The 288,358-nt window shown below is 41.1% G+C and overlaps 3 protein-coding genes and 1 long non-coding RNA gene across 6 annotated transcripts; 1 reads left to right on the forward strand and 3 right to left on the reverse strand.

The window, feature by feature from the left end:
• Positions 1-13,340: 13,340 nt before the first annotated feature.
• Positions 13,341-14,852, reverse strand: LOC134862158 (uncharacterized). Its single transcript, XR_010165471.1, has 3 exons — positions 14,555-14,852; positions 13,933-14,037; positions 13,341-13,476 (listed from the first exon to the last, which is right to left on the reverse strand). It is a non-coding gene; the product is annotated as an uncharacterized LOC134862158 (long non-coding RNA).
• A 2,626-nt stretch (positions 14,853-17,478) lies between these two features.
• Positions 17,479-20,783, reverse strand: LOC134861461 (zinc finger MYM-type protein 1-like). Its single transcript, XM_063878681.1, has 4 exons — positions 20,760-20,783; positions 20,405-20,503; positions 20,124-20,201; positions 17,479-19,947 (listed from the first exon to the last, which is right to left on the reverse strand). Exon 4 carries the CDS (start codon positions 19,889-19,891, stop codon positions 17,615-17,617), a length of 2,277 nt encoding a protein of 758 aa, XP_063734751.1. The 5' UTR covers positions 19,892-19,947; positions 20,124-20,201; positions 20,405-20,503; positions 20,760-20,783; the 3' UTR covers positions 17,479-17,614.
• A 26,104-nt stretch (positions 20,784-46,887) lies between these two features.
• tsnare1 (T-SNARE Domain Containing 1) lies at positions 46,888-223,387 on the reverse strand. 3 transcript variants are annotated; one of them, XM_063879705.1, is made up of 12 exons: positions 223,267-223,387; positions 188,814-188,935; positions 150,641-150,718; positions 149,978-150,047; positions 132,046-132,136; positions 131,859-131,933; positions 131,572-131,628; positions 126,484-126,639; positions 105,897-105,969; positions 96,323-96,405; positions 77,870-77,979; positions 46,888-48,300 (listed from the first exon to the last, which is right to left on the reverse strand). In XM_063879705.1, the coding sequence occupies exons 2-11, from the start codon at positions 188,896-188,898 to the stop codon at positions 77,884-77,886; spliced, it is 864 nt and encodes a 287-aa protein (XP_063735775.1). In that variant the 5' UTR covers positions 188,899-188,935; positions 223,267-223,387; the 3' UTR covers positions 46,888-48,300; positions 77,870-77,883. The 3 variants fall into 3 exon arrangements, with proteins under 3 accessions (XP_063735775.1, XP_063735778.1, XP_063735776.1); XM_063879706.1 differs by lacking the exon at positions 46,888-48,300 and adding an exon at positions 75,456-75,664; XM_063879708.1 differs by lacking the exon at positions 77,870-77,979.
• A 48,351-nt stretch (positions 223,388-271,738) lies between these two features.
• LOC134861730 (zinc finger MYM-type protein 1-like) lies at positions 271,739-278,766 on the forward strand. Its single transcript, XM_063879156.1, has 3 exons — positions 271,739-273,662; positions 273,796-275,896; positions 278,586-278,766. Exons 2-3 carry the CDS (start codon positions 273,831-273,833, stop codon positions 278,764-278,766), a joined length of 2,247 nt encoding a protein of 748 aa, XP_063735226.1. The 5' UTR covers positions 271,739-273,662; positions 273,796-273,830.
• Positions 278,767-288,358: the final 9,592 nt, after the last annotated feature.

Below are 288,358 nucleotides of genomic sequence, written 5' to 3' on the forward strand. Positions count from 1 at the left end.
TTCTTTATTGGCTACTTCCTGACTGGTTTAGCCTCTCTGACCATTACTTCCTCTGAAGTTTTCTGTTAATGGCTGATGCTAACAGACCATGCTAACTGGATTAGCCTATTGTCTAAAACCCCTCGCGCAAGATTTAAAGACAAAGGACTTTGGGGGAGGAAAATACAGACCACGTTTTCAGATCGATTCAAGCAAAACAGCACAGTTCAAAAAAGCCCAACACTGCTCGTTTTTAAAATCTCCCTGCTTACGATTACACATAACACTTAACCCTACACTAATCATTTAGATATTCTTAATTCTCCATGCCCTAACAATTTAAGTATTTGTCAAAACAATCGCGGAAAAGGGGACTCTAACCTCCTAACTTCCCGTTGACTTTGACAACATCGAACTTCATCAAATCTTGTCTAAATCTATGAACTATGCTTTGTTAAGTTCCAGAGTCAGTGCAGACGACTGGACTCCAACCTGTGCATTCTCACTTGATCGCCTCCCTTCAACAAACAGTAGTCTCAGGGACTCAAACCCCGAGTACCACACCTCTTTGGCTGAGAGGTCTTCCTTTTAATATTAACACTATTTACCAACTGACTGTTCAATAACGCAACACGCTAATCAGAGACTATTGGAATGTGGTCACAACTCTCAACGTAATTACGCAAAGCTTACGTTTACTGACCCACTCACTAATCACTCTATCGATCAGGCCTTAACCCATTAGGACTTTTTTAACTTACTTTCTCACAAAATTATACTATCAATGTCGAAATACGCTCCAGAACCTTAATCTGGATCTACGCTGCCAAATTTAATTAGCACTACGTTACCGAACTTTAATCGGTATTTACGTATTAATTTACCTAAATCTCTTTCTAATTCCGGCATAAAAAGGACAAACAAAGACAAACAAAACAAACGAACAAAAAAACTTTGCAAAACCCAGGACCGCACCCCGGTTAATTTCAATATATTCAGTTCTTAACTTTAAATAGCCAGTTCATGATTAACGACTCACCTCCAGACACTCACATATCAAAATGCTATATATGCTATGCAGATTTAGAAATCAACAGGCTCTGCTTACCTTTTTAAATGGGATCCAATCTGAGTGTCTGGGGGTTATGCCGAAACTCCGCGAAATCCCCGTCTCGCCCTGGCACTTCAAATCACGTCCGGGGTCACCAATTTGTAAGAAATGTTCGTTTATTTGAAGCCCAGGAGTTGGTTTAAAAGAAAGAAAGCAAAACTCCCTTAAAAGTTATAAAAGGAGTGTTTAATAAAAGGATGCAGCAGTAGGTTTTACAAAAGTTTCACAGCTGTGGCTCAATAGCCCAGGACACGCGTCCACAGGCCACTGACTGAGTGGAGCTCATCAGTAGTTACTGTCTGGCGGTCCGGAACAAAAGAGAGCTCGATTTCACAATCCAAACATGTTTTATAGAACCATCCCTTTCCGACCATACAATAAACAACTTCAAAATAAGACGCGCTCCGCTCTCGTGCTCTCATTGGTTGGTAGCAGGGGGCTGGATCCTGTTGGCCGCTTGTCCCATGGGGTTCTCCGGACTCTTCTATAGGCTGACGTCGTCGGGGGCGGGTCCTCTTATGACGTCACCGTCACCATCTTGTTAGCGAAGTCCTGAAGCTCTCAACTACAATATTCTATTATGCAATCCTTCTGAGGTTTATCAGTTATTAAACAGGCAACTGTATCATTGCAGCATCAATGAGTGAGAGGTAGAGGCGGTGTGTTTAGTATGTAACTCCACTGGCCCTTCTCCCTCTACTCATCTATACAATACAATATTAGCTTTATGCTATCTGAGGCTAAAAACAACATCCGGTAGTACTACCGGAAATGGACAAATATGATCCGTCCAGAAACAGTGAATTATCTTTTAAAGTTCCGCTCCAACATATTGATTATTTCTAACACTGGTTACTACTGTTGTGGAATTGCACCATCGTAACGTTCCCATATTAGTGCCTTTCGTGTGGTTCGTCACAATACAATCATAAAGTCCCTTATAGGGAGTGAAAACTGGTGGAATTCGTTTACTTGTATGATGGGGTACATCAATGCAATATCAGTACAACCTACTGGGGATTTTTGTTCATAGAGCTTATACATGCACAGTTGTCCTCTTGGGTCGTTGTAGGCATTTAGAGGGAATGGCACAGTACTGAGACTGGGCCTTGCAGCAGCACATGCCATACAGCCTGACATCTTACTCTGTTCTACTGAATATACAACCCAATCTAACCATGCATTAGTGTCTTCATACCCTGTTTCCACCGCTATAACCTTCTGCACAGTCGATGTACTCAAATATGTCACCAGTCTGTTATTAACCTGTGAGTAAGCCTGCACTGTTCCTGTATTAGGGACTGCATTCAGGGAAGAATTTGAATATGCTGGTTCTTCAGGGGGAAGATCAGGGACTACTTGCGGTTCGGTTATTTCTACCAAGACCGAGCCCATAGGATCTTTTCCAGGAACTTCAACTCCTAAAATTAGATGAAATTAAGTTGTTTCTTCCCTGGCTTTGAATTGATGAGTGAGTGTGTCTTTAAAAGAGATTATTATAGGATTCAGTCGGTTGTTGACCCCATGATAGTGCCCCTTAGCTAAGGATATCTGAGTCTGAAAAGTCCCCTGTTTCCCTGAACATGGGGAATTGGTGTCCCCCTCAGGCCTAGAATTCCGGTACACTATGTCCCATTGGGGGCACCAGGTGTTATCATCTGGTGTTCCCCAGGGGAAAATACAACCGTACACATCATGTCCTGTCCAGTCTAGCGGACCTTTTCCACAATTCACCACTTCGCATAAATGTCACAATTTATCACAATGTGTAAGGTGGTACCAATTTGCTCCTGTTTTACCTTTAACCCGGAGCGCATGAGAAGTTTGTTCAACAACTTCGCTCGGTTCCGACCACCTAGGATCTGCCCACTTTCGTTTGTGGACCTTGACCCTCACCCAATCACCTGGTCGAACAGGAGCCTCTTCTGGTGTCTCACACAGTCTCTCCTCAGATTTTCGAACTTGTGTAGACAAAACTGAAATCATATTACTCAGAGCTCTGACATAATCATCCACCTCAATCTGTCTCCGGTCCAAAACTGGACCATATCCCCCCCCCCCCCCTTAGAGGTCCCGTCATTGGTCGGCCAGTTAACAGTTCATGGGGTGACAAATGTGTTTTAGCACTCCGAGAGGTTCTCATTGACATGAGTGCCAAAGGCAGAGCGTCAACCCAGTTAACTTTGGTACCAGAAGTTACTTTTGCAATTTTCCCTTTTAGAGTTCGATTTGCTCTCACAACTATGCCTTGAGATGCTGGGTGATAAACTGCACCAAACTTATGAACTATACCAAAATGTGATTCCACTTCTAATTTTTTACTCATGGAATGTGTACCATTGTCTGATCTGATTACTCGTGGAACCCCATATCTTGGTATATGTTCTGTTTGGAGCCACTTAATGACTGTTTTTGGATCTTCTCTTTTGCAGAGGATGGCTTCAATCCACCTGGTAAAACGATCAACCATTACCAACATGTATCTAAAGCCTCTGACCACTTGGTCTGCTCCTATATCTGTGTAATCGATACAAATTTCCTTAAATGGAGCATCTGGGACTGGAAAACTTCCCATTGGGCACTTGTATGCCTTTTTTACATTGAATGCACCACAGGTGTCACAATCATTCACAAAGTTTTCAACCATCCCTCTTATGTAAGGATGCCACCACTGTTGCTCAATGTTTCTTGTGGTTCTTGATATATTTATGTGCGTGGGACCATGTGATTGCTGTATTAGCAAGTGGCATAACTTTGCAGGTGCTACTAGGCGGCCATCATGTGCTCGCCACAGGCCGTCTACTTCTGTTGCACCTTTTGAGAATCCATTGATTTTGCTGATACAGTCCCGCAAATTTCTGCATCTCTTTGATATGTTCGGTGGTTAGTTCTCCTTGCGTGTCGCTGTTTATACATATCATTTGTTTATTGTATCCTCCTGCCTTCTTTGCTGCATCATTTCCCTTTGATATTATGTTATCCAATGTCTGATGTCCTTTACATTTGATAACTGCAACTTAAGTTGGCAAGAGTACAGCTTTTAGAAGAGCTTTTAACGCCTCGGCATGCTTTACTGGTGTTTTAGCTGATGTCAGAAACCCTCTTCTTATCCACTGGGGTCCATACATGCACTGCTCCGTAGGCATATGCTGAATCTGTATAGATGTCGACTGTTTTTCCTTCTGAATGCTCCAAAGCTTTGGTGATTGCAACTACTTCAGCTAGTTGAGCCGAAACAGGTTGAGTGAGGATCTCTGCTTTTATGAGTTTGGTATGTTCTCCCTCCTGCTGTACAACTGCGTAGGAGGCCACATTTCCATCATCCCCCTTGTAGCAGCAGCCATCACTAAATAAAGTGATGTCCGGTTCAGCCAGAGGGGCTGTTTCTAGATCCGCTCTTATCTTCAGCTCCTTTTGAGACACAAATTCACAGTCATGGGGTATGTGATCATCCGAGACCAATCCTTTGGCCATATTTGATAGGCCTACTTCATAGGTTATGTGTGGTTTTAAGAGGATACTTTGAATTTAGATTTTTCTGATTGGAGAAAATGTAAACGCTTGTGAATTTAGAAATGCCACAACTCCATGTTCTGTGTTTACTTTCAGTGGGTGACACATTACTACATACGCAGTTTTGTCGATGGCTTTCGCTAGTGCAGCCAGATGTCTTGCACATCCTGTCTGCCCTAGTTCTATAGTATCTAACTTTGAGCTGTGATACATCAATACCTGTCTCACTCCCCCTTTTTTCTGAAACAGAACTCCATTCACTACCCCTCCTGATTCAGAAACATCAAGGAAAAGTCTTTGGTATAGTCCGGGGTTGAGAGATGTGCCGCTTGACCTAGAGCTTGTTTAGTTTGAATGAAGGCTTCTTCAGCCGATGTTGTCCATTCCAGTATGGCAGAGAGATTGCGGTTTCCAGCATCTGCAACGATGTTTCTCAATGGTTGTGTCAGGTTCACATAGTCCGGTATGCGAGTCCTACTGTATCCCGTCAAGCCCAGGAATGCAAGCATTTGTTGAACTGTTTTTGATTTTGGTTGAGAGAGGATGGAAGATCTTTGTGACTGTGTCAGGGTGAGGCTATTTGCAGAAATCATTCTCCCTAAGAAGGTGACTGTTCTCCTCGCAATTTGTGTTTTCTCTCGTTTTACTTTATATCCTTTGGCTAATAGGAGTAGCAGTTGTTTTGTTGCAGACAGACATGTCGCAGCATCTGGTGCGGCCAGAAGTAAGTCATCTACATATTGTATCAGAGTTACTCCTTCTGGTAAATGCAAAGCACTCAAATCTTTCTTCAAGGCCCGATTGAATAACCCTGGACTGTCTTTGAATCCCTGTGGCATATGATTATAAGTATATCTTTGTCCTTTATATGTAAAGGCCAATATATTCTGTACTTTTGGATCTAATAGTAAGCAAAAGAATGCATTGGGTAGATCTATGACTGTAAAATACTTATGGTTTGGATTTAGATTCTGCATATGGATCTGGCACAGGGATATTAGCAGTCTTAGTCGCATTATTCACTTCTCTCAAATCATGGCCCATTCTCCATCCTTTGTTTCAAGCCTTTGGTACTGGTAAGATGGGGGTGTTCCAATTTGAGGAGGTAGGTCTAATTACTCCTGCTTGTAATAACCCCTTAATGGTTTTCCCAATTCCATCCATCTGTTCTTGCTTCAATTTGTATTGAGGGCGCCAGCGGGGGTTTTGATGGTCTTTTAATTCCACCAAAACTTCATGATCAACCAACCCTACATCATAATCTCCTGTGGTCCATAGATGTGTTGGAACTTGTAACAGCATGTCTTCTGTGTCTGGATGGTTTGTATGTTCTCTTCCATGATCCGTATCCAGTTCCTGTCTTTCCAACTGCCCTTTTTCCAAACTGTTATTTCCTATTCTCCACATTGTTTGGTCTTCTGATTTCCACAGGAGGGGTGAATGTGTGGGTAGCCATTCTGTGTTCAGGCCTGTCTTCACCATTGGTCCCAATGATCTAGCTTCAGTACCTATAGCTACAGCCAAGGTGACATGAGGAACAGATTCTTTAGATAGAACGTACCATTGTTGTTGTTCTTGTGGGAGTTTTACAGCTGCTGCTACCCCTTGTGGTCCCACATATATGTCTGCTAGTGTCAATTCTTCCATCATCCCTTCTTTATCTTCCATCCAGGCTTCCTGATATTCTTCATCTGGACGTTGTATATAATTGTATGTGCAATGTAAGGGATCTTGTGGAGGCCCATACGGCCCCAAGGTGTTTATCCATGGCTTCCATTCCATATAGGTTCTTTGAACATGTGGGGTGTCGATCTCAGTGGTAATCAGGCGGCTCCAGAACACAGATGTAGTGTAATTTTCTGGGACATATGTCTGCTGATATTGGGTTGGATGATACTCTTGTATATATTGTTGCTGCGCTAGTGGACAATCTCTGATCCAGTGCGTGAGCTGACCACATTTGTAACAGCCATTATTCCTATTTCCCTGTCCTCTTGATCTATTGTTTCCTCTTCCTCTGCCCCTTCGTGGATTTTGGTACCCTGATGATCCCTGTACTAGGGAAGGTGGTGTTGTCCATCCAGCTTCTTCTAGTAGTATGGCTATATCCAGGGATGGGCACAAATACATTAAAATGTATTTCCAAATAAAATACAAAATACCCACCTTAAAAACGTATCAAAATATGCTACAAAATACAGCAGCCAAAAAATGTATCAAAATAAAATACTGTATTTTTGTATTTTCAAAATACTACAAAATACTTATTTCTAAAAACCTTTTTCGTCTATCCCTTCACTTGTGCACACTATCTGGAAAAACATCTGAAAGCAAGAGACTCCTTCCATATTCAGTTAACAGATTAGATATGCTGACCCCTCAGGTTAGACATCCCAATATGTTTGCCCTTACTCTATTGTTGTAATAGACTGCCCACTATGAAGCAGTGACAATAACTCAAAGACAAACAATCCAAATTGATGATTTATTTGGAAATGTAAGCTACAGTAGGTAGCATAAACACCACCACTACCACACTTGGTGGGTTTCATCACAATGCACAACAAAAAAGTAAAAATAATAATAATTTAAAAAAAACAGGTTGTCACATTAATACTGTAAAACAGGAAAAAGAAAGGAAAATGGCAAACTCAAGTGTTGTGATCTAAGCATGTGCAAAACAGTGTGTATAACCTAGTGGTGTCTCCTCAGTTAATGCCTTTAAGCACAACTAGCTTCTCAAAGAGATTTGCATTCAGACGCCGCCTATGGGGCCTGTTGATCAGTCCAGCAAAGGAAAATAAACGCTCTACTGGAGCAGAGGATGGAATGATGGTATTGAACCTCACAAAAAGGTTTTTGATGAGGGGATACTGGTCCAAGGATGGCAAGTCCTTCCTTTGGTCCTCCAAAAAATGAAGTGACTCTAGCTCTGCCTTGCTGTGAGTAGACTTCTGGAAAACCTCCACAACTTCTGTGAAGATGAAGAAGTCATCCTCTTCCTCTACCGCAGAAGTTGCATTTGAAGCCTCACTCTGTCACAAGCCCAAGATCAGTGGCAGCCTGAAGCATCAGTTCTTGGATTCTTTTTTTTTTACCTGCCAGGTGTGGAGGGAGCCAGCGCATCTTAAAGTACGGATGGGTCACACTCGCCAGGATCGCTTCGTTTACTTCTGGTCGAAGATCTAGAAAGGCACCAAATCTCCGATGGAAACCATCCACTATGCTCCACTGCTTGTAATAACCCCTTAATGGTTTTCCCAATTCCATCCATCTGTTCTTGCTTCAATTTGTATTGAGGGCGCCAGCGGGGGTTTTGATGGTCTTTTAATTCCACCAAAACTTCATGATCAACCAACCCTACATCATAATCTCCTGTGGTCCATAGATGTGTTGGAACTTGTAACAGCATGTCTTCTGTGTCTGGATGGTTTGTATGTTCTCTTCCATGATCCGTATCCAGTTCCTGTCTTTCCAACTGCCCTTTTTCCAAACTGTTATTTCCTATTCTCCACATTGTTTGGTCTTCTGATTTCCACAGGAGGGGTGAATGTGTGGGTAGCCATTCTGTGTTCAGGCCTGTCTTCACCATTGGTCCCAATGATCTAGCTTCAGTACCTATAGCTACAGCCAAGGTGACATGAGGAACAGATTCTTTAGATAGAACGTACCATTGTTGTTGTTCTTGTGGGAGTTTTACAGCTGCTGCTACCCCTTGTGGTCCCACATATATGTCTGCTAGTGTCAATTCTTCCATCATCCCTTCTTTATCTTCCATCCAGGCTTCCTGATATTCTTCATCTGGACGTTGTATATAATTGTATGTGCAATGTAAGGGATCTTGTGGAGGCCCATACGGCCCCAAGGTGTTTATCCATGGCTTCCATTCCATATAGGTTCTTTGAACATGTGGGGTGTCGATCTCAGTGGTAATCAGGCGGCTCCAGAACACAGATGTAGTGTAATTTTCTGGGACATATGTCTGCTGATATTGGGTTGGATGATACTCTTGTATATATTGTTGCTGCGCTAGTGGACAATCTCTGATCCAGTGCGTGAGCTGACCACATTTGTAACAGCCATTATTCCTATTTCCCTGTCCTCTTGATCTATTGTTTCCTCTTCCTCTGCCCCTTCGTGGATTTTGGTACCCTGATGATCCCTGTACTAGGGAAGGTGGTGTTGTCCATCCAGCTTCTTCTAGTAGTATGGCTATATCCAGGGATGGGCACAAATACATTAAAATGTATTTCCAAATAAAATACAAAATACCCACCTTAAAAACGTATCAAAATATGCTACAAAATACAGCAGCCAAAAAATGTATCAAAATAAAATACTGTATTTTTGTATTTTCAAAATACTACAAAATACTTATTTCTAAAAACCTTTTTCGTCTATCCCTTCACTTGTGCACACTATCTGGAAAAACATCTGAAAGCAAGAGACTCCTTCCATATTCAGTTAACAGATTAGATATGCTGACCCCTCAGGTTAGACATCCCAATATGTTTGCCCTTACTCTATTGTTGTAATAGACTGCCCACTATGAAGCAGTGACAATAACTCAAAGACAAACAATCCAAATTGATGATTTATTTGGAAATGTAAGCTACAGTAGGTAGCATAAACACCACCACTACCACACTTGGTGGGTTTCATCACAATGCACAACAAAAAAGTAAAAATAATAATAATTTAAAAAAAACAGGTTGTCACATTAATACTGTAAAACAGGAAAAAGAAAGGAAAATGGCAAACTCAAGTGTTGTGATCTAAGCATGTGCAAAACAGTGTGTATAACCTAGTGGTGTCTCCTCAGTTAATGCCTTTAAGCACAACTAGCTTCTCAAAGAGATTTGCATTCAGACGCCGCCTATGGGGCCTGTTGATCAGTCCAGCAAAGGAAAATAAACGCTCTACTGGAGCAGAGGATGGAATGATGGTATTGAACCTCACAAAAAGGTTTTTGATGAGGGGATACTGGTCCAAGGATGGCAAGTCCTTCCTTTGGTCCTCCAAAAAATGAAGTGACTCTAGCTCTGCCTTGCTGTGAGTAGACTTCTGGAAAACCTCCACAACTTCTGTGAAGATGAAGAAGTCATCCTCTTCCTCTACCGCAGAAGTTGCATTTGAAGCCTCACTCTGTCACAAGCCCAAGATCAGTGGCAGCCTGAAGCATCAGTTCTTGGATTCTTTTTTTTTTACCTGCCAGGTGTGGAGGGAGCCAGCGCATCTTAAAGTACGGATGGGTCACACTCGCCAGGATCGCTTCGTTTACTTCTGGTCGAAGATCTAGAAAGGCACCAAATCTCCGATGGAAACCATCCACTATGCTCCACTGCTTGTAATAACCCCTTAATGGTTTTCCCAATTCCATCCATCTGTTCTTGCTTCAATTTGTATTGAGGGCGCCAGCGGGGGTTTTGATGGTCTTTTAATTCCACCAAAACTTCATGATCAACCAACCCTACATCATAATCTCCTGTGGTCCATAGATGTGTTGGAACTTGTAACAGCATGTCTTCTGTGTCTGGATGGTTTGTATGTTCTCTTCCATGATCCGTATCCAGTTCCTGTCTTTCCAACTGCCCTTTTTCCAAACTGTTATTTCCTATTCTCCACATTGTTTGGTCTTCTGATTTCCACAGGAGGGGTGAATGTGTGGGTAGCCATTCTGTGTTCAGGCCTGTCTTCACCATTGGTCCCAATGATCTAGCTTCAGTACCTATAGCTACAGCCAAGGTGACATGAGGAACAGATTCTTTAGATAGAACGTACCATTGTTGTTGTTCTTGTGGGAGTTTTACAGCTGCTGCTACCCCTTGTGGTCCCACATATATGTCTGCTAGTGTCAATTCTTCCATCATCCCTTCTTTATCTTCCATCCAGGCTTCCTGATATTCTTCATCTGGACGTTGTATATAATTGTATGTGCAATGTAAGGGATCTTGTGGAGGCCCATACGGCCCCAAGGTGTTTATCCATGGCTTCCATTCCATATAGGTTCTTTGAACATGTGGGGTGTCGATCTCAGTGGTAATCAGGCGGCTCCAGAACACAGATGTAGTGTAATTTTCTGGGACATATGTCTGCTGATATTGGGTTGGATGATACTCTTGTATATATTGTTGCTGCGCTAGTGGACAATCTCTGATCCAGTGCGTGAGCTGACCACATTTGTAACAGCCATTATTCCTATTTCCCTGTCCTCTTGATCTATTGTTTCCTCTTCCTCTGCCCCTTCGTGGATTTTGGTACCCTGATGATCCCTGTACTAGGGAAGGTGGTGTTGTCCATCCAGCTTCTTCTAGTAGTATGGCTATATCCAGGGATGGGCACAAATACATTAAAATGTATTTCCAAATAAAATACAAAATACCCACCTTAAAAACGTATCAAAATATGCTACAAAATACAGCAGCCAAAAAATGTATCAAAATAAAATACTGTATTTTTGTATTTTCAAAATACTACAAAATACTTATTTCTAAAAACCTTTTTCGTCTATCCCTTCACTTGTGCACACTATCTGGAAAAACATCTGAAAGCAAGAGACTCCTTCCATATTCAGTTAACAGATTAGATATGCTGACCCCTCAGGTTAGACATCCCAATATGTTTGCCCTTACTCTATTGTTGTAATAGATTGCCCACTATGAAGCAGTGACAATAACTCAAAGACAAACAATCCAAATTGATGATTTATTTGGAAATGTAAGCTACAGTAGGTAGCATAAACACCACCACTACCACACTTGGTGGGTTTCATCACAATGCACAACAAAAAAGTAAAAATAATAATAATTTAAAAAAAACAGGTTGTCACATTAATACTGTAAAACAGGAAAAAGAAAGGAAAATGGCAAACTCAAGTGTTGTGATCTAAGCATGTGCAAAACAGTGTGTATAACCTAGTGGTGTCTCCTCAGTTAATGCCTTTAAGCACAACTAGCTTCTCAAAGAGATTTGCATTCAGACGCCGCCTATGGGGCCTGTTGATCAGTCCAGCAAAGGAAAATAAACGCTCTACTGGAGCAGAGGATGGAATGATGGTATTGAACCTCACAAAAAGGTTTTTGATGAGGGGATACTGGTCCAAGGATGGCAAGTCCTTCCTTTGGTCCTCCAAAAAATGAAGTGACTCTAGCTCTGCCTTGCTGTGAGTAGACTTCTGGAAAACCTCCACGTCTTCTGTGAAGATGAAGAAGTCATCCTCTTCCTCTACCGCAGAAGTTGCATTTGAAGCCTCACTCTGTCACAAGCCCAAGATCAGTGGCAGCCTGAAGCATCAGTTCTTGGATTCTTTTTTTTTTACCTGCCAGGTGTGGAGGGAGCCAGCGCATCTTAAAGTACGGATGGGTCACACTCGCCAGGATCGCTTCGTTTACTTCTGGTCGAAGATCTAGAAAGGCACCAAATCTCCGATGGAAACCATCCACTATGGCATGCAGAAGGTGCGAACAGTAACGGAGGTTGTTGGCATGCAGAGCTTCAAGCTTACCCTCTATTGCAAATAGGGTTGGAATTAATTCTGCGTAATAGCACGGTGACTGGCTCTGCAATCGATCTATTGCCTGCGCAAGGGGTTTCAGGACTTTGGTATACTCTTCAATGTACTCCATCTCTGCATCCTTATACAATGGCAGGTTTAACTGTTTCATGAGATCAGGGAGGGTCTCGTGGATGCTGCAGAGCTGATGAAGGCTGTCATAAAGAGAGTTCCAACGCGTCGCACAAGGTGTAATCAACCTGAATTTCAGTACTGCAGACACCACTTCAGCGCTTTTAGGCCTTCCTGCTGCATTCCACAGAGCAGAACATTTTCCCATTGTGGAGTTGTTAAGACGCGACAAGCTAGAATTTTCTTTCATGGCCTTTTTTGCATCAATTGTCGCAACCAGACTTAAGTATGGCACGCGCATCGCAAATGAGTAGGTAAAATAATGCCATTCTCATTTTCCTCAGAGTCTGAAGAGTCTATTGCGATAAATGAGAGATCTTCTTCATCGTTTTGACTCTCCTCGTCCACACACACTGCTGAAATATTAAATTCTTTGAACGCTTTCACGAAATTCGACGCATTGTCTGTTACTGTAGCAACAATACGTTCATGGGACAGCCCATATTCGGCGTGGATTTCATCCAGTGTCTCGGCAATTCTATCGTATGTGTGTGGACTAGGGAAATGGCGGCACGCTAGTGCTGTAGACAGGCGGCCAAGTGTATCTGGCTGAATCCAGTGTGCTGTCACACCAAAAAAGCTTGAAACTTTGGTGGACCAAATATCAGCTGTGGTGCATAAGTGCTTAACACCTTTCAAAACTTCCTTCAAATCATCCACTTTTGTTGTAAAGTCATTGTCAATCCTTCTTCCTAGAGTTCTTCTAGAGATAACAGTTGCTTCTGGGTTCAAGCCCTCAACAAGGTCAATGAATTCTGGCTGTTCAACAGTTGAAAGAGGATGCATTCCTTTAACAACATAGGCAGTGATTAAGTCATCTACCTTTTTCTGAGAGATCTGGGCATTTCTGGGAGAACACTCTGTAAACAACTTTGTCTGCTTGAGTGTGGTACCGATGGTCCTTTTCTTTCCGCTGCTGAAACCCTGCTTGTGTTGCTCAAACTCTGGAAGTACCTCAGCATGCAACCTCTTCAGGTGAGTTTTGAAATTTGTAGTGGCTTGAACAGAACCAGATATGATGGTTTTCTTCTTTGTACATAATTTGCACTCAGACTGAACTTGCCCAGATTCTGTTTGTTTCACAATTTCAAAATAAGTCCCATCTAATATCGCTGATCTCACAGTCCACTGAGCAGTACTAGTGCTTGGGGTAGGATTCTCCTCTGGTATTTCCAGGGGCTGGTCAGAGCTGTGAGATAAAAAGAAGACTTCACTATCTATTGCATCTAAACTACAGAAATATTTTTAAATTGAAATATATAATAGTATATAAATAATAAATACATTGAAAATCAGATTTTCATTATTTTATTTTATTATGTATATAGTTTCATTATTTATAATTCAGTATTGGTTTGTTAATAGCACCCACGGGTGGTGTAGGCCTACTTTGTTTGAAGCTGCAACTATTATTTATAATGTTAAAATTCCAAATGCATCACAAATTGAAAACTGCGAACACATTATGCACTGAAAAAGCGTAGCCACTATGCTCAAAGTTCATAATTCCTGAAGCTTAGTAAACAAAATATTCAGAATCGGCATCCATAAATGCTTTATTTCTATAATACCATTATAAATGCTACACAGCTGTAAATGTGTCAAGAATGCAGCATACAAGCTTCCATCAGTTCAACTCCCTTACCTGCTCTCCTCATTGTCTCCCATTCTCCCACTCATTCTCACTCATTTCTCCTCACAGGTCCCTGCAACTCCTAACTGTCCCTCCAATCACGTTCTGAACCTGAATCTGAGGGAGATCAAATTTGTGGCATGTTGTACTGTATGATTGTTGCTTACTTTAGCCTACATATTGTGTAGGCTACATACAGTCAACAACAGAACATTAGTTAGGTACATTTCTAAGAAAATGTATCATTAAATGGCCAACAGTAGCCTATGAGCCAAAACTAGCCTACTACAAGTGGCGGAGGGGGTTGGTTATCTGTGGTGCTGCAGCAGCACACATATAGACAATGACGTACAAAACTCCTAAGTAGCCTATAGGCTACATGAAACAAACGGAAACCGTCTAACATAACAATAACTTTAAAAACGTGATTATTTGAATGTTCACTGGATCAAATCAAAGACAGTGAAACTAACACAGCGAGTTAGCAGCTAACATTCAAAAGTGAAATAGCCTAGCCTTACAAAGAACACCAAACATTACACTGAACAGGAACATGCCATAAAAAGAATGATTCATGGTTGAGATTGAGAATAAATGTGTTACTTAAATAAATTAGGTTAATTTGGTTGCTCACCTTGCTTTGAAACAATGTATGACAGGTCCGGACAAAGTAGCCAACGTAGCTACCCAACTCAATCTGCAGCACCGAACGTTTTGTGTTGTGAGTGCAATGTGCATGCCCATAGCAAGTGTGAAACAGCGCCAACATTCCCTAGTGGCCGAGCGTGGCGTCACAGGGGCTTAACTATGCGAAGGTGCCACAGACAGAGACATTCGTTTATAGATAGATAGATGTTATCACAGTGTTTCACAGAAAGTATTTTACAGTATTTTGAAAATACAAAAATACACAACACTGAAGTATTTTGATACAAAATACGAAGGCATTTTCATAATCTCAATAAAATACAAATTACAAAATAGTATTTTGTATTTGAAATACGTATTTGAAATACATGTATTAGAAATACTGCCCATCCCTGGCTATATCTGACATCTGTCCCATTTGCTTTTCTGTCTTTTTATTCTTGACATTTTCTATGTCTTTTTCCACCAGTTGGATCTTCAGGTGCTTTTAGACAATGTTTTCATTTCTTCTTCACCTTCCCTTGCAATGTTCTTGTATTTAAGGTCATAGTGTATTATATATTCTCTCCATTCTTCAGTGGGCTTGGTGTCTAACCCCACAATTTCTTCCAAGCCTTTCTGTACACTGGTTGGGAGGGCTTTGATAACTGCATTCCTCCACAGCATTGTGACCGCTGGAGAAGCATCGTGGCGTTCTCCAGTGCTCTCCATCCATACGTTTTCACATCTTTTCAGAAAAGCATGCATTTCCTCTTCTGTTTCTTTCTTAAGGCTAGTTAGGGATACCAAGCTACGTTTAGTTGGGTAGATATGACTCATGGCAGCCCAATATCTGGCTCTATACCGGTTAAGTGTAGTTTCATCGCGTTAGTGTTCACATTAGGCCTGGTGGTCCACATTTCTCACTTCCAATCTTCCTTCTATTCTTCCAATAAGAGATTGTTCACAGGATTGTTTTAAGCGTGTAGGAAACATGGCAGTAGGAGGGGTTTCTGTGGAATTTAGTACCGATTGGGTTACTAATACGCAACTTAGCCTGGACCGCAAGACTCAAACTCCAGATTTAACTGGTGTTCCCCCCTGTTACCATGACCTGGCCAAGGTATTTTATAAAGTGAGCGCCACCTCCCTTCCTCCTCACAGGCTGTATGCTGGCGCTATCAATCTGTTACCTGGGGCTCCGATTCCGAAGGGTAGATTATACTCCATCTCGGGTCCTGAGAAGGAAGCTATGAAGGAGTTTGACACCTCTCTTCGTGCAGGTCTGATCCGCCCCTCTTACTCCCCGGCTGGGGCGGGTTTTGTCTTTGTGGGGAAGAAGGACGGATCCCTTAGGCCCTGTATTGATTATTCTCCTTTAAATGACATGACATGACATTACTGTGAGCGGGATGGCTCAGGTAACAGGTAAGAGACGGAAGCGTTCGGCGTTGGGCAAAAACAACAGCGTTTATTGGTTGAGAATTGTGCACACAACAGGCAGCTCCGCGGTACTTTCCGAGCGGGGAAGGCCAGGACGGGGTGTGTCGTCTTCCCAGGACCCAGCCTACTGCAAGACAGATCAGAACCAGGTTACCAACATGCCTTATATTAAACGCCTGATTACCTGATTCCGATCAGCTGTCTGGTCTCCGGCCGAGCCACTCCCCTCACCCCAGCAGCCGGCGCTCTAACCACACCCGGCTGCCACATACCCCCACCGCCCGACTCAGGCCGGGATCCCGCCGGCCGACAGCCGACCTCCCCCCCCCCCTCCGCCGAGCGGGAGAGGAAATCGGCCACGACCATCCGGTTACCCGGCCTGTGGATCACCTTGAAGTTAAACGGCTGTAACGCCAGATACCAACGAGTGATCCGGGCGTTGGCATCCTTCATGCGGTGGAGCCACTGGAGCGGGGCATGGTCCGAATAGAGGGTGAAAGGGCGCCCCAGGAGGTAGTAACGCAGGGCGCCGACCGCCCACCGTATGGCGAGGCACTCCTTTTCCACCGTACTGTAGTTCACCTCCCTCTGAGCCAGCTTACGGCTAATGTACAGTACGGGGCGGTCGACCCCCTCTACCTGCTGGGACAAAACGGCCCCCACCCCACTGTTCGAGGCGTCGGTCTGCAAAACAAAAGGTAGAGAGAAGTTAGGGGTGAACAGAAGCGGCTTTCCACAGAGGGCTTTCTTAACCCTCTCAAACGCCAGCTGACATTGCTCCGTCCACTGGACCGGATCTGAAGCACCCTTTCGGGTCAGGTCGGTCAGAGGGCTGGTCAGCTCCGAAAAGGCGGGGATGAACCGCCTGTAGTAACCGGCCAGCCCCACGAACCTCCTGACCTCTTTTTTCGTCTTGGGCACCGGACAGGCAGAAATGGCGGCAGTTTTCTCTATCTGTGGCCGCACCTGCCCGCCGCCCAAGTGGTACCCCAGATACCGTACCTCCCTCCGCCCAACCGCACACTTCTTTGGGTTGGCCGTGAGCCCCGCCTGCCTCAGGGACTCGAGCACTGCCCCCACCTGCTGCATATGCTGCCCCCATGTCTCACTGTGGATGATGACATCATCCAAGTAAGCAGCAGCATATGCAGAGTGGGGACGCAGCACTCGGTCCATGAGCCGTTGGAAGGTGGCTGGAGCCCCGAACAACCCGAAAGGAAGTGTGACAAACTGGTACAAACCGTACGGAGTGGAGAAGGCCGTTTTTTCCTTCGATTCTGGAGAAAGGGGAATCTGCCAGTAGCCCTTGGTTAAATCCAGTGTCGTATAAAAACGAGCAGTGCCTAGCCGGTCCAGGAGTTCGTCGACCCGGGGCATTGGATAAGCATCGAATTTGGACACCTCGTTAACCCTGCGGTAGTCCACACAGAACCGGATTGACCCGTCCGGCTTATGTACCAGCACGACAGGGCAACACCCAGGCCCGTTTCTAGGATTTTGGGGGCCCTAGGCAAAGAAGTTGTTGGGGGCCTTTAAAAAAAAAATTTCCGCAATTCTGTGCGTTTTAATCACAAAAGAGGTCAAACATACACTGAAAAGTAGCCTTTATTATTTTTTTTATTTCCTACTGAAACTGCTGCTTGCGGCCCTTGGCCTCAGCAAATGCAGACACAATCCCCTCCAAGTCCAAAGACCTGCGGACGTCACTCTCAATTGACATGAGTGCCAGTCCAGAGAGCCTCTCTTGGCTCATAGTTGACCTCATGTAATTCTTTATGCGCTTCAGAGATGAAAAGCTCCTCTCTCCGGAGGCAACCGAGACAGGAAGGGTCAGAAGTAGGCGCAGTGCAATGCTTAAATTGCTGTACAGGTCCAACAGCTTCTCACTGTATATGTAGTCCAGCATTTTAAATGGGCACCTGGATACTTCATCTGGAAAGGTGTGGACAGCAGAGTTGATCTCCAATGCCAAGTCGTCTGCATCAATATCATGGAGGGTTTGTTCCACTTTCCTGCATCTCTCATGCAATTTCCCAGTCTTGATTGTGGCCCTCATGATATCAATGCTGAACAGGAAGTCGTACAGGGCATACACCCCCTCCAGTCTGGAAAATCTGTCTTTTAGGCTGGTGATGGCAGTGTCAACCAAAGGCAGGAAGAAGTCCCTTCTGAAGGCCTCTTCTGGGGTCGATTGGGTTTCATCTGTACTCTCGTAAAGGAACTGCCTTTTCTTTTTACGTTGCCTTTTCTCAGGCAATTTCCTCTCAATTTCCAGATCTTCTGCAATCTCCATTGCATCCGTTTGGCTTGATGCGAGTCCATTTTCCCTGAAATCTTCTAGGTACTCTGTCACTCCCTCGGTTTCTTTTTTCAGTGTTTGCATTGAAACATCCGGGCTCTGGAGGAGCTTGCTCATATGGTTAACCTGATACAAAACGTTGTACCAGGTTATTGTGCACAGAAGAAAGGACCATGTTTTAAGCTCACCATGTAAGCTTTTTGCTGAGGACATGGTCTCTGAGTCCCCCTTCTCTGTAGCATATGTCTCCAGTGCTGACAGTCCGTCTAGTATTTCAGGTAGATGGTACCGCACTACCTTCACACTGTCAATTCGGGCCTCCCATCTCGTCCCTGAAAGTGGCTTAAGGGTGAGCTGCTTCACATGCTGCTTCAAAATTGCCCAGCGGTGCACAGAGGAACTGAAAAGGTTGTACAGTCGTTGCAGCATACCAAAAAAAGACATGGACAACACTGAAGACTTGGCAGCATCTGACACAACCAGATTTAGTGTGTGACTGCTGCATGGGATGCATAGCGCCTTGTTGTTCAGCTCTAAAATTCTTGCCTGCACACCCTGTTTGTGGCCCATCATATTGCTGCCATTGTCGTATGACTGCCCACGGCAATCTGAAATGCTGAGGTTGTGCTTCTCCAACTGGTCAAGCAGGATTTCACTGAGCCCTTTACCAGTTGTGTCTTCAACATGTACAAATCCCCAAAAATGCTCAGCAATAGAAACAGGTGTTTCACAGTTGACAATCCTGAGAACAACAGAAAGTTGTTCCTTGTGGCTGATGTCAGGAGTGCAATCCATGATCACGGAGAAGTATTTTGCTTTGTGCACTCTTCTTGCAATCTCCTGTAGGATTTTGTCTCCGACCAGCTGAATGATTTCGTTCTGAATGACTCCACTCAGGTAATGCACCTTTGTCTCTTTGCATTGTATTCGTCTGATGTGTTCATTCATTACCGGATCAAACTGTGCTAGGAGTTCCACTTGAGCCAGAAAATTCCCATTGTGGCGATCATACACGGTACTGGTAGTTCCTCTCAAAGCCTGGTTGCGTTCTGCCAGATGGGAAACTATGGCAATCACTCTCCGAATCACGCCTTTCCAGTGTTCAACTTCAAGTTGCATCAACTCCATCTGTCTTTGATCAATCAGTGTACTGGTTTGCAGTCTCCTCTGAAGGTCGTGCCACTTTTTCACATTGTCACAGTGCACCTTTGTGCACTCGTGTTTTTTTAGGCGATAGGAAAGGTTCTTCCATCCACCGTAGCCACAGGTCGTTAAGGCATTGTCACGCTCACGCTTCCCGAAAACAGTACAAGGGAAACAGAACACTCCATCTGTGTGGATGGAATACACCAGCCACGATCGATGTATATTCTCACCATTTTTCATGGTTCTTTTGTAACTGTCCTTGGTGAATCTTCGAGGAGGATTGTCTAAGTTTTGCGGGAATTCAATGTCCATGATTTGCACAGGTCCTTTTTTGACTATTTCACAGCGCATACTGCTTGTTAGGACACTGGGCCAACATCCTGGGTCATCACTTAATGTGGTGCTTGCAATACCTACAGGTACCCCAGTTCTGGATGGTGGGGTGGTCTCTGCCATGTCAATGTCATCTTCCTCTTTGTCCTCCTCATGAAGTGGAGATGGAGTTGATGGCACTGTTGAAAACATATAGTTGCAAATTAATTTATAGCACAATTGCCATGTGGTAAGTACAGCAACTAGGGAATGGTGATCTACTTGTATAATGCTTTAAAAAGAAAGGGTCATTTTAATACACTTTCATAGCACATGGGTGTTAGGTGATAAGTTGAAATTGTGCGGCTTAATGCACCTTCTGTTGAACCACTGCTGGGAAGTGGTGTGGATGCTTCCACTTGCTCCTCCTCAAGTCGTGATGGAGTTGATGGCACTGCTGAAAAATATGTAATTACAAATTAATTCATGGCACAGTTTCATGTGTGAAGTACGACAACTAAATGCTTAAGGTATGGTGATCTACTTGTGTAACGCTTTATAGCAAATGGTCATTTTAATACACTTTCACAGCACATGCTGCTATAACTTTGGGTCACTATGATAGGTGATAAGTTGAAATTGTGCGGCTTAATGCACCTTCTGTTGAACCACTGCTGGGAAGTGGTGTGGACGCCGCAATGTTGTCTTCCACTTGCTCCTCCTCATAAACATGTGACGAAGACGATGTTGATGGCCCTGGTGCAAAAATAAATAAATACATAAATAATATTCTTTTTATTTATATTGCACATTTTGCATGCATTGATCTCAACAACTCAGTTATTCATTAACATTAGTGAATGTCCCACATATTTGAAATGTCCAGAAGACTCTGTGGGCAAGTGGAATGAATACACACAACTATGACTTGAATTAGAAAAATGTAAAGTCATTTTGATAACATCAAGTGTGTTGATAGAAGGCACTAATAATAGGTAGAAAAGAACGTTACCTTCAGTAGCACCAGAGACAACACTTGGTAGAGCGGGATGAAGAAATTTCAGCAATGCCCCTTGGAGAAAGAATAAGTACTGTATGATTAGCTTGGTTATTTTTCAAATGCTTTTGAAATCCTATCATTTTACAGTCTGATAATTGTGGTGAAATAGATATTAAAAGCATTACACACAGTTCCTACTAGGCGGTTTAGTGGCGGTTTCTATACGACTACAGGTGAAGCACTGCTTCACCAAAAAAAAGTAAAAAAAATAATAATAATAAAATCTTACAATAATCCCGTTTTCACTGGTTTGAAAACAGAAATACAGTCACTAAGACGAGCTGTTTTCCTGAAATCAATTCTGTGAGTGGCAACAGCGCCATCCCCGCACCCGTGGTGTGTCTGTGTGTGTCTGTGTACTGTCTGTGTCCCATAGAAAAAGCTCAAAGCTATCGGTACAGTTTTTAACGGTGGTCCAGTGGTATTTACAGCTATCATGGAGACCAACAACAACAAACAGCAGAATAGGTTTAGAAAAGGATTAATTGACACTAAAGTGGCTGTTTTCTTCATGTGGCTGATCTGCGCCGGGATGTTAACCGTTAAAATGTAAATAAAGTAAGTAAATCAACCCAATGGTATTCTAGCAAAATTATTGTAAACTCCCATGTTAATCTCCTATTAAATAGCTAGCTACTACAGGAATAACTATTTCACTGGTTGTCTCAAGGCTCTAACGACTGAAAACATATGTGAAGTTTATTTAGGATATTAAGAGGAATTAATCGTTGATCAATTTGGCCAGCTGATAACGTTATGAACTTATAGTGAAGTCAAAGGTAGCAGTTTAAGTTTGGTTAGCATGCTAGCATGCCAAACCACTGGTTCCTAGCTAGTCGTCGTTACAACCTCGCTACTCTAGCAAAATATGGTATACCCTGCCTGGCACAATTTTCATGTTGATTGTGTATATTCTACTTACCGGTGTCTTGTTTTCTTTTCTGCTCCTCTTCCCTTTTCTTCTTCTTTTTTTGATTGCCGGAGAGATAATTTCGCTTCATTTTAATTTTTCACTTTTCACTTGCACTTGACGCTGTCGCGCTAATGCATGGGAAAGGGGGGCCCCCTCGAGCTGGGGTATTTCGACTACAATGTGTCGTTGCGCTTTTCGGACATCGCATGCTCTAGGGAGGCGCTGTTGCTGCCCTCGCAGTCGCAGCAGAGCCCTTCATATACAGATGACTGCTTATTATTATGAAGCTATTTAAAATCGTCATTGCTGTTGAATACATGACCTGTCTTATTGGTATGCATGTTGTTTGATTCATGTTGCATTTGTATCAGACTTTTCTTTGAATTTTGAAAAAAAAAAAAAAAAAAAAAAAAAAATCTTAACCTGTCGTCTTTGGGGGGCCTCCTCCTACTCGGGGGCCCTAGGCAATTGCCTACCATGCCTACCTGAACGCGACGGGCCTGGCAACACCAGTCACTGGTGGACTCTTCTATTACTCCCATCTCTAGCATAGCCTGAAGCTCCGCCTGAACAATTTTCCTCTTGTGTTCAGGCAGCCGATAGGGCCGTGAACGAATGGCCACGCCCGGGGGTGTTTCTATGTGGTTTATGAGAGAGGTGCGCCCTGGCAGCGGGGAGAACACATCGGCAAACCGCCCTTGCAACGTGGCAACGTCTGCCACCTGACCGGGTGAGAGATGGTCGCCGCAACAGACCGGGGCTAATTCGGTGTTAATAATGACCTCCGGTCCCAACTCATCTCTCTCTATCACCGTGGTGGCCAGAGAAGCAGACGCCACTTCCCTCCATGTTTTAAGGAGGTTTACGTGGTAGATCTGTGTTGCTCCCCCCCTGTCAGAACGCACCAGCTCATAATCTACGTCCCCCACTCGTCGTGTGACCACGAAGGGCCCTTGCCACTTGGCGATTATTTTGGAGCCGGAAGTTGGGAGTAACACAAGTACTTTATCTCCCGGTGAAAATTGTCTCAGTTTCGACCCTCTGTTGTACAGGCGCTGCTGACGTTCCTGAGCCTGCAGCAAATTCTCCCGTGATAACTGCCCCAGTGAATGGAGTTTTGCTCGCAGGTCCATAACGTACTGAATTTCGTTTTTACTTGTGCTCGGACCCTCCTCCCAGTTTTCTTTAAATAGGTCCAAAACACCCCGCGGCTTCCTGCCAAACAGCAGTTCAAAGGGAGAAAATCCCGTGGAGGACTGAGGCACCTCCCGCACTGCAAACAACAGAGGGTCTAGCCATTTATCCCAATTACGACTATCCTCGTGAACGAACTTACGAACCATGTTCTTTAGCGTTTTGTTAAACCGCTTCACCAGGCCATCGGTCTGTGGATGGTAAACACTAGTCCGGATCGAGCGGACGCCCAACAGTTCATACAGCTCGCGTAGTGTGCGTGACATACATGACGTGCCCTGGTCAGTCAGGATCTCTTTCGGGATCCCGACTCGGGAGATTATATGAAACAGTGCCTGTGCAACGCTCTTTGCAGAGATATTGCGCAACGGCACTGCCTCGGGATATCGTGTTGCATAATCCACTAGGACGAGTACAAAGCGATATCCCCGTGCACTCCGGTCTAATGGCCCGATGAGGTCCATACCAACTCTCTCAAAAGGCACCTCAATTAATGGGAGTGGGCGCAGAGGCGCTTTTGGGGTGGCCGGCGGATTAACCAGCTGACATTCGCTGCAGGATGCACACCACCGCTTCACATCCGCGCGAATGCCCGGCCAATAAAATCGGGCCATGATCCGGTGTAGTGTCTTATCGTACCCTAGGTGACCTGACATGGGGTTGTGATGAGCCGCCTGGAAAATCATTTCCCGACGGCTTTGTGGTACCAACAACTGGGTATTGATCTCTCCTGTCTGTGTGTCACGGCTCACACGATACAGCCTGTCCCTAATAACAACAAAGTGGGGGTGTGTGAGTGCTGTGTTTGGGTGGAACTGGGAGCCATCAATACTCACCATCTGATCGAAAGCGTGCTGAAGGGTCCCGTCCCTAGACTGTTCGAGGGGGAAATCCTCAACCGGGAACACCGGCGGGGGCAGAGGGGCCTCCCCGGCACCCTCCGGTGGTAGAGGGACCTCCCCGGCCCCCTCCGTGTCTGTTCCCCCTTCGCCGCCGTCAGCCGCTTCCGATTCGCCACTAAACACAGCACACCACTCACATTTCCCTGACTCCCGTGAACGCACCCCCATAGCCCTCGCTAGCTTAGCAAACCCCGGCCAATTTGTTCCCAAGATCAGAGGGTGCGTGAGGCGAGTACTAACTCCAGCCCTGACTCTATGCTTTTTTCCCCTAAAAGATATTTCCAGAGTCACCTCCGGGTACTGGTGAATATCCCCATGCACACACCTCACCTTCACCCACGATGCTTCCACCAATGCCCCCGGCCGAACCAAGCGCTGATGGATCATCGTCTGATTACAGCCCGTGTCCATCAGAGCCTGGTGGGTACCCCCCTGTATACATACCGGTATACGGTACGTCCCTTCTAAACCGGGGGAGGCAACTGGCGGTCCCGCAACCCGGACCAACTGTCCGACCTCCATCATGGGAAACTCCCGCCGGAAGTGGCCGGGCTGCCCGCACCGCCAGCACTCCTGCCCTGGCGCCTGAGGAGCCCCCCGTGGTGCCGGACGACCAGAGGCGGAGGCTGGATCCTGGGGAGAGAGAGAGAGAGATGAGGTAGGGCTTGGGTGGGAAGGGGCCGGGTCGTGGGTTGAGGGGAACGCGGTGCAGCGGCTGCTGTCGGGAACCTCCTCCTTGGGGCTGGAACGGGTCGGTCCGCGGGGACGACAGGTTGTCGGGGCTCCTCCTTCATGCTCCGCCGGGGAAGCGAAAGGTGGTCCTCCGCGAGGACGACGGCTGCCTCCAGGCTGGCAGGGCGGTGACACTGGACCCAATTCGCCGTTGACGATGGCAGCCCGGCGACAAACTGCTCCAGTGCCACCTGCTCCATGACGTCCTCGGCGGAGCGCATCCCCGGCTGAAGCCAGCGCCTCGCCGCATCGAGGAGCTGCTTCGCGTAGGAGAAGGGGCGGCCAGCGTCCTCGAAGGGAAGGGCCCTGAACCGGCGGCGGTGTCCCTCTGGTGTGCTGCCGAGCCGGTCCAGGATGGCCCTCCGCAACTGCTTGTACTCATGTCGATCGGACGCTGGCAGGCTGTGGGCGGCTAGCTGCGCTGCCCCGGCCAGCAGGGGAAGAAGCCGCACAGCCCACTCCTCCTCCGGCCACCCGCACGCCGCCGCAGTGCCCTCGAATATGTCCAGATAAGCCTCTGGGTCGTCGTCGGCTGACATCTTCTGGAGGGCAATCTGCGGCGGCCGGGCGGGGTTGGTCACCGGCTCGGCCTCCCGGGCGGCCGGACGCTGCAGCAGCTCCCGCAGGAGAGCACGGTCCTCCCGCTGGCTGGAGGCGATTACGAGGAGAGCCTCGCTCTGCTGCCGTTGCAGGGCCGTTGTGCTCTCCTGCATGAGGGCGAGACGCTGGAGGGCCTGGCCCAGCGGGCTTTCTCCTTCCGTCATCTGAGGGGTTCACGTCCCTGTTCAGGCGCCACTGTGAGCGGGATGGCTCAGGTAACAGGTAAGAGACGGAAGCGTTCGGCGTTGGGCAAAAACAACAGCGTTTATTGGTTGAGAATTGTGCACACAACAGGCAGCTCCGCGGTACTTTCCGAGCGGGGAAGGCCAGGACGGGGTGTGTCGTCTTCCCAGGACCCAGCCTACTGCAAGACAGATCAGAACCAGGTTACCAACATGCCTTATATTAAACGCCTGATTACCTGATTCCGATCAGCTGTCTGGTCTCCGGCCGAGCCACTCCCCTCACCCCAGCAGCCGGCGCTCTAACCACACCCGGCTGCCACAATTACGTTTTACAGTAATCCATTACCTGTCTGTATAATCCCGGCCAATAGAAACGCTGAGCAATGCAATCATAGGTTTTTGCCTTCCCCAGATGCCCAGCCCATGGAAGAGTATGACCCAGCTCCAAGATTACCCGGCGAAACTCATTTGGAACAACTAGCCTAGGTTTCTCCATGTCTGCTAAATACAAAAGGTTGTCTTTTATGATGAAGGGACCCCAAATATAACTTTTCAGCCCCACGGTGCTTGCACATTGGTCCCCCTTTACTTTACATGCTTTAGCAAACAGAGGTTTTAGAGACAAATGGTTTTCCTGACTCTCGCTAAAGTTATCTGGGATTTGCCAGTGGGGCTCTATAAGGGGACATTTGGCTTTATCATGATTCTTGTTTTTCTCTTGACGGCGCTGCCAATTTGTTTTCTTAACCTTACTACCCCTTTCACACAAACTATCATCTGCATCTGGAAGAGGTTCTAACCCCTTGGTCATAGAGGGTGTAACTACATAGACGTTTGCAATCCAGTTTTGCTGGGCCAAGTTGTCTAAGATTGGAAAATCATCCCCAAGGACATCATAAGCTAGGTGATCTAGCATACCAACTGTTAGCATGAATGCTTGCCCTTCAACCTCAATTACCACATCTGCTGTAGGGTAATCCTTTTTACATCCATGAACACACGTGATATTTACACTGCCCTCAAAATCAGTCTTTACATTGTTAAGTAAGCTGGACTTTACCAAGGTTTGCGAACTACCTTTGTCCGCTAGGGCTTTCACTGCATGACCATTTACAGTGACGTCTACCACATGTGTATGTAGAACCATTCCATTATCAGTTACATTATCACCATGGTTGTCATTTTCTGCGCGAGGTACCGAACACATGTGAACTGACTTATACTTTCTTAGTGGACGCAATGAAGCCTTGTGACCAGGTTGCTGACAGTAGTAACATATAACGTTAGTCTTTAAGTTTGCGTGTGCAGGTTTCTTACCAACCCCAGTGTCCATGCCTTCAACACTCGGCAAACTGGGGGTTTGCCCTCCCCATATCTCGGCTTCCCAACAGGCACTCTTTTCTTTGAAGGCTCCCTGTGTGCCGCTGCATACTGTTCTGCCAGGTCTGATGCTTCTTCTCCTGTCTGGGGATTGTGCTCCTTGACCCAGGTGCGGACGTCTGGAAGAAGCACATGGAGGTACTGCTCCAAAACAATGGTTTCTCCAATCTGCTCCTTAGTACGGCTGTTTGGTCTCATCCACCTTTTGTAAAGCCCCTTAATACGGTTGTAAGATTCTCTCAGTCTCTCCCGATGGCACAATAGTGCTCCAAAAACGCTGTCTGTAAGTCTCTTCAGCTACGTTGAACGTCATTAGTACCACTGCTTTAATGGCTTCATATGAGTCTGACTGTTCCTCATCCATCCCAGCATAGGCCTCAAGAGCCTTTCCTGTCAACAATGTCACTACTCTGAGATCTAATAATACTAACACTGAGATTCTGTCTGTGTTTAAGTGGATGTCATTGAAGACCTTAACAAGAGCAGTCTCAGTGCTGCGGTGTGGTCGAAATCCTGACTGGAAAAAGAAATCCAAGAAAAACAACTTTTTCATGATTTTACCTAGAAATGGGAGGTTTGATATGGGCCGGTAATTGTTCATGACTGAAGCATCTAGATTGTTCTTTTTTAAGAGCAGTTTAATGACTGGAAGAAGGGCCTGTGGAAATACACCTGAGTGCAGAGACCTGTTTACCATATGAAGTAGCTCTGAGGACATGCTATGAAAAATATTGTTATTGAATATAATATCAAGGCAGCAGGAGGAGGAGTATTTCAGATGTTGTATAATGTCCTCCAGGTCTGTATTGTTAATCAAATGGAATTGTTTCATGGTATTTGAATAGATTTTAAGTGGACACAGGGACAGGAAATAATTCACCCTAATTTGTTCATTAGCTGGGAAGTGAAAGCCATGTTTTGTTTAATTTATTTAAAATGTATGATCTTTTTGAGACACATTTTTATACTGTAAAGTCAAAATGATGCAAACACAAAGATTGTAGTGGAGAGATAGGGATAAGCTCAGCGTTGGCACTAGTTCTATAGTAATCACAGGTTCCCCGCGGTGTGTCGGCCAGAACACCACTTAAGGCCAAAGGTCCAGAGTATAGAGATGAGGAGCTGAGAGGATGCTTGACTTCCTTTACCGATTCATCTTTTCAGAGATACAGATCTTATACATTTGGGTGGGTTTGTGTGTGTGTATGATTTTCCTAAAAAGGGAAATAAACTAAATTCAATGAATACAAGATAGCTAACCCATACATAAACAATACACATAATATTACCAAACCTTACAGAAATAGTCTACTGAGCACAAAATAATATATCATGTTTCCCATCACCTGTATTAGACCAACAGGTATTGGTAAACACTAAACATCTCACATTAACGTCACTTCAACATTGTGTATATACGTCTATGCTTTGAGACGGGAGTGCCGACTCACTTAACTATTGACTTAACGAGCCGCAATTAACAACATGCAGGCAGCATGCACCGATCACATGGAGCACGGAGACTCCGCATTGAGCCACATCGACACAGAAGTTCTCACATTAATAATAAATGCAGAACAACAGGCAGTACCGTGGACAGACATTCAACCATACTCAAAAGAACACAGCACATCTTTACAACTTCCCTGCAACTTTACCCTCTGAGGTATGACGTCACCCGAAACACGTGGGTTAGCCCCTCCCCACTACGAAACCTCATATCAACTCTATATGCTAACCGAAAATATAGAACATTAACTTGTCACTTTGTGGTCTTTTCTATAAAGAATGTGTGTATAATAAACTAAATTATTAAATTAATTTGGATACACTGGCCCGAGCCATAAGAGGGAGAGATAACAAAGAGTCTAGCACAGAGATAGGAAGGAACAGAATGATGGCGTCTGTAGTGTGATTTTATTACCTTTACTTTAACTAAACACTGACAACATTTTAGATCATTTTAGCCTCTTGTGCATGTCCAGATTACTATGTGGACCATTTATCAGGGCATTTAGGCTGATTCTCATGCATTACTACTTCAAAGATCACTTACGCTGCTGTTATCAAATGTGTGCCCCTCCAGTTGTCTTAAAAAGCACATATCTACAGCTGGGAAATCCAAACAAATTTGGGTGCACATGACCCCGAACCCCCCCAGCAGGATGGTTTCAGGACCTCTGGATTAATAAAATCCTGCGTATGGACAGGTTTTCCAGCCCTTATTTATTTTAAATTGATGTGGGTTCCACTAAGGTGATTTCTAGGGTTGAGAGGTTGGATACTAAGTAGATATTCAGAATTTCTTTAGCTTTGAATTGAAAATGAGATGATGTGTTTCAATTGGAAAAGCCCCCAGGCAAAGGCTAGTTCCTTCACAAAGCATTTTAGGCTTATCCATGGACTTTGTTCAGGAAAAACACTTTGGTTGGTTGGTGGTTCAGAAATTTATGGCACTTTTTCTGGGTTTAGAAAGAATGTCGTTAAAGCGCATGCAATCTGGCTAATTTGCCATAAACAACTTCCCCTTCTTAATAAGTCCTTCTCAATACGAGTCCTGTAAAGGGCAGGTGTAAATCAACTACCATTCTTTGGTCATTTCCATGGAAAGTTTGTCGATTCAATTCATGAATCAAGCAAAAATATCCTAAAAGGAAAATACGTTTCTCATTACTTGATATCTTTTCAAGAATCCTGCTCCATTTCCTAAAGATAGGTATTTTTAATACAGCTTTTCTATGATGATTTTGAAACTGCATACCCTCTAGGATCAGAACGGGGAACAGTTTACAATCAATACATTTTGTCTCTTAATATTAATTTGGTTGCTTCGTTTCATAACCCAGGACATTAATTAGTATGGCTTTTCTTTTATACTTGATCTAGTTGAACAATATATTAAAACAGGAGAGGGGAATAGAATTAGGGTCCCCTTGTTTGGTCAGACAGTTTATAGAACTTTTGTTCGAGTAACAGGTGACAACCTTGGTCTTCACCGTTTGTTTGGTTGATGCTTTTGTGAAAGGGACTTTCAGACAGAATTTAAAGAAGATTCACCCAAGATAGTTATTTGAACTCAAGCACTTCATGCAAAACTTCCCCAAAAAACCGAGACAAATCCCACCCCTCCAAATGTGACAGGTGTTCAAAGATCTTCCTCTCTCAGTTCTTTGCTGCTGCTGCTGTTGCCTACTGTTTTTATTTATTATTGTCTGACTACTAATGAATGAGTTTTATTTAGTTTTTTAGATTGTATTGAAAAAGAGCTGGGGATTATTGAAAAAAACAAAGTGGGTAGAACAAGTTAAAGAACACACTCAATAGAACATTTTCCAACACACATTATTACTATTAGTCATTCTGGTGAGTGCATGCATCACTGGGTGCATGGGTGAAGTTATACTTTGTGTGTTGGGGGTGCTAGTAATAGAGTACAATAGGGTGACTCATGTCACATTTTGTTTTTGATTACTTTAAGAAAAATGGGCGTACATTTGTAGTTTGTTCATTATGAAGTTGATTAATTTGGTCTAAGGAAAAGTGCTTAATGTATATAAGCCTCAGGCCACCAATATATGACCAAAGAAATATACAATATACTATCAACAATGCCAAAAAGGCCCATAGTTTGACCAAATTGTGAAGCTAACTAATTGTAGCTGGTTTCTCATTTGAAATTATTCCTGGACAGAAAAGTATGAATCCTTGGAAAAGCCCCCTCGCAAAGGCTAATTCCCTCACAAAGCACTTTAAGTTGATCCATGGGCTTTGTTCAGGAAAAGCCCTTTGTCTTAAATGCTTTATGTTTTATGGCACTTTTTCAGGGTTGGGGTTCAAACCCTTTTCTGGACCTGGTGAAGGCCCCCACTAAAGCTGAAGTGTTACGTGAAATAGTATAGCTTTAAATATACCGGTTTAAGGATGTTACCTATTTTATTGACTTAACTCATGGCTTTGACTGTGAGCATGCACAGTACGATCAGTCTTGTATATCTTTTGCAAAACCGAATTTTAGATATGTAGTCATGTCAAAAGATTTTTTTAAATGTGCGTTTGTTCAAAAATTACATCTTTTTGTTTTCTACTGAAGAGGATTAGTCACAAGGAAAAAAAAGTGTTCTATTCTCATGGTTAATGTTTTCCCTTTCGCCACACACTTTGTAACACTGGAACAGTTCAGTAATTGAATAACAACATGTATGCCCAATGAATTTGTATGAATTCAAATGTTATACCCTGTAAAATGTGTAAATGTGTACATTGATATTTAATAGAATCCAAGTGCCTTTTTATTGAAAGTGCATTGTCTTTGCTGGAACCTTTGCTTTAATCAGTGCTTTTTATTTCTTTGTCTATTTTTATTAGAGATCCCATCAAAATGTTGTAAACTTATGTATGATGATAAGAATGAAATTGTCACTATCTGTCTGTTTTTATTTTGGTCTGTTTTCCTGTTTTTATTTTGAAAGGTGTTCACCCACTGTCTGTATCTGCTTCCTGTCTCTGTGGTTTCCCTCCTGTGTGATTACTGATTCTTTTCACCTGGTGCCTTTGTGTTTTCCTGCCCTGCCCATCTGTGTCCTGTCTTGTGATTACCATGCATGCGCCTGTTTCGTGTTTCTTGTATATTTGGTCATTTATATAGTGTGACTCCCCTCAGTGTTTGAAACTGCTTGTGTGTTAAACATTTTATTTTCCTTAATTTATTCATTTGAAATAAGCATCACAAAAGTTTGCGTTGGGCCATAATGTGTATTTGTTTGTTAATAAAGTCTGCTCTCCCTTATTGAGACAATTATGTTATTTTATTTTTACACTGTATGACTCAAACCAGAGGTCCTGCCTATCCAGCATCAGACAGGACTGGAAGAAGGACATGCTAGACTTAAGTGCTAAGATGAGCCGCCAGATAGAGGTGTGTCAGGTGGAGGAAAAGATGGGGGCGGACCTGGCGGACAGAGATCGGTGACCCACCACCAAAACATCAGCGGCCCAGCCAGAGACAGGCTTGTGTTTGTTTCTTCACTTTTCAGTGGTGTAATCAAATAATAATTATTTTTGTCATTATTAATCACTGTTTTCAGATTGAGTCAAAAATAATTCCAATCACGGTAAAGTCTAGAGCAACTTACTTCACTATTGAAGAGCCGACAATAATTCTAGAAAGATATGAAGATTATTAAAATATAATCCAGGCGAAAAGCAACACTGTTGCAGCTGCCAAACAAAGGAAAGCCAGCTGGCAAAAGATAGCAGACTGCGTAAATGCATAAGTAGAATACGTCCTATAATATTATGCATAAGGAAAAGCAGGCCCAGCTCCACAACTTTAAGATTGTATTGGATGAATGGCAGTAATGTACAAAAATAAGTCCGGCACTTACAGATTGGTTTTCTTGTTTATCTGATAAAGTGTAATTGATCATTTTTAACATCACTGCCCGAAGGTCACGAGTAGACTTGAAGCGTAATCTTTTTTAATTCCTTTCAATTTATTTAGCTGCGTAGCGAAAGTTTAAAAAAATAACTTATTCCATCTGTATATGACATTTTTAGTTTATTTTGTCAGATGTAGCTCTGGCGGGAGTAAAAGGACCTGGGAACAGGTCAAAACAAATACTAAAGCATTATTCAAAGTGGTACAGTTTTGAGATCTTAAGAAATACAACTACAAGTACTGCTTCGATTAGTCTGTTTCATAATGGTACAGTAAAGCGGTCACATTTCTCACATTTCTTGCAGCCAACAAGAAAAAAAGTGACTTGAGGAAGACAGGAGGGGGCCCTCCAGTGCAAGACTTCATCCCTGCCAAGGAGCTGGCCCTCAGCAATAATGAGGGCCGGTCCTTAATGATAGGGGTAGAGTGGGGGATCTCTACTGACCCTGGTGGCAGCCGCTCCCATGACATTTTTATACAGGGTATGAGTCCATGTCCTATAAACTGCTGGGATGCTATTAAAACACATTTAATACACCAATTTTGTGGGAGTAAGTAACATTGATTTTATTGTTCTGCAGATGATGGGGATAACGTGGTGTTGCTGCCACCCCCAAATTACACTCTCCATCATACAGAGGTAACCTAACCTTCTATCCCAGGTAGGTCGCTGATTATGGATAAAATAGACCATATACATTTCTTTTCAGGAGGGTGTTAACTTTGCTTTATTCAATTATTTCTGATTTCTTGCAAATTGTGGTGGTCTGCACATGGGACAAATGACTATTCTCTATCGAAAATAAAATATTTGCTCAATTTGCAGGAAGGAGACGCTCTTCCTCCCCCGGAGCATTTTCGCTTGTGTTCCTTCTTTGGTCGTCGTCCTTCCCATACATGCGCCTGTTTTCCATGGGCTTCTGTACCTATTGTTCCTAGTCTTTTTCCGGTTCCCCGCTTCCTGCATGTTTAGTTTTTGTTTGTTTTTCTTTTCCATTAAGTTTTTGTGGATTAAAGCTCACTTTTTGTTAAAAATACTTGACCTCTTGTTTCATCCTGTAATTGGGCCCTGACAAGTGCCTAGTGTTTTTGTGTGAGTTTGAATGTTCTTTCGTGATTGCTAGTGGAGAAAAGAAAACATTGTTTATGTAAAAGTCAGAGGTTTTTGTCACTGTTGCGCGCAAAACAACTTTTTTAATTATCTTTTTTTTTTTTTTGTTACACATAAGACAGTTTTGTATGTAGTTTTGTTTTTTATATAATAGGATAAGAGAATATTTTGTGTTTTTTGAATATTTGGTCATTTATATAGGTTACTTCTCACTTCTCTTATTTGTTATTTCCTCGTTCCTCGGTCCTCGGTCTCACCGGAAGTTGATCTGTGTGCGCCATCTTAAGGAGCATACCATGGCGCTTATTTGCACCAGAGGACTGAGGATCGAGGAGCGATATAACTGTTGAACCACCAGATCATCCTCCGGTGAAATCATCAGCCACTCGACCCGCCCCCTTACTGTAAATCCGTCACTGATTGGACGCTGCAGCGCGTGCACTGATGTGATGCTTCTTAACATGAGAGCAGTTTAACAGCGGAGTGAAGACATTAAACTAATGGAATCACTCCTCAGTTTATACAGTGATTTGTTTCAATTAATGTGTCATATCTGAACAACAAGATGGTCCGAGAACCAGCACCTTATCGTGGTGGAAAGGTTTGTGTGCCCCAATGAACCTGGGGGCTGTGTTGTCTGGAACCTTGTGTTCCTGGTAGGGTCTCCCATGGCAAATTGGTCTCAGGTAAGGGGCCAGACTAAGATTGGTTCAAAAGACCTCATGAAAAACACACTTGAAAGCAAGGTTACCCGGCCCGGAGGAAGCCCGGGGTCCCCTTCTGGAGCAAGGCCCAGAAGGAGGACTCGTCGGCGAGCGTCTGGTGGCCGGGCTTGCCATGGAGCCTGGCCGGGCACCGCCCGAAAAAGCAATGTGGGCAACACCTCCGCTTCCCCGTCCCGCGGGCCCACCACCTACGGGAAACAGCGATGGGGTCGCGTGCGCTGCCAGAAGGGTGGCAGTGAAAGCAGAGGGTCTCGACGGACCAGAAGCTGGCTTTGGGGACGAGGAACATCACTTCTCTGGGGGGGAAGGAGCCGGAGCTTGTGCGGGAGGTGGAGCGTTACCAGTTGGATCTGGTGGGGCTCACCTCTACGCACAGCGTCGACTCTGGAACCTTACTTCTGGATAAGGGTTAGACTCTATTCTTCTCCGGAGTTGCCCAAGGTGTGAGGCGCCGAGCAGGTGTGGGGATACTCACAAGCCCCTGGTTGAGTGCCGCTTTGTTGGAATTTACCCCAGTGGATGAGAGGGTCGCCTCCCTACGCCTGCGGGTCATGGGGGGGAAAACTCTGACTGTTGTGTGTGCTTATGCACCAAACAGCAGTTCAGAGTATTCGGCCTTCTTGGAGACCCTGAAAGAAGTCCTGTATGGGGCTCCTGAAGGGGACTTCTTAGTCTTGCTGGGAGACTTCAACGCACACGTTGGCAATGATGGAGACACTTGGAGGGGCGTGATTGGGAGGAACGACCCCCCTGATCTGAACCGGAGTGGTGGTTTGTTACTGGACTTCTGTGCTAGTCATGGATTGGCCATAACAAACACCATGTTCGAACATAAGGATGCTCATAAGTGTACGTGGTACCAGAGCACCCTAGGCAGAAGGTCCATGATCGATTTTGTAATCGTATCATCGGACCTGAGGCCGCATGTTTTGGACACTCGGGTGAAGAGAGGGGCGGAGTTGTCAACTGATTACCATCTGGTGGTGAGTTGGGTCGAGTGGAAGGGGAAGCCTCTGGACAGACCTGGTAAGCCCAAACGTGTAGTGCGGGTGAACTGGGAACGTCTGGAGGAACCAGCTATTTACTCTCGCAAGGATCCTGGAGGGGTCCTGGGAGTACGCTCATCCGGTCTACATCTGCTTTGTGGATTTGGAGAAGGCGTATGACCGGGTTCCCAGGGAGATACTGTGGGAGGTGCTGTGGGAGTATGAAGTGAGGGGGTCTCTACTCAGGGCCATCCAATCTCTATACATGTCAAGATCCTTGTGTTGTGTGTTTTATTTTGAAATGTTTTCCCCTCTTCTGTCATGTTAAGCTTCACTTCCTGTCTGCGTTTCCCTCCTGTGCCTGATTGTGTCATTGTGTTCACCTGTTGCCCCTGTGTTTCTCCTCCCCCTTCCAGCTGTCTCTTGTCTTGTGATTAGCCTTGTGTATTTAGTCCCTGTTGCCCTTTTGTCTGTTGTTCGGTCGTCATCATTTCTTCCCTGATCTTGTCCAAGATTCCTGCCTGTTCCTGTCGCCCTTCATGTCTGAAGCTAAGTGTTTTTCATGTCCTGTGTTACCCTTGCTTTGTGTTTTCATCAACAGCTTTTGAATAAAGCTCACTTTTTGTTTTTGACCCTTACCTGCCTCCCCTTGATTTACTGCACTTGGGTCCTGTTTCCCCAACCCTGACAGAGCAACCGAACCACCGATGGACCCAGCAGCACTTCTTGAGGATGCTCTTGTGGAATTTTCCTACCACATTTTATGTATTTATGGAGAGTGGAGGAGAGCAGGTTCTAAAGAGGCTCAGGATGCAGCTCTCCTTCATGCACGCCGGGAATTGGCAGATAAGCATTGGTTCAAGAGCTCACTGCCGGACTGTTTAAGGAAATTGTCACTTCCCCAGAAAGCCTGCACCCTGTCCTTAAACCTCTTGTCACAGCAGTGACGCTTCCTGTAGCCAAGCCTCCTGCAGCCATGCCTTCTGCAGCCAAGTCCTGTGTTCCCTTTGCTTCGTGTTTTCGTCAACAGCTTTTGAATAAAGCTCGCTTTTTGTTTGGACCCTTACCTGCCTCCCCTTGATTTACTTCAGTTGGGTCCTGTTTCCCCAACCCTAACAGTACTGCCAAAGCGAGAGCTGTGTCCGTGTTCTCGGTAGCACGTCGGACCAATTTCCGGTGAGGGTTGGCCTCCGCCAGGGCTGTGCTTTGTCACCAATCCTGTTTTTGATATTCATGGACAGGATTTCGAGGCGTAGTCGTGGGGGAGGGGGTCTGCAGTTCGGTGGGCTAAGGATTGCACCACTGCTTTTTGCAGATGATGTGGTCCTAATGGCTTCATCGGTCTGTGACCTTCAGCACTCACTGGATCGGTTCGTGGCCGAGTGTGAAGCGGCGGGGATGAGGATCACCACCTCCAAATCTGAGGCCATGGTTCTCAGCAGGAAACCGATGGACTGTCCACTCCAGGTAGGGAATGAGGCCTTACCCCAAGTGAAGGAGTTTGGGGTCTTGTTCTTGAGTGAGGGAACCATGAAGCGTGAGATGGGCCGGAGAATCGGAGCAGCGGGAGCGGTACTGCTGTCGCTTATGGCAACGTTGTGACGAAAAGAGAGCTGAGCCAGAAGGCAAAGTCTACTGTCTACTGGGCCATTTTCGTTCCTACCCTCATCTATGGTCATGAAGGATGGGTCATGACCGAAAGAACGAGATCGCGGATAAAAGCAGCCGAAATGGGATTTCTCCGCTGAGTGGCTGGCATCTCCCTTAGGGATAAGGTGAGAAGTTCAGTCATCCGGGAGGGACTCGGAGTAGAACCGCTGCTCCTTCGCGTTGAAAGAGCCAGTTGAGGTGGTTCTGGCACCTAGTGAGGATGCCACCTGGGCGCCTCCCTAGGAGGTGTTCCAGGCACGTCCAGCTGGGAAGAGACCGAGGGGTAGACCTAGGACCAGGTGAAGGATTATATCTCTTCGCTGGCCTGGGAGCGCCTTGGAATCCCCCAGTCAGAGCTGTTGATGTGGCCAGGGAAAGAGAAATTAGGGGCTCTCTGCTGGAGCTGTTACCTCCGCGATGCTGACGGATAAGCGGGAGAAGATGGATGGATGGATGTGAACTAACAGAGGCGTCAGAGGGTGTTTGTGTATTAAAATGAAACAGGGACAGAGCTGGCTGCTATCAGACGATCCAGCTGTACCGGTGTTCCAGTTGAACTGGTGGCCGGTTTAACTGGTGGCGTTTGTTTTCCACCAGATGTTATGGTTGCCAGGTTCATCATTTTCACGTAACTTGTGTGTCTGAAGTGTGACCAGACGTAGAAAACCTCGGCATCACATCACCAGTTCATGTAAAATGCGCATGTCGAGATCACCTACAGACAACAGAAAATATGCTGTCCAAAAAATAAAAAGGAAAATAAACAGTATTCATACTCCAGCGACAGGATTCGAACCCGTACATTTGGGTAATATATATATCAACCATGAATGTTACTCATTACGCCACCGACCGGCTCAAACAATGCCCTGCTTGAACCATCTAAGTGTTGTCAACTCTTGTCAGCTGTTTACAATCACCGTTTGACATGGATGAAATAAACCCCACCATGTTAACTGGTGATATTCACAATATGACACAGGCAGACGCTGCCAACGCAAGCCTCAAAAACAAATGCAAAAGCCAACGGTTACGGACAAAACAAAAGCATGGCCATCTGAAATGATATTGCTTTGTTTTTTTGCCTAAAAAATGCATACAGTGACCATTACAAAGCACATATCAAACGCTGTGAAAGTAGCCGCTGTGAGATACGAACCCAGTCATGCTTTCAAAAGGTATTAATCCACTGCCTTACCGCTAATGACCTGAGCTACCGTTCAGACGTTGAAAGAACAGGTGAACATTTATTATTGACTATTTGCTTGTAGCTGTTCCCAACAATTGGGAAAAACAGTAACAATGACATTGAAATTGATCACTGGATGAAGTCAATTAGCAAATTAGGTGGCAAAGGATATATATATATATAGCTGTTTAGACACTTTTGACTTGTAGCGAGTTTGGTGATTCAAAGATAGAGAGACAGACAGAGACAGAAAGTTAGATATAGAGAGAGTGAGATAGACAGAGAAAGATAAAGAGAGATAGAGAGAGATAGAGAGTGAGCGTGAGAGTATGTTGTGTGGTGTGAGGTGAGGAGAGGTGAGTCGAGGAGAGGTGAGGTAAGTGAAGTTAAGAGTAGTGAAAGGTTTTTGAACTGGACCCACAATTGGTGAGGGAGGTAGAACACTTCCTGAGGCATAATGCCTATCCTGTGGGCTCCACATCCAAGGAGCGCAATAAAGAGAAGATGTGAGTATTACCTCATTAAGGGTAAGTGATAGGGATTGTCATTTCAAACTATACTTCACTCATTTAGATTTACTAATACGAAGGGCCAATCAGATGGGCTGCTTCACTACATATGCCATAGAAGGAAGCAGGGTCACTATCTCGCCAAAGTAGTCACCTCGCCAGAGGAGGCAAACCAGGTGTTTGTGGGTTTCCATGCTAGTGAGCATGGAGGCCATTGTGGCATGGAAAAAACGGTTGAGGCCATTGCCTCACGGTACTACTGGCCTGGGATGGAGAAGGACATAAGAAAATGGGTGAGCTTTATTTGAATTTGTAAGCGATCTCTGCATGACTTACTTTCACAACAATTATATGCATCTTCATATTCACTGTTGACTCCTTTGTTTAGATATCTGAGTGTCCCGAATGCCACGTCAGAAAGGATGTCTTGAAATTAAGAAGGCCTACATCCCAATTGAGGTGACTGAATAAAATGTTTTTTTTTTCGGCCAAGAGTGAGGACATACTTCCATATAACGTGCCCTCTTTCCTTAGATAAATGAGCTTGTGGGGAGGGATCTGGTGGGCAAACTGACCCCAACAGCAAAGGGCCACCAGTACATCTGCGTGATGATTGATTATTTTACGAAATGGACAGAGGCTTATCCACTGCAGAGTAAAAATGCTAATGAGGTCACTGAATGTATTCTAGACTTTTTTTACAAATTCGGTTCACCCAAAAGGATTTTGACCGACAATGGACAAGAATTTGTTAATCAGGTAAGCACACCTTTTCATGCCATCTGTGTCTTCATTCTCATGGGGTCTATATTCACGTTTCAACCTTTTCTGTCAGAGCAACTCTCAAATATGTGACAAACTGGGGATCAAAAGGAGTTTGTGCTCGCCCTACCATCCCCAGACGAATGGTTTGGTCGAGAAGATGAATGGGACTATTCAAAGTGTTTTTTTTATACACTTTCCAATCCTATAAGTGACTTAATAGTTGGGACAGCCACCTCCCTGCCACACTCTTTGCACTCCGACCCAAAAAGCAGCTGACTACAAGGTTCTCACCTTACTTTCTGATGTTTAGTCAGGAGGCCAGGTATCCCACTGAGGTTCCCGAAGAGTACGAGGTGTGTAGTAAAGTGCTCCATATATGTGTTGTGTGTATGAGATTATGAAGTTTGACTGCATGGATGCCCATCTGATGTGCTGAAATTGTGCCATGTGTATTCGTTGTTGCCACAGATAACTGATGAGCATTTGGAACACCTTGCTGGTCAGGAATCCCTGTCACCAGGTGTTCAAAACCTACCTGGGCAGGTTTCACTACTGCCCAGGAGAACACAGAAAAGGTAAGGGCAAAAGTGAAGCGGAAGAGGGAGGAGCAGGGCCATGATGGCTACTGCAAAGTTGGCGATAGTGTTGCGGCAAAATATAAGGCAGGAACAGCAAAAGGGCGGGAAGATGGAGTCGTCAATGCTTGGGCCGTTTATAATCGTCAGCATGGATGGAAAAAGTGCTGACATAATGTCAAAGAAGGGCAAGACCTTGCATAAAGTAAATATAGACCAACTCGGCAGATACAGTACATAGAGCCAACACCACGTGTGCCGCACAAATGGCAAACTGGTTCCCCATCCACAATTACTGACCCATCCCCACCTCAGTCCCCATTCCCACCTCAGTCCCCATCCCCACCTCAGTCCCCATTCCCACCTCAGTCCCCATTCCCACCTCAGTCCCCATCCCCACCTCAGTTCCCATTCCCACCTCAGTCCCCACCCCACCTCAGTCCCCATCCCCACCTCAGTTCCCATTCCCACCTCAGTCCCCACCCCCACCTCAGTCCCCATTCCCACCTCAGTCCAGCCATACATTTCCACAAGTACAAGAATTACAAGCAGACACTCTGGAAACTGGTAATTATGGACTTATTTTGTCGATTGATGATGTTGTCTAGTCATTTGCCAACATTTCTCACCACAGTGGTTCATAAAATTTGGACTGGGGAAAAGGAGGACATTTTGTGGAGCAAGATGGGCCCATATAAATTGTTCTCCCGAAACCTGCGGAAGCACCTTGGTCCTGGGACCCTTGTGGAAAGTGAGGTGAGCAAAAGTTTGGTGTTTGGAAATTGGCATTTCCCATATCGAACATTTCACATTAAATTTCATTACAGATCATAAATGCGTACCTCACCACAACGGTGAGGGATTTGAAAAGATCAGGCTAACGGGCATATTTAATAGACTCATTCCAAATGAGTGCCATTTGTCAAAGAGAATACAAAGGCCTGAGGAGGGTAAGTGATAATAAATGTAATCACACTGTGGACAATAAGGAGGTAGTCAGTGTCATTGCACTATGTTGCGTAATTGCAGGTGGACCCCATGGATTATGATGTCATGGTGGGAGCGGTTTGTGATGAGAACCACTGGACACATAACTCATGTTGATGTAATTGTTCCTTATATATCTGTTGCTGTTGTCTAGCCCATCTATCCGCAAGAGAAACACTCCCTCTATGTTGATCCATTTGGTGCTCAGTCTCAGGCACTGAAGAGATGCACAGAAGTCAGCAGGTATACGTGAGGGACACGGTGTGGGGAGGGTCCATTTATTTCGGGTGAGGGGCTAGTCACTTTGGGTGTTTAGTCATTCATGAGCCCTCTACTAAGGCTTTCATGAGGCAGCGTGGCCTTAACGTCTCCCGCTGGTCAAGTGAAAGCATCACGCACCCACTCTAGCAAGATGCTACAGCATGTGGCGTTATTGTGTGTAAAGTAAGCGAATGTGCCTTTCATCTTCCATCAATTCAGAGAAATGCATTACTGGAGTTGTTAAGCTTCCATGTATCCTCAAATTATTTCTTGTTAAAGTTGGCAGACATGATTTTAAAACAGAAACTGGCTGGTCCCTTTGATGAACAGGGGATCAGCCATCTGGGAATGTACATAGCCCAACAGCTCATCGAGGAAATGGGTTGGTTTCTAATTTGTTTTAAGTTGTTATGCAAGTGCTATTTATTCCAGCCAATAACATGGCTATCTGTAATCAGATGATTTGTCGGAGCTATGTCGGGTGTGTGGCGAGCATGACACCCATAAAGAATGGATCAGGCAAGTTTGGAGCACTTAAGTTGATTACTGTAATGTTTTTATTATACAACTGTCCTAAAGCATATCTTTGTTTTTGCCCTTTTCTTCCAGACGTAGTGCACACTTTGTAAAAGCTGGCATCACAGCCTTTGTGTGGGGGAACCACCTGTGGACAAAGATTACTGTCCTGCCTGTATTTGACGGCCCAAAAATAAATAAAGTCCCCTGCCGAACCATGCCTCTATTCATCCAGTGATGAATGTGTAGCCAATTATGACAGTTTTTCTCAATTGGGAACAGCTACAAGCAAATTTTCAATAATAAATATTCACCTGGTTGTTTCAACGTCTGAACGGTATATTATAAACGGTAGAGCAGTAGATTAATACCTTTTGAAAGCATGACTGGGTTCATATCTCACAGTGGCTATTTTCACAGCGTTTGATATGTACTTTGTAATGGTCACTATATGCACTTTTTAGGCAAAAAAACAAAGCAATATCCTTTAAAGTGGCCATGCTTTTGTTTTGTCCGTAACCGTTGGCTTTTGCATTTGTTTTTGAGGCTAAAAAACGAGAATGAGACCTTAATGCGCAAGGAAAAGACGCAAAGGAGTGACGCAGTTAAGAGAACTGAGAAGTACCCATATAGTGTGACTCCCCTCAGTGTTTTAAACTGCTTGTGCGCTACATTTTGTAACCCACTTAGGAGAATACATGTACATTTGCGGCAGTGGTTCAGTCTGTAGGGACTTGGACTTAAGTCCCAAAGGTCGCCAGTTCGCGTCCCAATCAGGACCAAGTAAATATAACTGTGTGTGTTGTATATAACTTTGTTTGTATGAAGACTGTAATGACCACAAATGAAAGTACACACACAATACATAAATATTGTGAAGCCATTATTATGGGTTTAAACTAAAATAAATGTTAACACATGCAATGCGTGGTGAGGGACTGATGGTAAGACCCTCCGCCTGATTCAGATGCGGCCTGATAATGCCAACATGTTCACAGGCAGGAGGCAAAGTGCCCAAAAAGCATGGGAGTAATATCTCTCAAGTTGTGAGTTAAATGAATTGTAACTGTTTTCAGCTAATCACTTGCATGGGTGTATACATGTTGCTCAGGGAAATACTTAAGAAGATGGGACTGCAGGGGGTTGCCCATCCCCTTCCCAATTTAAAACGCAAGTATAAGGTGTGGTTAAAATGTACGCTTAATCACTCAACACAGTATATATACACACTTGTTTAATATAATTTCAGAGCCTGTTAATACTTAATTTCTTTAAGGAGCTCAGGTCCCCAGCCACTGGGACACACCAGGGAGAGGCCACAGCAGCCACATGCATTAGGGGAGAGGCCATCTATTGAGCCTTCCACCCTCTTAGACTCATGCGATGGGGGAAATCCGGCACCTGTGGCTGCTGTGGCCTCAGATGGATCAACTTCTGTGGCTGCTGCTGTCCAGGAGGAGGCCCAGCCTGGCTCGAGCAGCAGTGTTCAAGATGACGTTTGTCCACCCCCACAAAAAACCGAGAGGAGAATGACCTACCTGAATTTATCAAGGCAGAGGCTGCCAGGGAAGGGGAGGGGTTTCAGGCCTCTCAACAGGCAAATGAAGAAGAAGCCATCTTCACTTTCAGATGAGAAAATGTGAAAACTAAATGTTTAAAAGTGTCAAACAATGCCAGAGTGAAGGATGTTTACACAACGGTTTCACAATTTAAGGAAAAGTAACAAACCTAGGGTTGGAAAACAAACGGTAACATGAACCACTCTGGTATCATGGTTGGTCTTAAAAAGTCGAGAACAAAAATCAGCAGAATGGTTATTCCTCAGTCAACCTCTTGCCTTTGTACCCTTTTCCACCAATTATCTGCACACTGAAATACTTGAATGTCCATTCAAAACACTGGAATATAATTTAGATTTCACATCAAATAATACAATTTCAGTTGTTATTTCTCATCTTAGATCAATTTTCTGGCATCTTTCAAGTCTTTGGATAATGCATATATTATAAAAGTTGTCATGATTAATGATCTTAGAAGTCACTAAAACAAAGCTATTAAGAAATCCATTTCATAAATGGCTAGATCTATATAGATATATAACAATTATAGTATTATGTTGTGTTAAAATATTCAGTAGTTAAATTCACAGTCCTGAAAGTGGGTTTGAGGTGAAGGTAGGGATCTACAGGACACTCCTTTTCAGAGTAAAGGATTTTACATTTTATTATAATTATATTTTTATTAAAATGTACATTTTAGACATGGAACACAAAAGCAGCACTAACCATCATACATTAAATGCCTTGACTACCAAGAGAAAGATTCATTCATTTAAATAAATATTTCAAAACAAAATGGGTAGGTTCTGAAGGGTTTATTCAGTTAAGCACGATGACGGGATACAGCTGTGCAAAGTTTGAGTGGACGAAGATATCCCAATCATAATTTACAACTCTGTCCTCGTGTCTCTTTCTCGCGTCTCTCGCTTGCGTTTTACGAGGGCGGAGCTAAGATGCAAGGAAGAGAGGGAAAGGAGGAGGCATGATCATCAATGGGGATGAACCTCTAGTCTCCTAATTTCCCCCTCAAAGTGCACCAGATTGATTTTTAACTTCAAAATTAATCTTCCCGGGGGAGCATGCCCCTGGACCCCCCTACAGGATGTAAGGTCCACCCCCACTCAAAACATGTTCACATGAAAAAAGATACTAAATACATTTCCACATTTTCAATATCTGTTTTGGTGTCATGTGTTGCGTATCTAAATCTGAAGGAGTAGTAGTAGCAAATAATGTAGGAAGCTTCTCGTCAAGTTAACAGCATTTATTTGTACAATGATATGGTAAGTCTACAAAGGAAATCGGCCGAGGTCCCTTCCTATTTCACTGTTCAACAGTCCACATTTAAGTGCTCCCTGACTCACAGAGCCAAAGAAATAAGCCCCCTTCTCTTGTTTACAATCATGTTTTCTACCCTCCCGCTTGAAGGTGTGGTCTTCTCCCATTGGTTGGCGGGGGGTATCGGCCCCTTGTCGGTGTAATAGTTGGTCCACGCCTCTTAACGCATTGCTGCTCCAATCGGATCTTCAGTCGCCCTCTGAGAGAGAGGCGTAACCAAACAACACATTGCGCAACACTTCTTTAGCTGGGCAAGTTACATAATCAAGCACATAGTAACATTTGATGTATTGATTATTCTCACACATGCCACAACCATGAGCAAATCCTAGTTGCGCTGCGTTACTACACGCCTGACCATAATGATTGCAATTTATGAAAATGCAATGTGAAATATTTTACATCTATATACATGTTACAAGCTGGCTCTTTCTTGCAACACAAAAAAAGTAAGTGTCAACAAAAGTTGCCAAAACACAAATGTATTTACAAATGCAAACTTATTTGGTCACAAACTGAGGCGGGCTGGTGTGGTGCACGGAGCATGGCAGCCAAGAGAGAGTGGGACCATTCCGCCGCCCTCTTAAATAGGCTGGAACCAGGTGCCACAGCTGGGTCTCATCTCTCCTGATTACAGGACCTGACTCCGCCTCCAAACTCTCTGCAAGAACCACTCAAAGTCACACAGCTCCATATAAGGACGTCCCATAAAGACCCTGGTCTTCCAAATGTGAATAGTAGTTTACTGTCCATAATTAACTGAACTTATACTTATGTAGAGAATATGAAACAATGAACATAGCTTACCCAGGTGTTAATGTTACCTGATTCGACCAATGCCCAATTTCCATATTTACCACTTCCACTCAGCAATTTAAGAACAAGCTTTGACATTTGAAAGTCGCTCTCCTCACTTTTCTTCCCCAATTCAAAGAACTGGATTCGGGCCTGCTCAGGTTCACTGTCGGTGTGAAACACATATTCTGGAACAGTGATGGGTGTAACCAGGAGGGGGGGCATGGTCGAGGATCTCATTATTTTGAACTTTAGTGCTGTATGAGGCCCAAAAGCAACTGCTCCTGTATCTGTATCAGATGACCACATTGATGTCACCAAAGTAGATGATAAAATGGAAAGTACTAGAAATAGAACCGTCTTTGTATTGGTAAAATTAAACTGGAAATGACTTACATCTTAAATAATTAATATATTGCCATGTTAAACCAACATTGCTCTGCAGTATCCTTCAAACCCTGATTTGTATTGGTCGGGCGTAATAGACTAGCATAAAATATAATGACCAAAAGTTTGTTGTAAATCCCACGGTAAAGAATTAAATCATCACCACATTCAGTTTTATAATGACTGATCATAACTCAGCGTTATAAATGTGTTAAAATAGATGTAGTGGAGTGAAAAACACCATCACCAAAACAGCTCGACAGCGTCTCTCCTTCCTACGCAGGCTGCCGAGGTTCAACATAGACTCCAGGATACTCTGCAACTTCTACAGGTTCACCATAGAGAGCATCCTGACCTTCTACAGGTGCACCATAGAGAGCATCCTTACCTTCTACAGGTGCACCATAGAGAGCATCCTGACCCTCTACATGTGCACCATAGAGAGCATCCTGACCCTCTACAGGTGCACCATAGAGAGCATCCTGAACCTCTTTAGGTGCACCATAGAGAGCATCCTGACCCTCTACAGGTGCACCATAGAGAGCATCCTGACTGGCTGCATCACGGCCTGGTATGGCAGTTGCACCGCCCTCAGCCGTAAGATTCTACAGAGGGTGGTGAAAACTGCTCAGCACATCACCAGGATGGAGCTGCCATCCATGGAGGACCTCTTCTCCCAGCGGCTCAGGAAGAAAGCCCACAGGATTATCAAAGACCCCGAGCAACAAGCTGTTCTGTGTGCTGCCGTCTGACAGGCAGTGCCGCAGCATCAGGACCAACACCACCAGACTCAGAGACAGTTTCATTCCATAAGACTGCTAAACGCCTGAGCTCTGTGAAGGGCCTCCATAAAGTGTTCATCAGTTGTCAATTTATTTATCAAAATAGTTTTCACTGTATAAACATTATTTAATGTCATCTTTCTGTATAATATTGAATTAAACATTCTGTTCTTTTATATATCATATTCTTTTTACCTATATATAGACTTTTACGTGCACTATTTTTTATTTTTGGATTTATTTTATTGTTTTATGTCATAACTGTTGCATTGTTGGAAGAGCTTGGGACTGAACATTTCCATTTCTACACTGTAGCTTATGTGCATGGGACATTAAAACCTTTGAAATAGTATGATATTTGCCTCTCAATGTTGAGGAGTAGAAGTATACAGTACCAAGAAGTGAAAATACACTACTGTACTGTCCTGTCAAATACTGTCAAATAAGTATTTACAATACTTGAATAAATATACTTAGGTTTTTTCCACAACTGGTTAAACCTGCGATCAAACACTGGTTTGTCTGTATTCATAAGGAACAACATGAGTTAATATGTTGCACATGTTATTTGTGTCGGCATTACACAACGCAGGGGGGACTGATGGTGGTTGAACTTAAGACTTTTATTTGGGAAGATATACAGTATTTGCTCAAACCATACTTACCAATATCAACAAACGCTACAATAAAATACTGATTAAATAACATGACAAGTTAAAAATGTCCATTTCAGTAAAAATACATTTAAAGAAACAAAGCATGTTGTACAGCAGTGAAGAGTAAAGCTCAAGCTGTCTCCCCCTGAGGAAGCTCAGTGTATACATGAGTCACCAGCCACAGGAGACCTCCGGGACAGCAAACAACACACCTTGGGCCAGCACGTCCCTACATTCACAGTTTTTTCTTCAAGTTTGATGATGAGATTTGAATCATAGAAATCATCAATGACAAAGCAAGAAAAGATGATGAGAGGCTCCACCTGAGGCTCACTCTGACATCTGCTCTATCGAAATCAGTCGGATGTCCCACATTCGCAATTTGGATTTTTGGTTGATTCCAAACCAACAAAGTCTTGGCTTTCAGAAAATCAAACTTGTATTGTGATATTCGGACGATAAATACTTTTTTGAAGCTTAAAAAAACAGGGTGTCCACTTCAGCTAGACTGTCTCCTCTCGCTCTGATCAGCCTCCCTGAAATATTAAATGACAGGCAGTAACACGACAGGGGGTTGTCCTCTGATCTTAAATAAAAATAAAGTCTTGGCTTTTCAGAATATTAAAAAATTATAGCCAAATTCAGATGATACGGCATCGATGATTGTAAAAGTATCGGACTGAACATTAGGCAGCACAACAGGCGGGGTGTGTTTTGTGTTTCATTCCTCACGACATACACCCACACACACACACACACACACACACACACACACACTCAAGCACATTTTCACACTCACAAAAACACACTCACCAACTTTCGTCCACACTTTCCCTAATCCGATAAAAAATAAACATCCTGGTCCTCGATGCTACTAGCTGAAAATGAGTTAGCCCATGGATGAATCTCTGTGATCTATCCACTCTCTGTTGAACTTTATGAGAGCCTGCTGACAAGCTTTGTGGACAAATAAAGATTTCAGAATCAAAGCTTAACCAGAGGTGGTCCTAGGGGGAGGCCAAGGATACCATGGCCCCAAAATATTAAGCGTTGTGCCCCCTCTTGAAATAACTAATGCTAAAATGTTGTCTGCCTTTTTCTCAGAATCCTCTCTTGGTAACAGTGTATAAAATCCCAAATGTGTTTTGGGGTCGATGCGACTGATTCTGATAGAGCAGCTCTCATATTGGTATGCTGAGAGGCCTGTATCCCCCACTGATGCACACATAAACAGGCAGGGATGATGGAGGAGAGATGTAGTTGCAGGGTACCCCCAGCCCACTACTGGAAACCAGCTGCTCAGGTCAGGAATCACACTGGGCATGGGCATCGCGGTGACACGGTAATGACAGCAGCTACCTGTAAAACACAAGCGGAGCAGACAACAGGCATCAATCACCCAGCATTCACATCCCCTCATGCATTCTCAGCGTACACTGGGAAAAAATGCTGATCCAAAATCAAGTAAAAGAAAAACAAAAACAAGATGTTTTCACTTGTAATAATTTTAAAAGTCTGCCAATAGAACAAGTGAAACATTTCTTGAAATATAATAGTATATTCAGATAAATTAGTTCTTTTGAACTATATTTTATTATATTTTTGGTGATTTCCATTTAATATGTGTTTTCTAAAATCGAGTAAGATTTCTGAATTGAAACAAGAGGATCCATCTTTTACAAATACCAAAGCAGCTTAAAAAAACATGTTTCATCTGAGAAACAACTCTAAATAAGATGTTTTCAAGAGTCTCCGATTTAACAAAATACTTAAGATTGCATTGTCTAAAAACAAGCCCCTATACCTCAGTGCATTGTTACTTCTCAAGTTATTATCTCTTATATATAGAGATACATATTCTGACTAGATATAAGACAGTTATACATAGCAAACTTTAGAGTTTTGCAGTGTGCCTTTACAAAGCACACGGAGGATGCAGAACTCTCACAGGAGCAGCCGCCCCAGGCTTGTTATTCCTGTTCATTTGAGAATTATTAATTGGTAAGAAACCAATTTGTACTTTTTATTCTAAAAGTGTCACAGGTTGTGGGATGTAATTTATGACTGGTGGTCAATGGCAGAGTTTTAATTAAGTCGAGGCCACAGTTCACAGTGCTGGATATAGAAGTGGTTCATTAATCACCAACCAGCAGACCAGGCTACATGAAAGGCCACAGCGCATCATTTGTATCTGAATTAGTTAACAGTTGGCAAACAGGAAACGTGTAAGTGAATTTTGCCCTGCGACCAAAAGATTCTGAGGTTCAGTTGATGGACAGAAATGGATAAATCTAATCAATACGTGGATATATAATACATGTAAGAATTCCTACTCTTTATATTAAGATCTATATTGTAAGTTGTGACATATGTGTACTTTCAAATGTCCAAATATTCGGCCCTTGTTAACAATAAACGGAAATTCTTGGGATGAAAAATGTACTGTATTTAAAAGGCTTGAGCTCAGTTTTAAAGTCAATGGAAGAGATTGAAAGGAAAACTACAGATGAACTGCACAAATTAACAATAAAAGCAGGCTAGTTAAACCGATAACCAGGAACACTAGAGCCTACTTTATGCTGAGTAAGCTCAGTATATGGTTGAGAATACCAGTGAAAATATAGCTGATACAGAAAATGATTGAGCTAGGTGCAAAATGTTGTGATCATTCAAAAAAAGTTCAAGTTTGGATCCTGGACATTGAAAAACAGTAGTGTAATCAAACTAAAAATAAGTATTTTAAAAGGAACAGGACTTATTAATAACACCAAAAGGACAAAATAACCCAAACCCTAAGAAGGGAAGTGGATACAAGGTATGCCTGCCTTTGTCATGGTTAAAACAGTTTGCCATCTCGGTTATGGAACCTTCGTTGTTAGTGTTTTATGACGTTCATCTACACATTAGTGTACATATTGCATTATATGTTTTTTCCGCAAGACCTGATTAGTTGATGTTTGTATTTGCTGTTTGAAATCTTACAAACATTTGTACTTCTCCAGATTCTTACATTTTTTAAAATTTCTCGGCAAAATAGTAGCATATTGAGAGAAAATACTCATGGCAAAAACAGCTGTGTATAAATAGATATCGATAGTTAGCTTGTGTGGGATATTATTGAATTATTATTGCTTGCTCATAAATACCTGTGTATGTATAAATGCTACCAAAGACGGTTTCAAACTATGAAGAGAAGTGAGCTTCATGACAGAGTTAATGGTGAGCTAAACATTAGAAAGGAACTGCATTCTGCTATATTATTCACAGTGAACATTAACTTCACATTCCATATTGTGGGAGCCGGAAGAGAGGCCCGAGAGAGGGACAGAAGGAGATAGTGGTGCCAGGCACCTTTTACTGCACGTGACAGGAGAGTGATATTAGAGTAGAGAAGGATTAGATGATAGGCTGGACACCCGGAACTCATGAAGCCAAGAGGCGAGGACCAGAAACCAACACGCACCACACTCAAATATACACATATAACTTATAATAAAGTAACTTCATCAAAGAGTATTACTATGGTGTTATGTCAAATGTTGAGGCTCTGGGTGGAAATAAAACCCAGGGACCTCAATATTGAGTATGTGTATATCTATCACAACTGGAAATAAATCAGCTTTATTATAACCTCACTACTTCATTAGGACTCCTTGCCTCGTAGAGACATTGCAGATCACAACACTTGATAATGGAGCAATAAGCAAACACACTATATTTCTGAAGAAATTCCAATGAATGCTTCTGGATGTCAAAATGTGAATTTGAATTTCTCTTTTGCTCTAATCTAACACTACATCACTATAGTCAAGGCAAAATTGGGACCTTCAGCAGCTGTAAGGTGGATAACTGCATCCTAAACTGATGTCACTGATTGGTTATGTAGCGAGAGAAAGAGAAACAATAGCAAAAGACTTGAACCGTGTGGGTCTGTGTGTTGGTTTACTTCAAGAGTGTGGAATTTAGATTGGACTGGGCCAAGCTAAGCCAACATTTAAGGTGCCCATTAACAAGCAAGTTACTGTGTTCTTGGCATAAATACAGCAAATATGACTTACTATTAGTGCTGTCAAAGTTAACGCGTTGATTTTGGCGATTCATTTTAAGCATTTGATGAATTAAAAAAATGTAACGCAATTAACGTGGTTTTGTTTACTTCCGGTGGCGGCTGAACCTTTGGTCACGTGCGCGGGCAAACTGCGCAAACATCTATCCTAACTAAAGGAGAGTCTATGGCGGAAAGATGGATAACGACGGACTTTTAGGGGGAAAGTTTCATTTTAAAAAGTTGCCCGACGGCTCGTTGGACAAAACCAAGGCAATTTGCACAGTTTGCAAAGCCGAATTTAATTACCACAGAAGTAACACGTCTTTAGCTATCACTTCAAAGCAGAACACCCTGCTGAAATTACCTCCACGGGACCTCGCCAGTCTACACTACAGGAGTGTGGCACTCGTGTGCGAATAACAAAACCTGTAACTGAAAAGTTAACAACTCCTTGGTTACTTGGATAGTTAAAAACTGCTGCCCAGTTAGCACAGTAGAGGATGATGGACTGAGAGAAGTAATTCGTGTTGCATCGGGAGATACCTCTTATAATTTATGGTGGTCAAAGAGAGAGGGAGCACATGCCAGGCTGGCACCCATTGCATGCAAGTACCTGTCAACCCCTGCAACCACAGTGCCTTGTGAGAGGTTGTTCTCACTCTCAGGCCACATCATTCAAAAGTAGCGAGCTTCTTTGTCCCCTGATAACGTAAACAAACTGGTCTGCCTCAGTAACTGGCTGAATGTAAAGAAGGATTAAGTAAATTATGTCTATGGAGGGAAAAATGTTCAATGTTCTGAGTTATTGTTTGTATGCACTGTGCATATGTGCACCTTAAGCCATTAAAATGGCCTGTGAATTTAAATATACTTTCTCTGTGTTTATTCTACATTCATTTGATGATTGATTTTACATAAATATATATTCATTATAAGCTTCAGTCTTAAGTAGAAAAATGGAATTAATTTATTGATAGATTAATCGCGATTAATTACAGAAATGTGTGCGATTAATTAGTTAATTTTTTTTAATCGATTGACAGCCCTACTATCATAAAGCTTTGGATGCCCACAGACAGTTGTTTCACGGACTCTACTGGTAGCAATGACAGGAGGCGAATTAGAACAATCAAATACCTACAGTGTGCAGCAAATTCATTTCTCGGTCATTGTGACATTTTTATTTCCGTCTGTTGTGTGCATTAACTATGCATACATACATTTCCCATGCAATTTGAGTGAAAATGCCAAGACAAAAACACAAACAGACACACACGCACCCACAAGAGGGGGGCTATCCCTCTGTTCTTTGGTTATTAAGAACACAAAAACACATGGTGTGAATGTGAACTCCTGATTATGGGAAAATGTGGTTGTTAAATGGTGGACTGTCACAAGGTGTCAAATACTAAAGTACTTCCGTCATAAAAATGTGCTCACAGTTTCTTTAACTTTGTGAGCAGCAGCATGTCTTCTCCATGTAAAATAAACAATATTTTTTCTTTATTAGTTTTGAAAAATCATGCTGCATGTCTCCATACTTTTAATCAGATTTACTCACACACACACACATACAGAACATAGTCCATTTAGTGATAAAATAATGTCATTAATTGACAGAGCAGGAGAGCTGCATGCAAAAGCAGACACCCAGAACATTACAATATGTTTATTTATGTAATGGTGATTTTCCTTTTTTATGACATTTTATTTAGACACTGGCAATAAAAGTTATTTCCCTGATTTAATTGAATAGATAGAAAATTAATGTGTGTCTCCAAGAGCAGCGGTCCCCAAACGTTTTAGCGCTACGGACCAGTTTCATGTAAGACTGTATTTTCACGGACCGGCCTTCAAAGTAAAGGGGGATACTGGGATGTAGTGCTGCCGGAGTGCTAACATGTGTTGCAACCATAAGGCGCCACTTATGGCTGCGTCCTTACTTGAAAGTAGTTTCACTTTCGAGCAGAACCGGCACCGCTTGTGAAGTGACGAGAAACACCCAATCACAGCCGGGATATGTCTTTCCTGTCTTCCGTAAACATCAGGCTTCGGTCTACATTTCGTGAGCGCCGCTGCTAAATTATCACTATATTCAAAATATCTTCTTGAAACGAGCACCGACAAACACAGACCAACAAACACACGGAGCTCAGCAGAGAGAACACATTTGTCCACACAGACAGACGTATCACGTGAATGAGACGAGCGTCTTGATTTATGGTATTGACTTGTTGACGTGTCAAAAGACACACATGGATGTATCCGGTCATTTTTCAAAATAAAACATCTTTCAGACTGATAATCCCCTAAATATGTTTTTATTCAATGTTTCTGTGCGGACTCGGGGTTGGGGACCGCTGTCCTAGAGTTTTTCCAAAGACTGCAAGGGTTTACATTATGGATCACAACGGCAAGAAAAAGACTACAACAATGTGAAAAAACAAACTGACACAAATCTACTTTCATTCACTTCATGGGCAGCTATCATCTCCGGAGACGTTTGGGGATATTTAGCAAATAAAACCCCCCTGTCAGACTGAGAGGGGATCACTGGGCGTGACACGGGAGAGGGGAGCGTGAGGGGAGGGAAAATGGAGTGGAAGAGAGATGAGAAGACTATGGAGTCTGACAGGAGAGTGAACATGACTACACTGCAGAGCCTGTCCATGAAAAGACCCGAGGCGTCCGTCAGATCGCTGATTTTGTGCCCCTCTGCACATCGCTTCAATCCTGACCAACTGGAAGGATGCCAGTTTAGGATGACGGGAGGTAGATAAAGCAGATTAATGTCAACGTAGGTGTGTGTGTGTGTGTGTGTGTGTGTGTTTGTGTTCCTGTGTGTGTGTTCCTGTGTTGGGGGGAGTTGTAAAGATAGTTCTGTGTAGAGGTCATGTAGAGACCGCGCCCAGTCAGAGTGCTGCCAGTCACGGCCACATCAGAGCTCTGCCCCCACACAGAGCCCCCCCTTCTGCTTCTGGAAGATACATAACAACACACACACACACACACTTGATGACTACATTCCTTTCTTCGACCATGTGAACAATCACCTCTACTTCCTTTTTGCTGTGACCTTTACCTTAGTGTTGGAGACTAATCCAGTGTTTTACAGTTTATTTGCATCATTTTGGATGTCATTTTTATTGGTTACTCCCAACAGTACCTGCTGTACCTTAATACATTTGAGCAGTCACTATCCCTAGTTTGATAATTTCGTGGCATATTTGCAGCTGGATGACCACCTCTTACTGATTTGAATTTCCCCAAATCTCAAATGTTCCTTCCAAAATATTTTTTATTTGAAACCTAATTACTGCATGTCATGCATTTCCCTGAAGGAGCACTATTCTGCTCTTCTTCAGGTTGATATTAGTATTTTGTGTATCTACTACGACATGCTTTAATGTTGAAAAAGTGCTTTATGTTTTCTTACTACCAAACTGTGTTTTTTCTTGCCAAATTAATTCACCCCAAAGTTGCAAAACACTTAACTATTTGGACTAAATCGTAATAATTGAATGTCATAACTACCACCACCCAGATGCCCCATCATAGACACCGGTTGTCCGCTGCTGTTTCTTGGTTTCCTTGCGTCTGTATTGATAAAGAGCTGATCAGATTTTAGTTTTGTTTTGTCTCTGTCACTGTTTTATTATCCATCCATGAACAGCTTTGTCTTCGCAATGTCTACAGCAACCTCAACAAAAAAGTTCTCACATCATGAAATATACTTTTTTTTATTACGGCTTGTAGGGCACTGAGTAATGGTTGTGCCCCAAAGCTTTTATACAGGGATTTTTTGATTAGATTAAATATAAATTAAATTTATGTCGTTCCAGAGAGCTTGAACAAAAAATGTGTTTTGTTTTGCATAATATGTATTTTGTTTGTCTTTTCATGTAACAACAAGACCTGTAACAGAACTGAATGAATGGTGAATTATGCATCTCAAACAGGTCTCCCTCGACCTGTGGATGGATATCTGTTTTGCATTTTTGTTTTTTACAGCTTGATTAGAGTCAGGAGGAAAACATGTCCACAAAAGCCAAGTTTATCTTTTGCCTACACTCTTTTGTTTGGGCATCTCCAGGGCGTTAATGTTACTCTTACTAATGAATGAAGCGAGGTCAGATAACATACAATAATTTGTTCTTCCATTATTTCGGATAATTTGGTGTACTAATTAGCTGCTTATTTATCCATAATTGCAGAATCAATTTGCTTCAGTCAGTCGTACCATTACAAGAGAGGATCTTTAGTTATATCTAAACTGTGTTAAAATAAATGTTCTGTACGATACTCATTATGCACTCAAAATATTGCATTGCTAGAATCCATTTTGAAAAACACAGAACCCACACAGTTTCCTCTAAATGAACAGTTAAAGTGCAATGTGCACCAACATTCTGAGGCTGGAGTTACCTGCAGCCCCTCCATAAAAGGAACTTTAAATAATTTAAAGGAGTTTTCCCTTAAATAATTGAGAAATAAATGTAACATTTGAGTTTGTCTATTTAAATAAATAGTATGTAAACACTAATAAACTGTCAATAGCACTGTACTGTATAAAAAGATACTCTGTGAAGTGTTTGCACACGGAGCAGAGAAACGACTGTGTAACTGTATGAATATTACTCTTTGGCCTTTTCTGTCAGGGTTGGGGAAACAGGACCCAAGTGCAGTAAATCAAGGGGAAGCAGGTAAGGGTCAAAAACAAAAAGCGAGCTTTATTCAAAAGCTGTTGATGAAAACAAGAAGCAAGGGGAACACAGGACATGAAAAACACTTCAGACATGAAGGGCGACAGGAACAGGCAGGAATCTTGGACAAGATCAGGGAAGAAATGACGACGACCGAACAACAGACAAAAGGGAAACAGGGACTAAATACACATGGGTAATCACAAGACGGGAAACAGCTGGAAGGGGAGGAGAAACACAGGGGCAACAGGTGAACACAATGACACAATCAGGCACAGGAGGGAAACGGAGACAGGAAGTGAAGCTTAACATGACACAAGAGGGGAAACATTTCAAAATAAAACACAACACAAGGACATGACAGATACGAAACACAGATCATGACATATTCTGTAAATATTTAATGTACAGTTGAAATGTCTTTTATTTGCAGATGGTGTCATGTTTGTAACTTTTGTGTGTAAATTTACTTTGCTATCCTAGCTAATAGGATAACTTTTAAGTAACCCTTTATTTTGAAAGTGTCAATCTTTAAGATAGCTAAGCCATGTTCTTAAGTTAACCCTTAATATTTCATTAAAAGACATATTGTTTAAGACTGAACCATTGAAATGTTCTTAAGCTATGATTTAGAAGGAAATGCAGAAAATAAAGTCCCCCCCCCTACTCCTCTAGTATTTGTATCGACTTGTTAAGATGTTCATTTTATCCATCCATTTGCTGTGAATATAGGTATACATATGCTTATAAATAATAGTCTTGTTCAAGTACTTGTCATACAGAGGTTGCCATCTATGGTGTTTTACCCTTTAAATGATTGTTTATCTTGATTCTTCCGTTTACGAAAAACTAAACCCGAAGTTAAGTTAATGTACTGCCACACTGTTGTCCCTGATAACTTTATCCTGTTCAGATCCTATCTTTGATACACCTAATACCATCAGCTAACCCGGGGTATTCTCTCTAATGCTGCATTCTGCATACAGCACTACTATGACCAGTGTCATCTTTATTGCTAAGCCGAGCCAACCATGTTTCCATCCATCCATCTTCTACCGCTTATCCAGAGTCGGGTCTCGGGGAGAGCTGTTCTAGTAGAGAGCCCCAAACTTCCCTTTCCCTGGCAACATCAACTAGCTCTGACTGGGGGATTCAAAGGCGCTCCCAGACCAGCATGGAGATGTAATCACTCTACTTGGTTATGGGTCTGGCCCCTTTCAACGTGAAGGAGCAGCGGTTTTACTGAGAGTCCCTCCCGGAAGACTGAACTTCTCACTTTATCCCTAAGGGAGATGCCAACCACTGTCCGGAGGAAACCCATTCCAGCTACTTGTATACGCGATGTGGTTCTTTTGGTCATGACCCATCCTTTATGACCAGGTGAGGGAAGGAACGAAGATGGACCGGTCGATTGAGAGCTTTGCCTTCTGGCTCAGCCCCCTTTTTATCACAACGGTAAATCTCCCGCTGCTCCGGCCCATCTCACGCTCCATTGTTGCCTCAAGACCCCAAGATACTTGTGCTCCTTCCCTTAGGGTAAGGACTGATTGTTGTGAATTTATTTGTTAGGAAGAGAATTTATTTAGAACAGATGATTTAAAAGGAATAGTTAAAAGCAACATTTAATAAGTTAGTCAATTTAAGTAAGTGTTAAGAATAACAGTTCATGTTTCAGATATGGGATTAGATTAAAAAGGGACTTTAGGTCATTTAAGTTGGGATATACTTAGGAAATGGACTTGAAATGGACTTCATTACCCATGGGACATTGTGCGTGTTACGTCACATACGCAGTGTTGTAGGTCGTACAGCGGCCATTGTTTTATGTTGTTAAGGATGCTGACAATTCAAGCCAACCACTCGCTGTAAATATGTTAAGTTCTTTATTTTAGTAAACATCTGAAATGAACGGACGTCTCCCTTCGTTATTTTAGTAGCCATCAACATTAGTTCAGAACATTTTGGTGCCGAAACCCGGGAATTAGAACGAGATGGCTGACGACCCGGCTGAAGAGAGACCACTTGTAGCGGAGCAAGGAGAAAGGGCGAGAAGGAAACGTCGGACGATTCGTAGCTCCACTACGCGAGTGATCAACCAGATTGATGTTGAACTGCGAAAGGAAGACCAACAGAGGGATCTCAACCGTGTGCGGGAGATGTTAGCTGTATTGTCGACAAAGGAGGACACTTTGCGCGAGCTTGACAACATAGTGGAGGAACACACTTCACTGGAAGATGTGGAGGCGGAGATTGAACTCGCAGAAGATTACAGAGACCGCCTCATTGAGGTAAAGACGCGTGCTCACCGAGTGATCAGCGAGACTGTGAGTAACCCCCCGCCTACTCGGCAAAGTGATGCTAGTACTGCAAATAGACAGACAGTGAGACTGCCAAAATTACAAATTGACAAGTTCAACGGAGATGTAAGCTTATGGCAGGAATTTTGGAGCCAGTATGAGACTGCTATTCATAACAACAGTGCACTCTGCAAGAAAGAGAAGTTTACCTACCTGAAAACGTATCTTACTGGAACAGCTGCAAAGTCAGTAGCAGGGCTCACACTGACAGACAGTAATTATGATGCTGCAATCGAATTACTTCAAAAAAGATTTGGAAGGAAAGATCTCATTGTAAATGCACATATGTCAAAGCTACTGAATCTCACTCCTGTAAAGAGATCATCTGATGTCACTGCCTTAAGACAGCTGTATGATGAATGTGAAGTTCAAACCAGAAGCCTACAATCATTAGGAGTGGTATCAGACACCTATGGTGGAATGTTATGCCCAATATTGCTCCAGATGATGCCAGATGACATGGCTCTTGAATACAGCCGTCAAAGAGGTGACAATGATGAGTGGAAAGTGGACAATGTGCTTAAATTCCTCCAGACAGAGGTTCAGACCCGAGAGAGAACTGTACAGATGATGAAATCATTTAATCAGAGAGAAAGCCAGTTCACTAATAAATTCAGCAGCAAATCACATTCAGCTAGTGACATGAAAATAAAGAAACCAAATATGACATCTGCAGCTGCGCTACATATTACTGAACAGAAAGTCAACAATTGCTTGTTTTGTGATAGTGCTGAACACAAATCCGAGAAATGTCCAGACCACGATGTGCCAGCACGCAAAGAAAAACTGAAAAGGCTAGGCAGGTGCTTTGTGTGTCTGGGATCCAAACACATTGCTAAGTTTTGCAAGACGAAGGGTGTGTCATGTGCCACATGTGGTGGCAGGCATCATGCAGCCGTGTGTGAGAAAAATCTGGCACCCCCACCTGATGTGTCAACCAACACAGACACACTTGTAAGCTCAGTAATTCCTAAAACAGAGAACACAGTGCTGTTACAGACCACCAAGGCATGGGCCGTAGGGCCCACAAGCAGGAAGATGGTCCGCTGCCTGCTAGATGGAGGCAGTCAGGGGAGTTTTGTGCATGAGAATGTAGTGAAGGAGCTACAGCTACCTGTTACCAGACAAGGAACGCTTACTCTTCACACATTTGGCTCCTCTGCTCCAACAACGGTGAGTCGCAACATAGTGAAGCTCAGCTTGGAGAATGTGTGGGATAAGCAGCAGAGAATTGAAATAGAAGCTGTTGTGACCCCACAAGTGTGCACAGCACTGATGAGGGTTCCAGGTGAACACATACAGAAAGAGATGAAAAGAAGAGGTCTCCAATTAGCTGACTGTGATGGAGATTACAAACCAGAACTTTCTGTGCTAATTGGCTCTGATTATTACTGGCAGATAGTGTCTGGCCGAGTGGAAAGACTGACCAAGAGCCTAGTGGCACTAGAGAGCACATTTGGATGGGCAGTGCAAGGCCCAATGGCAGTGTCCAGCATGACGGAGTCAACATGCATGAACATACTGCTCAGCAACAATGCACAGATGGACAAACAACTGCATGCGTTCTGGGAGCTCGAGTCCCTGGGCATCACAAGTGAGAAGCCTGAGAGCCCAGAGGATGCGGAAGCATTGCAGCGGTTTGAAGAAACCTCCATTCTCAAGGACGGGCGTTACCAAGTGGAGTTGCCATGGCGACAAGATCATCCACCACTTAAAGACAACTACTGCATAGCCAAAAAGAGACTGGAGAGTTTGAAAAGGAAACTGAGCAAAGATGTCACTCTGTACAGCAGATACAACGAAGTCGTGGAAGACTACCTAAAGCAAGGAATGGCTGAGGATGTGCCAAAGGAGCGTGCATCACTGCAAGACACTCAGACATACTACTTACCCCATCATGCTGTACTGAGGGAAGACAAGGCGACAACAAAACTGTGAGTCGTATTCGATGCTTCATCTCACGAAGATGGAAGTCCCTCACTGAACGACTGTCTCTTAACCGGCCCCAATCTGAATCCAGATCTGATGAGTGTTTTGATCAAGTTTAGACTGCATGAAGTTGCTTATATGGCAGACATCAAGAAAGCATTTCTGCAGATTTCACTCACAGAAAGAGATCGGGACGCCGTGAGATTCCTGTGGTTCACAGGTCCACCAACACTGGACAAGGACATGAAGCTGCGCATGCTCAGAATGACGAGGGTGGTGTTTGGAGCTTCGTCAAGCCCATTCCTACTCGCAGCCACCATTAGGAAGCATCTAAGACAGTACGAATCAGAACACCCAAAGGTGGTAGGAATCATCAGCTGCTCACTGTATGTCGATGACTTTATTTCAAGTTCAAGTGAGGTGACAGAGGCCTATACAGTGACAAAAACGGCCAAGAACATAATGTCTGAAGCAGGCATGGAGCTATGCAAATGGATGACGAGCTCTGCTGAGCTCAAAGAGAAATGGCAGGAGAGCTCGATGGATTGCGTTGCTCAGCCAGAACCACACGGGTCCATTCTCAAGGTGCTGGGCTTGGTGTGGAGACCGGCCACTGATGACTTCGTGTTCGACCTCAGAGGGCTGCTGGATATCCTGAAGGATAGAGAAAACACAAAACGAAGTGTTCTGCAGTCTTCTGCTCGAATCTTTGACCCATTGGGATTCTTGACACCCTTCACGATTAGGATCAAGATCATGTTCCAAGAGATGTGGGAGAGAGGGCTCCAGTGGGACGAGGAGCTGCCACCCGACATGACAAAGAAGTGGCAACAGTGGTGTTCAGAGCTCCCTCAACTGCATGAGGTGTCAATCCCACGATGGTACAAAACGCATATGCCACAGCAGAACAACCAAGAGTTAAAGCTGCATGTATTCTGTGATTCGAGCGAAAGAGCTTACAGTGCAGTCGCTTACATCGAAGGAAAAACAAGGGAAGGAGAAGTGACCATAAGCCTGGTTGCATCCAAGTCAAGAGTGGCCCCGCTTAAAAGAATGACTCTGCCACGCCTGGAGCTGATGGGTGCCGTGATAGCAGCCAGGTTGGGGGACACACTCATGAAAGCGCTGCAGCTTGACAAGACACAACTCAGACTGTGGACAGATTCAATGATAGTTCTGCACTGGATCTGCGGCTCTGCTCATAGGTGGAAACAGTTCGTAGCGAATAGAGTCACAGAAATCCAGACCCTAACCGACCCACAGTCCTGGTCTCACTGCAAGGGGAAACTTAACCCAGCCGACCTTCCCACCAGAGGCCTAACTGTACAGGACCTGAAGCAGAGCACATTGTGGTGGAAAGGACCTTATGTTCTAATGACAGCTGATCACTCACAGAGTACTCAGGAAGATGTTCAGGAAGAGGAGGTCGGATCTGAACTCCGATCCAAATACCAGATTACAGTACAGGCTGTTCAGCAAGAGCCAGACTTCCTAAGTCCTGTCTTATGTCTAGAGAAGTACAGCAAACTAAAAAGAGTGTTCCGAGTGACAGCCTGGATCAAGAGATTCATCACCAACGCACGCTCAAGATCTAAGGTGAGCGGTGAACTGACAGCGGAAGAGCTGAATGAAGCAGAAAAATATTGGACGAAGGTGACTCAAAGAGAAAGTTTCTGCTCCGAAATGGATCTGCTGATAGCAGGGAAATGCCCCAACACTGACTCCAGGATACGGGAGCTCAAACCATTTCTGGATGAAGACGCATTGCTTAGTGTTGGAGGACGGCTACAGCATTCAGATCTCTCTTACAGAGAAAAACACCCCTGGATTTTGCCCAGCAAACACAAATACACAGAGATGGCGGTGCAGAATCAACATGAGCAAATATGCCATGCAGGTGTACAAGACACTTTAGTGCAGACAAGAGAGAAATATTGGATTCTTAAGGCAAGGCAGATAGTGAGGAAGGTGGTGTCCGGATGTGTACTTTGCAGGAAATTCAAAGCAAGGCCTGGGCAACAGACTACTGCACCGTTGCCAAGGGACAGGATAACAGAATCACCACCATTCGAAGTTACCGGTGTGGACTTTGCCGGGCCACTCTATGTGAAGATACAGAGCTCAATGACAAAGGCGTACATAGCACTTTTCACGTGTGCTGTGACCAGAGCGATCCACTTAGAGTTAGTCTCAGACATGTCCACGGAACACTTCTTACTAGCTCTGAAACGATTCATCTCCAGAAGAGGATTATGCAAGGTGATCTATTCAGATAATGCCAAGACGTTCAAGAGGGCAGATCAAGATCTAAAGGAGCTCTGGCAACGAATTAAAGATCCACAACTACGAGAGTTCTTCTCAGAGAAGGGCATCACCTGGCGGTTCATCGCTGAAAGAGCAGCCTGGTGGGGCGGATTTTGGGAGCGGCTTGTTAGATCAGTCAAAATCATTCTCAGAAAGGTGCTTGGCAAAGCTAAACTCAACTTTGAAGAGATGTGCACCATGCTGACCGAAGCTGAAGCCGTAATAAACTCAAGGCCGCTCACGTATGTGTCCAATGATGTGGATGAGCCAGAACCACTGACCCCTGCCCACTTCTTGGTGGGTCAGAGACTGACTTGCTTGCCTCCTAAGTCATTTCCAGCTGAGATCAACCGTCCAACAGCCAACAAGGAGGAGATGACCAAGAGGTGGCGCTACAGACAACGACTCGTGACCAACTTCTGGAACCGCTGGCAGAAGGAATATCTGTTGGATCTGAAGTCGGCCCGTCGCTGTGACACCCCACAGCCTTCTTCGCTGAAGGTTGGCGATGTTGCGCTCATCGGAGAAGACAACGCCCCAAGGCAGAGCTGGAAGCTGGGGAAGATCGAAGAGCTGTTTCCTGGTTGTGATGGCCTTGTGAGGTCATGTGCAGTTCGCACTAGCACAGGGACTGTTCTGCGGAGGCCCCTCCAGCTTCTGTATCCGTTGGAAATAGTATAAACAGTAGTTTATGGGGGGGAGGATGTTGTGAATTTATTTGTTAGGAAGAGAATTTATTTAGAACAGATGATTTAAAAGGAATAGTTAAAAGCAACATTTAATAAGTTAGTCAATTTATAAGTAAGTGTTAAGAATAACAGTTCATGTTTCAGATATGGGATTAGATTAAAAAGGGACTTTAGGTCATTTAAGTTGGGATATACTTAGGAAATGGACTTGAAATGGACTTCATTACCCATGGGACATTGTGCGTGTTACGTCACATACGCAGTGTTGTAGGTCGTACAGCGGCCATTGTTTTATGTTGTTAAGGATGCTGACAATTCAAGCCAACCACTCGCTGTAAATATGTTAAGTTCTTTATTTTAGTAAACATCTGAAATGAACGGACGTCTCCCTTCGTTATTTTAGTAGCCATCAACATTAGTTCAGAACACTGATACTATTGGTGGAAAGATGCAGCTTAAGTTCCGGATGTTGAAATAGGAGTTATTCATGACCATTTTCTGAAATGTTTGATGTATGAAAGTAAAAATCATTCAAACTGTTTAAAGATCACAGCTGCAGTCTGTCTGAGCTGACAGTGTCATGTGACGGGATCCAGCATTAAGCCCTCCACTGCAGGATGACACTCATTTCACCTGTTAAAGTAATCACGCAGCTTTAGGAAATCTCTGATCTTCTTGAGAGCTGTCAGCAGTGCATGCTGAGAGCTGAGCAGACACACATGCGCTGGAGTGTTTGCTTGTATTTTGCAGGGGAGGGAATTCTGGCATTTTGATTTGATTGGGGATTAAAGGTCATGAAGAAGTATTTAAAGCTCCTGCTCAACTTTGGGCTAATCATTCCTGCACAGCTGCGAGTGTGAGGAGTCGGCAGCACTCTCGGATCGTCGTTGTCACAGTGTGTTGTCTCCCACTTTGCGGTGACAGAGCCTTACCCACCCAGCTAGTAATCCCTGCAGCAAAGTTTGGAGTAAGCTGACGGCATGGAAAAAGATAAATAAGGATTTTCATTTTTCACCCTGTAATGAAAAATTGCATAGCACTTTCTCTGCTTGCTGCATTTATCATTTTACAGTACAGTTATTCCTATAATTTGGAATTATGCACGAAAACTTTAACCTTTGTTTTTTTAACGACTGAAATGTTTTATAAGACTAATGACACAGACATGAATGTAACTTTCTGCTCGACCATATGATGGAGCACACTTTGAGTCACTATATCTTATTAAAACGTTTTAATGTTACATCATTATTTTGGATGAAATCACTTTAGAAGTATGCTTGACCGAACGTTTGGTGGTTAAATTAGTGATGCTGAGGGAGATGATACATTTACAATTTTTACGACAATTTTGAATTTGTGTTTAATTTTCAGATTGTATAAATATTCATGTTCATAGACTGTCACCAGTCACGTATGCATAGAAATATATTTTCTTTCAGTTTAAGGCATTAAAATCTGTGCAGATTCTTAAAAATGCACTTTTACTGTTCAGTGACATCTCAACCATTTGGTAGAGGCCTATAGTAAATAAAAATAAACATTGATTGTTGTCATTATTGCCCCAAGGAAATACAAAATGTAAAGAAATTAAAATGTTTTTATTGCTTTTTTCTTAGTGAGGACTTTAAAGGGTTAAACATCTAATAAGCTTCCCAGCTCTTCCACCACTGCCAGGTTGACTAAGTATCACATCTATACGCACAAGAAACTTCTCCCACTTAGAGAAGAGAAATTGAGGACGTCAGTGACAAATGTCTTGCATTAACTCTGTTGTTTATTTTTCCCCCGGAAGATGTGAAATAACCCTATTAAATCAAGAAGTCACTTGGCCATTAATCTCAATGCAGCTGACTAGTCCCTCAAAGCTAATGGGGTTTAGAATTTGCATGAGGCGAGTTTACCCACAAAGCTTCGCCTAAGAGGATTGCTGTTCAGACAGAGAGCTTATTGTCACACTTGTTCATAGACATGGATTAACGATAGTAGGCCCAAAGAACTCCACAAACTGTGGCAGCAACTCACAAGTTCTCCTTCTCTGACTCAGATCTCTGTTTCAGAGGGATGCACATTCAGACAGACTGCAGCATGCATGGCAAAACCCCTCATATTTGTCTAATTCATAAAAATACTCGTCCAGTGCCAGCTTGTTGAGTATCCATCAAAAGCATATCATGCTTGTTTAAGCTACACAAGAAAAGATGATGATTGTTTTACATCCGTGTTTGAAATGATCCCCCTGCACCTACCTTTCCGTTTCCCAAATAACAGCTTCTCTTTCAATACTTATTTTTCTTCCTATCTTTGCAGCGTGGCAGCACTCCTGAATTCCCGCTCTGTGTTGTCAACTTAGCTTTTTACCTCATTTGAATAAGCCTCTTTCAGTGCAAGCGTGTTCGCTGTGTTTCATAGTACCGAAAGCAGCTTTGGAGTCTAAATATAACATGTATCCACTGCATTAATTCTTTAATATTTATCAGCAGGAAAAAGGTGCTTAAAATGTGGCTTATATCCGTGTTTAAAATTCAGTAGGAAAACAGGGAAAAGTTACATTCTGACAGTTTGATCAAAACACACACACACACACACTCAAAATGCACTTCCATGACAGTAAAAGCCAATCCTTTCAATATCCTTTGTGAAAAAACGATATCTTGTTTACCACTGCCCACATTGTGTTCCTGATCCACAGTGTGTATTACAATGGTAATCTCAGCACTGACTCTCATAGCTGCTCAAGAGTGACAACAGGCTGTTGAGATTCCACCCTAGAAGTGAGCAGTTTATTCCCCCGGCCTGTCAGCGATGTGTAGCACATCATATTCACAATGTTATCCACCTCTGCAGAGCATAATGACAAAGCAAAGCAAGCAGAGTTTTTAAAGGTGCTAACTCATAGCATATTCTTTTGTGCTCTACCTATTCAGCAATGCACTCTAGGTACTTGCTGATTTCTGCTCAGGGTCACAGGGGGACTAGAGCTAATTCACAGACAGACTTGAGTGGACAGGATATTTTATTTAGTTTCACTCTGTTGTACCTGAAGAAGATCTATGAGATGGAGAGCAGCAGAAGAAAGGAACCCTTAATCCTCCCACAGAAGGGACATTTACTATCGACCCATCCTAGTGTTAGGATCTCCAGACTGCCATATGTACGGTGCCCCAGGGAGTAGAGAACGGTGCCTTGCTCAGGTACAACTTGGTAGCAGTTAATCTTTCCAGGACTTGAACTGGTGACCTTCCAGTTCCCAAGCCAAGTCCCTATGGATTTTTCCACCACTCCCCTAAAGTCTGTGAGATGGAGAGCACTAGATAACTATAAAGTCTGTCTAATCACTGGGCTGTGATGTACGTTTTGAGAATTAAAGACAAATCATCAAAGACATCTAGTGTCTATTGCATGTTGCTTGATGATTTCCATTTATTAAAGCGCTTCAGCACCGTCTATTTAAGTCTTTATTGGACGAACTCGACTCTGCATATGGAGATTTGATCCTTCACGCAGATGTAAGGTGGCTCAGTCGGGGCAAGGTGCTACAGCGTTTTCTGGATTTGCTGCCAGAGATCATCAGTTTTCTGAAGTCGAGGAACGAGGAGTATGAGCAGCTGTCCGACGATACTTGGTTATTGGACTTGAGGTTCCTTACCGATCTGACCGCAAAACTCAATGACCTTAACCGAGAATTGCAAGGGAAAGACCGAGAGCTTGGTCACATGATTAGCGCAGTGGAGGCATTCAAAGTGAAGCTCAGCTGGTGGACCACTCAGTTAAGACATGCGAGGCTGACACACAGCCCAAATCTTGAAAAGGTGTCACAAAACCTCACAGACAAAACCGCTTTTCATCCTGAACAATTCTGCGCCCATTTGAACAAACTGACATCAGAATTTGGCGCTCGATTTGTGGAGGTACAAGACATGGGGCAAGTAGTTGATTTTGTATCAAACCCTTTCCTCAGCATTGACTGTGAACAGCTGTCAGTTAAAATGCAGGAGGTGTTTACATTACCTATGGGCGTTGACATGGAGATTATTGAAATGCAAAGCCACATTGAATTGAAGGCCAGAGCAAGAGACCAGGACTTTTGGTCTTTCGTGAGTAGAGAGCGGTATCCACTGATTGTGTCATGCGCGCTTAAACTGAAGGCCTACTTTGGCTCCACATACTTATGTGAAATGGCCTTTTCACAAATGAAAATAATAAAATCCAAGTATAGAACTCGTATGACTGACGCACATCTTACTGACTGGCAATCACTAACTATCAACCAGATTTCAAAAGACTTACAGATAATGTGCAGTCACAGCAGTCTCATTACAGTCAGGCTGATAGAGCAACTTGAGCATTGAAAGATATTGTGCATTGAGCAGAGAAACTTAATATGGATTGTGTTCATTGAACTGTAGGCTAATATCTGTAAATGTGAATATTATTAATTGAACTGAGAAACTAAATATTGTGCATTGAACAGATACTGTAAATATGAATAGTTTGTATTGAACAGATATGCCTTCTGTTAATATGAATATTGAGCAGATACTGTACATAACTGTGTTTTTCTTTGTGTGTATGTATACGTACATTGAGCCTGTTGTAACATAAATTGATTGCAAAAATAAATATGAGATGAACAGTCTTACTCCTAAGTGGGTTTTTGGGAAGATATCGGATTGGTAGATCTCGGCTTATAACTTGGAATAAAAAGTGATCTTGGGCTTGAAAAGGTTGGTTACCACTGCTCTAGAGAATTCCAACAGCTCTTATCATGGCTGACACTGAGGGGTTAGGAATCCTCCTAAGATATACTGACTATTCCACCGTAACCCAAGACTGACAATTAAGGCGGGAAAACAAACAACACAGGAAGTAAAAAAGAAATGACATGGATTGAGAAAACTTCAAAATAAAAACAGGAAACAGACTTGATGCAGTTCTCAGTAAAAGTTGTAAAGTTTAACATCTTTAAAGATTCTCCTGATGTTGTTAGCCAGAGTTCAGATTAACCAGAAACCTACTGAATCTCCTTATCAGTAGAATTATATTTTGATGGACTGAATTATCTTTTGGACCTCCGATACGCTGAGCAGTTATTTTAATAACTCCCATTCTCTCTGGTAATGGCTTCAATATCTGGGTTTGGGACTGGGATTGCTCAGCGTGAATTACATTTCTACCTTCATCAAATGGTGAACGAAAGTAGCACTATTTAAGTCATAACATGTTATAATTATATTAATCCTGACAGTAAATGTCCAGTTTTTGTCTGTGCTGTGACTGAGTGTAGTTTTGGCACATGGTGCTGACATATAGAGCACCCTCACTCCTCAAATGACTTTGTAAACAAGATGTGAGGGCAGTGCAAGTCACATAATTCGTATAAGGGAAGGAATAAGTGTCAGGAAGCAGTTAGTGCATTATTTAGAGCGCCGTAAAGAGCCAGCCTATTGATTTGAGAGCAGAAGCAGCTCAGCAGTTATTTCTGTCATCATCATGCTCATTAAAAAGACGAATGACACTTGCTATTCTGCTTTCTGCCTCTCTCACTTGTCTCTCTCTTCTCCTGTATTTTCATTCAGTTGCTTGAGTTATTGGTGAACAACAACGTGACCAGTTATCTATTTGTTTTGTAAGTCTGTGTTGAAGAAAAGATGCATGTTAAATAGAAACCATGACATCATCATCTTAGTTTAACTAGTTTAAATTCTCTCTTTAATATTCCATTCATTACACACTTAATGCATAATAAACTGCTTTATATTTGTTTATATTTTGGGTACATTTTTATTCCGACATGGTTATTTTCTTGTTTACTTCTAGTCTTTTAATTTCTCTAATGTACAGTGCCTTGTGGTTTTATGCTGCTGCAACGCAAACATTTCCCAACTTGGGATTAATAAAGTACTTATCCATCTATCTATCTAAAAGTAACTTTTTTGCATCTTTAGTATATTAAACGCTGTTATTAGTGCACCATCCCTGGACAATTTGCCATACAACGCATTGTGACAAACTTATGCTGTCCGGAGTTGGGAGAAGTACTCAGATCTTGTACTTAATTTAAAGTAGAAGTTCTCATTCCTGCATTCAAAATGTTCCTCCAGTGAAAGTAGAAAGTACTCTCATCTAAATGTACTTAAAGTAGCGACAGTAAAAGTAGTCATTGTTTGATTGGTCCATTTCAGAATAATATCTCTGATATGTTTTATAATTATTGATCATTAAAGTGTTCTCAGAGCTGGTAAAGGTGCAGCTAGTTTGAATGGCTTTGTATACTGCAGGGTAGCTGCTGGATTTACTGCAGGTGAACTAAATTCTGATTTAAGGGTTGATTATAAACTGCCCGGCCAAAAAAAAGCACCATCAAACGACAGCTGCTACTGAAGTACAGTGGGTGACCTACCGTGGGTCCTACGATAGGTCCATCTCTGCGGGTTCCTGTAACTACTATCCCAAAACGTTTTCCCTCCGCTGTGCTGTGGTCTTCCTGGCCTCCTGTCACCATTATGGAATTAGCTAATCAAGCTAGGATGCTAGCAACGGCCAAGACTTTCTTCAAATATACCGCAGTGGAACTCATGAGTCTTAGCTCTAACACATCTCCGGGTTGCCTTGAGGTGATAATTTAAGTCCCTTGTTACTTAAATCTCTCCATCTCCTGCGTCGTCCCCTCTATGTCCATAGGGCTGCCCGTCGTTTGTTTATTTTTTACGAAACTTGGTCTGTCCCAGCTGTTTGGTGCCATGCCGTGCCAGGTTGTCCTAATCTACTGCCCCCCCAAAGCCTCTGCCTGCTTCATATCAGAGCTCACTGAACTGCTTGCCACTGTTTGCCCGAAATCCCCGTCTACCATCCTGCTGGGTGACTTTAACATTCATGTGGATTCCAGCAGCTGCTCCCTTGTTACTGATTTCCTTTCACTGCTGGACTACTTTAACTTTACACAACATGTACAGGGCCCTACACATGACAAAGGGCACACTCTGGACCTGGTGTGCTGTGCTGGCATAACCCCCTCCCACCTGCAGTGCACTGACCCGGCTGTCTCTGACCACCTTGCCATTCTATTCTTGGTCCCTGTGCCTCTACCTAAGCTGTGCACCAAACGGCCCATCACGTTCAGGAACATCAAACGGGTGTGTACGTCAACACTTTCTAGTACCCTAGCGACCCACCCCGCCACCTACCACCCCTACGAAACAATTGATGGCATGGTGGAACACTACAACCGTGCCCTCTCTCTCAGCCTGGACTTTGTAGCACCTCTCACCACGCGTTACGTGTCTTTCTTTCATCCCGCCCCCTGGTTCACCCCTGAGCTCCGCAGGTTGAAGACCACAGGACGTAGCCTCGAGAGACGATACAGAAGATCAGGCCTCACTGTCCATCGTGAAGCATTTAAAGAACACGTCACAAGCTACAAAGAAGCCCTTGCTCAGGCAAAAACAAGGTACTACTCCACACTCATCAATAACCAACAAAAACACCCCAAATTGCTCTTCTCCACCATCAACCGCCTTCTTCACCCTCCTGATGCTGCTAAACCCTCAGATGCAGCTGACATCTGCTCCAGGTTCCTGGATTTCTTCTAGCAGAAAGTGGACAACATCCACTGGCAGCTCCAGTCTCCTGGGCTCTCCCTGTGCCCCTCACTGCCCCAACAGGATTATCGCCACTCTGCTGCCCGCTCTCCTCAGTGCTGCCTATCCGCCTTCTCTCCACTGAATGCCGACCAAGTCAAGAAACTGGTCACCTCAGCCAAGTCTTCAACCAGCAGTCTTGACCCAATGCCCACCACACTGGTAAAGGCCTGTCTTCCCATCCTCTGCCATCCAGTGGAAAACATCATACATGCTCCTCTTGCCTCTGGTGTGGTACCATCAAGCTTTAAAATGGCAGCAGTCATCCCCACTCTCAAAAAGCCAGGCTCTGACCCAGACGACCTCAACAACTACCGTCCAATCTCCAACCTCCCTTTCCTCAGCAAAATCTTGGAAAGAGCAGTGGCTGCACAGCTTCAACATCACCTGTCCCACCATGAGCTCTTCGAACCCCTCCAATCTGGTTTTAGAACCCACCATAGCACTGAGACCGCCCTCATCAAAATCACTAATGACCTTCTGCTTGCTGTCGACAATGGCCTCATCTCCATCCTCATCCTCCTTGACCTTTCTGCAGCTTTTGATACAGTCTCCCACACCATCCTTCTCCACCGCCTCTCTGAGCTCATCGGGCTCAGTGGTTCAGCACTGTCCTGGTTCCGGTCCTACCTCACAGACGGGAAACAATTCATCACCCTAAATGGCTCCAACTCTCATACAGCACCCGTCAACCATGGCGTGCCCCAGGTCTCTGTGCTAGGTCCTCTGCTGTTCACTATTTACCTGCTACCCCTAGGTCACATCATCTGTAAACATGGACTCAACTTCCACTGCTACGCCGATGATACCCAACTCTATATCAGCACAAACCCCTCCTCCCAGCTCCCACCCTCACAACTTGTCAACTGCCTGCAGGAACTCAAATCATGGATGACCACAAACCTACTCAAACTAAACAGCAATAAGACAGAGCTCATGGTGGTGGCCCCTGCACCAATGCTCAGGAAAGTTGGTGACCTGGCCCTGGTTGTGGATGGCTGCTCCATTTCCCCATCTCCGGAGGTGTGCAACCTGGGCGTCATCCTGGACTCCACTCTCTCCTTCCGGTCCCACATCAACAACATCACCAAGTCTGCTTTCTACCACCTCAGAAACATCTCACGACTCCGGCCTTCACTCACGCATTCAGTCACAGAGACACTCATCCATGCCTTCATCACCTCCCGTCTGGACTACTGCAAGGCCCTTATCAGACTTCAGTACGTCCAGAACTCAGCTGCCAGGGTTCTAACCCACACAAAACCCTGGCAGCATATCACTCCCATCCTCCAACAGCTCCACTGGTTGCCAGTCAAGTCACGCATCACCTACAAGATCCTCCAGCTCACCTACAAATCTCTCCATGGACTCTCACCACAATACCTCACAGATCTCCTCCACCCCTACGCTCAGTCACGTTCCCTGCGGTCCTCTGACAAGGACCTGCTGGCCACTCCCTGCACCCGATTGCAAACTTTTGGGGACAGGGCCTTCTCTGCCAATGCTCCCACACTCTGGAACAGTCTACCACTCCACGTCCGCTCTGCTCAATCCCTGCTCATGTTCAAAAAGCACCTCAAAACATTTCTCTGCACTAAGTCCTTTGATCCCTAACCCCCACTCCCCTTTTCCCCTCCCTATTTGTAAAGCGACCTTGGGTACCATGAAAGGCGCTATATAAGTTTAAGTTATTATTATTATTATTATTATTATCATTTTCACACAAGGATTGGCCCCCACGGAGTCCAGACCTTAACCCGATTGAGAATCTTTGGGATGTGCTGGAGAAGACTTTGCGCAGTGGTCCAAATCTCCCGTCATCAATACAAGATTACATTTTTTTTAATGCAAGACAGAAATAAATGTTGTGACATTGCAGAAGATTGCGGAAACGATGCCAAAGAGAATGCATGCCGTAATCAAAGCTAAAGGCGGTCCAATGAATATTAGAGTGTGTGTGACCTTTTTTTTCACATCATTAATCCAAATCTGTAAAGAAACTAAAGGTATCAAATACATTTAGTGGAGTAAAAGTACACCATTTACCTCTGAACTGTAGTGGAGTAGAAGTACAAAGTAGCATAAAATGACAAATATTCAAGTAAAGTACAATTACTTCAAAATTGTACTTAAGTACAGTACTTGAGTAAATGTAATGAGTTACTTCCCACCTCTGTGTCGAGGATATTATAAGGCCTTTAAACAATCAAATGTAATGCTCTCCAAATAAAACATGCACAGTAAGTACAAAAGTACGCAACTTGTGATACTCTGCAGCAATAATTATTAGTTCAACTTCATTAGTCGCCTCAGTAGACCTCCTACCTGCAGCAAAGGGAAAACTGCCCGCTCTGACGAACACTCTATCGTCAAAAATGGACTCAAGCTAAGCAGAATCTAGCACCAGGACACATTGTGATGATACTGTTTCTGGGAAGAGTCATGCAGACCATCACAGACTCTAAAGGACTGGTTAAGACAAAATCCAGCACTTTGGAGTGGCCTTTGCTTCATTAATAAAAAAGACACTTGAGTTTGCACTAGGGTACACTACATTACAGGGCGTATGTTAATCCCTACCCTGTAAAGAGCACAAACGTATATAGCTTTAATTTGTTTTGTTAAGGAGTGCAGGTGCATTCCTCCCCCGTCAGTAAATGCAAATGTTATGTTTAAAGGGTCTAAGAGTATCATTGTGCTAATTATTTGCAATTTTTTAATTTGGAAATGACTCTTATTAATAATTATAGCACTAATTTGAGTAATCTTCCTGTCTTATTATTCATGGGCAGGAAATTTAAGAGCCATTATGTCATATTGTTGGTCATTATTGATGCTTATTTTGAAAGCATCTTTGGGCACCTGGTGTAATCGTATGTAACCACTGGGAAAAGCACAAGTAGCCTTAGGAGAGTCACAGGAAAGTTATATGTAGGAAACCTGATCATTGTATTTGATTCATATTGGGAAATGGAAATAAATGCACACATGGATATTATTGGCTGCACTTGGATCATTCCCATGCATTAAAAAACGCTGTCTGTTGCCTGAGCGACAATTCTACTTTTTAGTCCATTTTCTGGTTTATCTTTTGTATAATTTTGGCTAGAGTCTCGCAATGTTACCAAAGGGTACATTTGTTTTCTGCCCTGTGATTCTGTTGGGCCCCAAAATGCAATGGGTTCTCATTAATCAAGCTACACCCTTCCAGTTAGTGTCATGAGAATTGGGAGGTATTCATTAATCTATGCACATTGTGATGTCTGGAGATGGTTCTTCAGCTGGAGGTGTGGGTGCGATAAATAAAAGACAGCAGGCACAGGTCACAAACTCAAATCGTCATTATAAACAAAACAGAAGGATTAATCTAACTAAGGACTACAACAAAAAGTAAATAAAACCACTTTTTCTCAAAGGGCACCTCAACCATTGTCTCCCCCATCTCACACTGTCTCCTTCCCCCTTTGTGCTCTCTCCCAAAAGCAATCGGCAAAACCATCTTCAGCTGGGCAGCAGCCATCTTGCCAAATGCCCTGCTGATTATGGGAGTTGTAGTCCCTGTTGCACAATCCGAGTGGGATGCCCAATTCCAAACCACCCCCTACACCCTACACACCACCACTCCGTTTGCACATTCCCGCGGAGGGTCCACCACATTAAAGGGCCGTTCCAAACCAACGAGTGTGGAAGGGGTGTGGGTTGTCACTACCCGATTTGCACTCCGCAAGCGCGAGATGGTCTGACATATTGGACAGCAATGTACAGCGACAGTGGCTCAGTCAGTAGGGACTTGGTCTTGGGACCAAAGGGTTGCCGGTTCACGTCCCGATCAGACCAAAAAAAAAAATATATATGGAGTGAGCTGGTAGCTGGAGAGGTGCCAGTTCTCCTCCTATGACACTGCCGAGGTGCCCTTGAGCAAGGCACCTAACCTCTATCTGCTCCCTTGGCGCCGGGTACCTGGCTGCCTCTGCTCTGCCACCTCTCCTCTGCATGTGGTTGTGTGTGCATGTATTTCCTCTGTGTTTGTGCATGTATATCCTCTGTGTGTTTAATGTGTGTCAACACAACAGAGTAGAGTAATAATTGTCACATCTGATCTAAAAACAGAGTTTTGTTCTTCAATCTACTTCTTTATGGAACATATTTAAAGTAATTTCCCTTTTCCAGGAATCTCAACAAAGAAAGTTTGGCCAAACATACATTTCTCATTTTAAATAAATGGACATTTCAAAGATGATAATTAGATATGAATTATTTATGCCATAAATGATGCATACTTGTACAGTAAATCTATCTTTACTATGATAGCTGTCAAAGTTAAATCCCCTTTCTCTTATTCTTAGAATGTACATAACCAACTAACTCAAATAATCGGATATTACGTTTTAAGATTATAAATATATTTAACAATCCGGATACAAATCTGTTTATATGCTCATTGAAGTCCTTAATTCTGTTTTTTGTCTAAACAGATATGTACCTGTACATCATTTTAATTTTGTTTTATTATCCTGAGTGAACAACACTGTCCTGTTTTTCACTGCTTGCTGCTTAAACCACAGCATTTCTTATCTTAATAATAATAAATCAACGCAGTTGTTCAAATGAATGTTGTCAGGTTTTTGGAGTTTTTCTTTTCTTCTTTGCAGAACTCCGCTGTGTCAAATGTTTTACTTGAGTTGCTGTTCGTAGCTGTCCAATATGACACACCATCTCCCGCTTACGCAGTGCAGGTTTGCGCAGTGCAAGTTTGCGCAGTGCAAGTTTGCAAATAAAGAAACACCATTAAAGATGTTTTTTGTTTCATTTTAGTTATTATTTATTATCTTATGTCCAAGAGATGCTGAATTGAGAACGTGCAATTCCATGTTCCTCCTAGAGAGGGGGGAGTTTGTCCTAAAGCTTGCCGTTGACCCTCTACCAGGAAGAAGGGAGTCTCCTTCAGCTGCGAGTGTGACTTCAGACGGACTGGGAGTGGGTAGGGTGTGTTTTGGAATTGAGTGGAATGTATCTGCACTCTATGATACACCCTCCCGTGACATCACAACATCTAGAGAGACACAAGTAATGACACAAATGGGTAAGTAAAAAATGCCTCCATGTGATGACTCAGCAACATAGATATTTGAATAGCATATACAACGCCTGCAAGATTTACCACATTTTGTTTGATTATATTTATAAGATTTGTTACCTGCCCCCTTCATTTTGTGTTTGACTTCACATAAAACAGAACTGTACTTTTAAAATGTGTATATAGAAATGAATCAGAATGGAAAAAAACAAGACTAACACACACACACACACACACACACACACACACACACACACACACACACACACACACACACACACACACACACACACACACACACACACACACACACACACACACAGGGAGGCTTTCTACCACACAAACGTTGGCATATTTAATAAAACATGGTACCACGGTAGATTGTAAACAGGATAAAAATGTGCCGAAATATGACCTACAACACAGATACTATAAACCTTTATATCTGACAACCTGGTTTTGTTTTACATTTGTTATTTCCATAAGCAAGAAACTCATTGAGATTTATGAAAATCAAACATCTGGGATCTTTTGAAATGCAGACTGATGGGAAATCCTTGCTAGGTGCTGAAACTATGCATCGGTTTTATTTTGAAACTGTTATTTTTTCTCTGCTAAGTTAGTGCTCATTTCGTTTTTTTGTATTCATGGTGAGATATGAATTGACTAAGTTGGATTTAGATACAAACAAAAAAATTCATGCTTTACAAAATAGACAAAATAACTGGAATGCGTAGTATTTTGGATAAACACCAGCACATGTCTGCCCTGCACTGTGGCTCTGCTTTGTGACAGCGCAGGTGAGGACCAATACATCTTTCTGTGAGCATGTATCAACAGCAGACTTCACAATGCTCCGTTCTCTCTCTTTGGACTGAGACTGTCTCACTGTGTTAACTGCTAGTGTCTAGCCACTTGAGTGTCGACCGCCAAATACTGAGCCTCAACATGGGCCCTTCGCCACGGGAGCATCGATTCATCCCGCTGCTTTATGAATGGAATGACTTGTTCCACAGCGTTTCCATTTACCTCCCCAACGAGGAAAATAGATGACAATCAATAATTTATGCAAGAAGAAACATCTTGTATTGAGTGTCAAGAAAGATTCAACAAAGAAAAATGATCAAAACCATCAAAATATCTCATCCCGCCATTAGTAACGGGATGCAAGTTAGTCCTATAGTGTTACCTGTCAGCTTCTTTACCGGGTCTTATTCACAGTGAACAATAATACTGTTTTTTTTTCAGCGCCTGCAATTTATAATATATGTAAATAAGAGGCAATTAATTATGAATTTCAACAGACTTTTGGAAACATTGCTGTACCATCTGTGATATCACGAGAAATGATAGCTCTCCAGTTAGCCACCAAAATGAGCAAATTAAACATTTTGAGTTGACTGAGAGTCAATGACAATTATGCAACAAAGTGACATTTCCTTCACTTGGAACTTTTCATAAATTATATACAGCAGTATTTTCTTTCAGAGGGTTACCTCAAATTTTAATGAAATAACGTTCAAGAGGACCCTCACGATGGCCATGTCCAATGGGAGGTTATTTTAGAGTAGAGTTTTGAATCAAAAAGAATAGAAGACCTTCATGCATCTGTCATAAAAATAAAAATAAATCCTTAAAAGGTTTGCTAAACGGTAATGTTCTTTCAATTATAAAAAAATGTATGTTTTCACAAATTAGGAGTCATTTTATAATGGTATACATGTATACAACTCTGTATTCTTAAACGACTAATGCAAAATATTCGCAAATGAGCCAAGACCAAGGTGGAAGTGCCAAAAGAACAAATAGGTAAATGCTGCAGTAAAAAGTCATTTTCTGGGATCTTATTGAATTGTAACGTGTTCATATTTTGAAAGTGACATGCACACATTCACAAGTTCAACAAGAGATAAAGGTTATTATAATGTTAATTATAAATAAACATGCTGAATATCATCTGTTTCACAGACATCCTGTTGGGCTCTAGGAAATGTTTAACTAATGTCCCAGCGACCCTCTCAAGTACAATGTTATTTACAGCGAATAGGGAGCCAGAGTGTCCTCACATCAGTTGCATCTTAATAAAAAGGTGAATATTAGCTCTATACTACCATATTTGTCCAATTAGCAATATAAATATGGAAATGGTTGTAGTGTTGCATTGTGGGTGTTGGTTCTTACCACAGTGGCCGCTCTCATTTTCTTGCTGAAACAGCTATGATGATGATGAGGATGGTGAGGAAGATGGCTCCGGCCACCAGGAGGTAGCACTTCCTCTTCCTCAGCTGCCTCTGTGGGGAGAGAGGTGCGATTTAAACATGAGAACTTCTCCTATTGGATGCTGCCCACTGCTGCAGGGCAAGCCAATCATAAAGGGAAACAATGATTCTGCTGTTACACTGAAAAACTGAACCATTGATAATTAAATTAAATTACGTCAGCACATTTCACAAAACTGTATTCAGTTAGTTGAAAGCAATAACATAACATAACACAATATATATTATTGATTTTAACTAACTTAAATCAGTGAAATATGTTGACATAATACAAATAATCAAAGTCAAAGTTTCAGTCTTTCTATGTAGTTTAAAAAGGACAGCAGTGATTTAACAGGGGATTTGTCAGTGCATGAGCTAAACATATTCAGCTCCAAACCCCCAAGTCTGCATTGCAAATATCAAGTACCAGTTTACTAACCACCAAGCCACTAAACAAAATAATTTCAATTAATGTTGGGAGTCAAGTTTTTAGTTTGTTTAGTATCTGGTCGTGTTATAAGCGGGATAAAGAACCCTCCACTTCACGTCGGGCTCCCTGATCAGCCTGTCGGGTGTTCGTTTCCCCATAATGACCGCCTCGCTGCACATTATCCCTTACATGACAAAGATGGCGTCTTAAAAATCGAACATGAAAGAACTAAAAAAGTGGCTTTTCAACCGGACACAATTAACGCAGTGGGAGGAGATAGCAGATCCAAGATCACGCTGATACACACAGGTCAAATGCAGGACTGCAGTGATTGCTCTGTGATGCTCTGCTGTCTCTATGATGCCCCTTTATCCTGAGGGGGGAGGAGGGAGGGAAGCAAGAGATGGCAGATGTAAATCACCCAAAAATAATGATTTCCGCCCATTGTAAGGGTTGAATATGATGTAGTTTGGTAATTTTAATTACATTGCTTAAACTTCTAAAGAAAAGCTTGAAAAACATGATAAAGAATACTGGAACTAAATTGTGACTTCAGCTTTGTCCCCTCATGGAAACCCTTCCATCCTCTTCGAGTGGGTGATAACGCTCATGAACCAACTATTGAAAGAGCCAACTGAGTTTTAAAACTAAACAAAACTGTGAGATAATGATCAGGATGGGTTTCAGGCTTAAATACTTCCAGCAAATATAACTGAGAACTGTTAATTACATAATCCTCCAATGACTGGAGGACTGAATCAACATGACTGCTTTTGGATTTACTGGTGGACTGGTAGGATAGCAGCAACTGTAATGTATTCATTTTAAATTCTTTGCGTGGTGTAAACTGTGCATTAAAAGGCTCAGGACCCAGGCCCACCAGTAATAAAGTGGTGCAGTAATGATGTAATTGTGTAGGCCGAAGATAGTGCTGCCATGGCTGCCTGTGTGATGGGATTTTTCTATTGGATTTGGATTGGATTGTTAGCAAACGTTTGTGATATTTACACGTTTTATTTAGCAGGATAACTATCACCATTCTCCTCAGATAAACACTGTTACTCCTACAGTTAACCGTAGGACCAAATCCGCTTCATTCTGATCATTCTGGGCCAGTTGTGAATCTATCTCCATTACTATCATAATTGCCATAATAGTTAAAGCCTTAATGCAATCACCAGAAGCTAACGTAATGTTTTCAAGGTTGCATGACATGGCATCGCTACCGCTAAGCTAAAGGCGGCTAAAGTTCTGGCTAATGATGTTTGGTAGGAAATTAGTCATTAGTTTGCAAACGCTGTTTTTAAGACAAGTAAGAGCTTCAGACATTCACCAGGGGGATATTTAATGATATATTTGATGTCAAATAACTAAACATTACAATCTCTTCGGCTTGTGTTAGCAGCAGACCTAGTGACTTCTACACGAGGGAACCCGGAAGTGCTAAAAAGCTCTTGAACCTCTCTATATTCAGGACAGATTTGCAGATTTTTCAGAGGGATGGACCCCCATGAGGCAACTGGACGTGATGTTGCTTGAACTTTGAAGGTCCCCCCCCCCTCTGGAACTCCTTTCCCAGTCACATCAGAAAGGCCAACACTCTTAAATCCTTCAAAAAATCTCTAAAAAACTCACTTATTCCCTCTAGCTTTCAGTCTCTAATCAACTCCCATCCCCCGTATTTTACTCCACAGTTTTAATAGGACTTTTGTTGTTTTCTGTTCTGATCTTATGTAAACCTTCTTTGAGCATTACGAAAAGCGCTATTTTATTATTATTATTATTATTATTATTATTATTATTATTATTATTATTATTATTATTATTATTAATATTATTATTATTAATATTATTATTATTATTATTATTATTATTATTATTATTAATATTATTATTATTATTATTAATATTATTATTATTATTAATATTATTATTATTATTATTATTATTATTATTATTATCATTAATATTATTATTATTAATAATATTATTATTATTATTAATATTAATATTATTATTATTATATACTGTATGTTGTGCATTTGATATTAAAGTACAGTCAAACTAAACAAATACACTGCATATTTACACATTTTTGGCTCTTATTATCAGGATATTGTGCACGTGTCAAACATTGTGAGCTCTTTCTTCAGGGTTTCCTTTTGGAAAATCAAAGTGTCCAAAAGTTATACGCTATATAACATTTTGAATTCAAATGTACTTTGAATATTGTACTTAAACTGTACTAAAAATGTGTAATTATCCAAGCTGTTTTGGATTTGAAAGCAATACATTAATTCAGTTGTGTGTTTTAATGTTTTTATCCACAACCTTTGGCAATTAGTGCAGTATAGCTGAGAATATGTTGTACTTTAAATGAATGGATGCTGATATGTGTTTATTTATAGACTCATTCTTAATTTGAAAGACAGTTATTGATTAATTCTTTTCTGTTGTGATTTATTTTTACTTTAACTTTGTTTGGAAAACTAGCCTACACAAATGTTTAATCAGTTATTTTCAGTGCTTATAGCTCTTGTATGTTTTTCCGTTCCATTTCCAATTAGGGTGACCAGATGAGATTGGCTGAAATTTGGGAGGGCGTTTGGATGACGTCAGCGCCACGTGGTCTCAAAATAGATACATTAGGGGCTGCCACAGCCAATAAGCAGCCGGCGCGCGACTGGCTGCAGGACGACTCAACCTCTAGGGACATACAGTGTGTAATGGTTTATCAGACAATAACTACTCAAGATTCGGATTTAGTATAATTTCGGGACAATTCGGGCTGGATTCGGGATTCGGGACAACAGCTTAGATTTCGGGACTGTCCCGAATTTTTCGGGACGTCTAGTCACTCTATTTCCAATACTGCTTGTGATAAAACTAAGACATGAAATGCTTCAAACATTTTTTCCACACATGAGCTTTTTTTCATTCACGTCTGCCATGTATGAAAAAAAAAGAAAAACAGTGCTGACCGTGTTAAGCAAACATAAACATATTAAAGTTAATAGCAAAGGAATATTTATTTCCTTGTCTCCTCGGGCGTTGACGCTGGGTTGGAGCACAGAATATGTTGTTTTGAAATGCTTTCCCCCCCGTTTTTTTACAGACTGTTTTCTGCTACAAAGGCATAGCAAGAGCAGCGACGTTAGACCAGAGCCGAGGCTGGAGTCTTTAAATCCTGACGCGCTTCAAAGCACAGAGAGAGCAATTCATCTTCTTATCTGAGACTCAAAACAGGCTTTCTGTGTGGAAGAGAGAGGGAGAGAGGGAGAGGGGGAGAAAAAAAAATGCTGTCGAGTAATTTTCCGTTTAAACGTTCCACTCCACAACAATTTGCATAAGCAGCCCTGCGTCTGTGATAAGAAGATTGGTAATTTTCAAAGGCTCTGTGGGGATTGAGAATTAAAAGCCTTTCTGCGCTATCTCCCCTCTTGCAGCTGGCCACCGCAGATTCCCCAGCTTCTCTCACGCGTTTCCTCCTAAACTATTCCTTATAAACTTTCTGTGCCATCCTCTTCTTCTCTCTGCTCGCTCTGACAGTGCTTAGGCACTCCCTCTCTCTATATACTGTATTCCCTCCCTTTCTCTCTCCCTCCCAACTCTTCTCCCTCTGCCTGCTCGCTCATCCCGCCACTGCTGTTATTTGGGGAGAAAATAAATAAGGTAGAGGGGGAACAAAAAAGGGTTTAGTATAACAAAGGAAATGTTGCAATATTTCTAAACCAGAATTTTCCAGATTGCAGGGTAGGCTGCGAGGTAGGACAGACTATAGGGGGAGACAGAGGAGGAGAGACAGGGGAGAGATGAGCGATGCTCTTATCACCGCTCACTTAATCTGCCACAGAATGGTCTCCATAGTGCCAGCTCTGCAGGGCCTCTAGGTGCTGCAAGCCCTCAGGGAGGGGGGCAGGGTCTCCCTCACACCTTTTCTTTGGTTCTTATGTAAGAAGAATAGTTCATATTGTAGGGGTTTATATAATCCTCTTATTTGTTTAATCTAATTTTTCATCAAGATTTCAACATGATGGACCTTCTATTTGTGTCCCTTATAAAGTCATTATTATTATTATTGTTATTATTATTATTGTTTTATTGTATATTTTTCACTACCATAATTATTTTTGATTAAAAGCAATAATAATACTAAGGTCGTCCAAAAACTGTTTAACTGAGAATTGTATTCTCATCAAATTGAAAAATCCCCTTCTTCAGCATTTTCCAAAATTCCAGTAATTGTAATTATCGTGCATACATATATGTATATATATACATTTTTTATTATTTATTATTGTAACTTTGACTGAATTTATGTGGGAAAGTTTGTTAGTGTCATTGAAAACCAGTTATGTCACTATGAGAAATGGAAGCAAACCTTATCATCAATATAGGAGATAGGAAATTGTCCAAAATGTACTAAAATAAACTTGAAAGACTGCAACGATTGCAATTAATTGTAGCAGCGATGACATATTTTTGAAGGCCAACCTGGAAGTTAGTATCACGAGGGCTCCCTCAAAATAAGGAATGGGCTTTTTGCATTGGATACAGGAACATGATCTTTGTCAAACACACATTTGTGATAGACAATAAGAACCAGAAGCGTTAAAATGCCGATAATTTGCGAGTTTTAGGACTAATTCCTGCCCCTCTAGGCCTAGCACTTTACGATGTAAGCACAACCCAGAGAAAACCTATGGAGACCCAGTCATAAGCCTTTACAGTGTCTTCAAAAAACCCATGAGTCCTAAGTTTTTTGTCTGACTGTAAAGAGCAAATCCACTGCTAGGGAAAGAGTAACTGATCATGCATTCAACTATGGCACCTAGAAATGCCTTTCACAAGAGCACATCCTGCAGTTCCCTTGGTAATGCACCTGCAGACCCAAAACCTCTGTCCATGGTGATCATCAACTGAACAGGATACGAAATAAACATGGTAGCAGCAACAGTTTCCTGGGTCTTCATCAGGTTAGCGACTGGCTTCTGAACTATCGTTGACCTTAGTCACGGAGAAAGGAAAGGATTCCCTCCAGTCCTCCATCACCACCTCCTACATCCACCTCAAACGGAGCCGTTTTTACTTCTTCCTCTGTGAACCCTGCTTCTTGTTTTCTTCTAGCATCAACATTTGAAGCAATCTCTGAGGTCATGGCAAACATACTAAAGCCTCATTCAGTCCTATACAAAGAATAGTTTAAAAGTGTTGCATGTTTTACCTTCGTTCAGTGGGATTTTTGTACATAGAAGCCTTGCTTTTAACAGCTTTATTTTCAAAGGTTTCCACAAGTCCATGCATTTCGAAAGGTCAGCAGTACTAGTCAAAAGCAAGAAAGATAGGGAATAAAGTAGGTAAAGAAGATGAGGGCATGAATGGCTTGCTCACCTTTTTATTTTTCAATATTTCGAAGGCCCTCCGAGACATTCAACACCCATAAACAGTTTTAAAAACATTAATTTTTCCAAGTATGAAAGCACAAAAGCTGCATCATACTTAAAGCTGATAGGACTGCCATAAAATCAAGTATGCATCTCATCTCCACCTCCCTGACAGGGAATGCGAACTTGCTGCGTCTGTGGGAGAAAAACGACTTGCCTTGTGTGACATGAGAAATATCCTCATAATACTACAATAATGCATGCAATGATAATGGCCATAATATTATTTTCCCTTTATCGCATCTGGTCATGAAAATTGGAAGACCATAAAATAAATAATGTTTTGAGCGGAACTGCCTCACTTGTAATCGGCTTATATGCAATTTACATAAAACTCAGAGTCCCATGCAGTCAGCCTGATTCTGATATTTAAGAGGAGCAGCAAATAAACAGAGACTTCACGGCCAATCCTGGCATCCAGGGAGGAAACCCTTTGACAACCATTGTCATAAATGGAACAAGAAACTCTCAGCAGCATCAGCAAATGTGTTTTATTAAAGATAGATTGCCATTTTGTTGGAATGGTTTCATCATAAATGTTGCTCGTTTCTGACCTCAGCAAAGTACAAAAAACTGAAACTCAGACTGAACAATTATATCAGACTCCGCGGAACGCAACATCGCCATGATTCTACACTGGACATCTTCCATGCACAATCTTGGCTACAGCATTGGAAGTTGAGGAAAGCATGACGGATTCTAAACCCCACATGCATTATCTAAAGCAGGGGTGCCCAACCTTTTTTGAACCAAGATCTAGTTTTAAAGTTGATAGTGTGTCGAGATCTACCAAGTCATATAGAAAGCCATAGCGTAGCCACAATTAATTGTGCACCTATATAATAACACAATGTTCTGACACAAAGATCCAGTTTTAACAATAATAATACATTTATTGAAGTAAATGTACGTCTGCAAAGAATAAGCACAAGTAGGCCTAGGACTGGCCCGTAACAACACAACAACATACAACCCAATTAATACAATGCCTAGTTCAAGTTGGAAAAGTGGTTCTCTACCTTAGTGGGACTTCTGGCACTGAGACGAGGAAGCTAGTCTCCCGTAGTCCGGACAGTAGGAGCTGAGTGCCAGCCGTAAGCAGGCCGCAAGGTGGTCATCAGTCATCATACCCTGCAGCTCTAGATTCAAGTTATTGAGCTTGTCAGTCAGATCAGTAAGAAAGGCTAAATCCAAGAGCCACTGACTGTCTTCTAGCTGTGCATGTTCAGCATGGTTTGAACGTTTCAGAAAGTCTTTAATTGAAGAGGGGCAACTTGCTCTTACTAACGAATTCCATAAAAACCTGAAAAATATCTGTGCCTCTTGTGTGCCCTTTCAGAGTCAAAATGGTCAGCAGCTCTTCTTTTACACTCATAGTGTCAAAAACCATTCTAATGAACACACATAGCTGAGCCACATCCACAGCATCAGTGGATTCATCGAATTGCAGAGAAAAACACTCACATGTGTCAACATCATTCCTCAATTGCTGTTCAACAACCTCCGCCATTCCCTCGCATCACATCCTGAATAGCAGACACAATCTCCTTTCGATTTTTAAAATCGGCAAAAAGCGCATCTGCGGCTTCCATGAACGCTTCTTTCACAATCTCACCATCCTTGAAAGATTTCTTTCCTTTTGCAAGAACACGACAGACACGATAAGAAGCTATGGTTGCAGCCTTACTCGTGGTATTGGGCCTGGTAAAAATGGACTGTTGTGCTGCTAGCTGACTTTTCAAGTCCTTGACTTTTCGGGCGCGCAGTGGTGATTTAGCTGGGAAGTTTGTATCGTAGCTCTTGTGGACCGTCTTGAAATGCCGCTCCAAATTCCCTTTCTTTGGTAAAGCCACATTTGCATTGCAGATAAGACAGATGGACTTGGCATTCGAATACACGAAAAAATAATCCTCCTCCCACTCTGAATGAAAATGATAAGTTTTAGATTTTTTAGCTTCTGCCGCCATGGTAGTATCCACTCGCTCTAGTCAAGCTTCTCGCGCCCTTCCGAGTCCTTAGTTAGAACCTAGCAACCATACCATGCACGCGCAGATAGAAAGAAGCGCGTGAGATTTTTTCTTTGATTATGCCTGATCTAGCTTACTATAGCTGTACAAATCTACACACTGCTTCACGCGATCAGCAGTTCATTGTGCCTATTTAAGATGTTTTAAGATGGAAGTTTTAATGTAGGCCTATTTTACACAACAGTAGGAGGATAGACTACTCACATTTTCTCGCGATCGACTGGAACTCAGCCCGCGATCGACTGGTAGACCGCGATCGACTGGTTGGGCACCCCTGATCTAAAGCAACGGAGTGAAAGGCTTTTTTGTTTTTGACCTAACTACAATATACAGCAATCAGGGTCATGAAGAACACATCCACCTGAATTATATTGTCAAATGTTTTTTTTTTGTAAAGCTGCCAAATAAAGACTTATAGTCTGTAATGCCAAAATCAAATGATATAAATTATAGGTGTGTACCCACTCCAAAAAACCTCCAAGATTCAAACTGAATATTTAGTGTAGTATGAGGTGTGAAAGGAACCAGTGGTGGAATGAAACAAAAAGTGCGTTCACACAGGACACAATGAAATATCTTTGCGACAGTTACATTTTTCCAACTGGAGTGATACATTTGCAGGACGCTGTCTCGCGAAAGCCAATCAGCGGTGAGAATCTCAGCCTGTTGTTGAATCAAAAAAACAGAAAGTGTTAAATGTAAATGTAAATAAAATGATCAAACTGAAGAATGTCTACGGCATGGTGAATACAGTCCGTACTATATTTATGTCTCGAGAGTAAACACAACTGACAGCCACGGTCAGACTGGCGCAAGTATTTCCTGTATTGACTACTATTCTTTTACCAGACTACATTTATCTGATACTTGTTACCTTTTACTTAAATACAAGTTTTGATATGGTATATATATATATTTACTCCTAGTTTGCTTTTAAAATGTGCTCCATATTGATGTATACCAACATTAAAATAACTATTTTATGTATTTTCTAATGATGGAAACTGAATTGTATAATATTCTATTCTAAAACAACACTTTAATTAAGAGACATTCTGCACAATGACTACTCGAATACATTTAGCTGGTAGTACTTTTACTAATATTTTGAACTCAGGACTTATAGTTGTAAAGGACTGTGTTTAGATTGAGGTTTTAGTACTTTTACTAAAATAAAGGATCTGATTACGTTTTACTCCTGCAAAATTTCACCTCTGAACATTTTATTCAAGATGCCTCAATCCCACATCAAGGCTCTCTGCAAGGCTTAGTTAATATTCTCCATGCGGCCTACCATGCAGAAAATGATGGTCCTTTAACTACACATGGAGCGATAAACAGTCCAACGCTCTCATAACTCAGCAGTTTGGGGTTCAGATTGTATTACAAGCACACTTCAACACGATGTGGACAAAAACGAAAGACCGTTCATTTGGTGGACAACCGCTCCTCCTCCTAAGGCTCTTAAAAAAAACAAATCTGTTAGCTGGAAGGGACTGGACAGGCGAAAGTTAAACATCTGGACACAACAAGAACAAATGGTTTGCTAGCAAATACCATGCACGGTGCAGTTGAGGGAAAAAGAGGTGCAGGAAGGACAAGGGGACAATGGCTGACGGACATAAAGAGGTGGAAGGGGAATGCGGTGTTGGAATCATGGATGTATAATAAGAATTGGTACAGCGTTGGAGGTGGGGCCTCGTTCATTCCTATGAATGCTGCTCATTGGCGCATGAAGACAAAATCGCCTGAGATTCTCGAGAGCAAAACGTCACAAATTACCCATCATGCCTGGCTTTCGAGAGAATAGAGCATGCGCAGTCGCGTTTCCCCTTAAGCCCCGCCCCCGATCTCCCGCTTCGGCTCAGTAGAATGAATGGAGAGAGAAAATAAACCTGGATTCAGCTTTTGTATGTATTTTGCAACTATAATGACCTAATGCTTTTAATATGGGCTGTAAAATGGTTCATACTGAGTCGTTCATTTAGTTAAAAAAAAAAAAAAAAGTTATCCACTGATTTACAGACGTCTCTTTCCCAATGTAAGTCAATGGGAAAAAGTCTTTCTGGGCCGGTGACGTCACAGACTGATGCGGAAGTTGTAGTACCCGCTGTTTGGTCACTACGAATACTTTCTCAAAGTCCGGAGCACTTCCTGGGGCTTGGTTTGAATGCATGAGACTGGCAGACGAGACGGGTGTCATCAAAGTGCCCCAAAGGCCCCCAGGAAACAGCAGTGACCTGCATGGTGTGGCTTATTCATTTTCGTGTATTTAACACCAAAGCGGCGCGTGGGCCATCCTATGACCTTCTATATTTGAACTCAGAGGTTTTCTGTCCTCTTCAACCCATTCAGAATAGCTGTGATTGCGGGGGGGGGGGGGTGTCCCTGATATCAACTTGGGTAACTTCAAACATTGTTATTTCCACTCCATATCCTTCAAAGTAGCATACAAAGTCTCGAGGGGAGCGGGGAAAGGGTGATTGAGCAGCAGGCCAGTTTCCTTGCAATCTGTCAGCGTTAGCCCATCCCCCACGTCCGAGTGCAGTGATCAGTCAGAGCTTTAACACTGTGATTAGGTTATTCTTTTTCATTATCTCATTTGTCAAAAGGGCAGCAATTTGTATGTGTCTGTGCCGATGGGCCCATCATCTGTCTACCCATTCATTTGCAAGCCACCTTCCTTTCCTTCCTTCTTTTCCTTCTGCTCTTTCGTTCTTTGTTCCTGCCACGATCACAATAGCTAGCACTCTCTATCTATATTATCCTCAATTAAGCCAGAGGAAAACTGTGTTGCATTGATTTTTTTGAGACTCAGAAGGATGTAGTCGCTCACCAGGAAATCCATTCAGCTTAGAAGATGCATGGACTTCTGAATCCTAACAATAACATCAGCATGGAACCTCCCTGAATCAATGCAATGATGACTTCAGTTATATTGTCGTTCTTTCTAAGCGTGGAATTGCTACAGCATTTTTTCACTCAAATGGCTAGAACATCTTGTGTTTTATTGGTGATTATAAACCATCGTGTGCTGCAATCAACAATTAGTTTGTGGTCCACTGAACACAGATGAGGTCATAAAACATCATTGCAACAAGAGAAACTTGCAGTAAGGAGAGTTATCTTCCCCCAGATAATGGATTATAGATTCAATTTATTTTCAGTGTAAACTGAGCATACAAGGCGGGGCGAGAAAAGAAAATGACATCCGCTCTTAATTGACCATTGGTGGAGGAGTGCAGTGGAGCATGTAGGACCAGCATCAAGGAGTGTTCAAGGCTACATCAGTGCTTAGACCTGCTGCAAAGTGTTCATCGACATTTGTTCACTGATGATGTGCATCACTGCCCCCGAACAACTGAGAGACAACAACTATTATTCGGAACTCAACTGAATAGGAGATCAGTAAGCTGTGCAGACACGCAGTGTTTAAACACACAAAACATGACTTCAAATCATCGTGACAAAACCAGAATGTTAAGCAACATTTGGAGCAAAACACTAGAAACAACTTTAAAAGGAAATTCAATTGTTCCCTCGTGATGAAAAATATTAAGGTCGGTAAAAATGTCTTAAAATGATGTGTTCTTTTTGTGCACAGGTTAAATATTAAGCTAAGTAAGAATAAGAGATGTATCAAATGTTTTAAGTACAGCATTGAAAGCAGAATAGTGTCAGAGAGAGAGATAAAGCAGTTACGTTTGAAGAGTAAGAGTGGAATCTGTCAAATATTTCAGTTTATGTAACCACCAGTTATAAGTAATAAAAGCTTTAAAATTCCATTTGAAGTGAAAGCGAATCAGCCAGTTACAATACTAATTCTGAGACTGTTCAAATACAGTGGAGCAAAAAAGTATTTAGTCAGCCACCAATTGTGCAAGTTCTCCCATTTAAAAAGATGAGAGAGGCCTGTAATTTTTATCATAGGTATACCTCAACTATGAGAGACAAACTGTATGTGCATTTTAAAGAGTCCCTATTTTGCTTTTTTGGGGTTTTCCCCTTTCCTGTAGCGTGTTCTATAGGTTTGTGTGCATGTAAGTGGTCTGCAAAGTTAGTTTCTATCCAACACATTCCCCCCCTCTGCCTGAAACATCTCCATTGGACTCCTTTATTGACTTCCACAAACCATTGGCTAGCGCCCCAACAAAATGTACGTGATAGGCTATGGGGCGGGCATCTCTAAGCGGTTTACCAATAACAACAGAACCGCCAGCTAACCAGTCAGAGCAGACTGGGCTCTGGTTTCAGCCAGAGGGTGAAAAGAGGTGCTGCAGCACAGGCAGTATGAGAAACATAAAGAGCTTTTTGAACATTAAGTATGGAGACATGTCCCAGTAGAGACACTGAAAACTGATACACCTGACATCACAGGAGAGGACTCTTTAAAGTAGAGACACTACATACTGATATACACCTTAACATCAGCAGGAGAGGACTCTTTAAAGTAGAGACACTACATACTGATATACACCTGAACATCAGCAGGAGAGGACTCTTTAAAGTAGAGACACTACATACTGATATACACCTGAACATCAGCAGGAGAGGACTCTTTAAAGTAGAGACACTACATACTGATATACACCTGAACATCAGCAGCAGAGGACTCTTTAAAGTAGAGACACTACATACTGATATACACCTGAACATCAGCAGGAGAGGACTCTTTAAAGTAGAGACACTACATACTGATATACACCTGAACATCAGCAGCAGAGGACTCTTTAAAGTACAGACACTACATACTGATATACACCTGAACATCAGCAGGAGAGGACTCTTTAAAGTAGAGACACTACATACTGATATACACCTGAACATCAGCAGGAGAGGACTCTTTAAAGTAGAGACACTACATACTGATATACACCTGACATCAGCAGGAGAGGACTCTTTAAAGTAGAGACACTACATACTGATATACACCTGAACATCAGCAGGAGAGGACTCTTTAAAGTAGAGACGCTACATACTGATATATACCTGAACATCAGCAGGAGAGGACTCTTTAAAGTAGAGACGCTACATACTGATATACACCTGAACATCACCAGGAGAGGACTCTTTAAAGTAGAGACGCTACATACTGATATACACCTAGACATCAGCAGGAGAGGACTCTTTAAAGTAGAGACAATACACACTGATATACACCTGAACATCATCAGGAGAGGACTCTTTAAAGTAGAGACGCTACATACTGATATACACCTGAACATCACCAGGAGAGGACTCTTTAAAGTAGAGACGCTACATACTGATATACACCTAACATCAGCAGGAGAGGACTCTTTAAAGTAGAGACAATACACACTGATATACACCTGAACATCAGCAGGAGAGGACTCTTTAAAGTAGACATGCTACATACTGATATACACCTGAACATCAGCAGGAGAGGACTCTTTAAAGTAGAGACACTACATACTGATATACACCTGAACATCAGCAGGAGAGGACTGTTTAAAGTAGAGACACTACATACTGATATACACCTGAACATCAGCAGGAGAAGACTCTTTAAAGAAGAGACACTACATACTGATATACACCTGAACATCAGCAGGAGAGGACTCTTTAAAGAAGAGACACTACACACTGATATAAACCTGAACATGAGCATAAAAGGGCAGGTGGTGTCCATTGATATGTAAACATTAACATAAATCTGGGGGTAAACATGACTGTAAGGTTAAGCTCTGAAAGCAGTTAGAAGGTGTCAGTGTAAAGATGAAGTTGAGTAACAGCTGAAAGTTGTTTTATAACTGTTCGTCAGAAAGCTTTTGTTAGGACCTCAGTTTCTGTATTTATAGTTTACTGTTTTATTTTTGAAATATTTCTTGTTTTGTTACTTCCTGTCTTGTCTAGTTTACTTCCTGTCTTTAGTTTCCCTCCTGTCTGATTGTCTGATTGTGCTCACCTGTTGCCCCTGTGTGTCTCCTCCCCCTTCCCAGCTGTTTCTTGTCTTGTGATTACCCTCTGTATTTAGTCGGTCTTTCCTTTGTGTTCTTTGTCGTGTCGTCGTCGTTTCTTGCTGTTTGCCCGTGATGTCTTGGATCGCCCTTTTCCAGCCCTCCCTTTTCAACCGATTTGCCTTTGTTTTCATTCGATACTTTTCCTTTGTTCCTAGTTTTGCATTTTTGTTATCAGCTTTTTATTTTTAAAAGCTCGCCCTTTGTTATACCTTTGAACCCCTGCCTCCTCTATTGCTTCTGCGCCTGGGTCCTTTTCCCCCAATCGTGACAGCCTTTGACATCTTAAAGAAAGCGGAAGCTCCAAAAAATTGTGTATGGCACTGGAAAGTGTTAGTTAAAGCACTAGTAAAGTCAATTAAATAGTTATAGAGGATTGCCATCAATAGTCAGATCCTGTGTTGCTGATAGAGGCAGTTGAAATGTAGGATGGATGTGGAAATTGGTGGAAATTCAAATATGTTGCAATAAAAGTGTCAGTTGGTATGAAAGCACTGACAGCCACATTTCTGTAGAACATACCCATGCACTTTAGTGTAGACAATCGTAGGAACAAGAAGCAGCATATCACCTAAATCATAATACAATGTCTGTCCCTCTGTCTGTCTGCCCGTCTTTCCGTCCGTCTGTCTGTCTGTCTTCTCCTCTGTTGTTTTTCTTCCTTTCAGCTGCTGCTCTGCCTCTGTTAAGAAAGCAGCTGTGCGGATTGGTGGAGAGCTAAATTGCTCAGTGTGAGCTTGGTCACGGCTCAGCTCTCCTTGAGATAATGCAATGACAATTAATGGGAAAGCGGTGGCCATTCGTCTCATTTGTTCGTTCACCAGTAGTGCAGCAGCATGGGGGACGGACAGAACGCTCTGCAGTCAGGACAGACTCTGGACACTGCCCAGCAGCCTTTCGTATTGAACTGCTGCTGACATCCATCCACGATAGACACACTATATTCAAATCTCCAGAACTGTTTAACTATGACTGATTGATATAACTAAAACCCTGTTAAATTAAATGTATTATTGTATTATGTCAACAATATTTCACATTACTGTATTAAGTTAGTCAAAAGCAATAATATTACGTTGAACCTAATATTTAGATTAAAAATGTGTTATTCAAGTTTTAAACTAACCTCACTAGAGTTTTGGGAAATTTGCTGAACTACACTGGGAAAACGTTGAAGTGGCTAGGATAAGGATTAGCACTTCCAAATTTGAGGCCATGGTTCTCAGCAGGAAACCGGTGGACTGTCCATTTTAAGAAGGGAATGAAGCCTTAACCCAAGTGAAGAAGTTCAAGTATCTCGAGGTCTTGTTCTCGAGTGAGGGAACAATGGAGCGTGAGATGGGCCGGAGAATCGGAGCAGCGGGAGCGGTACTGCAGTCGCTTTACCGCACCGTTGTAACGAAAAGAGGGCTGAGCCAGAAGGCAAAGCTCTCTGTCTACCGGGCTATCTTCGTTCCTACCCTCACCTATGGTCATGAAGGATTGGTCATGACCGAAAGATCGAGATTGCGGATACAAGCGGCCGGAATGGGATTTCTCCGCAGGGTGGCTGGCATCTCCCTTAGTGATAAGGTGAGAAGTTCAGTCAACCGGGAGGGACTCGGAGTAGAACCTCTGCTCCTTCGCATTGAAAGGAGCCAGTTGAGGTGGTTCGGCCAACTGGTAAGGACGCTACTTGGGCGTTCCAGGCACCTCCAGCTGGGAGGAGACCGAGGGGTAGACCTAGGACCAGGTGGAGGGATTATATGTCTTTGCTGGCCTGGGAGCGCCTTGGAATCCCCCAGTCAGAGCTGGTTGATGTGGCCAGGGAAAGAGAAGTTACGGGCTCTCTACTGACACTGCTACCCCCGCGACCGGACGCCGGATAAGCAGGAGAAGATGGATGGATGGATGGACTGAGAAAAAATGCAAACGTTGACTTAAATAAATGTATGATGTAAACAAATTACACATAATTGTATTACAGTGGTTTGCAAAAGTATTCACCCCCCTTGACGTTTTTCATGTTTTGTAGCTTCACAACCTGGAAGTAAAATGGATTGCTTGAGGGTTTGCATCATTTCATTTACAGAACATGCCTACAACTGTGAAGATGTGTGTTGTTTTTATTTTTTATTGTGAAGCAAACAACAAAAAGGACAAAATAACAGAAACCTTCAGCGTGATGTCAGTACTTTGTAGAGCCACCTTTTGTGGCAATTACAGCTGCAAGTCGCTTTTGATAAGTCTCTATGGCTGGCCACATCTTGCCACTGGGATTTTTGCCCATTCCTCATGGCAAAGCTTCTCCAACTCCTTGATGTTGGATGGTTTCCGCTTGTGAACAGCAGTCTTCGAGTCAAACCAGAGATTCTCAATTAGATTGAGGTCTGGGCTTTGACTAGGCCATTCCAACACATTTCAATTCTTCCGGTGAAACCATTCGAGTGTTGCTTTAGCAGTATGCCTCGGGTCATTGTCCCGCTGGAAGTTGAATCTCCGTCCCAGTCTCAAATCACAGGCAGACTGAAACAGGTTTTGCTCTAGAATATCCCTGTATTTAGCACCATCCATCTTTCCCTCGACTCGGACCAGTTACCCTGGCCCTGCTGCTGAAAAACATCCCCACAGCATGATGCTGCCACCACCATGTTTCACTGTGGGGATGGTGTTCTTGGGGTGATGGGATGTGTTGGGTTTCCGCCAGATATAGCGTTTCCCTTGGTGCCCGAAAAGTTAAAGGTTAGTCTCATCTGACCAGAGCACCTTCCGCCATACATTTAGGGAGTCGGCCTCATGCCTTTTGGCAAACTCAAAACGTGCCTTCTTATTTTTAACACTACATAATGGTTTTCTGGCCACTCTTCCATAAAGCCCAGATCTACGGAGTGTACGGCTTATTGTGATGCACAGACACTCCAGTCTCTGCTGTGGAACTCTGCAGCTCCTTCAGGGTTACCTTTGGTCTCTCTGTTGCCTGTCTGATTAATGCCCTCCTTGCCTGTTCTGTGAGTTTTGGTGGGCGGCCCTGTCTTGGCAGGTTTGTTGTGGTCCCATGTTCTTTCCAGTTGAAGATTGGATTTGATGGTACTCCGTGGGATCATCAAAGATGTGGATATTTTTTTTCAACCCAGCCCTGACTGGTATTCCTCAATAACTTTGTCCCTGACTTGGAGAGCTCCTTGGTCTTAATGGTGTGATGCCTCTCACTTAGTGGTGTTGCAGCCTGTGGGGCCTTTCAGAAAAGGTGTGTTTATACTGACAGATCATGTGACACTTAGATTGCACACAGGTGGACTTCATTTCACTAATTATGTGTCTTCTGAAGGTAATTGGTTCCACCAGAACTTTTTAGGGGCTTCATAGCAAAGGGGCTGAATACATATGCACATGCCAATGTTCCGTTTTTTATATACAACAAATATTTTTCTATATATATTTTTCTCATTTCATTCACCAACTTAGAATATTTTGTGCAGATCCATCACATACAATTCAGATTGAAAAACATTTAAATTACAGGTTGTAATGTAACAAAAAAGATAAAAAGCCAAGGGGGTGAATACTTTGCAAGCCACTGTAGGTTGGTTGCAAGTTATATAAAGTTGAAATAAAAAACATCAGGTTCAACTTAATATGATTGCTTTCAACTAACCTAATACAGTTATGTAGACCCTGTTGACATAATATATTTAATTAAAGTCAATGTTTAAGTTTTTTCCGTGTAATCTAAATGTGTTAAATCCCAACAATCCATTTCTCATGGCTGTCAAAAGGTGTAGCAAGAACAGAGTTCACGTGCAGCGTTGAAGCTCTGTAACCCATGTTAGAAATGGTAGATCCTTTATTTACTCAGTGACAGTCAAGTCATTACATTATTTACCATAGCCAGGGGCCGACACAGCACAGAGCCACACTGAGCTCTGGCCTACTGAGATAGTCCCTGACAGAATGGCACATATTTCATTGAAAAGAAAGAGCGAAGGCAGACCCCTGGGCATCTCTTCAAATTTCCTTCCAGTCTGTGCTGCGAAGTGGAAATTATAGCCACACCAAAAAACCACAGAGAAATATCATTTTCAATTTCATTTCTGTGTGAAGTTGTTGCCTATTAATTCATATTCCTCCTTAAGTCAATAAACTTGTATTGCAAATTTATACAACTATTATCTCAGTAGAATTCTTGCTTAGGGAATTGTAATTACACATGTGTATGTGTGTTTTTTTTAAAAGCCCCGAGGCTCGTTTTTTTCTGTCTTTAAGTACAATTAATTTAACTGAAAGCAAAAGCTAGTAAAGTATGACATGAAATTACATCATCTCTGTTATAATGCTAAAGGGGGAAGTGATAAAGCTGTGTAATCTAGTTAGCAAAGTCCCTGATGCATGGCTGATCAAGCTAAGCTTCTTGTGACTGCGTTACAATCCAAAAGCTCAGTCAAGTACACAAAATAAAAGCAGATCAAAGTGAATGCACTGCCGCATCACTCTGCAGTAGGGGGCGGGTCACTGTACCTGGTATTGGTTGGCCTTCGCAAGCTCCTGATTGGCCGATTCCACGTTGGATGATGCAGTCTGGATGTAATCTTCAATGCTGTCTGAAGAAACAAGGAGCGGAATGATTGTTAATGGCTTTTTCACCAATTTATATTGTGTTCTACATACGCACAACAAAAGGTAACTTGTGTAATATTGTAATCATTTATTGTAAAAATGTCTCACATGTTGTCTTTCATCCTATAATTACTCTAAAGGAAACCCACTTTTCTCCAAGGTTGATTGGTTTATTGGTTTAGGATTTAATTTTGTAGCTAGGGTTAGAGCAGAAATGTTCTTTTGTTAAAATAAATATACTTAACTGCTATTGTGTCGATGTATCCAGGGATTATGTATTCCAGGTTTATATATTTATATATATATATATATTTATATATAAATATATATATATATATAAAGCTCCAAAAACATACAATTCACATTTTGTCTTTGATTGAACCCCTCCCAAATACCCACCAACTTCTTAATAACTTCATGCCGCCCTTGGTTTTTAACATATAAAGCTCCGTATGAGACCACTGCAGCGTCATGCGTTTCCGTTTCTGTGTTTGAGTTATTGAATTCTATACTGACAACATTTCTCTGTGTTGGAATTCAACAGACACTGGAATGGCTGCCATACATGTAGAGATAAAGATTTAAAACACATGTGGAGTGGTCTCTTAATTTATTCCAGAGCTGTATGTGCTGTTATACATTTGAAGCCCCCAAGCCAAAGCCTAGATGGCTGCTGTTATTGTTTGACAGACTGCCTGGCTGTAGCTCTGGTTGCCAGATATGGTTGGTGAGGACATGCAGTACCTCGCAACCTCAGTCACTGAATCAAACTGTTGTTTATGTAAATGTCTTGTGTAAGCTCACAATCAAGAAGCAATTTGAAGAAGTATTAAAAGGTCAAACATTCCCAATTTTGACACAAATGGGTCCCCATTTTTCAAACGATGGTATAAATATAGGGAAAGAAGACCATTTACTCTTGTCAGAGAACAAAACAAAGGTTATTTCATTTCATTCAGCTGAAGCTGTTATCCAAAGCGACTTACAATCAACGCAATAAAGTGAAGACACAAACTCAGAACAGAAACCTGCAGGTAAATTCAATTCAAATGAGCCGAACCAGTATAAGCGCTGGTGCATTAGTTTAACATAAGCTTAACATTTTAAGTACTAACATATTATTTAGTTTTTTTGTGTCAGGTTTATTGGCCAATGTGCATTGGAAACAGGTGGATTTTCAGTCTGAACTGAAATAAGTGTAGTTTTTCTGCTGTACTGATTTCAATGGGGAGCACATCTACTGTATTTTGGATAAAATAGCAATCAGCTGTGGTTAAGTTGAGAGGTATCTGAGTGACCAGGTTTCCTGCTTTTATCATTTGTCCCACACATTTGTCCCGCATTTGATTGACAGTGACTCGTCTAAAAGTTGGCCTTTATCCAAAGCTGTTTAGAAAACAAGAGAGGGCTGTCATCGTTTGCTGTGTAAGATGTCAATTTTTGCGAGATTTGCCAGAATTTGTTTCAATCACGCAAGGAGGTGAATAAGCAACACTACATGTGAAACTCACAAGAAATGCTGGGTTCATAAAGAAAATATCAATCTTTGGATCCATTGCTTATGAAATCCAAAGAGGATAACCAAATGTCCACACTGTGAAGCACTCACAGACATACAGGTCACAGGTCTGTGGTAGCAAGCTTGCTCTGGTCATTATTTCAGACTCAGAGATTGCAAAAAAAGTACAGATATGTTTAAGTTGTCCTGGATGTAGGAAGGACTGGATCCTTCCACAACACTAAACTTGCTCTGCTCCAATCTTAATGTCTCCCAACTTTTCGTCTCATCCTAAGTTTATTGAAGGACTGACTATGGTTTATTTCGTTACCCTGAGCACAGCCTTGACAACACATTACTTGACAGCCCCCAGCCGTCTGTGTTACCAAGGAATACTGGTCTAATAGTTAACATTGTTAATACTGCATGGTCTCCTTTAAAGGCAGTCAATACACAGAAGTTAATGGGATGAGACGGAACATGTTCAATGAACTGGATAGTGCAAAATATTTGTTATCACCACATTATTACCCTCATATATTTACAACTGGCCAATAACAGTGAGAGTGCTATTGATTTTTGTCGGTGTTGTAAGAGTGGGAAGGCTGCAGCCAGTTCAGAGATGTGGGTACAGACTCTGTGTTTCGTGTTGTGATGTTCTCTGATAATTACTTCACCACTTGTAGCGATTACCTTTAGAATTTAAAAAGAGCAGGAGGTTAGGGGAACAAATTGAGCTGATTGACTTAGTGCACTTACTGCTTTGGTGAGTTGAGAATACAAAGGAATACATGTTCAGACCCACCAACTCACATCAGAGTGAGGTTAGCCAGTGGACTGACTCATTCGTTCTTTTACTGCCTCTGTGTTCAGGATTGGCTCTTTTATGATTGATTGATATTGCACTTTAAACCGAAGCTTGTTTTATGCACAGTGTAACAACAAGATTGTATTAGCTGGATTTGAGGTTTGCTGAAAGTGCTTTTGCCTTGGCATACCAGTCAAGGTATGAAAAGCAGAGATGAGAGCTGTTTAACCATTTATTTTCTTCCTCACAGTTAAAAATGATGATGATGAGGATGAGGATTTTACGACTAGAATATAAACACAAAATACCAATCTGGAAAAGCAAAACACTAAGGTTCAATCAAATCAAATGTTGCTTAAACATAGTAAGCCTAAACCAATCAATCAATAACTATTAAACATATTAACAACTTAAAGAATGCATCAAACAGTCAACTGGTGAGGAGAGCACATGTGAATCAGCATGCTGCTTTAGACACAGGAAGTACACTGAGCAGGGCTGATTGAGGCATTAAAGGTCCCCTATCATGCAAAATGCACTTGTTGCTGTCTTTTATACATACATATGTCTCCAAAGTGTTAGTAGACTCACAAAGTATCAGAAAATACAACCCTCTCTTTTTTCCTCCTTACCCACATCTCTAAAAACGGGGGGACAAACGAGCTGATCCAGATTTGCTTCGGTTATGACGTACTGACCAAAATGTGGGCTGGCTTTACATCGAACTCCTGGCAACGCCCACATCCCAACCTATCGTCCCCCATAATTGCCGACCTGAAACTCCTCCCACAGTCTCACGTCTGTTAGGGGCGTGGTCAGCAGCAGCTAGTTCATTTAAAGCTGCAGTCACAGAATCAGCGCTTCAGGAACAGGGCTGACATAGAGGGGGATGAGGCATGCTATAATGGGGGATCTGTTTGGTATTTTGAGCTAACTAGTTCAGACATGTTTTGTATAGATATGCCCTACAATAAATTGTTCAAATATAGGATTGTTTTGTTATGAGTATGAACATGTCTTAAAAAACATTAAGTTTAATGTCATAGAAAAAATAGTAGATGTTCTTATTTCTTATTAGCATTACATAAATATAATGTATTCAAGGAATATACCTTTCCTTATATGTTTCTATTTATGTCGCGTTCACTTTAAGATCACATTGTTCTAAATGTCCTATCACATGTCCCGTAGTTCGGAAGTAAACACTCATTCACGTCAAGAGCATTTCCAGCGATTTAGTCAAGTTGCTAAATCCTTTGGATCCAAAATAATCTGTCGACATCTTGTGTCTGGCATAGCATCGTTGGTATGTATACTTCTTTCTTGAGAGCTTTATCATTATTTTAGACGATAATGTTGGGTTTGTAGAGTATGGTCTCAATGCACTACGGTTTGTGAATGCTACGTCTCGCGTGTGTGCACGACGGTAAAAGACGGTATAATAACCAGAATGTTAACATGTTGTTTACTATATTAAGTATTTTTATGTTAGTTAAAATACGTATGAACGAAATGCAACAGTAATAATGCAAATTAGCCTTCATTCATGTGAAGTTAAATAGGCGCGGTGCTAATTTGTCCTTGTTCTTGTTTGTTGCAGTTTCACCTTTTCTCTGTAACGTCAATAAACCTGTGGAATGAAGAATTAATCCTCAGAGTCTTGGTGTTGGGAAAAAGTTTAGCAGGCCGTCAGGATATTACAGTTAGACCTACCGAAGACAGAATAACCATAATAGGAGACCTTTAAATGGGTCCAGGTGTGGCATGGTTGGTGGAAGCTAAGCCCCGCCTCCCACAATACCATATTGACAGAAGGGTTTTCAACACACAGTAAACAACAATTATAGCACACTTATATAACCCAGATGACCAAATAGAGTGGTCTAGTGATTCATTGCTTGTAAGTCAGCATTGCAATCCTCTGTCTTTAAAAAGCTAGGATTTTTAATATTGGACATTAGAATAATGCAGAAAACAACACCTCTTGCAAAAACGTATAATGTTTACCATTTTTGATAAGCGGGATAATATCCACATGCTAACACCAAAACAGGTTTAAGAGTAAATGGCGTAAAAGCTAACATAACGCTATAAACACACTACATAATGGTCACATTACTTGACACTTCAACCAAGCTTAAGGCAAACTTGTGTCTGGCATGATAACGTTCAGTAGAATTATTTAGCCACTTCTTAGCAACCTTCGTTTTTAAGATATGTAAATACTTCAGACGTTCATCAGTGAGGTACTAACTGATTTATTTTATGTTGTGACAACACCTTACAATTCCGTAAGCTTGTATTACCAACAGACCCAACTTTGGGAAATTTACCGCAAAAACACATATCAAAAATAACATTGTCTCTGAGAGGAGGGGGGCTGTAAGTGCTAAAATGCTAACTTATTACAACTGGGAGCAGGGCTCTGCACAACTCCACACCTGCAGAATGCCAGTCCAATCAGCTGCAGCTGTATATGCATAAGCGGGTGGGGCGCAGAGAGCTAGAAACAGTTCTGCAAAGGGGAGTGGCCAGCAGCAGCTCATTAGCATTTAAAGCTACAGACACAGAATCAGCATTTTTGTATAATCTGTTTGGTACTTTGAGCAAAAAACTTCAGAGACATGTTTTGTATATACACAGTATAAAACGTGACCGTTAAAACGTCTAAGTTTCTGCATGTAAGCATTGTCCTAATGACTGTGGTATAGTGGTGATGTTAGCATTTCTGTTAGAGCACTTCTCTTATAAACCCCCCAACATTTGCTATTACAAATAGCATGATATATTCAATGACAATATTTGTTCAAAATGATCGATCATTTGAAAGAACTCAGACCATTTGTTAAGTTTGGTTAAGGATCCATCAAACAATCATTTACATTTCCTGAGGATATTCATGGTCCCCAGGAGATGATTCCTTCTGTGATAATGCCTAGAATATTTTGACTGTCAAATCATGGGTCTGGTTTTGATTAATTAAAAACCCAGGGGAAACAAACCTTTTTTAGGACCCTATGAGATTTTTAGTGCTCGTTTAGTACTGATCTAACAATATAATTAATAACTGATAGAAACAAGCACAGAGCTTGCCTATTCTTGATATCTTAACATCTTAATCTCCATGTAAAACAAAAAGAATCCAATCTTCTGATGTGTACAAACGGATACATTTTTACCACCACTTTTGTTTAGTATTCCAAAGTTATTTTCTGCTTTCTCAACAAACTGTGTTGATTGCATATTTAGATTCACAGGCTTTAATTTAGTGTCTCCTTAGCCAGCATGAATAGGCCATAAAAGCACTAATCCTTCCTTCTTAAGCCGATTCATTTCTTTGTATTACCTGCAGCTTTTTCTAAAAACGCCTTCCCAGCACAATCACATATTATTCATATCCGCCACAACAAGAAAGCCTTCAAAAATGTCCAAAGGCTATTTCAGAGTATCTCTTTCTAATTGGGAGAGATCCATTGTCTGTGAAGCTCATATTGGACTTCTGCTGTGGGATAATGTTGTGAACTCGGCATTCGTCAGAGTCCTCTTCTATCTCTGCGTTGGCCCACTTTGGGGGGAGCATGCTGTTTTTATTTACATTCCATGTCTAAAAGAGCATATCAGTAGTCTTCAAATGTAAATGACAATCAGTGTTGGTCATGCATGTCTGATTCTGCTGAACAAGCATAAGATGCAGCATAATTCATGTATAGAAAAAAGAGCCAATAGTGATGGAAAAAGGCATTTAATGTGTTGTTAATAAAACTGAGGAATTGGCATCTTGAATATATCGAACATAACTTAATTGGTGAGTTATTATTTTATTAAATTATTCAAACTCCTGCAAGTGGACAAGTTCCCAGAATATTTGATTCAATGCTTCGTACATTCTGTATATTGTATGTTGAGCTTGAAGCCAAAAGATGTTTAAATGTGTATTGCAATGACCCTGACAGTTCAATGTACTGCAACCAAAAGAAAACGACTCAACAAAATAAAGTCACTAAAACTTCTTCAAGAACTTGACAACATGTGCGTTATTCAGAAAATAGGCAGATATACCAACCAAATACAGAATACACATTACAACACAGATAAGATAACTGATTTTATTTGATGAAGGTATTAGCAATCATCTCATGATGCATGTTGTTATTTTGGCTTTCTTTTATCTGTTTAAAACATCTCCTTGATTAAGATTCCATTGTATCATTATTTTAATGGTATTCAAGTAATCGTTAAATTGTGTTCATTTATCAAATATGTATTTTTTCTAAAGATAAGGCTGCATTGATATATATAATACTTAGATAAGTCATTATAGTTTTACTATTCTAAACAACTTGTTTTATTTGAGTAAAGCATAACATTTGATCACCTACTTCTTATTGTTTTCAGTACATTTTTGTTCATCGATTCACCGTCTACTGATCATGGTGTCACACTACTCCACCGGTCAACAGGAGGCGGTGATGCACCAACAAGTGCAGCACCAGGCACCGACAAAAGCAGACACTGCATGCAGGTGAACGCTGATGAATATATACTGCATGTCTTGCAAATGTTTAGGGAATAAACACATGTATTACATTGACCTAAAGGATTAACAAATGTGGTTAGAAACACAGACTGTACACTTACATTCCTAGGATGTAGATACATGATCTTGCATTGTAAAAACAGTTTTTGAGCATCAGTTTCCTTTACACTTTAGTAGAAACGTGTGAGCTAGAGTAAATACCATTTTGTGAAAAAAAGTAGAGTAGACAATGTTCATTTCACAGTGAAATTACTGTATAGATGTAGGAGAAACGTACCAACAGCTGGAACTGCTGTGACAACAACATAACTCAAAATGACGGCGGCACTTACCGACGTTTACTGTGACTGTCCAATTCTGTTCAGAGTTTCTTTTACATTAACGTCTTTTAACACTGCAGAGCCCTTACCGAGTTCCTGTTAGTGTTTCCTTCCTGTCTGTCTGTCTTCTTCTGCAGTTCCTGTTAGTGTTTACTTCCTGTCTGTCTTCTTCTGCAGTTCCTGTTAGTGTTTACTTCCTGTCTGTGTTCTGATGATTTCTTTGAAGTCCAGCCCTCTGTCTTTTAACCTTTTCCTTTTCTTGCTCTCTTCTTCCTTTCTGTACTGGGGACAGTTTAGACGTCATGAATCCAGTTTCAATATAAAAATGAATATTCAAAAAGTATTCCATGGTGTTTTTTGATGGATGGAAACTATTGTTTGTTGTCTATAGCTCACGTTAACTTTGCGGTTCTTCTTTCTGCGGATTGATATGACAGCACATACCGTATTCCTTGATCAGAGAATGATCCTTAGCAACAATCTGCTCTCCCTAGCAACGGTCTGCTGGACAAAAAAAGCAGACCTCTGGAATGAATGTGAAAAGTGAACTTAATGGGACTTTAGGTTACAACTTTAAATTCACATACTAAAAATACATATAGGCACTTCTTCCTTCTCACTTTGTTGTCAGAGTATTGGACAAGCCTTTTTAAGAAGGATGCACAATAAGGCAGAGAACAGGTTCCCTTAGTGTTAGTACATTTAATGTAATAGGTTTAATGTTTTGTGTTAACATATCATTTAATATGTGTTAGTCTTGGGTTTCGATACGGTCCAGAGATGGTCAAAGAAAAACTTAAAATTAAAAAAGCACTTAAGCAAAACAATTAAACTTTCTAAACTGTTGGGTTCAGGAACTGATATATATTTGAGCTATTTGATTAAGAAGAGTTAAATATCACAGGTATTCCATTGTGGAATTGAGGTGAGTCAGTCTGAGAGAGTCTGGTTGGAAAGGGTATTTAAAGGGCATCTGCATAAGCCTGACGGAACGCAGCAGACAAAATAACACTACAACAAAATGGCAACAATTAACAAAAGTTATTGTGTCCTATTCCTTCCAAAAGACGCACACACGCACGCACGCACCCACAATTAACATTTATACACCGTCAATCTGAATTTAAGGTGTGCATAAAGCATTTTTAACAGCCTTATCAAAGTGCATTACTTATTAACCGAGCTTTTCGCTGTTGTCTCTTATGCCCGAACATTGTTATGTCTTCCGCTATGTCTCTTTGTCTGCCAAGGTGTTTGACATTAGTAACAGCCGATCCTCTTGTGAATGTTCATGATGGAGACAGACCTAACTGACACAGCAGCAAAGCCTCTATCTGCCCTATATATCTCTGTGCTACGTTTAGTTTTTGGCCAAGTCTAAATGACTCCAGGGTGTGAGACTGTGAGATTTACAGATATCAGGGTTTGTAGAAAATCTGAAAGTTTTACTTCTTATCAACAAATCCGTACACAGGGCAGCGATGTCGAAGTTGCAGTCCTTTTTTAACCAGCACAATTTTCAAGCTCATGTTGTGAATCAAGAACTTCACTCTGCGAACAGCAATCAACTCACACACAGACACTTACACAGACACTTTTTTTTTTGTCCAGTTGGGTCTTGGGAGACCGGAAGCTGTGCGGCAACATTTTTTGTTTCTTATTTTAAATTGTATAATGTCGGACTTCTTTGCCGTCTGTAAGGAAAAGAAATGGGGCCCAGAATACTGAATCTGTATTTTTAAATCTTTTTTTTCCTCCTTATTTGTTGTTCTTTTCTAAACCACACACTGTTATTTACTCAACAATAACAGACAAATATCCTTGTTTTAATTTATTTGTTTAATTCTATAATGTCAGGCTTTTTTCCCATATTAGGACCAATAGCTAAGCATCTCAGGAAACTGGAAACTGTTTTTTTTTACCTGTTTTCTTTCATTTCCAAATTAATTATATTATGTATGATATTATTTTGTCTATTAATTAGACTGCTGGGTCATGTTATGAACCATCTTTTCTGTGTTGCTGTTGGTTTTTTCCATTGGTTTTGTGTTTCAAATATCAAAACAGTATACAACAATAGTCACACACGCACACACACACACACACACGCATGCACGCGCACACACACACACACACACCCACGCAGACACACGCACACAGACACACACGCATGCACGCGCACACACACACACACACACACACACACACACACACACACACACCCACGCAGACACACGCACACAGACACACACACACACACACACACACACACACACACACACACACACACACACACACAAACAATATCTTACCAATTGCGTCGCCTTGTTCATGGACCATACAGGCCAGATCCTTCATGATTTGACTTACGTCCAGCATGTCTCTCTGTGGAAAAAGCACAGTTACACCACTAATCAAAGTCTGTCAGTCATTGGATAAGCCTCTGGAACACATGATAGATTCAGGAAAGCCAAACTCTTGACCTGTGTATGTTAACATGGAAAATGTCCTGCAACAATGCTACTTGAATGTTAAGTGGGTAAAAATAGGCACAACAATGAAGCTAAGGTGGCCTTAGCTGGACGAAAGCCGAAAAAGTTTAACATAAGATGTCACTTATCATGGGGTCATTTGAATCTAATGTGATTTAGCTCAACATACAGACAGTCAGTAAGGACAGAGACTTCGGGGAAATAACAGAAAGAGTTTTGTTTTGTTTGTTTTGTGAGTTCTCAGATTAGTGAGCTGTAGCACACACAAAAGCCCGTCTCACAAACACTACAAACAATGTGGGTGAGACCGGCTTTGAGATAGTTAAGCTTTGAAATTCCCCCCAAAAAATCAAGGTGAAAATTGACTGATCAGGCCTAGACACCATGTTAGAATGAACTGACTGGATGACTTGATCATTGTAGACAAGACGCGCTGAAGTGCTGAATAACTTGTTTGGTGACAACAGGATTGCCCATTGTTTCTTGATCTATCAGTAAATAGTTTTGATTATAGAAGTCTGCAAATATTTGATAATGTCCGGTTTCTCCAACGTTTTTTTCCAAACCAAAACCTCATGATATCCAGTTTACTCACTATGAAGAAAAAACTACATTCAGCCCCCGAAAAATAAGAGACCACTCCACATTGTTCTTAAATCTTAATCTCTACATGTATGGCAGCCATTCCAGTGTCTGTTGAATTCCAACACAGAGAAAAATTGTCAGTAGTTTATAGAATACAATAAAAATGTTTCAAAAAAAGTGTATATTCAAACCTTAAAATATGAATCCAGTAAAACCTTGCTATTTGTGCCTTAAAGAAGCAATATGTATTATGGTCTGCTCAAAATTCATACAAGTCATCTTCTCATTCATATATCTCAGACACAGGTTAAACTACAGTGGTTTTTGGTTCTTCTTTGATGTCTTATGCAACCTTAGTGTGTTGGCCTGACTATAGGCATGGATGTTTCCTGTTTCTGTATAATTGAAAAAGTTAGATTTGTGTTTAATCCTGAAATTTGTGTTTGGCCTGACTAAACGTCAAAGTTTTTGTTCAATTATTTCCCTCTCAGGGCACAGAGCAGACTAGTGCAGCTATGGTTGACCGCAGCTAATTCTCTGATGTGTCCAGGCTCTGAATCTGCCCTAAGTGTTTCAGCTCAAAGCAATATGAACGCTTATAAAACCTCGGTCTATCTCCAGCTCACAGGTCTCCCAGTCCCTCCATTATGGCTGCATGCAATCACAGCTGCGTTTGTGTAGCCTAACCTGCTGGGCCATCCATCACAGGTGGCAGAGATTGCTGTGGAAACTGGCAGCCATCCTGACACTTGGCAAAAAACATTTGAATCGAGCCAAAATGGCCCCTGGCACACATTTAGATGCTTTTCTCTTCTATTTATTTGTATTTATCTTTAGGCAACCCTGTCTATCATTCTGGAAGAGAATAGCAGATTTATTTTACCTGGCAAAGTATTGGGCAATCAGGGCTCATTTCATCATAATGACATGAACAGTGTGTGACCAATTTAACAAATAGTGTGTGGAAGTGAATAGGCAGCTGGAGAGCCACACACAGGCAGGACGTGGAGATGTGTTGGGATGGGACCCCTGCCTGAGGGCTGAGTGGGTGGCCAGGCTCCGGGCCAACACTGTGCCCTTTTCCATATTTCATGGGCTTTAAATTAGGCTCATCTGGCAGCCACTGGATACAGCCACTGCACTGGGAACAAGTAATGGAGATTTCTCTGTCATAATTACAACAACAGGTTCATTACGGGAGGTTTTCTTATCACTCAGGATAAGTATGTTTTCTGATTCAGTTCCTGTGTGGACCTGTAGGTGCTGTTTGATACAGCTTTTAATATTCTTCCATGAGACACTGGCTAATTTATGGCTCTAGTTATAACAATGTACAATGTGGGAGTTTTTGACCAGCATTAATCATGAAGCCGAAAATGGACTGATTGTAGCCCGTGGATGTATAATAAGAACTGGATACAGCGTTGGAGGCGAGGCCTCGTTCATTCCTATGAGAGCTGCTCATTGGCGCATGAAGACAAAATGATTCTCGAGAGCAAAACATTATCAATTACCCATCATGCCTGACTGTCGAGAGCATAGAACATGCGCAGTTGAGGTTCCCCTTAAGCCCCACCCTCGATCTCCCGCTCTTGGGTCAGTAGAATGAATGAGAGAGAGAGAGAGAATACATCTGGATTCAGCTTTTAGTGAATTTCAGAACTTTAAGGACCTAATATTTTTAATAAGGGCAATAAAAGGGTTCATACTAGGGAGTTTATTTAGATACAAAAAAAATATCTCTTTCCCAAAAGGGGAAGTCAATGAGAAAAAGTCTTTCTGCACTGGGTGACGTCACTGAATGATACAGAAGTTGTAGTACCCGGAGTTTGGCCACTAGAAATATTTTGCTCAAAACTCGGAGCACTTCCTGGGGGCTTGCTGTAGCCACATCACTGGACCTAAAAAGCGTATGTACATGTATTTCCTTAAGCAACACCTCCAACACTCGATTGATCAAATTGATTTAATTGGCACTAATCAACAGTTCTTGGTAGTTGATTAAACAAAACAAATATTTGCTGATTTACAGACGTCTCGGACTGACACAGAAGTTGTAGCACCACAGTTTGGTCACTACGAAAATGTGTCTCAACTGCCACCCTTCCTTCCTTGGGACTTGATCTTTGTCAACGATTCCACTTCACATTGTACACCCTGTAAATACTAGAATCAGTGGGAAAACCATACTCACAGCCTCCTACTATGACCAGCAGTTCTGAAATTATGTAACCACCCACTTGCTTTAAATATAGAGCATATGAGTCAACAAAATGGCTGTGAGGTCACCATCACTGGTAATTACTTATTAATGCAACGTTACCTAGAAATACAGTTGATTCAGCAAATTAACTTGAACTTAGTCTGGCAAATATGAAACATGACATCAAATTAGGATTAATTCTAGAGGAAGATGTCACTTAAAGAACATGCTTTCCCATTGTCCTCATTTTGCCAACATGGCATAGTACACTCAGCTGTTTCTTAACACTGTAAGCACTGCAACACTTTAAAGGATATCGTTTGTGACCGATTGAACCTGAATCTGCAGCAGCTCTAAGGGGCAGGGCTCTACATCTGACCCATACCTCACCTCTCCTTCAAGGATTCATGCAAAAATTGAACTTCCTGCAAAGGTTTTCATAAAGTGTCACAGAACTTTTGATACATTCCACCAATGGTTATAAAGTAAACTCGCTCTCAGCACTCCTGCTCACCCCCATGCTCCTGTGAAGCCTCCTGTCAATCCTTTCCCCGTTGTATTTGTGTTTGGCCGATGAACAAAACACATAATTGAAAAAACGAAAAAGCTCAGAGGGTCGGTTTATTTTCAGAGGCTATAATGTCAGACTGCAGTTCAGACATATGTTCTATCTGACACTGGGGCCACTGCAGAGACAGCAAAAACACAATTAACAACAACGAGAAAAAAAGGCTGCCGGCACGATCTGATTGGCACCTCAGTCACCGGCGCTTCCTGCCTCGCATTCCTCCAGCCATAAGGATCTGTCTGATACTGGCTGATATGAACTCTGGTGGGAGAGACTGCAGCTCCATTCCAAAGCTTTGCAACCTGCCCATTATCTGATACAGGATGAGTAGAAAAAAAAGTGTCTCCTCTTTCCTGTTACTTTTATGTTACCTTGAGCTGCTTCTACTCATCCACACAGACCATCTGCTGTGTGATAACTTTATTATGCTCGTGTCTTGAAATCCATAGTGAAAATCTAATTTGTCACAGTTTGATACCTTACAAGTTATTAGCACAATTAATGTGATTCACAATCCAATATATGACAGCTAGCAGCAGGCATTAGACGAAGTGCATGGTCTTCCAAGCGAGGGCTTCATGCAAAGACTGCAGTTCATAGATGGTAGCAGCATGCACGCTAATGTCAGTATACACAGGTTTACACTGCAGAGCGCTGATGAGACAAACAGCCATGGGTAGGAGTCACCTCTTTTGGATCATTTTAATTAAGGCAGCAGTATTTTATCTCACTGTAAGCATTTCAATTTAAATTCTATTTTTAGCTCATCTTATTCTATTTCACCTCTCCTGCATTGCTTTAACTCTAGCCAGAAAAGCCCTCATTGCTCACCTTTTCCCTCTTGCCTTCCACTGCAAACCCTCTCCATCTGGCTCAGCAGTTTTTTCTTGTTTTTATTTGCTTTACTTGCTTGTAAAGCATATTTGAGCACCAGGAAAAGCACTACATATATACCATGTACTATTATTGATATTACTTGTTTAGCAGTCTTGCAATATTCTCTTGCACTATTTGTTTTATTTGTTTGTTTCCTTAGTTTATGTGTTATTTATTTATCTTGCATTCTTGGAGGATCCTAGAACTTAAGATTTCCATTGAGCTTCTCTAGCTACTGTGCATATGACAATAAAGCCTTTGGATGTTGAATGTTTGCCTGCAGAGGGAAGTGTGGCACAGCACAGCCTCCTAGCAGCCTGTTGGAGGTGAACAGGCTTCAGTTCCACGGTCTGATTAGGAATGCGAGTCAGCCACATGGAGGGAAATTGCTGATAGACAGCACAACCCCCGAAGAGGCGTCTGGGAGATTTAAGGTGTTTTCACACCTTGTTCGCTTGCAGAAGTTACTGTGAACTCCGCAGTGCTCTCTCTCCCACTTAGTTTGCCTCTTTTGGCCAAAAGAGAGCAGAGCAATCAGAGCGAGACCTCGCTGAGAGACACATCTCAGAGTAAACTCCCAAACCAAATCCACAACGTTCTCTGGACTCAGGAAGTGATCTGATTGTGATCTAACTTCACAGAGCACTTGTCGCTATACGCACTGTTGTTCATGTGACTCCGCTCATTCACAGCAAGTGGGAGTGATCCGAAAAAGGGTTTCTAAACCGTCTCCTGTTACCATGTTCTCAGGTCCTGAATATTAAAATGAACCCAGCTGTTTTGTTCCCTTCATTTAAAACACTTACATTGCCATAGTGTTTTATGTTTCATGATTTTAATAGCTTCGCATTTGAAGGATGGTATACTCATTTAATTAAAATCAATAAAAAAGGAATTACAATACAACAACTCTTTAATCTATTAAAAAAACACACCTAATCATGGAATCCTGACTCCGTGGTTGATAAATGTTGTTGCCACATACAAATCTGTTTAATGCATGTTTAAATATCGAGTCAAAATGAGTTTCTATCTGAACTGTACCGACAAGATCTTCCTGGATGAGAGGTTCAGAGGGACATCCACTACTTTATCTGACAGATGTATCAAAACGCATCACAGTTAGGCTGCATCACAAAAGTAGTCTGTTCCACTGCGTACCGACAGCTGTAACTGAGTGACAGCAATGGGACATGTCCTTGTTTATTTCCTGTCTGTCTTCTTTGTCTGCAAGCAAAAAACAGCAGATCTTTGCAATGTCTAAATTAACTAATCATAATCGTGTACTCAACTAAGTCATGTAGTAATGAATAATATGGCACAGTTATGTACTTGTGCTGCTTCTGGAGAAATGTTCTACTCTTCACGTTCTCTCCATGAACTGTTGTTGCTTGCATGAATTCCTCCCAAGCCTCTGACGAAAACTTCTTCAATATGGAGCTCTTGGCTCTCGGTGCCAGCTGGGATATTAGTTGCTGCCACAGTTGAAAAAAACTTTTGGGGACAAAAACCTCTGCTGTGGAAAAAAGAAGAACTGGTCGCAATCGTTCTCTGGTTCAGAACTGCCCCTGGGACTATTCGTGGAAATAAGGGATAAGAAGAATCCAGTTTTTGTTTCATGAATTTTGTGAGACCGTGGGCACAAAATGAACATGTTATTTTAAGATATAACCTCGGAATGTCCGTGTATTACCCAAAATACATTTGTTATCACTCTATTCCTAGTTATAACAGCTGTAATCTGAAGTGCTTCCACAATCTTATTGAATGCCAGTGCTGTGTACAGATGGGAACAGGGGGACAGGCTTTGTGTCGAGGGGGCTCACTTGTTATTGTTTATCTCAGCTGTAGACTAGTTTAGGGAGCACATCAATTTTAAGTCATGTTGATTGTGATTTGACTGTGTTCGAGAGGTACCGACTCTCCTCAGGCACATTAGTCATCATTCGCTGTCAACGCTTGTCATTTCAAGTCCCTTCCCCTCCCGCTGTATACCGGCAAATCTATATCCCACAACTGTTTCTAATAAGCATCTCCGGATCACTCTGTGCTCCCAATCAACCCAGGATATAGAACAGTACGCATCCTCACATGAACTCAAGTGAAACAGAGCAAGACCCTTTACGTAAATATCACATATTGTCAGTTTAACTCACACTACAACACAGACCATGCTGAATTAACTCTCAGAAGATGGGAGTTCAGTTTATATTTGTTATTGTGACTTTAGTGACCAGAAGGGTGTTTAACCAAGCCAGATGAGCGAGTTAGTGAGGTATGTCAAGCCTAAAGCCAGAGTTGACCGTACTACGAAGTTGGCTCTCTTTTAACCTGGCTAGATCACACTGGAAATGTTTGCTCAAGACATAACCAGCTCTGGATCAGGTTTTGTTCAGAGTTTAGGCTTGAAATCATTTAAACAAGGCCGTTCATTCATCAGTTCTTTTGAAAATCACTTTAGGGTCAATAGTTAATCTGTGAGCTGCACTGATTCTCAGAATACTTTATCTATATACAGCTATGGAAAAGATTACCACTCCACATGTTTCTGAAATCTTTAACTCTACATGTATGGCAGCCATTCCAGTGTTTGTGGAATTTCAACACAGAGAAAAATAGTCAGTAGTTCATAGAATAAAAAATAAATAAAACATGTTTTAACTCAAAGACATGTCTATAAATAATAAAACAAGTGAAACTGATAATGCTGAAGTGGTCTCTAAATGTTTTTCCGTGGCTGTATATAATTTAGTAGCAGTTACATTTCCTTATTGCTACTGAACAAAACTGTACAGTTACATTGGTACATACTTGCATTGCAATACTTGTTTTCTTTCTCTGTATTTTTTAAATCATTTTCTAAGGTTGGAGTAGGCTGCGATCGACCCATACTGTTCGCAACATGAGTGAAGTGATGCAACGCCCGGGTTGATAACCGTCTTTGTGGTATCTCTTACTGTGAGTTTTAGCTTTCTTGAGCCAGCTATGTCAAAGAAAGACTGGCTCTATTAAACTTGCTTGGTAGTACACCCCGCAGATTAACTATTTTAAACTCCAAAATGGCACAAAAACAGAAAAAGGAGAACACAAGTGTCTATCGTGTTCTACGAGGCAAAATACCATTTATTTTGTATGGAGTCTGGTAGTTTGTGTGAAAGGATAAATAACAGCTTTACTTCCCCATTGGAAACACATGTCTCAGAGCATTCAATGGAGTGAAAATATTCCAAATACGTCCAACACCAAAACTGTTTTGAACGTCCTTTTTTTTAATGGCTTTAGCGGCAAAACCGTATTTGAGACACGTTTTGCCGCTGCCCCCCTCTAAAGTAGCTTATCTTTGAATCAGCTTCTCCACACCGGGGGTGTGCAGACTGAACTGTGCGGTGTGTAACACGCTGACTACTGATCAGTACATCATACAACCTCTTCAAAACATCCAAACCATCCCTTTGAGCATTTTATTATTCCATTTTATTCCCTGTGTGGTATTTCTTTACTTCAGTGCGAGACGGAGACCTGCTGCCTCTGCTTTTTAATTGAAAGGAATATCAATACATGTTAATATGTTTGAATGGAAGTACACAAACTTAATTAACATTCAATACGCAGGTTATCACTCCCCACTGAGACACCAGCAGACCTCTACCCTCTGGTGATGTTCTGTACACATTTCCAGATCACAGCCACTCCTATCTAAATAAATATGAACTCACAAGTAGCCCTGACTTGTATCAGACACAAACTATGGAGCAGACTGAAGTTCTACTGTATGGAGGTTTTTACATTTTATATTTTATGAGATGAATTTGATATACAAAATGAACACAAAGCTCAAAGCACAAAGCTGAAAATAAGAATGTTAAACATAGGTTATTTCCCTTTCTCACATACAGCAGTCACACTGACCAACATCCAAATAAATGACAGTGTTTTGGTGATTTTTGGAACAAAGGGAAGTGCAGTGTAACAGTGGACGTGTTAAGGTATTATGAAGTGGAGTAAATTGTTTAAGGGTTTGGTGTTTTGGACCCTTCTGGATGTTTATACCTGTGTTACCTTTACCTATCTTTGTTTGCATTTACGAAATTGTGAATGCCTTTACCATTATTCAGATGACACACACACACACACACACACACACACACACACACACACACACACACACACACACACACACACACACACACACACACACACACACACACACACACACACACACACACACACACATTTTTGAACTTTGGTCAGTCGCTTCTGATGTCTGGCAACATTGGTGAATAATTTGTGCCTTTATCTGTGTGAAAGTTTATTCTGAGAAACATCCACTGAGAACCAATCTAGCCTGCAGCTGGAGGCCCGACCAATCAGCTCTCTGTGGGGGGTGTATGATGAGTGATTGGATGGCTGCTGTTTGTTGCGTGTGTTCAAGAACAATTAACACGATTGAAACATTAGTTATTGTCATATTAGATTAAAAGAGATGAAAATATTATGTTAATGCTCTCTCCCCTCTTTAATTCTAATCACAATCTAATTTATAAAGTTAAAGAAATCAAAGAAAGAGTTCATGTTGATGTACGGGTAAAATAATTGCACGGAAAATGCATTGTTATCCTGGTGAATATAACAAGAAACACAGTAATATGGAGATATGGATGATCAAAGTTGGTCAGACAAACTAAAAAATGTGTTTATCGGCTGTTCTCTCTCATGCTCAGTCACCCCCCCTCCATTCACACTGTCCTTGATAAGTGTGCTTAATGCTGATATGAAATTCTCCCCACATCTCCCACCCGAGCCCAAAGGCGTCGGGCAACAGGACACAGTGTCACTGCCGCAGCAGAAAAACCGTTAAGCAGATTTACTTGCACGCTTACTGGTGAGAAGAGGAGGGGAGGCAAAAAATGATGACATTTTTCCATCACTGACTGCATGAGAGACATCTCTCTTTTTGCCCTTACTGAATAAACGGTTTATATATGTAAAATCAGGTTCCCTCCCTGGCGCAAGCCCAAGGACCTCACACCCCTGAATACCATACCACCATACCAGCAGCAGCCTGAAGGGCGGGGGGAGAGCGAGCTGGAAACATGGAGGCAGAGGTTACAGTTTGCTCAGGACAAACCCGCTTCTTCTTCTGTGATTTCTACATATAAATGATGTAGGCCACACATGACAGCTTCTCCTGTTACTTATCAGTGAGTGTGTTTACTCTCTGCCACAGAGTGCCAGGCTTCAGTGATTCTATCCCAACATGTTCTCCAAACCAAACCACAGAATATGCAGTTTTACAACCCCGGAGAAACCTCTAGAATACATTTTCTCACAGTTGTATCAGCAATATGTTATCTTTCTATCATGAAGAAAAGTTTTGGACTAGTGGTGACGATCAGTTACAAAAGGTTTCAGCAATCTTTATTCAAGTTTAAAATACTTGTATTTGGGTGGGAGATAAAAAGAAATACAATTGTGGTGTGGTATGAAAGGAAGCGTGATAAACTGCTGGGAGAAAACTCAGTGTTACCACAGTATTATGATATGATTTCTGAATTCATGAAGTCCGACAACTGTCCAACACTGAGCTAAAGAATCCACAAAGCCTGCATAACATTTTCAATGATGTTCATATTGTTCTTCCTCTATCATACTGTGAGCACATTCTGTTCCTACAGTAGTGACCATATCAGCTTTCAACTTTGCCTCTCCTGTTTTCACCACACAAAAGAGTGCAGTTGTGCCGTTACTCCGAGGTAGTAATGTTTGCCCAGTGATCTCTCTCAGTCTAATACATAGTTTGAGTCAATTCCTTCCCTTTCTTTGCATGTTCTCTTCCATGTCAGGTTAACATTCATGCTGGATTTACAGGAGGTAGTTTGGGTCAAACCTGGTAGTGTGATTATTTTTTAAACATATTAAAGGTCTCCTATTATGTTATATTTGAACAATATATTATCTATACAAAACTTGTCTGTGAAGTGTTTTGCTGAAAATACCAAACAGATCCACCTAGCATGCCTGATCCCCCTCTATTTCAGCCCTGTTCCTGAAGTGCTGATTCTGTGACTGTAGCTTTAATTGAACTAGCTGCTGCTGGTCACGCCTCTTTGGAGCTGCTGCTGGTCACGCCTCTTTGGAGCTGCTGCTGACCACGCCCCTTTGGAGCTGCTGCTGACCACGCCCCTTTGGAGCTGCTGCTGGCCACGCCCCTTTGGAGCGTCATGATCTCTCTTCTGGAGAGTTTTCTACCGGGAGAAACTCAGCTAAACGCTGCTGTGATTAAACGTCATATTATGTTCCAAACCACATCCAGCATTGTCTCTGAAACAGTATGGAGCTCAAACGTTTCTCTCTCTCGGTTTACCACAAGGACAGGACCTTTATATTACACACAGTCTCTCCAGTACAGCGTTAGCTCTGAGTGTTAGCGATGCTTGCTAATGTAAACACAGACCATATTACTTCCAGAACAGCTGCCGGAGTGGTTTCAGCCTGCCGACTGTATATGGGGGACGATAGGTTGGAACGTGTCACGTGGGTGGGACATTGGCAGGAGTTCAATGTAAAGCCAGCCCACATTTCCCTTATTACGTCATAAGAACGGCAAATCTGGATCAGCTCGTTTGTACCCCGTTGTTAAAGATGTTGGTAAGGAGGAAAAGAGAGAGGGTTGTATTTTCTGACACTTTGTGAGTCTCCTTACACACCGGGGACACATATTCATGTATAGAAGACAGTCAAAATTTGCATTTTGCATAATAGGGGACCTTTAAGTTTTAGATTACTCAGCGTTAACATTGATAGCTCTAGTTTAGACACAAAAAGCACTTGATCGGGTTTAAGGAAGCATCGTTTAGAATGAGCACTTCGAGGTCGCAAAACCATAGTCATGGTTAAGGTAATGGAATGATCGAATCATGCCTTTAAAAAGTAGTTGTCAAAAAGTCCACGAGACAGAAAAAGCAAAAAGCTACTTTTTGTGTATTCATTGCATTTTATTAAATTAAAAAGTAAATAAACCTCTGTCCTCTTTTAAATTGCTTTGGAAGTAAAAGTAATTATATAATAAAAATAGCAGTTACAAATAAAAACCTGTAATTGAGTTATCTTTCATCAAACAGGTTTTCAGACCAATACTTTAACTTTAATTAAATATCAGCAACCTGCCAGAGCTCATTAGCAGGATTTATAAATACTGTTAGACATATTTATTACTTTAATTACTTTTGTTTACCTGCTGTACCCATTATTTTTGCATGCCAGTGTCACTCATCTGTAGAAACCTGATACCTGCATCGCGACGCTACGGAGGATAATCAGGTTTGATTTTAGATTTCACAGGGGCTGATATTCTCATTATCTCCAGAAGGCCAGCGTCAGTACGTGATCTGCCATCCCGATGTTAGCTTCAGTGTGTAAAGAGAGAAAAATCAATATGGTTTTGATAGCCAGCGTTAATAACAAATGCTTTTGCTAATAAACCACTTACTCTCAGATCCTTACGGCGATAGTGTAAAAGGTGTTGGTCTGCTGGGATGATTTATCTGCTGGTGTTTCCCACTATACCTACCTTCACTCAAGGGTAAAGTGTGGATGTTCAGCCCTGATGGTGCATTGGTAGGACAGACACGCTCTGCTCCTGGCCCTCTTTTTTTTCTTTCTACTGAACCAGGTGTTGTATTCAGATTCCCCTTGAAAGCTGTCCTCTGTTATGCCCTGAGTTTTTTTTATGAATTCATTTTTGATGAAATGATCTCCTGTGCCAGCGCATATAAAGTGCAGCTGGAAGGTGATGGTGTAAAAGGGGATTGTAAATGGACAGGAAAGGACAGAAACAAATGTTCTCCATACCTCCTGTAAGAAGGATAATGGGGCAAAAAAGTATTTAGTCAGCCACCAATTGTGCAAGTTCTCCCATTTAAAAAGATGAGAGAGGCCTGTAATTTTTATCATAGGTACACCTCAACTATGAGAGACAGAATAAAAAAAAAAATCCAGGAAATCACATTGTAGGATTTTTAAAGAATTTATTTTCAAATGATTGTGGAAAATAAGTATTTGGTCAATAACAAAAGTTCATCTCAATACTTTGTTATATACCCTTTGTTGGCAATGACAGAGGTCAAACGTTTTCTGTAAGTCTTCACAAGGTTTCCACACACTGTTGCTGGTATTTTGGCCCATTCCTCCATGCAGATCTCCTCTACAGCAGTGATGTTTTGGGGCTGTCGCTGGGCAACACGGACTTTCAACTACCTCCAAAGATTTTCTATGGGGTTGAGATCTGGAGACTGGCTAGACCACTCCAGGACCTTGAAATGCTTCTTACGAAGCCACTCCTTCGTTGCCCTGGCGGTGTGTTTGGGATCATTGTCATGCTGAAAGACCCAGCCACGCTTCATCTTCAGTGCCCTTGCTGATGGAAGGAGGTTTTCATTCAAAATCTCACGATACATGGCCCCATTCATTCTTTCCTTTACACGGATCAGTCGTCCTGGTCCCTTTGCAGAAAAACAGCCCCAAAGCATGATGTTTCCACCCCCATGCTTCACAGTAGGTATGGTGTTCTTTGGATGCAACTCTGCATTCTTTCTCCTCCAAACACGACGAGTTGAGTTTTTACCAAAAAGTTCTATTTTGGTTTCATCTGACCATATGACATTCTCCCAATCCTCTTCTGGATCATCCAAATGCCCTCTAGCAAACTTCAGACGGGCCTGGACATATACTGGCTTAAGCAGGGGGACACGTCTGGAACTGCAGGATTTAAGTCCCTGGCGGCGTAGTGTGTTACTGATGGTAGCCTCTGTTACTTTGGTCCCAGCTCTCTGCAGGTCATTCACTAGGTCCCCCCGTGTGGTTCTGGGATTTTTGCTCACCGTTCTTGTGATCATTTTGACCCCACAGGGTGAGATCTTGCGAGGAGCCCCAGATTGAGGGAGATTAGCAGTGGTCTTGTATGTCTTCCATTTTCTAATAATTGCTCCCACAGTTGATTTCTTCACACCAAGCTGCTTACCTATTGCAGATTCAGTTTTCCCAGCCTGGTGCAGGTCTACAATTTTGTCTCTGGTTTCCTTTGACAGCTCTTTGGTCTTGGCCATAGTGGAGTTTGGAGTATGACTGTTTGAGGTTGTGGACAGGTGTCTTTTATACTGATAACGAGTTCAAAAAGGTGCCATTAATACAGGTAACGAGTGGAGGACAGAGGAGCCTCTTAAAGCAGAAGTTACAGGTCTGTGAGAGCCAGAAATCTTGCTTGTTTGTAGGTGACCAAATACTTATTTTACAGAGGAATTTACCAATTAATTCATTAAAAATCCTACAATGTGATTTCCTGGATTGTTTTTTCTCATTCTGTCTCTCATAGTTGAGGTATACCTATGATGAAAACAGACCTCTCTCATCTTTTTAAATGGGAGAACTTGCACAATTGGTGGCTGACTAAATACTTTTTTGCCCCACTGTATGTGCATAAATTCAATTACAAACAGACCAGGAAAGCTATGACTTCCACAATTTTTAAACATGAAACATTATGTTGTTTGTGGATTCAATTGCCAATCTGTGATAATATTAACAACCAAAAATGAGTTCTGATCTGAAGTTGTGTTCTTCCAAATTTACCCACTGGTGTGACTCTCTTTATTAGCATCGGCAATAGCAACACTGGTATTGTTCTCATCTGTGTGTGTGTGTGTGTGTGTGTGTGTGTGTGTGTGTGTGTGTGTGTGTGTGTGTGTGTGTGTGTGTGTGTGTGTCATTATGGCAAAATGTGCTCATGCATTGATTGCTGCAGCTGGAAGTACCACAGGAGTTTGTGTTGTATGTGTCTGTCCATCTCAACCATGCAAGATACATTCATTAATATGTACAGATTTTTTTTACAGTGAAAATTTGGCGTGTTCGAATCAAGCGAAAGAGCCATTTTGGGCCAACTTTATACCCAATTTGGTGCAAAATGGACAAAGTGTGCCTTAGATTAACAGTAAGGCTGAGTAGAGGATGGGTGACACAATTTGGTGTCTCAGTTGGTGTGTTCCCTAGTGTTGTAGTTCACTTTTTAAAGGTCTTGGTTTTGGACTTATAGGACTCGAGATTTCTCAAGACCGGTCATACTCGTTCATGGCTGGGGATGTGATTGGATGTAAAACGCCCTGTTTCAAATGCAACCAATAAGGTTACTTCACTGACTTTTAAGCACTTATGAGACTTCAAGTCTTTTACTCATGCGCCGCAATGTTTGTTAACCTGGGACTGGTCTATGTCGGCTGCTACCCCCTCACCTCTCCCCACCCTGTTCACACACACTCAAATGGTCTTGAAGTGATGTTGTTGGGAAATTCAACGATAATTAAATTTGGCTATTCAAACCGCAAATATGTCACTAATTAACTAATGCACTGTTTAGAAATAAAAATAATCACTTTTTGAATAAATATGATGAAGTTGAATTCATAGCTTCCAGTGTGTGCGCGTCTTTTTATGATGATGTGGATCTTTCAGGTCAAATTGACTATGGTATCTTCCACATGTTATTCTAAATGTATTATGTAGTGTTGGATTTAGTCTTGACTCGCCCTGCCTTGGCATTGGTCTTGATTCGGTCTCGCCCTGCCTTGGTATTGATCCGGTCTCGCGTTGTCTTGGCATTGGTCTTGATTCGGTCTCGCGTTGTCTTGGCATTGGTCTTGATTCGGTCTCGGTCTTGCTCTGCCTTGGTCTTGGTCGTGACTTGGTCTCGACCATTTAAAGTCATGGTCTCGGTTAAGGTGGTCTTCACTGCAACAAGGTTTACCATCCAGAGATGGTCTCTATGTTTTATTTTAGTCTTTAATTCAAAGCCGAGGAATCATTTCCCTATGTTAGAATGAAGCTTGTAAATCAGGGGTGTCCAAACTATTTAATTCAAAAAGCATAATGTAATATGGCCCATACCTGAAACTTATGTTTTACTTATTTAATGTATATGTAAACATATATTACACAGTAGTATTCATGGGTAATAAGCTGACATATTATAAATTCAGTCATTTAAAGCAGAAAACTTTTCCGAACTCATTTAAGTTGATGAAAAAAAGCACAATTACTTATTGACATAACAAGCTTGAAATATACCCTTTATTCCTTAAAACCCAATAACTTATACAATAGCTCTCAGAAAAGCTTCTGTTTTAAGGAATGAGCTGCCAACAACGTAATTGAGGCCTCACCTCTAGTGGCCCAGCCCTTCGTATATTTTTTTGAATGTGGCCCTCTGTGAAAGAAGTTTGGACACCCGTGCTAAATAGACTTTAGCTAAATATATATTAATGGCTCTGATAGATATGTTGTTGTCGACTGGTTCCATTGTTTGTGTGCTTGTTATTAACAACACTGGTTTTGTTTTCACTTTCTGAGTCTGTGAGTCAGTGTGTGACTCTTTAGATAAACTTGAGAAAAACTGAATACTTAATGTTACCACTGGCGTTGTCTGAGCAAGAGCATTGGAAGTTACAGGGGGCCTTTCTTTTTTAGTTTAGCAAAACAGGACCAGCACATAAGCATTACATGAATAGTTTCTAGCCTGGGTCTGGCAATCTGAGCATTTAGGGATTTAAGTGCCTTGCTCAAGAGCATCTAGACATCAGTAGGTGAACTGGCACCTCTCCAGCAACCAGTCCACATGGAGCTTTGGTTCCCAAACCATGGCTCCATGCACTGAGATGTATTGATTTTTGCATGTTAAAATATTCAAACATTTTTAAATAAAGCAAAGGGATATTCAGATCATGAGCCAATCATTTTAGAAAGCTGTAATGAGTAGCATTAGCAATCAATCCATCCATCCATCTTCTCCTGCTTTTCCGTCAGGGCTGCGGAGGTAACAGCTCCAGCAGAGAGCCCCAAACTTCTCTTTCCCTGGCCACATCAGCCAGCTCTGACTGGGGGATTCCAAGGCGCTCCCAGGCCAGCAAAGAGATATAATCCCTCCACCTGGTCCTAGGTCTACCCCTCGGTCTCTTCCCAGCTGGACGTGCCTGGAACACCTCCCTAGGGAGGCGCCCAGGTGGCATCCTCACTAGGTGCCCGAACCACATCAACTGGCTCCTTTCAACGCGAAGGAGCAGCGGTCCTACTCCGAGTCCCTCCCGGATGGCTGAACTTCTCACCTTATCCCTAAGGGAGATGCTAGCCACCCTGCGGAGAAATCCCATTTTGGCTGCTTGTATGCGCGATCTCGTTCTAGCATTAGCATATCTGTTATATCAAATGCATACAAGACAGCTAATGAAAACACTGAGTCTAGCGGTGAAATAAAGAAACATAACAGAACATTTAACTCAAATAAACTGCTGCTGGGGCATATTCAAGAACATTATTCGTTTTGTTCATTCATTTTTGTAGAGTTCCAATGATCTTTTAAAAAAAAAAAATTGTTTTTCCACAAATGTAAATGTCTTTAAATACAGATTAACATGAATCCAACATATTGTAGCGACGGATAAATGGAGCACGAGAGCACGAGACTAGCCTAGACCTGTCCTGACAAGCCTCCAGAGAGCAGGACTCGCCCCTATCGCTGCTGTGCCAATCATGAGGCTGCATGTTACACGCTGGCTATGTCAGTTCCCTGTGATTGGCTGAGAGCCTATTCAGTCCGCAGCTGACTAAGATCCCAGATAGAAGGACACACAACTGCGAAGATACCTTTACATTTTTGAGAAAACATTTCTCGTTTTTTAACTCAGACAAGAAAGGTTCAGACATCTCACTAATGTGTGAGTATGTCTTCCATCCACAGATGGCTTTTGGTTTTACTGTCCCTTCTACATGTATGTTTAAAAAAAAAAAAAAAAAACTTGAATCTGTGAATTATTTAATAGCTCAGCAAGATGTATGTTTATAAATGGCTGTGGCAAAGCCAATCTTTCACATGTTTGAAATAAAAATGTGGATTTATGAACCTGTGTATTAATTGAATAGCTTAGTATCAAATGCACAATAACAGGGTAGCTAGGTTTATACATGGCACTAGGCCCAGTAAATATAAAACACCACTTTATACAATATATATAATTGGGGGCCCTGCTCCATCTCTCCATCAGTTTGGGGGTCTTTGGTTTGAAGAGCGTTGAAGAAGCCTGATCTAAGATATATACAGAACAATAGTTTCATCAGTGGCTTCTCAAGGTTCAAGGGCTTGTATTGTCAGAACCACACTAGCTACAGTGTAGTGATTGGAATGAAAACCTTCACCAATATTCAGAATAAATAATCACTAGGTGCCCATAATAGCCTTCAAAATAAAAACATACAGAATTACTTTAACTAACAAAAAATGACATCAGATAAAGATTAATTTAATATAAACAAAAACAGCTAGAAAATAAATGCGTAATTAATAAATAACATTAATAAATATTCAAATACTCAAGTCCAGCAATGAGTCAAATCTATCCAGCGTCCAGAACCTCAGCTGGCAAGATATGTAGTTCATATCCTCCCTGCTGTCAACACCTGAATTCTTTGGAACTCAAAAAAGGTTGAAAATCACTGAAGCTATTTTATGCAGGTGGGAAGCCTTGGCATAGTTCACACGTACATCTGTCTCCAAGGAGGGCAAAATTAACCTCAGAACACACCGGACCTTTCCCCGGGAGTCAGGGGGCTAATAATGATGACAGACTCCAGGCTCTCTTTGTCCTCTGGGAGGAAGAATGTGAGGGAAAGGGAGGTGTGCTCACATCAAACACGGCTGACATATGAAAAGATGAGGTGGGGTGTTCAGATGGCAAGTACAGAGACGAGGAGGGTGGTATGGAGGTGAAAAAGCACACTGTCAGATACTATCACTCTCCCCAAAGGAACAACATCAAGCCCCTCAGCACCTGCCTGAGCGCTGACTGTGACATTTATCCATGCTGCTATGACTAAAGCGCGGGCCAGACAACCCTGTCTGAACACCAAACATCTGACTGGCCCATCTTTGCGGCTGCACTGAAATGAAGCTGTCATTCCTGCCGCCGTTCTTTCACTGTGTGTCACCCTGTGGGAGAGATTGATGCTCTCCCTTTTTCTCCTCTCCTATTCAGCTCCTTTGGTGGGATTAGGCCATTTGAAACCTTGATGAAGTTCAGACAGCTACAAATGGGCACACAGATACATCTTCATTATGCCGGGGAGTGCTCCTAAAACATTATCATTAGTCTTCAAACCTCAAAAGCTGACCTGCCAAGTAGAAGCTGTCATTTTAAAAGCAGACTGCAGCACCGTGTGTCTGGCCCCTGTCTGCTGCCATTCAGCCATATGGATCAAAGATGGGTGATGAAGTTTTACAATATGTCTTAAAAAGTTTCATCAGTAGATGTTCAATAAAATCAAGACAGAGGGAGTGCAGCAGGGCCATACACATCAAAATGGGTTTCTGCAAGGATGGTAATGGTCTGCTCCTGCTTACATTTGTTGTTTAAACCTTTAAAAGGCTGTATTATGGTCATGATGCTTTAAACAGCCACATCTGCCTCCCTCATTAAACCTGTAATCACTCACTAAATCCTCTCTCATTCACATACCGTCTTCTAGAAATAATATAATAAAGTTGTTTTCCAAATTACAGTATGTAGTTAAACTTCATCATTACAGTGTTTTATTTCCAGAAAAATGTATTGCAGGTTTGTACATTTAGGTCCGGCACATGATTCAGGTAGGAGGTGTCTGCAGAGCTGGTGGTTTTATGTCCATCGTTCCAAAGCAGCTATAATGGATCTGTTCACAACAACAAGTTATGCTAATGACATATGATAACCATATCAGATTACTTTCTTAATCCCTGAGAGGAAAACCCAAAATATGCAGCTACTACACGTTTGATCCCTTTAATTTATGTGTATGTCATTAAGGTTTAAGGTTTAAGGTTACACATTCTTGGCACTTTGCCTGTCAGTTAGGCGCCGTCACTTGCAGCTAGCCGCTAGCCGCTATTGTCTATGGCCAGCATCAATTCAGGCTTTTCGCTCTTTTTATTAGCTGCGACCTGGACGTTGGCGTCAGTGTCATGATGACAACAGCTGGAGCTTTACCACCGGCTCTTTATAAGCAAGGGTAATATTACAGGAACTACTTTCTACATTTTGTTATCTATGGTTAGCTCATTGGTAAGATATAAGGCCATCAATATTTTTGATATTTGGATACACTTTGATCACTCAATATTTTTGCGCAGGAATCTTTTTTCTGTGAAAAATCCACTGCACACTGCCTACTCAGCGCCAAACAGCAGACACAGTAAGGGATTAGTTGGAGAACCTAGCTGAACCTTCAGCATGTAAAGAGCTAGATTGGAGTGAGTAAAGCCTAAAGTGAGATAATACATGTATCAGGTGAACACAAACTCAGCTCGAACTGATTGATAATGTTGTTCCAAAAGTACTTGAAGTGTAAATAGGCAAGTATTTGCTAAGGGTGTTCTATATTTTAACTTTAGAGATGATGATATGTACAAAAAACATTTCAGTCAGCAATCAGGTGGTTGTTTTATAACTCTGGAATGTCTACATATTGCGCACTAATGCCTCGCAGCAAGAGGAATGGAGCCCTGCGATTGGCATCTAGGCTCTGACCTCATCCCTCCTGGTCATACATCAGAAATCTGTATCAAATAAGTTATTTAAGAAATGATCTTACAGTAGTTAAGTGATTTCAAAATGAAGTCTGGAAACATTATGATTCCATACACACTTCGCCCAGGTAAAAGAACAAACACGTCTATATAAGCACCTTAGTAATTGGGTAGCATTCAATATCCGGCAGCAGCATGGGGGTACTGTGACAAAATACTAATAAGCTTTTGGAGGTGGGAGAAGTACACAAGCCTGTCTGAGTTTCTACTTACTAACTTGGCATGTGCTTGCCTCCCTAGAGGCTAAATTTGAAGAAAAAAAATACTTGGTATGTTTTCCTTTTTTTGCTCCTTCTTTTGAGAGTGTGTTGTACATGTAAATGTCCATGGATTCATATTTGTTGTGTATAAAACTAAAGGCTGTGCACAGGTAAACACAGGTTTTAATTTCTTATCTAAGACAAGGTGCAAACCGCTTGGTAAATGGGGCCCTCAGAGAATACAGGCTTATAATCACAGGAAGTCAGTACCGCTAACATGATGTAAGAAGACTGCAGGATGACAGTGTTCTTACTTCGATCTGCAGCAGGGCCTCCTCTCTTTGGTGAAGCACCTCCACGTCCTCCTCACTGATCTCAGACAAGAAGGCTTGAGCCCCTCCATCTGATCCCACTGCTTCTCCGAACAGAGGAACCTCCTCGATCTGCTCAGTGGACGGGGTCAGAGGACTCTGTAAGAGCACAACAACATTACATTATAATACATACTTACAATGGTAGCAGATACTTTCTGACAGAGAGTGGTACCACCAGCACACTGTGGCCCAATTCCAATCCAGAGAGGAACCAGGAAGAGTTTTTCAGACCTCTAGTCGCATGGATATAGAATCCAGATGTAAGGCTATTGTAAATTGAAAAGGTTGAATGAGTAGTGCAGTAAGTGTTATCTTTCTTAAATGTTTATCTAAATTCTCATTATACATTTATTAATTTTTCTGTTTCCTCTCTACATGTATATGTCAGCACCACTGGAGTTAAAGGGAAAATAATTTACTTTTACATTTAATATTTAGAATTAAACTTGATCAGCTACACCATTAAGTGCTCACAAACCCCAAACATCTGACTTCCAGGACTCAAACTAACATTTGTGAAGAATGAAACCCTCAGATATATTAAATACTTAATTCCTCCTACAAGAAACTGGCTATTATTCCTCTATGAAGGTTATTAATGTTCCTTTTCTTTTCCATTTCTTGTTACATTAGGGCATAGCTGTAGCCACCACAGCAGTGACAGGAATAGTCTATGTTTTCCGTCATACAGCCTTTGTTAAACACAATGTAAAGATCAAACCAAACCGTGTCCACCTTGGAATTATACAACTGACAACTCAATAAAGTTGAATGTCCATTGGCCAATGAGTGATATTTCAACAGCTGCAGAGTTAGCTAACAGCGGAGAGATGTAGGGACAGCTGAGACGGAAGATGTCAGTCCATGAAACTCGCCGTTACATGTGCAGACAAAAGAAGACAAAAATAGTCAGAGGAAGGCCTGGTTTACTTTTTTTGCATTGCTAATGTGTTCCCCCTCGGTTTGGCTGACTGCACAGCTAATTCATGGTGGAGGGGTCAGAGCGGGTCAGTACACGTGGACCAATCCGGGCTGAGTCACAGGGCTGAGTCTACCGGCCCTGATCTGACTCACCGCTCCACAACAAACTCTGCAACATCGTGCTCCCTCCTACACATGCATACCCTACGCAAATGATCTGGAATATATTAAAACATCACACAGATGGCACAGACTCTCAAGACAATCCTTCTGCTCAAGTTCACATTGTGCTGGAAAGTTTGCACAGTTCCTCGAGTTCTCGGCTGTCCGTTCCCGCTCGACTCTGATGAAGTGAATCTTAAAGCGTGGGTGGAAAGTAGTCGATAACGTTTGCATTGATCTGGCAAATGTTTGTCTAAATGCATATGTATGACATCAGAAAGTCAGGACGCCTCTCACCATTTGCAAACCTTGAAGTGAAAAACCACTACAGGAAATAGACTCATACTTCCGCGGTCAGACTACATGTACAAATAGTTTCCACAATTTGTTCACCCACAATGTATTCAGTAGGCAGTGAACTTGCTGCTACGCTTTGAAGGTAGTCAGATTTATATAACATCTGTCCTTAAAGTCCTTTACCTCTAATACAACAATCTGAAAGATCTTGATAGGCACATTAACTTTAATCCATACAAATCTTCCCTATAAAAAAATCTTGATCTTTAGACTCTTCATGGGCAAAAAGGTTTCTAAAAAATTGTTACTGTCAAGCCCATTGAGGATTTACTGAACTTATTCAAGGTTTCAAGGTTTCTTATATCAGTTATACTGGTTTTTCAAAGTGAAGCCTTCAATCAAAACAGTTCAGACCTTAGCAACAATAAGGAGCTGTGTGTTTTACTGTGTGTTTCAACGTGCGATTGTGATTGTTACAGTAGTCAAATGGCCAAAACCCCTCATTACGAGAAATGTGCTGCAGTGTCAAAAAACAATGCAAATATAGAAAAAAATTGCCAAAACATGCAAATGAAGAAACATCGTAACCAACTTGACAACAAATGCACGTCATTTAGAAATATTCACCAACTAGACGAAACAAGCACAACCTCTACTCAAGCGCTGCCTTAATGAAGCGCTGCAAATCCAAAACATTGCAAGAAGCTCAAAACCCGATGGAGATGGGGAAAATAGAAAATGACGCACAAAGCTGGGACCAGAGCGCTTGTGTACATTCAGGGATTCAAAAGTTAGCCTACTGTCAATGGAAATGTTCCTAACATGTGCGTTTCATTGGCTTATTTCAACAATGTGATCGTATGATTCCTTCTGATATTACTGCAGATCTGCTGTTAGCTAGCTAGCGAATGTAGCTAACCTATTCATTTCAAATATACTGACAAAACATGTAAATATGAAACTTTGCAACAGAGACAGTTGGCCAACTTTATAAACTTTATAAAAATGTCAACAAGCGCTCCGGTACCTGTGTTTGTCACTTTTTAGTGTCCCCTGGTTTCCGTTGTGTCTTCAGCTTCTGTCACTTGTTTGCAGCACTTGGTTTATTTGCATGTGTTTTGGCACATGTTTTTATCTGTCATTTTATTTACAAGTTTTTATACATTATCTACATAATTTTTTTAAGTAGAGCGCCCTTATTCCATTGTAAGTGTTTTGGGCCATTGCAGGATGTTTGCAACTGTTTATCTTTCCAATTCCTTTGCATGGTCTGACAAATTGTCCAATTATATTAATTGTTTGTTTTGTTTAGTGCATTGTGTTGCAGTGTTGGAGCTCCAAGTACCAACTTCTGCACTTTACTTACAATACCAAAACAACTGTGCTGAGTCTAATGCGAAAAAGTTGGATGAGTTATTTTTTATGATCTTTGAGTACGGACAAAAAGGTTATGTTCCTCACAGGCTTTCACTTCCGCTGCCCTCTCACCCACTAAGACCACCCAGTGATCAGGGGTCAGAGGAAAGCTGAAACCAAATGCATGTGTCTGTTTGAATGGTTGTAAAGGCCGTTATTATGGTAGCTAACACTTCCTTAGAAAACAAACTAATAAAACAAAACAGATGTCAAATGTATTTGGAGTCACTGACCAACAGTATTACTCAGCCAGGCTCATAGAGTAATGGATTACATGTAATGGGAATCTGCTTCATGGTTTCCACTTTTTTTGGTTCATTTGTTCGGTTTTGAATTCAGCAGGTGAACCTATATGTTCAAAAAATTGTGTGTGTGAGCTCAACTGTGTGTTTTAGCCTAAAAATCTGATCAGACCCCCTGTTGTTGGTAAAACATCCTCCTTACTGGGCTATGGTAGAAATTGTCAGCATTTTCATTTTTACCCGCTTAATGCCTGACTAATTGTTGAACATCATTTCCGTGCACATGACTTTTTGTTTACAGTTCATCAGCCATTTGAGGTTTGCCTTTGTGAACACAAACTGAAACCTTCGGAAAAAATGAAACAATGTAACAAACTGGCGTCTGGTGCACCCCAGCCCCCAGGAAGTGCCCCGGACTTATTCGTAGTGGCCAAACAGCGGGTACTGCAACTTCTGTATCAGTCCGTAACGTCACCAGCCCAGAAATACTTTTTCCCATTGACTTACATTGGGAAAGAGACGTCTGTAAATCGGTGGGTAATTAAACATTTTTAAAAATAATAAACTCCCCAGTATGAACCATTTTATTGCCGTTATTAAAAACATTAGGTCCTTGAAGTAAAATTCACTTAAAGCTGAATCCAGGTTTATTTTCTCTCTCCATTCATTCTACTGAGCCGAAGTGGGAGATCGGGGGCGGGGCTTAAAGGGAGACTCAACTGCGCATGCTCTATGCTCTCGACAGCCAGGCATGATGGGTGTTCTGTCCTAGCTACGCGCTCCTTTGCCCAACTTGACAGACAGCTAACACTCTGAGGGCTAAACTAGCAAATAAAAGACTTGGAAGCAGAAGTGTATTTCCTTTGTTGTTTACTTCTTTCTTTTCTTCTATTGAAGTGTTTTTCCCTCTAGATATTTGTAAAACTGCAAGTAAACAAATAGTACAAATTAAAGAATATATTGGTTCACGTTGCACAAAGGTACATATAGCCTAACAGGCAAATGTTAGCTATAATGCTAAACACGCTACATTAAGGCAGGGTTTCATATCTAATCTAATGATGCTAGTTTCCCAAAAACGTTTTCCATCACATTAAACAGACTACAAAACAAACAGTGGCTCATACAGTATTTTGTGTACTTACAAGTAAAGCCTTCTCAAGCATGAACGTGTTAAGTAAGTGACCATCAACTTCTCGGTAAGACAGAGTAAGAGTACAACTATTGCGAATGCACGTTAACTTCCTGTTAGTGCTTGCCTATCTCAAAATTAACCACAAGGTGGCAGTACAACACCATATTTAAACGTGTGCCATGACAATGGGTAATTTGTGACGTTTTGCTCTCGAGAATCTCAGGCCATTTTGTCTTCATGCGCCAATTAGCAGCTCTCATAGGAATGAACGAGGCCTCGCCTCCAACGCTGTACCAGTTCTTATTATAGACCCATGGGTGCACAAAGAGGCGGACTGTTAGGTGTGACTGCGACCTACACTAAATCCCATTTGTCAACAAACTCTCTGGTATAATATACTGTACAGACCTGCATACAGCACATTCTAATTGTATGATTATGTTCCATTTTTTTACTGAAATTATCACTTTGGCAGCAGCAATCACCGCGTATACAAAAAGATCAATGTGTTATGTTTTGGATTATCTTGTATTCGTATCAAAATTAGGCATTCATTTAAATCAGGTCCGTCGTAAATAAGGATTCACTTTTGATTACCAGCTTCTACATCTGTCAATTCTATTTTCAGAGTAAAAATAAACTCCTGCCAGAAAGCAGTTTAGATTCCGATAAGAGCTGGGAGTCAGATGTGAAGAGTAGAGCCGCTGTTATATTACACAGGGAGACACTACAGAGCACTTCAAAGGAGCCCTTGTGAGGAAGCAATTGAGCAGGGAAATGCCATCTGGTCATCCGGCTCTTTTTTTGAATGACAGTGAAACAAAGGGCAGATTTCCACCCTCCATATCAGCTCACCTTCTTCTTATCTTTCTGTGCCGGAGGCAGCAGGGCCCTTGAACGCTCTGCAATTTTCTGAGAGAAGAGCAAATAAAGAGACAGGGTCAACAAGAGTGTTTTGTTTTTCCACTTTTAAAGAGGTCACACATTGTTTATTTGCATATAAACGTGCATGTAGCAATTAAGATATGAATTACGTTCTGTCAATGGGGCACTTCTATCTATGTATGAGTTTTAAATAAACATTCATTGACCGTGCAAAAGCACCTATGAAAGAAAATACATTACATTTAATGAGGAATTACCTTCTGCAGATCCCCGTAGCGCTGCACAGACTCTGAGAGTTCAGTCTTTAGTCGAGTCAGGTGCAGACGGTCTTGCTGTGCAACAAAAACAAGATTAGCCTTAATTAGCCCAAATGTTGTTTCATCCAGAATCCTGTTTATTCTTCAAAACGACAGGGAATGAGGATGGAAAGGGAGCATAACATACCCGTGAAGAACCGCTGATTATATCAGAGAGCTGTTTGATGAGTTGGCTTGTGCTGGTGATGACTTTGTTGGTTTGTTGCTGCATGGAGTGTCTGGGAAAAAGATTGGAAGGAACACAGAGAGGGACAAGTATGAAAAAGAGAGAATAACTTCAAATTAAACACCACAATATTTGTATACAAAAGTAGCCAGGAGCTGATATTTTTAAGTAATTATTTATGTACAGTATGTTCTAAATATTAAAACCAAGAGTACAGAGATTTACATCAGATAAAAAAGCACCTTCAGATGAAAGAAGGATATTATAGATCATTATGGATGGTGAATTTCCAATTTATAATTCTGAAAAAACGATTTTAAGAAGTCTAAAATGCTCTCAAAAATCTCGTATGAATCCAACATGACTTATTTTTTTGTCAACAAATCACCCTTCCAAGGGTAAGCGTAGGTTTGTGTCTGCCTTTTTAAACTGCGTAACATTGAGATTTCCAAAATAGTTTCACAGAAGTTCCTTCTGATGCTAGATTGTTGTTGAAAATTGTCCTTTGCAACATTTGAATATAGCAATGTTTTGCACCGGAGGGGTATTTCACAAGAAGATGTGGCAGACAACTTCTGTAACCCAAAGAACCAAAATCTTTTCTGTCCTTTACCAAAGTATTTTTATAGCTTAAACACCTTCAGCAGAAAAAATATGCATATACCAAAACCAAACGGCTGCAAAGACATAGAAAGAGGAAATTTATGACAAGGGTGCAAAACAGTTGTGCTAATGTTATAACACGGTTGGAATAACAGAGTAATATGGGTGTAATGTAGAACATAGCAATCCATTTTCCAAAGATTTAAAACTGAATGCCCATTTAAGTGTTAATGCTCAGCTTGGGGTCCTGACAGATGGCAAAAATGTCTGACATTATACAATCAAACAAATAAATATAAACAGGAATAATTGTGGCTTATAGTTGAGTAAATAACAGTGTGTGGTTTAGAAAAGAATACCAAATTTGAAGGAAAAAAAAACGACGACAACAAGACCAACATTGTACAATAACAATAAAGAAGTAAACACAATCATTGTGGCTTGATATTGAATAAGAGAAAAGTTGATAAACGCCTTGAATCTGGATAGGCGGAGAGCATATATGGGACGAGTTTGGAGTGAGAACGTGTTGCATGGGGGAAAACATTTATAATTTGATGGCATTCAAAGCGAGCAGTTTTAAAGCTATGATATGTAGCATCAGTCAAATCAGGCTACATGATCTTTGTACTCAAACAATCCATCCATATTCATAAACGATCTGTATTATAATAGAGCTTACAACTTTGCCTCCTCAGTGCCTCTTGCTTACACCCTCCTCAGTGTAACCCATGTTGTGTTCCTCAGCTGCTTTGCTTATATGTTTGATTCATCTCCTCCTTCTTTCTCTATATTTCCTTGTCCAGCTTTGTATACAGTCTTTCTGCTGTGTATGTTCCCTTGTACTTGTCTTCACTTTTTCTGCAATCATTTGAGAAAGCAATACAAAAACAAAATGGAACTTTTAGAAACAGGCATAGCTCAATGGACCATGCAATGCAATCTAGTTTCAGCCACATTTTTTATTTTGAAAAAGCTACAACATTTCAGGTGCTCTCACATCTGATGGTCGGATGACTTTCATGCCTCCTCCCTCTTTACTTTAACCAACTTCTCATCTTCCAATGGGACTGTCAATAGCTAAAACATGTTCTAGTTTCCAAACAAAACACATGTACAACCAGCCCTACTTTCAGTTTTGAATAAATCTATTTGTACACCCTTAAAGAGGTCCTATCTTCCTGTTTGGGGATTTCCCTCTCCTGTGTGTTATATAGGTTTGAGTGAAGGTAAATGGTCTGCAAAGGCTAACATTCCTGTGTTCCCTGCAAGGGGAAAAGTCAGGAAATGGTAAATGGACTGTATAGCTTGTGTAGTGCTTTACCCAGTCTTTCCAACCCCTCAAAGCGCTTTACATTCTACAAGTCATCATTCACTCATTCACATACAGCTTGGGAAAAAAATAAGTGACCACTGCAGCATTATCAGTTTCTCTTGTTTTACTATTTATAGGTACCTTTTTTTATATATTGCATTCCATACACTACTGTCTCTGTGTTGGAATTCAACAGACACTGGAGTGGTTGCCATACATGTAGAGATTAAGATTGACGAATAATTTGGAGTGGTGTCTTAATTTGTTGCGGAGCTGTATGTTCATACGGAGCAATGTTGCTCAAGGAATCTAACATTCAAACACATTTGGACATGCCGTCAGGAGCAACTTGGGGTTAAGTGTCTTGCAACATGTTGAATGCGAGGGCTGGGGATTGAACCAACTTCGTTCGGATTGAGAAACAACCGCACTCCCTGACAGCCACAGTCGCCCACTGGCTACAAAATGTGCTTGTCCAAAAAGAACAATAAACACTAAATAAACAAACAAACCCCTTTCCTCAGGTATGCAGAGTGGAGATTGCAGCGTGAGAACTGTGAACAGCTGTGTGATGGAGTTATAGTGTAAGGCAGCCAAATCCTCTCTGTACCTCCATGTTTTTGCAGGGAAGCTTTGCAGGGGTGAGAGGTTGAAGGTGCAGCCATATTCACAACCCTCCAGCAGGCTGGAAGTCCCGGTTAAGACAACTATTAAATATCCATGCTGTCGGGTCATCCTGGGCTTACAGCAGCCTCGCTTCCCCCAAAGGCCAAATCCCATCCTCCAGAATTGACACTGTAACGGGCTGCCCCACAGAGATAGGCAGCTACACAAACACACCTCTGCTGCTGCATACACTCCTCAAATATTGAGCTACGTGTTGCTGGTGGCAGAAGGAGCAGAACGAGCATGTGCACTGGGGCTAGAAGAAGCATGTAATGATAATTCAAAGTCTGTTATGAAATAACCCACGATTGGAAAATATGTAAAAAACAGCTCCCATATATCTGTGAAGCGAGACTGTAAGCAAAGCATGGCTACAGGGTCAGGGAAGTAGACAGGGGAGAAGTTAATTCTGCTGTTAGAAATATAATTTTACTATACGGAAATAATTAAATTGGACTGCAGCCAGTGTCTCTCCCTGGCCAAAGTCATAGACAGAAATAGTAGAATAGAATATAATAGAAATTCTTGGTGTAGAAGTTTTATTCTCATAATCTAATCAGGATTTAAGGCTTCCTAAAGCCAGTGTGCTGTCTTATATTGCTGCTGTGAAGATATAGTAAATCTGTATGTGTTTGATATCAGTTAGTATGATAATATACATCTAATATTCCAAAGAATGAAGTATTGTATAGCAGCATATAATCGATAAAACAAAATAAAATAAATTATATAGTGCATTACAAAAAGTGTTGGGGCTTTATACAAAGGGCGTTAATAAATATTCACACACTACTCTCTGTTTGTACGTTTTCATTTTTTTCTTTACCTGGGCTTTTCATCCATTTGAAATATTTTGTGTGGATCCATTACATATGGTCGATTTTATTGAATTTAATGCAATGAAATAGGAAAATTGCAACGGGAATGAGTACTCCCAAAAGGCGCTATGCTAACAAGGCTAACTGTTTATAAGTTCTCTGCATGATGTACTACTTAACTGTACTTGATTATGCATTATATTCACACAAGATCTGCACAAGAAAATTGCATCCCCCCCCCACACACACACACACACACACACACACACACACACACACACACACACACACACACACACACACACACACACACACACACACACACACACACACACACACACACACACACACACACACACTAGGAAGTGGTAAACCTCATCCTGAACTTGGGATGCGTCACCATTTAGCTCCTCAGCTAAACGGTGAATCATTACAAGTCTTCAGACGTGACAGACTATTTTGAAATCGCACCAAACTAATGCTCCATCAACATACCCCCAAAATTACACATCAGAGTACAGACTGTACGGATGGCACTCTGCATTAGGGATTTGGAGGAATGACAAATACAACTCAGTATCAACGTGCAGCTGTGATGCACAGTGTGAAACATATGGAGGGGTTTATTTTAGGAACACAATCTACAACAGGACATTTGAATAGTTCCCCTCTGAAATGACATTATCCCACTCATCAATAAGTCATATCATTATCATATGTTTCTTTGATCTGAGTTTTGCAAACAATTTAAAGAGGCACTCAAAATGATAAAAAAAAAAATCATATATGTGCATCCATGTGTTAACTTTTAGTCAAAGCGCCCCTCCCTGGTAAAGTCTGAACCTCCTCTAGATTTTCTGTTAAAGAGGTCCTATTTTGGTTTTCCCTTTGTGTTAAATAGGTATTTGTGCATGTCATCGGTCTGATAAAAACTAAAATCCATGTGTTTGAAACAGCTTCATTGGACTCCATTGTTTACGTTCCAAAATATTGACAGCATTACATAACAATCCTGCTATTTGCTAGTGCTCCAACACATTGTATGCTAAGGGGCGGGACATCTCTAAGTGGTTGACCAATCACAACAGAGCTAGCCAGTTAACCAATTAGAACAGAATGGGCTCTGTTTTTAGACAGAGGGTGAAAAGAGTTGCTGCAGCACAGGCAGTATGAGAAAAATAGCTAATATGAAGCTGAAAATGAGCAGAATAGGCCCCTTTTGACATTTGAATACTAAACCCCAGGCTAAGCTAACCCTGATGTATTCACTATGACACCATCAGGGATATTTTTTTTAAAACCGAAGCTCTGCTGTAACTTATTCACAAATCTTTATTGTACCATGACTTTGGTGTAATGTTGGCACTAGACCAAGAGTGTTGGTGTATGACATACCCAACTATCTGTCCAGTCGGTTGCCATATGCAAATAATTATAACTAATGGACCAGACATCATTGATTTTCAATTTGGTTTGCAAATTCAATGAAAAAAAGAACAGTGGCACCTGAACATAAAGTCCTATTCTGCTCACTGACCAGACTAGAGTGACTTCAAAGTGACTTCCTTCACAGCAAGCATCTATAACGGATGGTTGTCAATTGTCAGGTATAGGCCAGTGAAGGGAATCCTTTAAAAGCTGTGGTCTAAAAATACATTCTGAGCTGTGCTTCAGTGCAGATGAGCTCTGATGGATCATCCATGAGTCGGTGGAAGCCCCCCCCCCCCCACCACTGATACACTGTTACCAAACAATCCGAGCTCGCCCACTGCTGAGGACCCCCGAGAAGACCTTTTCAGAAGAGCTGAACAGTGATACATCTGCTCGTCACACTCTTCCCCCACAACAAGATCGAGAGCAAGGCGGCCAGAAACAGCATGCAAAAAATTGGAATTGCTCACACTGTGAATTTCAATCAGTCACCTCGGTGTGTGTTTCTCCTGCCTGCTCCGAGTTTGGTATTCCTTTGAGGGCTGGCTGGCCCTGGTGAAGGAGAACTGAGCAGCTTGCTGCAGGGGGAGGTGTGAAGGACGAAGGGGGAATGTTGTGGGGCGACAAGGTGGTGTTGGGGGTGTGGGGTGAGTGGGGAGCTGTTCTCTGAGTGCAATAATAGTGTTAAATGTGTGTATACCGGGCTCTTAAGGGGGTAATCCTTGCACCAACTTGGAGTTTCTTTATTCACACTTCCGACCTGCAGTGCTGACTGAAGGCCAAAAACAGTGGTGCCATTCATAAAATGTTCTGATCCGTGGTAACTCATTTCTGACATGTGTTCTATAGAAAGGGGGAGGTAGAACCTGAAGGAGGGTTTATTGAAAGTAAACTAATAGTCATGGCAGGTCCTTTCCATTAATTTCTCATCCATTCCACAACCACCTTGACAATTCAAAAGTAGGCTACATGTTATTACACTGCATGTACTTACTAAAAATAAATGACTTGATTACATGGTTTAACAATTGTTGCAAACCAAGCTTGCAAACTTCTAGCATCTAACTAGCATACCGTCCCTCTTTCTGGCCATGTGCACTGACAGCTGTGTTGTGACTATCACATGCCACATATAAATGACAACAGAAACAGCAATAGAACTTCAGCACAGCCCAGCTCTATCAATTTATATAAAACTACACAGGCTGGTAATCATTTAAATGATATTCAGGAATCTTGAGTGCTCACACATAGTGAAGGCAGCACGTCAACTCTCTAGACATTCATTACACACAGCATGGTAGATATTGATGTGTGTTTTTTAGGAATTATATCCAGTTTTGGGGTTGCATGATCTGGCAGTTTGATGGACGGTTGGTAATGGTTTCATCTGTGAGTTTACTGGACTGGTGCAGGAAGTATCGGAACACTTCAATCTCAGAAGTTATTGTCTCCAGTCTCTTCCCTGAAGTTATCCAGAACTTATACAATCAATTTATACATTTGCTCTGACTCAAAGACACAACAGTGGCCTGTTCCAACAGCTGGAGGCGTGAGGAGGGGGTAAGGGCAGGGTTATGCTAAATGTTAGCTTGATTGAATCACGTGTTTTTCAACTTTATTGCATGGCTAAAATAGTTGTTGCTCATTCGGATTGGTCACACAGAAACATGCAGTAATGTTGTACAAAGGGGAACACGATGTCATCGTTAAATACGGGGTTACAGTGAACATTTTCAGAAAAGTCTGTCCTTGTGAGGTTCGACTCAATTGTACAAAGTAATGATTACACACATAGTTGGGAGAAGTGTGAATTGAGGATTATACACTTCTGAAATTTACTGAAATGTTTGTCCACATATCAGCCAATCAGACGTTGAAACCTATCTAATCCAATCCAACAGAAAGAAAAAATACATTAGTACAATAGTTAGTACATTTACTCAAGTACTGTACATAAGTAAAACTTTGAAATACTTGTACTTTACTTGGGTATTTACATTTTATGCTACTTTGTACTTCTACTCCACTACAATTCAGAGGTAAATGGTGTACTTTTACTCCACTACATGTATTTAATCCCTTTAGTTTCTTTACAGATCTGGATTAATGATGGTAAATATAATCAGCCCTTAAATCAGACTTTAGTTCACCTGGAGTAAATCCAGCAGCTACCCTGCAGTATACAAAGCCATTCAAACTAGCTGCACCTTTACCAGCTCTGAGAACACTTTAATGATCAATCATTATAAAACATATCAGAGATATTACTCTGAAATGGACCAATCTAACAATGACTACTTTAACTGTCGCTACTTTAAGTACATTTAGATGAGAGTACTTTCTACTTTCACTGGAGGAACATTTAGAATACTTTTACTGTGACAGAGTATTCCTACACTCTGGTACTTCTACTTTACTCAAGTACAAGATCTGAGTACTTCTACTTTACTCAAGTACAAGATCTGAGTACTTCTCCCACCTCTACTACCATCTTCTTTGTGTCGCTGCTGCCAGTGGACAAGGAAATAGTTTATTTTGGGGTTGTAGAAAATCCACAAAATAAAATGATACAGACCGGCAACGTTGTGTCTTTGTGTGAGAGATCACTTACAGAAGCTTATGTTTAACACAAAACAATCTAAGATGTGCATCTGCATGTTATCAGTGGCGTGAGTCCTGTTTCATGAGCAGACAAAAGTTATTTTCACCAGATAAATCAAGAAGACCAAATATTAGAATCATCTTCAGTTGTTATACAGTTCATAAAAGTCTCCAGGTTTATCAAGACTTCCCTAAGGTTATTACCAGTGGTTAATTTGAGCCGGATCCTGCCGGAACAGGATCCGGCACCTCTTCATTTTGGCCACCCTGTGTTCCGGCACCTATTTGGGCAGATCCGGTACCTCTCACAAAAAATAAAAATAAAAAAATGGTTAAAATGAAATAAAATATACAGATATTAATTTACAGAAAAAAATCCCAAGAATTTCATGTCGTTTATTAAGATTAAGATTTGAAAGAGTCGGAGATCTGTGTTGACGCACTGAAAAGCTGGACCAACGGACAAACGCGTTCACTTTTGAAATTCGCCACATGAGGAGCACTTCGCAGAGAGGAAGAAACTAATTAAATGCAAGCATGTCAAAAAGACAGTTAAATTTACTGTCTTTCTTCAAAAAGAAGGAAGAGGTAATAGACACTTCAAAACGAGTCAGAAAAGCCTCCACAAGCAGCGACGAGGGCAGCTGCAGCGGTCATGTTGATGGTCAAAACCAGGAGGAGGTTAGCACCGCAACAGCTAGCCAGCTAGCTAACCGACAGCTAGCCAAGCCCGGGCAGGAGGCTGGCACCGTGTCAGCAGCGGGTCAGGTTCACCGCCAGCCGGAGCAGGAGCCAGCTACCGTCGGCCAGGTGGACCACCAACAGCAACCGGTGGGTACCCTGGCATCAACTAGCCCGGTACAACAGCTGGAGCAGGCAAGTGGAACCGCGACATCAGGCTTACAGCAGGAAGAGTCAGTAGGAGAGGAGAGCGTAGAGGAGTGTGGGACGTCCAGCGACAGGTCAGGGATGGGATGCACAACTGCTTGGACAGAAGCTCAGCTAAAAGTGAAGCAGACTTACTATCCCTGGCTTTTTAGGGGAAAATCAGGTTTGGGTTGCACAACGTGTAAGGCGGTGGGGACTTTGGGGGCAGAGAAGACGTCGGGGATGAAACTGGCAAAAGAGTGGGTTTTATGCACAGTAACCTCATCTGCTTCAGATATTATAAAACAGCAACGCGCACTTAGAAAAAAGGTATTTGAACATGCCCGTACCAAGGCTCACCTAGCAGCAGCAAACATTCTCGAAAAGGCAAAAGTGGACACTTTAGGACAATCTATAATTAATAGTCAGTCTGAACAGATGGCCACTAGGCTACAGCTCGCGTATTTCGCACGGCGTACAAGGAGGCTAAACGCCACCGTCCCGCATATGGCTTCGAACAGGAGATTGATTGCCAAGAATTAAATGGACTCGATATGGGGAGAATTTTACATTCCAATGTTGCATGTGGAAACATACAGAAACATATTTCTGAAGAAATGAAAAGAAAACTGTTTGAAAAAATAGTACAGTGCACTCCCAAAATCAGTGTAATGCTGGATGAGTCAACCAGTTTAAGCAAAAAGAGCTGCTTGATAATATACATTAGGGCTCAGTTGCCCGATATGGACAAGCCTACAAACATTTTTACTGAACTCGTAGAGCTAGATGATCTAACTGCTCAAGGTATTGTCCACAAACTGTTGTCTGCTCTGGAGCGCCTGCATTTGACACAGGATTTTCTCTCTAAGACCCTCATTGGAGTAACTTGTGATGGTGCTTCGGTTATGTTAGGGCGTAAAAGCGGAGTGGAGAGTCGGCTCCAGGCCATGTTTCCCAACATTACTGTGTGGCACTGCTCAGCCCACAGGCTTGAGCTTGCAGTCGCAGACGTAGTGAAAGAGATGGGTGCTATAAATCACTTTAAAATATTGATGGACAAGATATATGCACTGTATAGCACATCTAACAAAAATCGAATGGAGCTGAGAGAGTCAGCTGAGAGCTTGGATGTCCAGCTATGCAAAATAGGTCGTATTTTAGACACTAGATGGGTGGCATCAAGTTTTAGAACCGTTGAAGCAGTGTGGAAGAACTACCCAGCACTTTACAAGCATTTCAAAACTGCATCAGAAGATCCCTCCCGTAACAGTGTCACAAAGCAAACATACAGTGGGCTTGCTATGCGCTTATCTTCGCATGCGTTTGTGAACAATTTAGGCATAATGTGCGATGCATTGCAAGAATTATCTGAGCTCTCAGTCGAGCTTCAAAAACGAGACATTACCATCATTTCAGCACACAAGTCAATTTGTCGGGAAATCAGGGTACTTGAGGCCATGTCGGATCGGCCAGGTCGCTACACTGAACTGAGCCAAAGGGGAATTGAGGAAAACTCTTTCCATGGCATCACGCTGAATGGAGGAAAATCAAGCGACAGATCACTCGACCCCAAGCAGTTTTTTCTAACTGTGGCCAAGAACTTGGAGGACCGTATGTTATCTCAAGGAGGCCGGATGCCAGATAAAACTGGATATAACAAGTTCATTGAGGAGTTGAAGGTGCTTTACGCACAATACTGGCCCGAGGACGCAGGTGCGCTGTATGGAGAGACTGAGGTCGAGTCACTGTGTCAGCGCTTCAACATTGCCAACCCGCGCGCAGTCATACGGGCCTACAGAAGGTACAGAGACTCAGATGGCAAAGACCCCCGATGAGCTGATGGAGTTACTTGTTGCTGTCAACAGCATTCCAATTGCAAGTGCTGAATGTGAGCGCGGATTTTCACAAATGAACTTGATTTGCACTCCCAACCGTAGCTCTTTGCTCACATCCACCATGTCATCTTTACTCTTCCTAAATTGTTGGACCCCCCCTGGCTAAATTCAATCCAGTCCCGTACGTGAGGTCCTGGGTGGCCAAAGGACACAGAACTGCCACAGACACACGCAGTAAAAGTAGAAAAAAAGAGATGGAGGACAATCCGGACATGCTCGTGATGTGGGGTGTTTTAAACAACTAAATATGGTGAGCAAACATACTGTCTATTAATAGGCCGCCGTGCCAATCTTTGAATAATACATATTTTTTTTACACGTTAAACCTGTTGAGAAATTGATTGCTGGCTGTATACTGAAGTCCCACCTGTGGTGATGTGTTGTTGTTGTGTGTTGTGCGTACTATCCTAAAATAATTGTAAATTATCGTCATAACATTTATACCATGGATACTATTTGAAATCGAGGCTTGTATGTCCCACAGCGTTGCAAGTGGACATTTTCATGTTGTTTTCAGCACCTTTTATGTATACGTTCCGGGACCTGTACGCGTCTCGTCATCCCTGAGCTGTCATGTACTTTGCGTTCCGGCACCTTATGATTTACAAATTAAGCACTGGTTATTACTGCAGTGGACTAACCCTTCATTTGTAACTTACCACCTAATCCTGAATTCACAGCCCTTCACTAATGACTTGCTAATTAGCCATTTGGCAAGAAGTTATGAATAAGTGTCATTAAGCCATTGATAATCTTTCATTTTAAATTATGAATATGCAGACTACATTTGAAAACATAATGAGTTGAAACTGAGCCTTCATCCACATCGCAGAGTCTTTATCAGAAAACGGAGCTTGAAGAGCTATTATGGATATTTGTAATGTTGTATGGTAATGTTCGTTATGCAGCTTATTTTAGCAAACAAAAGTTTGTGAATGTTTACTAAATGCTGCTTGTGGGGTAAAGACTTTTCTTCATTTGCATGTGTTTTGGCACGTTTGTGTGCTTTGTCTTTGTAGGGTTTTTGCAGTGCATCGATTCTCCTTTAGTGTTTTTGACTGTTGCAACGCATTTGCTCCTTTCGGCCACCGTAGAGAACATTACTGTGCATTTTTACAAGAAACTCCATAGGATCCCTTTGACAAAACATTTTAAAAAAAGTTTCAATGTGCCTGACATTCTCACTACACATGCAAGCACTGCCTGATCCAAAACACATTTGACATTTTATATATGATCTATAGGGATGCATTCCAGGAGCTTTTTGAGAGTCTTTCCATAAGACAAACTGCACAGTAGAGTCCAAAACCCAGATCACCAACACTGTAAAATGATACCCATACGAGCACAGCTGCTGTTATGAAATGTATCTGACATTTAAATGTGCATCTCCAGCAGAATATACTCCGACTGTGGGCACACATATACTGGATACACACGGCTCTGTGAGAGTGGTGTATGGAACTTAACGTGGGTTTGAGAGGCAGAGAGATGCCTGCTTGTTGTGTAAGAGTGGAGGAGGACGAGGTGCATCCACACACTAGGTGGACGGCTGTCACATGTATACCGCTTCCTGAAAAGTGTTTCCATGTTTGTGGGAGATGTAGATTTCTCTGATTTCCAGGAACTGGTAACACAGTTGTGATTACACAGAACCATAATTACCAGTTTCATGGCTCTGATTCCTCAAGTGTTATAAACCGTATAAAAAAGGCCACTTAAGTCTCTGCAGCTGTGGGGGTTCAGTCAAGGATCTCCCTTATGTGCCGTTCCATTCTGCCATTATGTGTGGCAAACCTTATTCAACATGTTCTCCTTATGAATGAGAAATGATTTACTCATCGTTGCTTTACAAACACAATCATAAGATTATTCTCTAGTCTAAGCATTCCCTAAAAGCAAAATAACATGCATGGCTTCTGAAACCGCGACTCATAGCTGATGGACTCTATAGCTGATGGACTCTATAGCCTAGCAGCGCTGCGAGGTTCTAGTTGGATACAGCTAGGCTTTGAGAGACAGATACTGAGCTAATAGCCGCTATTAGCTAGCTAGCTAACTCCTTCATAATCCTCGAAAAAATAACAGCAGCTTGTTTTTTTTACACCAGTTTAGTGTGGTGTGACTCAAATAGGGAAATAAACTAATGTATAACTTTTAGTCCTTTTTTCCAAACACAATCGTGGCTGGTTTCTGTTATGCAGGATTTAACAGATGTCCTAAATATAATGGCAATCCATCCAATAGTGCACTCAGAAATGTGTCCAACCAGCGTGATACTGATAAACAGCTCAAATATGGACATAAACACAGTAAACAACATTATTTAAATTTAATATTTTGTGAGGAAAGTCAAATATACTTTTCCATAACTGGAGAGTATCTCAGGAGATAGACTTTAAAATATTTGAAAGACCTGAATAATATGATGTTTTCTTTGGTTATCACCAAGTAAAAACAAGTGGTGGGAATGTTATATTTATTATTTTAAATGCATTTAATTAAATTATACTTTGCAGAAAGGTTTCCTGGAGAGAACTGTGTCTGAGAGATAGTATAGGTCAAATAGCTCTGAGTTAATCCAGAGTTTAGTTATGTCATCTAATAGTAGATGGGAACATATTGAAAGAACAAAGTACAAGGTTAAAGGGATCTAACTGCATTTGTGAATTATATAACTTTTTTTTCCTGCGAAATGTAGCAGAAAATCCTCAATAAAAGTACACTCAAACACTTTTGGTTTAAGTTATTACTTTTCTAAAGCACTCATGATTCACTCAATGTTGTTTAACTTCATCTAATTTCCTTCTTGCTTAGTGTATGTGGCATTATGCTGTGCTGTAGTGTGCTGGGTCTGCGGCGCCAGTCAGTTGGGGGCGCTGTCCTCCAAAACACAGCGCTGTGTCCTCTACACGTGACAGCCAGAGCAGCAGAGAATACTTAATGCGCTAACAAAGACATTGACACTCGGGGGGGGGGGGCTGGGCATTAATCTACTTAGACTTTTTGCAGTGTGCATTTCCACGATTACAGTGGCAGGTCAAATTCTGTTAACCGTGAGATTTAAGTTTTTCTACAAGCAGACAGATGGTGGGCAACCACTCTAACCATGGACAACAACTCTACTTGCTTCTGTTCCACAAAACCAAAGAGTTTTGCTTCTCGCAGAGGGATGATTGAGACAAGACTGCTGATAATGGTTTACATTTGTTTTGGATTCAATAAGAACACATTGGGGGCCTGCAGCTATGGACATGGAACCCCCTTGGTTGAACAATGATCAGATTAATTGGAAATAATTAATAAATCAACAGATAGAAACTTAGGTAGAAAGCAAACTCATGGCTGTAGAAATTGCGGTTCAAACCAACTAGGGTGACACATATTGAAAGTGTTGAAAGCGACATTTCATGAAGAAGATATGTGATATTATTGAAAGCTCAATCAAGTGTACTCCATTGACCTTGGAAAAAAACCCAATTTAGGATATTATAGGATCTAATAGGATTAGGATAATATTAGGATTGGCTAATAATTAATTAAAACAAATTACATTCAGAACCGGCAACCCCCAATATTCTCTTCTTATTTAGTGGGTATTGTGTAACCAAGGACCCAGATCATGTTGTGTCTGGTTTCTCCAAAAGTGACTACACTGATTTAAAGGTTCCTGACTCTCACTTAATTGGTACAGTAAATTCAGTCACTCAACCTTCATTATAGGAAACTTTTCAATCCATGTATTAACGGACCATTTGTTTTTCTTTCTTGAACCAGTAGACGGAAGAGTGTCTGAGAGACTTTTTCAGATTTTGGTTTTTACTTTTCTAAATGGTCATTGGAGCGAGGGGCGGGGAAAAACTCTCAGAAGTCATTTCAAAAGAAAAGCACTCGCATGCTAAAATACACTTGCGTTGAAGCACTACATCTGGTTGAAGGAATGATGATAATGTTAGAAACAAGGGAACACGAGGTGGACAGCAGTCAGAATCGTTGTATAACTTAAATCTCCTAACAATGCTTTCCATTTCAGTCATAGCCATACGGCGCATAGTGGCTTATTAGATTTACAGCCCTCATTCACATCTGTCTTTTGGCCTCGATGTGTGTCTTAGCTGGTTTCGTTGTGATCGCAAAGAAACAGCCTAAATTCCCCTCGTTTTCCCTTTATAATCGTTTATAATATTATCATAGTTCCTTCAACCGGATACTGTGGTGCTTCAATGCAAGGGTATCTCAGAATGCGAATGCTTTTGTTTTGAAATGACTTCCAAGAGTTTCGCCCGCCCCTCGCTCCAATGACCATTTAGAAAGGTAAAAGACAAAAATGAAAAAGCCTCTCAGACGCTCTTCCGTTTACTGGTTCAAGAAAAAAGAAAAAATGGTCCGTAGATACAGAGATTGAAAAGTTTCTCACAGGGAAGGAAACACTTTTGCAACACTAAAAACAAGTGTTTTTACAACACAAGTTATTGAGTTTTAAACGTTGCATTTCATTTTTGAGTCAGAAAGCCTCCAGAATGGTTTCTGAAATATTCTTTCAAAACACAGAGCTGCTGCATAACAAAACAAATCATACTGGAGGCAATTTGCATCAGTCAGAGGCGCTGGATGTGTTGTTTGCATCCAGCATCAATAGTGCTAAAGGAAAATGGGCAGTTAAAAATAAAAGCAGCCATGCATTGTCAGGAAGTCTCCAAGGCGATCATAAAAAATGATCAATAGAATTGATGACATGCCAGCCAACACAGTGGGATAATGCATTTTAAACAGACGCAATCATCTTAGATTGGCCACTTTGTCATCAGCTTTGAATTTGGTAATTGCTGGCAGCTCAAATAAAAAAGAATAATCAATATGGAAGAGGGTGATGAAACAAAGAAAATAAGCACTTCTCTGGAAAGCACAGATAAATACAGACCTTACACTGAGCTGGACCAATCAGGATGTGCAATAAAGGGGTGGCTTCGGGGTGTTTCACTATGGTGAAAGGTGTGTTTTTATAGTATAAATAATGGTATATTATATATGTATAATTATACAAATATCAGTTTGGAAGCAACTGCGTTATTTTTATACTTTGCGAAAATAATGGTCAGAAATGTAAGCGTTTAGAGTGGCAATGTGAAGGTGGGGCTTCGTTTTACCTCTTCTTCTTGGTACAATCTAAATAATTGCAAAATTGTGTTGAATGAAAAAAATATACAACTGGTCACATCAAGGACACAACAAAAACAGCTTTCTTTCATCTACGGGATATTTCCAAGATTTGTCCCATCCGCTCCAGAGCCGATGCTGAAACTATATAGTTTATGCTTTTGTTTCATCTCGGTTGGACTAATGCAATTCACCTTTTTCCGGCCTTCCCAAATCAGCAACCGCCAAACTACAACTCGATTCAAAACACTGTCAGGGTATTAACCAGAACCAGAACCAGAACATTTGATCATATCACAGCTGTTCTCATCTCATTGCATCGGCTCCTGATACACATACGATCAGACTTCAAGATTCTACTGTTAAACTTTAAAATCTTACATGGACTAGCACCTCCCTATTTATCATCATTAAGAACCCTGCGCATATCCACCAGGCCGCCACCATCCCATAATGCCAGTCTCCCCAGAATTCACAAATCATCAGTAGGAGGAAGAGCATTGTCCTTCAATTAAGATCCAAGAAGCTAATTCAACCCACATCTGTCTTCGATGTCACATAGTTTCCATCTACATTAGCATCACTTCTGTCTGGTTTTACATACTCATGCGTTTATCATATAGCTATACTTGTGTTTTTGTTAATAATGCTTATATCATGTTTGTGCTATGATATTTGTATTTTTGTTTTTGTCTTTGCTTTTGTACAGCCCTTTGAGGCCTTTTTTGTGATTGGGGGCTATAATAATTTTTGATTTGATTTGATTTGATTTAGTCAGCTAGCCATGAAACATGTCTACCTCACTGATAAAATGTCAAAATAACTCCGCTATCAAATACTATTCAAATATAGTATCTCAACCCAGTCCCACAAAAAAGTATGTACTAACTATCGTGGCATGGACGATAGTTAGTACTCAGGTCTTGTACTTGAGTAAAAGTAGAAGTACTCAGATCTTGTACTTGAGTAAAAGTAGAAGTACTCAGATCTTGTACTTGAGTAGAAGTAGAAGTACTCAGATCTTGTACTTGAGTAAAGTAGAAGTACTCAGATCTTGTACTTGAGTAAAGTAGAAGTACTCAGATCTTGTACTTGAGTAAAAGTAGAAGTACTCAGATCTTGTACTTGAGTAAAGTAGAAGTACCAGAGTGTAGGAATACTCTGTCACAGTAAAAGACCTGCATTCAAAATGTTCCTCCAGTGAAAGTAGAAAGTACTCTCATCTAAATGTACTTAAAGTAGCGACAGTAAAAGTAGTCATTGTTTGATTGGTCCATTTCAGAATAATATCTCTGATATGTTTTATAATGATTGATCATTAAAGTGTTCTCAGAGCTGGTAAAGGTGCAGCTAGTTTGAATGGCTTTGTATACTGCAGGGTAGCTGCTGGATTTACTCCAGGTGAACTAAAGTCTGATTTAAGGGCTGATTATATTTACCATCATTAATCCAGATCTGTAAAGAAACTAAAGGGATTAAATACATGTAGAGGAGTAAAAGTACACCATTTACCTCTGAATTGTAGTGGAGTAGAAGTACAAAGTAGCATAAAATTGATAACACTTGAGTAAATTGAACTTAAGTACAGTACTTGATCTACTTACTTCCCAGTTCTGTCTACAGGCTGTCCACTGCAATGACATCACCAGAAGAGACAGCTCCGGGAGACAGACCCCCAGCCAGTGCGCTAAGGTCTGCAGGATCAGACCCTCACAGCTGGGGTTTGCGCTGGCCAAATTGGAGTTGCCACAGCTGCTAATGGAAGGTCGGTCTGTCTGAGCTACGGCTACTCCCCTCACAGCTGACCAGCCTCCAGGCAGCAGGGAGGGCCAAGCAATAACACAAGTCGTTCTGTTCGATCAGCCATTCACTCCAATAAAGCAACCATTAAAGAGTACACTGACCCTGTCCTGACAGACCCTCAGGGCAGCTTTTGCTCTCTCATGTGGACTGCGGGAAGACTGGACGCTTCAATCGCCTCACGAGGTTGAAGCGGTGATACGGGATGGGCCGGAGCTAGTCAGCTAGCATGTTTATTCCATTCGCCATCATAATACACAATACCTGGACATAAGGTCAACACTGTTTCTCTTCCACATTCATAGTTGAAATTGTTGGGTTTTTCTTGTTTTTGTTGTAACTACAACTTCTTACGCATTGCACCCTAAAGTCCTTCAAATGATTCAGTCTCTAATCCAAATGTTAAAATGGAAAACATAAGGAGTTATGCAATTGATCACATTCGACAACCCAAAACCATTGAATGTTTGGCATTTTTGAAAAAGGAATTAATAATAATAATTCAGAATTTGAGTTAATTGTAAAGTAGTTTCTCAATAAACTGTTTGGTAGTTTTTTGTTTTTTTTAAAGGATTCATCACTTTAATAGTAATGATATGTGTCTATGAAAAAAAAGTGCAGCAAAAGATAACATATCGTAATATTTGTATTTGAAATGTTGCAGTGTAGATGTCTAAATATTGTGTGTGTGTGTGTGTGCGTGCGTGCGTGCGTGCTTGCGTGTGTGTGTTACTCACAGACTCTGTCGTAGCTCTTCTGTATCTCTAGAGGTCCCCAGTGATTGAAGATTCTTCTCCAGTGTGACAACTGCAGGAACAATACAAACTCACACTTAGGTTAAATGACAAAGGTTATACAGGTTGTAGAATAACTGGAATGTTTTCTCTACCAAAAAAAGACTTTTTAAAGTGAGTCTTCATTCACTATTTCCAAAATAGTGATGTTGGATCTGTCCATGGGCTTTGGGTTTTACCGTCTCCTATTGGGTAGGATTGTCTGTTAGTGTTGGCTTGGAAACAGTCCAGTACCACTAGATTACTATCTTCAAATTTGCCCAAACAAACTGCAATCGGGATTAAACTGCACAGGAGTTTGAGTAAAACCCACTAAATGTTGGCTTGTTAAAGAGTGCTTAGAATCCATTTAAAGAGAGGAAGATTAACTCCAATATGTTCCTGGTCAACAAGGTCTCAGAGTATTTATGCTAGCTCAAGGACAAACACACACACACACACACACACACACACACACACACACACACACACACACACACACACACACACACACACACACACACACACACACACACACACACACACACACACACACACACACACACACACACAGGTGAGAACAATACCAGTGTTGCTATTGCCGACACAAATAAGTGGTGTTTTTACCGTTGGCGTTGATCTGGAAGATATTGGAGGAGGTCTCCTGGAACACATCTTGCAGTTCTGAAGGGCTGACCTGTGTGGCTTTGGAGAACAAAAAAAACATGATATCAGCAAACACTCCTCGGCTCAGTGGAGCGTGACACTGCAGCACACAGAGCGCTGATCACACAAAAACAGCAAGCAGGGACAACCGACTGCACTTTCTTTATCAAAACAGAGGAGTAACATGTTTCAGACTGCATCAATCAACAACAAATTAGAAATGGACTGAAAACGAAGTGTAAGGTGAAAGGCTCAGCTCCAGGGAGACGCCTACAGAGAGTCTCGACACAACAGTTTCTCTGCAGGGTGTTTCAGCCTCTTTTAGTTCAATGTTTTCAAATTCCCTTTTGGTATATTCATTCCTATGTTCAGCTTGTTGCACTGCCTGCTAAATATCAATTAATGGCAATATTAATAATATGTATAATGTATCTGTAGACACCTGTAAACCTTGGATTATGCACCTACTTTCAGAGAAGTGACAAAATAGTACAACAACGGACTGCATTACCAATTTTTTTTATTTTTATATAATATTAAAGGATTCAAAAAGTAATAATGACAACATGTGACACTGTTGCATCAGTTTGGAAAGGAACTTTGTTTTCTGCATGGTTTTGAGGCTCATGCTGATACCACCAAATAGTTCAGTGTTATGCAGTCACGTCCACAAGGTGATGCCAAATAACACTCCTGAAGAAGCACCACTGATGGCAACTACTTGCTGAATAGCAGGGGTGTTCAAATAAAATTCAACTAGGTCCGGTTAGATAAAAATCTCTTCAAGCAAAAGGTATGGAACATCATAATGTCTATTTTGCATTATGAATTAGTGTGATATATATTGAAGTAGCCTAGCAGCTGTATTAATGTCTGCATGTAATCAACAACAGACTGAGAAATCAAATAAAGAGAGCACAATTAAAAAACATTTAGATAATATGTATTGTCACTTAACATTGAACTATACAGACATATAATAATGTACATATGTACAATGTTCTTCTCGGCTGCATTTAAAAATAAAATATACAAAATAAATTCATAGCTTGTGAAAAATCTTAAAAGAAAGTGCTTGATTTTAGAAAAATAAAATAAAGTGTAGCAGCAGCCCGAGTCTCCCTTTTTCTTTAACTGTTTCACATGTTGACCTAACAGTCTCAGACCATTTTAGAATATATCAGCATCAACACATCTTAATAATTAAACAGTTTGACAGTTTATTTTTCTGTCCCTCTTATATCTCCCCCCCCCCCCCCCCAAAAAAAAAAAAAGTTTAATCCACAATATTTAAAAGGGAAATAATGTACAGTTTATTCAACAGCTTTAGCTACTTTTAAGAAAATGCATCTCTAAAAACTAAACTAGTTCACTAAGTCTTTAGGTAACAAAAGACTTTAAATAATTTACAAAGTCCATCAGAACTGTGTTTATCTACAACAGCAAAATGTAGCTTTATGCAGCAATATTGTCTAGGAATGTCACATATACAGTGGTATGCAAAAGTTTGGGCACCCCTTAGGAAACCCACTGCATCAGTTTGTCACTTGCTGAGCTTTTGAAGCAGCAACTTCATTTTAACATATGTTATACCTTATGGTAACAGAAACATCTCAGTAGTGAAATAACTTTTATTGGTCAAACAGAAACATGTTTATGTGCATTCAAACAAAAATAGGCATGTGCATAAATTTGGGCACCCCTAAGAAATAATTCCATTAATATTTAGTATTGCCTCCTTTTGCTGCAATAACGGCCTGTAGACGCCTCCTGTAGCCACAGACAAGTCCCTTAAGCCTGGCAGGTGGTATTTTGGCCCATTCTTCCACACAAAACGTCTCCAGTTCAGTCAGGTTTCTTGGCCTCCGTGCATGGACAGCCTTCTTCAAATAAATCCATACATTTTCAATGATGTTAAGGTCTGGGGACTGGGATGGCCATTCCAGAACATTGTACCTGTGCTTCTGCATGAATTCCTTGGTGGATTTTGATCGGTGCTTAGGATCATTGTCCTGCTGAAAAATCCAACCCCGGCGTAGCTTCAACTTTGTGACTGACTCTAGAACATTCTTGTCAAGAATCTCCTGGTACTGTAAGGAATTCATGTGGCCCTCAACTTTAACAAGTTTTCCAGTACCTGTGCTAGCCACACAGCCCCATAACATGATAGATCCTCCACTAAATTTTACAGTGGGCAACAAGTTCTTTTCATTGAATGCAGTGTGTTTTTTTCGCCATGCATACCTGTTCATGTTATGACCAAATAACTCAATCTTGGTCTCATCTGACCACAGTATTTTGTTCCAAAATGCTTCTGGCTTGTCCAGATGTGCTTTTGCATACCTCATGCGACTCTTCTTGTGATTAACACTCAGGAAAGGCTTTTTGCACATCACCCTTCCAATGAGCTCTTCCTGGTGCAAAGTACGCTGGATTGTGGAACGGTGAACAACTACACCATCAGCAGCCAGATGTTGTTGTAGTTCTCTGGAGGTGGTCTGTGGCTTCTCTGTGACCATTTTCACCATCCTTCGCCTGTGCCTTTCCCCTATTTTTGTCGGCCTACCACATCTTTCCTTCACACGGACTGTTCCTGTGGCCTTCCATTTCACAACTACGTTTCTGACTGTGGAGACAGACAGTTTAAACCTGTCAGATAATTTTTTGTACCCTTCTCCTAATTTATAATGTTGGATTATCTTAGCTTTCAGGTCAGTGGAGAGTTGTTTTGAGGTCCCCATCTTGCCACTCCCTAAGAAAGAACCTAGGCCAGGCACAGCCAGCTATTACCTATGTTAAATAGCCTTTTTCATGATTGGTTCCACCTGTCTTTGTAATTGAAGGTCTAATGAGCTAATCAAAGCAATTTTGTGCAGCAACCTGTCAGCTATAAATCCGTACAGGTGTTGAAATGAATGCTATTTATATGGGTGCCCAAACTTTTGCACATCCCATTTTTTGCATTTTATTTTATTATAATAAAACTATGTAATGCTACCCTAAGAATTTTGGTCTGGAAAACACTAAAACGTCTACATCTTTGTAGGAAAACAAATGTTGTTGCTGTGATCTTCTATTATAAAGGAAAAGCAAATTGTCATGAAATCTCAGAGGGGTGCCCAAACTTTTGCATACCACTGTATATATACTTAGAAACACATAAAGGCAATTTCTTTGCCGAATGATGACTTTTTATAATTTATATACATTTTGCTGATAGTTTTAACTTTAATAAGATTAATAAGATTAAGATTTTGAATGCAGGACTTTAACCTTAAATTAAGTGTTTTGACAATAATGTTCCGGTACTTTTACTCAAGTAAAGCATCTGAATACTTCTTCCACCCCTGCCAATAACTGACAGACATGGTGCTGAACAGTGAATCCAAGCTAATGGCACCGACACCCTTTTTTCTAAAGTCTGTGGTTATCTCTCACTGCCTATAACTGAGGCTGTCACAGTTTCCTTAAATCACACTAAACAATCTGGATTGATATATTTTCTTTCTATTTGTTTTAATGTATTTTAAGGTAATAAATATTTTCCATATTCCTTTTCTACTGCAGTTACCAGATATTTCTTGTCAGTCAAACATTTGTTTTGAAATAACCTTACTGGCTCTGAATATTAAAAGGTATAAATAGTTTCCTGTCACCGGCTGTGTTTTGGACTGAAATATCTCAACTGAATTGCCTTGACATTTGGTACAATCTGAGGTGATTTCCTGACTTTAATTGACCTGTCAATCTCAACAGGCTTTAGGGTTTCTTGTAATTAACCCATACTAGCAGTGGAGGAAGTATTCAGACTCTTTACCTGGTAAAAGTACTAACACTGCACTGTAAAAATACTCCATTGAGAGTGTTTAAGGATTATGGTATAGTTGGGAAAAATTACTGAATGTATTGAAAGGAAAAATGATGGAGAAAGCCTCCAGAAGAAAAAACAGCACATTGTTTTATTTGGGAAGTCAGAAAAATAGAACAAATGAAAATCAGCTTGGAGAGATTTCTTAAAATGAGATGGGATTTAGATAAATGAGATCTTTTAATTAGTTGGGATAACTTATTTTGAACTATATTTTACCAGGATAATGAAATGGAAACAAGCCAGATTTGCTCATTTTTTAAAATGATTTCTGCTGTTGGTGATTTTGTAATGAAAATGTGTTTTCTGAAATCAGTAAGATTTCTTGAACCCAGGTGATTCATCTTTTACAGATAGCACAGCTATCATCTGAGATACAACTCTAAATACGATTGTTTTCAAGAGTCTTAACAACAAACTTAAGATGCTTTGTCTAAAAACAAGATCATGCCTCACTACATTGTTACTTCTCTGTTGGCCAATCACAACAGGGTTATCCAGCTAACCAATTCCAGCAGACTCGGCTCTGGTTTGAGCTATGGGCTAAATATGGGCTTTTTTTTTTTATAACTTAGATTATGATTTTTCTTAAGCACTTGAGCATCCTCTTTTTAATCAACTCTCTGACTACATTTCATTAGAACAACCTTCTTGATCCGCAGCGGTCTGGTTTCAAGGCATCCACTCAACTGAGACGGCCCTCCTGGCGGTCACTAAGGAACTCCGCACTACTAAAGCTGCCTCCCCCTCCTCTGCACCACTAGATCCTCCATCATACTCTCCAAGAGATGGGAGTCTCAGTCTCAGCACCCTCCCTGATCAAATGCTGCCTCAAGGACAACTTGGAGAGGGTCTGTGTTAAAGCTGCAACGACTAGTCAACAACAACATTTTGTTGTCGACGCGTCGTATTATTTAAGCAACCTAGGCATTTAACTCATGACTCATTAGAACATGCAAATGAAATTGCAATGGAGTTGGCAACCCACCACCGTCATTTTGTATGCTGCGGATTAGCATTTTACTGCTTCCGGTTCTGAAGGGGAAGCAAAAGGACCATTAATTTTCCCATTGTTTTGTTTATAAAGTGTCTAATCCCCATTGATGCTCCACACCCGTAACAGTTGGTGGCGGTAATGCACCGAGTTGGATGCCAACCGCCAATAAAATAAAAAAAGAAGTAGTAGCTTCGTCTTTGCACCATCTGCGTCCTAAACCAACCACTGACAAAGTTTAACAGAGATGAATCATGGCAGAGGCTCCGGATCAGCGTGAGCAGACTGCAGTAACATTGAGACCGCGATTATCTAAAGTCTGGGCATTTTTTAAGGAAAATAAAGCTAATAAACAAGTCAAGTGTACTGTCTGCAACGCAGAGCTGGCCTACAACCGCAGTACAACGGCGATGCATGAGCATCTTAAACACAAACACCCATCTATGCTAAATAGATAGGAAGATAGATAAATACCGTGGATAAATAAGTGTATGCATAACTAATTATAAATCATTAATTTGTCAAATAAAATCAATAAAATTGATTAATTTAAGTGTACAATTTGTGTTAACTATGCCTAATAGTTTTCTATTTTCATTTTGCCATTTTAGAAATTCAAACCAAAGGCGTGTGGATGACTTCGTCCTGCGGAGAGGTGTCTGCACCCCTCAAATGGCCAGACTCCTCACTGAGAGCGTTCTAAACATGCTGGTCTATGGCATGAGGCCAATGTCAATGGTGGAATGCGAGGGTTTCAAGCAAATCATCCACACTTTCAATCCTCACTACACGTTGCCTTCAAGAATACATTTTACCAAGCTCATGGAGGGAAAGTATGAAGCAATTCTCAATCATGTTAAAGATGCTCTCAAATCAGCAAGCAGCAAGATCGCCCTGACTACTGATGATGCCTGGACCAGTATTGCCACAGAAGCATACCTGGGCATCACTTGCCATTAATTAAGTGATGATTTGGTGTTCAAAAACTTCTGCCTGACAACAATGCCACTTGAGGAACGGCACACTGGCGCCAACATTGCAGAGTGGATTGAGGAGGCTTTAGAAAAGTTTGAACTGCCTCCTTCCAAGATTGTAGGGATTGTCCATGACAATGCCCGTAATATGGTGCTGGCTGCTAACCTTTTACAAGTAAGACATCTGTGTCTGTCGGCCCGTTTTGCAGGCCACACCTTACAGCTGGTGGTCAACCATGCTCTGAAGCAAACACAGATCAGTAATGCACTAGGAGCGGCGAGGGCTCTTGTGGAGCACTTTAAAAAAAGTGAATTGGCTTCAAGCAAAACTAAAGGTTAAGCAGAAACAGATGGAGACTCCGGATCACCGTCTTATCCAGGACATCTCCACTAGATGGAATAGTACTTATCACATGATCACCCGTCTACTTGAACAAAGATGGCCAGTTGCTGCCACTATGTCCGATCCAACAACAACGCAGCAAGGTAAAAGGTACCTGGATCTCAAACCCGATCAGTGGACCCTCTTGGAAGACCTTGCAAAAGCGCTTGAGGCATTTGAATGTGCCACTGTGCACTGTGACAATATCTACCTTGCCTCCTCTATACAGAGGGCTATTGAAGTCCACCAGCGTTGCCTATGATGCAGCGCCAGTGCAGGCTTTTCAGACCGCTGCTTCATTGGAGATGACCGAATGCTGCTCTAAAGTGGTCAATGTCACAGATGATAGTCCAAGCAAACACGTCATTGCAGCTGCACTAGACCCAAGATTTTTAAAACTGAAATTCCTGACACCAGAGAAGTTCAGCATGCAGAATAAACTACAAGTTCTAGCACTACAGAGTGCCTCCGAGAGGAACCAGCACAGCAGAGGGGAGTCCACACCATCAGATGATGTGTATGCAACATCATCGGCTAATGAAACACACAAGTCTGGGTCAGTCCTCGATTCACACCTTGGATGTGATTCAGATAGTGATGCTAATCAGCAGGAATCACATGAGCAACTAGTCAATAATGAAGTAAGTTTTTCTTCTTGTTTTATTGGTGAACATCAAATGCAACATATCAGATTCATCCACCAAGCTCATTTTCATCTTATGTCTCATGGCATGTGCTGATGTACTTTGCTGAGCCACCAATCTCGAATAAGTGTCCGTTGTCCTGGTGGAAGCTCAACGACACCAAGTACCCAACACTGGCAATTTTAGCGAAGTCATTCTTATGCATTCCTGCTACCTCCACACCATCTGAGCACCTCTTCTCTGCAGCAGGGAACATAGTCTCCAAGAAAAGAGCTTGTCTTGACCCTGAACATGTAGACATGTTTACTTTTATGCACTGCAATAAGCCATCAGTTGAATTAACATAAAATGAATGTCACTTTGAGTTAAGTTATTCCAGTTGTTCAATCTTTCTTAAAAATGTCCATGCCAGTAAGGTTATTGTTAACTTATTCCTCAGTGTTTACATAGCCCCATGCTGGGGCAGAAGATGCTACCTTGTGTTACTCTATAGGCTCTTGCACTTTTCTGTTACTAAATGATTGTATGATTATTTGTTTGGGCCAAATACTGTTTATGTTTATGACAATACATGAATGTATTAAAATACATCAGAGTAAGCTGTGAAGCTTAAGTTTCTTATCCAACTGGTGCTATAGTCATTCTTTTAATTTATTTACTAAGAGACTTAATGTTAAGGGATGCAGGTTTGAGCAAGTGAGGTAAAATATGGGGGGGATAAGGGGAGAGATAATTGTTGACTAATCGAAAACATAATCTACTGACTAGTCGACTACTAAAATAATCGTTAATTGCAGCCCTAGTCTGTGTCAGACCCTTATTAACTCATTATTAGGATCCGACTGGAGCTTGAGTGGAGCTCAAGTGGAGCTGCGTCATTGCGTCATTGTTTGCGTCATGACGTAACCCTCTCCAACCTTATACTTCTGCCTAGAGAGCCGTGGTTCAGCGCCCGCTGCAGTGGTGCTCGTCCACAAGCGTTTAGTCTCCCGTTAACTCACGGCGGTGTTCGCTGAAAAGTATTCGCTGTCTGACTGACACACAAGTAGCTGGTGCATACCCCCCCATCGCCGACAGTGAATGTGTTTGAGTCTGAACTGATGCTGTTTGGCATCACAACGCTGTTATGAAAGTGTCTCCGGCATTAGACAGGTGATGTTAGCATATTTTACCGCCGTAGTTTTCGTTATTATTTGACTTCTGATGGCAACCTGTGTAGCCCATGTATTGATTCCATCCGATAGCTGCAATAATACAAACAACAGGAGAACGTCTGCCTGCTGTTCCCAATGATCAATAACAGTGAACGGATGGTGATTAAAGTAAGGTAAATTAAACGGCATCACACTGAGCCTGGTTAGCGTCGCCTGACTGTTGTAGTCACTTTGTTCTGCGCTACTGCTTGTTACAACTTGTACTCGCTGTACTCGCAATGAACTGTTATTGCTCAGGTTAATCTCCCCCCTCCGAAGTAAGCGTGATGTATTGGATCTTGGATCTTGCCGGGCAGCTGAGTGGGGCCAGAAAGATCCGGTTTTTTGGCGCTTAAAGCCGGCGCTGCTGCGGAAACAGGAAACACTTTATCGGCTCCAGCTCCGGGTTGGTGGAAAAGCGGCATAAATCATTTTCTATTCATTACATTTCTGGCAGGTCATAAAGAAGAAGGAACCCGTAATGGTCCTACAGAGGTGAAATGTACATTCTGCATTTGACCCATCCTAGTGTCAGGAGCAGCGGCTGCTATATGTAGCGCCCCCAGGGAGCAGTGTATGGAACGGTGCCTTGCTCAGGGACACATCGGTAGCACTTGGACTTTCAGGGACTTGAACCAGTGACCTTCCGGTTCCTAAGCCAATTCCCTACGGACTTCGACACCACCGCCACAAAGTTTTGGCAGCTTGTTATCATAGCTGCCTTTTATATTCTATTCTGGACATGAATGTCACCACTTTGATTGACATCTCAGTCACAGTGACTAATGCTGCAAATGCAATATGACAAAATCTGCTTTAAAGAAATAATTCAAACTGTAGTGGAATGATTAACACATCCAACTGAAGTGAGAAAAATAATAAACGTATACATTTAAAAGAATTGACACAACAAGGCTATGTTAATAAGTAACAAGAGATTGCAGGAACATTTTAATTACAGTAATTGTTTTGAAATACCGTGTGTTACATCGGGCTCGAATGGACATAAAAGGCTGCACTGATGATGATAGAGTGGGTGGGGGAAATGGCATGGCATTAAGCCACAGGCTGCAGCAGGAGTGGTGGGTTTACTGTATAAGTTATGTGGGCAGCACCATTTTCCTGTTTCAAAAGCACATGTCATTGCAAATGACAGGGAGAGGTAATGGCCTGGAGCCATTACTGCGGGCAGAGATCAACATCACGACCTGTACAAGCTGCACACACAAGCCATCACACCCACCCCTTTTGTCAAGTGCTGCACCCTGAAATTACTGCACTTTTTTTGACATGGTCAAAAATACAGAGTTATAGATAGAACGTCAAGGTTGAACAACCTTTGAGGAAAGGTAAATATCAAGTGGGCATTAAAAGAGAGATGGTGAAGACAGAGACAATGCACATGTAGTGGACTGTATAATATGAGGCATGTTTTGCACGAGTCAGATAAAAACAGACACCCCTACTATTTTGTTTTTCTCATTTATTTACAATTTTATGTTGCACAAGCTTCATTACACTTACACTGAATTAATCCTACTGATAATAGCTTATGTGCTAGAGTTTACTTGTAGATGGTGGAGTCAGGGTGTTCATGTAACAAGTCATTGTGTTTAACTAAGCACCTTGCTAATTGTACTTGTATTATAAGTTATGAGGACAAGTTATTGTGTTCTTGTTGTTCTGTGTAGTTGTATAAGGAATGAGATTGTCATAATTTACATGTGAATACCACACTCAGAGTATGTGTAACATGTTATTTTTTAGATTCATTTTTATTTAGATTTGACTGTTTCAGTTAATTTGATATTTGTTATTTGGTATTTAAGTAATGTGTTTAAGCTAATATGCCTGAGGAACACAAGAGAAATGTGTTATTTTGAGACAAAGACATATATTTAAAGATGTTAATAACGCCAGAACATTCCATACGCTTACATGTGACTTCTTGTCATCGTTCTCAGCCAGATCCCAATCCTGAAAGCGGTAACACACAGCTATTTATTTACACCGGTATAAGCCCGTAGTACTGTAAGATCTCCACTGTTCATCACCAGCCATTAATTCTACTCAGCGAGCTCCACTGCCAGAAAGCCAGGTAATAACAAGAGTGTATGCGGCCAGTCGAGTGGCGTTACAAGATTGTGATACATTTGGAAATTGGTAATTTTTCAAGTGAGAGACCTTTAGTGCATTTTAATGTTATCTCAGCACACAGACATCTTTTACACACACTTTGTCCAGCTTTCATATAGTATGATGGATGGATATCCAGTGTGCATGCCACAGTGGAGGTGGACTGGCCTCTCACAGAACAAAACACTATTTCTGTGTGTGCTTTCTTTCAAAGACTATACTGATTAATCACTGCTGGCTTCACTTAAACAGCTAAAACCGGCCACCCTTAAGTTCAAAATCTAAAGAAGATTCTCATCAAAGTTCCCTTCATCAAATGTGTTTGAATCCCTCGATTGTATTTAGTGGTTTATGGTGTTTTGACATGATTTCTATTAATAAAATGGATTTCTGAGATGGCAAATATTAATTCCGGTAATCAAATATATGTTCTGTGACATAGCCATTAGTACTCTTTTGCTTGTCACTGGTGACTTTCTTTCTAGCCATCTGAATGCAGCAGGCATCTGTTCCATCTGCAGTCTCTATGGAGTAAAGTCCCAGACCATCAAGCCATAATGACCCACTGCCGAACAGGCAGTTACATTTTGTGCAACTCCCATTGGACTGTTGTAAAGTAGCGACAGAGACCTTTGTGCTGTCACGTTCAAATGTGTCAGTTCTTCTGCACATCAACAGGTGTGTTGGAGACTGATGTACTGATAACAGTTCAAACATCTTCTCAGAAAGAAGAAAATCACCAAAAACTTCTCAGTCCTATACACCTACTCTTTCAGGACCATTGTTTCAGGAGAACATGTTAAAATAAGTTATTGGCAGCATTAGGCAACCTGCAAAAATAAAATAAAATGCATCTTATGATTGTTCCATGATAATTTAAAACAAGATTCAGTGACAGAAAAATATAATATATCATTAATAATAATAATAATAATAATAATAATAATAATAATAATAATAATAATAATAATAATAATAATAATAATAATGATAATAATGCAACTTCTGCCAACAGTACTAGGTCACTTGGCCCAAGAAAACAGTACTGCAATCGACACGCCACCTTTTTCACCGATTGCCCAATGACAGTAAAGAGATCTAGTGCAAATGCCCTAACAGTGCAATGTCCATCCTATTTATTGGGTCCCAAGGTTAAACCGGAAGTATTTCCTTGCATTAATCAATCAACCTTATATATAAGCTCAATGGGTTAAAGCTGTGTCCAAATCATGTATTTGTCACACAATGTATAACAAACTAATGGTAAGTAACATTATTTTCACATTAGAGCTTAAAATCCATTACCAGTATTTCTGACTTCATGCTAATTAAAAAACTCTACTGATGCTTTGTGCTTTGTAAGGTCGAGGATCCAAGAGGTTTACTTCTCAGCCAGTGTTTGGGAAATGTTTTGAATCATTTCAGCAGCTTTTTATCTTTTCACACTTGAAACTTTTCTCTTACATCAACATGTCGACACGTTACCATACTCATATCAGCATGCCACTTCAAAGCACTGCTGATATGCTCTGCCCTCACAAAATCACTCTTAGACACATTTTTTCTCTGTAGTTTGAGCAGTGTGTCTGATACCATCATAACTCAGATGTTGCTCTATATTATATCCCCTGCAGATACATTTTGAAATGCTTATGAAGAAATTGTTATAGAATTTTAACGAGACTAAGAGTCTACATCACCTGTTGTTCCCATATTTAGTTGTAGGGGTTGCAGGACTCTGAGCTAAATGCTAATGCAAACACACTACCATGCTCTTCATGCCAAAGTTCCCTTTTGATCTGTCACATATCAATATCTGTGTCTAACTCTCGTAGCACACAAGGGAGGGTCTCCCTTTGCTATCAAGGCTTGTTGAACCTACTTACTGTAGCTTGCTAACAGGCTGTGCCGTCTGTGTCTATGCTTTTTTAACAAATAACTATTATAGTTTAGCATTAACTTACAAGCAACTAATATGTAGATCACAGTAACTTCCAATATCAATTTTACCTAAGAGAAGAAGAGAAGCCATCTCAAAAACAGCTAGCACAACTATAATACCCAATTGTCCATGCTTTAGTTGCATGCCAGTTTAGAAGCCACCTAGCACCCAAAATCAACATTGATCGAGGAAAGACAACACGGGACTCTGGCAAAGAAAGGTTGCTGGATGAGGTACGCAAACAGAAGATTACATTCATGGTGTGGAAAGAGGTAGTACTCGCTTAGGTCTCCGAGGGAGAGTGGGGGAGACAGATGAGTGGTGTCCCCTACTCTCCCACGAACTGAACTGCAGATTAAAGCAAGGAAACATCCTCAGCCCCAGAAGAAATATCACAGCAGGTATGCAGGGCATCACAATGAATAGTGGAAACTGTAGTCCAGGACTACAAACTCCAATCCAATGGTTCATCCATCCTTAGTTGATTTGGATACTGAATGCAGAATGGTCGCTCACCTGCAGACTCCTGTATTCACAGTGGCAGAGCTTTCTTATCCTTTGTCAAAATGTTTGTTTTCAAGATTAGAGAAACATTTTGGTTTGGTTCATTTTTGGTTCAAATCATGCATTCAAATATTGAAGGCTGTTGGTCAGAAATGTGAAACTGTGGACTTTTGTTAAAGTCTACTGTTAGTTGACCCATCGATCCACTAACCCTCCTGCCTGAAAGCTCTATGCCAACAACAATTTCCTGACTCCTTTGCTCATAATTCCTAAAGAGCCTAGAAGGCATTGGCACTTCAGTGTGAGCACATTATGATATGGAGATAGGTCAGGGTTGTGAAGGGTTACTCAAAACAACTTCTGGCTGGTGTGGCTACACTTTTTAAGTTACTATGAGCACATTTCCTGGTAACTATTAGTTCATATTTATCCTTTCATTTGCAGAGCTATGTTATAAAATAGCCTTATTGCAAAGTATATTTTGTGTGGATGCCATCATTTTAGAGCTGAGGTTATCTTCACTATCAACAACTAAAGCAGAAAATACCCCAAAAGGGTTGAATAAAAATAGAAGAGGTCAGGAATGTTGTAAAACATGTTTCCCTGCAGGTCAACCATTTAGAAATATCCTGGGCCTTATCCTATCATGTATGATGTGTTGGAGTGCTATCAAATAAAACGCATGTGTTACATAGTGATGTCACTATGTTACAGAAGTAAACAAAGGAGTCCAATGGAGGCTTTCAGGCAGGGAAAAAATCCCTCTGGAGGAAACAGCCTTTGCAGACCATTTACATGCACACAATGCTACGATTGAAAAAAGGTCAGCCAATGCCGATGATAAAATTAACAATTTTGCCGATACCGATGGCCGATGTTTTACTATGTAAACTGTAATGGTAGCATAATGCAGATAAGGCAGCATATCCCATTAAGAGAGAGAGTGGGGGATAAGAGTGTGCATGTGTAAGAGCGAGAGAGAGGTTGAGCGAGCCATAGTAAGTTTCTGGAAGTTAACGGGAGTAGCAGCAAGTAGAACAAAGTCACAAATATATATGACGGCCTCCCAAGGACACTGAAGAATGGATTTCATTTACCGATCCTCCAGACACCCGGTACACGGGGCAGAGGTCCTGCAGCATGCGCAGCGTGCAGTAGTAGCAGCTCCTCACAGAGGAGAGGACGCCCCCCCTCCCCCTCGGAATGACTTTAAAGTTACGGCAGACCCACAATCACTGTTCTAATCTTTCAAAATGATGCCCTGACTTCAGATTTGGTCAGTCAGATTTAAAAACAACGATGCTAACGCGACTTCTCCCGGTCACGTAGCAAAACATAAACATCGCCGACTGCCATCGGTGATGTCACCTTATTTACCAATGTGCCGATGGTGGTAAACAGGGCGAACATCGGCCGATGCCGGAGTCTCAGTGATGTATCGGTGCATCCCTAACACAAACCTATATAAGTCACTACAGAAAAGGGAAAGCCCCAAACAGCAGAAAAGGGCCTCTTTAAAGTGGTCAGCTCCACCTGCTGGACCAGCTGTTTGGATATGGCTAGCTGAGTCAAAATCACTATGAAGTGCCTTTGGTGTCCTCATCAGAATCACTCAGTCATCATGAAAATGTAGCAGAATAATGAAACTCTGAGGTCTTATTATAAATGGCCAAACATTTACACACATATCAGTACAATGATAAGACTCTTGAAAATGTGTTTCCTTCATTTTATACAATTCTTTTCATTGGATGTACTGGATTTTGGCATGTCCCACACACTGCTTTGCTAACTACAGTAATAAGTGGTTAAATGAGACTAAAAAAATGGTCCATTCTCCCTCCATTGCTTGCTATTGTGACATTAAAAACTCTTTAGCAACTTCGAACTCAGCGTCAATTATAGTCGATTGTGACAGGTCGAGAATATGCTTCACAGCTGGTAGGAGGGGCATCAATGACCGCTAGTGGGGGCACGGCCCTCGAATGCCCCCCCTTAGCGTCGGCACTGGTGGTGGGGGAATCTGGAATCGCCCCATTTTTTTTCTCTCTCTGCTCGACTGCCACAAACGTTAGCTAACCTTAAAGCTAAAAAAAAAAGACGGACTAAAATTTACGTGAGTTCTCTCCAGTTAATTTGGCAAAACGAAATCTCATGTTTACCCGAACTGAGTAACTGAAGTCTTCTGACACCATGTAGAGTTAAGTAGTTCTAACTTAGAAATAAGTACGGAGAGAGGTTTCCAGAGTGTACTCTTGAAGCATGACTTTATTGAAGTGCCTTCTTAACAACCTCCCAAGCCTAACCACAAGGGGGCAACGTCACATCATGTGTCCTATAAATCCATTAACACTACAAAAACGATATAGTTTTATTGTCCACAACAAGTTATTTGATAAATCGAGTCATTTTGAGCATGTATATTCTATTTTCATAATCATATTGAGCATTTTGCATGTGTCCCTGAAATTGCTATCCACGCAGTCATTATGGGGTAACTGCCCCTTTAAGAAACCCCCTGATGTCTTCAGTGGCATTACTACCATCATGTTGTCTTTCTTCAATGGAGGCTGAAACAGTGGCTAGTTGCAAAGTAAGTATTTACACTTATATTTCGTAATTTTCATCATATGTTGTGTGTAGTCGGATGTTGTCAAGCTTAATATGTCCACTCTGTCATAGTGAAATATCAATTAATATAAAAACCTTTCAGAACTTTGAAATATATTTGTAAAACAGTACACGGTCACCTTGCTAACTGAATCATGTTGCTAACTGAAGGTCCACCATGTGCTCATTAAATGCTAACATTAGCCAAAAATGCCACCCTGTCATTGTCCACCCTGACAGGGTGGCATTACTGTTTGCATGTAGCTTGACTAACATGCATTTCCAACAGCATAACATCTACTTAATAAAATGAATATGAAATTAAATGGAAAATCTCAGCTTTTTTGGGGGGGGGGAATGGGTAAATCTCAAAGGCACCTCATGGTGATATTGACCCAGCTTCTCATTCCCTCAGTCAGATGCTCAGGGGCTTAATTGCAGATTTTAGGAAGTGTAAAAGCTGTCCCTCCTCACTGAACAGAGTTAGCACTAACCTCAGGCATAATGAGATGTGAGGTCCTGGTTAGGTTTCTCTCTGATTTGAGATAGTTGAACATGTTGCAGATATCACATCTGTGCTATCGATAACTCTGTGAGGGCGTGATGGTAATTCATCCCCCACACGCTCAGGACTCTCACTCATTACATTTGGAAGATTCAGGACACTTGGTATTGATTATTCAATGTTAAATGGGGGGACCAACAGTGCCAAAGTGATCATCATCTCTAATCAGCTCAACAGGGTTTATCATTAGGAAGCAAGAATATGCAAAGTGAGGCCTGCCTCTACAGCTTCTCTCCCTAATCCCCTTTCAGATATTTGCTACTATTTTGACATATTTGCTTCTGTATCTAGAGCAAATATTAGAAACTCACAATCCCTAAGGAAGTGGTTCTCAAACTAGGGGGCGCGGAGCATGAAGTGAAGCTTGGGAGGATGTTGTAAACAAACATTGGATGCGCTTTGTTATAATAAAACATATACTGTATAATAATAAAAGATTTCTTCTTGCTACATTAAAGTTATTTTGCTCATTTTATCGAACCAAATACATTTCTAAATTGCAATATCATTATCATTATTTCCGCTCTCTTCACAAGAGAGACCTCTCTCTCGTGTCTGTGTGCACGGGGCTGCTTGCTCACAGACACGCTGCAGCCCCGTGCACACAGATCTGCTGGGGACAGGGAGCACGGAGTGTTCAAAACGTACACTCTACAAGGCTCGATGTGGACAATGCTCGTTTGACAGATGTATTTTTGCGTAAACAGGAGAAATCTGTCCAAGCAGCTGCCCAAAAGGCATCATATTCAGACGGAGAAATGCACAGCTTCCTGCCATAAATCAAAGCTCCGTGGCCCCAATTACGTGTAAGGTTGGAGAAGTACTAAAGTCTGATTTAAGAGTTGATTATATTTCACATCACAATCCAAATCTGTAAAGTAACTAATGGGATTTAATAAATGTAGTGGAGTGAAAGTACACCATTTAACTCTGAACTGGAGTAGAAGTACAAAGTAGCAAAACCTGAAATACTGTTGTGTTTTAGAATTTCTCCACGAAGCAAGGAGTCCAGACGAAGTGGTGAGGTTATAATAAAGTCGATTATATTTATACTTTGTGAAAGAGAAAAGGGGCAGTCCCCTTACGACATGTTAAATGTATATTTCTCGAAAATATTTCCATTACCCAATGGGGGCCTGACTGTAAAAGTTTGAGAACCACTGCCCTAAGGACATATCAAGCGAAGCAAATATTGTGCATTCAAATGATGAGTTAAAGCTAAAATGAACTGTGAAATTAAGTAAAGCTATGACCTGATCTGATACATTTTCCCATCCTCAAGAGCTATACATCAGCTTTCTAAATTCATACATCAGTAATTTACTTTATTAATCTGGTACTGCAACATATTCCTTAAAAAAATAGGGTTATTTTAAGAATCTGACTGAATAAATCTTGGAGAACCACAGGAAGAAGGCGTTCAAAGTTTGGTAGGAATTTCACAACGGCCATGGCGGTCATGGCCCCTCGGTCTGACCGCGATGCCCCGAAAATAATTGTACATTATCCTACGGCCACCATGGCCTTTGTGGCCCTGTCTGGTCTGGTCTCGGAACTGCATTAGTCCATGTAGCTTGGATTGGTTGCACGCACGTCGCACGCCATACGTCACACGCCATACGTCACACGCCATACGTCACACGTCACACGTCACACGTCACACGTCATACATCGCATCATTCAATTCACGGGAGCGCAACTGCGAAGAACTGAGAGTGAATATTTAGGTAAGCAAGCTAGAAAGCTAGCTAGATATCGATAGATAATTGACTTATTTAGTGTTTAAGGCGAGACATGGCAGGCAAAAACATCGTTTTTCATGCACCGGTCAACTTTGAGATTTTGTGCTATTTTTATTCCATAACATGTTTTCTTTCGGTCTATTGGAAGGAAACACGTTACACATTTAGGTGTTTATTTTACTATATTTTGTCTATTTGCGTCTGTAGATTTCTCCTAAATTCACCAGAAGTTAGCATTCTAACGCAACATAGTACCGCGACCGTTGTTTGCACCATGTAATCCCTGGTATCGTTGTAAATCTCTGTCTCTCCTGCACAATGTCATCGGATCCAAATATGGTAATTTCCTTTGAAAAGTACTGAGGGGGCTTTAGACCAAATAAACAAAATCTCATTGGCTGGTGTACATTTTTGACAACGTGATTCGTTCAGATGCGTCACGTGGTGTGCTATGAAACCTTCTGGTTTAGCTTTCTGTGGGACATTTCAATCTCAAAATGGCAAAAAAAAAACAGCAAAAAAACTTTCACAGAGAAGACGACAACAATTGTCACTTGCACGAAGCAAAGTAAAACTAAAAACAAATGACCCCGAACATGAGATACCATCACGGAGTGCGTCGATGCGTAAGCTGTCATCCAAAAAACAAGAGGGTTTAGATATCGCCACACAGCAGTGGCTGATAGCTCATGTAGCGAGGCTGAATTGATTGCTCACTGGGTTGATTCTGTTCAGGTCCTATGCCCTGTTACTCAGTTTTCAGTTGTTATGTGTTTTATAAGTTATATATTGTTGTTGCCAATGATTATATTAGATATTGTGTCTGTAAGTAGTGTCTTCAATAAAAAAAAATCAAATATGATAATACAGGGCTCAGCGTAAATGAGTACACCCCCTTTGAAAAGTAACGTTTTTAACAATTTCTCAATGAACACAATTTTTTTTTTTCTAAATGTTGACAAGACTAAGTTTAATATGACATCTGTTTAACTTCTAACATGAAAGTAAGGTTAATAATATATAACTTAGATTACACATTTTTCAGTTTTACTCAAATAAGGGCGATGCAAAAATGAGTACACCCCACAACAAAAACTACTAAATCTAGTACTTTGTTTGGCCTCCATGATTTTTAATGACAGCACCAAGTCTTCTAGGCATGGAATGAACAAGTTGGAAACATTTTTGCTTCATCAATCTTTTTCCATTCTTCAAGAACGACCCCTTTTAGAGACTGGATGCTGGATGGAGAGTGATGCTCAACTTGTCTCTTCAGAATCCCCCATAGGTGTTCAATTGGGTTCAGAGCAGGAGACATACTTGGCCACTGAACAACTTTCACCCTGTTCTTCTTCAGAAATCTAAAAGTGGCCTTAGATGTGTTTAGGATCATTGTCATATTGGAAAAGTGCACAACGACCAAGGGCACGGAGTGTTGGTAGCATCTTCTCTTTCAGTATAGAGCACTACATCTGTGAATCCATGATGCCATCAATGAAACGCAGCTCCCCGACACCAGCAGCACTCATGCACCCTCACATAAGGACACTGCCACCCCCTTGTTTCACTGTAGGCACCATGCATGTTTCTTTGTACTCCTCACCTTTGCGACGCCATACAGTTTTGAAGCCATCAGTTCCAAAAACATTTATCTTGGTCTCATCACTTCAGAGTATAGAGTCCCAGTAGTCTTCATCGTTGTCAGCATGGGCCCTGGCAAACTCTAGACGGGCTTTTTGGTGCCTGGGCTTTAGGAGAGGCTTCCTTCGTTGACGGCACCCATGCATGCCATTCCTCTGCAGTGTACGCCGTATTGTTGTCACGGGAAATAGTCACCCCAGTTTGACTGTCTACTTCCTTAGATAACTGCAGTGAACTTGCATGCCGATTTTTCTTCCACCCTTCTCATCAGAAGACGCTTCTGTCGAGGTGTTAACTTCCATGGACGACCTGGACGTCTCTGTGAGATGGTTGCGGTTCCATCTTTTTAAAGTTTCTGTACCGCTTTTGCTACAGTATTCTGATTGATAAGTAAAGCTTTGCTGATCTTCTTGTAACCTAAACCTTTGTGGTGTAAAGAAATGTGTCATGATCTGTGTTTCGTATCTGTCTTGTCTTTGTGTTGTGTTTTATTTTGAAATGTTTTCCCCTCTTGTTTCATGTTAAGCTTCACTTCCTGTCTGCGTTTCCCTCCTGTGCCTGATTGTGTCATTGTGTTCACCTGTTGCCCCTGTGTTTCTCCTCCCCCTTCCAGCTGTCTCTCGTCTTGTGATTACCGAGTTTACTTCTGGCAAATGTCCAATCCCTGGATAATAAGCTGGACGAACTCCGTAGCAGGATGGCATTTCAACGGGACATTAAGACCTGTAATGTTTTGGTTTATACTATCAGCTTGTCAGCTGCCCCAGGCGCGGTGGAAATACACTGGACCATGTTTACACTCCTTTCTGGCATGGATATAAAGCCCTCCACCGCCCCCCCTTCGGCAAATCAGACCACATATCTCTTCTTCTGCTCCCCGTTTACCGGCAGAGACTGAAGAGGGACCGACCTGTGACGAGGACAGTGCAGCGTTGGTCCGAGCAGTCTCTGCTCTGCTCTCCGCCACTGCTTTGGCATCACGAAGTGGTGTGTGTTTGAGGAGGTTGGTATAAACACACACACTGATGCGGTCATTTGCTACATCGGCAAATGCATTGATGACGTCATGCCGCGGATTACTGTACGGACATTCCCAAATGAGAAGCCCTGGATAAACCGCGAGGTCCGAGCTAAACTTAAAGCACGGGCCATCGCGCACAGCGGCGGTGGTTTGGATGAGTACAGGAATTCCAGGTATGCACTCCGGAGAGCTATTAGCAGTGCGAAAAGACAATACAGGGACAAGGTGGAGTCGAACTACAAGGGCTTCAACGCCAGAAGCGTGTGGTCTGGACTGAAAAGAATAACAGACTACAAAAGGACAACGAGTGGTGCTGAGGAAGTGTCTGCATCTCTCCCAGATGAACTGAACACATTTTATGCACGCTTTGAGAGGCCCCCGGCTGTGGAGGCACAGAAGGCCCAGGATCCCTGCTCACTGGTTTTAACCAGTGCAGATGTGTGTAGATCTCTGAAAAGGATCAACACACACAGGGCTCCTGGACCTGATGGCATCCCTGGCCGTGCTCTCAAGGTGTGTGCAGTTCAGCTGGCAGATGTTCACAGACATTTTCAATAGGTCACTGCTCCAGTCTGTAGTCCCCACATGTTTTAAAGAGTCCATCATTGTCCCTGTCCCCAAACAGACAAAACCCATCTGCCTCAATGACTACCGCCCAGTTGCACTCACCTCCATCATCATCAAGTGCTTTGAGCGGTTAGTCAAAACTTGTATCACCTCCTCCCTCCCTGACTCACTGGACCCCCTGCAGTTTGCCTACAGGGCAAACAGGTCCACGGATGATGCCATCTCCCTCACACTCCACACTGCCCTCTCCCACCTGGACCAGAGGAACACTTATGTGAGAATGCTGTTTATTGACTACAGTTCAGCATTCAACACCATTGTGCCCTCCAAGCTCATCATTAAGCTCAGGGACCTTGGGCTCAACAGCGCCCTCTGTGACTGGATCCTGAGCTTCCTGACGGGCAGATCCCAGGTAGTGCGGCTGGCTAACATCACATCCTCCATTGACCCTCAGCACCGGAGCCCCTCAGGGTTCTGTGCTCACCCCTCTCCTCTACTCCCTGTTCACGCACGACTGCGTGGCCACACACAGCTCCAACACCATCAAGTTTGCTGACGACACGACCGTCATCGGCCTGATCACAGACGGCGACGAGACGGCGTACAGAGAGGAGGTCAGAGCCCTGACATCTTGGTGCCAGGACAACAACCTCCATCTCAACGTCAGCAAAACAAAGTAGGTGATTGTGGACTACAGGAAGAGGCAGAGAGAGGCACACACACCCATCACCATCGACGGGACTCCTGTGGAGAGAGTCAGCAGCTTCAGGTTCCTCGGGGTAAACATCAGTGAGGACCTGACATGGACACATCACACCAGGGTCATATCCAAGACGGCTCGACAGCGGCTCTTCTTCCTCCGCAGGCTGCAGAAGTTCAACATGGACAGGATACTCTGCAACTTCTACAGGTGCACCATCGAGAGTATCCTGACTGGCTGCATCACCGCCTGGTATGGCAGTTGCACCGCCCTCAACCCTAAGACTCTACAGAGGGTGGTGAAAACTGCTCAGCACATCACCAGGACGGAGCTGCCATCCATGGAGGACCTCTACACCCAGCGGTGTAGGAAGAAGGCCGGTAGGATATTAAAGGACCCCCATCACCCCAGCAACAATCTGTTCTGTCTGCTGCCGTCTGGCAGACGGTACCGCAGCATCCGGAACAAGACCACCAGACTCAGAGACAGTTTTATACCACAGGCTATAAGACTGCTGAACTCCTGAGCTCAGTGAATGTCTACTCACATCTGTTAATAGTACACAAATATATATATATATATATATATATATATATTTAGTCCCTGTTTCCCTTTTGTCTGTTGTTTGGTTGTCGTCATTTCTTCCCTGATCTTGTCCATGATTCCTGCCTGTTCCTGTCGCCCTTCATGTCTGGAGCTAAGTGTTTTTTCATGTCCTGTGTTCCCCTTGCTTCGTGTTTTCATCAACAGCTTTTGAATAAAGCACACTTTTTGTTTGGACCCTTACCTGCTGCCCCTTGATTTACTGCACTTGGGTCCTGTTTCCCCAACCCTGACTAAATTATTTTCTTTCTCAGGTCTTGTGACATTTCTCTTCCATGTGGTGCCATTGATAACAACATGAAATGCGAAGGGGTTTTCTTTAAGTAACACCCTTTTATAGTCAGCTGTCTGCTGGACACCAGTGTAATGAATAACTATACTCACCTGTGGTTGATTATTGTTAAATTAGACATTTGTAAGTCTAAAATGTAGCTTTGCTCCAGAGACTTTCAGTGGGGTGTACTCATTTTTGCATCGCTCTTATTTGAGTAAAACTGAAAAATGTGTAATCTAAGTTATATTATTAACCTTACTTTCATGTTATAAGTTAAACAGATGTTATATAAAACTAAGTCTTGTCAACATTTTGGAAATTGTTTTTGTGTTCATTGAGAAATTGTTAAAAACGTTACTTTTCAAAGGGGGTGTACTCATTTACGCTGAGCACTGTACATATCTTTTTTTCATTTTTCATTTCATTTTTATTTGTTCCGCTCATGATGGTGCACAACATAAAAAAAAAAAGGAAAAGAAAATCAATTCACATTCAAAAACACAACTCTTTACACATTCCATGAAAAGGAGCAGGGAGAAGAATACATCTTATTTAGCCTGCTCCTTACTCAAAACATAAGTAAACAATCAGAATAGATGGTCTGTCAGTTATAGTTACTTACAACAAATACTTACAGTAACGTGAGAAAAGAAACAAGCCACATGTACACTAATTCACAATCAACTAAGGAAACAGATTACCTGCCACTTCATAAAGTTTAGTTACTCTTTTTTTATACATTTTCTTGAACTGAGAAATATTTATACAACCCTTTAAATCATTCTGTAGACAATTCCACAGTTTGACTCCAACCACTGAAATACACATCTGCTTTAAAGTAGTCCATGCATACTGATGCTTAAAATGAAATGTCCTTCTCATCCTCTGAACTAAAACCAAACAATGTTTGTAAATTTTCTGCTAATACTTTGCTTTTTGCCCCAAATATAACTAGTAGTGTCTGGAACTCAACTAAATCCTTAAGTTTCAAAAGTCCTGACTTGATAAACAGACTATTTGTGTGTTCTCTGAAGTCCACTTTATGAATAATTCTTACTGCTCTTTTCTGTAACATAAACAATGGATTTATATTACTCATGTACGTGTTGCCCCACACTTCCACACAATAGCTAAAGTATGGCAAAACCATTGAGCAGTATAGAATTCTCATTTCCTTGTAATCGAACACATACTTTGCTTTCTTCAATACAGAAATATTCTTTGACAACTTTTTTTTTACATGTGCTACAGTATATGTGATTTCCATGTCAATTTGTCATCCATTGTCACACCCAAGAACCTAAACTCAGACACTCTTTCAATACAAACTCCATCTATTGACAGTGAAACTTTTTCACCTTTGTTTTATTAGCAAAAACCATAAACTTTGTTTTGTTCAAATTTAAAGATAACTTATTTTCATCAAACCATATTTTAAGTTTGGCCATTTCATTTACAATGCTTTCTGCTAAACCCTTTAAATCATCTCCTGAACTAAGGAAATTGGTGTCATCTGCAAACAACACAAACTGCAGTATCTTTGATATCTCACATATGTCATTGATATACAAAAGAAAAAGTTTAGGCCCCAAGACCGAGCCCTGTGGAACTCCACATTCAATGTTCATACTCTCAGATGTACTACCAGCAAACTCTACGTATTGCTGTTTGTTATCTAAAGAGCTACTTAACCAGTTTAGAACTATTCCTCACACACCATATGTGTGTAATTTAGAAATTAAGATGGTGTGATCTATAATATCAAATGCTGTTTTTAAATCAATAAATACGCCTATTGTGTATTTGTGACTTTCTATTGCTGTTGTAATTTCTTCTGTTATTTTCATTAATGCTAAAGCTGTCCAGCAGTGGCTCAGTCAGTAGGGGCTTGGACTGGGAATCGTAGGGTCGCCGGTTCAAGTCCCCGAACAGACTTGAAATATGGAAAGTGGACTGCTACTTGGAGAGGTCCCAGTTCACCTCCTAGGCCCTGCTGTGGTGCCCTTGAGCAAGGCACCAGACACCTCCAATCCCCCCTCCCCATTGCTCCCCGGGCGCTGCACAATAGCTGCCCACTGCTCCTAGTACTAGGATGGGTTAAATGCAGAGGTCCAATTTCACTGTGTGTGCTCTGCTGTGTGCATGTGTGTGACAAATAAAGAGGGTTTCATCCTCCGATTCTATCTCTATCTAGATCTGTTTGCCCGAAAGCCATACTGACTCTCATTAAACAAATTATTCTTTTCAATAAATGTATCTAATTTTTGTACAAACAGTTTTGCAAGTACTTTGGGAAATTGTGAAAGTAGAGACAGAGGTCTGTAGTGAGTAAAGCTGTGTTTATCTCCCATTTTAAAAATTGGAATAACCTTCGCTATTTTCATTCTGTCTGGAAAAGTACCTGTATTAAAAGAAAGATTGAAAATATAGCTTAGTGTTTTGGTCATACAGTCAATAGTCTGTTTCACTATAATCATGTCGATCCCATCACTATCATCTTTAAAGGTCGTTTTCTCAAAATTAGTTTTTTCTCATACTGGGAGCCATACATTTCCACTTCAGTAGCACTTGCATACACCAAACCTACCAGTTTTATTCCTATCAATATTCTGAACGTTTTTTAATGAAGGATTTGTTCATATATCGTGGTGAAATTGGATATTTTACTGCTGTTGACAGTATTTTCTGATTTATTGAGTGATAAAAAGAGATATCCGGAATCCCTTCTGTAAAATGTTGGATTCAAATATGACTACAAAATGCAACAACAATTTTGAACCTGACTTTATCCAATGTTTAGAATTGTGTTCCAGAAATGTATTAAAATATGTACATATTCAACTAGATAACGTCTAATTTGCATATTTAAACAAGCTTTTTCAGAGAACTTGTAATACAAAAAGCAATTGTCTTAATGTAAGTAATTAACTGGATAAGTTTCATGTTGATATCTTTAAGTTATACCCTATTCACCTGTAGTGTCTCGCCTTAACTGAATCAAACTTAAAGTTAACGTAATATATTTGTTACATATTAATTAGAATTCTTGATTTTTTTATTTGATTTCAAATTTTTGAATGGGAGAAATAGTAGTTAGAAAACATACCAAACTAATTATTCAAAGTAGAGTATTTCATTTTATATACGGTAATACTCTAAAAGGAGGCATAGGCCTAGTTTGACATTATTGATATTAAAAAAGTGATTTGTTTTCCATGTCATTTGTGTGTTTTTATTATCAGAAAGTGAAGTTATTTATTTGTAATCTCCAAATCCAAATGTTTCCCTTAATGGCCTTTGTGCCCTGGCATGTGGCATTGTGCCCTAGAAAATGTTGGGACGCCAAAGGCCAAATGGCTTTTCCCCTAAAATGACGAAATTCCAAGTCTGGTCCAAACACAGTAACACACACATTTACAGAAAGGCATCCAACCCACATGCAGCGTGTTGGGGCGTCCTGCTCTGTTGGGTGTGTTCACATGTAGCCTGAACGTGCAAAAACGGCAGACAAACGTCGAGTTATTACCATGAAGAGCTTTGTTCTGCTCTGTCTGAACACCATGCTGTTTATGTGCTGTGATTTGGCCAAATAGTTTTGTTTCTTTAATGAGAGTTTCTCGTAATTTTGCCTCAGTCCTCTGCTCAGTGGGAGATAACCAATTTGCAGTACAAATTACAACTTGCAGCTCACAGGAACGTTTTCCAAAGAGAAAAAACACTATAAAGTAATCAAATTGATCCAGCTCAAACACAAGGAGCATCAAGTTTGTAATACAAACACACCGTACGTCGGTAGTTTGATAAAGGACATGTTGGCTGATTGGTTTGGTCAGTTAATATATGGTATCTAACTGATATTGTTCTCTCGTATTAATCCAATTCCACTGTGTGTGTGTCTTCATTTTGTAATTGAAGAACAATTTGTCTATTCTTATATATTTTCATACAAGTTTATCAAGTTCTCTTTGTGACTAAACACTTTTACAACATCCACAAGCACCAGCAGATTTAATCAAGACACTACGTTAGTAAGTGTCTTCATCCTTCGATTTAAAGTTTCTGTTTTTCAGCAGAAACATATTAATCAGGCTGAAATATAGGAGTTTAAAATGTTCTGTCATTCTTTATCAAACTCCCCAGTGGACTTCAGTGGATGTTGCATGATTATCTTTTCTTAAAGAAATTCAAGCCACATGAATAAAATATTGCCAGATAATAATTAAAGAAGCTTCATTCACAAATCACAAAGGGTAGTGCGGTTGTCTCTGAGACATTTAAATCCAAAACGTAGCACGAAACTCTCCGGCAATTTCGTCGAGGTGACGCTTCCTATTTGGCTCAAGATATTCAGTAGTCCTATTCAGCCACTTGTTAACTACCATCGTTTTTCAGGTAAACTCTTCAAAAATCACTGGGGGGGGGGGGGGGGGGTGTCACTGCTTATGTCATAGAACAAAACGTGATCCATCTCTTAAATTTGTTTCAGCCACAGACAAAAAAAAAATATGGGTTAAAATTGTTATATATATATATATATATATATAGAGTCCACATGATATGCTTTGTGAATACCCATGTTTGGGAAAGTAAACATAACTGTCAAACTCGATGAATAGGGATTATAGGAAAGGTAAGGATAGGGATTAGTAAGAATAATAAGGTGGTTGACAAAAACTGGCACATCCTTTCTAAAATAATAAACTGTGTCAAGTGTTGTGGTGCCTTTGAGCTAGCCCTGCTTGGACATGATGACAATGAAAAAAAGTGTTTGTGTATGTACAAAAAATAGATGTAATCTGTAATATTACATATGTTATTACTTTGTGCATACGTTTGCTTAGATTTTGGTATAGCCCCCCTTTGCGAAAGATGCACCAGCCGCCACTGCTATCAGGATGTCGTCTTGAAAAATGTGTTTTTTGCTGAGAAAAATTAACGAGTTTTTTCAAAGCAATATTACAATGATATAAGACAATAGCAGAGACTTCAGGATGGTTGCTATATGTTTAGATGTCAGAAAGTTGAGCATTGCAGATAAAACCGGTGCATCTCTAGGGACACAATGTGCAAACACGCCACCTTTAAACCCAGCTTTGGTCCTATTAACACTGTATCATTGCAACATACTTGTATAATTTATCACCTTTGATTCAGAGGATACAGTTTTGTATATCTATCAATAGTTCCCAGAGCTTTTCAGAGGGAACAGTGACGCCACAGTCAATGAAAGAGCTCATATACAGATGCAGAGTCACAGAAGGCTGGACTTGAGATCAATGGCGTCTAAGTCAGCCCATTAATCCTTGCGTGGCTCTCTTTCACACGGTCCACTTTGGCTGCTTACTGCCCATCAACAGTGCATGGAGCTGAAGGAGCGAGTGCTCATCACAGCCCGTCACAGCCTGTCTACCAGTCAGCTTCATTCAGATCAATAAACAGGGCTGAGCCTCTAGAGAGCTCACGCAGGGATCTAACAATATGGACATGTCCACGGGTCAGGTCCAACAGCTGGCACTCCGCCGTCTGCTGCGGGGATCCAGGTGGGACTCCTGGAAGTGGGGTAAGAGCTATGGGAGGAATGGGATGCTGTTGGCAAGCAATGGCAATCTGAACGTTGCCAACAAGGAAGAACAATCACCTTCATTGCGGTGTTGTTTCTGGCGTTTTGGGAGACAATTTCTGATTTTCCACAGAAAATAAGACAGGTGTCCTCCATGTTTTCTTTTGTCACACTGGGAAAGTTGACCAACATAGATAATACACGTTTTGTTGTGAGACTGGGTCGCATGACGTTTCACACGTAACAGGATTATGTAATCAGGATACAAAAAAAAGCTAACTGTATTCCCTTACAGTTACATTAAAAAAGATGTAATCAGATTACTGTTACATTTAAACGAAATGTGGGATTACAAACAGGATTACAACATTACAATACATTTTAAAATAAAAATGAATATATTACAGGCAGACATACTGCTTGATTATTCTTTGTGGTTTTCATTTAGGCTACTACTTATTCATGTTAAATACATGCTTTCAAATACAGTTGTTGAACACCTGATTTATTAAACAAAAACACTGTGTTTGATTCATGTATTAAACTTAATAAGCCTTTTTTCAAGTACACCATTCAGTAGGCCTATACTATTATTTAAGAGGACACGTTTTTAATCCTAAATACCTTGGTTTCTTCTTTTCTAAGGGCACATTGTTCCGTTGTCTTACATAGAACACTTCAGTAAACAACATCTTATTGATAATTATTTTTCTTTGTCTTTATGTGCATTGCATTTGATATTTATGTAATCCAAAAGTAACGGAAAGTAATCAGTTTAAATCAGTGGCGAGCCGTGACTTTTATACCTTGCCCTCTGACCCCCCTTCCCTCGTTGAAAAAACACTAGCCTTCAGATGCTAATTGAGCCTTATCAATGCAACAGAGAGAGAAAGAGGACGAAAAAAACGACGTATTCATTTAGCAAAATGTTTCATTTACAAATAAAAAATACAAATAATCATAATCATCACACAAGCTGCGTACGTCAGTGATATATTGAAACAACGGCCCGGATACAAAAATCCACGGTTTTCTTACATTTGTGAAACTTCAGAATTTATATTTACCGCTATTCAAATAACAGCATTGTTTTTGCCTCAAAAGTGGGCGGAGCCGTAATTTCGCCTGGAGGTGACGGATGTGTTACTCTCATCTAATTGACGTTAGCTCTGATGCTAACTAGCTACTTTACCACTAGTTTGACATCGGGCGGAACTTGTCATAAAGTCAGCGGTAATAAAGCCCACCGATTTAGAGAGAATATATGATTGGTCAATTGTACTGACCTTTGACATTACTCTCTCGTTGGGCCCTCCTACCTTCCCAGTAACTCCAGAGAGGCCAAAGGAGCTTCTTTCATTTATCCCTTAACATTTCAATAGAAACTGAAGAGGCAGATTCGAAGGATTTATTTCTTTGGAAATATTTTTTTAAATACAATTAAATCAAGTTATTTTGTTAAAACTAATGAAAAAAATAACAAAAAAATATTTCCCAAAAAACATTTAAACAATTAAATATATTTCTTATGTTTTTAAATATTATTTTTCAGAATATCTTAGGCCCTCAGGGACCCTGATGGCTCGCCACTGATTTACATTAATTTGAGATTGTGATACTCAGATTAGGTTACTTTTTATATGTAAACTAGTAACTGTAAGTGACAAAGTAACCCTCCAAACTCTGACCATTTGTACAGAGTATATTTCAGATACCGCTACTTCTTAAACTCAAGAGAGATGTGTTACTGCTCTTTTATATGCACACAGTCATTGGGATCATTTAGGCCGTTTGAGAGAAGAGGATATTTTTTTACTTTTACATTATCTGAATTCCAGGATTTAAGGGTTATAACATCACTGCAGAACTCTCTAATTAATGCAACTCTCTTAAAGCAGGTTCCAAGAAAATGTCATGCAACCATCCAGCACGATAATAAAACTGGTGCTTTAGAACCGATGGCAAGTCTACAAGCTTGTTCTTGCGAGGACTCATCTGAAATCGGAAAAAGCTTATATCTGCACCTAGAGGTGGGGCATAAAGTCTGCCATCCTAGAGAGGTGTAATTAATCATCCAAATGGGGATAATGGTTTGCACTTCAAGAGGCTCTCACAGGCTCTTTATGAGTCATGGAGGGGGGGTTTAAGGTTTTTATCTTTTGTCACAAAAAGGTCATAATGTTTTCAGAATGTAATGGCCGGCACAAATCATTGACATATTGAAAGACCCTGAAAAAGTTATATTTTTTGCCTTATTTCATCCATTAGGGACAGTGCAGCATGTTGTTGGAATGTCATTAATATAGTTTCAGATGATGATCCAACAAGTACCATATCAAAGAATACCAATGCCTAAATAATCCCTGGAAAATATATCTAAATGGTTTTGATATCCTCAAGTTTTAAGACTCATAACATTAGTTTTGTTTTTACTGGTAGCAGAAGAAACCCCACTCAACTGTATGATACATTTTTTATAGATGTTAAATCTTTTCTATGGCTAATAGTCAAAATCTTTATGGTAAACTAGGGGTTTCACGACTAGCACTTTTTGAAATTGCAGTCGACTAGTCATTATGTCATAAAGACACACAGAGCAAGTTTTTTTTGAACAAGGAAAACTGTATTTTGTATTGCATACAGTGACATTAAACACTGTAACAAAGCATTTTAATATGAGGTACATCCTATTGTGGCAAAATAAATATAAAACGGTAACTGGAATCACCAATACTACAGCAAAAAACCTGTTAAAATTATAAATCCACTAAAAATTGAGTGCGCAACTACTTTACCATGAGCGCTAGCTGTTAGCAGCGGGTGTTTTATCTTTAGATGGTTGAGCATAGCAGAGGTATTCTTGTTGTACTTCAGTACAGATGTACACAACTGACACTTCACTCTGGAGTTGGTAACATCTTCAATTAAGTACTTTCATACATATAAAGGTCAGACTTGTTTTGCTGGTGCATTTTGGAGCACCTCGGCGCTGTTACCTTTCTTACTGCCGGTATCTAGGCTCCGAAACCGTAGCTTGGAAGCTCACCGGTAAGCTCACTGGTGAGCTTTGACTCGGCTCATTGTCAGAAGGTAACCAGCTGTCCAGACACTTTATATCACCGCGAAAAAATGAATGGGGCATTCAAATGCCGTTGGAAAAACTCTATTTATTACTGCTCTTCACAGTTAACAGGATAGACACTGTTGTACATAAAACTAACCCAGAGACTGTTATTTTGCTACTATTTCTCTATCCTTTTCTCCGTCTTCTCATACACATGCACTTCACCTTGGCCATCACTTTCCATACACAAAAACTCTGAATCCCACGAAACCTTGCAGCTACTTTTCTTAAAGGAGCAGGCCAGGTCTGCCACACTGCCATGATCGGCATCCTCCCGTGGTTGCCTCCATAAAGGTAGTCGACTAGTTGACTTGTCGATTAGTTGGTGAAACCCCTATTGTAAATCCAAAAGTTAAAAGTCCACACAACTTAATGTTTTGAAACTAAACAAAGCTTACCGTCAAGTTTCTTTAAAAAAAAAAATTAAAATAAATCAAGCTCCATAAAGCCCCCACAGGCAAATGTCCGCTATGAAAGAGTCTTCTTGATTTGACAATCTGGGAGGGAAGTTTTGCATTTTAACAATTGGATACCCAAAACAAAGGAGAGCTTCTTTAAAATGTATGAAATTCCTTAAAAGAATATATACAAATACTTAATTCTTTCATACTATGACAGCTGTGCCCGCTGTAAACTGTCAGGCATAACATAGTCCGCTTTGGCAACCTTTCATTTTCAATTAAGCGTTTATTAAAAACAACATATTGCATATCAATATGTGTTGATATTAAAGCTGTGTTGTTCTGTCATCCTGAATGAAACACTCGCTGTGCTGGTAGTGACACGCCGCCTCTGAGTGGAGGGTGGAGAACTTTTTGCCGGGAGAGGGAGGAGAGAGATTAGCCTAAAAGACAGCTCTATTAGAGCCTTAACCTGGGCTTTGATCATTTCCTGAGCTCCCCTTCAGATCAGCTCGAGCAACAGACGGCAAATCTGACAGGCTCCTGCTCTACCCCCCCACCAACCCCCAACCCCACCACTACAACCACCCATATCCCTCACAATGCACCCAGGCTTCACTGTGATCAAAGTCCTCCTTCCTGGTGACTGAGGCTCCCATCTGTCGGCCCACAAAAGAGAAGACTTGGAGAGAGGAGCTGACTGTCACTGAGTGAAGCAGAGTATTTCAGGGCACACAGCTGAGTACAGTATGCTGAAAAGCGGAGACGAAAAGCATATGTGATGTTTGCTTTGCTCTGACACATCCTCCCGTCTTCCCTCACTGTGTATCTGGAATGCAGCATAATGACTCATGCCAGAAACCCCCCTCCAGTGTCGAATGTGATTGGTTTTGAACATACATTGAGTATACTCTGCTATACAGAGTACGAGGCAGACAGATAAGGGCCTATTCATTTGATGATGAATGGCCATGAGGGAAAATTGGACAGGAATAAAGACCTGAGGCCTTATCTATAAAGCCTCATAAGTGCAGAGGACTGCAGGAGAAGTTCTGCTCTGTAATTTCAGCTTTTTCATGAAACGACTGAAGTTGTGATTGCGTGAAACACAATGCGGAGTACCTAAGCTTAAAAACTGAATTCAGTGATAAGAACGTTTGAGCGTTTTTAAGTTGAACATGCTGATTATGAGCAAAGGGAGGGTTTTTGCATTCAAAATACCATGTGAACTCATTCTAGCTGGAAAACAGATCAGATCTTAATAGTCACCAAAGTCAGCAATCGTAAAATTCTACAAATTCAGAGGAATACATCCTCAACATTTGCCAGGACCTAGAAATCTAACATATTCTAAACTTAAGAGCTATACTAACAGCTCCTTTGGGTACGAGATATTCACTTTCTAGCAAGCTTAGAAACACAGTGACAATTCTAACATAAAAATAATGAAAAGATCACCAAAGTGGCTCATCTTAAGAGGAACATGACCATCTAAACCAAACATTGAGATGGTCCATCTAAGACAGGGGTGTGCATAGTACGGCCAAGGGGCCATATGCGGCACATGTTCCATGTTTAATTGGCCCTCAGTAGATACCAAAAGCACAATGGAATATGGCCCACACCTGAAACTTGTGCTTGTCTTATATTCTACATCTTAAATATATCTAAAAATGCATTAAATGTGTTAATAAGCCCAACAAACAAATTCAGCCAATTACAGTTGAGAGCATTTCAAAAATCTTGATAAATGAAATGATCAGGATTCATCCTCTGGGAACAGGACTTCCGTAAAAATTGTATGTTGGTCTGCCATTAATGACTGTGTTACTTGGGTGAATCTCCGGATGATGTTATTAAACAAACAACACCTGCTTATAATCCTACAGATTTGAACATTTGTGACAGATCTAAATTTAGATCTAGATTTATGTTTCATTAATCCAAGGGCCACGTTTCCATTTCAAGAAGGCAACTGAATGCAGTCTAGGGAACAATAGGAGCAGATTCCCCTTTGAGTCATTTTGTTGCTTTTAATATAACACAAATACCGAAAAGGTGTGGCACTTTCTCTAAGATAACTGTTCAAAGTGGTTTGTAAAATAATAATTGACTGGATGATCTTAGGCAATAATAAAAAATAGAAACAGAGATATGGTTTGCAACCTATTTACCACCATTGCATCTCCATTTATAATGTTGTCATTAATAGTATCATGCGCTGCTTATTTAACGTTTAATGCTCTCTGGGATATAGGTATCGATATGAAAAATGAAAATAAGCCCCACCTCCTCTCCGCTTCTAGTGTTTCAGCGACATGACTGAACAGAAATGATGCCGCGGTCAAACTGTGAACGCTTCTTAAATCAGCATACAATCAGCCTCATTCCTACCAATGTTCAGAGGTGCATTTTTTTAAAGCCACTTCAAAAGATTCTCTCTGCACGAAACACTCTTAGCTGACGCAGCGTGGTACAATCATCTTGTACACAATGGATGACCTCTACTTTCATTCAGAGGTTTATGGCAGTGAGCAAAAATGTGTTGAAACCATCACCATGTGGCGTTAGACATTAAGGTGTATTACCCTTTACTTCTTAAATGAAGTGACCTGTATGGTGGTTTGTAGGTTTCAAGGTTCAAGGTTTTTATTTGTCATATGCACAGCAGATACAGCGTATATGTTGGCATATGGTAGGACCTAGAATTGACACCAAACTGAAATAAAAGGCCAGTGATTATCAGATTAACACTCATCAGGTGGCAGAATCACTACTCCCTTTATACAGACTCAAACATCAGTTCAAATCTTTTTATTATCAGTTGTGTTCCAAAGATATACAAAGAGCTATATTAGGCACATTTGTTCCTGACATCAGTGTGACATGAAAAGTATGTTTCTGTGTGTGTAACATAAAATGTGAGATTGAAATGCCCTTTAACACCGTCCCCAAGAATACAAATATATAAAAATATATACATATTGTTATGACCCTTGGTCATTACTTCATCTGTGCGGGAGTTTTGTTTGTTTTCTTTCCTCCTGTGTGTGTGTGTGTGTCTGTGTGTTGGGTTTGTCTCACCTCCTTTTACAAACATCAATTAAAATTAGCAAAGGCATTTTTCTGTGTCACTGACCTCTTTGTTGGAGTGGGGGTAGCATGCAATTTTGTGCTGCGCCTAGGTTCCCCTAGACCAGGGCGTAACATAAATATACTGTATATACATACATAAAAAAATAGAAGGCAAAAAATACATACCGTATTTTCCGGACTATAGGGCGCACTGGATTATAAAGCGCACTGTCAATGAACGGTCTATTTTCGAAATGTTTTCATATATAAGGCGCACCGGACTATAAGGCGCATTAAGCGAAATGTTGTTACCTCCAGCGTTGTTATGCTCTATACCGTAGTGAAGAGCAGCTGGGTATGTGACACTCTGAGGAAAGAGGAGGGGGAAACAGCGGAGCTGGAGTAATCCTTTTTTATTGTCTTCGCCGACAACGCAGCCAACCTGGCAACAACTTCACTTTCCCAAAACTACTTCTTCCGCACACACACGCCCACCCAGCATGTCGCTCTCCTACACACTCCTTTTCTACATGCCGTAAAACGGATACATATTATATAATTATTAATTATATAACAGAAACAAAACAGTCAGATAAGTCAGTAATAAGTTCAGTTATAACACGTAAAATACGTATCATTGATTTATTAATGTTGAATTCTCTCCCAGCTGCTCTATTCCCATGTTCTACTGCGTGACTGATAGCCTCGAGTTTGAAGTCCGCGTCGTAAGCGTGTCTCTTGACGGGTGCCATTTGGTGCAACTCCGCGACGCTCCTGACTACGGTAGCCGTAATGCTGCAAGCGGTGCGGCTTTGTAGTTTACCAAAGTCGTACTAAAACATTTTGACAGAGCGCCGTGAGCGCTGTGTACCACACAAAATCACTTCGAGGTCAGTAAGCACAACCAGAATTACCGTAATCCATATATAAGGCGCACTGGATTATAAGACGCACTGTTGTTTTTTGAGAAAATGTAAGGCTTTTAAGTGCGCCTTATAGTCCGGAAAATACGGCATGTAAAAATTGCCGTCTACACACACATTTGGACAGGATATGGGTGTTAGTGATGTCTCGTAGACTTCCAAGTGGATATCATATATATTCTGTTCTATACACCCTATAAAAGGAGATGGAATGCATTTGGTGAGTTCCTTTGTGTATCTGGAGGTAAGGGGGCCTGTGTGTGTCCTCTCAGAATAGAACAGAAGTCTCTCATTCATGCACATGGATATTCTTGACTTTTAGAAATGCGTCTTTGTCTGGCCCTCATGGTGAAATGTAAGTTCATTGTCCTTGCCACCTATTCATGTTCAAATTCATGTTTACTAACTCTCCCCATCTGTCAATCTTCCTCTCTCAAACACACACACACACAGTTTTTGCCTCGGGGCTGTGTCTTGCTCCTACCCCATTAGTAGGCTAATGAAAGCAGCGAGAGGATCAAATCCAATGAAGCTGCTTTTCACACTGCTTAATCCTTGTGAAAACCTGTGACCTCTGCACAAGAGCAATTACCCCCCCCCCCCCCCACATACATACACACACACACACACACACACACACACACACACACACACTCACACACACACACACACACACACACACACTCACACACACACACACACACACACACCTGTAGGTAATTATATACATTTGCGGGATCATGAAGCTGAACAAACAGGAAAATACCAGAGTACCAACACCTATTTATGCCGTTGTTCCATGTAATTGTTGTATTTATGTAATGCATGTATGTATTTCTTATGTTCATGTAGTGCTGATTGCTTGAATTGTAACTTCATGACTAATACATGTGTTGTGATTACCTTAGAAGTGGCTGACTACTAACATGCATACAAGCTTCCACAAAGCCACAGTGTTGACATGCAACTGATTTTAATAAGACACGAGTGCTGCTGTGATTCACTGGTAGGAGGAATTCATTAAAGGAAGGGTCTTTAAAAGTGCAATACAAATGTTTTTCCCCTAAGATTTTTTTTTTATATGACTAAGTTCTACAACCTGCAGTCTGATATTGACTCACATAGTCCTGAATATATTTAATATCTACAATATTAAGTATTAAAAAGGTGGACAAACAATATAGTTTAATCAATTCAAATCAAATGTATTTGCATTGATCTGCAGACATGTTTATAAGAGGTCAGCCATGAATGTAAATTCTCAACTTCTTCATTCCTGTGTCCAAAGTTGCTTTTCTGAATGGGTGTCTTTTGAAATCTAACCAGGATAACTTTCTGTTAGGGTTATCCTTACATTAACAATATTCAATGTTTGATGCAAATATTGGGGTGGGTGAAAGCAGGACAGTGTTTTCAGAATTGCTATCATAGTAAATGGAATGCGTATATAAAGTATTTTCCAGTCTCTGCACCCCCTCAAAGCTCTTTACCTAAACAAGTCAGCCTTCACCCATTCACAGACATTCAGACAAAGGCAGAAGCTGTCATACAAGGTGCACCAGCTCAGGAGAGTACACACACACACACACACACACACACACACACACACACACACACACACACACACACACACACACACACACACACACACACACACACACACACACACACACACACACACACACACACACACACACACACACACACACACACACACACACACACACACTGTATCAGGAGAAAATGCAGGGCTCATTTTGCCAAAGGACACATCAACAAAGTTGATTCAAGGCTGGGGATCAAACCACCAACCTTGCGATTTCCTGCATCCGCCAAATGATAAAGACACTTGGAAACAACCGGCCTGTCACTCAACAGCAGAGGCACAACTTGGTGAACATAGAGGAGTATTTAGTAGCTTAAGAGCCAGACACTTCCCCCAGGAGTCGGTGGAGACCAAACCAGAGCTTACGAGGGAATATTGGATTTTGTTTTATAGTCGTCCCAAGAGACATGCGCTTGATTTGCCCAACATGAGTTGGCGGTGTAAATAGTCATCTGTTTGCTAGTATGTTTACAAGGTGAACACATCCATCCTCTTAGGCTTCCAAGTAGCAAATTAAAATCCTTATTCCACATTGTAAAAGTGTGTCTTGTCATGTGATTCAAGTCATAATTAAACCCTTTGCTAGTTTAACACCTTTGTTAAACAACAGTCAGATTTTAATACGCTTTTATTGGCTAAAATGTAGCCAATGCTAAGGATTATACACAAAGAGAGAAGTTCACTTAACCACTGTTACGAAAAAAACTAAGAAGTGTATTACTTTTCATACAATTATGTGCCCCCATTATTTATAATAAACAGTTGTTGTTATCTGACCCTGCAGCTCTTGACATATTTTCAAGACCGTCTAAAAATAATAAACAAACCTATGTATGTATATTAAAAATAAAAATAAAACTGCCATGATAAATACAGTATCTCCCGCGCAACCTTTGACATCATAACTGCATTGTAGAAAGTGTCAATTTAAATGATATTTTAAATGACCTTGTTCTGTGGTAATGATGCCTGCCCTAAATTAATTTTAAAAAGACCTTTGTATTGTGGTCAATGTCTTCATGTAGGGCCTTTTAAAGTGCTATATTTACATGTTCATAAATTAAACAATCTCTAATCGTCCTCACCTACTGGCTGGTAGCCCTGCCTCGTAGGACCTCCAAATGGGTTGCGACTGCCAAAAGCGCCTCCGTCAATGGACCCGTACGACATCCTGTCTGATGGTGGTTGGCCTGTCAGCTGCAGGTGCCTGGGGACGGAACAATAAGAAGAAAAACACAACTTATTTCCACCTTGCTCTACCAGTCTACTAAAAGTGATGCACTCACAGCACTGACAGTTAGGGACCAAAGTAAGGATGATTTGTTTAAAATAATTTTTAGACAAAAGCCGTGTACAGATGGCATTCCTAGAAGAGTACTGGTAATGGAAGTTTTAACAGTATGCAAATCCCCTCTTTAATTTTAAATATTTAATGTTACCCAATATTCTAAGGCTTATATTTGGGTGAAGCTTGAGTAACCAAAGCTAGAAAAATCAAATTCGGCTAAGAAGGGATAACCAATCAACAATATGTTAAAGTATAGGGACCTTTCATTCAAGAAGGAAAAATATCACAGTTTTCCTTCTTAGGGGAAAAAAAACATGGTAGTTTTTTAACACCAGGTCCTGTTCTGGGAATTCTTTAAACAAGGGATGATGTACAGGAAGGCGGCCATTAATGAAAAAAGAACACAGACGGGGTGAGCAGGATCACGACGCAAAGCGAAGACTCATTAATGACCATCTCCCTGCTCTTGATCCCGCTTATTACACAGCCACACTTTAAATTAAACAACAACTCGACTTTGATTTGTAAATTAACCTATTAACCGAACCAATGGCTGGAAGTGCGGTGACAAAAAGGTAACTGAAAATGAAAGCAGCACTGATCGAGGTTTACTGTAACTCTCCCAGTCTATTCACATATTCTTTTCCATTAACTAGTCCTTAAACACTGCCAGAGCCCATACTGTGTTCCTGTTGGCGTTTACTTCCTGTCTGTCTACGTCTGTTGTTCCTTTAAATGTTTACTTCCTGTCTGTCTTCCTCTGCTGTTCCCTTTGCTGTTTACTTCCTGTCTGTCTACGTCTGTTGTTCCTTTAAGTGTTTACTTCCTGTCTGTCTACGTCTGTTGTTCCTTAAGTGTTTACTTCCTGTCTGTCTTCCTCTGCTGTTCCCTTAAGTGTTTACTTCCTGTCTGTCTTCCTCTGCTGTTCCCTTAAATGTTTACTTCCTGTCTGTCTTCCTTTTCTTCTGCTGTTTCCTTAAGTGTTTACTTGCTGTCTGTCTACTTCTGCTGTTCCCTTTAATGTTTACTTCCTGTCTGTATTCTTCTGCTGTTCCCTTAAGTGTTAACTTCCTCACTCTGACAAGTGCTCGGTCTTTTAACCTCTTTGCTTCTGTCGTTCTCTTTTTCTTTTGTTTACTGAGGACAGTTTAGCCATCATGAATCCAAAGTTTTGTGCCCTTCACAAATATAAAAATGTACGTACCAAAAATATTCCAGTGTATTTTGACCCCGAAAATTAATGTTTGTGGTCCATATATTAACCAGAATTCTTTCTGTGGATTGACATGACTGCACATAGTCCCTTGATCCACCTTAGCAATTTTTACAGAGGAAATAACAAACATCTGCAATGTCCGAATTGACCAATCACAATAGAGTTTTCAACTAAGCCATATAATAAGGAATATGTGGTCTGTCTATTGAGCGTCCTTAAAGATGGCGCCATGTTTGTACTTCTCTGTGACTTGTACATTCAGCCAAAGAAGTTAATGTATCCCTTCACTCTCTCAACCACCCCCACCCCCCATCTATCTACTCAAAAAACTAAACTAACTCAACCTGATATTAACCAGAAACTGCTCTACCAGTCGTAGTTTTTTAATGTTGAGCATGAATAGGTTGGGAATTATACATGATGAATACATTAGGGATAATGTCAGAGTGTTAAAACATTTTGGAGTCAGCCTCTTTAGGATGTTAACCAGAACCCACTTCAGAAGGAGAGCCGAGGAGGGTACAGAACACTCAACTGAATATGGCTGAAAAGGTCAAATCATCATGAACATGTGTTTCACCCGCGGCCAGAGACACAGATGAAACCCTAATCAACAACCCCTCCCCCCCCCCCCTCAGCACTTCAGCAGCTCTATCAAAGGTCATAATATCATACTGGTCAAGTGGCCAATGCTCTTTCCTCACCGTGAAAGACAAGCATTCAAACGAGCAGCAGAATGTGATTACACTCCACAGCCATTGTGCAGCCCTTTGTTATGGTGAAGCCAGTGAATCCTGCCTATAGGAACGGCATTATGGGTAGGAAACGGGACAGAGGAGCGGCTATTACGGGGACACAGATTCACTGGGGCACGAGAATGTTTAATCCGATTATTTTGTTTTGTAGAGAATGGAGATTAATTACTTTTTGCAGTCCATAAACAATCTTCACTCTGCTTGAATTCAAGCTTTGTCGCTGCGCCTCACGTCCCTCTGAAGTGTGGATACACGCCGTCCAAAGATGCACACCCATGGATGCACAAGTCTCACACACACACACACACACACACACACACACACACACACACACACACACACACACACACACACACACACACACACACACACACACACACACACACACACACACACACACACACACACACACACACACACATACATTTGGATAACCTTACCCTTCACCACTGTGCATATTTCTAAAGTCCCCTAGTTTTTCAATCTTTCTGCTCGTACAAGGGCCAACTTAGGTCATTCCTGTCAGAAGTAACTTGATAAATCTTATCATATTTTTCAATGTATCTTTTGAAATGTGTCTCGTTAATAATTGTGTTATTGTTTTATGATGTAAAAAGCCTGAATTAGTATGCATACACAAGAACTATTCTGTGTTTTCTGAATAGTAAAGCTAGAAAATGATGATCCCATTCAGAGACACTCGACTGTAGATGAGGTTTCCAGGGAAACGTGTTTTCTGTGGTTGCAGTGTTAAACATGAGTGTTGTGTGTTTTGAACATTTCTATTTCTTCTTTTTGTCATTTCAAATGTATGTTTTTTTATTATGTTGTATTAATCTCAGCTTGTTTTTTTCTTTTCCATTTATTGTGTTCTTTTTCTTCAGTAATTTATCTGCAAAGTATTTGTTTACTTATACTAACCTGAGTAGAAGGTGCAATACACAAAGTAATACAATTAAATACAAATGTATTATTTTGTTTCAATTGCAGGACATAAATAGATTACGTGTATCTGTGGTATTGTATTTTTAATGTTAATTTCTACTTTTAGATCATATTTGTGTGTTTGCACTTATATATTGCATCATATTTTGTATTTATACACATGGAAATGGAATAAATTGGAATACAAACTAAAACTATAACTCGACTCTCTCAATGAACACGTCTACAGTGAATAAAAACATGGGTAACATTTGTTATTTTAACTGTGAAATACTAACTAGAAATTGTATTAAACTAAGTATTACATTTGGTTAAAAGAGTTTCTGTCGTCTTCTTCAAGTTATATTTTGTTTCATAAAAACAAGTCAAACAGAACAGAACTAACAGCGCGCACAAGGTCCTTATCTGTTTTCCCATGTATAAAATGAAGGATTAAATCGGCATGTCTATGATGCTGTTTCTACCTCCAGCATTTCTGCCTGTTACGTTACTATGGCAACCAGCAACCGTTATGTCACCGGTGGGAGCATGAGTATATATTACCAGGGGTGTTGATGCAGTCATTTTCATATTTCGTTTCTGATGTTTAACTTTAGATTTTTTTTTTGGTTTCACTTGGTGAATTTTGGGATTTGCACAAAAACAACCAATGGACATGTCTCCCAGCCACACCCTGTTTGAGTGATAATAGAGATTTTTCCCTTTTGTTTTATCTGTACAACACTTATTTACAATACAAGTACAAACCGAAGCGGCACAATACTGACAATTGATAGAAGGACACGCAACCATCCCCAAAGAAAAGGAGGTAATTGGCCTTCATCATAATATATAATTAAGGGATCCTCAAAATCCCTTCTGTTTACTCCTGCTTGAAAAATATGCATTTTCTTCAAGCTAATAAATGTATTTCAAAGCAATTTCACAGCAAACAAACAACATCTCTGGATGCAGACAGTGGCGGCTGATAGAGGAAAAAGGCCCTCACTCCGGTAAACAGAGCAGCAGCGAAGCGAAGTGTGTGCACCCTGTGTGACGCTGCAGGACTCAGAGAGGATGGAGAATACGGCCTGGCAGGCACAGTGACTGGATCCACAGCTACCCCCCCCCCCCCACCCACTGCTTTTCATTCAGTCCTCCACTCCTTTCACAGCTGTCATTATCAGCAACACAAGGCTTAGCTTAGCCAGAGCGGGCAACTGAGCAGAAATAAGCTACACCCTGGACACAAATGCTGCATTTATCACCAACAAGCAAGGGCCAACCGGTGGAGGGACTGTGTGTGTGTGTGTGTGTGTGTGTGTGTGCGTGTGTGTGTGTGTGTGTGTGTGTGTGTGTGTGTGTGTGGGTGTGGTGTGTGTGTGTGTGGGGGGGTGGAGGTTTCCACTGTTGTGTATTAGTTGAAGGCTGACATCAGTATTTATTTCACTGGTTATTGAATTCACAAATGGTGTCAATTGTTTTCTTATTTGATAATAATAATTCAGAACAAATATAAGATGGCCTCAATTATTTATTTATTGTTATTTCATGCGCTTGAAAAAGGACAAATAGAGATTGTTTTTGCAGCAGCATGTTGAGAAGGCATTGTACATAATCAATTAATATATGCATTATACAATTAAAATGTTATCGGTAGACAGGTAGAACATGTAAAAGTGGTTATTTAAAGGGGGAAACAGAAGGAATTCTAGGTAAAAAAATAAATATGGGGCTGGATGTTCGCGGTAAATGGCTGTCAGCATTAATTATTATTAATTATTTGGGAAAGTCTCTCAAGCTGTAGGTGAAATTGAATTTGAAAGGGAATGTTTTGATTCTGTAGCTGGTTACTTTAAATCATTCCTGACAAATACTGTATCATTTGAGACCTGGCGATTATTAACCACACACAAAACAATGGTGTCAGGCTACCTACCACACACACAGACACACACACACACACACACACACACACACACACACACACACACACACACACACACACACACACACACACACACACACACACACACACACACACACACACACACACACACACACACACACACACACACACACACACACACACACACACACACACACACACACACACACACACACCTTCTGCAAGGTTTGATCCCAACATCAATCCCTCCTGATCAACTGCTGCTCAGGAAACACATGTGATGAAATGTGTTTTTCTATAGAGACCAAAATGGTAGTTGTGCGACCTTTAATAAAGCAACATGAATCAGACCTGAACCACGTGTTGCCTTGAACCTTTTTCTTAATGCATTGGTTGAGAATCAAGCTACAGCTTGACGCCATGTCAACTAATGTGTGAAAAGAAACCCTTTAAATCCAAAAATAACCTGTAAGCTTTCACCATTTGGAACCTCAGTGCGGTCAGGTCTGTATTCTACTCAGTTAGCTTTTCTTAACTTAAGCATCGATTCTTCGAGACGACTGACTTAGTAACTTACTGTTTCAGGTGGAACAAGTTGGTGCACTGATAAAGGAAAATGCAACAGTAGGAGTTGAAAATAGACTTAACTTTATATGTGTGTGGACAGATGAAGAGACCTCAAATGAAAGACTGAATGTTGTGATATGTTCAGGTTTATATTCTGTGTGTCTACTTTGACATGACTCCATACTTAAATGTTCAAAAAGCTCTTTATTTCTCTCAAACTGCCTGTGCTACAGGAAATATAACAAGGACATACATAATGCACAAAGTAAGATTTCTAACCTTTGAACTGATCATGTTCACAAATCCCAATTAAAATGCTTCTAGAATATCTCAGTTGGTTTCTGATTTGCTAAGAAAGAATTTCTTGGAAAATTTCAATATTGTTCAGGATGTCTCCTGTTGAGTATTGAGGAATTATGTTTGAATTGTAAGTTTCAAAGAAAGCCTTGGAATTATCCTTACAGAGGGAACGATGGGAGCCACGCTGGGTCAAGTTTATTTAGTTAAAATGTAAAGTTCTCTTAAGTGAAATATTTCAGGTATTACTGCCTTTTAAGTACTTCAGTTATCATCTTCATATATTCCATTTTTAACACACATTTCAGTGTTGAAGAAGCATTATATATCCCACAACATCTCCAGCTAAGCCGTTCCAAAAGTTGCTGTTCTGCAGCCAGGATTGTTCATGATCCGCTTGTGTTCCAGGTGAAAATCTGCTTGTATGTACTCTAAAACTATTTTCTTTAACATTGAGCTTTCTGTTATTTTGTACATTGACTAAAGTGTGACTGACTTTGTTGCAGTTTCTCTCATCTGCACCCACACCTCTAGCTGCAAATTCTCATTCAACGTCTGAGTGGTACTCTCTCCAATGTCAGCTCTACTTGTGTGCTTACAAAACCGACACAAAAACTCAAGCACACACTACTGACAGTGCTTTGCTCTTACTTTGGGTTGTTTGTAATTAGTGGCTGAGTTCTGGAGCTTCAAAGAGCTAAGAACATCAGCATTTCTGTAATTAACTGATCATCAAAACTCTAATTGAATTAAATAATGTTGAACATGATATTTCCCGTATAGATGTGGTTTATTTCCCAGCCACACAAATCACATCAGCATGAGTGGGCACATAAAGTGGAGTGAAGCACCATGCATTACGTACATTACATCCCATAACAATGGCCGCCCCCATACATGTTAGAAATATTGCAGGAATAAGATCAGTTGAAATTACACGTTTTTGATCCTTACACATTTTGTTATGCATGATAAACTCCACATATTAACACTAAGGTGGCCAGCAGGTGCAAATGTGCTACAATTACCCAAAACATTTCCATATGGAGAAACGCACTGCTCTATCAAAAAGGATGCATATATTAAAATACAAATGTGTTAAAACACACTCAACTGTTGTTTGAAAGTGACCTAAAATGTTTGCTTTCTGGGCTTATTTTTACAATTTGACGCACCGAACATTATTGCATATCTGCTGTAAGATAGCTATAGCTGACAAAGCTAGTAATTTCAAATATACTGACAAACACTTATAGTTATGAAACCGACTAACTCTGCCAACAGAGACAGTTGACTTTATAATCCCCGAGCGTCACAAAGCGCTCCAGTCCCAGCTGTGTCCGTCACTTTTTAGTGTCCCCTGGTTGACGTTGCATTTTGAGCTTCTTGTTTTTAGCTTTTTACAGCATCTTTTATATTTGTAGCGTTTTGTTTTTGCAGTAAAGTTGAGTAAATGTTGCGCATGTATTGTCAAGTTGGTGACATTTCTTTCTTCATTCGCATGTGTTTTTTTTTATTTGCATCATTATTGAAATGGCAGCATGTACACTCTAATGGAAATGTTTTGGGTCGCATTTGCACCTGTCAGCCACTGTAAAATACCACTGTAGAAATGCATTTACATTAAAAATTCAGAAACTAATAAAGTAAAGCTAAATAAATTAACTACATTACAACCGCGTGGCAGTGCATCACCACCGCTAAGCTAAATGCAGCTTATGTTCACTTTGATGACGTCTAGTCGTCTCATTTAGTCACTTGTAAGCAACCAACTTTTTTAACGACATGTAAGCATTTCAGACATTCACAAATGGGATATTTACTGCCGTATTTTATGTACAAACTGCGAAAATCTCTTAACATTGTGAAAACCACAGACATCATGTAAACCCTTATTATAAAGCCACTGACTTTGAGACAGGAGAACTGAAAGGTTGTAAAATGTCGAGTAATTTCCTGGTTTTAGGACTCTATATGTGATATTTAATAAAAGGCCAATGCAGACCTATATATCCATGTATCCCCACTTTGTGTTTAATATGTATCCCTGCATGTCTGCACAGACCAAAAGCTTGAGTGCTTGTCTGCTTATTCAAAAAGGCACGGACTGCATAATGAAATTAAATGTAAAAATAATAATGACCTGAGGCTCATTTTACTGTCAGTGGTCTGGAATCGAGTCAGAAAGACACGATGAATATTAACACTGTGACGCTGTTCCTTTAATTCAGGACTGACCCTAATCAGGAAGCTTCCCTTCGACCAATCTGTTCACTCTGACATCCCACTCTGATGGAAGCGCCCTGCCTAATTATCTCACGCATACAATTCAATTGAGTGACTCTATCAGGTTAATGGATATATAAATGTGTTAGATATGATTCATTTACCAAGCCAGAGATGTCTGTTGGAATTATTCCATATTCCACAGTGTGCTGGAATGGTTCTCATTTAACCCTAATGTTTATCTGCAGCCTCGGGGAGATCGGGCTCCTCTGTAATAGTGTGGTCGGGAAACAGAAATAGCCAAGTTATCATCCTAGGTCAAGATAATAGAAACTGCCACTCACTTTTTGTAACAAAATAAATGAAACCCTAAGAAAAGTTGTGATGTAAGCCGTATGTTTCTTAAAGCATATTCAAGTATCAAGAATAATATACCTACATTTGATTGATTTTGTTGACTTATACCTTGACTGAACACATAAGGCAATATACCTCATGTCGGGTGAGGGGCCCATGGACACCGCTTCTTTAGTACGAAATAAAAAACGTGGTGAAGTTCATTCCTAAAGTAGCATATATGCCACAAATGAAAAACAGCATCAGTGTCCTACTAACAGGGCAGATGGTGCATGAATCTGACTGTACTCCCTGAGTGCAGGTTTTTGTCATATTGATTCCAAAGCACAAAGCATATTATACATGAGCCACATGACTGCTTATAATTTGAGATCAGAGTGAAAACATGTTTTGCTGATATCACAAAGAGAAGCCAGTTGTTGCTATGTTGATTGCAAGCTTTTGATGTGCATACTCAGATACACAGCCAGGCTGATTTGTATGACAGGATCAAAGAGAAGTATGGAAATCAAAAGGCAGTGTGTTCTGAGGCTGAGCCCTCAACAGTAACCTCTTCAGAGAAGAAAAGGGAAAAGGGATATGAACTCCAAACAGTGTGTTTCTGTGCAGAGGGACAGTGGCTCTGCTTCAGCCCCTTTATTGCCACTTCTTCAGCTGACACAGCCAAACTTAAGGATTGCTCATGTGTGTTTACCAAAGCCTGCTCCCCCATCCCCATTCTGATCTCAGGTCTTTCCATCAGTACTGCCTTTCTTTGAAAACAACCTTCAGCTCGGTGAGAAAAAACACCTCTGGGCAGTGAAATTGCCTTGTCACACAAAAAGGAGTCATTATTGAGATAAATCACCTCATTCTATTCCATAACTAAACTCTGCCTTCCCGTGGCACCTGCCATCCGGGCTGAGCTATCACATGTGCTCTGCAGACTGAGACTCTGTCTGCCACTACCTCTCAACACGGCCTCTGGGAGTGTGATATACCTGGAAACTTTCAGTAAACAGGTAGGGCCAGAAGCTGAAACACAGACGAAACAAGACAGTAAAATATGCTGCAGGTGTCGACGAGTTTACCTTGCTCTTCCACACTGAAAAATTGAAACATTGACTCCATTAAATGTGATGTCAAATGATTTCACATAACTCTATTAGCTTAGTTGAAAGCAATACTATTGATTTAAAATGAATAATATTAGGTTTGACTTATTATGTGAAATTTGCAGACATAATACACTTAATTGTGAAAGAGAAAACTACGTCTGAAGGGAACACAGGGACTTTAGTCTTTGCAAACCATTGACAGGCAAAAAAAAACTTTATAACACAGGAAAGGGAAAGCCCCCAAAAGTCTCTTTAGTTAATCATCTTTAATCAGCACATGGAGGACAGTAGGAGCATTTGTATGCACTCGCTTTACAGGTGTATTTCTCTCATGTGCAAATAAAAATGATCAGGTCTACCACCTGTTTGGCACTTAAATGTTACCTCCTGGCTTCAAAGAGGTGACTGCAGCACCTTTTATAGATGATATTTACAACCTAAAGTCAGCCTGTATGCATTAGCACAGAGCTACTTTGGAGATGGGACAGCAGGGCGTGATTTTTTTATGTATGCTGTCACTTAGGGCTCCACACCATGGAACGACACCAAAGACAAGCAATAACTTTGCTAAAAGTCAATGACATCCAATCCAAACATTGCTTGGGAATGTTTAATGTACAGCAAGATGCTACATTGTCCCATCTCTCCCCTGTGAAAGCTAAGTCATATCCTGACACCACATCGATACTTTCATTGGACGCTGCATCGAACAAATGTCCAGCTAATGCTGTTCCAGTGCTGAATGTCTGCGAGATGCCAGAGCTCCTCAATATGTTTCCTAGTGATTACAAATAATGACACCAGTGTGGCTCCAGAGTAAACTAGCTAATGGTAACATGCAGTAATAATGTGGAGCAGTTAGCAGTCTGACACTGCCTTTAACTCCCTAACCCTGCAGAACACTTCATGTCATCACACAGACAGGATCTTGTGATCTACGACAACCCTTTTCTTCCTCAATAGCCTGTGTGGATTGGCAGGGATAAAGTAAACTGTTGGAGGGGAGGTTTTGATGGAACACAAAGGATGTGTTATCTGTGTTTGTTCTCTGTCACAGCTTTGGCCCTAGGAAGGCAAACACTAGCAGCAGTGTGGCTCAATGCTCAGCACTGTGTGAGGAGGGGGGAACACACCGCGCTGCTTTTATTAGCTCACACATGTTGTTCTCTGAGGATTTGTTACTGATGTTATATTGATTGCACATGGATTTAAGCCCGGGCGTGAGTAAATTAATCAATGTACATTAGCTTGCCATCACCAACACAATCACACATCCATAAACAAGGACAACCATATGTCACATAATCTGACACAGTCTGTGGAATGCCAATTTGGCACTGATACCAATATGAGGGCAGAATGAAACAGAGTTAGCCTCTTCGGTTTAAAGGACTGTCCAGAGCCGGGGGGTCAAACTCATTTTAGGTCAAGGGCCACATACAGCCAAATTTGATCTCAAGTGGGCCAGATCACTCAAATCATAACATAATGACCTAAACTAGGGGTGTCCAAACTACGGCCTGGGGGCCAAATGCGGGCCGTGGTCCACTTTTACTGTAACTGGCCCGCAGCAAATGATAAAAGTATAATGGAATGCGACCCGTCTTGTATTGTAATGTACATCTTATATATTTCTAAATACATATTAGATGTGAATAAGCCCAATTTTCAAATACATTCAGTCAATTCAAGTTGAAAACATTTACATCCTGATAACTTATTTGCATAACAAGCTTGAAATATACCTTTCCTATTTCCCATATGATATGGAATCTGAGGCTTCTGTTTTAAGGAATCATCTGCTAACAAAATAAATGAAACCCTGTGGAGAGCTGTGATGTAGGCTGTTTTCTTCTAAAAACATATTCAAGTATCAAGCAGAAGGTTTGGACACTCCTAACCTAAACTGACGACAACTCCAAATGGTTCCCTTTGTTTTAGTGCAAAGAAATTACATTCTGAAAATGTTCACATTCAATGAGCTATCTTTTTCTTATAAATGTCATTATTTTACAATAAATTCCACATATGTGTAGTTATCCTGGCCACCTGAACTGACACACCATTTAAACTAAAGTGGGAACTATTAAGTAAGAAGGATATCCCCCTGCCTTGTAAATGTATACAATCTATAAATACCAACAGATAAAAGGCGTGAAGTTTGCAGAATGTGTGTGTCTTTGCAAAGTCATCCTGTATGTTTGACAGCCCTGCTCTAGACTGTGATGAATTAAGAGACAAAAGAACAGCGCTGTGACAGTTTAGAGACGGGAGAGGGTTTCTATCCTACAGGCTGAGGTCAAGGTCTTCATGCTCTTACCTATCACACCTGAGCTCTCTTCAATCTCTAATTGGAACAACCTCTTTAATTGGGTTTGGTAGCTATGGAGACGGTAGCCCCCTCTGGGAGCTGATAAGCTGGAAGAGACACCTTCAGCAGACGAGATAACGCTGAGTGAGGCGGCCCTGGCTTTGCAGTGAGTGAACGGAAGCGGATGTGTGTGAAGGAAGTGTTGCATCCACTGTCCCACACACTCCTGAGCTACAGCTGCTCAATGATACACGTCTGGAAAGTGACAGTAAGTAAGATGCATACATTTCTAGATCTGCCAATAATTGAGCTGAAATTCTGCTTGACTAAATTGTTTTTTAGACAACAACTAGCATCGAGTCAGAAGAATCAAGAACACAGACAAGAAGTAACCACTAACAGGAACAGCAACAAAAAAAAAAACACATACAGAAGGCAAACAAGGGTTCCGGTCAAATAGTCCAAAAATCAGCTCCTATCGTCTATCCTATCTACTATTCCTTGACTTTTGCGTGAAACGTCACATGGTTAAGGAATAGTGGATAGAAGAATTCAAAAGGACTTAAGAAAAGACACTGCGGTGCTTTGAGAATCCAACTACAGTTACACTATCCAACGTATTTATGATGCACCAGCGGACGTTGTAAACGTGCGTCTGCTGCAGGAAAACTACAGGAAAAGGAAACCCTAACCCTGAAGTCCCAAATCGTGGGTTCTGCTACTGCCATAGTGGTCTTTTTTTAAAGTGATCTTTTGTCCCCCAGCTGTAGAACATGTAGGGATACATCACTGGAGTACCCATTTTATCCAACATATATAATATAGATGAAAGTCATTATGTTAATCAAAAAGTCTTGAGATCTAATTTGAACCATAACAATGTGTTGTCTTTAATAGATTTGTATGTCACTTGTAATTGCTTGTATCTCAAAACCATATTATGACTTTATGTAGTTGTTTCACAAACTATGTCATAGGGGACTTTTTTGATAAGACTATCTCATGCTTGCAGTATTAAGAGGACTTTTTTTTGCCTGCCAATAAAGAAACAGCTAGGAATCAGTGACATCAAACTGAGATATGTCTGTATGATTGACAGAACACTGACGGAACCAGTTGTGGTGCTTATCACAACCTCTGGCTTCATCCTATTTGACCAAATTGGAATTGTGGGTGTAACGCCCAAAGACGAAGCTGAATCTAATGTTGAGGCTTCAAACATCCTGTCACACTGTTTTTACACTCACCTGCTGTATATAGCAAGACTCCTCTTTGCCTTTACCCAAAAAGATTCAACTCAACAATCAAAATAAGTACTGTTTCTACAGAATTTCTTGTTTGGAGAACTGAAACTCAACAGGCAAAAACTATTGATTGAAGTTTCCATTAAAAAAATAAGTCAACACAATGTCCCCTTTTATTACTAAGCTCAGATTTTGTGTAGAAGGGGTTTGCCATATTATGACTGAGCCAGCAGCAGAGAGAATTCAAGCAACATGCATTTCCTGAGAGACAATTAAAAAATGAATCACCTCCAAGAATTGCCTTTTCTCTGGCTTTCAAAGAACCAAAAATGTTGTTATTAAAAAACAAGAAATCTTTGCTTGTCCAAAAAGAGAAAGGGGCTAGGAGTGATAAACTAAAATAAATTATTCCATTTGTCTGACAGTTCTGTGATTGCCGTCGGCACTCGAGGCACAGAGTTCGCCAGAGCAGTCAGAGATTAAGGAAATATCTATCTAAAGAATTCCAAAAGTTAAAATTGATCAACAAAGAAAAATGGTTTCCTTTCTTGTGAAGAGGTAATGAAATACACCTGAAATCATGCAAAATGATTCAAGAAAATCCATCTTCATAGTATGAGAAGGGGACAGAAGGGAAATTATGTCAGAGACAGACATTGCATGGCCTGCTATCGTCATATAATCTCTAGGATTTCTTGAAAAAAGAAATGGAAGAAGTTGGAAGAAAGTGAGTTTGTGTAGCTCGAGGCTACATGTGCTGCTAGCACAATCTCTGACCATTCTGTAGGCGGTTAAGATGCATTCTGGGTTATGTAGGCACCATGTTCTGAAGAACATGTGAAATATGTACTCAGATAACCTTTATATTTATATAAAGAGTTTCACTTCAGAGTAAAAATAGACATCTGAGCCATAATGGCAGTAAAGGAGAGTTTGAGTCATTGTTTTATTGATCGCTTTGTTTCGTCTTCCAACTAAGTTTGAATAAAGTTGGGATTGTTTAACTGCTTACTTTTCTTAGCCGTTCATTGTTCTGTTTATCAACGTTATCCTGCTCCCAGATTGCATTGATTAACTTGAAACTTAAATGATCATTATTAGTGGTGGGGCAAACAGTGCCACAATACGCCAAATTTTCAAACTGTTCTTAAGTCCCAAAAAGCTTTTTTCGTGCACATTACAACAATTTTTTTGCAAATGTAATAGTCTAAAACACTGCTTTTTACATGTTTTTGTTGTTGTTGTATTTATGTTTTCTACATTCTAAGCACCTGACGCCAGGCTAGAGGTCTAAACATTGGCTAGAAATGCAAGCGCCCAGTGTTTGAGACCCATTTGTAACATATTTTGTCTTCATCTTTCAACAAAATGCATTTGAAATTTTAGATGATATCTGTATTAAATCACATAAAATATGCTTCATACTTGCAATGCTCATGTAACTCCAGTTTTCCTACCAATAAAACAGTCAGCATGCCATTCTGAGGTAGCGGTTCAGCTTACTGCTATGACTTCCATAATTACCTCAACCTTTACAAGTTCTGCGGGTGTCTGGACCCTAAGACGATTATCAACACTGCAATACAGATGGGCGGCATACATTTCCCACAGTGAGACATGGCTGCGTTAATGGAAGGTGACCTTGATTCACGGGGCTAAAGGGCCACGCAGCTTTCATTTGTTTGAAAGGAACAAAAAGGTTATCCTCTGCACTTATTTGATTGGATTGTTAATGGCAGGATGAGAGAATTTCTGTCGCTTCCTTGCATGCATACAAATGTGGTGTGGCGCAGGTGATGGTCCTAAAGGGGGACCATTCCTTATTCCACAAACTCCTCTCACTAATCTGTGCATAAGAACTGTTCCGCGCCCTATTTCTTCAGTCTCTCTCCCCCTCCATCTCAATCTGGTTTGTGGCCTTTCTCTAAAGGACAGCAAAGTGTGCAGCACGCTGTATGTGGCCTTTTTTCATCTGACATTTGAAAAAAGTAGCTATTATAGTACCTCAGGGTTGTGTAGCAAGCACCCACATAACTATAATAATATATCTGAAATCACGGTATACAGCTGCTATCTCTATTTTATTTTTAGAATAGCGGCACTTGAAAGAAAGAGGGGCAGAGAAAAAAAAGTAAATGAGAAAAACATCCAGAGGGCACATGTTGGATTAAAGTTAAGGCTTGAACCTTAATAACACAACTCATATGTCAGAAGGACATTGGTTCAACAAAAGCAGAGATGTTTTAACTGCTGCTGGACAAGTCTTCTTTTCCTTTAAGGGCATATTTTTAAAGCTGTGCCATTACCTTCATAAATAAAGAAAATGAGTAAATAAAGGAAAGTTATTTTATATAGATGTTTTTTTTGGTTGTTTTTTTCAGTTATAAATGTTGTTTGTTTGATGTCATAAGCAAAGCCACGCCCACCTTGTGTAAGGGGCTTTACCTGTGACACATCCAATCAATACAAGTTAATACAATGTCACAGAATTGTATATATATATATATATATATATATATATATATATATATATATTAATTCCATCCGTCTGCAGCTCTATGGGGCTGTTTTCTTCTGCAGAACACTTGTTGTTGTTATTATTAAATATAATAATAATAATAATAATAATAATAATAATAATAATAATAATAATAATAATAATAATAATAATAATATTGATATAGTGCTTTTCTCTGACCAAAAAGTTGCTTGATCCTGCCATCGTCATGCTAACATCAGAATCAGAATGGGTTTTATTACCAAGTAGGTTTACACATACGAGGAATTTGCTTTGGTATTATTGGTGCACACAAAGACACAGAAAGGTGAACGCCTAGCAAAGCCTTTTTAAAATAGTACTACTAAAAGTGTAATGTAAAACTATTGTAACTAATGTAATTAAAATCAAAGACAATATTTAAAAAAGTAAAAATGATGTGGGAAATTGAGTACAGTGAAAATAAAATAAAATACATAGCTCATTCAAAGTGGAGAGCTGACATGTTCATAGGGTGACCAGGTTCCAACAAGCCATATGGGACAAAGAGTACGCTGTTTGTGCGGGAGATTTATATAAATACTAACGCTTGATTATGGTTTAATTGTTTGCACAAACTATGCAAGTGAAGGAATTAATTTGTTTTAAATTGTTTGTTTTTTTTTAAAAAAACTATCGTCAGTTAATATTTTCGTATTCTTTTGCGCTTTCCAACTCTGGAAAATGACCAGAGCTAGCTTAATGTCACAGTCGGCTGACCTGTGGCACCGAGTGCTGCATAGTGTGGTAAATCTGTTTATTGAACCAGCTGCTGTTACCTTATCTGTTTGGTAATCCTCTTTTGGTTTCAGGAAGGAAACATCCACAGATAGATATATTCTTTATAAGTCAGGTGTTTCTTGTGAGTTTGGGGGAAGTATCGCTTCAAAGCGTATTCAACTCCGTGCCCAGTTGAAAAGAAAAATCTGGCGAAGCACAAGCCTATCAGATGACATCTAGCTAGTTTATTTCTTACCATAGAAACTAAATTAACTAGCTGTTTTCATCCCAAGGCTCTGCACTCAAACTTGTGAGATCAAAAAGCAAATCTTGTATCTTGTGAATGCAGCTCGAGGCTACGAGGCTAACGTTTGACGATTAATACTTCCCACAAAGTACAGTGAATTGATGCTACTGTAACAGTTTTGACATTTTGTCCTGATCACAGAATAAGAGGAAATGTTGGAGTATTACCAAAGTTATTACTATTCATTATGTGTATGAATGACAAATTGAACGTCTCTAAATCAAACTGAAATGAGAGATGGGGGTTATTTCCAACCCGACTGAAGTGGTGAGCCAGCTGAATTTTCTAGAACCATTTTGCAAGTGCGACTACATCTACATACAAACAACATTGAATACTTCTACATTCAAAATAAAATTTGGATAGGGATTTTATATCACATAACTTCACCATGGTTTGTAAATGTATGAAGAGATGAGAGAAAACAACAAAGAGCAATGTTCCCATTCAGTCATGCACAGCCACAAGGTCGAGTACCATCAGAGGCTGTGCTGTAATGTGAAACCATGTGAAACAGCCATTAACAAGACAAACTAAAATAACCACCCAAATGATTGTCCCAAAGGTGAACTGAAACAGAATTGTATTCATCCTGCAGATTACAAATCCCTTGCATCATTGGAAGCTGTGAGTCTGGTATTCTGTTGTATGATTAACTGGGTGATCCTCTTCAACTCTTGGACATGTCACCACCTCTCGTCCCAAAATATCCAACACACACTCAGATTTTATTTTATATTTACAGTGCAGTAAGGCCAGAGTTAGGAGAAGTACTTAGATGTTGTAGTCAAGTAAAAGTATAAGCACCAGAGTGTAGGAATACAGTAAAATGTCCTGAAGTCAAAATGTTCCTCAGATAAAAATACAAAAGTCATCTCAATACACTCACAGTACCAAAGTAAAAATATTCATGCAGATGAGCCCATTTCAGAGAAATCATATCAAGAATCACATATTTAATGTGTTGTCATTATAATCATTAATGTGTTTATCAAGCTTTCACAGGTGGAAATAACTGTAATTACTTTATGGTGAATTTAGCCACAGTGTAACTAAAGTGAGTAATAGTGAAGTGAATGTAACATTTTTACCACTGAAATGTAGTGGAGCAGAATTGAAAATGAACCTAAAATGGAAATACTCAAGTAACGTACAAGTACCTGAGAATTGCACTTAACCCTTGTGCTATCTTCCTATCAACTGTGCACATTTTATCCAAAAAAATAGAATAAATGATCACCGAAATCTGTGTTTCACCTTTTCAGCCAACTTTATTCTGATTTATTACCACAAATTTCGCTCTTCTTTTTGGAAATATGTGGTCAGAAGACCTAATTGACACAAATTGAAAATCTAATTTACAAGTTAAAAAACATAAATATGATTTCACAGAATTCCCACCCGAAGACCACAGACGCTATACATTTGATTAGAACCCAAACCCAAATGAAAGTGATCATAATTATTTTTCTTGCAAAAAACTTAATATGCAAGCACACACATGTTCATTTTTTGGCACTAATATAGAAAAAAACGATATCCCAACATAAAAACAGTTGGAACGTGTCAAATTTGACAACAGGAGGGTTGAGTAAATGCACTTGGTTACTTTACAGCACTGAGTCAGGCCAACCACAGAACAGAAATTGTCCCGGAGCAGCAGTGGAATGCCAGTAGTTCTGGTCAGGCTGTGTGGACAGGCCTCCACTGAGCAGTCTGGTAATGGGCTGAGTGGAGCAGCCCGAGGACTTGGCCCCAGATAAGGAAGAGTAATGATCTTTGGCCGATGACTGAGCCATGCTGAGGCTGCTTCCACTCGAGCCGCCTCACGCTGCACACCAACAAATGCTCCGCACGGAGTCATCAGTCCAGTCGAGGATGTTTTCTCGAAGCCCCACTGAGAGCGTCTGAAGTACAGTCTCTGGGACGTGCCCAGGATCTCCCAGGGGGGGGGGCCCGAGCACTGTCCCGGGCCCTGGCATTTGAAAATGCCGTTCTTCCTGTGTGGTTTCTGGGGGGCTTCCTGGCCTTGGCTGCAGGAGCACAACAGATGGCCAAATGGACATTCACAATGCGGCCTTCTGGTGCCATCCTCATGCCACATATGCTTCAACCCGCGGCTATGACTTCCTGGAGATTGCTTTCTCACAGTCCCTAACAGCCGTCACCATGGCTACACAATCCCAGTTGTGGCGAACAGACCTCAGCAAACACAAAAACAGACGCACATACACACACAAACACAACCCAGTATTGAAAGCATCTTGAATTCCTGAAACACCACATGTGAAGCACTACAAAGTCACTGTTGGATACTATTTTATCAGCATGGCATATACAGGAAAAGCTGATCCGTAACTTTCCTTTACATTCAGATTGCACATGAAGCTGAATTGTTGGTACTTGTCGATGCGATGCTTCTCAGTCATGCCTCAACAAAGGCTGACACTTCAGATAATGGATTTCACTCTAAGGTTATGAGAAGATAATCAGAGGCATTTCAAAACACATGCCGAGCAGTTATGTGGTCATGCTTTAGGAAACAATGGGCCTGCTTTAGCTGACTGATAACTCAGGCCAATTGGAGAAGACTTTGAAAGCAAAGACGATTGATTACTTCGCTTTAAATTGGCTCGGCTTGGTAGATGAGGTACACAGGCAGATGGAGAAATGGTGTTAAGTACATATGAAAGACAACTTTGAAGAAATTAAAACACACATACAAAGCCAGCTCTGCAGTGCTCTATTAGCAGAATGTGAAAGCTTTAAAGGAACAGTCCGGCATGTTGGCAAACATACTGATCCACCGCCAGGACAATAACTCTCTGTGCCTTCTTAACAAATGTTGACAAGTGAAAGATCATGGTCAGGGTTTCAATTAGTACTTAGGGTAATGTAAGAAAACCTTCATCATCAAGCTGACAATAATTACAATTGAATTAATGTTATTCTCTGAGAAAAACAGGTAAATAATTACTAGTTTAAAGTTTTGTGTTCAATCCACTCACCCCAAACTCCTTGTCAACACTGTACCTGACTCTCATTTCTGTGTAAATAATATTCTAGTATGAAATGTTGAAACAACAGACCCATTGAATGTCAACGTGATTTGAGTGGGTACAAGCCAGAGAAGCAGCTATAACAGTTATTATCAGTGATATATTAACAAATATAATATGGACTTAAGTCACTTTTTGGAGAGTTGTTGAATAGGTCAAACACGCACAGGACATTCACCTACTGCTGGTGCTACATATGAAACCAAAAACTACAGTGTGTCTAAGGTACAATGTTTATCATTTGGCTTCTAAATATGTAATTGAGTCAAATATCGTCAAATATGTAACAATTTTCTCCAGTGGTGTTACCTCCACCTAACCTCAAAATGTTAAGTAAATTGCACAATGTGTTTTTGCATGTGTAATTAAAGGCTGACATGAAAGATATTTCAGAAACGTTAACATTACTGTTATACAACGCTTACAGTTTTTCTAGGGAGATTTTTCAGTGATTTAATTTTAGCAGCCTTAGCGCCTTCTTTAATCACAGCACAGGCAGAAGCTTTTGGTAATTAGCTGCACTCACAAAGGTCATCTCTTCAGCTCAGGTTTAAATTGAACCACACTGCACATTCCCATCAGGAATGAATAAATTGTACGTGGGATACTTTATTGTATTATTTCATATCTGGCAAAATAGGGAACAATTCCTCCGGCTTCCAGTGTGTGTGCTATAAGCTAGGCTAATTATGACCTGTCTGTCTTGCACTGGACACATTGAGATAAAAATAATACGCATCATATTACCTGGTTAAGTAATGGACACAGTCTCAAAAATCTAACTTTTAGCATATAACTAAATGTGTGTGGATGGTGACAGGGAGCAACATTTCCTTGGAAAGCAAACACATTGCATAAAGAATTAAAGACACACAGATGTCTCTGCCCACTGTGGATAATGTGTGTGACGAATGCATGGCACAGAAGATATTTTTGCCCACACATTCCAATAGTTCCAACACTGTCCAGGCCTCCTTCAGTGACAATGGGCGTTACACAAATAGTGGCAGAAAAGTTTCCATGTCCTCATCTTCCTATATTTCGGTCCGACAGATGAGTAATTACAAAGAGACAACACAGACACAGCAGCTCATTATCTGCATTCTGTTGTTCTATCACTTCATTCTCTGGGGATGGTAAACCATGGCATCTCTATGCCCTTGCCAATACTTTGTGGAACAAACAAAGTTGTGAGGCAGAACCAGGAACTAATTTCATTAGCGGCTGCCATTTGTGACTGATTACAGGCTGTTCTCAGTGGCTGGCAAGCAGGTCCAAAGTTCTGGGAGGTTAATAACCAGTAACAATCAATTACTTAACCAATCTGATATGATCAATGGGGTTCCCAATCCGGTAGACAGCAAGAGGAGTAGCGGAATACGATAACACCTGAAGCAATGAGCTGCTGCTAAACTGTTCCCCAAAGCTCCGCCACTTTGCATCAGCTAAATAAAGAAACAAAAAAAAATAACATTTCGTATTTTTTTATTAAAGGTGTATAACAGAGCATAACAGAGCATAACAGAGCTGGAGAGAAAACATGCAAGGGTAATTATTACAATAAATATCCAGACTAGAAGGACTGAATAAGCAGATCATTGTTTAACAAAACGCCCAGGCAGAGGTGGGATCACTTCAGAGGGTCATAAAGGGAAGCAGCATCTTAATTACTGCACGACGAAGCATCAGTTGCCCCCCTCCCCTGTGTCACCCTGCATCTCAGACCACATCAGGACTGATTATTCTAATGATGTCTAAACCTCTGTCCGGCCATTATTCACACATCACAGAGACTGTCCTTGTTATCCCTGACAGCAAGGCCTGTCGTCTCCCTGAATCCACAAATTAAATACAGAAAAATGTCCTTTCCAAAGGGTCTCTGTTGTCAACTAGGGTTTATGTTACTTGCTATTGCTGTTAGGTGAGCTACCATGCTGATTTTCCAAGTCGTTTTCTGAAGAAAATGTTGAATTAAATGCATTCGCTTAGCACATTCTGTGTCATAACAAGATTGAAGGTGTAAAGTCCTGCTAGAGGCTACAATGTTTATTAAACTAGACAATATTAGTTTTGTGCATAACAAACAACTGGCTGGTGCTACAGGATAGGCCAAGGGAGACAGGTTTATTACCTAAAAGTAAATATCAATTGATATTGTACGTGCATTTGGATGAGTTCAGAAAGCTCTTTCTTTTTCTCATACTGCCTGTACTGCAGCACCTCTTTTCACCCTCTGTCTGAAATCAGAGCCTAGTCTGCTCTGATTGGTTAGCTGGCCTGCTCTGCTGTGATTGGTCAAATGCTTGGAGATGTCCCTCTTAGCGTATCACGTTCAATCCTGAACTTTGAAAAATACAATGATGTATTCAAACTAAAAATAAGTATTTGAAAAAAAATGTCAGGTTGAATATTATTTTGATTCACATTTCACTTTAATATACAGCTCTGAAAAAATAAGAGACCTCTTCAGCATTATCAGTTTCTCCGGTCTTATTATTTATAGGTATGTGCTTGAATTAAATGATTTGAAAACATTTTTTTCATTATGTTCTATAAACTACTGACAACATTTCTCTGTGTTGGAATTCAACAGAAACTGGGATGGCTGCCATACATGTAGAGAAATGTATGTGGACTGGTCTCATTTTTTTCCGGAGGTGTATATTTTGATATTACAGTCATTATTTTTTTAAGATGCGTGTTAATGCCTCCTGATTCCAAACTTTTATTTTGGTTTTCAGACTATTGGCCATGATGTTGCTTGAGGGTGAGGGTTAATTGGGAGGGGCTTTGAATCATGAGTGGCAGGCCTTCAGTTTTCATTTTGCTTTTAGGAGTTGTAGGTATCCCGAGAAAAGATGCAAAACACTTTCTACACACAATACTCCCGTGATTGGCAGTTGATCTAAACTGATGCCAGTGAGGTTTTATTTAGTCAGCTGTTTCTGATCACACTTGGCAACAATCACGGTATAAGAGCTATAAAGTGTGCCAGCTTCTGCAGTTCAGCACTTTAAAAAGGTCTCCTATTATGCTATCATTGAACAATATATTGTAGGTCTCATATCTATACAAAACATGTCTGTGAAGTGTTTTGCTCAAAATACCAAACAGATCCCCCATTGTAGCATGCCTCATCCCCCTCTATTTCAGCCCTGTTCCTGAAGTGCTGATTCTGTGACTGTAGCTTTAAATGAACTAGCTGCTGCTGGCCACGCCCCTTTGGAGCTGCTGCTGGCCACGCCTCTTTGGAGGTACTACTGGCCACGCCCCTTTGGAGCTGCTGCTGGCCACGCCCCTTTGGAGCTGCTGCTGGCCACACCTTTTGGAGCGTCATGATCTCTCCTCTGAAGAGAGTTTTCTACCGGGAGAAACTCAGCTAAACGCTGCGGTGATTAAACGCAGCATTATTTATGAAACCCTTCTCAGTCGTCATAACCGAAGGAAATCTGGATCAGCTCGTTTGTAGAAGGAAAAGAGAGAGGGTTGTATTTACTGACACTTTGTGAGTCTCCTTACACACCGGGGACATATTTATGAATAAAATACATCAAAAAGAGCATTTTGCATAATAGGGGACCTTTAAGCAAGGATGTTCCCCACTTCCACAGAGCAGCGTAAACACAGTGCTCACTTGGAGCTGGCGATAGCCTCTGCTGCAGAAGGAGAACCTGGCACCATGGCTGGCAATAGAACACAGGGAAGAGACAACCCAGTCTCACAAAAAAAGTGTAATATTTACGTTGGTCCACAAGGCAAACATATCCTAAATTGTAGGATAGCCTACTTTGGCCATGATAATGCTTTTTGATTACATTTCTAGCGAGAAGTGTATATATATTCTTCTTTTAGAATCTACGTCTGGTGGATATGTAGGATCTTTAGTTTGATAGATATTACGAATCCCTTCCTTTGCAAGCATAGGTACAGCATCGTTTTTATTGAACATCTGAGAGCTTATTTTTCCCCGGACAGGCCAATCATAAGCAGCATACAGAACAAATAAAAACAATCATAAAGACAAAGACATGTTTCTAGTTTGAGTTAAAGCTACTTTGTATGTAAGTATCCCAGTCAAATTAACCTGCCAACATAGTGTGTATGTAAAGGAGTATACAAAAACAAAAAAACATGCATCGTTGTCATGGAGATGCCTCTACTTAGGCTCATGTGATGATTTTTGCTGAAGAAGAACATCAGATTCAGTGAAAGCTCAAGCAAATGATATGAGTTGGCCTTGAATGAAAACTGAATGATATTAAAAAGAGTTAGGGCGAGGTTTGGCTTAACCAACTATTGAGAAAAACAAAAACAACATATGGAAGGAGTCACATTTTATCCTGGCCACACACAATGCTTCAGACGGTCTCACAGACTCAATGACCGTTATTGGTCAGAGCAATATGAAACATTAAATGAAGTCCTGGAGAAAAATAATTAAGTCTGGGAATATTGACTAGCATTGGCATCCACTGTTGCCTTTATGATGGCAGGTAGTAGAGATGTGTTCATTATTACAGCTGCTAAAATACATAACACAACACTAAGCAGAGCAAATGATGGACACACTGAGACAGACACTGTGTGCCAGGGGAAGATGGTTTGTACAAACACTGCAGCAGATGGCTCTTCTGAATGAGAGCCATAAGTAAACATTATCCACACATGTGGCGGCGGCTGAGGGTCTCGTGTCGTGCTGACACAGCTCAGGGTCCCTGTGGAGATTTCAATACTACACACTTGAAACCAGGACAGTTATAGCCTCAACGTTCTGCCCTCACATTGATGTGACAGCAAGACATGCTGATAAATGCTATGGCTAGGAGAAGTGTGGCCCTCAGATAAGGGCTAGAGGTGTCGTAGAAGGTCGGCAGTGTACTCTCTGCGGTTAACCTTTAGGTAGTCTTACATGATGAGCAAAGCCATACAAGCCATAACATAAAATAGCAAGGGCTATTTCCAAGTTTCTAGTCAAAATGTTATTCTTTACAGTGGTGATCTACTCAATGTTGAGATACTTATACTTTACTTGAGTATTTCCATGTTCTGCTACTTTGTATTTCTACTCCACTACAATTCAGAGGTAAATGGTGTTCTTTTACTCCACTACATGTATTTAATCCCTTTAGTTTCTTTACAGAACTGGATTAATGATGGTAAATATAATCAGCCCTTAAATCAGACTTTAGTTCACCTGGAGTAAATTCAGCAGCTACCCTGCAGTATACAAAGCCATTCAAACTAGCTGCACCTTTACCAGCTCTGAGAACACTTTAATGCAGTGGGGTCCACACTTTTTCACTGAGGGCCACCCACATACAAACACACAAAGGGCTGGGCCCCTCACTCGAGGCGGGATATATTCATAAGCTAAGTTATAAATTAGCTAAATCAATAAAATATAGGTGAAATATTTGAATATCCTTTGAAAAAACAGCCTACATCACAGCTCTCCACAGGGTTTATTTATTTAGTTAGCAGCTTATTCCTTTAAACAGAAGCCTCAGAGTGCTTATGATAAGGGGAAATAGGACGGGTGTATTCAAAGCTTTATATAAATCAGTTATTGAGCGTTTTTTTACCAACTAAGATTTGAATACTACAGTGTCATATATTTTGACATATAAGTTTTTGGGGCATATTCCATTATACTTTCAGGATCTGCTGATGGTCAATTGAAAATGGACAACGGGCCACAGTTGGCCACTTTGGACACCCCTGCTTTAATGCATCAATAATTATAATCAAAACATATCACTACTTCGATTGCTGGTATGTGACCGTACCTTTATATTTTTATATGAATGGGTGTGTTTATGGTGGAATCTAGGCTCTCATTGTCAAAAAACAGGAGGAGGGCAGACCTCCAGTGGCTGTCAGCCGGCTGGATTTCAACATGGAGGGAGAACCCTAAGTGGCTCCATCTTTACTTCAACAACAATAAGACTTTTTCTGTTGGTGTAGACACGTCGGGGTAAGACATATTTTTTATAGCAAAGGCAACATGTTCCTAACAATTGCTTATCGACAATTTCATAGTTAAAGAGCAACATTTGCATTAATTTCAAATTGTGTTTCTGGTCGCGCCACACAGTTAAGTACAACATTGATTTTAACATCTCCAGAGAAGTATCTGCCTCTTTAGCTAAATGCTCCACTTTGATCACAAGTTAGCTGTTAGCTTCTTCTCTAAAAACAGCTGCTGACTGGATCAACTTTGATGAGAGTCTTGAGGCGGAACCCGATCAGTAAAGTCACTTGTCATACATTGACTTTTTGCTACAAGCTTACACAATACACATTGTTGTTTGATCCACATCTTCAAAATAAAATCAACAATACCTTTGTTGATTTTGAAAGAATGGGACTTTCTTTCCTTACATATACATTGAACTTGAAAAACAAAGCCTTTTTTCTCCATCAATGAAATGAGTTCTGTCATGATCCTTGTTTCGTATCTGTCATGTCTTTGTGTTGTGTGTTTTATTTTGAAATGTTTTCCCCACTTCTGTCATGTTAAGCTTCACTTCCTGTCTGCATTTCCCTCCTGTGCCTGATTGCGTTATTGAGTTCACCTTTTCCGATGGGGGTCCCTCGCTTTTAGTTTTTGACCCTTACCTGCTTCCCCTTGATTTACTGCACTTGGGTCCTGTTTCCCCAACCCTGACAGAATGACCAAACCTAATATGGACCCAGCAGTACTTTTTGAGGATGCTCCTGTGGAGTTTTCCTACAACATTTATGTATTTATGGAGAGTAGAGGAGAGCAGGTTCTAAAGACGCTCAGGATGCAGCTCTTCTTCATGCATGCCGGGAATTGCCAGATAAGCCATGGTTCGAGAACTCACTGCCCGAATATTTAAGGACATTTGTCACTTCCCCACAAACTCGCTCCCTGTCCTTAAACCTCGTGTCACAGCAGTGACGCTTCCGGCTCAAGCACCAGCCAAGCCTCCTGCAGCCAAGCCTCTGGCTCAAGTTTTGGCCCTAGCAGCCGCATTCCCGGCTGCAGTTCCGGCCATAGCTGCCATGTTTCCAAGCCCAGCCCTGGCCGCCATGCTTCCAGCTTACTCCAGCCACTCCTGTCCTGTCCGCGTCCCAGCCAACTCCAGTCCTGCCTGCCCTGTCGGCAACCCGGCCGACTCCAGCCCCGCCTTTCCTGTCGGCAACCCGGCCGACTCCAGCCCCGCCTTTCCTGTCGGCGGCCCGGCCGACTCCAGCCCCTGCTGTCCTGTCGGCGGCCCGGCCGACTCCAGCCCCTGCTGTCCTGTCGGCGGCCCGGCCGACTCCAGCCTCGCTTGTCCTGTCAACTCCGGCCCGGCCTGTCCTGTCGACTCCGGCTTCCCCTGTCCTGTCGACTCCAGCCTGGCCTGTCCTGTCGACTCCAGCCTGGCCTGTCCTGTCGACTCCAGCCTGGCCTGTCCTGTCGACTCTGGCCTGGCCTGTCCAGTCAACTCCAGCCTTGACTCCGGCCTGGCGTGTCCAGTGGACTCCGGCCTGGCCTGTCCAGTAGACTCCGGCCTGGCCTGCCCTGTCGGCGGCCCTGTCGACTCCGGCCTCGCCTCCGGTCTCGCCTGTCCAGTTGCCTCCCGTTTCGCCTGTTCCTACTCCGTTGGGGGTCCCGCCGTCACCTGTTCCGATGGGGGTCTCGCCAACTCTTGCTCCGATGGGGGTCCCGCCGTCAGCTGTTCCGATGGGGGTCCCGCCGTCAGCTGTACCGATGGGGGTACCGCCATCACCTGTTCCGATGGGGGTCCCGCCCTCACCTGTTCCGCTGTGGGTCCCGCCAACTCCTCACCCCGTCAAGTCGGTGGTCCCTCTGACACCAACCACCAACCCATGTCCCTGTCCAGTGGGGGGCCCCGCCGACTCAAGTTCATGTCCCGTCGGTGGTGCTGCCGGCCCCTGCACCTGCCTCTTCGGGGGTCCCGCCGACGCCAATACCACCCGGGTTCCCGCCAAAGCCATCTCCTGCCTCTTCGGGGGTCCCGCAGATGCCAGTACCAACTGGGGTCCCGTCGACAACAGCTCATGGCCCGTCGGGGGTCCCTCCGACTGGTGCTCCTGTCTCCTCGGTGGCCCTGCCGCCTCCTGATCCAGCTCCTCCTTACTTTCCTCCGGAGCGGTCCCGCCGGCCTCCAGCCCGCCGGCCTCCAGCCCGCCGGCCTCCAGCTCGCCGTCCCCCAGCCCGTCGTCCTCCAGTCCGTCCTACAGCCCGTCCTCCAGAGGCGTCTCACCGCCTTCTAGGCCAACCTCCGGAGCTGTTTAGCCGTCCTCCGGCGCTGTCCTCCGGCGCTGTCTCGCCGCCCTCCGGAGCTGTCTCGTCGCCTTCCAGGCCGTCCTCCGGAACTGTCTCGCCGCCCTCTGGAGCTATTCCACTGTCCTCCAGGTCGTCCTCCAGAGTTCCCTCGCCATGGTCTACGCCCTTGCTTCCGCCCCTGTCTCCGCCCATGTCTCCGGCCTCCGGAGTTCCCTCGCCGTGGCTTCCGCCCATATCTCCGGCCTCCGGAGTTCCCTTGCCACAAGGCCTGTCCATGCTCTGTCTCGTCCTCTGCCTTGACACCGGGTCGTCCGCCCGAGACACCCTTCTCGTCTTCTACCTTGCCCCCGGGTCATCTGCCCGAGACACCCTCCTTGACCTCTGTTTTGTCCCCGGGCCGCCTGCCCGAATCACGCCTCCGGACCCCCTCCACCCACCCTTTTGGCCTTGGTTACTGATTAATGTTTAAAAAGTAACTTAGTTACTTTACTGATTACTTGATTTTAAAAGTAACTAAGTTAGATTACAAGTTACTTTATTAGTTACTTTCAGCAGCTGCCGACAACACCCCCCACTTACTGGTTTTGCACTGAAGTCCAGCTTTTGTTGTTTGGGTGGTAGGGGATCTCCTGCTTTAGTCGCAGCTCTCTGCTTCGCTCCACCTGGTGGGACTTGCTCTGTAAGTCTGACTGTGCCGTGCTGAGACACCAAATGTTTCTTCACATTTGACCTAATGTTTTTGACGCTAGACAGCACTTTGTCTCCAGCACAGAGAACAACGAACCTTAATACTGTCATCTTTAGCTGACACAAACTCAAAATAGTGACTGTATTTCCAGCTAGAAAACGCGCATCTCTCTCCTCCTCCATTGTTGTTTACGTTTGTGTCGCTGCGTGGTATTACACGCGAGTTGTCCTCGTGCTGAAAACATGACTTAATTGTCGCATAGACGTCACTCCCTGAGACACAAGAAGAAAGCAAACATATATCTTTACTAAGGAAAATGACAAAAATAGTAACGCACAGTGACTTGGATAAGTAACTTTAATCTGATTACTGGTTTGGAAATAGCAATGCTTTAGATTACTTGTTACTGAAAAAAGTGATCAGATTAGAGTAACGCGTTATTAAGTAACTAAGTAACGCGTTACCGACATCAGTGATCACAACCTCTCCACAATGGTAAGACCAGAGACATCTTGTGATCATGGTGGAACTAATGTCTAAGGACATCAGGGATCAGATTGTAGACCAGCACAAGGCTGGAATAGAACAGCAAGCAGCTTGGTGAGAGAGAGACAACTGGTTTGATTATTAGAAGATCAAAGAGGCACAAAATGACCATCAATCGCCCTCAATCTGGGGCTCCATCTAAGATCTGGCCTCTTGGGGCATCAATGATCATGAGAAAGTGAGGGGTCAGCCAATAACTAAACAGGAGGGACTTATTAAGGATCTGAAGTCAGCTGGGACCACAGTCACCAAGAAAACAATTACAGTAACACACTGCGCCTGTAAGAGTCCCTGCTCAAGAAGGCACATGTACAGGCCGTCTGGAGTCTGCCGGTGATCCTCTGAATGATTCAGAGAAGGCTTCTGAGAAGGTCATGTGGTCAGATGAGACCAACATCAAATTTTAGGCATCAACTCGACATGTCGTGTTTGGAGGAAGAGAGATGCTGCCCATTACCAGAAGAACACCATCCCCAACAGCAAGCATGGAGGTGGAAACATTATGCTTTGGGGGGTTTCTCTGCTAAGGGGACAGGGCGGTTCACTGCATCGAGGGGATGATGGAGGGGGCCATGTATCGTTGAATATTGGCTGATAACCTCCTTCACCTAAGGCATGTTTTTCAAGGGGCTCAAATACTTTTTTCCTCCAATGTATGTCGAAGCATTTTACGGCAGTTTTCTGGGATTTCAATAAACTAATGTTATCTTCGGTTTGAATAGCTAATTTTGTCATGTATTAACAAAGAAAAGCTATGAATAATGAAATATATTCAAAGGTATAGTACTTAATGTATTCAGCTTTGGAAGAAGTAATCAGATCCATTACTTCACTAAAAGTACTCATTAGCAACATTTTTCTAAAGATGCATTATGAAGACACAGTGATCTCAAAAGGCTTTCCTAAACAAAAACATGTTTTACCTTTTTCAAATTATGTATTTTCATTTCTTTCTATCTTTCTTTCTTTCTTTCTTTCTTTCTTTCTTTCTTTCTTTCTTATGCCTTCAGTTAGATAGTATTTTATTTGTTGGGATTTCTTTTTTATTTGTTTGTGTTGAAACAATTGTTCAATAAAGTTTTTCAAAATAGTTGACATTTCGGTACGGTTTCCGTAACCATTATTTGTACACATGCGCAGAACCTATCAGGTTTCCGGTAAAGATCGGGTAGTGACACAAGACACTGGTACTGGCCTACTGCGCAGTGGTCATGTGCTTCCTACAGGACACGGTTAAACCAAACACTCCAGCCTACGCACTTTGCTCTGTATTGGCCAATCGAATCCCTCAGTGAGTGGGCGGCATGTTTGCTAGCATAGGTGTAATATGAGGGAGGAACAAAAAAAAAAGACCCTTTTTCTATCTGTATGTAGCACCTCCAGTTTGGCTTTTTTTTTAAGTCAATGCAATAGCACTTTCAATTGATTGGAATGTCTACAGTATACCGGCAGGATTCTTGCTTTTTGAATTTGTATCCTCTTAATTTATTGCATTAATTGTAAGATGCTTTGGAAACTAGCTTCAGTTAGATAACATGTCATTTAAATGTATTGCAATGGAGGGGAGATATTAACTGTTTTAGCTCTATAGCAGCCACTATCTGGTGAAAAATGACTCCACAGTATATAAACTATTGATTTATCATAAAGTGTTCCTGGACCCAGGACCAGAATTGTCTGGATCTGTCTGGTGTAAACCACAGTGTGCCATTGGGTGATGCCTATACAGTATTAATAACCCACATGTCCACCATCAGACAAAAAGACTCATTAGGATGACACCGCTCTTACTGCTCAGTTTTGATACGGCCCCTGAACAATGAAGATCACATTTTACCTAAAGCTTCTATATCCTCTAATCTCAATGTAGTAGCTAGGTCTTCCTGACGTACAGATCTTTTTTAATCAGATCCCTGTCAGTTCCAGACTTTAATACATACTGAAGCCTGAGTCTAATGGTAAAGCTAGGAAAAGTAAATCATCACAGATAGAAATGTGAGCGGTAAGAGAGCAGTGCTCCTCGATGATGAGCGATGAGTCACAGAATGCCCACCATCCAACATCCTGTTACGTATACTGTGGACGAACAACCCATCCCAGACAAGCCAAGAAATATGGAGGGTTCAGAATAAATTAATAAACTCAAGCAAACACTCACCCACATTTCTAACTCTTATGTAACATGTAAATGCATTTTTAAGGTGGATCTTACTTGCAACACACACTACAGGGACTTCTTTTTATAGTATACTTAGAAACTAATATTTTCTTATTTTCCTCTGTTACTGTTCCTTTCTCTTTTTTCTCAGACCATGTAACACAGTGTTGTGCTGTGCTGGAACATACACTGCTTAAATGGCCTACTGTTGTTTCATTTATTCATTTTATATTTATCAGAAACAAAGTTAATCAAATAAAGCAATTACAGGAGCGTAAGGAATGTTGAGGTAATAGTTGATCTTGAACAAATATCAACAAATATATTTTATAAACACATGTGTTATCAGCGATTGTTGCAAATTTCCATCCAAAGTCTGCGCTGATATTTTGTTTATTCTTCATTTGGAAAAATGTACAAGACATTGAAATGCATTTTGAGAATTCTTCAAATTATATTTGTTTTATTCATATTTAACTACCATGGGTATCACTTAATGAATTATAACAACACAATGTAAACTTTTAAAATGCTTATTTTCTGATCTGAGATCGTATCAATCGCAATTAGCTAACGTTGTAGCTACTCCATTATTTGTCATTGTCGGTCTATGGTTTGTCCTCATACATTTAAATATCTATGTTTGTCCAGTCTCTAAATAAATATGAGGTCCTGGGTGCTGTTGCCCACAGCCAACTTTTGCGCCTAGGGAAGTCATTCCCGACGGGGTGCACACCCTATTCCGACATCCCCCTATAATGACATCCCTCTATTTCGACATGCCCCTATTCCGACATGCCCCTATTCCGACACAAATTTAGTACCGCCATTCCGAGAGTCTACCCAGGCGCGTCGGGGCATCGTCTTTCTTTCATTTTTGTGTGTCTTTTTAACATATACTTTTTTAACATATTGAGTTTATTTCGTATAATATAATATAGCCTATTGTTGTAATGGATGCACTGACTGGTTAGCACTCAATTTCGTTGTTGTCCGATCGCCCTGCATCCGATCTGCAAGGGAGTCGCTCAAAGAAAGTTAAAGCTATGCAAGCCATCGAGGCTGCTCCCAATTCTGCGGAGCTGTAGACCGGAGCTGATGGGATGACGATGGAGAGACTTGGAGGAGCAGTGGCGGTGAGTTCGGGAGGGCTATCAGAAGCATCCATGAGGGAGGAGGGGGGCCCTGCGTGTCCGACAGTGTCAACTACCGCTCCGAATGCTTCCACTTAAGTGGAGCTATGCAGACCCAACGCACCATGTCGGAATGGAGGAATGTTTGAAAAAAAAGTACAGTGCCACTACTCCGACAATGGAAAACATTTTGTCGGAGTAGTGGCACGTTTAAAAAAAAATTGAAATGCCACTACTCCGACAATTAGACGTCAATGTCGGAGTAGAGGTATGTCGGAATGGCAGCATGTTACCATTCCCGACACCCTTCACGACTCTGCTTCGGTCCACGTCTTTGCATTACTTTATATGTAATCGCACCACAACTTAGATGGCTCTATAATTGAATAGAGTACCGGCTATTGCTGTGGTTATTTAAAAGCAAGTTGCTAGAATTCCTATTTGGAAATGAAACATCCACTAACTTTATTTACCTGGTGTTAATGACTGTAAGTCGGGGTTAAATTGGGCTGGGGCTGTCCGGGGCTCAGGCCCAGGACATAGGGCGATGCTCTGACATCATCACCTTCGCACAAATGTTCATGTGTTTACACCAAACTACCCGACCTGTCCTGTAACACGGAGCCCATTTCTTAAACCATGCTAAATGTATGTGTGTGCATAAAGCTGAGTCATGATCGGTCAAAATAACACTGAATGTGGTGATGATTACATTCTTTACCCTAAGATTTACTGCATACCTTTGCTTTTACTAATTTAGTTTGTTTGTCGGATTGATGAATTGTCCGTATTAATATTGTAATAGTAGAATAAATAAAAAAAATTAAAAAGATTTCCATGCACATATTCTAAGCTATTCTAGTGCGCCTGACTCATACAAAGCAGGGTTTTAAGGAGAGGATAATGTCACTACTCATGTTGTTGCTTTTAACTGTTCTTTAGTCAGTGTGCAGAGATTCAAAATGACAGGTGGAAGGTTGGATATATGTGAACATTTGTTTTGTCTATAATTCAAGATGTAAATTAATCATCACATAGATGATACGTAATCCTTTACAAAACGTAATGTGTGAGTAAAAAATAAATCTGCTGGTTATTGACTTATTTGGCCTCTCTGGATTTAAACCTTTGGTCAGCAGAATCCTCTTGGCCCCCCCAAATGTGACAACATAGGCAGAACTCTAAAGTTGCGATGCTCACATGGTAGCAAGTATCCAAAGCAGAACCGCGGCTGACATAAGCCTCTCACCCACAGCAGCTGGTTTAGCTAGCATTAGCATTATGAGTGGGCGTAGCAAACATGTATATGAAAGAGATTTGTTTACCTGCAGCGGCAGGACAACACTTGTTTTTGTTTTCACGTGCTAAAACAAGAAAAAGATTAGCAGTAATGCAGCTACGACTCAGGTAACACTCTCTCAAAGGGCTGTACATGCTTGTAGTGAGGGTCAAATTATAAAAAGATACTGAACATCAGAAATCTCCAAGCACATGTGGGACTTGAGGGGGATGGAAAAGAGAAAGGAGGGGCATGAGAACAGGAATCATCCATCTATGGCTGTGGCTTCCTGCCAGGAGAAGAACAGACAGCTCCCAGGTTAAAAGAGGAAGTGGGTGTAACCCACTCACAGATCCATGCCTTCCCCTCATCACACACTGAATACATCCAACAACATGGCATCCCTCCAAAGACACACACTCCTCACGGTCGGACATGTGAACAGCCCATACATTGACACTCTACAAACATCTATGCTCCTTTGCTTGAAGAGAGGAACGGAGAGGTATCCCTGTTGGCCTCCCATCCCCCTCATCCCTGCTTCCCCTCTACTCCCCTCTCTTCCCCTCTCCTCCTCCCCCTCTGCCTGTGTGAGGCTGTAGCATCCGTCACTAAAGGCACAACAACAGAGGGAGAAAAGGAGGGATTCCTCCAGCTTTACCTTCAATGTAGGGAGAGACGTATGCTGTGATTCAGCTCAGATGCTGCTGCTCCTCAGCCTCGGCTAACAACATCATGTGACCAGGCACCACCTGCTCCTGCTGCCGGTCACATGACCAGATTAGACCCCTGCAAGGATGTCTGGGATTTGTAGTTGAGGGTTTAGCTACGATAGGATGTCATTCTACACAGAACAAACAGAAACAATGATTTTAATTAAATGTATTATGTCAACAGATTTCACAAAAATATGTTAAGTAAATTGAAAGCAATAATATTACGTTTGAATAAAAAATATTTTTGTATTTGTTGACATTTAATTGAAGTAGTTATTTGAGTTTGTTCAGTGTTGATAAGATGTTGCGTGATGGTTTAAAAGCAAAAGTAATTAAAAATGACAGAAGTGAATGAAATAAACCTTAAACATATACAGTGGGGCAAAAAAGTATTTAGTCAGCCACCAATTGTGCAAGTTCTCCCATTTAAAAAGATGAGAGAGGCCTGTAATTTTTATCATAGGTAAACCTCAACTATGAGAGACAGAATGAGCAAAAAAAATCCAGGAAATCACATTGTAGGATTTTTAAAGAATATATTTTCAAATTATTGTGGAAAATAAGTATTTGGTCAATAACAAAAGTTCATCTCAATACTTTATTATATACCCTTTGTTGGCAATGACAGAGGTCAAACGTTTTCTGTAAGTCTTCACAAGGTTTCCACACTGTTGCTGGTATTTTGGCCCATTCCTCCATGCAGATCTCCTCTAAAGCAGTGATGTTTTGGGGCTGTCGCTGGGCAACACGGACTTTCAACTCCCTCCAAAGATTTTCTATGGGGTTGAGATCTGGAGACTGGCTAGGCCACTCCAGGACCTTGAAATGCTTCTTACGAAGCCACTCCTTCGTTGCCCTGGCGGTGTGTTTGAGATCATTGTCATGCTGAAAGACCCAGCCACGCTTCATCTTCAGTGCCCTTGCTGATGGAAGGAGGTTTTCACTCAAAATCTCACGATACATGGCCCCATTCATTCTTTCCTTTACACGGATCAGTCATCCTGGTCCCTTTGCAGAAAAACAGCCCCAAAGCATGATGTTTCCACCCCCATGCTTCACAGTAGGTATGGTGTTCTTTGGATGCAACTCTGCATTCTTTCTCCTCCAAACACGACGAGTTGAGTTTTTACCAAAAAGTTCTATTTTGGTTTCATCTGACCATATGACATTCTCCCAATCCTCTTCTGGATCATCCAAATGCCCTCTAGCAAACTTCAGACGGGCCTGGACATGTACTGGCTTAAGCGGGGGGACACGTCTGGAACTGCAGGATTTAAGTCCCTGGCGGCGTAGTGTGTTACTGATGGTAGCCTCTGTTACTTTGGTCCCAGCTCTCTGCAGGTCATTCACTAGGTCCCCCTGTGTGGTTCTGGGATTTTTGCTCACCGTTCTTGTGATCATTTTGACCCCACGGGGTGAGATCTTGCGTGGAGCCCCAGATCGAGGGAGATTAGCAGTGGTCTTGTATGTCTTCCATTTTCTAATAATTGCTCCCACAGTTGATTTCTTCACACCAAGCTGCTTACCTATTGCAGATTCAGTTTTCCCAGCCTGGTGCAGGTCTACAATTTAGTCTCTGGTCTCCTTTGACAGCTCTTTGGTCTTGGCCATAGTGGAGTTTGGAGTATGACTGTTTGAGGTTGTGGACAGGTGTCTTTTATACTGATAACGAGTTAAAAAAGGTGCCATTAATACAGGTAACGAGTGGAGGACAGAGGAGCCTCTTAAAGAACAAGTTACAGGTCTGTGAGAGCCAGAAATCTTGCTTGTTTGTAGGTGACCAAATACTTATTTTACCGAGGAATTTACCAATTAATTCATTAAAAATCCTACAATGTGATTTCCTGGATTGTTTCCCCTATTCTGTCTCTCATAGTTGAAGTGTACCTATGATGAAAATTACAGGCCTCTCTCATCTTTTTAAATGGGAGAACTTGCACAATTGGTGGCTGACTAAATACTTTTTTGCCCCACTGTATCTTAGATTTTGATTTCTGTCAAATATTTTAACATATTATAATACAGTTCATTTTATTTTATTCAAACAAGTGCAGTTTTGACTAGATGAATAGGTCATTAATTTTGAATTGAAGGACTTGATCAGAATATTTGATCAGTGACTGAACTGTTTTGAATGATAAGATAAATAATAAGATAAGATAAGTGGTAATTTATTGATCCCAAATTGGGATTTGTTTTACATTGACATTATTTTAATAATTTAGCACATGTTTACATAAGGGCTAGAAGAAAGTTACTGAACATTACAGTCATGTTTCTGGTTGGCTTTTATTTTAACGGTCACTATATTGCATTTTACAATATCAAGAGGACATAGATCATGGCTACTTTGGCACATGAGGAACATTAATCAACATTTATCTCAAGTTAACTAAAAATATATATAAAAATATAGTATAAAATATGTCATAAGAAATTAAGATACTACAGCAATAAGAGCTTTATCTATCATCTCTCCCTACTGCAGATCTTCCTCCACAGCACAGATTATTGATGTGACCAAATTATAACATCCACAATCCAGTATATATAGCCATGCAAAGCAATCAGAGCCGAGCAGCACGGTGTGAATTTCCCCTTCAGAAATCAGAGTGGACAGTGAATAAGACAGACAAAAGCAAATAAGTAAGCTAACAAATTAAATAAAAGAGGCAAACACATTTGTTATAAAATAAATGAGATACACAACAAAGCCAAAGCAGCAGAACATGTTAACCTTAACAGCCAGTGATAACAAAATCAAATAGTGCAAGGTCTTTTCTTTCTATCTTAATAACATGTTCAGTGGACATGAGCTATGCAGCACAGAGACATGAGTCATGAATGTAAAATTGTTCATACATTGTAACAATTGCCTATAAATACACCCAGGCCCGGCCCTGAATACACCCACACAGGACACACTGTTCCCAAGCCAAGTTAATGCGTCCATCTACAGAGGGCACGCACTGAAGAACTGAAACGTTGACTTTAAATAAATGTATGATGCCAAAATATTTCAAGTCACTGTATCAGGTTAGTTGAAAGCAATAATATAATGTTTGAATAAAAATGATTAGGCTCAACTTAATAGTATTGCTTTCAACTAACCTAATAGAGTTATGTGACATTTGTTGACAAAATATATTTAATTAAAGTCAATGTTTTAGTTTTTTCAGTGTGGGTTGAAGTAAAACAACACACTTAACCTTCCTGTTGTCTTTGGGTTAAATTTGACCTGTTCCTAAATGCCTTTATGTCGGGTCAAAGGTTTATTTTATGTCACTGCCAGAAAAATCTAATGTATGCTTGTTTACTACGCGAACATACTTGTGATCACTTTCATTAGGTTTTGGGTTATTTGATGCAATTTTGGATAATTATATGAAATCATTCAACATATTTTCCTTTTATATCTCAGAAATAAGGTTTGATTTTTGTCGAATGAGGTCTATTGATCATCATTTTCAAAAAGAAGAGTAAACTTCTGGTTTTAAGTAGGAATACATTTGCCTTAAAAGGTGTAACATACTGTAGATTTGGGTGATTATTTTTACATTGTGCTTTATAAATAGTCAAACCGGGAAGACAAAAGTTGATAGGAAGACAACACAAGGGTTTATTAAGTTTTGCTGTAAACATACTCAACATGTTTTACAAATTACATCACCCTGCTCCTCCTGATTCGTTAGCCAAATTACATCACTGTCCATGTCACAGTGAGCGGGGTCAGTCAGTGTGTGGCCCTCTGCCTCACACACTACATGACTACAGGGCTGTGCTTCCTCACTGCTCTTTCATTTGGTATACATATCCCCCAGACAGAGGTGGGGGACTTGAGTCACATGACTTGACTCGAGTCGCATATTTTTCGACTTGAGACTTGCTTGACTAACATTGATAAAAGACTCGACTTGACTTTGACTTCGTATTCATGACTTAAAAATGTACTTAGGCTTGAGACAGATGACTCGAAAGGACTTTGCTTTTTTTTAAAGTCTTGGTTTTTTTCATCAGATTTTCGTATGACTTGACTTGAGACTTGCTTGACGTATAGCAGGGACTCGCCTTGCTGGATTTTCACCACAGTAACTTGGGACTTGCTTGAAACGTTTAGATTAAGACTTGAGACTTGCTTATGACTTGCACCTGTATGACTTCTCTGGTGTCAACCAATCAATTGGTCCCCAATCGATCCCACCACCTGCAGTCTACATGTCGAAGTGTCCTTGGTCACGATATTTAAGCCCAAATTGCTTCATTATTGAAGAGTAGGTAGATCTTTGGATAAAGCTTAATGTCAATTCAATGATTACAGAGTTATAGCTGAATCTGAGGTTGGGTTACCCTTTCACAATGAAGGAAATTATAGCAATAATACATATAAAATAAAAAAGAGAGTGCATGCAGTATGTCTGACATTTCAGAAGCCATGTCCATAAGATCTGAGGTATAATTGGAAGAGTTTTGTATGTCAGATGGGGAGGTAGAAGCTCTTACAGAGTTAATGTTAATCGAGTGCATACTTAATGGTTAATGCACATTCTAATGATTTATATATCAATTATTATTATTATTATTATTATTATTATTATTATTATTACAGGTTTGAAGACAAACAGACAGAAAAGGGTTGGAGGAGTCAGTAAAGGAAGACTATTAGGGGTCAGAGCTGAAGACTGTTTTTTACTTTTATTACAGTAAAAAAGGACAGAACATAATCTAACACACAACACCACTAGCTACAGCATCAACAGTGTGTGTCTATCACAGGGGCAGGGAGTTACTCAAAGGGTTCCAATCTAAGGTGAATAAACTCTGAAGGATAAACTGCACTGCTGACGGTTTGAATACAACCGCAGTGGATTTACAAGATAAGTTAACTAATGTCTAAATACTATAAGTGAACACATATAACTGCATTCCTGCACTGCAATATTAACATTAAAACCAATAAAATAAAACAAAGTCATAAGTTGAGAGAGAGCTTTCAGAACAGCATGATGAGGACCGATCATTGTGTATGAGGTCTTAAATACTTTATAATACGCTGATGAAGTCATAAGCAAATGTTTACTAAAAATCCTTCTGTGGGCATTAATATGATCAGATTATGATTGATAATCAGTTGCAATATATTTTCATTTGTGAAGTTACTGTATATAGAGAGCCCGCTAGAAGTCCCGCTCTTCTACTTCCGACCCATGGGACCTTATTCCGGGACAAAAATATGGATGGTAGGCAATGGCGAGAGAGAAATTATTTTTGGATCCCATTTGAATTGTGCGATGAATTACACATATGATGTTTGTCAATTTAAAAAGATAATTTTGCAAGTCCAGAAAAAAAAGGTTTGTCATAAAACTGTGAAGTAACACTTATTTTTGTATGAAACAAATGAACTATATCTCTAGTCTCGCATAATACATGTCACCAACACCAAGATGTCTCTTCATCAAATGGGAAGCGAAGGAACGAGCAAGACCCATCGCTGGTATGCCTGCAACTTGGTACAAAGCACACAGGCGTCTTGATAAAGTTATCTTCATATCTCTTATATTTAGTGGAGGGAAAAAAACATGACATCATGTCAGGGGTGGGGGAGACAGGACCCAAGTGCAGTAAAGAGGATGAATTCAGGGTTTAAAAAAAAGCTAACTTTATTCTAATAACAAACTGTTAACAAAACACAAAACTAAGGAAGCAGGCAAAGTACAAACAAAAGGTAAAAGTATCAAAACAAAACTATATCAAACCACAAAGAGAAGTTGAACAAGGGAGGGCAGATGATAGGGATCCAGACATGACATGAAGTCCAACTCATGGGAGGGGTGACGGGGGAAAAGCGACGACAAACGTACAAGAAGTAAAAGGAAAGACAAGACTAAATACACAGAAGGTTAATCACAGGACAACACACAGCTGGGGAGGGGAGGAGAAACACAAGGGCAACAGGTGATCACAATGACACAATCAGACACAGGAGGGCAAACACAGGAAGTGACACCAGACATGACACAAGGAGGGGGATACATTTCAAAATAAAACTAACAAAAACCCTTTAACCATGACACATCAGTTATGACATCACTTACGCGACTCTTGGATTTGTAGTATTTCTAGTTGCGTATTTTCATAGTCTTATATTTCAGTTCAACAGTTATCAACAGTTTTACGACAAGCTGTGACTTTCTTGACTTGGAAATTATTTTTTAGGATTGACAAACATCATATGTGTAATTCATGGCACAATTCAAACGGGATCAAAAAATCATTTCTCTCATCATTGACTACAATACATATTTATATCTACATTTAGAGCGCATTCATTTGGAATTACATCACGTATGAAACCGAAACCTAACTCGCCCATTTTTTGAGCTGCTTTCTCAACTAAGATCGGGGGGAAAGAGGGACAACCTTTTTTGCTGACACTTTTTGAGTCTATTAACACACAGTGGACACATATATATGTATTAAAGACATTAAAAAGTGCATTTTGCATAATAGGGGACCTTTAATAAAAAGGCAGGAGCAGACTAAATGAAAATTATTGATTAACACTGAGAGCAAAGCAGAATGTTGTCTTCGGACATAAGCCCATTCGTTTTAGACATTTATTGAATGGTATTTGAGATTCAGATTGGTTCTATAATTTTCCTCCAACACGTGGAGGTTTTGGTTCATCCCTAGTATTATAATTCCCCTGGGCTGCGCCCTGCCGGTGTTGTGCAGTTGAACCCTGCTCTGCAGCTCTTTTAACCACAAACTGGGCTCTCTCCTGGGGCATCGTGTCCACAGAGACATCTGCCTCGCTGACACCAAAGTGACCTTCACACTCTCCTGCCGTCTGATCCGTACGGGGCATATGGCGAGAGAAACTGCAGAGTGTGGGCAGCTGTCCTGTCCGCAGTGAGACTGATAATCTGCTAATCGAGCTGTAAATGATATGTTCTGGGTGTCAGCCAGTCAGTGGTATACTGTATGTGTCTGTGATGATGGACAACTCTGCTCTCTGTACTCCATCTTCATACTGCCAGTGTGTGAAACAGGCTGCCTGAAACACTTCAGCCTGTGAATGCATCTCTGAGATTTGGGACATGTTGAAGAAGTCTAGCAGAAGCGTTTTGAATTTCAAATGTCCTGTCACCAGTGTAGGTTTTAACCACTGTTGCACTGTTGGAGTCTACAGACCTACATCCTGGTTGGCCATGTGCGTAACATTTATACATTTAACATTTGTATTATATTGTAGACGTCCAGGTCTAGTTTGGGGTGTTTTCTCGTATCCTCGGATCTTTCGGTTTTTCCATTCCACTTCAATCAAGTGTCACATGACGAGTATTTTAAGTTGTTTATATTGTAGGATTTTTATTTCAGTTTCATTTCATTGCATGTTTTTATATTGAGAAGTGAACAGTTTTTTTCTTGCTCTTCCATTCCTACAGATCAAAGCCTATTAGCCTTTCTAAAGCTTTTTAATTAAAAAAAAAGTGTTTTAAATGTATTTTGAGTATTTGAAATAGAAGTGCAACATTTTGTACTTCCTTAATTTGATTATAGCATTTTAATTTGGTTTTTGCATCATCTTAATAAATAATTTCTTACCTTAAATGTTAGTAACTGGCTCCTTGAACGCGCAGTGTTGCTCTCAGCTTGATTTTAAAATAACTCTTTCTCCAATCAACTTTTACATAAGCTTCTAATTAATATTAAGGTGTGCATAATGGTGATACACCTGCAGTAATCACATTTTAAACTAAAGGATGGTTAAAATTATTATATGTAAAGGCTAAAGAGTTGTGATGACCCTACAGATTGATCCGACTCTACAGGTCTCCTCAGTCTTCCACTTCAATGTTTCCAGATTATTTTCCCTAATTTCTATACTGCGTGAATCCAACCTCACGGCTCTCATGAATCTGTGTTTTCAGCAACATATTTTCCTGAGGAGTCTACTCAAACTCAAAATGGCCTGAGATTCTCGAGAGACAAACGTCACAAATTACCCATCATGCCTAGCTGTCGAGAGTATAGATCATGCGCAGTTGAGTTTCCCCTTAATCCCCGCCCCGATCTCCCGGCTCAGTAGAATGAATCTAGAGAGAAAATAAATCTGGATTGAGTTTTTAGCGCATTTTACAACTTTAAGGACCTAATTTTTATTAAGTGCGACAAAAGGGTTCATACTGGGGAGTTTATTTGGTTTAAAAAAAAAAATCCACCAATTCACAGACGTCTCTTTCCCAATGTAAGCCAATTGGAAAAAGTATTTCTTGGCCGGGTGACGTCACGGACTGATACGGAAGTTGTAGTATCGCCGTTTGGCCACTACACATATTTTCCTCATCGTCTTGAGCACTTCCTGGGGCTTGACTCAAACAGACTAACAGGAATGAAAATCAAAATGAATGCTAGTCTTGTCTGAGTTACATGTCAAATAACCAGGAACTCAACTTTTCTCAGCAGACAGATCAGCGAGAAACTGTGTTCTGAAAACACTGTTTAATACTAAAAATTCATATAAAGACATTCTGATTCTGATCTAACGGCCTGAGCCAGGAGTCAGGCGGAATATTGCAGTGTGGTTTAATGTGCCTCAGACCCTGCCTAAGTAGTTGTCTCAGTGTTGCAACAAAGACTTGTATTGGACATTCTTACTTCAACTGCTGATTATATAAATGTGTATTATTTTTTAAATTCTAATATAAAAACCTGATTTCCTGCTGGAATTAATAATGCATTTTAATTGATTGATTGAATGTTACTGATACTACAGATTAGCCACAGTATGAAGATGAATATGTAAGGTAAGTGCATGTTCTGTAGGCTGGCAGTAAGATGTAAGTGCATTGCAGCAGCGAGTGAGCAGAGATATTCATTGTGCACATGTTCAGTCTCTGAATGAAGGTGGGTGGTGGTCTATATCTATGGTGCAAAGTTCAGTAAAGCAGAGAGCTAAGGGGGTGAAGCTGTTCTGTGTGGCCCGGGTCAGAGGTGCAGAAATTGGAAATCGGCGATCCATTGGGCAGTGATTACCATCCTCACCATAGGTGGAGTTTTGGAAAATCCTTTTGATGCATTCATTTCAAGGTTTCAAGGTTTCAAGGTTTCAAGGTTTTATTTGTCATAGCAGATACAGCGTATATGTTGGCAATGAAAATCTTATGTCGCGTGCTCCTCCAACAACTCCACATACATGGTGCAAATAACATAAATAAAATAGTGCAAAAAGAGAGAAGAATATTTACAGTAACAACAATAAAGATTTGAGGATGTGAAATATATACATATTTGGAATACATTGAAAGTATTTAAACACTTTACACTGTTGAATGAGGAGGTATGGACAGATGCATATATTATGTATAGCAGATGTATATGGCAGATATGTACAATATATAGATATGTGTACTATAAACAGAAATGTATGGCAGATGTGTATAATATACAGTATATATATGTATGTGTGTACTATAAACAGATGTGAGTAGACATTCACACAGCTCAGGAGTTCAGTAGTCTTATAGCCTGTGGTATAAAACTGTCTCTGAGTCTGGTGGTCTTGGTCCGGATGCTGCGGTACCGTCTGCCAGACGGCAGCAGACAGAACAGATTGTTGCTGGGGTGATGGGGGTCCTTTAATATCCTACCGGCCTTCTTCCTACACCGCTGGGTGTAGAGGTCCTCCATGGATGGCAGCTCCGTCCTGGTGATGTGCTGAGCAGTTTTCACCACCCTCTGTAGAGTCTTACGGTTGAGGGCGGTGCAACTGCCATACCAGGCGGTGATGCAGCCAGTCAGGATACTCTCGATGGTGCACCTGTAGAAGTTGCAGAGTATCCTGGAGTCCATGTTGAACTTCCGCAGCCTGCGGAGGAAGAAGAGCCGCTGTCGAGCCGTCTTGGATATGACCCTGGTGTGATGTGTCCATGTCAGGTCCTCACTGATGTTTACCCCGAGGAACCTGAAGCTGCTGACTCTCTCCACAGGAGTCCCGTCGATGGTGATGGGTGTGTGTGCCTCTCTCTGCCTCTTCCTGTAGTCCACAATCAGCTCCTTTGTTTTGCTGACGTTGAGATGGAGGTTGTTGTCCTGGCACCAAGATGTCAGGGCTCTGACCTCCTCTCTGTACGCCGTCTCGTCGCCGTCTGTGATCAGGCCGATGACGGTCGTGTCGTCAGCAAACTTGATGATGGTGTTGGAGCTGTGTGTGGCCACGCAGTCGTGCGTGAACAGGGAGTAGAGGAGAGGGCTGAGCACACAACCCTGAGGGGCTCCGGTGTTGAGGGTCAAGGTGGAGGATGTGATGTTCCCCATCCGCACTGCCTGGGATCTGCCCGTCAGGAAGCTCATGATCCAGTCACAGAGGGCGCTGTTGAGCCCAAGGTCCCTGAGCTTAATGATGAGCTTGGAGGGCACAATGGTGTTGAATGCTGAACTGCAGTCAATGAACAGCATTCTCACATAAGTGTTCCTCTGGTCCAGGTGGGAGAGGGCAGTGTGGAGGGTGAGGGAGATGGCATCATCCGTGGACCTGTTTGCTCTGTAGGCAAACTGCAGGGGGTCCAGTGAGTCAGGGAGGGAGGAGGTGATAAAAGTTTTGACTAACCGCTCAAAGCACTTCATGATGATGGAGGTGAGTGCAACTGGGCGGTAGTCATTGAGGCAGATGGGTTTTGTCTTTTTGGGGACAGGGACAATGATGGACTCTTTAAAGCATGTGGGGACAACAGACTGGAGCAGTGACCTATTGAAAATGTCTGTGAACACATCTGCCAGCTGAACTGCACACACCTTGAGAGCACGGCCAGGGATGCCATCAGGTCCCGGAGCCCTGTGTGCGTTGATCCTTTTCAGAGATCTACACACATCTGCACTGGTTAAAACCAGTGAGCAGGGATCCTGGGCCTTTTGTGCCTCCACAGCCGGGGGCTTCTCAAAGCGTGCATAAAATGTGTTCAGTTCATCTGGGAGAGATGCAGACACTTCCTCAGCACCACTCGTTGTACTTTTGTAGTCTGTTATTGTTTTTAGTCCAGACCACATATTTCTGGCGTTGGAGCCCTTGTAGTTCGACTCCACCTTGTCCCTGTATTGTCTTTTCGCACTGCTAATAGCTCTCCGGAGTGCATACCTGGAATTCCTGTACTCATCCAAATCACCGCCGCTGTGCGCGATGGCCCGTGCTTTAAGTTTAGCTCGGACCTCGCCGTTTATCCAGGGCTTCTCATTTGGGAATGTCCGTACAGTAATCCGCGGCACTACGTCATCGATGCATTTGCCGATGTAGCAAATGACCGCGTCAGTGTGTGTGTTTATATCGTCCTCCTCAAACACACACCACTCCGTGATGCCAAAGCAGTGGCGGAGAGCAGAGTCAGACTGCTCGGACCAACGCTGCACTGTCCTTGTCACAGGTCGGTCCCTCTTCAGTCTCTGCCGGTAAACGGGGAGCAGAAGAAGAGATATGTGGTCTGACTTGCCGAAGGGGGGGCGGGGGAGGGCTTTATATCCATCCCGGAAAGGAGTGTAAACATGGTCCAGTGTATTTCCACCGCGCGTGGGGCAGCTGACGTGCTGATAGTATTTCGGCAGGACTTTCTTCATGTTGGCTCTGTTAAAATCCCCGGCCACAATAAATGCGGCCTCTGGCCGAGAAGTCTCTGTCCTGTCGATAATCCCATACAGCTCCTCCAGCGCTGTGTTGTTGTCAGCGTGCGGCGGAACATACACTGCTGTTAGAACAACAGATGTGAACTCCCTCGGCAGATAAAAAGGCCGGCATCCGATCATGATGTGCTCTAGGCTGGGAGAACAGTCCGAAGAAATGATCTCCACATCTGAGCACCAGTTGTTGTTAATCATGAAGCACACACCTCCTCCCTTGCTCTTCCCTGAGTTTATTGTCCTGTCCTGGCGATGAATGGAGAATCCGTGTGGAACAATGGCGGCGTCCGGTATCGTGGGGTCGAGCCAAGTCTCCGTGAAAACCAAAACGTTACAGGTCTTAATGTCCCGTTGAAATGCCACCCTGCTACGGAGTTCGTCCAGCTTATTATCCAGGGATTGGACATTTGCCAGAAGTAAACTCGGTAGAGGAGGCCTGTTTTCACGTTTCCTCAGCCTGACCAGGACCCCGGCCCGGGAACCTCGTGGTCTCTTCCTCCTGCGCTCCACAGGTAGAGCTCCAGCAGGTAAACACGGAGACTCTCCATTGTTTGCAGGTCGTCGTGGATTATTGTTGTCCACCAGCGACCTGATGTGTAAAAGTTGTTCTCTATCATATTGGATGATAGGGCTCGCTTGGGCGGTTAGCATGTTGCAAAAAAAGTTAAAAACAACCAACAAAGTAAAACAATAAAAACACTAAGATGTGGGGTTGTTGAGGAGCTCGAGACACGGCAGCCATCCTCGGCGCCATCTTGCTCACTGAAGTGGGGATACAGATGGACTTTCTTCTGTCTCGTCTAAAACTCCGTACTTGGGGTTGAAATGTTAAGGTTCAGGGAGAGGCCTTCGATGATTTGGAGACACCACACAAAACCTTTGACCCGTTGATATGGACAGGGGTGTCTTTTGTCTTTCCAAAGTCCACAATGAGCTTTGTTCTTTTTGGTGTTGAGAACCAGGGTGTTCATCACACTGCCAGGGGCTGGACCTCCTCCCTATGAGCAGAATCGTTGATGAGGGCCAACCATCATTTTGTAGTTTGAAAGCTTTATGATGGTATTACAGTATGTATAGACGTGCAGGTTTGCCGGTGTTCAGGATGAGGAGGAGAAAAGTTAATAAATATAGATTAATATACTCTTTTTCATATTTGTAATTAGTGTCTCTACTGTGTCATGTCTCCATGCTTTAATATTCAGAAAGCTCTTTATTTTTCTCATACTGCCTGTGCTGCAGCACCCTTTTTCACCCTCGGTCTGAAACCAGAGCCCAGTCTGCTCTGATTGGTTAGCTGGCCATCTCTGTTGTAATTGGTCAACTGATTAGAGATGTCCCGCCCCTTAGCCTATCACAAAAAATGTGGTTGAGCGCTAGCCAGTAGACGCGCAAGTGTTAAATAGTGATGTCACTATGTTCTTTAAAGGTCCTCTATCATGCAAAATGCACTTTCTGATGTCTTTTATACATAAATATGTCCCCGGTGTGTAAGGAGACTCACAAAGTATCAGAAAATGCAACCCTCTCTCTTTTCCTCCTTACCCACATCTCTAAAAACGGGGGTACAAAGGAGCTGATCCAGATTTGCCGTTCTTATGACTGTATAACGAAAATGTGAGCTGGCTTTACATTAAACTCCTGGCAACGTCCCGCCCATGTGACACGTCCCATCCTATCGTCCCCCGTATACAGTGGGCTAGCTGAAACCACTCTGTTCTGGAAGTAATATGGTCTGTGTTTACATTAGCAAGCATTGCTAACACTCAGAGCTAACGCTGTACTGGAGAGACTGTGTGTAATATAAAGGTCCTGTCCTTGTGGTAAACCGAGAGAGAAATGTTTGAGCTCCATACTGTTTCAGAGATAATGCTGGATGTGGTTTGGAACATAATATGGGGTTTAATCACGGCAGCGTTTAGCTGAGTTTCTCCCGGTAGAAAACTCTCTTCAGAGAGGAGTGTGTAGGAGAGAAACTTTGGGGGACATTTTTTGATTTTTTTGCAGACCATTTACATGCACGAAAACCTATTTTACTCATTACAGGAAAGGGACAACTCCAAAAAGCAAAAAAGGGCCTCTTTAATCCAACAGGAAGTCAGTTGATGCCCACGCGGTGGGTTTGGTGATCTGTTTGGAGGGGATGATTGTGTTGAATCATTGTAGGGGAGAGGTCAGAATGTAGAGCTGTGGAGAAAGCGTCTTCCAAACCCACCCTTGCTGGGCTGGTGAAGGAAGGAGTCTTACAGACATTGTTCTCCTCTGCAGCCAGACCCTGCTTTGTCTCTCTTTGGTAACAATGATGAGACAGGAAGATAAACAGCATGAAACTGCCTCCAGATTGAATTATGTATGCCTCCATCTGCTGACAGAGGACAAGTCTGTCAGGCCTTCTCACTGTCAACACACACACGGACACATTCACAGCTCGCTTTACTCATGCTGATCTAAAGTTCATCAGCCCACTGTGTCTATAACAAACACAATCCCTCAGGTTAAACGTGGCATCCCTTCAGTCCGCAGCGCTGTGCATCCTGACTCAATCGGCTGATGTATGGGCGAACATGAAGCATGCTTTAGTACGTTGCACTTTGGTGGCACTTTGGTGCTAATCAGATATTTTAAAGTTGACTCTGGCTGACGTTTCGTGAGGTTTCTTCAGCTTTTAACAGCGTTAGAGAAGCTGACTTCTAACAGGGTTGCTGATTTGATTCTTTGAAAAGTGCAGCACTTGAACATCCCTTACTACCTTTAATATAGGGCATACTTGAAGGCGCGTGCTAATGGAATGGAATTGCAGTGCAAAACACCAGGACACACTTAAAAATCCATATGTTCATAGGAGTCAATTAAAGGGGTAATCCAAAACAAATAAAGGTTTACAAAATATACACAAAAATATTTAAAATAGCAGTGTTTAGATTCACATTTATATAATAAAATTCTCTAACACTCTATAATTAATTGATGTAACAATAATAAATATGTCAATATTATACAGCTGCAGAATAAAATAAGAGACCACCTTAGCATTATCATCGGCTTTGAGTTAAATTATTATTTCTTTTTTATTGTATTCTATAAACTACTGACAGCATGTCTCTGTGTTGGAATTTAACAGACACTGGAATGGCTGCCATACATGTAGAGATAAAGATTCAAGAATCATTTGGAGTGGTCTCTTCATATTTTCGGAGCTGTATATAAAGCATGTACAAATGTAAAAAAAAACAACAACAATAAGATCATTTAATTTAGCTGATTAGTGTTTAATTTGATTTAATTTCTCGAGTGATGGTGCTGTTTTGTTAAATGTTTTGAAATTGAAATTCTCAATAAAGTATTATCGTATCCTAATGAGTGTATTTTACAGAAGAAATCAATGTAAAAAATATGATTCAAAGTATGTTGTTTAAAGAAATATGATACAAATCTTGACTGTGCCATTACGTGCAGACATGCTCTGTAAATAAAATAACCACATTGTGTGTGGAGAAGGCGGATGGCATGCCAGCGCTCTGTATGGAACATGCTGGTAATTATTTACAGTGTGTGGCTCTCAGCTGCTTTCCATGTCTGTGGTACAGCCGGGCGGTGGGGGGGGGGGCTTTGTGAGGGTCCTCCTACCCAGATGGTAGCGAGTGGAGAAATCAGTCACCCAGAAATCATCCTGGAGACACCTGGAGAACCAGAGGAAGAGTGGACGGGAGAAATGTAAACCAAGCGCTAAGTGACGCACTCAGTCTGCCTAATAAGGACCCAAATTATCGTGAGAATGGCTCTCCATCCCTCCCACTCTGCAGAATGAGGTCTTTAAAGTACAAATTTTCCACAGGGTTGATGCAGAACTGCATCAAACCACAGCAATGTCATTAAATGGACCTAACCCATTTCCTAGTCTATTTAATGATAGCTTACTGTGTGCAATTTTGCATGAATACAGTCCATTTCTATATATCATTAAAATGACTGCCTTAACGTCAGCACACGTACAGTTCAAATACCATGCAGCTAGAATACAACTCTCCAAAAACAGTAAATTGTTCATCCTGATGTTAAGCAGGGACAATGTTAACCATGTTCAGCTTCTTAGCATGCCAATATAGGCTAATTAGCAGATCATTAAATACATTTGTGATTGTGCTGATTGGAATGTCATTAGTTATCAGGGCTGGCAATTTTTGAGTTAAAGAAAATAAAGAAACACACACACAATTGCCAACCTCATGTCAGAGGTTCACCATTTTAGTCAGGAAGATTCAGTCTGGACCAAAGTGGTGGAGCACTGATTGCTTTCTTCCACAACATCAGTCTGAATGAGCTTTATAGGTTATCTGCGATCCCATATTTTGACTCTTAGGTAACATGTCAGCCCTTATTCATGGAAGTTGTTAGGGCAGGATGAAGCTTGTCAGTAAGTATGCTGAGTAAGTATGTTTCAGATGCAACAGATTTTAATAGCAAATCAATACCAGTGTGTACATAAACACATCATGCTTGCTCTTCAATCACACATTTGCTTTTTCTTCTTACATGTGTAGCTCCATTGATTTTATTTCGGGGTCGAGTGCTCTTAAAAATAGGCGCCAGTCTAAATGTGACTCTTTAAATGAAGTAAAACCAGACCAATCAAACTGCAGTGCCAAGCGGTTGGAAAAAAGTTGCTTTATTGGCAAGTGTGTGCATTCACATCCTTAATCAATGCAAAAACCCAGTGTAGACAGCTGGACAAACTGTAAGGCTCAAAACAATCAAACATGAGCATGGAAATGAGCTAATGACTTTAGCTTAAGAGCGTTTTGGAGCTTCCAACTGCATGTCTTTTTTATTATAAATATTAGCAACATAAATGAAAGTTACAAACAGAAGAGAGCACAGGCATGACTCAGTCAATGATTGGAACCTTATTGTTTTCTCACTGCAGTTGTCTCTCTCTACATGCTTTTTTTGATGGTCTTCACTGTCCACTCACATTGTTCTGATTCTGATGTGTAGGAGTTACAGCAAGACACAAGATAAGATAAGATGGACCTTTAATTATCCCCGTGGGGAAATTCAGGAGTTAAAGCTGCAACAGAGTGAGAAGGAAGAACAGGAAAGTAGAGATTCACACAAGGTAAAAAAACTCAAAGATAAAATGAAATGTTATAGAAACTGCTATAATAAGATATCACAGTAAAACGTTGATCAGTTCAGGCCCGGCCCTGACCAATGTGCTGCCCTAGTCAAGATTTTAGGTTGCGCCCCAATCATGCACCGTCAGCTGTATGTACATATTTGGGTTCAGATTGTTAATTATATTTAGATATAACTGTGCAGATGTAAAAGTCATTTGTACACACAGTGCAGATTTTATGTTTGTACAGTAAGGGTTACTTTTAATGGGTTATCTGGCTAGCCTGATGGCTACAGGCAGGAGGAGGACAGGAAGGAGCTAATGACAATATGCATTAGTTCATGAATACAAATGGCAATATCTAACGATTAGCTCCTTTATATTTGTGAATTTGGATACTTGCCAAATCCCTAGCAGACTGTTTCTGGTTTACTCAGGATTACCTGCTCAATTTAACAAAACAGGCAACAACAGTTACTGATTTCACTGTCCACTCACTGTCCACTCACATTTTTTCTAAGCTGATGGGGTGTATCAGACTGGATGGTTACTTAACATGCAATATTCATTTTTTGATTACTAGTCAACTTGTTAATAAAGGTTTTATTTGGTATTTGCCAATAGTCAATGATTAACCTGCACAGGTATGTGTCAGAATCACGTAATATCTACTCTTGTTATTATAGGAAAGTATTTTTCTAAATACAGTGGGGCAAAAAAGTATTTAGTCAGCCACCAATTGTGCAAGTTCTCCCATTCAAAAAGATGAGAGAGGCCTGTAATTTTTATCATAGGTATACCTCAACTATGAGAGACAGAATGAGAAAAAAAAATCCAGGAAATCACATTGTAGGATTTTTAAAGAATTAATTTTCAAATGATTGTGGAAAATAAGTATTTGGTCAATAACAAAAGTTCATCTCAATACTTTGTTATATACCCTTTGTTGGCAATGAGAGAGGTCAAACATTTTCTGTAAGTCTTCACAAGGTTTTCACACACTGTTGCTGGTATTTTGGCCCATTCCTCCATGCAGATCTCCTCTAAAGCAGTGATGTTTTGGGGCTGTCGCTGGGCAACACGGACTTTCAACTCCCTCCAAAGATTTTCTATGGGGTTGGGATCTGGAGACTGGCTAGGCCACTCCAGGACCTTGAAATGCTTCTTACGAAGCCACTCCTTCGTTGCCCTGGCGGTGTGTTTGGGATCATTGTCATGCTGAAAGACCCAGCCACGCTTCATCTTCAGTGCCCTTGCTGATGGAAGGAGGTTTTCACTCAAAATCTCACGATACATGGCCCCATTCATTCTTTCCTTTACACGGATCAGTCGTCCTGGTCCCTTTGCAGAAAAACAGCCCCAAAGCATGATGTTTCCACCCCCATGCTTCACAGTAGGTATGGTGTTCTTTGGATGCAACTCTGCATTCTTTCTCCTCCAAACACGACGAGTTAAGTTTTTACCAAAAAGTTCTATTTTGGTTTCATCTGACCATATGACATTCTCCCAATCCTCTTCTGGATCATCCAAATGCCCTCTAGCAAACTTCAGACGGGCCTGGACATGTACTGGCTTAAGCAGGGGGACACGTCTGGAACTGCAGGATGTAAGTCCCTGGCGGCGTAGTGTGTTACTGATGGTAGCCTCTGTTACTTTGGTCCCAGCTCTCTGCAGGTCATTCACTAGGTCCCCCCGTGTGGTTCTGGGATTTTTGCTCACCGTTCTTGTGATCATTTTGACCCCACGGGGTGAGATCTTGCATGGAGCCCCAGATCGAGGGAGATTAGCCTTGGTCTTGTATGTCTTCCATTTTCTAATAATTGCTCCCACAGTTGATTTCTTCACACCAAGCTGCTTACCTATTGCAGATTCAGTTTTCCCAGCCTGGTGCAGGTCTACAATTTTATCTCTGGTCTCCTTTGACAGCTCTTTGGTCTTGGCCATAGTGGAGTTTGGAGTATGACTGTTTGAGGTTGTGGACAGGTGTCTTTTATACTGATAACGAGTTCAAAAAGGTGCCATTAATACAGGTAACGAGTGGAGGACAGAGGAGCCTCTTAAAGAAGACGTTACAGGTCTGTGAGAGCCAGAAATCTTGCTTGTTTGTAGGTGACCAAATACTTATTTTACCGAGGAATTGACCAATTAATTCTTTAAAAATCCTACAATGTGATTTCCTGGATTTTGTTTTCTCATTCTGTCTCTCATAGTTGAGGTATACCTATGATAAAAATTACAGGCCTCTCTCATCTTTTTAAATGGGAGAACTTGCACAATTGGTGGCTGACTAAATACTTTTTTGCCCCACTGTATGTGCCAAACTACTTTTACAGATTGCCCTTTTCTACATTTAATATCACCGGAATTATGGAGGCAAAAAAAAGATCCCTTAAAATAAAAAGATAAACCTTGAGATTTTAACTAATAAAGAGGTTGTAAATCAGCAATTCATGTGTCTGCAGATGCATGAGGGTGCTGACTGTTTAATTAACGTGTGCGTTGTTTATGTCAAGTATGACTAAAATAATGCAATGTACAGTAGTTATTATGGGTTGGATTGGCATTAGCATCATTGTAGCTGGGCATAGGCACTCCAAGTTACATCTACCTAATCACTCACTGATTCAATGCATTATTCAGTCAGCATGCTGAGTGACTCAGCGCACACACACACACACACACACACACACACACACACACACACACACACACACACACACACACACACACACACACACACACACACACACACACACACACACACACACACACACACACACACACGACTCCCTGCTATGTTCTGCTGTGTTTCACTGTTAACATCTGTTGTGACTGCACAGCCTCATTCTGCTCAAAATTGTTGAAAGCTTGGAGGAGTGCATTGGAACATGTTCAAAAAGAAGTAAGCACAAAACGGCATTTAATTGAAAACACAAGGGAAATATTTACTCAGTAATTGCACTTCCCTTGTCCAACATCTCAGTCAATGAGCTTGTAGATCATTTTCATAAAAAATAATAAAATGTTATAGATGCCATTGCTCCCACTTACGTAAAGGAAGTGTCTGGCAAGAAAATATTTCCATGGAGAAAGGCCTTAACCAGAAAAAATAGTGTGGAAAAGCTGAACGAGGTGGCGATAAACTGATCTCCAGGTTCATTTCTTAAATCTGTAAAGAAACACTTGGCTTTATGATTTGGAAGTGCAATGAAATGAGTCTTTGTTCAGATCTGGATTAATGATGGTAAATATAATCAGCCCTTAAATCAGACTTTAGTTTCCCTGGAGTAAATTCAGCAGCTACCCTGCAGTATACAAAGACATTCAAACTAGCTGCACCTTTACCAGCTTTGAGAACACTTTAATGATCAATAATTCTTAACGAAAAATGGTACATATTAGGAATGGGCCAAAAGTAACAGAGTATTCCTACACTCTGGTACTTACTTGTACTTAAGATCTGAGTACTTCTCCCAACTCTAGGTCTTGGAGAAGGAAACCAATTAAATGGAGAACAACTGGGCCTGGAATATTTAGGTGATAATTCATTCTTCCCTTTTGTTTCATACAATCATAACAAAATCTGCAAGAAGATATGAGTTCTCTTGAGGACGGTGCATTTCCCGTTCTTTTTTTCTCAGGACATTTACCATTATTCAAAGGTTGTCAGCAGAGAGTGACAGGTGGAGGAAAAACTGAACACAACGCACCTGCCCCTCACTGTAGTTAGTTTCTTTAAATTATTCCAACGGGACGGCCTGTCAGCTCTAGTTTTTGGGGAAGAGATGAAGACATGATAGTAGTCCAGGCTGCTTCTTGTCCTGCTCAGACAACGGGATTACAAGAGTGAGACATCTCCATTCCCCCCCCCCCCCCCCCCCCTCCTCTCAAGGTCCCCTCTGATCCAGTGCATAACAGAAGGCAGCAAATCGATACACAAACTACAGGAATCCTGGCAAGATGTATGGACTGCAAACAAGGACGTGAAGTGGGAAATGGATTTTTAAGTCTCCCTGCCAAGCATTTGCAAGTGGCATTTAAAACAAGAGGACAGAGTGCGAGAGAAGTCTCAGCTGCTATAGAGTCCTGAATGTCAATCGTAATGTCACAGAGATACACAGGCAACACTGGACTCATGTAAGCACTGCCATCAGGAAACCCTTTATGAGAGGAGTGATGTTGTTAAAGCCAATAAATGGCATTTGGTTCATGAAGAAAAGCCAGCAGTCCTGTTTGTCATAATGCAGTATGAATATAACCTGATAATATTTTCAAGGTGAGAGGATGGTAGGCCTACTGCACTTTAATAATTGATGCAAATATGAAAACACATGTGCCGAAACACATGCAAATGTTGAAACATGTTCAGCAACTTCACAAAACATGTGCATCATTTACTAAAAGAAATGCTGCAAAGTCTCAACGCTGCAAGAAGATCCAAACACAACGGAAATGGGGGTGTTAATATGCACGCACACAGCTGGGACCGGAGAGCTTGGTGACGTTCAAGGATTATATGCCCACTGTCAATTTTGGCAGTTAGCCTGTCTCATAACTGGAAGTGTTTTGCATGTATGTTGATTTGACAGGTTTAGCTATGTTAGCTAGCTTGCATACAGCAGGTCTGAAATTAAATCAGAAGTAGGCCTAATCACGCGATCACATACAGACGGTTTTAGGTACATTTCCTGTGACAATGATTGTTGGCCAACTTTATTATCCCAGAACATTGACAAGCACTCCGGTCCCAGCTGTGTGCATCACTTTTAGTGTCCCCGTTTCCATTGTGTTTTGAGCTTCAGTGTTTCGTTACTTTTAGTAAATGCTGCGCAACATTTGACGAGTTGGTGAAGATTTGTCTTTGTTTGCATGTGTTTTGGCACATTTGTGTTTTTATATTTACATACAGCTCCGGAAAAAATTAAAAGTCCACTGCAGCATTATCAGTTTCTCTGGTTTTACTATTTGTAGGTTTGTCTTTCAGATACATTTAAAAAAACATTTTTTATAGTATTCTATAAACTACTGACAACATGTCTCTGTGTTGGAATTCAACAAACACTGGACTGGCTGCCATACATGTAGAGATAAAGATTTAAGAAACATTTGGACTGGTCTCTTCATTTTTTTTCCGGAGCTGTATATAAAGCATGTATAAATGGAAAAAATAATAATAAGATAATGCAAGAAACTGCAGTGCCTTTCTCCTGGAATAATTCTGGGCCGTTTAACGCATTTGCACCTCGAAAAAAGAAATTCTTCATCATCTGATGATTTGGTCAAACAGAAAAATTAAATATGCAAAAACAAGGTAACTGCAGTTAACATTCTTGGAGCAATCACTGTTTAAAGGAGGAAGAGGAAGGCTCCACATGACATCTTTACTCTGCTCTCTTTCTTTAACAGAGACGTTTCCTCTATTGGAGGGAGGTAAAACAGCAGGAAACATGACGTTCACATTTAACTTATTTATTATTAGCAAGCTTGTCATGCATGAAACACTCATAAAGTTTTCATTTTTCTACATTTAACAAAAGTTGAAAAGAGGGATTTGTCCATTATTCATAAGGGCAGAGTTCCCTATTTAAATGGATTCAAAGCAGCAGCACTTCCACGTTAAAACACACAGACAAAAGCACTTATACACACATGCATGCACACGTTCATATTTAATACCTAAATATATTTTACTCACAGACGCACATGCACAGCCCAATGCACACACATAATCACACACTCCTTTGATGTCATTTCCATGCTGCCCTAGCAAGGTATTCCTGCTTCTTTTTATCCCGAACCTCATCCATTATCACACACCGACAGGAACACAGCAGTGCTCTTATCCTCTGTCTGCTCCTCACTATCGCTACAGCAGGACGGCCAGACCCCCTTGTGTTTGTCAATTCTCACACACACACACACACACACACACACACACACACACACACACACACACACACACACACACACACACACACACACACACACACACACACACACACACACACACACACACACAGAACCCTTAAGCTGTGTGGTCAGGTAAATCACGGTCACTGCTGGCACCCCTTCCACTGCAGAGTAAAACCTTTGCAATGTTTAAATTATTTTAATTAATGTCATCAAATTTGCACCTTTCTGGTTTCCTAATGATGTCAGCATTCTTTAAAGGAACTAGCTCATTCAGACAATTCTGCAGGATGTTTTATGACCACTAACCAATCAGCCAGTGCAGGAAGCAGTATTTATGGTATGTGGAAATTAAAGATGTAGAGGTTATAGCAGTGGATACAGTGCCAGAGTATAGGGGGTTCATATCATGCTTCAATGAACATTTACATGAGGCTTTAAAGGTCTCCTATTATACTATATTTTAACAATATATTGTAGAGCCATATCTATACAATACATGTCTGTGAAGTGTTTTGCTCAAAATACCAAACAGATCCCCCATTGTAGTGTGGGAATGTGACGTCATTGTCACCTGACGTTGTCACCTGATACGGTTACGCTGCCGGTAAGCAGGAAGTAATACAAGTGTGCCGTCCATGAAAGACTCTCACTCGGCTGCACGGTTATTGATCAGTCCCCCTCTAACAAATGTAGGAACAGTTTTAATGTGGCTTTATGGTGTTTTAAATGAAGGTACGCCAGTGGCTTATATCAACTTAGGTGTTACTAGGGCCGAGTGAAAGACGAGTTTAGTGCACATCCCAGCAACCCGGGACACTGATCAATCCTTTGCCCAGCAGATTGAGCAGTGAGAGTGTGAGAATAACGTAGGCCTATGCCTTGTTTTAACTCTTTGAAGGTTATATTGAGTTGGTGAATGATGCTGGCAACTAATGTTATGTCTGTTTCTCTTTTCAAAAGGACCAGGCCAGCCACTGTTCTATAGCTTTTTTTTGGGCTTACATTTCTGTCGTTTGTCTTCATTTGTGCAGCATATGGCAAATATAATTATTCTACTTTTGTGTCTTAGGTTGCGCTCCTCGTCCTCGGCGGCGCAGGCCTGGGCCCGTGTGCTTGCTGCTTTCAATGTAGGGAATGCATAGTGTGACAATTTACTTGAATATTGCATGCTTTTGTTGTTTTGGTGTGTGGCTTTTCTTGTTTCTTTTGTCCTTGACTGTTAGCAGGCACTGTGACCCAGCGGACCAGACCTGCCCAACTGAGGAGGGTAACTTTTGAGATCATTGTGGACTATATTTGTCTTTTTACCTCTTCACAATTGACATCTTAAACTGTGTTTACGTACTTGTTTAAATAAAGCTGCATTATATTTTTGGAATTCATGCCTCTGTCCTAATTACACCTGTTAAGGAAAGCCTTAAAATCGGTCCACAATATCAACTGTAATGGAGTGTTCACAGGTTCCTCCTGCCCCTAGCAGGAGGTGGCGTTGTCAGTTTAGCTTTGATAGGTAACCCCACTCACGGTTACCATTGTAGCATGCCTGATCCCCCTCTATTTCAGCCCTGTTCCTGAAGTGCTGATTCTGTGACTGTAGCTTTAAATGAACTAGCTGCTGCTGGCCACGCCCCTTTGGAGCTGCTGCTGGCCACGCCCCTTTGGAAAGTCCCCTGTTTTTAGAGATTTGGGTAAGGGAGAAATGATGTATTTATGTATAAAAGACATCAAAAAGTGTGTTTTGCATAATAGGTGACTTTTAAAACATAAAAGCCATCACTTAAACCCGCATAGCATTGCCTTAAAATGACAAGCACTTTTGTCTCCCACACCTAAATGTTGTTTTTTATGCAGATGGAAACAGGTTTTGTAAACTCTGTTAAAGCCACGGCAAATACTATATTCTTGGAGACGTTGTCTTCAGTGTTCAAGTTGAAACGAAAAATGTCAGAGGGTTACATGTATTGTTTTATCATGAAACATTAGCCTCACGCTGGACAGACTGCGATGTGGATCGTCCATTGCAACATAAAGTGCCGTGTCTTCCGATATCATAAATGTATGTGGTGCTCAATATTTTTTAAACCAGCATGTTTACCTTGTGTAGCTTTAGTGTATGAGTAGTGTTGATCCTTTGCACTGATTTATAAATGAGACCCCGCTCAGTGTCGAGCGATGGAGACTGTTCCTCAAAAGATACAGTCGGGTCCATAAATATTTGGACATTGACACAATTTTCATTATTTTGGCTCTGTACACCTCTACAATGGACTTGAAATCAAAACTCCATATGTGCTTTAAGTGCAGACTTTCAGCTTTGTTTTTTAGGGTATTTACATCCAAATCAGATGAATGGTGTAGGAATTACAAAACATTGTATACGTGGTATCCCCATTTTAAGGGACCAAAAGTAATTGGACAAAGTAACATAATCATAAATCAAATTGTCACTTTTAATATTTGGTTGCAAATCTTATCCAGTCAATGACAGCCTGAAGTCTTTTCTCTTGGTCTTCCCAGATTGGCCTGCTAAATGACATAGTTTTTTGCTGCTAATATTTTCTAACCGGCACCAAACACAAACTAAGGCAAGGGGTTGTTGGAGATGTCATAACCAAAAGTATTGGACACATTAAAACTAACACAGTTAATTGCTGCAGTTGGTCTGTTCTGACTTTACGTTTTATGATTTTATTATGAAGTTCATTCTGTCCTCTTGACCAGGCCACTTTTAAATATCTTTTACCTGGTTATATTTATTTAAATTAAAGGATATATAGACATATTTAAATGTTTTCCAGACCCTTTATTCATAAGCATTATAAATTCACATGTAAAACAACATGATGTGAAATCAATGCTGTCAATCGTAATGTCATTTTAACTCAAATCTTACTAGGCCAAATGTTATTTATCACACCTGTGTGCCCCACTAAGGTATGCCAAATGTTTATAACCGATTTACTGAATCAGTTCTATAATACTAAAAAATGCTTATGGCATGGCTTCAGTATCATCTGCTGCCTCCAGGTTATTAATGCAGGTCATTAACTCACCTGTTTCCAGACCTCTGAATCATCCCCCACTGTGCTCCTCGTGGCTATTTTTAGTGGTAGAGAAACAATCATCCAATCAGAGCTTTGTGGGCCCCAAGATGCCCACACATGTGTTTTCACTTATGTTTTCTGATTAGCTGTGTGGGCACGTACGAGGTGTCCTGCTACTGAACACCCTTATGTCAAATGCTGACTACTTCTGAGGCCTGAGATCCGCCCCAACATCTGACCGCACGCCAACAAATTACATATAACAGTGTAAATTGCGGCACATGTAAGGCTGTGATTACCTTTCAGTATTTGCAGTTATGTCTTAGGTTGCTGGGTTTTGCATCACATCAATTATATAGCTCGTTTTTCCTTATACTGGGGTGTAATTATGATTATTTATGTTTATTTTCTCTTGCATTTATTGCATTGAAATCGAGTGCTTGGTGTGAAATTTCTGTTGCAATTTTGACTTGAGCAATCAGCAAAATGAGACACACCTCTGGGGGCGGCAGCCGATCAGATTGACTCTGAAGTGCAGATTGACCAGAGGTAGAGGCACAGAGCGAACAGACACATTGTTATATAGCCAGCATACTACACAGGGCAATCTGTCTAGACAGAGTGTAAGCACAGTGAAACAAGCGTCGGGTGAGGAGAGTGAACTATTGTTAGACTCCCCACTGCCGCCTGTTCCTGTTCCCCTGGCAGCAGTAGCGGTGGCAGCAGAGGTGTGCTGGGTGATGATGACTGAGCGGCAGCAGAGAACACATCCCCTCTGGCAGCCTAAGTGCAGAATCAGAACTTTGACAGAGCTGCACAGGATTACAGACTCAGGACAACTGTCATAGCATACCTGTACTTTTATCAAGTAGTTTTTTTATAGGCTGCTATTGTTGTAATATGCCCTCGTTATAGCTTTTCTTTCGGAATAACTATCTCATAATTTATAATAAACATTTCAAGACATAGTCTCGGGTGGGTTATTTCTCGCCACTGTATTTTAAAAACTCACACAAGTCCTGTTGTGTGTCTCAATTTCGATAGTATCTTAGTAATATAGCTAGCCAGTTAAGCTATAACTGCGGTAACAATTAACAGACTGCTTTTTGCTGCTTTGCTCTTTAAAGCAGTCGCTGATGATCCCTGTTAGGGAATATTTTATGTAAGCTTGTAAATCTTTAGCTCATTTGCATCTCTTCTCTCTGTCCTCCTCTGACCTGGCTCTACGGCCTTGCAGGTGTTGTTATCTTCATTAAGGAGGGGCAGCTTGGGCTTTTGAAGCCTTGTTGTTCCCACAGTGGGTACAAGCTCACGCTGACCTAAGATTGGCTTTATTGTTTAGGGACAGCTAGCTCCAGTCTATCTGGCCCACTACGCTCCGGTAAACACCTTATCTATGACCTAGATGACAGTTTAAGTTAAACATATTGTCCGAGCTTGTTTAGTCTGACGTTTGAAGAATGTTGATTATCCATTTGGAACTAGTTAAAACCTCTTCCTATTGTCGAGATCTTCAGAATTGGTTTGGCAACCGCTGTGGCAACTCGTGTCTACAGTAAATGTCTTGTCAATTCTCCGGCTGCAACCCCGAAAAAACTCAACAGTGTTTTGCCATCAAGTTCCTGCTCTCCAGTGTCTCTCTGAGTTTGTCTCCATTGCTTCAGAAGTTTCCACCACAATCCCATAACTCCAGTTAGCTAAGATGGGGATCATTGACTCTGAGAAATGTTCAGCTTTACACACCCAACTTTTTGACTGGTATTAGTGCAACATCCAGGTACAAGAGATGGCAAAAGTACACACATCCTTTACTCAAGTAAAAGTACAGATATTTGTGTTTTAAAATACTCTGGTAAAAGTAGAATTACTGAATAAACTTCATTACTCAAGTAAAAGCAAAGAAGTATTGTCTTTGAAATGTACTCAACTCAAGTAAAAGTACTGATAACTTTAACTGTTTTATAGAGTACCTGGTAACTGGACCTCACTTCATATTAACAGAACATCAAAGATCTTCTATTTCAAATTGTATTGATGTCAATGTTAGCTAATGAATGAAACGGTGAACAACCACCATTTAGAATACAAGCAAAGAAAACCAAAGTGGGGACAGGATAAAAGCCACAAGTTCCTGGGTTTTGAATTCGCCTCGCATTCGCCACGAATGGTTTTGTGCGCCGATAATACCGAACATCTCCCTCATGTGTGGCCATGGGTGAGGGAGATTAATATATATTACACTAAGTTCCTCCCCCTTCTCTGCCTCTTCTACCCTTACATCCGCAATTATTCTGCTAGCTGTGGTTCTGGTACTGGCTGGTTTGGGATAATAAGGCGCCGCAGCTGCTTCCGTTCTGCTTGGTTCAGAGGAGGAAGGGAATAGACTCGAGTTCTCATTGGTCCCTCTTCTTGAGAGAAGACCAGGAAATGATGGCTACACAGATCGTGTTAAAATCAAAAGGCACACAATGACTCTGAATAATAATGATCAGGCCACCAAACGCAGATTCAAACTAAAGTAACCAGCCTGTTTAGAACATTTAAGAAGTACAAAGTACAGGTGTTTGGGATAAAATGTAGGAAGTAAAAAGTCGTCAGAAAAATAAGTAGTGGAGTAAAGTACTGATACCAGAAAAATGTTCTTAAGTACATTAGCAAAGTGTTTGTACTGCACTACTCAGGTACTCTGCCAGGTACTCACATTGCATTTAGCTATGCTTTACATGAGAAGGCACGGATTCACTCAAAAATAGCACATGTAAGTACAGAAGTACAGTATGTGTATTAGACACCTCTCCAATAAGTGTTACCAAAATGAGAACCTTTCTTGTCCCACATAATGTAGCGTTTGTCAGCAGGATGTCAAAATTGTGAGCACTTGGGAAGGCTAAGAAAGCAATAGAAGCGTGTAGCAAAGAAGTACTTCAAAGAAAAGGGATGGACCACAACAGTAGAGGCAAACCATGGAACCAGAAAAACAGGACAAGCGTACTGGGAGAGAGAGAGAGTGGAGGGAGAGAGAGAACCCTGCAGAACCCTTGATATTAAACAGCATTTAATAACAGCCTCTCAGTGAATCACAGAAGAAAGGACCCTTTATATTTGTACACTTCCATGAAATGTTCACACTGCTCTGCATTGTTATCATACTTCCCAGTATTAACTAAAAACTTAAGCAATTAAAATCTATTATAAAATAGCATGTTAAGGCACAACTGGTTGCCCCATGCTAAAAAGAATCTAAACATATATTTTTACCTGGTTAAAAAATCAGTTGTACTACCTTCTATGTATTTGTAATGAGACAGACTAAACCAGATTTGGGAGTACCATGCTTTATTTTTGATCCAATCACGACTGCTTTCAATTTGTAATAATTTGACGCTCTGTTTGATTTAGATGTCTTTTAGCTTCAACGATCAGCCGGTGTAATCCACAGAGAATATGAATTCTTTGTTTTGTCACAATAGTGTGCAAAGAAATGCTGCTCCAGGCCTATCTTTTCTTCTTCAAGGGAAAAGGTGCTAGGGTTTTATTCTGTTGCTAACACTGATGCTAACAAAACTATGAATCATGCGGAAGCAGAGGATGATAGGTAGATGCATCATTGCAGCTCGGAGCCAGACTGCACAGGCAGAAGTCACAGCTGTGCTAATTAATGGCTCCTGCAGCCATGTGGCCCTGTGAGAGTCATTTCCTAACAGCGCTGTTTGCAGGGGTTAAAAATTGATGTTGGATGACACAGCAGAGGAAAATGTTTCACCTCCAAGTAACTGTCAGCCTGGTTCATGCGGTGAGCTCTGCAAATATCCGACAATCTGTCAGCAGGTTAGACAGGGTGCACATCAAAAGCTCAGAGCAGAGCTCAGAGATTTCAACACTTTTTGCATGTGTCAGTGTAGACTGATTTATTGTGAGTGACCTCTGGCAAACATGGCATTGTAGTGTTGATGAGTCTTTACCAATAAAACTTGATAGGAAACTACAATAAATCCCAATAGGCTGATCAGGCATTTCTAAAATGGAGTAATAATACTGAAATGTATTGATTATGAAGCATAATCTTCCTATCACAGCTTTTATATATATATATTAAGAATAAGATTATATCATCATTTTTTTTGCAAAAATGTAATAATAATAATTCATTTGTAGCCGTGTTAGTGTCAAACTATTGAATATAAGTCCACTATTCTCTTTAAGTTAGTTTTTCCTACAATGTGCTCAAAAATAGACAGTCCCTTGAAAGAAACAGCAGTTTATTATTATGCTACTTTGTGATTGGCTTACCATGATATTCTTACCCTAACCGACAAGTGTTCTCATGTCTGAATCTAAACACCCACACCAACATAGGCAACAAGTACTAACTACCCAGAAGAAGATTAACAAGGGTCATGGTAAAGCCATAGTGTCTTTTTTCGAAGCAATGGGCTTAGATAGCAATGGCAGTATAACTTAATCTGGTCTTGGTTAAAATTAAACATCCAACTATTTTTTTGGAAGTAAATAATTAATTATAGAGGGAAATAATATTTATGAAGTCATTGTGTAGTCCTGACATTGTGATAAAACAGAGAAATATTATTCCCCTTCATTTAGGGAGAAAAAAACAATGAATTAATTCTATATATTGGTATGACAATACACAAGAAACAATCAATTAGTAAAAATTGTCAATTGTTTTTTTGGTAGCAAACATTGATATCCTACACAGCAATTAGTATCAATATTAAGTTTCCACACAATCTCTGTATCTACGGACCATTTGTTTTTCTTTTTTGAACCAATAAACCAGGGGTGTCCAAACTTTTTCCACCGAGGGCCACACATAGAAAAACATACGAAGTGCTGGGCCACTCAGTAGAGGTCAGGTGTATTGTTTGTAAGTTCATTGATAAGTAATCAAAACCAATCAAATGCAGGTATCAGAAATCAAAGGTTTACATAGGGTTTCATTTATTTTGTGACAAGTGTTGGCAGCTCATTCCTTAAAACACAAGCCTCAGATTGCTTATAATAAGGGGAAATATGAAGGGTACATTTCACATGTGTTTTACAAATAAGTTATTGGGCTTTTTTTTATCAATCAACATTTGTTAAAAAAAAACGTTTTCCAATTTAATTGACTGATTTTATTTGAAAAGTTGGCTTATTGGCTTATTACTCATCACTTATTACTCATGAATACTACTGTGTAATATATGTTTAAATATGTATTTAATAAGTACAATATAAGGAAAGCACACGTTTCATGTGTGGGCCATATTCCATTATACTTTTTAAATTAGCTGAGAGCAGATTCAAAATGGACAATGGGCCGCATTTGGCCCCCGGGCCGTAGTTTGGACACCCCTGTATAAACGGAAGAGCGTCTGAGAGGCTTTTTTCGTTTTTGTCTTTTACCTTTCTAAATGTTCATTGGAGCGAGGGGCGGGGCAAAACTCTCGGAAGTTATTTCAAAATAAAATCACTCACATGCTAAGATACCCTTGCATTGAAGCACCACAGTATCCGGTTGAAGGAACGATGAAAACATTATAAACGATTATTAGGGATGCACAGATTGCAAAAATGTCGGCCGATACCGATACCGATGGTAAGAATAACATTTTTGCCGATACCGATACCGATGCAGATGCCGATGGCCGATGTTTTATTAATGTAATGGTAGCACAATGCAGACTAAGGCAGCCTACCACAACGAAAAAAGCCTCTCAGACGCTCTTCCATCTACTGGTCCATAGATACACGGATTCCACACATACCAATACTGAGTCTAATAAATAGGCTACAATTTAAAAATCTTCTCTCTTCTTCACAGGTTGCAGACCTGACTGAACCCACACCTTTCTATATATAAGTTGTTCAGGCCTGGCAGACTGAGGACCGGCCCCCTCACATCAAACCAGGGATGTTGTATAACAGTTAATAAACTGAACCATCTCACTGAGCTCAGGCTCCTCAGGTACTCTTGCTGCTGGAGCATTGTAAAGAAGGTGTGTGACTCCCTGACTGCATGACGAGGGTTTTTGCTGAGAATATGCCAGACCTATGGAAGGAAGACAGTATTTGTGTTTCCATTTAATTGTCAAGCATACAACTGGTTGTAGATTAACAATGAAATAACCCAGGAATCAAAGAATTGAGCACAACTGAAGTGTATTATGGGTCGGCTGTGGTGCAGTGATTAAGTGTGCTGATCATCACAACAGGTTCAATCCCACCTTGACCGTCAACTGCAGTCAGCATGCCTTTGTGTACTTCGGCAGGACACTTCACCTTAAATGTGTCCTGTTGGTATTGTCCAAAGTATTCAATGTCTAATAGGCCTATATGTAATATGTAATGTAAATTACATGAATTAATTAGGCTATTCACAAACTGAATGGCTAAAATGTGACTAAACATTTTATGTACAAAAAAGTTGGGTAAGTTTAGGTAAAAATAGCACACTTCAAGACACACATCAGACACACTCATACAAAGGAGCCAAAGTACTCATCACCATGTCTCGCCTTTTATAAACCAAGGCGCAGCGGCTATAAATCGAACAGAAGGACTACACTATTGAGAAGGTTTGACTTTAAAGTCAGAATTCTGACTTTAAAGTATTGCAAAGTCATTTTCCAGGTGGAGAAGGTGAGCTGCGTCGCCGAGGCAAGTATCGTGGTGGATACGATGTTTGTGCAGGTGCAGCTGCATGTGAAATGCAGGTGCAGTGCATACCTAAAAAGGGAACATGGAGCTTTACGGCTGCTTTCATGTTACAGCTATCCCAGAGAAGCAGAGCAGGGTGGACCCAAATGCAACACAATTTCCGGGTAACTACCGAGGAGTCGCGGGGGCAATGGTTTGAGAAGAGGAAGAGTTACTGTGTTTCTCCGCCTGTTTTGATCCTTTTCACTTGCTGCCCTTGTGTTTGTCCTCCCCTACCCAGCTGTGTCCTGTGATTAGTTCTGCATGTATTTAAGTTCTGTTCTGTTTTTGCCTTGTTCTCTTGGATAAAGGTATTTCTCTGTAGAATTCCTCTCCGTGCTGCATTTGGGTCCACCCTACTCTGCTTCTCTGGGACAGCTGCAACATGAAAGCAGTCGTAAAGCTCCATGTTCCCTTTTTAAGTATGCACTGCACTTGCATTTCACATGCAGCTGCACCTGCACAAACACCGTCTCCACCACGATACTTGTCTCAGCGACGCAGCTCACCTTCTCCACCTGGTCCAAGAAAAATACTACAGCACAGATTCAATGCAGCTGTGCCGGACGTTTTCTCCCACAGCCATATACTCAACACTACACGGAAAGCTGACTGATGTTGTATTGCCATGCTTTCTAGTCACTTTGGTAAAGTGCCCTTTTACTATGGCGTCAGGCACCCACCAGCAAGACAATGGCAACAGAAGAAAAAAAACTAGGCTTCCAAAAAACACCAATACACTGGCCTAAATTAACCCTCACACACACCACACTTTCTCAGAAGAAGAAAGAAACACATCCTAAAAACTGAACATTGACTTAAATTAAACAGATTTCACTTTATTAGGTAAGTTGTAAGTAACATTACTTTTAAATAAAAAGGTATTTAACTTAATATTATTGCGTTTAACTGTGCTAAGTCTGTTGACATACTAGATTTTATTACAGTCAACGTTTGCAGTTTGCAACACACACACACACACACACACACACACACACACACACACACACACACACACACACACACACACACACACACACACACACACCGCATGTAATAGGAGAGAATAAGCTCAGGATGGCTGTAATTCACAAGTAAACACAAAAGATGTTAAGATTTCCAACCAGTAAAAGTTGCATTGACTCTCAAACCCAGGAGTCTTTTTGGCTCTCATTATCGAATTTACAGCGTGTCAGGGGGGTGGGGGGATTTGGGGGGGGGGGGGGAGGGTCATGTTTAGATGGATTTATAGGACCTGTGTTCCCCTGATTGTAAAGGTTTTTTTTTTCACCAGTTATGCAGTTATCTTTACTGTATGGGGGTGTGTGTTCTCTGAGGCCAGTATTGAGCGCCGCCTCAGCTCCTCTATGGCCATGATGAAATATAAAGCAGCTGTGTTTTCCACCGAATCAGCATGCCGGTAATTGCATGCGACATAAATGGATTTCCCGTCACTCCCAGGCTCTCTGAAGAGGGCTGAGACACCCTGTTTTTTTTTCTCACAACATGTGATTTGATTTTAGTATTGCAAAAGGTGATGAATTAGCAGACACTTTCATTGGCCATCAAATCAGACATGACAGAATCGATGCCTGATCCAAAATGAGACACAGTCTGCCAGGGGGAACTCTGACGCCTGATGGTTCTTCGGTTTGGGGTTGTTTTATATCACATGCTTATCCAGCTACATAAGGAACAGACATTGTATTAGCTGAACCTATTTATCCCAATAAAGTGAACAATGAAAAGAAAAAGAAAAAAAGATTTGATGAATGCTCATCTAGAATTAGAATCTAATGAGAGTAGCAGTATAGAAACAAGTTAAAATGTAATAGATCAATTTATATTAAAACAATATGTCATTACCAAGCGGTTTGTTAAGACAAAGGGAAAGGGAAATTAATAGAAAGCTAATACAAAAATGAATAGTGATCTACTAGAGTGTACTAGTCTAACTAACTTATTTCATGCTGCTCACACCCCCAGCCTAGTGTGAAGGGCCCTGTTGAGGGTCAGTTAGTGAACCGTGACTTATTGTTCCTCCCAGAGCAGCTGGGCTGGATTGGAATGATTTCAGGGTTGAGTAAGCCATCAGGATCTCTAGTAGTCCTCGAGTTGTTGGTTTTCATCAACTGATATCATTAAAAATATTACTGCAACAATGGCAATTGCTGATCATTTAAGTGGCACAGATTGAATTATTGTTGGTTGAACAATAAATGTCGATAATCCATGACCCATGACATGAGCAAATACAATACAAAACAAGAGAGGGAATCTATAAATGGATTTTAGTGAGAAGGTGACAAAGTGTTGCCTCCAGTGGACTCCTTTGTTTGCTTACAATTGGCTACCGCTCCATCACATTGTACACGATTTGCATCTGCAAGCAATTGACCAATCATAACAGAGCCGGCCAACTAACCAATCAGAGCAGACTGGGCTGTCAGACAGAGGGTGAAAAGAGGTGCTGCAGCACAGGCAGTATGAGAAAAATAAAGAGCTTTCTGAACACTAAAGCATGGAGACATGTCCCAGTAGAGACACTACACACTGATATACACCTGAACATCAGCAGGAGAGGACTCTTTAAAGTAGAGACACTACATACTGATATACACCTGAAAATCAGCAGGAGAGGACTCTTTAAAGTACAGACACTACATACTGATATACACCTGAACATCAGCAGGAGAGGACTCTTTAAAGTACAGACACTACATACTGATATACACCTGAACATCAGCAGGAGAGGACTCTTTAAAGTAGAGACACTACATACTGATAAACACCTGAACATCAGCAGGAGAGGACTCTTTAAAGTACAGACACTACATACTGACTTACACCTGAACATTAGCAGGAGAGGACTCTTTAAAGTAGAGACACTACATACTGATATACACCTGAACATCAGCAGGAGAGGACTCTTTAAAGTAGAGACACTACATACTGATATACACCTGAACATCAGCAGGAGAGGACTCTTTAAAGTACAGACACTACATACTGATATACACCTGAACATCAGCAGGAGAGGACTCTTTAAAGTAGAGACACTACATACTGATATACACCTGAACATCAGAGGAGAGGACTCTTTAAAGTAGAGACACTACATACTGATATACACCTGAACATCAGCAGGAGAGGACTCTTTAAAGTACAGACACTACATACTGATATACACCTGAACATCAGTAGGAGAGGACTCTTTAAAGTAGAGAGACTACATACTGATATACACCTGAACATCAGCAGGAGAGGACTCTTTAAAGTAGAGACACTACATACTGATATACACCTGAACATCAGAGGAGAGGACTCTTTAAAGTCATCCTGAAGTGAAATCAGAGATGTGTATTCACACTGATCAGACAAAAAAAGTGGCTTAAAACATGTACAAAGGAAACATAGCTCTGAAGTGTGGAGTCAGAACGTCTTTTTGAACTGCTCTGCTCATGAGAGAATGCTGCTGTGCAAACTAACTTCCATTTACCATAACTTGCTCGGTCGCTGAGGTTTTACTATTGCAGCTGTTAAAGGATAAATAAATGATACGACTGACACAACCCCTTCAAAACCACAAAGTATTATCCAAATGTATAGATTTATTAATTTGGTCCAACAACATTCAGAAGGAGGAGGTCCGCACTATCAAATTCATTACCAATGCAGTTAGCATGTGGCTGAACTGGAAATAGCCAGCAAATGATTCTGCCCTCGCATTTCCTATGTTCTTTTTCAAACCACATTTGACAGATTATTTTTCGTAATTCTTAGAAATTGGCTGGGTGGATAATAACACTTCATAACAATTAAGAACATATTACTGTCATACATGTACAGCACACAGTACAGCACACACACAACCTATCCTAGTACTAGGAGCAGTGGGCAGCCATTGTACAGCAAGTGGGGAGTCGTGGTGTGGGGGTTATATGTCTTGCTCAAGGGCAACATGGCAGTGACCAGGAGGTGAACTACCTGTATAATCAGAATCAGAAATACTTTAAGTACCAGGAAGTAATGACATTTTATCTGTTGTCAAACAAACCCCCTTTTTTTTAGAATCACCCAGACTTGGAACAAAGCATGCCTATCTATGATGGTAAATTTGTGGTGGTAAAGCTGTCAGCATATCACCCGATTGATGATTTCCTCTCCAGCCCCTCTCATCTCCGCAGGGGGCATTCGGGTCCTTCTGCTCACTGTTAGCAGCAGCACTTAGACTAATGGTCTAAGTATTTTTAACAGCAGGCCACAGCCCCCCTAGTAATTATAGTCATACTTTTTCATTTAAAACTTCAAAACAAATGCTCACTGTTTTTAGAACAACACTTTACAAATCCATTTACTAATTTGGTATTGCTACATTTAAGATGCTTGCACCAACACATTTGTCATTATCATTTGACAAATGACTTTTCATAGATCTATTATTTTCTTCGATTTTGAATGAATTTATTATTTTTGGAATAAATCAAACATACAATACAATGTTTTTTCTTTTTGCACAGCCAGCTGTTTATGTTCACAGGATGAGATTACATCCAAAATATATGAGTCTCTCGCGGTTCGGCGTCCACAAGCGTCTGAGATGAGTATCTGATTCTTTAGCTGCTAAATGCTCTACATGACATAACCTTGCTCTACATGCAGGTGCCATGTCTGTGTGTCTGTGGTTCGGTGCCAGAAGATATAGCCCCGGAAAAATGTTTCCACTTCAGCATCATCCTTTTCTCTTGATTATTGTTGATAGGTATGTGTTTGAGTTAATTTTATTTTTATTTTGTTGTATTCTATAAACTACTGACAGCATGTCTCTGTGTTGGAATTCAACAGACACTGGAATGGCTGCCATACATGTAGAGATAGAGATATAAGAAACATTCAGAGTTGTGTACTCATTTTTTCCAGAGCTGTAGATAATGTTTTTTTCACAAAATGGATAATTGGCAAAATTATATAATTTCCAAAGTAGCAACACATAATTTTGTGCAAAAAAACATGAACTTAACAAAATGTCACATTAACGTTTCAATGATTAAATATCCTTTAAGTTAAAAATGTAATCTTGGATACTTGAGGTTCAGACAGGCATGTAGGTTTGATTTGACTGTGGCTTTAACCAGAATGAATTTAACAAGACTCAACAAAACCAAAAAATCTGTGCAAGTTTTGAAATTGTTGTGTCCTTTGATATGATAATTCTAGTCTTAGACAGACACCAGTCACACACAATCCACAAAGTGTTTTTCTGTGTGTGTCCCCATCGCTGTATATGTGTGTGTGTGTGTGTGTGTGTGTGTGTGTGTGTGTGTGTGTGTGTGTGTGTGTGTGTGTGTGTGTGTGTGTGTGTGTGTGTGTGTGTGTGTGTGTATTCAATTCTCTTGATATTTAGCCACTTGCTATGCTTAGCTAATTGCTATCCTGCTGAGCATAAACACCACTTGACCCCGGTGTGACCCGGCGTCGATGCAGGAGTGGACACGCCTGAATGAGTGCAACGCTTCTGAAATAACTGCTTCAAAGATGGATGCAACATTACATGAACATAAAAGGGAAGGTTTTAAGGGTGGCAGCATCATTAAGAGGGGAACATCAAACACTCCACTGGGAGATAATCCCAGCTAGTTTTTGGCACACTTTTGGCAATAATCAAAGAATACAGGTAGATGCAGAATAAATTAACCCTGGAGAGTGGGAGTGCATACAAATTAAGGAAGACGAAGATAACAGAAGGAAGAAGGAAAACACTGGATCAGCAGCAAGCTTTAAAAACCCAGGAGAGGGTTTCCTGCTGGGAGATCAGCGCCTCCTGTCAGGTACAGCTGCCAGATCAATAGCACAGTAATCCATACCCCCATACACAACTCAATACTTTACTCATTTGGTATCAGTAGCTATTAAAACCCATTGATTACGTAATGTTTAATGCACTCTCTGCATTCAAACAGCTTCATGTTTGTTTTAGTGAACACACCCCAGTGACCCAAGCTAAGCACAGGTTTCCTCCTTCAGACTCTTTTTGTAAACATTAGCGTTGGAAAAGAAAATCATGAGGTTACTACTGCAGCTGATTTAAATTAAACATTACAAACATTACAACCTGTAGATGGATTTCAAATTAAATGTATAGTTTGCACCAATAGGTGTTATCCTTGGTGAGATCTGAGACATGAATATATAAATCCTACAAATTGCACAAAGTCCGTCACACATAATCTCACATCACATAATCCTAGATTAGTCGAATCAGTTGAAACAACATGAAATGAATGACCAAACTACCAAACGAGTCAAATCCAAACCAAAGAAACAAACGTGCAAAACCAAAGACTTTGGCTTACAAAATAGGTAACTACACAAATTTGAGCTGCAAGGAAATACACACACACACACACACACACACACACACACACACACACACACACACACACACACACACACACACACACACACACACACACACACACACACACATAAAATAGTCTAAGAGGGGGTGAGGGCAAAGGCTTCTAAGGTAGCATTCAAAAGAGCTGGTTAAATATTGAGACCTTTTTTGTGATTTTTTTCATATTTCCAAAACTGGGACCGATTGGGCTTGCTAGGTTATTCAAGCCAGAGAGCTATAACGATCATCTGTCAACTCCTGGAACATAGACAAAGGAGTGTATGAATCTGATTCTACATTTACATAATATGCATTAAAGCGGCTCTGCGATGGCGTTGTGTTTCTCTGAAAAATTAGGATACAAATGAAATGTAACTAATCCGTTACAGTTACAGAAAAAAAAAAGACAATCAGATTACAGTACCATATACTATAATTTGGGATGACTACCAATATTAAAATGTTACAATGCATTTTAGAATTAAGAACAATATATTAGGAGTTTCATGCTCCAAGTGAAGCGACCGGACCTAAACTTCCAGTAACACAGACTCTGGTTCACCAGGGGCATTGGACCAGTCATCGAGCTCACAGGGGAGAAACAACATCACCGTTAAGCTTTGTCAGTTGTGAATATACTCTCTTTATCTGAGGGGTCTACGTCTAATTTGAGGAAGCATTTACAGGTAAAACTAACCGCTAATATTAGCTAACCAAGGTCAACTAACCTGTCTGCTACTATTACATTACATTTCATTTAGCTGACTCTTTTATCCAAAGCGACTTACAATATGTGCAGTAAACATAGAGAATCAAACTCCGAACAACAAGGAAAGTGCAGATATATTCCCTTTAAGCAAGTCCTACCATAGAAAGCACTTGTGAATTTGTTACAAGGTGTACTACTATGATGTAACTAGCTACTGAAGAATATTCTGGGACTGTTTAAATAAAGTTTGAGTGTCTAGTGTGAATAGCATACTTTACAAATTGTATTTTTGTGTATGATTACCTCTATTCATCTGACAAGTTATTATCAGGGACGGCAGTGTTCTAGTCTGTAGGGACTTGGACTTTGGACTGAAGGGTCGCCGGTTCACGTCCCGACCAGAACAAGGAAACGTGTGGACTGACCCTGGAGATTACCTCCTGGGTGCACTGCTCCCTGGATCCTCCCGTTGCATGTGCCCATACCTCCATATAATTGTGTGTGAATTGTAGGTGAATATATACAACTGTGTGCGCATGTTCGTGTGTGAAAACAATGTAAAGGAAGGAATAGCCGGACAAACCGTTAAGTCCACAGCACACAACATTGTATTATGCTAAACAATTGTAACAGCAGAATGTTAGTAAAGTAATGGACTTGCTAACTGTTTACTTCATTCATGTCATTGTGTTGAGTTAACACCTGTTAAGGCGATGTTAAGTTTATTTTAGGTATTTTCTGTTGTCCTCTTTTGTAGGCCTAGTTATTAGAGAATTTTGGTTTATAATGTTTTCTTTGGATTTTTGGGTAAATAAAAACCCCAGTTTCTTTATTCAACTCCTGTGTCCTGTTGCCTTACTGCTTGGTCCCAAACAACTTGATCACCAAATTCAGTATGCAGTATTGGAGTCCAACACCAGGAATAGTAATGCGTACTACCTGAATTTGCCTAATGGAAGGCATGTTGTTCATTAAAAACACTGAGAAGAGGTCACATTTCTGATACAGAATATCTTGCTTTCTTCTTTGCTAATGTTACATCTTTTAGTTGTCTTCTCTTTTCACTAACAATGTGTGAAAGCAATCTTACTGATATTACACATGCTGAGAAGAAACTGCATATTCAAAAAACAACCGATTTGAACAATTCCCAATTTCACTGCATTACAACAAAGGTGTTAATCTGTTGAATAACTGTAATGCTGAGCCAGAGCCGGCTCTGACCAATTTGCTGCCCTAGGCAATATTTAAACTGGCTATACAACGCTAAACACCCATATGAAAAAGAGCAGGTCCGATGCCGTCCAGATTATTCTTTTCTTTGACGATTTTGGTTTACCTGTAAAGACTTTTTGATTAGTTTTGGGATTTGTACAAAGAGATGATTTTTATTTAGTCATATTAAGTCAAATATCATGACGGCTAATGACTATGAACTGAACTTTGAGCAATGTTTGCTAGAGGGGGTAGGACTAAAACAGCTTTTATCTCTTGCCCCTTTTGATCATGAAGGAAAACAACTTGATGATTTATTGTTATACCTTATGAAAACTATTTAAATACAGTACTTTATTTGCATATTTGATGTTGAGGTAATCCAAAAGTAACAGAAAGTAATCAGGATACATTACTTTAATGTAGGCTCTGTGCCCTACCTTGAGTTGAGCAAAGAGCTGATTGCAGACCATTTGCTAGGGCTGAGCAATGAAGCCTGAAGTGCCAAAAACTGCAGTTTTTTTAATCGCCACTTGAGGCTGGCTCCAAAAGGAAGTCACCTTTCCATAAATCCTCACGTAAAAATGCTCTGCTTAACACCTCACCCTATATAAAAGGGTGCTGACGCATAAGAGGCAGTTGAAAGTGAGCTTCCTGCCCGCAGCGTTCTGGAGAAATCAGCATAAACTTGTTCATGTTGTTTATAACCTGAGAATGAACATTTGGCCCATGCATTTAAAAAGGAAATCTAATATTAGAGTTAATGTAATCCATGTAAAAAAAAGTGAAGCAGGTTAATTATTCCTCAGATAAGAACCTTTCAAACTACGCTAAGCAGGTACAATACGAAAACATTTAAGTGACTGTACTGATCAGTCAGGACTACTTACTTAATCAGGATGGGATTGAACTATTATTTACCAAAATTGCACACTGATCTCTAAGCCAAAAAACAAATACTCCACTCTGCCAAGATCTTTAGGCAAGACAGATGCAGTTGGATGAGAGTTCTGCAGCTTTGGCAGTATAATGTCTGCAGAGACCTGTCAATGTTGCTGTAAGGCCTTCTGTTCAGACACACTGGGTAGTAAAAGTTTGATTGATGAGGTTACACAATTTATCCAGACTTCTTTGAATTAGTGAATCAGCTGCCAAAGCCTCACCCAATGTAGTTTACAAGATGCCATTACTGTGGTGGCGTCTTGCTTGGTTTTAGTCCAAGCAGAGAGTCTTAACAAGAGCAACAGGAGAGCAAAATAACTTCCTGAATATAGACTCATAGCAGAATGGGTAACACACAACAAATTAGTACTCAATGTTGTTAAAACATAATAGCTATAGAAGGATCAAACCATCAGACGAAAGCTGAACCAACACTTTAAGTATAAACCAAACACCTATTGAAAAAGTACAAAACACTAAACTGCTCGTTTATCAACGACAATTATCAATCCTCGTATGCTCAACAAAATCATAATATTGTGAGCAAAATGGGGAGTGGTATGTAAAAAGTTTTGTAAAATGTAGGCCACCAGATGCCAGTAGACATGTTTCAAATGCATTGGTTCTTTCACAGCTCGATTACTGTTTGGTATTTTGGTCCAGTGCTTCAATTAAATATTCGAGGATAAAAAAGTAGTTAAAAATAAAGCTGTGTCATCATGATACGCATTACAGAGCTCTTCAAACTGTCAGACAGAAATCCGCCTATGCTCTGTTGAATGTTGTCACAGCGACACGTTCACAAAAGACACTATGGGAAAGGCTATTCTCTCAGTACTCCCAACCCTATTATCAAACAGGATAAGAAACAGCACACAGATATGATACAGAACACAGTCATATCCGTACTTGATTGTTGATTACAAGAGGCGCACTTTTTGTTTATTTGACTGTTTGTGTGTAGACCCTAGGAAACATTTCCAATGCTCATGCTGGTGGTAATGGGAATCCAAGTCAAGAAATTAGACATAAGGAGGTTTTTTTTTTTCAATTTACCCCTGTTTTCTTACCTTAATTTTGGAAAACAACATCCCCAGTTGCCTGTGTGTGTTCTTTCGGGATCCTCACCAGAAACGTCTGATTGTAGCTTCATCTTCTTTGGTGGCTGTGCAGTCAACACATGATGCAAAATGGTTATCTTAGCTTAGCTACCCATCTCAGGGGATGAAAAGTCTTGAGGGACACCTGCATCTTTGTCAGGCTATAGATGTAACTTTCATACTTGTGTGGACTGAAGTCTGGCTGATAATTTTCATCAACTATGCCTGGTACAACATTTCCCAGTCGGATTGTTTACAGGCACACAATGTTTCAGTAAAGGCAGTGCCTGTGAAACCTTTGGTTCACAGCATTGTCACAGTCACAGTTCATACGTGAGTTATTTCATCATTATTATAAGAGTTTAGTGACTGTCAGACAGGGGTTTTGGTAATGATGTGTCTATTCTCTGGTGATGTTTGCCATATTTGGCCGACCTATCCAACTCTCAGGTAATGTTATCCCATTATGAGTAGCCTGTAAGGTCCTAGCCAGCAAGTTAATGTTTTGTTATTCTGATATTCCTGTTTTATTTAGTTTTCAGTGTCATCACTTCCTGCCCTTGATTGACCCCCACCTGCGTAACCATCCCTAATTAGTATCACCTTATTATCCCTCCCCCTGAGTCGTGCTACTCTACCTGTGTTTACATGTAGTCGGCATTTTCTTTCTCATCAGTTGCCAGGTGAACAAAAAATGTATCTTGATGACCTATTAAACAACATGAAATTGTGTTTTTAATTTATACGTCATATGATTCAATGCAGGTTTCGATATATAAAGCTAGCTAGATTGTATGACAGCTTTGGCGGCTATACATTACACAGTATTAATAACGAACTAGCCTGAACAATTTATAACTGTGCTTTAAATAACATGATGATTGCTGTCCATATAAGGTATTTTCACAATCAATCAATCAATCAATCAATCAATCAATCAATCAATCAATCAATCAATCAATCAATCAATCAATCAATCAATCAAAGTTTATTTATATAGCCCAATATCACAAATTTTACATTTGTTTCAGTGGAATTTACAGTACATAATATGAATACGACACTCTCTTTCCTTGGACCCTCACATCGGACAAGGAAAAACTTCCCATGACAGCCCAGAGTTACGGGGGAAAATTGCAGAAACCTTTGGGAGAGCGAAAGAGGAGGGATCCCTCTCCCAGGATGGACAGACGTGCAGTAGATGTGGTGTTTAAATTAAAGAGATACTACATGTAGTCTAAAAATGCTGGAAAATGCATGTGTCTATAACTAAGAAGACGATGGATGCAGGTGGATGTCAGCAATCCTGTGGCAGCCATCAAAAAACTCCTAAGGTGGGCATCAGGCAGGACCACAGCAACAGGAACGACCCGACTCTCGATCCAGGACTCAGGAACACAGCACCAGTCACAGCCATGACTCAGCACCCCGGCGTAGACCCCAAAAAGATATTTTGGGGAAGCTGGATGATTTGGAAGGTACACAGGTACAGAGAGAGTGAAGAAAGAAGTAAGGTGTCCCCCGACAATCCAAGCCTATAGCAGCAAAACTATGGGCTGAATCTAATCAGCCCTAACTATATGCCTTGTCAAAAAGGAAGGTCTTAAGCGCACTCTTAAAAAACATGAGTAACTGGAAACCATTGTCCAATGTCGACAATTCAACTTTCCCTTCTGCTGTACGCAGTCGATGTCAACAGGCAGCCGCAGACACCAACTGATTGATTGTGTATCTTTGGCACATTAAGACATTCAACTTTGTGCCAGTGGCGTATGGCCAGCGTTTTAGGTCCTAGGACAGAAGTATGTGTAAGTGTCTAAAAATTATGTGGACACTGCCAAGGACCGTTCCACTCACTTTAAGCGTCAGTAAACTGTGCTTGCCATTACTGCTTTGAATAATCTCATTGACTTAATGGTCTTGGAAAAGGATACAAATTGTTTTCCTGCATGTAATCAAACATATATAAAACAACAGAAAGTTACTACTGCTGGTGAGGCTGATTACTTTGTAATCGTAATTTTAAAGAGTGATCTGTGGCCTTTATGGGTTGTGGTGAGGGAGCAATTTTCTCTCAAAAGAGTCTCAAAAGACTGCTGAGTACACCTCACTCTTGAGAACCAGAAGTTTTGGAATCATATGATCCTTTCATTCAAGATGGGTTTGTATGGCAAATTCAAATCTTAAATGATAAATGTTCCTATAATCCCTTCATTGTTCCCTGTTTTGAATTTGTTAGACTGACAGAATTTACATTGTTCTTAGTCATGGAAGGGGGTTGAAGATTCCTCTAGTCATAAGAATGTTCTTTACTAGCCTGGCTAAGGCAAGGTGTATGTTGGTGTTCATCCATTGTTGCCTATTGAAGATTTACTTAGCCAAACAAACAACACTGATAGCTGAGACTGGACATCCACAACATCTTTGGCCACAAGTAGTCTAATTTACTCTGTGTCTGACAATAGCTCCAGGGTTTTTGCCGGAGACATCTTCATCCTTTATAGTGACACCAGTTATGGCCTAATCAGATCCTGATTTGTCACTAGGCGACAGTGCGGATGAAGTTCATACTGTACCGAGCTAGACAGAGACAAGGGATAGGCCATTTGAGCTTTCACAGCATTGCCATAACTGCTATACAGCCAGATATAAACAACATTTTTTTTTTTAAATTTACATTTTTGGGACCCTGAAATTGAAATGTCGTCGGCTGTTGCTTCACTTTACACACCCTACATGATAGCATTGTAATTTACGCTGTTGTTTTGATGTTATTTTGTTTTTCCTTCGAGTCTCTATGACTCTCCACCTCTCTAAAGTCGGCGCTGATAGAGGGCGGAACAGACATTAGTGCATATAATCCTCCTGCATTCACCCTTAGCTGAATGTGTCTGGACATTTCTGCTGCCTGGTAACTGTTCTGGTATATTGGCATGCTGCCAGCTTTTCCAGTTCTGTTTGTCTGTTTGCACTGCACATGTATTTGTCTGTTAGCCTGTTTTGACCACAGTTAACTTCCTGCCAAATCTGTATCTAATCTTGATCCGTAGTTTGCTTTCCTTAACTCTGACAGATGTGGAAGCACTCACTTTGCACACAGGCTAAAGCCAGAAGACAATTTTAGCATTGCAGGGGCGATTGAGAATTATGCCTGCCAGCAATTGTTTCCTGCATATTTAACACAAGCTGGACTGAAAATGAGAAATTGGTTTTCCAAACATTGAAATACCTTGGAGCTATTTCCATATTCTCAAAGGCCCAGATTTGGTGGAAATATGTTTGTAAATGTTGTGTGCTGGGTGCCTTGCTACAGTCCCAGGGAAACAACCTGCGTTTAGGACCATGGAACTGTGAATATAGTTTTAATGTAGTCTTTATCCATACTTTTATTAGATTCATAATCCAGAATTCTTATTGTTACAATACCCAAGAAAATGTAATTCCCAATAAAAACAAACCTAAACTATGTATTGCTGCAGTCAACCTGAGAGCTACAACATTAAAAAACACTGGCAGGTAAAATAAGTGTTGTAGTATATTCACCTCCCAGAAAACACTGGTGTTACTGCATCATATTTGAAGAAAATCATTGTTTTCTTCTAGATATTTTGCTGTAAAGTGTTGTGTCATTTGTATCAAAGTTGTGTTATTTTATAGAGTAGAGCATTTAACAGAATCAATTCCAGCTGGAAGCCAGATAACCTGCACAACCAATGTCGTACAAGGATCTGACCCCAATCAAACATTAAACCAGATTCTTAAAGGGAAGGAAGAATGGGAACAGCCAATCAAATTCTACATTCGGAAGAGTATTGAAGAGGGGCAAACTACTTACAACAAAGCAATTTACATTACAGGATGCTAAAACACAGGACATAAGGCATGTTTAATTATATCAGGTAACATCCGTATGATAATTTACCTGAACCTCCTGTCTCTACAGAAGATAAGGTCTTTGTATTAAAGGTGTGACAAAAGCCTGGGAAAGACAGCCGTAGTTAACATACTGGGGAAATCAAACCAGGGAAGTTATTACTTGACCATATAATTAAATAAGACTTACGATACATTTCTACAATATAAAGTATGTAAATGCACACTGCAATAACCCTAATCATGATACGGTTTCTCTTAAGGTAAAAATAAGGCTGATGCTATAAGCAGTTTATATTCAACAATGCTATTTGGACCTGGTTGTCAAATAGCAAACAATGCTATTTACACCCGGGTGTCTATGGTCAACGATTTTATTCGCACCAGGCTGTAAGTAATTGTAAGTGTGGCGAGGTTAGAAAATAACTAAAATCAAAATGATAAATCAGAAGTAAATCAGAAGTACTTTTTTATATAAAGCTAAAAGAGTTGCCGACAACGCCACCTAGGCTTAAAAAGCCTACACAGGTTCTTTAAAATCAGGGGTGAGTAGGGTTAAAAACCACAAATCCAATAAATCTTAACTACTGTTTATTATGTTTAAAAAGGTAAATGAAAAGCCCAAGCCCAAACAACAGTCCATGCAACAGCACACTTAAAAGATTAAGGAGTGTCTCCAGGGTCCAGTGGTTTGTGTTAAAAAGTATTTAAATAAGGCTAAAAACTTAGGCTAAAAAGTTCTACTTAAAACTGTTAAAAGGCCAAGGTTTAAAAATGCTGGGAAGGTAACAGACGGGTACGTCGCGACGGCTCCGTTGCTCGCGTTGAAAGTTGAGAAAGGTTCAACTTTTCAAGCACGGAAGAGCCAGCCAATCAAATCCTGCGTATGCAAATATGCTAGTACAAGTGCTAGCCAATCAAACCGCGTGGTATGTAAATATGCCAGAAAAATTATAAAAACTGTAGGGGATCACCCGGTCTTGTACGATCAGTCCCTGTACACATGCAGGGACACAAACAGGAGGAACCAGGCGTGGAGAGAGGTGGCAGAGACACTGGTTGAAGCTGGTTCGCCTGTTTGGGGAGTTTATCCAGTGACCTTCGTTTTAACATGGAATGGACAGCTAGCAGGTATATACAGTATATTAAGCTAGCATGGCATGTTGCATACAATCGCGCCATAGACTTTAATGCCATAAATCTTCATCATATAAATCCATTTTCGCAATAACCGAGCTCTAAAAAGCCGGCTTTTTTGCATTGAGTGTCCGGAGGTGGGAGATTAATTTGATTGGTTGTCGGTCGCGTTAACCCAAAGCGCCAGATACGCCTTGGCAAGCCTCAACGCAACCGAACCATGTGAACGCTTCGTTACTGGAGCTGCAGGCTACAATCCACATCTGCTGTTTCTGATGTGCTGTGCCGCTCACATCTGACGTCTTAGCCACGCCACTTCGTCCTTCCTGGATTTCGCGGTAGGCCTACTTCTTGCCTTGCTGTGACTTCCTGCCTCTTCTTCAGTCGGGCTGCGCTTCTCTGCGTTCTCTCCTGCCTTCTTGACTTCCTGCCTTGTTCTGTCTGCCTGCCTCCCTCTTGTTGCTTTATGTGCTGCGCTCCTCACACTCCCCTGTCGCACATCCCGCTTATTGCTGCCGTTTCGTGGTGGGAAGTACAGGGGCAGTAGGGAATTTAAAATACATGGCTACTCGCACGATAAGAAACACAGCAATCACTGGCGTAAAGTATACCCCCGCAGCCCCCGCGAGGCGGGGGGGCCCCGGCCCCCCTCATATGAGAACGGGCCCCCTACCTCTATACCCCAAAGCGGCCGCCGACAGCATGTTAGATTTCTACTAGAGCGGCCGCGGCCGGCCGCAATTTTGAAAGACACTACATGAAATAATACTGCGCCAGTGGATACATGAACAACTTACTTTTATTTTGAAACCCGGAAATTGGGTGTGTTGTCATTGACTTTTCTGAAGTATTTCTTAGCTAAACCTCGCTACTGACTGTGACTGATCGCCTGAAGATTACAGTGTTTCAGATGCCGTCGTGGCTAGCAATCAGAGCAGACACATCTCTTCTCACAGGATGAGACCGTATTTTTGTGCACCAATGATGACAAATCATCACGTTTGTATGGCAGTGATGTAAGAAAAGTCTAAATAAAAAATACCTATTCAAAATAGTAATATTAGTATCCTCCTGTTTGCTCTGACTAGCTAAAGTCTTCGTATGTCGCAGAAGTGTTGGTTTATAACTAGCACAGCCTCATCGTTCTCTAAATTGGTAAGACATCGCCAGATCAACGACATTTGAATGGATTGTAAACCCATGGCACTTTTATGTTCAGAGATATGTAACATTTAATTATTGGTCTGTATGGGACGTTCAAAAAAGCTAATTTTCGCGTTACCGCTTATGGAAATGTCTGTCACTTCGTGACTTTCGCAACCTCCAAAGCAAGCTCCCGCGTCTGTGGGTGAAAGCTATTTTGTGCACAAGTAACAACGATGGTAATCAGATGTGTTTTCTGTTTATGAAAGTCTGAAGAAACGTATTTTAAAATGTTTTATCGTTCGTCATCTCACTTTTCATGCCTAGTTTGCCAGCAAACTTGCTAGCTTGTCTTGTATTTACTTGTCTTAGACTGAGGTAATATTAGTCTGATGAGTTCGAGGTTGATACTAGCTAGCTATTGAATGCATCAGCCTCATCGCTTACTAAACTGATCATATTTAGATAAATGTATAGATAAACATGTATAGTTAAAAAAAACTGTGAAAATGAGTCACTGTTTCATTCTCACTTCTAATTATTCTTCGTTTGTGTCTACTAGTACAAGTTATTCAAATACTCTCCATTCTTTTTTTTTAGCTGTAAGCTCATTGTAAAAGCAGTAGCTGTGTTGTATACAGCTTTCCCGGGCCGCTAGGGGGGGCCCGTGTTCGTCTCCCGATATGATTCAATGCACGAAATATGCGATCTAATATTACGCGCCATTTCACCGCAGAAATGAAGCGCACCAGAGAAAAAAGTGGTGCTCAAAAGCGACAAAACAAAAAGAAAAGAGATGAATTTACATCCACACTGCCCAAAATTTCATCTGTTTTTGGGAGAGTGCAGCCTAACTCTCCACTTCAGGATGCACAATCAGGTAGGGTCGTGGAAAAAAAAAACTAGCGCAGTTACAGTAAAACGAGGCAGTGGCCTGAGGCAGCCTCTAGCCTCCACTAGCCTCCATGCAAGCTAAGCATCAAAGTTACGTTTTGTATTGAAAAGAAGTAAATAACATGTGACAATTAAACAAAGAGAAAAAAATACTTAAGTAAAACGTCTAATTGTTTCTCTCATTTAAAACGCAAGGGAATTGGATTTTCATCCATCCGTCCAGAAATGTCTTAAGCTAACATGTAGGCCCCTACAGCTCCCTCGTAGGCGTCTGTGTTAAAAACTTGCGGAGAATTTGTGACATGGCCGTGAGAACCCAAAATAAGTTCTGAAATGCAATCGGACTCTTCAAAGGGTTAGCAGCAGACGAGGAGGGAGGGATCGCTGCGCATCAGACAGACGCTGAAATCACAGGCGCATGCCCTTCTGCATCGGATGAGGAAGATGCCGTGCATCGGGTGGCTGCTGATGGCAGAGATAGGCATACCGCAGGTGAGGCTCTGGCTGTGCCGTTGACTCTTCTTCATAAAGACAAAGCATCAAAGTTGTTGTTTTTTATTATTGAAAAGCAGTAAATAGCCTGTGGCAATTAAATAAAGAGCCTGAAAAGACGCTGAAATCACAGGTGCATCGGATGAGGGAGGAGATGCCGTGCATCAGATGGCTGCTGATGACAGAGATGCGTGTACCGCAGCCGCAGGTGAGGAAGATGTCTCTGGATGTGCCGTTGACTCTTCTTCAACTGAGGGAGAGACCATTACGGGGCCTGAAGAAGAAATCCGGGACAGCGAGAATGTTGGGAGTGGGACTTCTTCTGATCTTGAATGCGCTGTTGATAGGCCTTCTGATCCTTACCCTAGTGACAGGGCTAATTTCCCTGTTGACATCTCTGACAGTGATGTTAAGAGATCGATTATAAAGCAGGGGCCATGCAAATACGAAGGCCCCTATCCGAGGGATGCTAGAGGCAGGTGCTTTTCTAAAGAGTACTATAACCGTGTGTCCAAGAAAGGTACACAGATATCACGCAAATGGTTGTGTTACTCTCCTAAAATGGATCGTGTGTATTGCCAGTGTTGTTGGTTGTTTGGTGACAGAACGTCTGTGGGCCATAATTTGGCATGGACAACCGGGATTAATGACTGGCAAGGTCTTTCGCGGAAGATCAGAGAGCACGAACATGCCCGTTGCCACTTGTCAGCCTGTGTTGTGTATGATACATGGCAGCAAAATGTAACCATCGACGAAAGGATTTCATCTGATTTCAAAAGTGAGGTTAGTTTTTGGTCAGATGTTTTAAAAAGGATTGCTGACGTTACATTAACCCTTGCGTCCTGTAACTCCGCTTTCCGTGCGCACCACGAGAAACTAGGAGAAATCAATAATGGAAACTTTCTGGCCCACATCGAACTCCTTGCGCGTTACGACCCCGTGTTGGAGAAGTTGATCAGAAGTAAAAGTAAAATCAAATACTTAAGCCCAAAAATTCAAAACGAGATGATCTCAATCATGGCACAAACTGTCTTAGACGAAATAGTGAAAGAAATCCATGAGGCAGAATTTTATTCGGTCATATTAGACACAACACAAGACATTTCCAAAGTGGATCAGCTAAGCCAAGTGCTCCGCTATGTCACGATTCCTAAAGATGACAATGATGTGCCCTCAGACGTGCAAATTCACGAGAGTTTCATGGGTTTCCATTCAGTCCACGACCAAAGCGCACACGGCTTAGAAAAAATTATTCTCGAGCTGTTAGAGATGAAAGGAATCTCGGTCAATAAATGCAGAGGACAGGGATACGATGGCGCAGCCACAATGAGCGGGGTCTACTCTGGCTTACAAAAAAGAATCTCGGATAGGGAACCAAATGCAATGTACGTTCATTGCGCTTCTCACAATCTAAATCTAGTTTTAAACGATGCGTGCCAGAATGTGGCAAAGGTGAGAGCGTACTACGATACAGTAGAGAAACTGTATGACTTCTTCAGCGCAAGCATTAAACGTTGGGAAATTTTGGAAGTGCAGTTCAAAGTGGCAGGGCAGCCAACTCTTAAACGTCTATGCCCGACACGTTGGGCATCCAGAAATGATGCGGTGCGCGCCCTTCGGTTTCGTTACCCAGACGTAATGAAAGCGCTCACTAAAATATCCCTGCTGTCCAAAAAACCCAAAGAACGCGCGGAGGCCACTGGTCTCAAAGCCAGCATGGAAAATTTTGAATTTGTGTTTCAAACGGTCATACAGGGTAAAATTCTTGAGTCAGTCCACATTGTTTCCCAACATCTCCAAAAACAAAACGTGGACATACTACAGGCAAGCCAGTATCTCTCAAGTGCGTCTGACAGCCTTGCGTCACTCAGAGGTGAATATGACAGCCTCAAAGAAGCTGCCCAAGACCTGGCCAAATTGTGGGGTATCTCTCCTGTATTTCCCGAGAAACGCAACAGGCGTACGAAAACCTATTTCGACGAATTGTGTGAGGACGAAAGGCTTACGAATGCAGAGGAGAATTTTAAAGTGTCGGTCTTCTACGCCACTTTAGACATAGTCGTTGCGCAGGTGGGTCGCAGGTTTGAAAGCATGCGAGAAGTGGCACGAAGGTTTGGGTTTTTACGCCCCGAGGAACTCATCTCGAAATCCGATGGTGAGTTATATGCATCAGCAAGTACTCTGGCTGCGCAATATAATGACGACTTATCTGCTGATTTTCCTGATCAGATCCTGTCATTTAGAAGCGCATTACTAGGCCTACCCGCTCTAAAAGAAATTGAACGTGGTGGGGTACAAGATTTGGCACGCACTCTCTTTGTGAAACACAGTTCCATATTGTCCAGTCTGCCTGACGTTGCCACAGCTATAAAATTGTTCTTGACCATACCCGTAACCGTTGCAACAGCAGAGAGGTCGTTTTCTAAACTAAAATTGATAAAAACATACTTGCGAAGCACTATGTCGCAAGATAGGCTACGGGGCCTAGCCATCATTTCTATAGAGAACAGGCGCGCTCGCAAGTTAGATTTAAACGGTGTGGTTAGAGACTTCGCTCATAGGTGCGCTAGGAGGAGTGCCCACATATACTCGTATCCAAAGATGTAAATGCTCTGTTTATCATCATTAATGTTACTTTTATTGCTGACTGTTGTTGCTGACTGTTTCATTGTTAGAATTATATGTAATAAATGGATTGGATAGCCTACTCTGTGTACAGAATATTAATGGGTTAACAAAACATCTATATAGGCCTATGGATTAAATGGGCATGGGATGTCAGGGGCTGAGTTGCAGCATCTTTTTCACTATTTTATGCAATCAAAACACACACACACAGGCCTATATATATATTAGGATATATATATAAAGAGAGAGAAGTAGGAGTAGGCTAGTAGTAAGGAGGCCGTGGCAGGTGGCGGTGGGGGGCCCCAGTCTAAGTACCTGCAGGGGGGCCCCAAGTGCTTGTGTTACGCCAGTGAGTTGGGTGTAACGTGTTACAAAAGTAACAGAGTTACAGTAATGCATTACTTGCTGTAACGCAGTAATATAACGCATTACTTCTGAAATGACCATTCTCAGTAACGCAGTTACAACACATTTTAACCCGAAATGATGTGGTGTTTTGTTTTTAAGAAATCACAAACATCGCGAGACATTCCGACACCAGAGAAATAATTGTGCAGGTAGAATAGTAACTCAGTAAGTCTGTTTACTATTGGTTCAGAGAGCTGCAGAAATAGACTCACAATGCAAAGCTGCAGGCTCACAATGCAGAGCTGCAGGCTCAGAGAAAAGAAAAGAGAAAGACAGGAGCGCTCGCAGGCCGAAGCAACAGAAGGTAACTTTCTCTGGTCTGCTGCTTGATCCCCAAGAAGTTCAGAGACTCGTGGCAGAGTGTTGAAGATCTGCAGCCTCTGTCCTCTGTGGAATCGCCTGCTTTTAGAAAGCTTGTCAGCCAAATCCCCGTTAACACACCAATGACAAGGTGAGCTAACGTTGAATAGAGACTCGTTCATATACAGCAGGTCACAGGGCCGTACAGAGGCTCCACTAACATGTTGTTAATAACACACAGAGACGTCATGTTACCGGTATCACATATTATTCAGCCCACTTAAACGGAGCATACGTTTAATTTCAGCATACTGCCAGAGATAGCTTTAATTATTGAGCTGCAATAAACTACATTTCAGCATTTAAAGCCCTACTGTTGAGCTTATTTTGGTAAAAAAAAAAAAGTCAGCACGAAGCATATTGTAAACCCAACAGGAGGTTTTCCATCTTTTTTGAATATTTAACTTTTGCCATTTTTGCCCTTTTCTGCATCTGTGCTAAAACCATCAACTCATAGTTTTATTACGATCGACTCAATCCAATTTGGCCAGTACCATCAGAAGAATTGGAGAATCAAAAGTTCTCAAATAGTTTTTGCAATATCGATACGATCTTGCAGTGGCGTGGCGGTGAAAAACATCTCACCCCAAGAAACAGGAAGTAGCTGGCCATATTTAGTCCTAAAATTAACAAATCTCCCATCTGCACTACCTGGACACATTTGTATCACTGGCACATGATTTAATCCACGTATCTTAATGGCTTGATTTGCTTTATAAAGTGTAAGGATGTATCCTATCTCATGAGGAGGAAACCTTGGATTTGATTTGATTATCAATCAAAAATTGTTTCATTGAATGTTCATTGAAGTCCTTAATTCCGTTTTTTGTTCTAACAGATACTTACCTGTACATCATTTTAATGATTTAGTTTTTGTTTTATTATCCTGTGTGAACACACTGTCCTGTTTTTCATTCTTATTCTGTTGCCGCTTCAACCACTGAATTTCCCCACGGGGATTAATAAAGGTACATCTTATCTTATTTTATCTTATCTTAAATGATCTCATAATCTTTCTCTATCTCTGGACACGTCATATTTTCTGTTTTTCTGCTTTTCAAGCTTTTACTAGATGTAAATACATCTTTCAAATGTTGTGAAAAAAGGAAAATGGCAGCATGACCAGTAGGACTCGTGCTCAGTCACATTGAGTCTAGGCGTAGCACAAACACTGCATTAAATCCTAAAAGAGAATAAAGTAAGAGAGCAGCGGCAGACATGTTTTTCTTCTTTTCTCAGAAACTTTAAATAACAACATTGCAAATATCTTCTGCTTTAATCTTGGTTGATGCTATCACGCTGATGGAGTTATTAACCTTTACAGGCCTGGTAGCACCAAGAGGCGGCGGCCAACACATCCTAGCATTCATATCTGAGGCCTGCCCTCATTCGGTGGGTGAATGCAGATATGCGGAGTCGCAATTCTATCACACACACACACATACGGTGGTACAATCACATTATTCACTGTGTGCTCCATAAGATGACACATTTTCACATCATGGCGCTCCTTTCTTACCCTCTCAGCAGAAACATGGCTGGGGGAGGAGATGTGAGCAGCGATGATTTCTCTGGCTTGGATGGTCACATCCTCCCCCGCAAAGTTAATACCCCAGCCTCAGTGCAAGTGGAGCGGGGCCAGATCCCAGATCAGTACACTGGGCTCGACTGTAGCCAGGCACCGAGGATCAATGCATCACCTAAATAAAACCTTATATGTAAGCCTTTTTAAAATAACCCTGTGTGATGTGTGATTAAAGACACAGGAAGCTCCACTTTTAAAGGTCATTAGACTTTGTAAGGTTGGACAATTTGCTAAATATTAGGCAGGGACCAAAGCTAATTTATGAATACCTACTGAGAAAGTAGGAAATCCTCACAAAGAGGGACCGCCTTTCCCAGAATCCTTTTAGATAAAAGCAGCAGAAAAGGTCACACTCAAATTGGGGTTTAATGTCCCTGACCGTGTTATCCAGCATGAGCTGTACAGATTCAAATGACATGGTGCTGCAGAGATTAGATAGCGACCACAGTTCACACCAAACAAACAATTTAGGCCAAACAGAAAAATCCAGAAGATTACATGTGTACATGGAGGATGGGCCAGCATGGTCCACATGGTAGTCCTATTGTGAACCCCAAAGTTGTGTGTTAGACATGTATAGTACATGTCCCTACACTGAAAAAAAGGCTGTTGGATTCACATGATTTTAATATGTTCATATTGGTTGCACATATTAAAATCATGTCTACTTAAAACTGTTCCATTATGACAATTACTCACAATTATTTCATGTCAAAGGAACATGACCTTTTTATGTTCATTTGAATATTTCCTTTAATGTTAGGCATATTCCTCTATCCTTTGTTTAACCAACATGACTTTTAAATGTTCATTTTATGCTTTTAATATGCTCAGTATATTTAATGTGTACCTTTTAAAGCAACATGATTTCTTTATTTAAGCTTCACTGAAAAAATTCTGTTGGATTTACATTAAAAAAAAAGATGTACATTGGTTGCACATTTTGAAATCACGTGTAATTAAAACTATTCTCTCATGTTAAATACACACAATTATTTGATGTTAAAGAAACACAAATGTTTATGTTCATTTGAATATTGCCTTTAATGTAAAGTATATTAATTTACCCTATGTTTAACCGATATGACTTTAAAATGTTCATTCTAGCCTTTTAATATTGGAGGCTGTGATGTGCTGTTCTTCAGACCACGGGAGGACAGGTTCCAGTCCCACTGCAGTCAGCATTGATTCCCTGGGCAAGACACTTTACTCTGTAAAGTCTAAAACTCTTGCTCCTGTGGGGATTGTCCACAGTATGGAATATGTGTAAGTCGTCTCAAAAGTGACTTGTGATGTAATATGTTATGCCCCACCCTAAAGGTGGCCCTATGTGGCTAACAAAATTCCACCACCAACCCAAAATACAACACATAAGACACCTTTAAAATCATTGAATCCTTAGGATTTATTACATTCAACATGTGAAAAGTTTAAATATGCCTCCTAGGATGAGAGACCGATGGTCCCCTTCAATTTAAAAAAGGATTTTTGGGCCCCAAAGGGGGGTTTAGTTTTGAAACCCAATTGGAGGAAGGGAAAAAAGGGTTTTGGTTTTTAACGCCCCCGAGAATCTTTTTGCTTCCGATTGTTTTGAAATAAAGCCCTCTGGTTTGAAATTATAATAAAAAAAACTTAAAATTTTGATTTTCCAAAAATTTTTAATTCCGTCAATTTTTGAAGGCAAAAAAACTTCCAAAACCCCTTAAAAAAGGAAAGGAAGTTGGGGAAAAGGGTTTGGCAAATCTTTTTAAACCAAAAACCATTTGGTCGGTTTACTTTCCAAGCAAAATTTTTTGAACCAAAAACCCCCTTTTAAACCATCCAAAAAAGGGGAGGGGTCGTTTTTTTAAACTTTTTTGGGGAAAAAAATTTTTTTCAAGCCCCTTTTCCAAGAAAAAGGGGGGCCCACCAAAATCATTTTTGGGAAAGGGGCCCTTTCCCAAAGGGTTTTAAAATTGGGGTTAAGGTTGTAAGGTGGCTGGTTTAAAAGTCCCCTATACCTTGAACCCAAAAATAAATTTCGTTTAAATAAAAGGTTTTTTTTTGCAAAATTGTTTGTTTGCTTACTTTTAATTGTTGGAAAAATTGTAATAAAGGGAAAATTGTTTTACCTCCTTTTACAGTTTTAAAAGGGTTAAACAAAATTTTAAAAAATTGGATAAAATTTTTTAAATGGGTTTGGGGGTTAGTTAAAAACATTTTTCCCCATTTTAAAAAGGCTCCAACGCAAAATTTCCTTTTTTTTGGTTTCTTAAAAGGAAAATTTAAAAGGAAGTACCCCAAGGAAATGGGCCGGGCGGGGGTTGGGGGGCCCCCGTTTAACCCCCGAAAGGGGGGCCCCCAAGGGTTCGGGGTGTTACCCCCGGGGTTGAAATACAACTATAAAAAAAAACACCCTAAAGAATGAATGATTCTTGCTAAGAAAAGTCGGCCCAACAGATGTAAAAACTTTAAATAACTCTTACCTTGTAGAAAGCTTCTCAGAACAGATCCAGATTACTCGTACGACGCGGGAAGAAAGATGGCGGACCTTATGTTTTGTTCTGTTTTTTCCTTTGTTTACAACACAAAGTGTTAATACAATTGCCATAGAAAACAATAACAGAAACGTTTTACGCACCATGGAGTCCAAAATTCAAACTTTAGGAAATAAAATAAAATGTTAAAGGTTTTTGCCATTTTTTCTCCTTTTCATGTTCTCCATTAAAGTGCCATATGGTTCAAGTGCAATTACTAAATGACTAAAGTAGGGTTTTGAGTCGACCATTTTAATTTGTGAATAACATATTTGCCAATAATAATTAGTAGCTGTATAATCGGCTGCAGAGCAAGCTGCCGTCCTATGTGCTTACAGAGATAAACATAACTTTTTTCTTATTTCTTAAAATGACAGACTTATAGAATGTACATCCCTCAAGATTAAAATGGTTCTACATGATTGGTTTATGTTTAAATGAGAAAGATGAATAAATTGTGTCTCGCATATTAACTGCATATTTGTAAATTGAACAACCCCACTTTCCCCTTTTTTTTCAGCACATATAAAATGCCGGATGCTAACTTGCATATATTGGGAAATTAGCACAAGTTGCGTTAATTAGCATTAATGACCAGCAGAGCCTACATATGTGAACAATAGTTTGAAAAAGGCCTTGGTAGATTTGGACACTTTTGGAGTGGTATTGGGGGTTATTGGGGATGCTGAGTCCATTTCTGACATTTGATTGATCAGGATCAACAATGGTAGTTTTAACCAGAAATGGCCATATTTGTACTCTCGTTTCAAGGTTTTTGATTCATTTTGGATTGAAATTTTGCGGGACTGAATCATTTGGATTGACAGATTGCTTATCTATTTGAAAATAAATTGTATACAGTGGGTGTCTTCATTTTCATCTTGACTATTTTTTAATTTTTTAATTTACTCTTCATCCATATTTTACATTGTGTAAAGAACATTTCAAATTAAACTGTTAACAAATGTAACACACTGTGTATTATAATTGTAATATGATATTAATATAATAACATTATTTTTAATTTTATTACACTCAAACAAAGTAAGGTAACAATTTGCATTGACTTAAATAAATAAGTTATAATAGCTTAAATAAAACAAAATGCAACTTATTGTCATTACATCTTTTTGATTGAAATTAAGTTGGTTCGACTTAATTTAGTTTTTAAGTTTGAAAGCAAATTCTGTTTGTAGTACTGAACTAGTTGAGTTAATCAGATTATAAATGGGTACTCGGATACATTTAATAATTGTTTAAATTAAATCAAAATACTTAAAAAGATCAACGCAAATTGTTACCTCAATTTATTTAAGTAGAGCCAGTGAATTTTCTTTTGGAGTGTACTCATGGTAGTCAAAATCAGCCCACCGACAGTACAAATATGGCTGATTTCAGATCCTGAAAATGTCAGGAATGCACACAGCATCTTCAATAATATAAACTGCTCAACATTTGTGAGTCAGCATCGGCAGTGCTGGGGGCCTGTACATTTGTAACAGACAACGTTGGGGTACTCAACTAGACGGTGATGGCATTTCTCTGTATAAAGTAATTTATTCAACCTGCAGGACGCTGGAGCAGGAGCACATCTCAAAGATGACCAATCAGAGAGCTACAATGTGTTCCGGTAGAAGCCCATAGCTTCCACTGCTCTGTGCATTTAAGCCGCACAGGAATGGTGAATGTGAAGATGGGGGGATAGTCTGTGGCCTTATTAAATATTTAATTACACATTTAGTCTTTTGGCCAGGTGCTGAATTAGTCATGTTTGATTATGATGTGCAATGCAGACGGCAGGGCTCTGGAGACTGCAGAGAAAAAAGGAGTAGTTCATTTTTGTAATAAAAAACTACCAGAATTGAACAAGAAAGCACAAAGCTAGCTACCTTTAAAGGAAATATGCTTGTTTGCAGTGAAACCTTGTCACAAAATAAAATCAATATCAATTCCATCTGTGCGTCCAGTACAGTGATAGCTTTTATTTTATTAGGGCGGCTGGGCCTTAGTCTGTAAGGGCTTGGACTTGGGTCCAAAGGGTCGCTCGTTCACGTCCCGATTGTAGAGAGCTGGTAGCTGGAGAGTTCTTCAGCTACACATGCAGGAGAGGTGGCAGAGCAGGTAGGCTGCCAGTTGTCCTCCTGAGCCACTGAGCAAGGCACCGAACCCTGAATCTGATGGCAGCCTCTCTGCTCTGCTACCTCTCCTGCATGTGTCTGGTTGTTTATGCATGTATATCATCGTTGTTTGTGCATGTCTATCCTCCCTGTGTGTGTTTGTAATGGGTGTGTTAACACCACAGAGTGGAGAAAGAAATTTCCCTTCAAGGGATTTTTAAAGTATATCCTCTTCTTCTTTTTCAACATGCTTGATGAGGCTTCCTCTCTTAACAATCCACACCAGCATCAGAAAACTAATCAACACTTTCTGCTTCCCACACATGGCATCACCATACACTCAGAAGCTCAGATGTTGAGTTTGTTACACGGCCATGTGTGTAGTCACCAGATTTGCTTTAAAAAAGGGGTGTCCAAACTACAGCCAAATGCAGCCCGCAGGCCAATTTGAATCGGCCCTCATCAAATTCAGAAAAGTATAATGGAATATGGCCCACACCTGAAACTTGTGCTTGTCTTAATTTGTAATATATATAAAATATATTACACAATAGTACAAATATTAACGTGAAAGAAAGCAGTAAATGTAGTGGCAAACAGCGGAGCTGAAACTCTCTAAAGTTTCATGCTGCCGGGGTTCCTGATCTGCATAGAAGATGAACAGCATTCCTCCACAGTCTCCCTTACATGACTGTCGTGTAAGGGCAATAGCATGTGATCAGCTCTTTTCACAGCCTCTCTTACATGACTGTGGTGTAAGGGCATAGCATGTGATCAGCTCTTTCTCTCTTAAGCAAGGATTATCTATTCATGTGTTTCCCTGTTTAACCATCCATCTGGGTATCTGTATTCAAAGCAGAGACATCCAGAGATCCATTTAGCTTTTAATGCGCATTATGATGATCTGGTCCTGATATGACTTGATGAAAATAAATGGACTCTTCAGAGCCTTCTGCTGCTCTGGCCCGACCAACATGAAAGTGGGGCCCTGTAGGTATGTCATATTGTGCCCTTTTGGCGCCCTTTCCAAACACACACCTTCTGTCAAATATTATTTGAAAATCCGGATATTAGGGGTCTGTAGGAACTTGGCTTGGAAACTGAAAGGTCCATAAGAGCAAAAATACAGATTCTGCGTCTATTTGTACTGTGTATCTATAATGGAAACTGATTTCCCCCTTTGATAATCAAAGGGTCTACCTATGAGTCCAACACACTAAACCAATTTTGGGGCCAACTATGGGCCTTTTTTTAACCCCTTGGTGCTTATTCAGACTTATTTATAGGTAATCAAAATCACACACAAATAAAATCACTGAGAAACCCTCACCGACAGTGTGAAAACAACCTATAAAATGTGGGGCCACATTTATTCACAGAAGCAAAACACTGCAGAATAACCACAATGAGGTAATAAAATCATGTCACAACATGAAGCATGTTGGCAATTAAAGCCAATGTGCCCAAAATTACAACTTCATTTTCTCGGCAAAAATAGAAAAGACAGGAGTGATTTACATCCCGTTTTTTTTTTACTGGGCTACTTTAAATGATGTCGAATAGCAATACTCATTCATGCCAGGCATTAATGAATTCCTGGAAATGTAGCTATCGTTAATTCCTCCGTGTCAGTGTGAGGCATTAGGAGACGGGGTGTTTCTTTTTAAATGCTCTTTTATTAGTTCAGCTGCTAACACAGCTGCTTTCCCCCGTACTCATCTCTGAGCTCTCCCTGTGCTCTAGACTCTCGCTGAACATAATTCCAACACAAAGAGCCTCAGAAAATGCACCCTCAGCCTCCTGTAAAAGCAATTCATGACGAGGTTGCATAAGATGTTGATTGTGCCAGAAATTTGATTGCTTTGTGGATGCAGCAAAAACAGGCAATGTTGGCAAGCACTTCAGGAAACATTGTGGTTTACTCTGCGGCTTGAAAAGAGAATTACCACAAATTTGTTTGCAAACATGATCGCAATTCTGAAGAAAAGGTTTGGCGGCTTCCGTCATCCAGTTCAAACCCAACATGAAATATTCATGCGTGGAACAGCTTGCGTACACGTCCCCCCGACACCAATGTTTGGCTAAGTGGTCTCGAGGTATATTTTTGTGTGTTTGTGTCCTTGTGTGCACTTGTTCTTCCCCGTTGGTATGTGATTGAAGTGGAGACAATGACTAGGATGTCGAGGAGGGAGGATGTATTTGCACCTCTCAGATGTCTCTGGGTTTCACATCAGAAGGGTTTCCCAGCTTTGTGGTCGTGCCCAGTGGCAGCGTGTATAAGTGGTTATGTATTTGTCTGGAGGAGGGACAGTGCCTCAATGCATATCATCTGCAGCTTGAAGACAGAGAGCATGACACTGAGTAGACAGATGCAAACTACTGCTGTGGTTTATCCATGAGGATTCTGGGTAAGGACGCTGCAGTGGTTTTCTAACTTGTGCTGCACCAGCCGCTGGCATGAGAGACACAGGCTGAATTCGTCAGCAGGCAGATACAAAAAAAAGGATATTACTTTATCATTGTCCCAGAGGTTGTATAATGATATAGACATAACAATCTTTTTGACGTTATGACTCTGGTCTAGTTTTTATATTAGGTCACAGTTTGTATTTATTTTTTTATCTAATTCTTATCATCAGAAGTATAATTTTTGACAAAACTATGACACCAATAAGAGAATGAAGATACAGTCATGCATTTTTTTCAAAATACTATTTCCAAAGTTCAGGTTCACATTTGCCTTCAGTCTGAAATATAAGGAGGCAAACTGGACTGATAATGTGTGGCCTCTCTCTGGTGTATTCCTTGGCAACATTATATGTTAGGGAATATTTTGCTAAGGTGGTTAACCTTTGACACAGTTCAGCATGTTCTCCTTCCTCTGTCTGCGTTCCCATGGCAGAGTTCTTTGGCCTTGGGGGTGCTGTTATCTCCCTTAAGGAGGGGCAGCCTGGGCGCTTTGTTGATACCAGTCTATGACCGAGCACAAGCTGACCTGAGATAGTTCACTGTTAAGGGACGTCTAGAACTTCTTATCTGGAGCGTATGTCCACGGCGTAGATTCTTTTCCATGGACGACAGCTCTAGTTAGATTCAGGGTCCATATTTGTCTGGTCTCGCTGATGAGGAATGTTGATTATACACTCTGAACTAGTTAAAACCTCGGACTGCAGGAGAGATCTTCAGAATTGGTCGGGCAACTGCTCTGTCAACTCGTGGCTGCAGCAAATGTCTTGTCAATCCTCCGGCCGTTAACTTCAGAATAAACCTTCAGTGCTTGCCATCAAAGTTCCAGCCCTACCCGGTCTCTCTGAATTTCATCTCCGTTGCTCCAGAAGTTTCCACCACATTATACACTGGGGCTATAAATGAATACATGTAAAACAATTTCAAAATAAGATTTATTTTGTCAGAATCTGGAGAATAAATGTGTGTAACGAAATTACTTGATAAAGATATATTTCAGTGTATTGTACACAAGAGCAAATTTAATAATTCTTCATGAGTCCACTTAATTATTTACCAATACAGCTGTGTTTAATGTCCAATGTGTCTGGAAACTCTTCCTTGATGAAGCACTCTGAGCAGGGAAATGCATTATCACACAGTTATAACATTAGTTTGACCAATGCATATGTAAAGATTAGAGATAAAGTTCTCTGTGATAAAGTACACACTGTATCAGGCTCAGCGGGCTCAGCACAGTGGAGCTCTCCATGGTCCTGAATATTCTTCGTCACCTGACATCATCAACACTGCTTGTTGTCTTAGTTACATCTCCAGGTTCATATTTGCATTTTGTAACCAGAGCCCAGTCTGCTCTGATTGGTTAGCTAGCCGGCTCTGTTATGGTCGGTCAACAGCTTAGAGATGTCCCGCCCTTATCCTATCACGTACAATGTGTTGAAGCACTAGCAAATAGAATTGTGAGTGTCACTTAGAACACTCACAATTCTTAGTGTTACTTAGTGTTCTTAGTGTTACTTGTCACAGAAGTAAACAGAGGAGTCCAATGGAGTTTGTGAAAGAGAAACACAGGGATTTTAACCTTTGTAGACCATTTACATGCACATAAACCTATAGAACACACTATAGGAAAGCATAGTAACACCTCCTCATGTCATGTCTGCTGTAAAGGTCTGTAATAACGTGATCTAGAGGTTGGACCCATTCTTCAAAAAACCTTTAAATGAATGTTTATCTTCAGAATACAGCCCTCATCCTTTCATCCTGATTGATAGCGCATTTGGAAACTGAGCAGGACTCTTCCTTCTGGACAGCAGAACTGGCTGATGTGCTGTTCCACTCACACCTCCGGGCCACATGGCAGTCATGATGTAATACTGACTGTCCGTTACATCAGTAAACACACTTCTGTTCAGGGTGAGATTCAAATTGCTGCACATTATTTACGCTCCATTAATTCCAATATGACATAATGGCTTTAGAGCGGTCTAAATAACACTTATCAGTCAAATGAACTTCTGCTGGATACTAATGGGGGAAATATTAACTCGTCGGAATCATCTGTTTGGAATAAGTAATAGAACTCAACAGAAGCAGCAATACTATATCTTATCACATTTTATTATCCTATTTCAACAGGACAGATCCCAAACTAAGCTGTTCCTAATGTACACTGTCGGTAAATTCAAATGATAAGGAGGGATCAGACATTTTTTAACTGGTGAAACAGTCCTGCATGTAAAAGGGTAAACAACCTGGTCCGTCCAACATCTTGAGTGTATCTAGTACTTAATGCTGATGATCAGCGAAACAACACCCACTTTATGTGTTTACAGATGAAAGTTCCTAGAAGGGATAACTAACATAGATCATCTGAGGCTTTGATAAGCATTTGACAGTGTTAATATTGCAATGGCACAGTCACTGTAAACAGCATCACAATACAATGTGAAGCTGGAGATTGACAGCTCACATCAAGCATTCAGGAGCACTTTTTCCTAGTGGCCAAACCTTGTAGAGTCCACTTCAGTGTCAGCCTGGGGCCTAAAAAGACATCTGGAAAGCAGCCTATGCATTTTCTCTTAGGTAAATCAACTTTCAAATGCTCTTTGAACC

This window comes from Eleginops maclovinus, chromosome 3 (assembly GCF_036324505.1).
Source record: "Eleginops maclovinus isolate JMC-PN-2008 ecotype Puerto Natales chromosome 3, JC_Emac_rtc_rv5, whole genome shotgun sequence".
NCBI classification, from domain to species: Eukaryota; Metazoa; Chordata; class Actinopteri; order Perciformes; family Eleginopidae; genus Eleginops; species Eleginops maclovinus.

Excerpts from the sequence above, each read along its gene's own strand:
- LOC134861461 (XM_063878681.1), bottom strand. The coding sequence starts at position 19,891 with ATGGCAGAGACCACCCCACCATCCAGAACTGGGGTACCTGTAGGTATT.
- tsnare1 (XM_063879705.1), bottom strand. The coding sequence starts at position 188,898 with ATGTCGTACGGGTCCATTGACGGAGGCGCTTTTGGCAGTCGCAACCCA. Across the intron at positions 150,719-188,813 it reads GCAGGGCTACCAGCCAGTAG|CCACACAGGTCAGCCCTTCA; the intron begins GTGAGGACGATT and ends TGTTCTCCAAAG. Across the intron at positions 77,980-96,322 it reads CGAAGGCCAACCAATACCAG|AGGCAGCTGAGGAAGAGGAA; the intron begins GTACAGTGACCC and ends CTCTCCCCACAG.
- LOC134861730 (XM_063879156.1), top strand. The coding sequence starts at position 273,831 with ATGGCTGCTGATGACAGAGATGCGTGTACCGCAGCCGCAGGTGAGGAA. Across the intron at positions 275,897-278,585 it reads GATTTTCCTGATCAGATCCT|CAGAAACATGGCTGGGGGAG; the intron begins GTCATTTAGAAG and ends TTACCCTCTCAG.